The 248,406-nt window shown below is 38.1% G+C and overlaps 8 protein-coding genes and 2 long non-coding RNA genes across 16 annotated transcripts; 3 read left to right on the top strand and 7 right to left on the bottom strand.

The window, feature by feature from the left end:
* Positions 1-8,343: 8,343 nt before the first annotated feature.
* Positions 8,344-17,602, bottom strand: adss1 (adenylosuccinate synthase 1). Its single transcript, XM_060879046.1, has 13 exons — positions 17,328-17,602; positions 16,257-16,359; positions 14,682-14,744; positions 14,300-14,350; positions 13,838-13,904; positions 13,622-13,729; positions 13,452-13,533; positions 13,236-13,362; positions 12,998-13,152; positions 11,759-11,883; positions 11,540-11,637; positions 8,712-8,861; positions 8,344-8,605 (listed from the first exon to the last, which is right to left on the bottom strand). The coding sequence occupies exons 1-13, from the start codon at positions 17,511-17,513 to the stop codon at positions 8,553-8,555; spliced, it is 1,368 nt and encodes a 455-aa protein (XP_060735029.1). The 5' UTR covers positions 17,514-17,602; the 3' UTR covers positions 8,344-8,552.
* Positions 17,603-20,493: 2,891 nt separating this feature from the next.
* On the bottom strand, positions 20,494-55,927 carry inf2 (inverted formin 2). Of its 7 annotated transcripts, none has more exons than XR_009649134.1 (23): positions 55,738-55,921; positions 38,272-38,708; positions 36,859-36,974; positions 34,941-35,100; positions 32,977-33,010; positions 32,733-32,874; positions 32,248-32,380; positions 30,550-31,278; positions 30,128-30,270; positions 29,978-30,039; positions 29,802-29,904; positions 28,540-28,625; positions 28,135-28,235; positions 27,190-27,260; positions 26,885-26,992; positions 26,610-26,680; positions 26,343-26,463; positions 25,612-25,776; positions 25,336-25,438; positions 24,734-24,877; positions 22,887-23,678; positions 22,295-22,591; positions 20,494-21,816 (listed from the first exon to the last, which is right to left on the bottom strand). XR_009649134.1 is itself a non-coding variant. In XM_060880274.1 (23 exons), exons 2-22 carry the CDS (start codon positions 38,672-38,674, stop codon positions 22,536-22,538), a joined length of 3,843 nt encoding a protein of 1,280 aa, XP_060736257.1. In that variant the 5' UTR covers positions 38,675-38,708; positions 55,738-55,921; the 3' UTR covers positions 20,494-21,816; position 22,535. The 7 variants fall into 7 exon arrangements, 6 of the variants coding, with proteins under 6 accessions (XP_060736257.1, XP_060736259.1, XP_060736258.1 ...); XM_060880274.1 differs by having other exon boundaries at positions 22,535-22,591; XM_060880276.1 differs by having other exon boundaries at positions 22,295-22,360.
* Positions 55,928-62,627: 6,700 nt separating this feature from the next.
* Positions 62,628-111,039, top strand: dnajc17 (DnaJ (Hsp40) homolog, subfamily C, member 17). The gene is made up of 11 exons (XM_060880270.1): positions 62,628-62,792; positions 70,484-70,553; positions 77,250-77,308; positions 77,602-77,689; positions 77,807-77,889; positions 79,570-79,684; positions 80,161-80,210; positions 83,199-83,276; positions 84,896-84,976; positions 88,040-88,171; positions 110,792-111,039. The coding sequence occupies exons 1-11, from the start codon at positions 62,715-62,717 to the stop codon at positions 110,918-110,920; spliced, it is 963 nt and encodes a 320-aa protein (XP_060736253.1). The 5' UTR covers positions 62,628-62,714; the 3' UTR covers positions 110,921-111,039.
* LOC132852827 (cdc42 effector protein 2) lies at positions 92,973-98,311 on the bottom strand. The gene is made up of 2 exons (XM_060880272.1): positions 98,095-98,311; positions 92,973-96,297 (listed from the first exon to the last, which is right to left on the bottom strand). Exon 2 carries the CDS (start codon positions 96,217-96,219, stop codon positions 95,626-95,628), a length of 594 nt encoding a protein of 197 aa, XP_060736255.1. The 5' UTR covers positions 96,220-96,297; positions 98,095-98,311; the 3' UTR covers positions 92,973-95,625.
* Positions 111,040-119,061: 8,022 nt separating the features above from the next.
* On the bottom strand, positions 119,062-129,014 carry gchfr (GTP cyclohydrolase I feedback regulator). Its single transcript, XM_060880267.1, has 3 exons — positions 128,873-129,014; positions 126,655-126,749; positions 119,062-119,230 (listed from the first exon to the last, which is right to left on the bottom strand). Exons 1-3 carry the CDS (start codon positions 128,906-128,908, stop codon positions 119,074-119,076), a joined length of 288 nt encoding a protein of 95 aa, XP_060736250.1. The 5' UTR covers positions 128,909-129,014; the 3' UTR covers positions 119,062-119,073.
* A 15,832-nt stretch (positions 129,015-144,846) lies between these two features.
* On the top strand, positions 144,847-145,488 carry LOC132852821 (uncharacterized). Its single transcript, XR_009649132.1, has 4 exons — positions 144,847-144,974; positions 145,059-145,127; positions 145,207-145,282; positions 145,373-145,488. It is a non-coding gene; the product is annotated as an uncharacterized LOC132852821 (long non-coding RNA).
* A 6,661-nt stretch (positions 145,489-152,149) lies between these two features.
* On the bottom strand, positions 152,150-169,320 carry LOC132852822 (uncharacterized). Its single transcript, XR_009649133.1, has 4 exons — positions 169,275-169,320; positions 155,188-155,373; positions 153,197-153,341; positions 152,150-152,182 (listed from the first exon to the last, which is right to left on the bottom strand). It is a non-coding gene; the product is annotated as an uncharacterized LOC132852822 (long non-coding RNA).
* Positions 169,321-174,159: 4,839 nt separating this feature from the next.
* On the bottom strand, positions 174,160-177,112 carry LOC132852818 (cytochrome P450 1B1). The gene is made up of 2 exons (XM_060880265.1): positions 176,975-177,112; positions 174,160-176,853 (listed from the first exon to the last, which is right to left on the bottom strand). Exon 2 carries the CDS (start codon positions 176,839-176,841, stop codon positions 175,261-175,263), a length of 1,581 nt encoding a protein of 526 aa, XP_060736248.1. The 5' UTR covers positions 176,842-176,853; positions 176,975-177,112; the 3' UTR covers positions 174,160-175,260.
* Positions 177,113-205,174: 28,062 nt separating this feature from the next.
* On the top strand, positions 205,175-225,972 carry fsip1 (fibrous sheath interacting protein 1). The gene is made up of 11 exons (XM_060880258.1): positions 205,175-205,228; positions 205,611-205,789; positions 206,157-206,220; positions 207,514-207,668; positions 207,780-207,858; positions 210,548-210,643; positions 211,200-211,348; positions 212,396-212,503; positions 213,679-213,810; positions 223,541-223,666; positions 225,081-225,972. The coding sequence occupies exons 2-10, from the start codon at positions 205,622-205,624 to the stop codon at positions 223,625-223,627; spliced, it is 1,038 nt and encodes a 345-aa protein (XP_060736241.1). The 5' UTR covers positions 205,175-205,228; positions 205,611-205,621; the 3' UTR covers positions 223,628-223,666; positions 225,081-225,972.
* A 10,888-nt stretch (positions 225,973-236,860) lies between these two features.
* LOC132852810 (thrombospondin-1-like) lies at positions 236,861-245,900 on the bottom strand. Its single transcript, XM_060880257.1, has 23 exons — positions 245,751-245,900; positions 245,453-245,539; positions 244,779-245,338; positions 244,069-244,144; positions 243,869-243,961; positions 243,659-243,768; positions 243,270-243,395; positions 243,050-243,146; positions 242,762-242,935; positions 242,483-242,659; positions 242,150-242,323; positions 241,931-242,058; positions 241,689-241,841; positions 241,113-241,331; positions 240,925-241,032; positions 240,366-240,525; positions 240,169-240,287; positions 239,564-239,798; positions 239,241-239,468; positions 238,881-239,152; positions 238,685-238,782; positions 238,456-238,595; positions 236,861-238,302 (listed from the first exon to the last, which is right to left on the bottom strand). The coding sequence occupies exons 2-23, from the start codon at positions 245,514-245,516 to the stop codon at positions 238,271-238,273; spliced, it is 3,543 nt and encodes a 1,180-aa protein (XP_060736240.1). The 5' UTR covers positions 245,517-245,539; positions 245,751-245,900; the 3' UTR covers positions 236,861-238,270.
* Between the last annotated feature and the right edge of the window lie 2,506 nt (positions 245,901-248,406).

Here is a 248,406-nt window from a genome sequence, read left to right as displayed (position 1 = left end):
CCCTAAACTGTTACTAACTGTGGTGCGAATATGTTGCTTTAAGTTGATTTGCCGAAGCCTTCTCTGGCACCTTTGGTTGCAACAAGTCTCTGTAACGCTTTCACATATGTTTTGTAGTGCGTTCTCTCCTGCACCATATAATCTAAAGATAAAGCTCCATCCCTAATGGGCAATGAGTTAAAGTAGTGTATATATTTTGAAGACCTCAGAAACTGGTACATGTAGCATTTGAGCTGCTGGTCTAGAGAGAGATTTGTGGGGAATGAAGGTAGCGTTCCCTTAATGTGCCCCATTTATTCTCTCTTTGTTTCCCTAACATTTTCTTAAGCTCACTTCATTATTTATTTTACATAAGTGAGACTTTACTGGCTTACAGGTGAGGAATTATTTTCTGTTGCATCACAAAACTTTGGTTACTACTGTACGTATGCAGTGACTAAATGTGTTAAATTGTTCTCTTATGGGTGAATCTGGGACGGTTACAGAAATCATTTCCTATAACCAAGTGGAGACGTCAGTCATCATGGCACTTGATTCCTGAAGTCCTGAAGTGTTCTGAAGTGTGTATTGCAGATAGTTAATTTTGGACTTTTGTCTGTTTTCTTTAAAGTTTTATTTAACAGTAAACCTTTCAAAAGTTGTGGCTGTGGTCAGGTGAACACCTCCACCTGGGAGCAGGAGCACGTTCACTCTCCCCACAGTGACTCAGAGAGACATCAGGATTATGAGGTAATTCTATGTTTCAGACCTGATGTGTATCTACATATGCTGCTATTCCCCTTAATGAGAGGCTGTAAACAATTACTGTGTGAGATTTAATGGTTCATTACTAATTTGTCTAGCAGGAGAATGAGGAGAGCCTTAACCCAGAGGAGAGGGAGCTGCCCTTTATTAGGTACAATCCTCTGCATAGTTTAATGGTGTAACAGTGTAATGTATGTTTAATACCCTAAGCTTTTACACCTTTTTCAGACACAGGAGTGACTGATATTGGCCTGACTCTGTGTGCTCTGAAGTGTTTGCTATGAGTAAAACCTTTGTTGATTTTCTGTTATTGTACAAGTTAAATCCAGTCTACTTTAACATATATTGTGTGCATCTGGCAGCAGCTAACAGCTAACAGCTAAGCAGGTAACTTTAGCATGATGATAGACTGTTTCATTCTTGTGGAAAATATTTTCAGAAAAAAAAAACAGGCAATGTGGTAATGGAGACTCTTCTGTTTTATAACAATCATCGTCTGCTAAGAATTAAGGACATTCTTAATACAAATATTTAAAAAAAATGTACATGATGCCGATGGTTCTGGGAAATGCAGTAGATGGGACGTTGGCCCATATAGTAAATAAGTTATTTATCTTTAGTGGAGAACAGAGTGATACGATAGTAGGGTGGTAATTGGAGGTGATAAGTGACCGGATTAATCTTCCCTAGTAACTTGAAAGGTCTAACGAAACGAGGGTTTAGGTTTTTTGCATGGCAAGTTAAGGTTTTTAAGGATTTCCATTTAAGGATTTTTTAAGTGTTTTCCATGATGCAGGGTCATGAGGGGTGTGATGATCAAACTGTAATTGCGAATGAATTGCAAAAAAGTATGCGAAACCCAGGAACCTCTGCAATTCTTTAATATTTCTTGGTATAGGCAACTCCGTGACTGCACTCACTTTTTTGTGTCCATCTGCACCCCCTGATGGCTGATGATATACCACAGGAATGTGATCATGTCCTTTTGGAACTCATTTCTCAGCTTTAACCACCAGCTGGTTTAGCAAGAGTTGTTTGAGTACCTTATGGACAAGGCTGATATGGACCCTGTAAGTTACAGAGTAGATGAGTATGTCTGGAATACTGGCGGCGCATTGGTTGTATGGCATCACAAGGTATTCGTTATATCCACTATTGGTGTGTAAGGTGATTTTCATTCATCCCACTCCAGGATTCTGATGTGGTTGTAGACATGTCATAGGTTGGTAAAAAAAAAAACAGGCCTATCAGAGCTGTTCTAGAGCTGAAGCTAGAGCTGGCTAGGGGAGACTGATTTTGATAGCATTGAGTCCCCTGTAGCCAATGCATGGCCTTAACCTGCCATCCTATGTTTCAACTAAGAAAAAGCCAGCCACAGTGGGTGATGTGGAGGGAAAAATAAAGCCAGATGCGAGGGCTTCCTCAATGTATTCCTACATGGCTTGAGGTTTAGGGTCTGACAGTGGGTACACCCTACTCTGGGGTGGTGTTTTTGGGCATTAGCTCAATGGCGCAATCCCATGGTTGATGTTTCATGGCACGTTCCTTGATAAACACCACTTTTATGTCAATGTTTACATCACATGTTTTTGACACCTCAGTTATTAAATCTGAAAATGTTTAAAAGGGTGTGAATTAATATCTACTCACAACTGACAACATAGACAAGTATTGAAGATAAGTTAAACTACTGTACAAACAAGACAAAAAAGTTATAGTAGACAGTTTTAATTGTAAAGGGCCTATACATGAGGTTCAGCATTTACAGTGGAGGCAAAATTGACATTGTTTAACATTGAGATACTGTTCTGAAATTGGTTGGCATATCTCAATAAGGTGTATACTGAACATTCTTCATCTTAATTCATTTGACCTATGCACTATGAAATTGCCTTTTGAACCCTTTAGCCATGCCCATACATTTTGCTTCTTCTATAATGTGCAAACTAGCCCAAGGATTTTTGCTGACAGCTGATAGACCACATACCATTCATTCATTCATTCATTCATTCATCTTCTACCGCTTATCCGAACTACCTGGAGCGGGGAGCCTGTGCCTCTCAGGCATCATCGGGCATCAAGGCAGGATACACCCTGGATGGAGTGCCAACCCATTGCAGGGCACACACACACTCTCTCATTCACTCACGCAATCACACACTATGGACAATTTTCCAGACCCTGGAGGTGTGAGGCAAACGTGCTAACCACTAAGCCACCGTTCCCCCACCACATACCATATACCATATGAGTCCCTATTTAACTGTTAATCTAATTATCTTGAATTAGCCACACATGATATTGGAGACAGTATTTTAATAATCTTTAGTTTTGTAATCAATAAAATGAAATATGCCATACAGATGGTTGGTTGTAGAAGAATTTTCCTTTAAGTTTGGTTTCTGAAGCCTTCTCCAGCATCTTTGTCAGCAAGTTTCTGTGAAGCTCTCACGTATGCTCTGTAGCACGTCACCTCCTACAACATGTAATCAAATGTGCCATCCTTTATTTAGTAACTAATAACGTAGATGTATTGAAGCCCTCCGAATCTGATACATGTAGGTACAGGTCTAGAGAGAGATTGGTGGGGAATGAAGGTAGAAACCGAGGGCAATGTGCTGTCTTGTCATGTGAAACATGAGTAAACAGCGTAGCAGAGCAACATGTGGTGATGCAGTTAATTGTCACAACCTATGCTGCCTGCTCTAATTCACTCTCAGCCTGGAAGTAGAACGTTACAAGGCCTACAACACAGCACATGGTGCCTCTGTATGTGATCTACAGGGTATGCAAAGACAAGATGCAGTCTAATGGCATTGTCTGTCTCACTCAAGTTAGATTTGTCTTTTTTTAAATAAAGAACCATGCCTTTTAGAAGTGTGTGTAATGGCTATTTTGCTCTGTGGCCCTTTCTGATTTTAGTCCCATTCTCGTCCATAACTCTTTTAACGATCAAATGTCCTATTTTGTGGACAGGATCCATGGTCACGGCCTCCTCCTCCTCCTCCTCCTTCTCCTCTTTAGCAACATCTTCCCTTAGTGTTGTTACATCTGACATGTCATTGCATTTTGTTGCTTTGACATCAAATTGTTTACATGTTGTTGCAGCATCCTCAACTTCACAATTTGTTGCAGCCTCCTTCCCCTTCTGTTGCAGAATCTTCCCATTCTGTTGCCATTCGTCCTCAACTTCTTTCCATTTTGCTACAGCGTCTTCCTAACCTGTTGACCCATCTGCTTCTTCCCTTTCTGTTGTGTTTGTCCTGTTCACCACTGTTTATCTTTGTTAACCAGTTTTCAAAACAGTGATGGCAAAAAATAAATTAACATTTCCATCGTATTTATATTCTGCCAACCTATAGCAAGAAAGTAAAGTACACATAAACCATGTCATGCTCACTGCACAGCCTTATTTTATTAGCATAATCCAGCTAGTTAATATTTGGCACATATGTATTTATTGTGATTTTTATTCCTGAACTGACTAATCACAGAACCTGAAGAACTTGCCAGGAATTGGACCAGAATTGTAATAAATTCCCCCACACACCCACACCCACACACAGTGCCCCCACACAGTTCCCCCTGAGCTACAGCTTAATAATAACTATAATAACTGTAATAGTGGATGATCGTGATTTCCACCACTGATATTTAATTAAATTAAAATTAAATTTACCAAATCTCAGGAACATTGTGTGGAAAGATGCACACACTGGATGGGATGCTAGGCCTCATGCTCATGATTACCTCCCTGACCAGAGAAAGGTCAGAGAGAAAAGTTCGGCGCTGAGTTAAAGAGATTCTACAAATAGATTTGCCCAACCTCACTGAACTGAGGTGACTACTGGGAAGAAATTAGGGACCGATATCGCAAGAATCAAGTGCAACTGGCCTGAGTAAAATGTGTGTGCAGGGCACTCAAAACATGACAATGGAAGGAATGAATGCCCCTTGCAGTAATCTCAAAACTCAACTGTGAGAAGCACTGATGGCGAAAACGGACATAATTAAGAATTAGGAATTTGTATTGGGATAATTACAGATGTACTGTAGAAGAGTGTCTTTGTAGAATACATATAAGGCCAGGGAAGACACACCCATTCACTATGGAGAATTCATACCCACATGTGTCTCTATTAAAAGATGTAAAAGAGAAGTGAGAACACTTATGAGGGTGGACATTGAAATGTGTGAAAACTGGTGATTAGAAACCCTGTTCAGGTCCCACTGTGTTTTATAGTGAGAAAATAAAAGTATATTGTAATGTCTTTTTATACAGAACCTTTATACATAATTATGCAATCATCGACACACCCTTGAGTGCAATGGCTCATTGGAAGGGTCTACAGGTTCACAGTGCACTTAGTAGGACATCTGAAGCAGAAAAAGCCTTTTTAGGATTTGAAGCTAGCTTTACTATCCACACCCAGATTACATACTGTATACCAGGCCAAACAAATCATTCACACAGATACAGTATTGGATAAAAAAATGCCTATGAATTCAAAAGCCATAGCAGCAGCAGAAAAAGCAGCCAATGCTTCAGGTGAAAATATCCTATAGTTCCAGGTGCAGTACCATTTCTTCTCCTTTAACAGAAAACAGTACATAAACAGTCAGCAACCATGATGGTTAAGAGATAATGTCTTACTTGAAAATGCCAAACATCAAAAGGAATGCTGTACTGTACTAAACCTTGTACTAAACCTTGTGTAACAGTTGTAAATTAAATTTGTAGGTCCGATTTGCAGGGGACGCCATCACAGAATCCAGACCTTGAAATGTTTGTAGATGGATCAGCCTTCAGAAACCAGAAAACAGGCCGTAGCTACGTATAGATATGCAGTAGTCCCACAACATGACGTAGTGAAAGGTCAATCACTAGCAGGACACTTTGAAGGACGTACATTGAAGATCTTCAGGCACGTTGCACAGCAGAAGAAAGAGCAGCATGGAGAAAAGCAGGATGTGTGGTAAGAATTGGGGTTTGGTACAGCCCCAAAGACAAACCATGCTTGCCAAATAAATTGTTTTCTTAATATAATAAGTTGCCGATGAGTAAAACCCGGGGGGCACGGTGGCTTAGTGGTTAGCACGTTCGCCTCACACCTCCAGGGTTGGGGATTCGATTCCCGCCTCCACCTTGTGTGTGTGGAGTTTGCATGTTCTCCCCGTGCCTCGGGGGTTTCCTCCGAGTACTCCGGTTTCCTCCCCCGGTCCAAATACACGCATGGTAGGTTGATTGGCATCTCTGGAAAATTGTCCGTAGTGTGTGATTGAATGAGAGTGTGTGTGTGCCCTGCGATGGGTTGGCACTCCATCCAGGGTGTATCCTGCCTTGATGCCCGATGACGCCTGAGATCACAGGCTCCCCGTGACCCGAGGTAGTTCGGATAAGCGGTAGAAGATGAATGAATGAATGCGTAAAACCATGTGTAAAAAGTAGGGCTTTACACCAGTATCACAAGATATTGTTACACCAACGGCTTTCGAAGATTTTGTGAAAGATAGTGTGTTATTGTGCAAGCTTGTCCTCTATTCTTTCACCAATCCATAAGTAGATGAAGGAGCAGCTGCCCAAGGTGATATAAACAGATCTCAAGCTAGGCAATTGGGTGATGATGAAGGATTTCAGGAAGAAACACCTGGAAAGCCAGGCGAAGGCTGGGAAGGCTCCCGGTACTTCTGCCCATGCAGACCGCAGTGAAAGTTGCTGAGAGAAGGACGTGGATTAACGCTAGCCATTATAAGCCAGTCCCACAGTCTGGGGGGCCCAGAGTCTTAAGAGGAGCAAGAAAGGACTTCAAGGGCACGTCTAAAGTGTCGGAAGAAACCTCCTGCTAGAGCACAGCTTGTCAACGCTGAGAGAAGAAGCAGCTTCATTTGAACCCGTTCGAAGACACACACATTTGACACATTGCTTCCTGATAGAGTAACACGTATGTGCAAGTATAAAGTAAAATAAATCAAAGAGGTACTACATAGTATTACGTACTGACTTTAAAACCGAACAAACACAAGACAAGTTAGAAGCTTTGTTGGAATAAGGAACCTAGACTTGTAAAACTAGATGACACAGACAGTGACTGGACTTCTCCATTAGGAGATGTGTTCTCTGATTGGCCTATTCAGACTGACTTAGAACTAGACAGAGGTAAATACAGAGATTAGAGACCGCATGTGACTTGTAAAGAAGTCATAATCAGATTGCCTCTTTGCTTTTATTTGCATTTTATATGTTCAGGTCCTATATAACGATATCATTCACGAACAGATAATCGGCTGCCACCAACAGATCCTGCATGTTTCTTCGCGTGATTCTGATCCGCTTTGTGTAAGCATACCGGATGATGGCATTCATTATGCTTGGAGCCACGCCGGGGATGGTGTATGTATATGATCTGGTTTGGGCTGCTCCACCTTGAGAACAGAGCTCTACTCAAAAACCCTCCGATGTGGCTGAATTACAACAATTCTACAAAGATGAGTGGACCAAAATTCCTCCACAGCACTGCAACAGACTCATTGAAAGTTATTGCAAAAGCTTTATTGCAGTTCTTGCTGCTAAGGGTGGCCCAATCAGTTGTTAGGTTTAGGGGCAAACACTTTTTCAAACAGGGCCATGTAGGTTTGGATTTTGTTTTCTCTTGATAATAAAAAGCTTCATTTAACCGCATGTTGTGTTTACTTGTGTTATCTTTGACTAATATTTAAATTTGTTTGATGAAATAATAAAGTGTGACAAAAAAAATACAAAATCAGCTTTTTCACACCACTGTAGAACATATGTCTGGTTGCATTCCACCCTGTGTTTTTTGATTCATTTCTTTCTGTTATTTCTTTCCAAAGAAATTTCACTTGGGTTGCTGTTTTGGACCTGATGTTCAAACAGTCTTATGTTTGTCTAAGGTTTACTGCTACCATTAGGCCCAGTTGCAAAGGAGCATATGGAAGCTTGGAATACAGTAAAGGAACAGAATGTTCTGCGTTTTTATCTATTTCAGTAGCAGCTTGACTAATGTCATGTCTAAATTTATCCAATTTGAAAGAAAACTGTGAAACATTTATTTAAGAGACAGCAATATTAGAACGAGGAACAGAAACATATAATAAAAGAATGTTGTACTATTAATTAAGTTCTCCCAAGAAAACCATTTAATGCAACAGTTAATACATTTATTCCTGAGGTTGTTTATGGAGTGTCTACAAATTGCAAACTTATGCAAACTGAAAATTTATGCAAAACAGAGTATCTCAAAATTGCAAACTTATGCAAACTCCATAAAAGTTGTTTATGGAGTATCTGCAAATTGCAGATACTGTAATTTTTCTGAAAAACTCACACTGTAGGTAAAAAAAACTATTGTGTGCTGCCAGAACATTCTACATAACTTTGCAGATCATTCATGCTGTCCTTATATCTGTTACACTCTGACTCACACACACACACACACACACACACACACACACACACACACACACACACACACACACACACAAAGTCTTCTGTAAATGCCTTTCATCCAGGAAGAAACTGAACAATGAGACAGACATAACTGAACAAAAAGACAAAAAATAATGCCTGATTATAACCTGTTATTAAGAGACAGATAATGTTTATTAATTTATTAACAATTATTAACATTTATTAATTTTCAATGTCAGATGCAAAATCCAACTTGTATTGATACACAGCATTTGTGAATGCTAATCCATTTGCTGTGACGCTCATTTAATTGTCATGGATTTCCTGAGAGGATCGTGTGTTATTGAAGAACTCCATACGCCACTGGAGGACAGCCACTCTAGAACATCTGTATCATGCATTCTCTGGACTTGCCTACGCCAACCCACTTAACTGCAAAGATATGAAAACACCAGTTAAATCACCAAGGTGCTGAATTACCTTCAAAATATAACTTATTGCTTTGCATGTTTTATGCTAAGCCATGTGTTTGACTTACTAGGTACACCAATGTGATTCTCCACAAAGCGGATGTAGTTCTGGGCTTTGGGGGGCAGATCATTCCACTTCCTGGCTGTTGAAGTATCTGTCTTCCAGCCAGGCAAGGTCTCATACTCCACTTCAACCTTCTGGAGTACCTCCAAGTTAGCTACATGTCCGAAAAATAATAGAGTGAAAGAAATTCAGCAGACCAGCAATTTACATACAGTTACAAAGGATTCTAAATGAATATACTCATGACCAACCAGGAAAATAAAAACAACCAATCAGGTATAAAAACAACAAAAACAACAAAAAAACAACATTAATACACAGTGCCCTGGCTGAAGTCAATTATGTGTTTCAGAGTTGACAGCCTTTGGCTTGAAATCATTGTTTTTGGTCACTTTGACATCATTTGGCAGTGGCAGTGATATGTGAATAAGTGAATAAAAGAAAAGTGAAAATAAGTAATAAGAATAATCTTAAGCACATATGTCAAGTTAGCCTTTTTTTGTCCAAATTAAGTCTTAATAGAAAATATGCTTACTTTAAGTAAGTATAAGTAAGTATTTCCATATATGAGTATGTAAGTGTATATGCAACATACAGTTCAAATGGTATTTGGACCATTGTTTTAACTTTCTATTCCTCCTATTACTGCTCTAATTAGCCCTTATGTTAAATATGATCACTTTTGATGTGTAGCAGTCAAGACCTATACATTTTACAGCTTTATAACATTCAACATGTAATTTAAATGGCAGTTTTCACTTTACTCAGAATTCATCTACCAACGGGTCAAACAAGATACAACAATGAGATTGGATCCATTAGTCTGAGGCTATGAGAGCTCTTGGATGAATTCCCACTGTTGGCTGGGGAATGGAATAGGGATCTATCACTCATGTTGATTGCCCCAAATTGGTCAGACAAGTACAGGATTGCAGACCTAATTTGGTCACTGTACAATGTTCGGTATCTGCAATGTGCATTTACATTCCTACATATTCCTACATATGCTACTGATTAGCACTCTTAGTAAACACTATAAGCAAGAAGCAGCTGTCCTAATGGACTGTGTAGGTTATCGACTTTGGTACACTAGCAAAGGGAAGCCTACTTAGCTGCTTTGTAAGCAGACTTTACTAAGAAAACAACAAATTCTTAGGCCTGCCTTTGGGGTGTTTCTATTCAGGAATCTCTAGTGAGGTTGGGACACTGTGTCGAGTGCTGGTGTGCTCAAAGGGTCATGCCCAGGTCCTTGGTGGTCAGTCTACAGTATCAGTTTCAGAGTCTGTCTGAAAATAGAGGAGCTGGTAATAGTTATGGCCATAACCCCAGTGTGCAGCTTGAGTTTGTTATGTCACTAAACCACATGCAGGACATGGTTTTCATTAAAAATGTCAGTGTACATAGAGTGATTCATGTGTGCCAACAGGTTTTCCAGTTTCTGGTGCTGAAAAGAAAGAAGCATGCTAATAGTATGATGCTGTCACCACTGCACTTCATTCTTTCTTCCTTCAGCTGCTCCCTTTTCGGGGTTGTTACAGCGGATCACGTGGTCCACAAATTAGATTTGGCACAGGTTTTACACCGGATGCCCTTCCTGACACAATCCTACAGTTTTTATCAAGGATCAGGACAGGTACTGAGAGTTAACGCTTCAGTGGCTGGGTTTGTGCCCTGTCTAGGAATCGAACCAAGGCCACAGCAAGAGAGGGTGGGATCCTGCCACTGGACCATCTAGGGGCACAGACCACTGCACTTTATTGAGTGTTGTAATTGGTTGATGAGTGATGCCTGGTTTCCTCACTTGGCAGAAAGAGTTCAGTCTTGCTTCCATCAGACCATAAAGTCTTATTTCTCCTAGCCTACTGAGGAGTGGCTTTCTTCTGGCCTCCATACTATAAAGGCTTGATTGACAGAGTACACCAGAGGATACACATTGGCAGATTCCACATGTTCAAACAGGACATCTAGAGTGACCTTTATATTCTTGGTTATTGTCCTCACTTGAGCCCTTCTCCCCAGTTGGGCCAGGTAGGTAGCTCTAGGTATAGACTGGGATGAAATTCATCTATTTAAAAATGATGTAAGCCACTATGCTCTTTATAGTTATTGAAGCTATAGATTTTTGGTTCCCTTCCCCAGATCTGTCTATCCCCAGTCTTATCTTGTTTTTTGCTCGGAGGTGTTCTGTTAGCCATGGGGCTTTACATAGACAGATGTGTCTGTCGAAATTATCTACAATTCCAGATACCTACAATCTACACATACCAGTAAATTTAAAGTTCAACTTTAAGCGGCATTATTATAGACACCTGTTCATTTACTAAGTCAATCATGTTACAGCACAATGCATAAATTCATGCATATACTGTATATGCCAGAAGCTTCAATTAAAGTTCACATCCAATAACAGACACGATCTCTGTGACAATAACCATGACACGGTTAATTGTGCCATGGCTGGTTTGAGTACTTTAGAAACTGCTAACCCCTTGTGATTTTCACACCAACAGTGTCTAGGGTTTAAGCAGAATGGTGTCATCCTGTCATCAACATCCTGTGTATGGAGGCTATACAGGCTGTCCTCCATACTCTGGCCTTTTACTTTAAACTCTCTAATAAACAAGAAATTTCCACCTATAGTAAAAAAAAAAGTTGTATGTGAAAATCCAAGTATATAAGCAGTTTCTATAATACTCAAATCAACCCATCTGGTACCAACATCCAGGCCACAATTAAGCCTCCCAAACAAGTCAGAGAGATCACAATTTTTCCTTCATTCTGATGATGTGAACATTAACTGACAATAGTGATAGTGATTCTTTCAGATTTTACCTGGGAAATGGGGAATTCGTTTGCCATTGAGTTTGTAGGCGATACCCACTTTAATCTCATCAAGCACGTCAAGAATGTCCAATTTAGTCAAAGCAATTCTGCAGAAAAACACAAAAGCACAAAACTCCTCTTTGTTCACACAATATATTGCACAGTACTTTCATTTAAATATTGTTACATAACAAAAGTTTAATTTTTCAAATGTACTAAATAACTCACGCAGTGAAGCCGTTGATCATGTGAGCATATCTAAGGATAACTAGGTCCAGCCATCCACAGCGTCTCTTCCTGCCGGTCGTCACACCAACTTCATGACCTCGTGTCTGTAACAGCTCTCCTACAGCCTGAATAAAAAAACATTTAATAAAAACAATAACCTTTCAATTTATTTATTGTAAATTAGCACTCTTGTCAGTGATGATTACTGTATTATTTACTTTGAAAATGCCACATTAAATACCTGTGGTATTCATATCATGACTCCCTGTAATAATTCACACCTTTCTGCCCTTTCTGACTAGCATGGCGTGTTATGTGGCTGGAATTTGTCTACATGCATGAAATGGTTTTCTCACATTATTGACAGTTAAGCAACAAGTGGAGATGTTATGTAATTGTACTTGGACCTAAGCCCTGAAAAGTATGACCTAAGGCAGTGTTTATGTTTTGATTGTTTTTGAGTGAGCTTTCCCCCCCTTTGATAGCAATTATCTAATGTCAACCTAAAATAAAATAATTTAAAGGAATAACGTTTTACTTTATAGATTTTATTTATAGTAATCATCTGAATAACTCTCAGCAAGTAGACCACTGTCACATTCTGAAACTAAACTCCTGGCACAATTTCACAGCCTAAAGTTATCTCCTGAACATGTGATGGTTATTAGAGCACTGAAACAGCTGGTGCTGTTGGATAATCCTCTCATTCAATGATGAATGAAAGTCACAATATGTATAGAGGTTATAAGATTGCAGTATAGTACACACAAGGGTCTTAGGAAACAGTGTTTACCATTTGAGTCAATAAGGTGTGCATTACATAGACGTTATGTGTTACCACACATATGTGCTGATAGTCTTCTGCTGGCACTCACATATTCATGCAATAAAACAGCTGTGTTTTTTCAATCGTGTTCAGATGTGAAAAACCTCAGAGACATGATCATTTAAAAATAAAAGTACTGATTAAATTATTATGGCACTCTGTCAAATCACCATTAAATTTGTGACACATGTAAATGTATTAACCTAGACATTAACAATACAATTTTAAATAACAACTGGTGTACCCAAACTGTGCTTGAGAGCAAGTTTCTGTTTGTCTACACCACTTATATTTGACTGTCACATTAAATAATAAACGGATAAATAAACGGAAGCTAAAGTGTGGTCATTTTTAAGAATATTATTTAGACAGATTGTACCTAGTCTGTAAGTGATGCATACATGAGCCCTTACATTGAGTTGTTCTGTTGGGAAAGCCCCAATGCCCACTCTAGTGGTATAGGCTTTTGATACGCCATACACATCGCCAATATTTGCTGGAGGAATGCCAAGGCCGGTGCACACTCCCCCAACAGTGCAGTTGGATGACGTCACGAAAGGATAAGTTCCTAAGCAGAAGACAGACAGACCCTTTGAATGAGCTGTGTAAGTTACGCTGATGTACATGTAAAACTCTCTTGGATGTCAGTACCAAAATCGATGTCTAGCAGGGCAGCGTTTGCCCCCTCCACAAGAATTTTCTTCAGAGGTCCGTGAATAGCATCATACATAAAATACACTCCATCCCTCACCATGGGTCTTATTCTCTCTGCATAATCCTGCAAATGTTCATACTGAGGATTAGGTCACAAAACCATTGTGTCCATGTTCATATCACATAAATCTAGAGCTTTTTAATTTGATTTGCCTTTAGTATTTTTAGTTCACCCTCAACATCCACTTTAAGAGCTGGATACATGGACTGGTATTGCTGCACCAGGTTTTTGAACCTAAAAGGGAAAATGCAGAAGCTGTATAAGTTTAGATTCTAATCACAACCTTGTAAATTTTGGTTGGCATAAAAAGTTAGAACATTACTTAGTAGAAAACTCTTTAAAGTCTGCTAGCAGGTCACAGATGCGAAGTCCAGTTCGGGATGCCTTGCATGCGTACGTTGGTCCAATGCCTTTCTTGGTCGTTCCTATACTGTTATGAAAGATCAAACCGTAAAAATAAATGGATATGCTTCCTAAACCCAAGTCCTGTGTTATTCTAGATAGAGCCTAATTATTTCATGAAATCACCACATCTTACTTCTTGCCTTCCTGTGCTTGTCTTTGTACTTCTTGCATTCCATCCACAGCCTGGTGGAAATCAAAAACTAAGAGAGAAAAGAGTTCTGCATCAGCATCATTTTTGAAATCATGACACAGAGTATCATATGCACATTGTTTAATACAAACTTATTGACTTTTCTCATGCCTAGGAATTGTGTAACAAATATATTACAGGGTTGGCCACATTTTGTAAAATGTTAAGATTGCAAAATCCATGTAAAATTACGACATGAATGTGAACATAGTTATTACATGTAGCTAATCAGCTGACTACCTAGCAAAAGTGTGCAGATTTAGTTGTTGGTATAAATAAAACTCTATTAGAATTTTTTTTCTTTTTCCTTCAGAGGGTTGTTAACAGTAGTGAGAGAACATTGATTAAATAGTGTGTTAAAAACAAGTTAGGAACAAAGCCAACATACAAATACATGTATTATACCTATGTGAGCTCTGTCAGAGATGACGAGTCTCTTCTCCCATCCTTTCAAGCCTAGTCATGAAGATTAAAAAAAAAATCAATAAAATTCCTGGATGAAACTGACACAACAGTATAGCTGTTAATTGTTTAGATATTTACCAAATAAACAAAATTATAAAATTATGAAAAGTGAATCAAATTGGCATCATTTGGCTCTGCTGTCCTCCAGAACATACAGTAGTCAAGTCAAACACACCTGTTCCACAGACATCTCTCAAAACAGGACTGTGGTTAAATATCAGATGTTTGTGCTCTTTGTGCCTAAAACAACACATGTGTTGGACCCATTTGATTTTGGACAATTAATCACATTACAAAGTAAACTACTGCAGCTCTACTTTACCTTTCTTCTCATTTTTGTCAATCTCTTCAAAAAGCCCTGGAAGATGAATGACTACACCGTTACCTGTAAGTGGACAGAGGAACGAGTAAAGTTCAGAAGCAGAATGACTTTTGTAAGTCACTTCATATAGTTATTTTATCTATTATTTCTTTACATGCCCCTTGATCCCCAACAAAAACCTTCCTAGGTTAAAAAACATTCTTTACTGAGATTAGCAATAAACAAGAAACAATGGCTTCTTGATAAGATAAACAGGTACCGACCCTCAGTATCAACACACAAGGTATATATATACGTATATATATATATATATATATATATAATTGAGACAAAACTGCATTGTGTGTTTGCATTTTTGGAGTCAAAATATTAAATTTTTATTAAATATTAAATAAAATACTAGAAATAATAAGCTAGTAGAAAATCCATCTCTTCATTCATTTCTTCATGCTATGCATATCTTCATACAATTTAATAAATCACTGTAGAAATCTCAAATCTGAAAATAGTGCTTCCACTGTGCTTCTTCTTTTCCACAGTTTCAATCACATAGACTATTGCTATTTATCAAAGAAAATCACTGATATAGTGAAGTTTTCAGTTCCACATTTTCCATCATGGGAGAGTCTTAAGGACAGAGGACTTTCTGCTTTCTGGTTTCTCTGTAACATGTGTTTTCTTTTCCTTATTTATTTCAAGAGAGAAAAATGAGGCTGGTGAGTAAACAACTGTTTATAACATAAGTGGAACATTATAAATTATTAGTTAATGCATTAATTAGATATAAATTCATATATATTTTCATAAACCAACAACTTTCAAATTGTATACATTTTCAATTCAATATTTTACATACTGCCTGTTAATCACATGGCTTTAACAGTAACAGTGATGGTTTAGCATGACCATTTTGATTTAAACACTGAAATTTTACCCATCAAGCAACATTTGTGCTAAAACAAACGCTCAGTAAACACAGATTGAAGGTGCTAAACTATGTTAGAGAGCGGTGAATGCACACGACTAAGTACAGATTCATTTAAAACATAGTAACACTGTGGCTTTTCTAAAATGTAAAGAAATCTCAGTAAAAAATTTATTTGAAGTACATGTTTAAAATATTTAAGAAAAATATCACATATACATATTTAAAATATTTTTAGAAACAGAAACCCCCTGTAGTTATCTGTAGAGCTCTGATATTTCTAAACATGATGATCTGAAAACACTGATTTCTGATAACAGGAACTAACTTCTCTCACCGACATCCCATAACATTAAATGTATCTACAAATAAGTAAACGTATGGTGAGTCCTTCAGTTTAATTGTTGGAAAATTGAGTGGTATAAGATAAATAAATCATTTTGTGATGTGCTGCAAAAGCAAAACAATCCTCTTGAATCCTATGCTCAGTGCCAGGGGTAACACTACTCTCTGACATGGATTATTTTCTTATAACTGCACAGCCTGTTTTATCCCTTACTTAATAGTCAATGATCATAAACAACTTCTCCACACTAAGAATTATTATTAAACAGCTTGTGTTATGCCATGCATACAACTCAGCTACTCACCAATGAGTGATATACATTTGGTGTTGATGATACCACTAGGCAGGAGATGAAAGTCATACTCTGTCCCTTCGACCACTACTGTATGGCCTGCATTATTTCCTCCCTGCAAGATGACACAGACATAACTTTCATATCCGTATAACGTAAATGACCATTATACCTTGTGGATTTTGGTTGACTGGCTGCCCAAAAACACGATTTTTATTCTTGTTTTCATCTGAAACTTTTATGCTGACCCTTACTTGCCCTTTCGCAAACCTGAGACAGGTCAAATATGAAAAGATCGCCCCCCACAAACCAGAGCTTACAATACAGGGCCTATTTTTTGAACTGCTATGGCCAAGCGGCTCACTTCACGCTTCGAGCTAAGTCTGACTTGGCCTTCTCACATGTCAAAGCTAGCTTGCGAATGTAACCCAGCCTCACTTGTGAGAGGTTGCACCCAGGCCTGTGAGTGACATTTAGTGAGGTTATGGACATCACTGTTATAAAGTTCCAGACTGGAATCTCTGTTGAGCAAAAGGAGTTAGACTAGCTTTTCTCTTATTCTTTTTTATTTATTTATTTTTTTGAACGCATATGCAATGGCTGGGTACAGAAAGGGTTGACTAAAAAAATACCATGAAACTGTGTGAAGAAATACAAAGTATAATACATACAAGAAATCAGATACAGATACAGAGCTGTTTTTTTTTTTTTTATCCCTGAACTATTCACTAACAATTTAAAAGGTCATAAGGTCCATGTTGACATTGAATGATCATATATTTGTAGACATTATAATATACATTATCTAAGTTACTTGTTTTGAGTTACTGAAGTTTGGGGTTAAATCCATTCAATCCTAATAATAATCCACTCAAATAGGATCATAATAAATACATACAGAAGTGAAAGGTGTGTTATTATTGGAACCACTGATAATAACCACTGATTTAGCATCATGTAAGTCCTTTCCAATTATATTAACTTTGCAAATCTCCACAAAGCAGCTACTAATACATGTAATTTTCAGGGGTTTTAAAAAAAAAATAAAGTTACATACATATGCTAAAACAAGCACGAACTCACCTGACATCTGCAGACGATGTCAGCCTCTGTGGCCAACAAGTCCACCACTTTTCCTTTGCCTTCGTCTCCCCATTGCGCCCCGAGCACCACGGTCACTTTGTTGCCCGATTCTGCCCGCGGTCGTTTTGCCCCTCCGGAGGCGTTTATGGGGTTGTAGTGGTCGTTCCCTGAGCGGCTCGATGACATTCTTACTGGCCTGAACACCAACAACTGAGTCAGAGCAGAAGGCAAAGACTGAGCGCTCCGCTGAACGAAAAAGATTCACGCATGCGCAGTGACCCGCCGACCTGCCTGCTCTGTGAGACGAGTCAGCGCAAAAAAAGTACCAAGGTAGATTTGTCTGAAGCACCGAAACGGGCACAATTTACATCATTTAATTCTGATAAAGTATATCATTTTAAAAATGAAATAAAATCCTTATGAGTAGGCATGACTTAGATAATTAAGTTATGGGCACCAGGTAACAAAAGGCATGAGGTGAATTTCATGTTTTTCTCTGACTTAAATTGTAAAAATGCTTTTTGTTTGTTTTTTCGTTTTACCTCTGTATGGGTTCTTACGCCTATTTACTTATTAAAATGTGTCCACACTTAATTATCTATTTACCTTTCTTTACTAAATTGTGATTGGATATAATAATCCATCCCGATACCTTACTAAATTGTGACTGGATATAATAATCCATCCCGATACCTTACTAAATTGTGATTGGATATAATAATCCATCCCCATACCTTACTAAATTGTGACTGGATATAATAATCCATCCCCATACCTTACTAAATTGTGACTGGATATAATAATCCATCCCCATACCTTACTAAATTGTGATTGGATATAATAATCCATCCCCATACCTTACTAAATTGTGATTGGATATAATAATCCATCCCCATACCTATTATACCTAATAGTCTAACACTATTAAAATCTGGAAGGATCATGATGAACCATCATCTTCGAGGAAGAAATTTGGTCAGAAAAAAAATCTTGAATGTTCAATGACACTTAAAAGTTTTGTGTAATCAGATTCTAAAAAAACAACAGTGGAACTAACGGCAATATTTTCTAGTGAAAATAAGGGCATTTCTACATGCACAATGTAAAACTAGATTTGTAAATTTCGTTGTGACAAACTTTGATGGTGGCTTTGACAATGCAAGTATTTGCAAAGGCTGGTGATTTTTGGAGGCGTGTGGACATAAGGGTTAGTGTTACTTTTGGAGGCAAGTGGACAGAAAGCTAGGGTGCCAAAACATTTTGAGGTAAGTAGAGACGAGCATGTGACGTCATCAGAATACCGTGAGGAAGTTCCCCTCATTGTTCTGAGTGTTTTGATATGTCACATGTCAATGTTGTAAAAAGTTTTTTGATTTTGCATATTTTGGGGGCGGGGCTGCAGCACAACCGGAAGGCCAGTCGGTACACCAATTTAAAACTTTGTTCAGAGTATCACCCTAAAGGAGCTGGCCGAGTTTGGTGTAGATAGTTCGAAAGCTTGCAGAGTTATAAACCTCCAAAGTTTATAATGGGAGTTTACGGGAAAAAAGGCCACTTTGAGGCCCAGTACCGGAAGTACCGGTACTCGGATCGCTTAGAAAAGTAAGAGCAACAAACTTCAGACCAGGGTCTACAACATATCCGAATTTGGTGCACGTGGCTTGAAAGCCCTAGGAGGAGTTACTCTTGACAAAATTTTTGTCTAAGCTTAAATAGGAAAACAGAATGTTTACAAGGCCAACATAAATATACTACAATTTGCTAGGAAGCGTAAAGATTGGATGGAAAAATGACATGTGGTCTGATAAATCTAGATTTACAATGTCACAGAGAGATGGGCGAATCAGGGTAATGAAACAGGCCGATGAAGTGTTGCCCCATCATACTTAATGGCTACTGCCCAAGCCTATGGGGGCAGTGTTATTATCTGGGGTTGCTGGGGTCATCGGGTCTAGGTTCAGCAACATTATAAGCTCAAAAAATGAGGTCAGCTGAATATAGGAATATACTGAATGGCCAATGGCACAGGCAAATTCCAAGATGACAATGCCAGGATTCATCGGGCTCAAATTGTGAAAGAGTTGTTCAGGGAGAATGAGGCATCATTTTCAGACATTCATTGGCCACCAGACCTTAATCCCATTGAGAATCTCTGGGATGTGCTGAAGAAGACTTTATGTAGAGGTCAATCTCTTCCATCATCGATACCACCATGAAGATCTTGGTGAGAAATTCTGGATGGAAATTAATGTTGACATTGCATGAGCTTATTGAAACAATGCCACAGTGAAAGCATGTGATAATCAAAGCAAAAGGAGAACCAATGGAATATTAGTGTTTTGGCTATTCAGTGTATATGCTGTCAAATGAGCAGGAAATACTGCTTCACTTTTCCTACCAGGGTGGTCCTTCCTTTGTGTATTCCCCATTCAACCGTTTATTGCTGAATCTTTTATACTTATATTTATGTTGCATATCATATAATGATCATCAGTCATGTTTGGACTGATGATGGCAGCCACATCATTAATTCCCCTATGCTCGCTAGCATTGCAGACATTCCAAAGATGGATCATGATCCTGTAACAGGATCCGACACACTACAAATTAAAATATGTTTTTGTCACAGTATAGGGAACCCACTGGCAGTGCATAGCAATTCTAACACAAGGAATCTGAGTGGTGTTCTTTGTCAGAAAGAGGTAATGATCAAAGATCTGGAAGGCTAGGTATTGCAGGGTTACTGGGGACAAGTATCCCACTGTTATAAGATACATCAACTAGTTGGAGGCAAACCATAGTCCCCTCTGAAATCCTCAGACATCACAATTTTCTGGTTGTTTTCTTGCAATGGGCTAAGACACAGTTTGCTTGATTGCCTAATTGGATGTAATCTAAAGATTAGCTTGATTTCTGGGTCCTACAGAGTGTGTCTTCTTCTGATGGCCCATATTAGAACTGTAACAGGCCAGAAAGTCAGTGTTGGGTGTTACCATGCACCTTCCCCCGGCCCCAGGGGTGTAAGTGTGGCAATCATCTCTTAGCAAAATTCAATAGTCTTATGATTAATCTGATGAAACCTAATGCTCCATACTTATGTAATTGTGGTTCTGTAAAGCCTCTAAACAGGCATCTCAAACCTGAAAAAGTTCAGTAAGTTAAACGATTGTTGTACATCAGCTGTATTTATTGTGAATAATGCATCACACAAAATGTTCAGTGCATAAGCTCTTACGTCTCATCGATTATGAAGCCAACTATTATTAGTTACTTTATAATGAACACAAAGAACTGAAAACATAAATGATATCTTTATCAAAATGGCCATTATAAAAAATAGTTACATAAAGTTTGTTAATAAAAGGTATTTAGTGGAAGTACAGATATATTAAAGAAAATACATCATATTAATACAATGTCACATCTCAGAGAATAGTCAAAAAGCTGAACCAACATTTATTTTTTCATTGCGTGTTGAAGTATTGTTGGGATTTGACATGAGTTTATTAAAAGCACATTGATAAATGTTGATCCATTGTATTTTGGCATCAAGTAAAAAAAAACAAACAAAATCTTGAAATTGACCAACAGTGTGCAAGAACTTAATATTGTCTTATGCTGACTGTTAGTTGGTTAAATTAAGTGTCCATCCAGAACAGTTAATGTAAATTACACCAACCACAGTATACTCAACAAGCTGTATTTATTTCAATAACAACTTTGCAAGAGATAGATATCAACTAAATTATTTTTCTTAGGTCTTATCATACACTATCCTAAGTAGTCAGTCATAAATATAACATTTATATGATTACTAAGACAGCCAAATAAAATACGGGACCAGTTTTCCAGGCAGGTTTGCACATGATTAAGTGAGATTTAAAGCCAAGCTGCCAACCTTATTAACTCCAAAGAGCAATTCAAAATGATTAGTTTGTGCTCTAAGAGATGGTTATATTGCTATAACAAACCACATCATAGAATACTTTCTGTCCCCTTAAACAGATACTGTACATTCACTCAGAACTATATCTACATTAAAATATTACAGCACAATTTTGATTCAGATCTGGAACAATGGACCATCTTACACTATTACTGCTAAATACACATAATTCCAATATACAGAAATCATTTAGATTTTTTGTCCATTGCTCCCAGATATATTTATCTATATGTAAACAATCTGGCTTATCATAATATAGTGCACAAACTACAGAAATATTTGGCCACATTCAACTCTACAGAGCAAAAGTAAGCGGTTTCAAAAAGTAATATTTTTTATAATAATTTTTTTTTTCTTCTTTAAAATATCAGAACGGGGTCCGTCGGCACACACCAAAGTTTTGTGCTCTGTGTGATCAGCCCTTGGTTTCCCTGTGTTATGCGTGAAAGAGCTGTTAAAGGGAGCTTTAAAAGTTGATCTTGAATACACTTATACAATTAAGGCTTCATCTCTTCCCTCGTGGTTTCCCTTTCTTGGGTCTCCCTGGAATGGTAATAAAAGTAAAAGTAGAAAAATAAATAAACAAATGACCATCATTAGCACTACATTTAATTTCAATCCTCTAGGGATCGAATTGAGGGATAAAAGTCTTGTGATTCGTCTGCAATAAATCATGCAAAAGCAATTGTATCATTCAGGTAAAATGTATTAAACTCCTCACTGATTTAACCATTTTGGTTTTTTAGACACATACACTGTATATACAGAATTTGTTGTTTAAACTGTTATAATTAGTTGTAACTCAATTCTGAAATCATATTTAAATTTACCCATCACCTGGACAAGAGATTATTCCATAATGAGTTTTACAGAAAAAAAGCAATTAAAAAAGGATTTAGTTCTAGAAAGGTATAATCTGAAAAAGTATAATCAGAGTTTGCTAAAATGTTAGTGTAGTTATTTCTAATGATAAATGTAATGTTAGACTTGATTTGATTTAATAATGAAAATTGTGGAGTACTCAGAAATGTGTGCATTATCTCTTGCAGCTCCTTCAGATATCAGCAGGCAAAAAAGTCCAGAGAGGCTTTGAAAAGGTTAGAACAAGTTGATTACCCTTATTTCCACAGACACAAAAGGTTAATGAAGTAGGACAATTGTGTTAAAACGCACACGGACACACGGATTTTGTTATTGTAGACGGGGTTTTACGCTCCTCCCTTTAAGCCTTGTTAGTTAGGTATCCAGCGACGTGACCTACCTTACTGCAACACACAGGTCTTTTTATGCCTACTGTCTCCCTCGCTGTTACCCTCAGCTTCAAAGTGGCAAAGAGAGAGACACACTGAAGGACTGAATGACATTTATGTGTGTCCTTATAAACTTCTAGCTCACATCGAATCAGGACTAAATGGTTTAATTTCTTTAAAATTGAGTTTAATAAAATAGCAAACAAAAAACTAAAATTGATATTCGTTTCACCAATATGTAAGAAAAAATAAACAAAAAAAATTCTTTAGGTTTTGCACACAAAAATCCATATATTAACACCGATGTACTTTTAATCTCAGACAGCAGACTCACACACACGTAAACACAAATGTGCAGTTTACCTTCTTTATTACTTTTTTTACGTCCTCGAAGTAGTTTGTGTGATTTCGGCTGAGAGACGGGAGGATTAGAGGGGGCAGAGCCATCCACAGCATGCGCTCCGTCAGGCACATCAGGTTCACACGCTGTCTCTGTATTTCTGTTACTGTTTCCTGCGACAGAAGTCTCAGTGGTGCTGCTAGATTCTATTTGAGTTTTGCTTGAGTCTCTCTTCGCATTCTGTTCTTGGCTTTTAAGCACCAGGTCATCAGTGACCGTGCCATTTCCATTCACATTCGAGTCAGTATGAGCACCAGAGTTGACATTTGTCATGTTTTTTAATGTGGTCTCAATAGAAGATTGATGATCATTGACTTGGCTATTATTAGAGTTACAGTTACGTTGTGTGCCATCTTTTCCTGCAGATGGGTTCACAGTAGATGGAGGCACTATAGAGAATGGTGTGTCCACAGAAGTCTCAATGGAAGATTTTTTCTCAACAAGGATTTCAGTTGGAAGAGTTTGTGCTTCTTTGTGATCTTTTATGTAATCCTGAACTGGAGGAAGCTCTGCTGAAGGCTTCATTGGTGTAGCTGTATGGTTAGACAGGGTGTTTTCATCCGAGATGACTAGTTGGGTCTGTTGATGTTTGAGTGGAGCTTCTTTACCAGTTACTGTGGCTGCTGCATCTCCTCTGGGGCTGGTGGAGGAAGCGCTGACTGGTTCTTCGACGCTTGTCTCCTCTGAGTGAGGATGAGGGAGGTCCTGAGCTACACCTGATGTGGCTTCTCCTTCTGCACATTTGACACTTGGTGCTAAGGAATGAGATTAAGACAGAAATGAAGACATTTGATTAAAGAAGAAATAGCATGAGTGAAATTTCTAAATAATGCATATTTTGATCTGTAGTTTGTTTTTTAGTCCTTGATTCAATTTTTGGTCAAATGTGGTTAGCTTTTGCCCAGTGTAGAGCATTATTAATATCGTAGCACTGATATGCCAACCAGTATTTTTTAAAACGACTGTAATGGCATGCTGTCAATCAGCCCAACACTGTATTGGGGAATAACACACAGAAACACAGATATCAGATGGAAGCTTGAATGGAGTTAATACTAAGTACTAGATGGCCAAGCATAAAACATACCCCTTTCACACACACACACAGACCTCTTGCACTGCTGCATGTGAGTAATAGATTGTGGCCATTTTGTAAACAAGCAACCATCATTGAAATACAGACATGAATCCCTCAAGGCCTCAAATACAGACATGAATGTATTAATTGCAAATAAACGAACAAATAAACTGCTGTGCATGTGTTTAATATTTACCGTATTTAAATATAATGTGTAAATGATATAATTTGTATAAATTGTTTGTACAATGTAGACAGACATTACATTTCTTCATTCCAGCCTGATGTGGAGAACAGTTATCTAAAAATGACTAAAAAACAGACAAAACAATAGGAGACTGACAGCATGCCATTCATTCTCTCAAGAGATTACTGAATGATTAATATACTGTATGTGAGCACAGCTTTTAAATCTCGATGGAACACAACCAGCTGTATGTGCTGTAAGCCACCAAAGAAAAGCAGGGAGGTGAAGCAGCAGCCGCAGGCTAATTTGTTGGGCAGAAGGTTGCGAGTGACGCCGAATGTTAGTAGTGCATGACCAAGAGCCTGAATGTCTCTTCACTCTTTATCTCTTTTTGTCATGGAAAAAATAGAACACATTATATAGGCTGGCACAATCACTGGTATTCATCAGCAGTGATCATGATCTAGTGGAGATGAAAAGGGAGAGCGATTTCAGGCATTTGGACTGGAGCCGTTGCGGAGAGGTCCGAGTTGTCTTGTCCTTACCGGTGTCCCTATGCATTTCACTAGAGGGGGCACTTTCCGTTTCGCACCTTGGCCTGGTCTTTCTAAGCTGGAAACCTTTTCTGATGTCAGCCAGAAGGTTGTCAATGATGCAGCCATCCTCCTGAGGCACAGCACCTCTTCTAACTGCAAAAACACAACGCAAATATAGACTGAAGTCAGAAAGTCTAAAAGTCAGTAAGCACTGCTTTATTTATGACATTTTTGCAGAGCAAATAAAGTGAGTTTTATAATACCAAATTAAATGCAGGGTATATCCTAACCTACTTCTCACATACACATCATGATTTAATAGCTCAATGCCAGGTTGTGTGTACCAGCAACTGCAGGCACATGATGTAAAAACAATTGTAGTTGATTGAGATCTATTTTATAAGCTGTCAGTAATATAAGAATGGAAGTCATACACATGTATATACTGTACATACCCCCCTCCCCCACCCTCAACACACATGCGGGTGCCTTATAAAAGTTTCATATATTTCCATGAGCGTTCCTGTGCAGGACACTGAAAACCATATTATCCCAAGGTCAAAGAGAGGGAAAGCCCTGCCAGGCTTGAGACACGTTTAGCATGTACTTACTGATCTTGCCGTTCTCTCCTTTCTGTCGCTTGGACTCCTCCTCTGCCAGCTGCTTTTTCCTCTTCTCCGCTTTGGCAGCTTGCTCCTTGCGGATCTTGTTCTCCTAAAGCAGAAACAAACAGGACCAGCAGAAGGTCAGTAGGAGAGAAGAGAGCAGGCTATTTTCAGTCACAAGTGCAATAATCCCAAGATAGTAGCAACCAGGAAAGTTATACACTGCTTCACCCATAAAGCTTTTAATGATCTGATTAGCTACAAACAATTGAAAGAGATTACCTTTAATGCTTTGAGGAAAAGCCCTCGGAAGGTCTTGATGGTGCTAAAGAGTTCCTCTAGTGACAGCTGAGCAGCATCCTCACATAGGTACTGAGCCAGAGCTTCTTTGTTCTTCTCAATTTCAGCAAAACTATCCTCCAAATCGTTACATGAATGAAGGTTCTCCTACAGATGTGAGGCAAAAAAAAAACCAAGAAAAGCATTATGCTTGGTTGAAAGGACCATATGGAATTACAAGAAACATCACTAAGATTTATTTTGTAATTTATTCCTGAGTTGAGTTTTTAAGTTATATGTTTTCATTAACATATTTTAAACTTGACGTTTTCCTACATTGCCCACAATGTCATTCACTGTCACTCTACAAACAGTAATGCAATCATGCCTTAATCTCACAGATCTCTGGTAATGATTTTGCACAACTACAATGTACTATGTTTGCTAAATCACGTCTCTGTGATTTTTACACTGGAGTTCTCATGAATATGACAGTGAACCACCCCTTTTTGAACTACTGCTGTGTCAGTCAGCTCTGTGTTCAGATCTTCATTTGAGCAGGAAGGAATTAATGTTGGGTCTGTGGTGAACTCAGAAATTGCTCAGGGGCTCTTGGTTGCTTAAGTTGTAGTTTAATAACTTTACAAAACTACCACTTCACAGCACACAACCAATAACCATTGAAAAAATATCCCTTAGGTGTTACTGTGTCTAGTATACAATAATCCTCTCACCTTTATAATACTTAAAAATTGATCTTGTAGATCCTGAACTGATGAAGAGACTTTTTTCTCAGTGTCCCTTAAGCGCTTGGACAGCGCATTTGCCTCGGCTTGAATGCAATCTAGGTTTATTCTGGGACAGAAGCAGATCACAAACAGTATATTTTAACCAATAAGACTAAATCGATTTTGCATTTAATCATCTAGACCATATAATTACTCATGAGCTCAATGAGGAACATCCCACTGAAATAAATAGAAGTTTTGCAGTGTGTTCACCCTGCAGCTCTTTCACAGCTTTCAATGTCTTCAGGAAGGTTCAGAAGCTCAGGGTGGTTCAACTCTGCTTCCTGGAACAAAGAAAATTAGGTTTTCCCCCCTTTTCATTTCACCATATAAACAATTCTAAATTCCTAAATGGAATAACAAAAATTATTCTACGTAAAATCATTATCCCCAACTCAAGATAACAATCATTACAGCTACTTACATGAAAGTGCAATCTAATACTTGCAGTCAGTTCTTAACAGTCATGCTGTGTCATGTTAGAATACCTCGAGGATGTGGTGTAACAGAGTGATACGGCCCTTGTTGGCTTTGGTTTCTGTCAGCTTCAGCAATGAGCTAATCTTGAATCCTTCAGCATTTCCTGTATGACTTCCCTTCAAAAGTAATTATTGCAAACAGTTCTTTATACATCAAATTGTGATCCATATTTCCTTTGAAATTATTTTAAATGGATGTAATAATTCATGTGATTTTTTAACCCATTTAAAAATCTTTAAAAATTAGACAGAAATAGAACCAACACCCATAAAATCAAGTGCATGAAAATGCAGCTTTCATATAATGTGCTTACATAGTTGAGGAAGTTTCCAACTCGTAGGATTAACCTGCAGAAACTGGGCAGCAGTGTGCTCTGTCTGAGACCTACAGGGGGCGACATACACCAACAACAAACTGATCTAGGGCTATACTTGTACTAAAGTAATACTATACAGTACAGACGAGACTTTCTCTAAAATATTACAACATACAAATAACCACAAATTTGTGTATTTGTAGTGTCAACATTTATAGATGTGATTTTATCGGTACTGGTGTTTGCATAGGAACCACCCAGGCATGAGTAACAGTATACATCTAAGCTGTATGTTTATTAAAATGACTCAATCTGTCAAATAACTTAAGCATATGTCTTTCAAATTATAATACATCAGCGTTGATACTGTTATATCAATGTGATAATACTGTTCAAGTCAATATATTGATGTTAGGGAGTTTTTAAAAAAAAATGGCAAAGATATTACACAAACATTATCTTTAGATGTGTGACATGCCAGAAAACATGCTAAAAGTTTGGTAAGGCATGAACGTTAAATGTCACGAACGTTAAAAGTGTTTAGGAAACTGAACAAGCATGTGCATATGTCTATCTTTGCATCAACAGATACTGTTCAAAGTGATGACTTCATTTTGTGCATTAATCTATCAAGAACACACCTTCTATCGCAATGCGTTTTGTAAACATTTTCTTTGGCAAGTGAGACTAAGCTGAGCGCAACAGATAAATGATTACACTACACAACTCAGATCTATATAAATACAACAGAAAAAAAACTTTGAAAGCTGCTTGTAACATTTTTATAGAGAAGTTTCATGCTTAATACAAATTCTATGTTCATAATTATTCGCCTTTTAACTAGTCTGAAAAGTTTCTACTAAGTGAGTAAGGATGAGTCAGCTGAGGCTTGCTTCAGGACAGCCTTGGGTTGTAGCCCACGCAACAGCGCAGCTCACTCACTCTTACACGCCTCGTCCACCAGCTGTGCTTTGGGCTTCAGAATCTCTAGCACAGACGAAGTCTCCTCACACAACAACATGCAGTCAATCCTCAGTTGATAGCTAGAGACAGAGAGAGAGAGAGAGAGAGAGAGAGAGAGAGAGAGAGAGAGAGAGAGAGAGAGAGAGAGAGACACAGAGAGAGAGACAGACAGAGAGAGAGAGACAGACAGAGAGAGAGAGAGACAGAGAGAGAGAGAGAAAAAAACATGAAGAAGGGGGGATGCGTGGGCAGGAATAAAAATGGGGTGAATCTAAGGATGAACATAAATGGATTTTTTTTAAATCAATCAACTTAATTTCAGTACAATGAAGACTGGGTGAATTTAAAGCTTATTATTATGGTGCACAAGAAGGAAGCAGTTACCAGGGAACAGCGAGGAGTGAAAGGTAAAACTTGTCGACGTTGGCAAGCTTGTCTCGCTCTCCTTGAAAAGAGTTCAAGTTGTCGATCTACAAGAAGACAGACAAAAGAGGTCATAAACATCTTTTCTTGTCAGAGGTGTTCATATATTGCGTATGGGCAGGACTCTTGATAATCAGAATGAACTGCAGAGAAGGCGGAAAACTGGAAAACAGATTTTCTCTGCTAGGTCTTAAAGTACAAATTAGGAACATTTCCTATTCTCTTGCACAAGGTTTTAAATGAACTCATTATTTTTTGTTTGTTTAATGCTGCACCATCAATGACTATTTTCATGACAAGATCAACGGATGTAAAATGGAACAGTCTAAGTTCTTATCATATTACAGCAATAAATAAATAAATAAATAAATAAATAAATAAATAAAACAGAACTTAAGTTTTAAACACAGCAGCTACATAAAGCTCTTTCACTTTGGTACTCAATAAGAATTTAAGGATTTTTCCTGGTGAGACATTTTGGAAAGCACCTAAAGATGTATTTTCTGAGTAACAGCATTGATCAGGTCATGAAAACAGACATTGTACTGAATTTTAAATTAAAAGCATTGTCTATAATTGTTAAGAGCAGGACAATCCATTAGTTTATGTTTAACAGTTATTGTTTTAGAGTTTTTCAGCATGTAGTAGAATGTGGGCGTCTTAAGTGTTTTTAAATGTATGTGTTATTATTGGTTTGAGGTCTGATAGTGGGCAATCTGTACTTGTCAGCTTGAATGCTTCCTTTGCAGAAATGTCTGCTTGTTCATCACAAGAGTGTAAAACAAAGCAAGCCATCAAATAAGGATTTGCTCAAAACTAACAACCATGGTCTTAGGCCATAAAGAATGGAGTCCTGGCATATTCCACATGCAAATTCACAATGAGATGCACCAGGTTAATGTCAGCATTATCTAAATCATACAGCTGAATAATTTAAAAGGCTATCATTTCAGTGACAGGGCCTATGTTTCCCAGTTTGGAGGGAAGTGCTAATACACGTGTTCTTTAACAGACATTACTGCCATAATGCACCTCAACGTGCTTGGAGGAGAGTGCTGCCTGCCCCAGTTTGTTTCAGCTAATCATAAAGACTGACTGGTTAATCTGCCACTAATAGTCAAACAAATGCCACAGTTATGGTTTGAAACTCAATCTCCTGTTGGGTTAAACCTTAGAACACATAATTTATTTTTAGAAATTACATTCAGGGGTGAGTAACCAACCTCATGCTTCTCTGGAAGGAGCTTCAGTAGCTGTTTTAACACCTCAACGTCAAACTTGGAACGATCCCCTTTCTGAATCATGCCCACAAACTCCTCATTAGAGCTGTTCAAAAAGAAGAACAAACATGATGACCTGATGACTAATGAAGGAAGTATATCTACATTAGTCAGCTTACCATTTGAATTGTTTGAGAAAGATATTTAGATTCAAATTCTTCTTGGGATCAATAAAGGAAATCTACAAGACAGGAAATAATGAATTACGAGCTAGTTTGTTACAAACAATTGTAGCACGAATGTGTGATACAGATGTAAACATAAATCACTTCTTTGAGTTCTTTCTTGGCAGGAGCAGCTGGGCCCTTCTCTTTGGGCTCAGTCACTGGGAGACTGAAGAGTTGCTCAATGCTGGTGTAGTCTGGTTCCACAGCGGAACTGATTTGTTCTGAGGCCCATATATTGCAACCATCTACAGAAGACAGGAAACATTTGAAATATACCCTTTTTCCATTCTATTCGTGGAAAGACCATATGGGATAAAAAAAAACAAAAAAACAAAAACAATGGTGTGGTTCATTAACAAAAGGCAGTTCATTAACTACATTTTTGAGATAATGCTTGACTAATGAAGAATTGACAGTTGTTTAAGTTGGCACAGTTCTAACACATTTTTCACAAGAAGAAAATATATGAAATATCCAAGGGGCTACAAAATTGGAACCTCTCTAATCGAAAATGGCACACTGACCAGTGACCGCTCTGGAGTTTAGCTTCTGCCAGTTGAGCTTCTTCATCCTAAGCGTAGGATATGGACCAGTCTTCAATGGCATGCTGTAAGATCTTCCCAAAAACTGAACATTTTGGGCTACTATTATATCTCCCCCCATAGGAGGTGGGCAAGGAGGTACCATCCCTGGGAAGGGTGGAGGCGGTGGTGGCATTCCCATGCCAGGCAAAGGTGGAGGAGGAGGAGCACCCATGCCTGGTAAAGGTGGAGGAGGAGGTGGAGGAGCACCCATGCCTGGTAAAGGTGGAGGAGGAGGTGGAAAAGCACCCATGCCTGGTAAAGGTGGAGGAGGAGGTGGAGGAGCACCCATGCCTGGTAAAGGTGGAGGAGGAGGTGGAAGAGCACCAATGCCTGGTAAAGGTGGAGGAGGAACACCACCAAACCCTAGTATAGGTGGTGGTGGTGGTGGTGGAGGAATACCCACAAAGCTTGGTATAGATGATGGTGGAGGTGGGATTGAAGAAGGAGGAGCAGGCTGGGTGGTGCAGGGCTTCTCTTTGGAGCTGAGAGGCATTGCCTCGTTGGCCTTGGATATAATTTCTAAAGATTCTTTCACCCCATTAATCAGCTCGGTCTGAATTGCTTTCTCTGCTTTCTTAGTAGGTGGAGCATCTACATAATGAGAACCGGTGGATGAATCTTTGGAAACAGCAAGTCGCTGCATGATCGTCTCACAGGACTCCATTTGAGCTGCAATACAGAAATTGCACAATTTATTAAAATTAATAAAAAAGAATTATTAAAATAATATCGTCTTAGCTTAAAATAGTACTTTGTGCGCAACTCTAAACTAAAAGCCATTTATTTTTCACAAGAAGAAAATATATGAAATATCCAACATGAACCAAGCATTTAAAATGGTACTTGTCATGTCATATATACAGCATTATTGTTTACAGCTAAATTCAAACACATTTGGAAATGAAATTTCCAAACAGCAACTATACAGTATGTTAGTGGTGTTATGCCACTAATGCTATTAAAATGTACTGTTAATGTTTGTCTTGAACATGTAACTTCTTGCTTTTAATGGTAAATCAGATTAAGTCAGAATTGTAGCCTATTCAACTTCCTAGTAATAACTGTTAAATTCTAGGACGTTCAAAATGTGTCATTAGATACATGATTAAACAGGCCTCTTGATTGTTCAATTCAGGAAATTCCTATCCGATGTCTACTGTGTGCTGTTGTAAGAGGTGAGAAATCACAACATGAAAAAACATGTACTAAAACAGAGAAATTCATTGATCAGTTTCATTTTTTAATTCCTACAAGGACTTAGAAATTTAGATTTAAAGAGATTTACCCGGCCAGATAAAACTATTCTGAACACAAACCCCTAATAAAAGGAAAAGCAACTAATAGATTAACCTATTACTACTATCAACTTGTCAAATGAAATAGAGTAAAAACACTGTTAGATGATATGAGAAAGAAACCTAAATAGTCAAATACCCACAGGAACTCAAAAAAAATAACTATAATTTTAGTTGTGATTTCCACCACTGTAACTAAATGCAAGTAAGTCATAAACCCTCAAAGTTCCAGGACCCTACTTTGCAAATCATTACCATAAAGACTAAGAACTATCCAGACCTTCAAAAGACCTAGATGATTTTGAAAGCATGTTGGAGAGATTTGGACAGAGAGTTGACTCACAGTTCTGGGCCAGGAGGACAGCACGATTGGTTAGTGCCTCCAAGGCCTGCCAGATGTCTGCCCGCTCTGGTCCCAACACCAACAGAGTCTGGAGGATGGATAGCAGCTGAAGTGATGCAGGGGAGCTACTCACCTACAGGGACGAGAGTTTACAAGACCATTAGAATTCAAACACTATTACACATCATATTCATGCCCATGAATCATGGTTTGCAATTTTTAGCCAGAACTGGCACCATTTACTTGCTCTTTGGCATAAAATATCCTTTAATTTAGAATATGGTGTAGCAAATTTTAATGATAACAATAAACTTATGTAAACAGGGATTTAGATCATAAAGCATCATGTAAAGGCTAAAACTGAAGAGTTGCAATGTGCAGTGTACAGAGAAATATTGTCATTTATTATGTTTGTGGATAAACACACAAGTACATGAACACATTATATATGATTATCAGTTCCTAGGACATTTGGACAAACTCACTTTGTTAAATAGAGTGATGAAGACTTCCTGGTGATTGCTCATATCAATGCCTCCATAAAGCCTTAACAGTTCCTCATCATCTTCAGCCATGGCTTCCTCAAATGCCTCACACTGGATGATCAAGTCTTCATCCTCCTCCTCCCTAAGGGATGATGGGACATGCTTAGAGGAATCGTTTTGGACATGTTTAGAGGAAATCAATTAGGAGCTGCTATGGATGCGATAAATCGTTTATTAAACTCACCTCAGCTTCGGTAGGAGGTCAAGCAGCTGTAAACCTGGTCGATAAAGATAAAAAAGAACAACGCACTTTTCATAAGGCTTTCACGAATCTGCGATTTGAGAAACATTCCTGTATTTCAGTAAACTAAGCCCAAGACGCAAACAGCGTGTTTTTCCTTTAGACGGAATTCCGCACAGACATAAAGGTGAGCGCAATTAAGACGCGAGGTCTCATTAACCAATCGCCCGAACAAGGGCTACGTTCCAATCCGCATGCTACAGCACTAAGGGACGCCAATGTAGTGCGCTAACCACGTGTGTATTTCACTTGCTACGCAGTGTACTAGGGCAGTAGATTGAGTTTGGTTCCGATTTGCTTCGGTCGATTTTTCTTTAGATTTTCTGACTTTTTGAAGTACACAAACAGTTCAACTAAAATCTAATGGTGTGGCGTCCCAAAGCATTTTAAAAAGGCGTAAATAATACGTAATTATATATATATATATATATATATATATATATATATATATATATATATATATATATATATATATATTTTTTACTTTTATCAGGGTGGTGTTTTAAATATGCCTGGAGTCATATCATGAAAACAAACATGTTTTTAATTAAACATGGGATTAATAATTTTTTAAGAAAACTACTGGGTTTCTTTTTTGGCAAAAACCAAAACAAACAATGTGATCCAGCAACTAAATGCTAGTCATTTGTTATACATGTACATAGCTAGCATTCATACAACATTTCAAGCTGTAATATACTAAGCTTTGATGTTTTAGGTGGTACATCTGAGACTGCTTAGGGTCATTTATTACAACACGACCACATTAGATTGAGAAGAACCGTCCCTAGAACTGTCCCTCCACAATAAAACCAGTTATTACACTGAAGTCCAGGATTTTAATTGAGAAAATGGAGGAATGTTTCAGCTTCAATGTATACACTTAAGATGCACTCATTACGTTTAGATGCAATTACGTTACGTTACTCATTACGTTTAGATGGCTCAATCGGATTGAAAAGCCTTGGGCGTATACACCTCGATCCATCTGTATGAAATGGAACTTAGATTGAAAGGAGCAGTGTATATGTGAAATAATCTAGTACATAGGAAAAACTAGCCAACTTTTTTCAGTTTCAAAAATACCTTGACGTGCATGTGAACATACAATTAGTTTTGTTAATCTTTATTTAATCTGGTTTTTGCTTCAAACATATTTATACTCATTCTTCCTGTTCTACTGTGAGCCAGTTAGGATGATAAGGATCCCGTTTAGTTTTTAATCATACTGGTCATCCTCTTGTTCAGGTGGAATAGATAGGTGATGATTTTATGACTATTCGTAATAGTGTTATAGGCTGTACCTATCATTAATTGAATAACAGTATATAAAATTTTAACTTAGACAAAGATTCTCATATATAAAAACATAGAATCACAAAGGAGAGCCGGATCTTTATGCCAGATGCAACGCTCACATTTTTATCTAGGTTTGGGACTGCATCTGAGACTGCACTGGCTTGTGCAACACCCCAGTGGCTGCATTGGTTCCCTGCCCAGTAAATGAACTCAGATGACAGCAGTGAGTGGTTGCTTGATGCTTAAATGGGCATGCAATGGCTTGTGGGTAACTTGTATTGAAGAGAAAAGCCGGAGGTCAAACATGATACAGCAAGGGCATTTTATCTAAACACATGAGTTCATAGTAACTAGGTGATGACTAGATGAAGAACACATGGGTAGAGATTCACTGCATATATAACCTGCTGGTATAAATATACATAAGAGATGCAGTTTAAACAGATAAGTTAACATACTGAAATACTTTCACTATAAACTAGACTGGTTTCTAGTTGATGACAGCAGTTTTATTCTACATATATTATTTTTTGCCCTATCATCACTTTTCTCCTCAAGTTTTTCAGAAAAAAAGAAAGGAAAACACTGCTCTCATGTATACTGCATACCGATGAATTCTTTGCGCATCTTGTCCCTTTGGCGCAGATCTTCAATGCTGAAGATGAGCGCGTTGATGAAGCTCAGCAGAGTCACCATGTAGTGTACGTTATCTGTGTTCTGCAGTTCATTCATGATCACACTGAAGCGGTACTGCTGCATCTTTACAGCCTGCAAGACAAAAATAATGCTCACTATAACATCCAACACAACCAAAGCCTGCTTTCTTATGATAAAATTAAAAATATAATTTGGTATGATATTAAGAATGTGAGGGGCCACGGTGGCTTAGTGGTTAGCACGTTCGCCTCACACCTCCAGGGTTGGGGGTTCGATTCCCGCCTCCCCCTTGTGTGTGTGGAGTTTGCATGTTCTCCCCGTGCCTCGGGGGTTTCCTCCGGGTACTCCGGTTTCCTCCCCCGGTCCAAAGACATGCATGGTAGGTTGATTGGCATCTCTGGAAAATTGTCCGTAGTGTGTGATTGCGTGAGTGAATGAGAGAGTGTGTGTGCCCTGTGATGGGTTGGCACTCCGTCCAGGGTGTATCGTGCCTTGATGCCCGATGACGCCTGAGATAGGCACAGGCTCCCCGTGACCCGAGGTAGTTCGGATAAGCGGTAGAAGATGAATTAATGAATGAATTAAGGACGTGTAGTCAATGTAATAAGTTTACTTTCAGGGCACATTTAAATGTATTTATAATTCATATTTATGATACATTCATCACTACTTCCAGGATTTCATGATTTTGAAATGAATGCAATATCTAGCAAACTCAGTAATATTCCAAGGAGCTCGCATTCATCATCCATCAATCCATGTGTGAACTGTGTGAATGTGACCTTGTGTGAACTGGTGTCCTATAACCAGTGCATTGTGTGATGTTAGTATAGTCCATGGAAACAATACTGAAAAGAACATTTTGTGTTAAGTGAGGTATAGTTTGTAGGATTAAGATTTGGACATAGCAAAAGTCTAAGTGTGAAACTGCTCATTACTAAACAACATTCTGAGACAGGACGCCACTATGTACTTATGCCCAACTCTTCTAGACAAAAGGGTTCTTCATTGGTCCTTTGAATGCTGAATTGTTCTAGTATTGAACATTTTCTGAGAAACGTTAGAATCCAAAATCTTGGCAAATTTCCACCTAGGTCTCCACTATCATATGATAACTACCAAAAAGGGATGATGAAGGCTAACACTTGCTTCCTCCAAAGACACATGAAGGCAACAGCTGCATCTCTTTAATGTCCTGCTCATGCATTATCACAGGGCATAAGCAGCGCACAAAATAGACACTTGGAGGAAGGCACTATCCACTTAGCTGTGTACGTCAAACTTTTACAGGTTCTCAAGAATAGACAAATCCTTTATGCTATGTTCCCATAGATGGATGGATGCTATAGTAATAATGTTTAGCGGTGGGTGGCACAACTAGCATTCCAAATGAAAGCAAATAATTTTTTGGGAAGTAAAATAAAACATTCAGAAGTTGCTCCATATTTACATGAAGTTCAACTTTTGTCATGTTTCTGGATATGGTGGTTGTATGTGTGAAAGGTTCCAAGGTTCCATCCGTCTTCTACACCACTTATCCTACTGGGTCATGGAGAACCTGGAGTCTATCCCAGAAAACTCAGGCACAACAATGCATTGATTGAGAAATCACATGTCCTAGACAATTTACAGATGCCGGCATTCACTTAATTCATTCATGGGTGTAAAATATTCAAATAATACTGGTGTAACTAAGTTTGGAGAAGATGACTTCACATTCTCATCATTTCTTGAGGATTCTAATTCACATTTTTGATTTAGTTCCAAGTTTTATGTTTGGCTAAGGTGAATTTAAATGGAAATAAAAAATTAACTGATTGAAAAAGAAACTGATCATGTATTAATAATAAAACACTGATTGGCACTTGCCTTATAGTGGTCCAGAGAGTCCAGGGCCAATCTGTACCCTTCTGCAGCAAACATGCTGAGAGCAGCCAGTAGCTCAAACACCTGCTTCTTTACCATGATGTTAGATGTATCCAGAGCTGCGGGAGTCAATACACAAAAAATAAAAACACAAATTTTACACCAAACATTTGTATGTTCATATCACATTGCTCTTTTTGTCATCTTTTTTTGTGCTATGATTGACTTGTTGATCTATTAGGAAATCTAACCAATAACAAAAACATACCAGGAAACTAGATTGGTACACCAACTACTGCCAGAAGAATTGTTCGGGACGCAAAGAAAAAACACAAACAACTCTGAGAGAAATACAAGCTGCTCTGGAAAAAAAGTGGTGGTGTTGTTTCAAAGAGCACAATAAGGAGGTACTTGAACACAAATAACGTGGATGGTCGAGTTGCCAAGAGAAAGCTGTTACTGTGCCCACCTTCTGGTATGCCAGACAGCAACTAGACAAGCCTCACAGCTTCTGGAGCAGAGTCATTTGGAGTGATAAGACTAAAATTGAACTTTATATTCACAACCATAAACGCTGCGTTTGGAGAGGAGTTAACAAGGCCTATGGTGAAAAGTACGCAATCCCCACTGTAAAGCATGGTGGTGGATTGCTTATGTACTTGGGCTTTGTGAGCTCCAGTGGCACAGGGAAGTTAGTAAAAAATGATGGCAAGATGAATGCAGCATGTTATCAGAAAATACTGCCAGACAATTCGCATTCTACAGCACGAAAGCTGTGCATTGGACGATCTGAGATGTTCCAACATATCATTGATCCAAAGCACAAGGCAAGGTTGACACTCAAATGGCTATTCCAGAAAAAGGTGAAGGTTCTGGGGTGGCCATCACAGTCTCCTGTCCTCAATATCATTTAGCAACCTGAGAGAATTAAGGACCTCATGGACAATTAATACAAAAGACTGCATGTCATCTTTCATGCAAAAGGGGGCAATACACGATATTAAGAACTAAAGATGTGCAAACTTTTGTACAGGGATTATTTCCTTTTTTTATGTTTTGTTTGTTTCCTATGAAAAATAAAATAAATGTGTTTTGTCTTCTCACTCATGTTTTCTTGGTAAACATCTAGCAAATTCTCCCAAGTTATGCAAACTTTTGTGCAAAACTGTATCGCAGCTTTGGAGGTTGGGGTCAGACATAATACAGCACCCCTGGAGAAGAAAGAGGGTTAAGGGCTTTGCTCAAGGGCCCAATAGTGGCAGCTTGGCAGCACTGGGGCTTGAACACCAATCTTTCAAACAACAACCCATAGCTTTAACCACTTGGCTTTCCTGAAATTGATGACTCTACATAAATGGTGGCGCAGATCATGGCCATTTTCATCAAAATATATTAAAAATACTAAAAATGTTATACCTTGTGAGAGCTTACGCACATAACCCTCATTTTCCATGATGAAATGGATCCCTATGGATGAGTTCATTACAGCCTTGACACAGTTGACGCAGGTGAGCTGGAGCAGTGCGTCGGTTATGCGCGAGCAACCCCGACCTGAGAGACGATCCAGGGCCTCCAACAAGAGGTCGAGGCCTGACAATTCGAGAAACTGTACCATCCATGCCTGATCACTGCCCTCCAGTCGCTTTTTCAGGCCAGAGTAGTTGACCACGGTGGGTACCTGCAGCAGGCGGATGCACAGCTCAGGTTCAGCATTCTCTAGGTTGGCCTCCTGTGTGCTCGAGTCTGAGTCCTGAGATGAGCCCAGGTGACTTTTCACTACCGCCCATTTCTTCTGCACTCTGTCTGACTTCAGTGACATGATGAAGATGATTCAGATGATGAAGGAGGAAGATCTGTCAGAATAAAAACAAAAACATACAAATAGATCAGTTCAACATGCGGAGCTGACTAAAATGAGGCAAGTTGTAATTCTAATAGATAAGATATGCATCCATCCATCCATCCATCCATTCTCTACACTGCTTATCCTACTGGGTTATGGGTAGGGTTGGGAACCGAGAACCGGTTCTTATTCAGAACCGGTTCTGTTTTTTAACAGGAACCGGAACCGCGCGGAATTTTCAAGTTTCGGTTCCAAACGCGGTTCCGATGCGCTGACGGGCAAAGTGCTGGGAGCGGTCACTTTAAATAGCCATGTCTTACCTAATGTATATTCATTGTTTACACTGTTTACAGTCACGCAACCAAATTAACGCAGCTTACCACAGAAATCAGTCACTCGTACTGCTGTGCTGAGGTACGCTTTGTGTTAAACATGTCTAAAAAAAAGTCTAAAGTGTGGATTCATTTCCAAAGCTACAACAATGAAGCAAATCTACCCCATCTGAGAGGGTTTTCTCCACAGCTGGAGATACAATAAGCCAGGAAAGGTCTCGTCTTCTCCCAGAGAAAGCAGACATGTTAATGTTTCTTCTGAAAATTTGCTAACTGTTTTGCTAAGTTGTAATTCTGGATGTTAAATTTGATGTTGGATTTATTTAAATTTAAATTGATATGAATTGAAATGTTCTGTTTAAAATATTTAAAATATTTAAAGATTAATAAACACAAATGGAATTGTTTAAGTATTGTGCATTATTTTTCACATTTTTTTTATTATGGATTCGGAATCAGAACCGGGAATCGTAAGGCAGAACTGGAACCGGAATCGGAACCAGAAAATTTGTCATGCTTTAACATGCTCATTAGTTCCAGCGAAGAGAATTCCTAATGCTAATCCTGATGCACAAAGACAGATATTCTAGACCAGGGGTGTAATATCATATCCACCAGGGGCTTGTGTGGATACAGGTTTTCATTCCAATCAAGCAGGAGCTACACCCAATTCCAAAGGCTTAATCAGTTCATCTTGGCTTTCATTAGACTCAGATGTGGCTTCTGTTTGATTGGGATTAAAACCTGCACCCATGCTGACCCTTTCCGGATAAGACTGTAAATCCTTGTTCAAGACAATTGCTTTTCATCTTTTAGAGGAGGCCTACTGTACATATGGGTGTGATGGCAAGCGATCAATATAGTTTTGACTGTTTACACTAGTATGATTTTTAGTTGTGAAGGCAAAAAAAGGCAATGACATAGCTAGCTAATTATAGTTTTAAACGTTACATAACTGTCAAAGACGCGGGGGTAAAAACGGACCCAAACGCAGGACAGCTTAACAAAAACGGGGATTTAATAAATTAAAGAAACACGAAACAGGACACAGACATGACGACGACAGGAGACAAAAGGATTCCGCGCTGCACGAAGCAACGCGGCTCAATTAAATAATACAAATAATCATTATACACAAGGGACAGGTGTGCAGAGGCGGGGCAGAAAAGACAAGGGCGGGGCAGACACGTGAACATGAAACATAAACAAAAGGCACATGGCCAAAGTCCAGGCAGAGTCCTGACACATAACTATTGATTTGATACCTTTCAATGAAAACATTGGTCTTTATACAGTGCCTTGCAAAAGTATTCATACCCACTGAACTTTTTCATGTTTTGACACGTTACAACCACAAACAAAAATGTATTTTATTAGGATTTTATGTGATAGACCAACACAGGGATAAACTGCAAGCTAGACTTACAGTGCCTTGCAAAAGTATTCATACCCACTGAACCTTTCCACATTTTGACACGTTACAACCACAAACAAAAATGTATTTTATATACATTGTGTATATTATATACAGCATTAGTCCTGTGGAAGTAACTAATTATCCAAGTAAAGAATATCCCCTAGTGACAGAAGGGCTTTTTGCACTTGAAACAGTTAATCCTGGATCATTGTAAACTCTGGGTAAACAGAATCCTGGGTTATCTCATTTCACATTGCTCATACTTACGGGGTTAAAATTTAATCCTGGTTATTACTAATCTGATGTTTCACACATTGTTAATTGCATATCTCACGCTTTCATGTCAGTAAGAAAGAAATATGTCTTTAAATCCCTAGATACTACCCTCAGCATGTTTCCATGTGAGATATTATATAAAAGGTTTATTAAAGTGTTGATACTGGATGTGAGCAGATACAGCCTCTGTCCAAATGGATGCTACACCCCTGACTTGAGCATCTGACCTTCCATCCAGGGTGCATTCAGGATTGAAACAAGACTAAACTGTGGTGCAGTTGGAGGAAGTGACAGCTGTGCACATTTGCACAGTGACAGTGTGGCTTAGTAACACCGCCTGCAAATCTCTGCAGGGTGTACTGTCAGCTGCAGAAGACAAAAGGCTCAACCCACTTTTCAGTTAGCTGTTCAGAATGCTGGGAAAGATTCCATACTGTTGTTCCAGAACTAACGTGAATTGATTGAGATCTGTGAAAATGTCAATTCTAACATCTAACAATTCTAACAGATTATAACAGAGTCATGCTGATATTTTTATACTTATGCTCTGCTTCATTCCTATGATTTAGGGTTAAGTATAGTTTTGTTTAGTTACAGACATAACTTAACTGTGGTTTATCAGTTTCTCAAGTTCAATTTCTCTAACAACACCCAGGCCTGATTACTGCCACACCTGTTCACAATCAAGAAATCACTTAAATAAGGCTTGACTGGCAAAGTGAAGTAGACCAAAACATCCTCAAAAGCTACACATCTTGCTGAGATCCAAAGAAATTCAGGAACCCAAATAACGTGTCCACAAATGGTGAAAACATGGAACAGTGGTGAACCTTCCCAGGAGTGGCCGGATGACCAAAATTACCCCAAGAGCACAGCAACAACTCATGTCACAAAAGACCCGACAACAACATACAAAGAACTGCAGGCCTCACTTGCCTCAGTTAAGGTCAGTGTTCATGACGCCACCATAAGAAAGAGACTGGGCAAAAAGTTCCAAGACGAAAACCGCTGCTAAGCAAAAATAACATAAAGGCTCGTCTCAGTTTTACCAGAAAACATCTTGATGGTCCCCAAGACTTTTGGGAAAACACCTCCCAACTTTTTGGGAGGTGTTTGTACCCATTACATCTGGTGTAAAAGTAACACTGCATTTCAGAAAAAGAAAATCATGCCAACAGTAAAATATGGTGGTGGTAGTGTGTGAAGGTCTGGGGCTGTTTTGCTGCTTCAAGACCTGGAAGACTTGCTGTGATAAATGGAACAATGAATTCTGCTGTCTACCAAAACATCCTGAAGGACAATGTGCGGCCATCTGTTTGTGACCTCAAGCTGAAGCGAACTTAGGTTCTGCAGCATGACAATGATTCAAAACACACCAGCAAATCCACCACTGAATATCTGAAGAGAAGCAAAATGGAGACTTTAGATTGGCCTAGTCAAAGTCCTGGCCTGAATCCTACTGAGATGCTGTGGCATGACCTTTAAAAGGCGGTTCATGTTCAAAAACTCTCCAGTGTGGCTGAATTACAACAATTCTGCAAAGATGAGTGGACCAAAATTCCTCCACAGCGCTGTAACCGATTCATTGCAAGTTATCGCAAACACTTTATTGCAGTTCTTGCTACTAAGGCTGGTCCAACCAGTTATTAGGTTAAGGGGCAAACACTTTTTCACACAGGGCCATGTGGGTTTGGATTTTGTTTTCCCTCAATAATAAAAACCATCATTTAAAAACTGCATATTGTGTTTACTTGTTATCTTTGACTAATATTTAAATTTGTTTGATGATTTGAAATATTAAAGTGTGACAAACGTGCAAAAAAAATAAAAAAATCAGGAAGGGGCAAACACTTTTTCACACCACTGTATATGCATGCCCCCATAACTCCAGTTCAAACACCTAATATTTTGAGTACTTTCACCGATCTACAGATTTACCAGCATTAAAGCAGAACATTAAAAAAATTCAACAAAAACCCATCAGATTGGGTTCAAAGATCAAATAATCTCTCAGGAAATAATGAGACTTTTGGTCATTTCGGCTTAGGCAAAACTAAATGATTGTATGTACTGTATATAAGGAAATAAGTGTGAGATGGAATCATATGAAAATTACTGGCATGGAGAGATGGATGTGGCTGGATGGATGGATTGCATTACTCTGTTTACATATTCCAGTGATCTCTACCCTTATCATTCTGCCTAGCTTTCTCCATCAGCTAGATAAATATCTCCTCTACTTGTCACTACTTGATTTGTTCTGGGCATTCTGTACCTAGCTCTGATTTCGTTTGTAAAGTATAATGATCTTCTGGGAACTGTCATGGAAATGGAATGCCTGTGTCACGTCTAATCACTCACACCTTTTTTTTTATCACTTTATCCTGGTCAAGGTTGTGAAATGTTTTCCTGATTCCTTGAATAATCTTTTCTATGAAGAAAAGAACCATAATTGACTCGGTTTGTGGTTTGAATTTATTCTGAATATTTGTTAAAGCAGAAACAATTCATGATACTAAGCATGAAATAATAAACAGCAACTTCACTATGCTCTTACAGTAAATAAAAGGATGCCATTCGACCTCATTTGTATTGCTTGACTCTTGCAGCTCAGCAGGTGAGACTTCTGAAAGACAGTATTACAACATCAGTACTTCATTATACTTAATGAGTTGTTAGAGAAATCCAAATGAAGCATCTAAATGTTCCATATCCTGAAAAACTCCAAGTTAAAGAAAGTCAGGTGGTTAAGGCACTGGCTCTAACTGTATCTAATGTTATTATCCTGATATGGACATAAGGATCCCTTCCCTCTTATGTGGTTTGAACAAAGTACACAACTGGCCAATTTCAAATTTAACATAACCTGTTATGTTGGTTTTAACCATCTGAAAGTATGATGCCTTGATCTATAATTAGCCCTTTATAATGCTTTTAGTTCACATGATTGAAGTGTTTCTAGTTTGTAGCTTATGGTTGTTGCTGAGTGTAATGCAAGGGAACAGGTTTTGCTATAAAATGACAGCAACTTGATGTTGGCGGTAATGGAGATACGTGCAAACTCAAAAAATTACACTGGTCCCATATCTTGGCCTTGAGTTTCAGATAAACAATGTGTTTCTGTTAAGGGTTCCTACTCTCTGAAGGTTGGATGAAGAAGTTATCTAAGAGCCGCACATTAAAGCTGTTTGACCAATACAGCTTACTATTAGCAACACTATTGTTTTACTGTATGTTTAGACTGAATGTATCAGACTGAATCTTAGAGGGTAGGTCTATAAAATGCACTTAATAGAGAAAAGCATGTCCAAATATGTTTGGCATGAAAACCGCTGCTTCCTTTATAACCTGTTTCTCTAAAGGTGTTACTTTGAAGATATGCGTGCCTGTAAGCTATTACAATGTTATCACAACTAATACCACAACAAAAGCAAAATTACCAGTGTTAGTGTTATATTCTACTGGTTTGCTGAATAAAAACGAAATTACTAACCCTTTGCTTTTTATTATACATACAAACCCATAGTACAGCCCTGCTTTGTTTTTCTTCTTTCTTTTTTTACAACTTGATGTGACACACTGTGTTTGAGTGATAATTACAATGGTATGTGTATGCACATATGTACTTTCCATATTTTTGATATGATATATTATTACGTTATGCAATCAAAGCACAAAGACTTTTTCTTTTATTGGACAAATCCTTTTTAACTGTATATATCTTAACTGTACATGATCAGCTATAACATTAAAACCACCTATCTAATATTGTGTAGGTCCCCTGAGTTCTGATACCTTTCTATCATCGTTAGCATGAACTTTAACAGCTGTTTTTGCTACAGAAGCTCTTCTGTTGGATCGGACCAGACAGGCTAGCCTTCTAGAACCAAAAGTGGTTCTAGAACTAAAACCTTGACCCAGTCACTGGTCCGAGGTTTTTTTTTCTAGAAAGTGAAGGCTAGCCTGGGAGACTAGTAATTCTGCAGACATTGCTATTATTCATACATCCTTCATGTTAGCCATAGAAATACACTGCTAGCATGAAGGATAGTATTTCAAACAGAATATCAGTATCAAATCCTGTATCATAGCATTTGGTAGACTCCCTCATCCAGAGTGACTTTTGTTTTTTGTCTCAGTTATACACTTGAGCAACTGAGGGTTAAGGACCTTGGGGCAGCTTGGTGGACCTCATAGGTATATACAGTAGATGTCGCCTTGTTTACGGCAGTACATTGGAGCGAATGCGTCAACTGAGCCGCCATCTTGGTACAGGGGACCCCCTCCTCTTAATGCATTAGCGTCAATGTAGGCAAAGAAATAAAATCACCATAAATCGTCATGAATGCCATTTCTAGTTTTTTTTGGTCGTTCCAAAGGTCAGACATTTATTTATCATTAAGTCCAGAGCAATTTTAAGGTTTTGATATTAAGATAATCTACTTTTTCACAATATAATGCATAGTGCCAGTAGGTCTAAGTTTATTAGTTACATTCTTCCACTTGAGTAAACTTCAAATGAACAATCACTACTTACCTTATAGCCTACTGCATGTAACACTGCTACAATGGTGTGACTATACATGTTCATTTAAACATTTAAATTGTATTGGTTTATTAAATATGATACACAAAGCAATACCAAAAACACAAATATCAACGGTACCAAAAACACAAATATCATTTAAATACAATAAAAACAAAACAAATATAAACAGCAAGTCATATTATGAATTTTTTTAATTACCATAAGATAAAAAAATCCAAACCCTTTTCAGACATAATGTCATTAAATATGTCCTTAAGTGAAGTAATTGTATAAAAGAGCATTCTGCTTGTGTTGAGTCCAGGACAATCTAATAAAATATGTTTGACAGATAAGGGAATCTTACAAAACATACATAAAGTTGGGTCTTCACCTTTAAGCAAAAAAAAGCATGGGTCAATTTTTAATGTCCTGATTAAGCGCTTCGGAATCTACAAACATTGTCTGTTTTCCTAACTGTCAAAAACTAATGGGGAACTAGCATGGATTAGCTGCGGTCGTTAACCAAGGACTAAAACAAACCAACGGAACAAGAAATATAATTTCCTAACATTCAATATCATAAAACACATTCTCACTTGTGAAATGTAATCACTTGCTGTCTGGTTTTTAGATTTCTTTCGTTTGAACAACCAAATGCAGCACAGAAGTCCAAAAGTCGTCCATGTATTTGAGGTAAAGGAGCACCGTACAAAGATGGCGGCGGTTTTGATGCATTTTTAGGACCCCAAGGTGACATCTAGTGTATATATCTATGGGTGGACCTGAGATTTGAACTCTCAACCTCCCAATTGGTAGTTCAACACCTTAACCACTAGGCTACCACATTGCAAAAGAGTTTTTGCAAGATTTTTTTCTCTTAAGGGCTTAAGGAAATATCATGTGACCGAGCATCACCTCATGACTACAATTTTTTTCCTGTCCCAGCATTAACATTGTTTATGACTCATATGCAGTTGTTTATAAATTCTGAAACACACTGTCCTGCTAGGATTGGAAATGAGAATGAATGGAATTTGGTGCAAAACAGATATACAGTACATACTATTCATTGTACTGGCTGTGAGCAAACTAAGCATACAGTATTTTACCAAATGTGAAAATTGTTCCTGCTATTTTGGGAAAGATGTGGTCATGCAGGAAATTATAATCATAGTGTTGGAAACTCTGAGCTGTTATAGCACAGTTATCCACAGTGAAGCTAAATGCTACTTCAGCTAGATAATTGAGCTGACATAACAAATGCCTAGCAGTGGAAAGAGGGAAAGTTTCTTCTTGCTTCACTCAGTTTGTCCCTTTCTAGAGAAATGCATGATGTATTTGTTTCCTTGTCTGTCCCAAAATGTGCTTTTTTTTTAGTTATTTCTGCAAAGGCTGAGTAAATGAACTTTTTACATTTGCTCTAGTCCCACAGTGGATGCCTTCAAATATTTCATTTAATTGGCCCACATATCCAGAATAAGTTTAATACTGTTGAAGAACTTGAGTTGTTCAATGCCTCAACAAGAAGAACCTCCAAACTGAAGAGCACAAGAGGATCATCTTTTTACACCCGAGCAGTGATGGGGACTTTATTTCTGTTTTTTTATTAAGTCGCATAGATGCCCAGTGTTTATAGTTCATATCATTTCTAACATTTTTATATAGTCTATATATACATTAAATTTCTTGTATAATGTAGTTATGATGCACTTTGTTTAATTGCAACATTAATGCATCTATTCCTAGTTCAAATAAATGTAACCCTAATATGTAAATATACACTTTAGTATACATTAATTTATTAATTTCTGCTTTAATTTGGCCAGGATTATAGTAGATAATGCCAGAACCAGCTCAAATAGTACTGGATGTGAGGTAGTAATGCACTCTGAATACGCACACACACTCACACACACACACACACACACACACACGCACACACACACATTCAATTTATCATAGCTAATCCTCCTGGCATGTTTTTGGCAACATAAACATGAACATGACTAATGATCCTCTACACTGATGAGCATGAACATGAATAACAATCTTCTACAGATGATTGATCCAAACACTCCATTAAAAAAAAATTCAGCAAGAAAACATTAGCTAAAAGGGCATTGCATTTTGCCTTATAGGGTACTAAACCTTATAACAGTTCTTAGAAAGAAAAAATGGTTAAAAGTCTCTTAAGGAAGTATTAGATATTGACCACAAAGCATGTCATGTAAACAACAAAGCAGTAGTACACAATATACTAAACATGATGTAAACAAGTGTACAGTGTGCTCATACTACACATGTGATGCTGAGTAATGGGAACGTTAAAGGGAATTTTAAGCAGTGAGCACAAAGCCCAGCCTGCTATGGCAAATACAAGCAATAGTTTGCCACCAAGGGATTTATTCTGGACAATGAGGTACTTATGTCAGAATGAATGCCGGCTATGTATAAAATTAAATACAAACTCAACCCGGGTCACCATCACTTCTGTTTCCTCTTCAGTTTAATCCAACAATGAATAATACACCAAAGCTTTTACTGTAATTTTGTCATACATTCATTAAATAGATCTGGATTATTATGGGAAGATCCCAGGAACACTACGTTGGAATGACACTGATATACGCTTTAGATGGAATTTCAGTACATTGCAGGGCATCCATGCAATAGCCAGTGTAGCCAATCCAAAACAGACAGATCCAGACAGATCCAAGCTAAGGATAACAGTGGTATTTATCCTCTTGGAATTCGTCTAATGGAATTCCAGGTCTGTCAGAGGTGCCAATATGTAAACCTTTGCTAAACAGTATGCCAAACACTTAATAAAAAGGACAAGCTGAAGAAGTGAATTAGCATTTTCCTAAAGCCTAATAAAATAGCGGTTGACCAAGAAGCATGGAATGCATGCAACAGCACACAAACACGAAAAACAAGATTATTATTATTATTATTATTATTATTATTATTTATTTATTTATTTTTTCTTTAGTTAATCTTATGAAATGCAATTTAGAAAAAAAAATCACAGCCTGCCTTAAAACCTTTCTTAAATAAGCCTGTGTAAAAAGCATTTTTGTTCCCTTACAGAAAAATGGACGCTTGCCAGTTGGCACTTTTGTTCAGGCAGCTTCTCTGTTGCTGCCAGTAAGTGCTTGGTGATGCCCACACAAAGTGTTACTGCAGACTCTTTGTAGACAATACCTCTTTACAGTGAGAACCAGAGAACCAGCCATTCTACTCATGTGTTTGGTTTTTGGTTCTGGTTCTGAGGTTTGGGTGTTGTCTGCTAAAGCTTTATTCAGATACACAACAACAGCAAAAGCAAAGTCATGCAGTAAATCAAGTCTGGCATGTGTTTCCAATTGCTCCATATTAAAAAGGTATTAAGAATTGTGTTTTTAATACAAAGTTAATTATTAACTCAACAAAAAGAATTAGGCTTATTTTTTATCTGCAACTGAGACTGAAAAGCACACCACAGCAAGCATTTACATTCTTTTCAATCACTTATTTAAGCCTGTTTGTGAGATTAGCTATGACTAACTGGCTTTTAACAAGATAATTATTTGCATGAAATAAGAGAAAAGTTAAAATGTAATTGACACATATACAGTGCAATGATAAATACTAAAGGTATAAAGGGTGTACCTAAGGGACCCACCCTAGTGACACTGAGCGGTCCAGTTTACTTTTTATTCTCAAGGTGTGCTACTCGGTTACATAATGTATTACTTGCTCAAATGCATTCATTGTTACAGGATGTATGGACTTCCATGCAGTGCTTAGTGCTTCCTTTTTAAAGCTGAACAATGGTGAAAAAGGAAACACGTTACCATAACAACAAAGTTATGCTGTCTCTCCTTTTTGACCCCGTGTCTCATGTGATCCTGACATGTTCTTCCCCTGATATACAAACACTTGAAGTGGAAAATATGTCCTGAATGTTGATGCTAACACTGCAGCAGTGTGTAAGAGTGAATGCTCTCTTGGGTGTTAACCTACATTTGTCTGATCACATCTTTCTCGAGTCACGGTGTGTTTGTGACATTTTCTATAAACATTTCTGTCAATTTGGAAACGTTCCTGAGACTAAAGAAGCCAGACGTACTCGGATATTTAATATGCTAAGAATTCAATTCAATTCAATTTTATTTGCATTGTGCTTTTAACCATGAACATTGTCTCAAAGTGGCTTTTCAGCTATGCTAATTCCTCTCCACTGCTTCTCTCTTACTACCCATCCCGAGGCATCCAGAAATTGTACCAGTTCAGATTGTCATGAGTGTCATGAAGATTTTGGACCTTCACTGAGATGAGGCCAACCATGTGAGGATCCTGAGACATCTAGAGATTTACCAGCTCCACTTAGACTGTGCTTCTTGAAGTATTCTGACATACTAAGAGGAGATGCCAACTACATGTGGTCTTTGAGAATAACAACCTTCTCATCAATACTACATTTGCTGGACTGTATATTTATAATCACACCCTCCAGTGTCACCCATATGATGATGGGTTCCCCTTTGAGTCTGGTTCCTCTCAAGGTTTCTTCCTTTACCATCTAAGGGAGTTTTTCCTTGCCACAGTCACCTCAGTCACCTCAGCCTTGTTCATTAGGGATGAATAATAAATACAAACACATTTAAATATATCTCATATTAATCTTGAATTTTTGTATTATATTAATCTTTATATAAACTTTTGGTTTTATGTTTATGTTGTGGGGAAGTCGTGGCCTAATGGTTAGAGAGTCTGACTCCTAACCCTAAGGTTGTGGGTTTGAGTCTCTTGCCGGCCACGACTGAGGTGTCTTGAGCAAGGCACCCCCCACCCACCCCACCCACACTCTCATTCACTCACGCACTACGGACAATTTTTCAGAGATGCCAATCAACCTACCATGCATGTCTTTGGACCGGGGGAGGAAACCGGAGTACCCAGAGGAAACCCCCGAGGCACGGGGAGAACATGCAAACTCCACACACAAGGTGGAGGCGGGAATCGAACCCCCAACCCTGGAGGTGTGAGGCGAACGTGCTAACCACTAAGCCACCGTGCCCCCCCTAGTGCTATGCAAATAAATTTGAATTTAAATTTGAATACAATTAGAATTGTGTAACCAGGAGCTTCTGAGCAATATATACGTATATAAATATATAAGTAGGAGCATCAACGTGATTTCTGGATTCATTATAGATTTAATATAAATTATGTTAAACAGAAGTTTAAACATTTTGTAAAGGTTTAAGAAAAACCGTTCACTGTCACACAAAGTCAGTCAAGGACAGCCATTGTGTTGTATTGTTCTAGTCAGGAAGTCAATAGAAGATATGATAGTGCTTGGTGTAAACATTCCTAATTTTTTTTTTCAGACTCTGGCTGTGATATCGGATTAAAAGAACCATGGAAATTTGTCATCCTTCCTCTGTAAATGACTGTCTTGTCTTGATAGTACAATCTTAAAGAACAAACAAGAGCCATTTCTTGTTTAAAACCAAAAAGACAGAAAAGCATTTCAGATAAAGTAAATATACTGAATCGTACTGCCAGTACACAATACACATCGGTTTTACTGACTCCTCCTCTATTCCTACATGCATTTCTGTTCGTATTGACTTTTTCATGAGCCTACACACTCTATTTCATTTGTTGTACTCTTATTCTCTAAGACCAAAATGATACAGTGAAAACCTGTTTGCTTACTGCTTTACTTTTTAACAATGCACAAGCAAATTAACCTTTTTGCAGATTTGCAAGGTCCTTTAGTGCGACTCCCGCACCTAACATTCTCAGCTCACTGACGTTTATGCTACATTCACATATATACATATGATTCATCGCCACAAAGCGACCAAAGTTCATTCATTTTCAGTAAAAGCTGCTGACCTCCACAGAGACATGAACAACAGCAACGTTTGGTGACTAAATGTGGGTGTGTCCAGCTGTGTCAAAGCTGAGAAAAGTTGAACTGTATTCAAATATGGCGCAACTTGGTACAGCAACCACCAATGGAAGTGAATACAGTAGAGCACATGTAATCCATGAAAATGTGCATACGCTGCTTTTCCTTCATCTCATGTGATATGAATTTTATATAAAAAACACCAAATCTCCCTCCAGAATGTTTCATTTTTCTGGTAAAATAGATTTTGAACGCTGGTTGCACAGCGACTGGCAACTTGCGATAAAAACACTGTATGTGAAAGTAGCTAAATGCTTTAATATTTCTGTATAACTGTCTAAGGATATTTGTTCCATATTAGACTCTTCAGATATTTGTGATGTGGAATGCCATTTAAAACTCTTTTCTATTGTTTTCTTTTTTCACATTTACCTCACTACACCATTATATGAAGTGCTGCTGATGTATTATTTTGACAGTAATGTATTTTTCTAATGAATGCACCAGCAAAGTTAGTATTAATTCAGTCTGGTGACTCCTGCAGAATCTTCAGTCTACTCTCACACTTCTGCAAAGTGGAAAATAAATCCTTTGATTTATTTCCCAAACTCAAAAGTTTCCATAACCAGTTAGGAACGATCATTTATAGTACACATCTATGTACTCTCCCACGGTGGCAATACTGCTGATGACGATAACTTGTGCTATTTTTTCATCACTATTTTGAGTGGAGTTTTGATAATGGAAAGCAGCTTTCCAGTTGTGCATTTCAATTAAGGCCAAGAACCCTAACAAGAAATCCAGTAGTGACACTAGAGTTTATACTGAAATTATACAAGGAAGGAACCTTTAGAGGAACCAGACTCAAAAGGGGAACCCATTACAAGTTACTATTCTTTGACAGTTATATTCTGAGGATTAAATCAGTACAGAATGAACTGAAAGGAACATTGAAGTTTTTATGAATACAGCAAGTGAAGTTCGTGACTAAAGTCTTTGGGTGTATGGTGTTTTTTGTAAGTGGAATCTTTAGGATTTCAATGTAGGACCATCCAAAGAATGTTGATGGTATCTATGTAGGATCAGTGGTACCACCACTATGCCGGACTGCAAGAGACTGTAGGTGTTTGAATAAACATTTCATTCAATTATTAATTGAATTTGAAAAATAGAAATGCACCTATTTTGGTGGTGTCTTTGTTCAACAGTGAATTTTCTTGTCATGTTACATTCCATTTAAGACTTGTATTAAAGTAGACACTCAGAGCTGTGATAATTTGTAGTTTTTACCTACAAAGCAGATAACATGGTTAAAGCAGATAACATGGTCAAAACTACACATTTGCTTACATTTAGACAGGAACCTAGAAATAGTGCGGAATCATGAATATTACCGTATATATTTAGGATACTGCACGTTTGCTTTATGTCTTTTCAAATATTTCAAAATTTAAAAATAAATAAAGAAATAGATAGATAAACAAACAAACAAACAAACAAATAAATAAATAAACATTTTTAAATATTTCAAAATCTGTTTTTTCCAAGATTTTCATTGTGGTCTCTGACTTTTTTCCCCCACACTTCATTTTTTTGTTTCTGTATGAATAAGTGCATTATCCGGATATTGGAAGTGCAATTCTTTCCTTTGTGTTGTAGTTTTCAATGTAAATACACTACTCAATAATTATACTACACAATATCATAGAACAAAGTATACGTATGTGATTTGGGGCACACCTACAATCCTTTCTCACTGCAGATAATCACTGAACAGATAATAATGAATGTATTCCTTAATCATGCTGTCTTCTAGACCTGCTCTGACTACAGTCTGTAAACTTGTATTACTCTGAAAGAGTTGCTTATGACTGAATATATGTATGTAAATTAAGTCTGTAGACTCTTTTAGAATTATATGCTATTACATTTCACTCTACCAGTTATACGGTAATATTTTTCAGTTTGTAAGATAAGATTTTCACACTTCAGATTTTTTCCTGCTTTGTCCCCAAAAAAACGAATGTTCCTGTTTGAAATAATTGTGAATTGTGCTTCGAAGTGAGCTTCGATGACTTCCTAGCCTTCACTACATTTAGAAATAGCAATGTAACATTTGACTCCATTATATTTTTTTTGCGAGTTCTCTCATTTAGTCCTCCCAGTTCATATGGTCAAATTTCCTTATTTAAAAAAAATGAAAGGGATCCACCACTAGACACACTAATCCTTATTTCATATTTTTTTTGGATACATCTGATACTGTCCTTCAGAGAAGAACAGAGCTGAGCAAGTTTCTGTTATGTGAGTGATGTAATGACTGATACTGAATTCATACCAAAGTGCAAAATCTTGGTGTTGTCTACGTACACAAGTAAGCACAACAGAGATAGGATTGCACGAAATATCTAATCTGACTTAGATACTAATTTCAGAACACACTCTAATGCCTTTACTCAGTATCACTCCTTGAAGGCCACACATTATCAATAAATGTTTATACACATCATATAGTAAACAGGTTCATAGTGACCCTGATCCGAATTATTTGTGATTTCTTTAAATGTAAAATCTAGAGCAGGGGTCATTATTAGGGGCAATGTATTTGACTGGACCAAACTAAGCACATTAAAAAAGTCCTTAGCATAACTGATTACCATATGCATATGAAAAAGTTGGTACGGGTGAGCGACTTTACTTTTCTTTACTTTTCTTTTTATCATATTCTATGTTGTGGCTTAACCCCTCACAGTAACTGAGAACTTTATTAAGAACACTATACTAATACTTGGTAAGGATTCCCTTTGCTCTCAAAAACAGTCTCATTTCTTAATGCCATGGGTTCTACAAGATGTTGGACATATTCCTGGCCCCCCCATTGACATGATAGCATCATGCAATTCCAGCTAAACCAGTCTCAACCTTATGCTCTGACCTCACTCATTAACTAGGCGTTTCTGTATGCAAAACTGCTTCTCATTGGATGTTTTTTATTGCATAATTATGAATAAACGGAGACCGTTGTGAGTGAATAATACAGAGTTAAGCCGTGAACCGGTGAAGTAATCCTTAAATTGTGCTATTATTTAACACTTTAACTCGTGCTTAATACGTCTTTTACTCTCGCTGAAGGGAAGACAGTTGTACAAGCATCTCACACCATGTTATATTGTATATGGTTATGTTTGTGACAAATAAATTTTAAATTAAGAGTACAGGTGTTCCTAATAAAATGTAGCTCGCCGGTTCCTAACCCTAATCCTATAGTAATCCCTGTGCTTTATTTAAGTGATTTTCTTTTCTAACACACCACTTCAACAAAGGAAGATGATTATTTGAACCAGGAAAACACTAAAACATGCACTGCAGGGGGCAAGGACCAGTTTTGAGGAGTTGAGATTTAGCTGAAAGCAGCTCAGTGGACCAGAGGAGTGTTTTCACAGATTATCATAAATATTTAATTTTATTTACCGGCTATATGTGTTAAGAGACCCAATGATCACACAACTCATAATGTAAAGACAGTGATAGCTCAATGGCACTGACTACTGAATACAAAGATGCTGAAAAATTTCTTAACCTTCAACTGATCTTTAATGTCTGTTCGCTTCTGTAAGTTGAGGTTAAGGGTGCTTATGCTGTAAATATAAAAAAAATAGACAGAGATGTATATTTTTATTGTCCATGTGTCCAATTCATGTGTTCAGAGGAGTCCATGGCACTGGTCAAAAGTGGTAAGGGTGATACAGCACTATAAAGTATGTGAAATTGTCTTAATTCTATTACAATAATTCACTTTATAGAATTGAAGCTTCCCAAATTTTAGTTAAATACCCCTGACCTATTGTGTTACATCACTGGACAGTTTCCTAATGTAGGACTCAAGCAGCTGGAAAACAGCATGGAGGCAGTGCAGTGGTCACGTGACCTGCATGTGTGGAATGTATAGGCTACTGATCACTTCGAACTTGTACACAACGTGTCGCTCACAATCAGCAAGACACTACACTGCTAACGGATTACACAACAACACAAAGATTAGACAAGCTCTAGCCTACACGAATACAGATGTTGAGAAAGCCACAAAACACACGAAACCCGAGGAACAGTGTTTAAAAACACTGAGACGCTGAGAGAAACATACAGAGATACAGATGCTATAAATCTATTGTTTCTGTAAACAATATACTCATTTAGGTCAAAGCCATCGTGCTGTATATATATATATATATATATATATATATATATATATATATATATATATATATATATATATATATATATACTTTGCCTACTATAGTATTGCCTACTATTTCCAAATGACCAGCGCTATATCAGCTACAGAACAGTCTTATAATGGAGTAATAACGGTGAGCGAGAGCTCTGAAAATTTCATGGATTCAACTTGCTAAAGATGGCGAATATTAGGTTTGTTGATCTGCTCTTTTTCTAAACCATCTAACTTCGGAAAGCGAATTCGCCATGAATCGGTGTTTATTTCATTATGACAGCATGATATAAGGCGAGAACAGACAGAGAGACAGACAGCAGACAGACAGACAGACAGACAGACAGACTTACCTCTGTTTCTTTAAAGCGCTTCAGTAAATAGTTCCTATTTTCTCCTACATCCACATCACATCACAAGCAGGAGAGCTGCTCCGTATGATCTATTATCACTACTGCGATGGAGAGGAGATGTGAGCCCATGATTCATACTCTCTCTCTCTCTCTCTCTCTCTCTCTCTCTCTCTCACACACACACACACACACACACACACACACAGTTTTGGTTACTCCACCCTCACTGGAGTTGCCGGTTCATCAGGAGCCACGTCCCGACCACTGTTGTACTCTTTGTGTGTGTTTCGGTGTGTGTGTGTGTGTGTGTGTGTGTGTGTGTGCCTCTTGCTGACGACCATGCTGTATGTCCCTACAACGTTAGGAATTTTTGACTGATTTGACCTTGTGGAAACATTTATGATGATCTCAGTTTCAGATTTCTGCTTCAGGTTCTGTAACTGTTTGCCAGTGTTTTCCATAAATCACTGCACTTCATTCTCCATGGCATTAATCATTTGAGGCATAATTTACCTTCAAATATACATACTGTACATATATTAATATAACATTAAATATAACTTTCCATATTAATAATGTTACAATAAAATACCTTTATGATAGTTCCACTGAAAATGATGAAAATATCATGTTAATAATTGAGATAAATTAGATCCTTTTTGTGAGTGTGTGTACGTGTGTTTTCTTCAGTCATTAAAAATGAGCTTTCATGAGTTTTCCCCTCATCTTTTTTTTTCTTTCTTTTTTTTTTTTTTAATGAATTACACTGCTGAGTTTGAGAAATCTCATAAATAAGCAGATGTTTTCACAAATGTGGACAATACGTATATATGTAGATAAAAAAAACATGTTTTGGGTTTAACAGACTGTGTTGACTAAAGATCGAGAGAAGGTAGTGGAGGAGACACAAAAGTCCAAAATCTTTTATACAAAGATGATTTTTATCTGGTCACACCCGAGACAAAAATGTGCCTTAAGCCAACACATGGGCAGAGCAGAGGCTTTGGCAAAAGAGGTGCATGTTTTGAATAACATGCTGGCAAGAGGCATGAATGGTATTTGAGACGTCAGCACAAAAGTTCACTTGGCAAAGGCCACATTTTTTGAAGGGAATTCATGATTAAGCCTAAATAAATAATTATATTTAACGCTAATTCATTTAAAAGCCTTGCAAACAGTATATTTTTTTTTACCTTATAATTTTATATATTGTTAAATATTGGTTTAAGTACGATGTCACTTATGAGAATTTTTTTTTTTGACCAAGAATTTTACCAAGCAAAAATGTAGGCACGATAGATAGATATATAGCTGACGCAGTACACAGTGAAATGAAACATTTCTCCAGGACCATGGTGCTACAGAAAACGACATAAAGCTACATAAAATAAAACATAAAAAAACACAGAGCTAAGGACTTAAATCCTAGACACATACTGTAAAGTGCATCATGTGTAACCAAGTGCAACAGTGCGACACAAGCACAGTGCAAACAGACAATACAAAACACTACAAGTCAAAAGACACAAAGTAGTGACCAGTGTGCATATTGTATATTATAAAGTACAATGTACAACTAGAGCAGTTGTAAACATATGCAAACTTATGTAGTAGCAACAGTATTGTGGAAAACAGCATGGTGGTGTGACTGTGGTGGTCAGGTTTCCATAAACATTTGAAGGACATGAGCTTCCTTGAATGAGAAAAAAGTTACATATACAGTATATGAACTAGTATTGAGTAAATATTCAATACAATGCTATTATAAATTTACAAAGATATAAGAAGAGATTGAACAGCATGCAAAGTAAGTATTTTAATTACAGTATATGTGTTTACAGTGGATTCCTCCATCTATTTTCTGTAGGGCTACAGATCCTATCCTACACAGGGTCACAGGGAGACTCCTCACATTAATGAATGCGAATGAAATCTAAGGAGAGAGCTGTGGCTTGTGTTGATTATCTCTGCTGTTTATTGTAAGGCGGGGGACACCACTCACACACCCATTCACATATTTATGTAAATAAAGTAATATTTAAATATTCACATTCATATTTATCAGTGCTAATTAGCATGCAACACATGTCTTTGAACTGGGGAAGGAAACCAGAGTATCAAGAGGAAACCCCAAAACACCCTGAGAGCATGTACAGAAGAACATCAGAAGAATGCTGGTTTTTACCACACAGGCCACTTGTAAGCTTATTCAGCCTCTTGTCATTTCAACATCGGACTTCTGTAATTCTCTGCTGGCAGGTCTACACCACTGAACGCAATTCGACCTCTGCAAGCTGCCACTGTTGGGCCCTTAACACTCTCCGCTCCAACATTGCTGACCCTGTGTTCTGAAAGAAGAAAGAAGAATTTCACAGTGTAGTATCTAAAGTATATGTGGCAATAATAAAATGCTTCAAATGATCCAAAATGTAGTGACTGTAACCTGCCTAAACCTCCCATGTTGCTGTGTTTCCTCTATTGGTTTCAGGTAGCTGCAGATATCAGCATGGTGCAGACACTGGTGCAGACACTGCACCATGCTCCCTCAGATCTTCTAGCATGGCTCGTCTGGTCCCACCATCTCTCAGGGTTCAAGGCAAGGTAGGAAGATATACTGTACAAAGATAGGAAGGTAGACTCTTTTCTGTCCTGGCATGGACTTCATCTCGATGTTTTTAAAAACCTACCTCTTCCTGAATTACATATTCATTATATGTGTAAATATAATTATACAATAAATAAAAAAAAATAATAATAATAAAAATAATAAAATAGGCTAATAATAACAATGTTTAGCTCTGAAATTAAAGCTCTGTTATAAATTCTTTTGTACAGTCTTTTATCAAATTAAGATTATAAATGTGTATGCAGGAAGGCATGGAGCCAGAAACTTTGCCATTACTGGCACACAAAGGGTGTGAAAGTAATTAAAACTTAAGATTTTTCCCAGGGGTATCTGGATGCTGGGCATCATCATCAAACCTTTACTAAACATCAAATTGACACGATATAACATAACTACAAGTGCAACAAAAGACATAATTAAAAGTGCAGTACATACACAGTGCACACGTATTGGCCTCCCAAAATATTTCTGTGTTGTGTTATACAGGAGAATTGAATTAGATTGAATTTGGACTAGGGGGGCATGGTGGCTTAGTGGTTAGCACGTTCGCCTCACACCTCCAGGGTTGGGGGTTCGAGTCCCGCCTCCACCTTGTGTGTGTGGAGTTTGCATGTTCTCCCCGTGCCTTGGGGGTTTCCTCCGGGTACTCCGGTTTCCTCCCCCGGTCCAAAGACATGCATGGTAGGTTGATTGGCATCTCTGGAAAATTGTCCGTAGTGTGTGATTGCGTGAGTGAATGAGAGGGTGTGTGTGTGCCCTGTGATGGGTTGGCACTCCGTCCAGGGTGGATCCTGCCTTGATGCCCGATGACGCCTGCGATAGGCACAGGCTCCCCGTGACCCGAGGTAGTTCGGATAAGCGGTAGAAAATGAGTGAGTGAGTGAGTGAATTTGGACTATATATCATATGTTGTTTGCTTCTTTACCTAATCCCCTCTTGACCCATTATTGACAAATGGTGGCTGTAGTCATCTAGGCAAATTTGCAATTGTGCAATTTAATTTCCATTTGAAAAATAGAATGGCAGAAATAATAATGCTCACTTGGAGATTTAAGAGTTTTATCATCAAACCATTGTTACATTTTTTAAAGGTTTTACCTGGGCTTGTTCTGAGAGCTTTATAGTCTCTTGAAGATGCTCTTTCTTCAAACATATTCTATAACTATCTCTGGAGCATCCCAAGTGTCTTTATATTGAGATCATGTGACAGTTTAATTGTTCAAAGTTCAGTTCCCTTCACATAATAATGTGAATTTTGGTGACAGCTGATTGCATCAGAATGAGTTTCAAAAATCAGTGGATTTGAGAGTACTTCCTGGAGCAGTTTGAGTGGTCTGAGTGCACACAGGGAAGATCTGACAGAAGTGAGTTACAATAGTTCACAGGGTCCCAAGGCTACCTTGAAGTGAATCTAAAATGTTGAAAGCAGATTAAACATTGAAATGTGCAGGACAGGTATACACGAGGACAAGGACTGGGAATCTGTACAATGGACTGAACCTGATGATGTGAGTGAAGGAAAGAAAATTGCTTGAATCCCCTTAAAGCAGAACCGACATGACTGAGTCAGCTTACAACACAACGTGGCAGACAATAAGTTAGTTGATTAGAATATACAAGGTTATTTTTTATTTTTTTAATGTTCTCAACACAAATTCTTGTCAGAGCCTGACAAAATTTGCTGTTAATCAAGCCAGTTTTAGCAAATGGTGCCATCTGCTGGGCGCTTTCTGTAACCGCTTTTTTTTATTTTATTTGTATTTTTACTATACTGAAACAACTTTAACCAAACTGGGGACACTGGAACTTAATAATAATAATAATAATAATAATAATAATAATAATAATAATAATAATAATAATAATAATAATTATTATTATTATTTATTAATAATAATGTTATAAATTATCGTTATTCTTCTTCTTCTTCTTCTTCTTCTTCTTCTTCTTCTTCTTCTTATTATTATTATTATTATTATTATTATTATTATAAAAGTTGTAGTAGTAGTAGTAATATTCATCCATTATCAGCAGGGCACCATACACACATGTGACCTACAGATTTTACTGCAACAGCTAGCCTTTATTTGTCTGTACTAGTTTTTACTAGTCTAGTTTTTAAATTAGCACTTACTTATTTTTCATATATGTATATAGATGGAGAATTCACAGCACTTTTGTATCTATACTGATTATAAGGATTTCCCTGGAGTTACAAGTGAAAAATTGGAAGGGTTCTAGTACAGAGACGTTAGCATATTTAAAGGCTAAGAATAACAATGTTTATCTCTGAAATTAAAGCTCTGTTATAAATTCTTTTGTACAGTCTTTTTTATCCAATTTATCACTTGTGGCTCATGAACAAACTGTGGACCCTGGAGCTTGTTCATTCTACTACTACTACCACTAATAATAATAATAATAATAATAATAATAATAATAATAATAATACAGAATTCATAATTAACATGACACTATACACGCAATCACACACTCATTCACACCTAGGGACAATGTAGTCACCTGTATGCATGTTTTTGAGAGGTGAGTGTAAACATGAGACTCTGTGATAATATGTATATGTGATAATGTATTTTTTACTCATTGTGTATTATGAATCTTAAGCAAATTAAAGGAAAAACGTCACAGTAGAAATAGTAGTATACGCATGTGATGTTAAGTCATATACCACGTGAACACGTGACACACATGTACGTAGAATGCTGTACGAACAAACCCATAATCTATACACTAGATGTCGCATCGGGGTCCTAAAAATGCGTCAAAACCGCCGCCATCTTTGTACGGTGCTCCTTTAACTCAAATGCATGGACGATGCCGGACTTCTGTGCTGCATTTGGTTGTTCAAACGAAATAAATCTAAAAACCAGACAGCAAGTGATTACATTTCACAAGTGAGAATGTGTTTTATGATATTGAATGTTAGGAAATTATATTTCTTGTTCTGTTGGTTTGTTTTAGTCCTTGGTTAACGACCGCAGCTAATCCATGCTAGTTAACCATTAGTTTTTGACTGATAGTAAAACAGACAATGTTTGTAGACAAAATGTTTGTAGATTCCGAAGCTCTTAATAAGGACATTAAAAATTGACCCATGCTTTTTTGCTTAAAGGTGAAAACCCAACTTTATGTATGTTTTGTAAGATTCCCTTATCTGTCAAACATATTTTATTAGATTGTCCTGGACTCAACACAAGCAGAATGCTCTTTTATACAGTTACTTCACTTAAGGACATATTTAATGACAATTTGTCTGAAAAGGGTTTGGATTTTTTTTATCGTATGTTAATTAAAATAAAAAAATGTATAATATGACTTGCTGTTTATAGTTGTTTTGTTTTTATTGCATTTATATGATATTTGTGTTTTTGTAATTGAATTTTGCCATGAAAATAGCTTTTGATTGCTGACATGGTATTAAATAAAATAATCTGAATCTGAATCTGTTTGTAGATTCCCAAGTGATAAACAGAGACGAGTTGCAGTTGCAGAACTAAACACTTTTTTTTTTTAAATGGTTAATTCAGCTGACAGTCCTGGAAAGATGTCACCAGTTAGGTTGGCAGTTCAGCCTCAAAGTCAAACTTTGTGGGTTTTTTTTTTTGGTTTATGTTCCTTTAGTACATACTTATTTAATGTGGCAAAAGTATTGCGGGAAAAGAATAAATAAAAGATTGAACAGTCTTTGGCACCTCAACTATCTAACTTTCACATTATGTTCCTCTCAAATTTGTGATTTGCTTCCACCTGCAAATTGCTTTGTGTATCATATTTAATAAACCAATACAATTTAAATGTTTAAATGAACATGTATAGTCACACCATTGTAGCAGTGTTACATGCAGTAGGCTATAAGGTAAGTAGTGATACTTCAAATGAACAATCACTATTGTTCATTTGATCATTTGTTCACAACACTATTATATTGTGAAAAAGTAGATTATCTTAATATCAAAACCTTAAAATGTCTCTGGACTTAATGATTAATACATATCTGACCTTTGGAACGACCAAAAAAAAACTAGAAATCACATTCATGACGATTTATGGTGATTATATTTCTTTGCCTACATTGACGCTAATGCATTAAGAGGAGGGGGTCCCCCGTACCAAGATGGCGGCTCAGTTGACGCATTCGCTCCAATGTACTGCCCTAAACAAGGCGACATCTAGTGTATATATCTATGAAACAAATCTCTCAACGGGTAAAAGGACTTTTATTTTACATGCTCGTAATCCGGAAGCGTTTATACTGTGCTACGTTTTCAAAATAGCTTATAATAGCGATTAGTTTTAATTGCTATTTATTTAACAAAAAACAACAAAAAAAATGGCTTCTACAAAAGAATTATTACAGATGGACCTGTACGGTTTACTCGGAGTTGAAGGAACAGCGACAGAGAAAGAGGTGCAGTAAAAAAGTCCCACATGATTATTAAGACTCGCGGTAGTGAGTTGAGCTAGCAGTGTCCTGACCGGCTGGTGTTTGTGATGGAACTGATGTGTGCAATAAAATGACTGAAACACCGTTACAGTGAATTAATAAATCAACATTAAAGACCAAACATCGTGTTAGTTGGCTGTTGTTAGCTTTCTACTCTTACAGTCTGTCAGTGGTCTTGAGTCATGTGGCTGACAGGTTTCTCTGTCATACCATCCTTTATTTACATTAACATTACAAATATTAAATATCATTTAAATCGACCAGGAAGCAAGGCTGTTCATATTTTTTTATTTTATTTATTTTTTTTTAAAAAAATTGTGAATATTTATTACCTTTATACAATATATCATCTGTAGCCAATTACATCCCACTCTCAAAAATAAATAAATAAATAAATAAATAAATAAATAAATAAAATAAAAGGCAGCAAACTGCACATGTCCTTGATCTATGTACTTATAACTATGTACAGAAGATGTACATTTATAGTTATCATCAAAAGCACCTTTAGCATATTTCTTTCAACTTGTCTACCTTTACAAATAAGTTAAGGTTTTGTTTATTGAATCTTCAGAACCGCTGAGATCCCTGTACACATATCTACTAGCTTTAAAATGAAAGGTATATAATATTATATTATAATATTATGTGCATGTGATGCTATGAAGTGTAATGCTTATTATTTTTGTAGTACCTCGTCAAAAACAAACGGCTGAAGACCAACTGAGAACCTGCACAATTAATACAAATAGAAAAAAAAAAAATAAATTTTTTTTATATATATATATATATATATATATATATACTAAACATATAATAAAATACTGTAAAGAAATGTAATGTGTTTGAACCTGTGAATAATTTTATTAACATTCATTTTATATAATTAGTTTTTTATTATTTATATTTAAATCCCACACAGGCTAACATTTATTTATTTATTAGTTAAAACACCTTTTAAAAAAAAAAACCTTCGGTATCAATAAGAAACACCTGTCAGTCACTTGTTCCAATATTTGTGATCACTTGAAAAATGGACGGGTTTAAACTTAAAATTTATGGGTTTAAATGTAACGTCCGCAGGCCTGAAGAAGACCCAGCAGGGTCAAAATGTTGCCTTTTATTAAATATGGGAGTTATAAACAGTGTTGCGGACATTACATTTTTTTCTGATGTGCACACAATTACTTGTTTAACACATTTTTTAAACTAAAGGTGCCATGTTCTTTAGGCAGACTGGCTGTTTTTTGTTAGGGCTGAGAGATTAAAAACCTTTTTACATTTCACACCATTACAGGTGTGAAAGTATATTAAAAACTTTATTGTGTTCAAAAGTGACAACTGACAGATTTTCCCATATGTCAAGAATAACAGCCATGTTACTACAACGAAAAGGTTTTCAGCTCTTATTCTGTAATTCCTTCTTCCTGCTGGTTTATTTCCTGTCTTTAGCGCCTACACACAGGTTGCAGGTAGATCCTTGCATGTCTCAGGTTATTAGTTTATAGGAAGATGACATGCTTACTAACAAAGAAGATGAAGTGCCTGTATGGCTGTGTTACCTGTGTGTAAGCTTTAAATTTAACTTAAGGCCTTGATAAAATCACGTTTGTAAATTAGGGATGTACCATTTACACTTTTGGCTTTTTCAAGGACGGATGTGGTCCTGAGATCTAACTAACTAAAGCATCAGTGGTGGGATAGAGTTTGGCTAAAATACAGATCAGTGTTTGTTTAATGCTACGTCCACAGATGGCACCCTTGTACTAGTATAACTCCGACCAAATCCACAGTTGCAGTGCTTGCGTGCCTGGCTCGTGATGAGAATGATGCAAAGCAGGGGCTCTAAAACACTTTTCTGGCTGCAGTAAACCCTTTCAATGACCTTTTAAGCCAAGTAGCACTGGAAATATATCTGACTCTCTAAAAAGAGCATTCACTTTTTGAAGATCACATCATCATATAGAAAAGATAGATTATTTAATAATAGATAAAGAACACAGTGAAATTCTTTTCTTCACATATCCCAGCCTTGGAAGTTGGGGAGCAGTGAGGGTTAAGGGTGTTGCTCAACTGTACAACAGCGGCAGCTTGACAATGATGGGATTGAACCCCGATCCGCCAATCAACAACCCAGAGCCTTAACCACTTGAGTCAAATGCGTATATCTTATTTTATATATTTCTATGCTGAAGCATTTAAATGTGTCATGTATTGGGTTTAGTAGTCTGTGCTTGATCTCCATTTTACTTTGTCGTAGGATGATTAAGTTCAACCCTCTGCAGCGGACTCTTCTGATGCTCGGAAATTCTTTCTTAATTACTTGTTATATGCATTTATATAGTTATAAAGTTCCAGTTTTTCAGATACTACAAAGTCCTCTACAAAATCCCTATGTATCTACAGTAGAGAAAACACTGGTTTAAAGAATCCAATGTCCTTATAACTTGTGCAATATCTTCATATACACCAATCAGCCATAACATTAAAACCACTGACAGGTGAAGTGAATAACATGGATTTGCTCGTTATAGTGGCACCTGTCATGTGGTGGGATAGATTAGGAGTCCATGAGTCAATCAGAGTAGTCATGATGACACTTGAACCATGAGGCAGTGGAAGAAGGTGGCTTGGTCCTATGAATCACGTTTTCTTTTACACAATGTGACCAGCCAGATGTTTGTGCATGTGAAATCACCAGAATGCTCTACATTATTACTTTCAGATGATGCTTTATGTACCATGCTGTTGTAGACAAACTACATCTCTTTATGCCACACTGAAAATCTTGTTCAGGAATGGTTTAAGGAACATTGGCTGAAAGATTTGGCCTCCAGATTTCCCCGATCTTAGTTTGATAACGGATGCGTGGGATGTTCTGGACAAACAAGTCTGATCCATGGAGACCCCACATTGCAACTTATAGGACTTAAAGGATCTGTTGCTAATACCTTGGTGCTGGACACAACACACCCTCAGAGGGTTCATGGAGTCCAGACCTTGACGGATCAGAGCTTTTTTGTGGCATATTGGGGGACCTACACAATATTAGGCAGTTGGATTTAATGTTATGGCTGAAAGGTGAAGCTCAATATTGTAAAGATATAGAATGTACTTTCAGAACACTGACTCTGTTTGTTATGAAATGGTCTGTACAATGGAAAGGAGATTGCTAATCATGTGGCAGCAGCACAATGCATAAAACCGTGCAGGTCAAGAGCTTCAGGTAAAGGGAAGAGAGTTCAGATTGTTTCGAGCTGCCAGGAAGGATACAGTAACACGTACAATGTCTTTACATCTGTGGGGAGCAGAATAGTTTCTCACCATGCACAAAACCTCCAACCTTTCAGGTGGATGAGCTAAAACAGCAGAAGATGACCTCGAGTTCCCTATAACACGAATCTGAGTCTATCATGAACACAAACTCACCCAAACTGGACAGACAGACCATGCATTTTTTTCTAGTTTGTTGTGATGCTTTTCTGCTCACCACAGATGTAAACAGAGATATTTGAGATACTATAGATTTCCTGTTAGCTCAGAACAGTCTGGTCTTTCTCCTCTGATCTCGCTCATCATCAAGGTGTTTCAGTCTGCCCACCCTCGAAACACAGGATACTTCTTTCTGTTTTCTGTAAATTCACCATTCTATATAAACTCCAGAGACTGTTATGTGTAGAAAATCCAAGAATATCAGCAGTTTCTGACATACTCAAGCCAGCCCATCTGGTATCTACAACCATTCTGATGTTTGATGTGAACAATAACTGTATCTGCATATTAGACATTGTGCTGATGCCAAATGTCAAATCAAATCAAATTTTATTTGTCACATACACATACATACAGGGTACGACATGCAGTGAAATGCTTTATGCAACTGTCCAGTATATAAGCATTAAAAGTATAAAAAAAAAAGCATACAATAAAATAATACTAGAGTAATAAAAAAGTATAAACTATAATATAATAATAATAACTTTTATTTTCTATAGCGCCTTTAAAAGAACGTCTCCAAGCGCTTTACAAAAGCAAAATAAAAGCAACAAAATTACACACATAGTATAAAGATTAAAATTGAAGCAACAAAAATAGACAATAAAATAAGCACTATGTAAAATTACAATTAGTCAAATTAAAAGCTACCCTAAAAAAATAAGTTTTAAGCAGAGATTTAAAAGTGCCAAGAGATTTTGCTTGCCTTATCTCAGTTGGTAATGAATTCCACAGTTTTGGAGCTAGTGAAGAGATGGCCCTACTGTATCTCCCATCGATTTTAAACGAGTTAACGGAACAGTTAAAAGACCAGTTTCAGAAGAACGAAGATCGCGAGATGGAATATAAGGAATTAAAAGATCAGCCAAATATTGAGGGGCTAACCCGTGTAAGGACTTGTAGGTAAGCATCAGAATCTTAAAATCAACCCTAAACCTAACGGGGAGCCAGTGCAAAGACTCCAAAACGGGAGTAATGTGATCTTTTAACTTTGTTCTAGTAAGTATCCTCGCCGCCGAATTTTGCACTACCTGTAATTTGTTTAAGGTAGCTTTAGACACCCCGGCCAACAAGGCATTGCAGTAATCGATACGGAAAAAAAACAAAAGTGTTGATCAGCAACAGAAAATGACAGAATTGGACGCAATCTAAACTATATAAGAAAACTTTATAAAAATATGAAAATATAAATGGAGGGATAATGTATATACATATGCAGAAATATACATATGTACAAGAGTATTTGGCAAACAAGTCAGTGTGAATTAGATGTTCTGTATGACTAATGTATGACAACATGTACAGTATATTGCAACCAGCACTTTTCAGAGCTGTGCTGTTCTTAAAGATTCATCAAAACCATTTGACTAATATGAATCAAGACCGGGGGGCACGGTGGCTTAGTGGTTAGCATGTTCGCCTCATACCTCCAGGGTCGGTGTTCGATTCCCGCCTCCACCTTGTGTGTGTGGAGTTTGCATGTTCTCCCCGTGCCTCGGGGGTTTCCTCCGGGTACTCCGGTTTCCTCCCCCGGTCCAAAGACATGCATGGTAGGTTGATTGGAATCTCTGGAAAATCGTCCCTAGTGTGTGATTGCGTGAGTGAATGAGTGTGTGTGTGTGTGTGTGGCCTGTGATGGGTTGGCACTCCGTCCAGGGTGGATCCTGCCTTGATGCCCGATGACGCCTGAGATAGGCACAGGCTCCCCGTGACCCGAGGTAGTTCGGATAAGAGGTAGAAGATGAATGAATGAATGAATCAAGACCAGTACAATGGTATAAGTGCTCTTAGCCTGTATTGCACTGTTTTTTCATATTCAGTATGGACCAGTACCTTTTATGGTTATTTCAAAATACTATTACGATATATTTTTATTTCAATAGTGACGAGGAATATGGTGCAAGATGACCGTGCCTCTCGGCTGACATTATTAGAGATCATCCACTGGCAATGTAAGCTTGTTCATCAGTACAAGAGCTAACCTGGTCTCTTATGCTGAAGTAACCAACTTCCAAATTCCTTTCTACTGTATAACTACATGAAGAATCAGTGCATATGGTCCAAGTTGAAACAAACTCGAATACATTTACGGTTATTCCATCTTCTTTTCATTCGAGCAGCATGTCAATCCTTTAAAGCGCTCAGAAGCAGACAGAAAATAAAATTAGCCCTCCTGTGTTACAGGTTTTAATTTGCACCCAGGGTAAACCTATCAGCTGCACTCTTTTTGAACCCTATCTAAAAAGCGAGAGAACACAAACTCAGATATGGATCATACCTCACGGGAAAAGCTGTATTTTCCCGCGGCTAATTTTTTCCCCCCAGGGTGGTGGATTAGAGGCACGGTGAAGATTGTAAGCATAAAATGTTCGTTTAGATAATGATGTTTAGTTTTGGAAAGCCAACCAACTGAACCATGAGTTGTTGGATTATTAGGATAAAGACACATGTAGGCATGTTGTTGCCAGATTTGCTGGGTGGTGGTCTTAGCTCTCCAACATGGTTTTTTTCCTTACAGAAAGTTGCACTGCTACAAATAATAAAAAAAAGGACAATCATGTATATGATGTACAGTAATAAGCACGCATGTTCACTTTTGAACAATATCTGTTTTTAGATTAGAATGATGGTCACAGAGATGTTCACACGTCCTGTCAGTGGATGAAAATTTGTTCAATAGGATACTAACTGAGGGCAAATCCGATATGTGCATCTCTATTATCGTAATGTTTTTTTTTTTAACACAATTCTCTTTTTCAAAACTCTTCATATAGCTGTGCCAAAGCTCCATTTGTCTCAATCTAAACAAGAGAAAATGTTTCTTTCTTTTTTGTTTTGTGGTTAGATTTGATTGTTTCGTCTTAGTATAATCTTGTCGCGTTTTTGTTTGATTTGTAGAGCTGTGCATCATTTGTCCATCGTGCTTAATTGAAGAACCTATCTGAACGTTAGTGTTTCTCTGAAACCCACTTTCCTTTACTGATTTTGTTCTTTTTAGTTAACTTTGCCCTCTTGTTTTTAGCAGTTAAATCGGTTTAATCAAAAGCATATCGTCATCATTAACATTAATGTCACAAACAATTGGATAATATGTGCAGTGTAAATGGTTTAAAACTATTGGAGGTTTGAGTCGCTGTTTTGCGTGTGCATTTGTGTGTGTGTCTGTGCATATGTATATGTGCATGTGTATGCGTGTGTGTGTGTGTGCATATGTATATGTGCATGTGTATGCATTTGTGAGAGTGCGTGTGTGTGTGTGTGTGTGTGTGTGTGTGTGCTTATGTATGTGTGCATGTGTAGGCATGTATGTGTGTGTGTGTGCTTATGTACAGTATGTGTGCTTATGTGTATGTGTGGATTATATCACAGAAGTAAACTATAGAAATATGAATTTTAGCCTTGTGGGGACATTTGGCTGGTGTCCATGAAGAAAAAAATAATGTTTATTTGAAAATCTGCAGCTTTTATTCAAAAAGCTTTCCTTTGGGTTACTGGAGTTAAGCTTAAGGTAGAATATGATGTAGATAAAATAACGTCAATTAGCTGCATTAATAATTACAACAATGCAAGATTTTCCCAAGTGCAGTAGGACCAACATGCGTGTGTGAGTTTAATAATGTGTTTTTTTTGGTCAAACCCCCTTTATTTTGCATCCTTTTATGTTAAATATGAAGTGTATAAAAACACTCTGTAGTAACATTCAGTTGGCTCATGCTACTCTAAACTTTTGGTGAACCGTTATTACCACCTTTTTTTTTTTTAATTTCCAGAATATTTCATATTGTGTTTTCTTGGGACTGTCACCCCTTTCCGTGATTCCTCCCCCTTATACGTTTTAGTTCTGCACTGTTCTTTGCCAGTAACGGCATGAATAACAATAGAGTCTGAAATTTTATCATGAACTTGTTTGCCAAGAAGCATACAGTGGCTTGGACAGATCTCAAGAAAAGCAGTCTCTTAGTTTTCTGAAACCTAGTAAGACATGAACATACTATTCAGATTCAGAGGATGTGGAGTGAAAGTTGGGTTTCTTGCAGGAGAATAATTGGTGGTGTTATGTCTGAATCACGAATACTACAGTGTACTTTGCTAACCGCAGCGGTGGCCTGCAAAATGATTTTTTTAAATTGAATTATCTTTTTTTTTTTTTTTTAATTTAGATCAAGAAAGCATACAGACAGAAAGCTTTATCCTGCCATCCAGACAAGAACCCAGATAATCCCAAGGCTGGTGAGTTGGTTTCACATTTATACATATGTTCAGTGGCTATTTTAATAGGAACAGCTAGACACCTGCTTATTCATCCAATTATTCATCAGTTCCCAGTACATCATGTGGTAGTAGTGCAGTGCAAAAAAAAAAAAAAATCATGCAGCTACAATCCAAGAGCTTCACATCAACCTTCAGAGCTCGCACTTTAAGGGTTAATGTGTTTGCTCTCTGGCCCAACAGTGGCTGTCTGGTTCTCTTGGGATCAGAACCACTACATAGTTTATGTACATTTTAAACACAAATGCCTTTGTAGCAGGAAGTTTAGATTTAACAGGAAGTTTATGTTTCTGTCGTATTGTACTGTTTATAGGAACATTCAGCCGTATCATTTTAGCGATGTGCTTTTCTTGCCGGTAACAGCATGACTAGGAAGGACTTAAAATCTTAGCATGATCTTATTTCCCATGATGGAGTGTCATGTTCATGGGAGAAAAGGTTTGGATACATTCTACAGACACATGGCAGCAGGAGCTAGACACAATATAGCTTGTTCCGAGTTCAGTTCTCAGTTTGAAGAGCTTGTGTTTTTGCCTTAAATGGACTGAAATCTTGGATAAAAAAAATCTGGTCTATTATAAGCCTTCACTTTGTCTCAATATTGAGATATTTGAGGCTATATCGTGTAGAGATTACGTTTGTGACGATCATATTAGAGATGTGCTAACATCTGTATGTTATTAATGTAAACGTCTACATAAATTAATTAATTAATAAACGTCTCCGACACAGTGAAGAAATGTCATAGCGCCAAAATTATCTCATTTCTGCCACTATGGCATTTCTGTGCTGTGTCGGAGATGTTACCTCTAATATGATTGGTTATAAAAATAAGCCCTACACGATCTAATCTGTAGCATCTTATTAATTCACTATCGTTATTAAATATTTTATACAATACATGACTTCTCCCTCTTCACCTCTCAGACATTTTCTCCTCTGCTAAAGAAACTCTAAAGCCTCTTAAAAGTCTTTCTCACTACTTCTAAGACTTTTTGACCTTAAGAGCTCTTTTCGGGGTTAAGATGCTTTATGAATAAATTTTGTCTTTATTAGGATTTTCTTTTTAATTTTCGGAGGAAATGCCCACATTTCATTACGTTTCTTAGAATTTTTGGAATTAGGACCAACTCTTTGCACTAAGAATTTTCATGAATACGGGCCCTGAAATTTTTGCTCTAAAATCAACTGTTATTTTTAGCTGTACCTTAATCTCAGTACCTTGAATAAAGCCCCTATTTCTGGCTGAGGAAAAGCAGCTCTAAAGCATGAGGCTGCAATCACCATGATGTACTTTTGGTGATGAGCTTTTTTCTCCCTGGACATGTGAAGAATAGCAATAGTAGAGATTGTCACATGCAAAGGGTAATCAGTACTTGTCAGATTTTCCTCCAGCTCCATTAATGTTGCTGTAGGTCTTTCAGCAGCCTCGTAAAATCTTTACATCACAAAAAACCTGTCATCTGTAGGCCTTTACATCTGTTGTAAATAGATTATTAGATTACACTAAACAAAATATTGTAATATAATAAGATTATTAATCCAATTTCTATTTTTTTTAAATAAAATATAAGCAGCAAAATAATTTGCCAATAAAAAAAGTCTAATTCAAGCCTGAAATGAGTATGAAAAATGGCTAGAAAAACTTGGTGAAATAAAAGTTATTTTGTTTTATTGTACTCCTTGTAATAAGAATTACTAGCTAAATATTTCTATAGTCTAGGAGTTTCCACTAGATGTCTATAGGTCACTGAGAGCAGAAATATACACTCTTTAAATGTGAAGACAAAGTGAGAAATGGAAAGTAAGGATTTGTCTGTGACCATCTTTAATTGTTCTGATGCTGCTCCTTGTACTGATTGTTTACTGTGTTATGAACACAATCACTACTGGATTTGTATATATTGGTGGGATGATAACCTGATAAATGGAGGAATAATGAAGAGTTGATATTAGCTGATACATCTGGTAAACAGACTGTGTGGAGCTGTGATTCTGAAAGAAGCTGAGTAAACAGTCCATTGGGGCTTTGGATTGTTGAAGCTCTAGGTTACTGATCACGGGGTCACAGGGTTCAAGCCCCAGCCCCCCCACCACCAAGCTGCCACTGTTGACCCTGCACTCTGACCCCAACTTCCTAACAATCTGATGTGTGATAAGAAAATAATTTCACTGTACTGTAATTCTGTGCTTCTTCTTTTACATTTGTTAATTTGGGAAATGCTTTAATCTAAAGGTGACCTGAACCGAGTAACGCCGACAGCTTGGCAGTACCGGTATTCAAACTCTTAACTACTAGACTACAAGCTAGAAAACGGTTAAGCAACCCAAAATGCGAATCTATGTTTAATCACTTACAACAGAGGACGTGTGGCACTTCCTTGAGTCCTTGAGTTTTCTGCCTTTTGCTATTCTAAAGCACATGGAGCCATTCCATCATGTTTAGTTTAAGTTAATCCTGTCTTTAACCCAGGCATCATACTCACAAAGGCCGGTGGCTAATGTGGTTAGTGGTTCAGACAAATCCAGGCAGTTTCTCTTATATTCCTGAACCACGGGTCTCTAGAGACAGTCCCGAGAACAAAACTCAACAGGCCTGGAATTGTAATTCAGTGTTCGAAAACGTGAATCTGCACCTTGGACAAGGAAGCTGTGCGGCATGGTTTCGATTGAGGCTCGTGCGGTCTCTGGACGCCTCGGCTGAATCCTGATTATGTCAGCAAACGAGGGGGTAATGGGGGTTCAGAGCCCAAAGAGTTGGGGCTGGCTTTCCCAGAAACGAAAACCGAGAAGGCTGCAGAAAATGCGGCCTCAGATGCATTTCATTTACGCTCTCACACAACAAGAGGAAGCCATGAAAGGGGCAGAAAAAGGGGAGAGAGGCAAGGTTCTCTTCTGGATACTCCATGAACTGACTCAAAATTCACCTATGCAATATGACACGGATGGTTGAGAGTAATATTTATGAAATGATTAACATTTTTTTTTTTTTAGATTATATTGTACTATTCTAATAGAATCCTTCCAGTCTCTTGGGTGTAGCTTGAAGACCATGTTGGTGTGAAATATAGCACCTCACACATTGTGTGGCACAATTTGTCAACTGCATTTTACTCAACCATTAATGGGGGAAAAATCAACACAGGACCAATGATGCTGCTGAGGGTGATGGATTATTCATAACACAATATTGACACTGACATTTTAGTGGAGTGGGTAACTCATCTAAGCGTAGTCTCTAACTATGTACTCATAATGTAGGTGTGTGGTAAAGTTAGGTTGATGCTAGAAGGTCTGGACTACGTAGCAGCTTTTATTGGCCAAGAACCGTCCAACAGGGTGTCCGGCTGACATCTAAATAAACCAATCACAGTTTGTTTTGCTCAGCATTATGTTTAGGGCATGACATTGTAAAGTCCCAACAGACCAGTGTGCAACTTAATTTTTGTGCAAATTAATGAGTCTGTACCACAAACTTCATACAGTTTGTAAAATACAGCATTTAGCTGATCCTCATATGCTCTCATTGATCTCAAATGTAAATATTTCCTTCTTCTCAAAGCACTTCATGGTAATGGGTGTGAGTGCTACTGGGCGGTAGTCATTCAGGCACATCGGGTTGGAGTGATTTTAAGACGTTTAACCTCACATTTCAATGCTTTATGTGTACATTGTGAAATGATGTGGTGTAACAGCTAGATGCTTAGTAACAGATCATAAATCAAACTGCTGTGTGTTGAATAAACAGTAGTCACACCATAGTGTCAAACGGTGACGGAAATACTGTCAATTGGAGTGTCAATTGTTTTTTTTTTTGTTTTTACAGTGATGCTCAGAAAAGTATCTCCAGGATTCTTTATGTGGCAAAATATTTTGTCACTAATATAAAAGCACCTGATAAGCTCCTGATGATTTACAGTGGTGTTACTCTGTATTCATCCAATCGTGGTTGTTGACGGCACAATTATGTAAATAAAAATGTTTAGAATGTAAAATGTTGGATTATGAATAGCCAGGATTATCCGTGTCGGTCCTTTGCTAGTCCCTTTGTATTCATTCCTACTTACAGACCAGTACACACACTGAACTGGGGGGCTCGGTGGCTTAGTGGTTAGCACGTTCACCTCACACCTCCAGGGTCGGGGGTTAAATTCCCGCCTCCGCCTTGTGTGTGTGGAGTTTGCATGTTCTCCCCGTGCCTCGGGGGTTTCCTCCAGGTACTCCGGTTTCCTCCCCCGGTCCAAAGACATGCATGGTAGGTTGATTGGCATCTCTGGAAAATTGTCCGTAGTGTGTGATTGCGTCAGCGAATGAGAGTGTGTGTGTGCCCTGTGTGTGGATCCATCCCTCCATCCATCCCTCCATCCATCCATCCGTCCTCCCATGCATCCATTCATTCATCCATCAATTTTCTGTACTGCTTATACTTCAGAAGGTCCTCAGCTGAGAGTCTTGAGGTTATCCCAATGGACTCTGGAAACACAGATCCCAACCCCAAACATACATGCACACGCGCACATAATTTAGAGATACCAGTTATGTCTTTAGACTGGTGGAGGAAACTGGAGTGTGCAGATGAAACCTTGATGCACTTGGAGAGCATCTTGCAAACTCCCCAAACAGAGCGGAGACAGGAATCGAATCTGAGGTGAAGCACTGTGCCACCATACCCTGTCTATCTTCAGATTTACTTACACATTTCTTTATAAGGAAACACTATATGTTAATTAGTCCTTAGTTCTCTCCTGTCTCTTTTTTTTTCATTTCACCAAATACTACATCAGCAATATATGGTCAAAATGACAATAAAAAGCTTCTTGACTTGATTTAAAGAGCAGTAAACAGTAATAAACTTAATAAAGTCAACATTAGTAGACTCAGGTGTAATTTGTGCAGTTGTGTAAGGAAATTAGTTTTACTGAACAGCTTGAAAAATCTGCTTCAGTTCTTCTGGATCTTCAGGGATCTCAACGTGTGTTTTTTTTTTCCCTTTCTTTTTTCTTGAGTGGTCTGTTATGTAATATATTGTTTTCTTAACTGACATAAAACATTTTTTTTTCCAGTAACCTTTCATTTTTGTTTGAAAAGTCATAGTTGGAACCCTAAAATGTTTTTGTACTGACTGAGGAATGCAGTAATAAAATAAACATCTATCAAACATCTATTTAACAAATTCTGTACTAAAAAAAAAATTGGGGCCCTGAGTTGTTTTCACAGTACAGTATATTTATCTAAAAACATGCAGATATGTGAATTTAGCTGTTTTTCATCAACGTTAATCGGCCGTGGTCTTAAATATGATCATTTAATATGATGGTGATTTACTATCCAAATATTAACTTTGCTATAATTCTAGGACAGTGTAGTCTAATGATAGTAAAAAACATGCATTCATTATTAGTCAGAAACGTATATTTATGTCCTATAACTGCACTGCCTCAGCAATGTTCATGTTTTTTGTGTTCACAAACTGATTAAAAAAGCAAGAGTAATAATCACCAGCCGGGGAACTCTGAGATATTTCATCTCTCATTTTATTAGCATTATTATGATTATTGGTTATGCTGCATGATGAGCGGTCATACGACATGATGAGAAAGGTGAAGCCTAACAAGTGAATGTTCTCAACATTTTAATGAAATCTTGCGAATCTGCTAGATGTTTCTAAAGGTCATTGACCAGCTAATATTTTGGAAAATGACTGATTCTAGCTGTTATAACGTCAGCGAACGGATTTACAGACGTTCTCTAACGACGATGGATGAAAAGCGTTATGAAGCGTCTGGTGCATGGCGCAACAATCCTAATCCGAGTTTAAACAAAGGAGAGGTTTCAGGATAAATAACAAGATGCAGCTCGGTCATGAGCTCATTCAGGAAGTTCACAAAATAACCTGCTCAGTAGTAGTAAAATTTTCTTTTGCCACAATTCAGTTGAAGGTAATTCTTAATTTCTCCATAACAATAGATAGATGTTTATGATTGGGGGATTTAATGATGTGCGTGCTCCATCACTTATTAGTGAGAAACAGAAAGGCACTCATGCCAGAAGAGAGTCATTAAAGTTCTGAAGGAGTGTAGGGTCTGCAATGGAGGAAGGGGGGTTTGGGGGAGGTTTGTGTGGAACCCCTTTCTTGTCAGCTCCTCCACAGGGCTTAATAAGAGCTGCGGCAGGGGGCCTCCAGGTTTACGTGAGAAAAACGGCAGGCCATCATTAGAGGAAACGGCTTTCGTGAGACTGAGCGCTCTCTTTTAATGCTGCAAATGTGGGATAACACGAGCCACTCGCAAATTGCCAACCCGATCATTATAATTATTTAAGATCCCTCATTTAGCTGTGAACATGCACGTGTGAACCGTGGTCCAGTTACCATTCTCACCACACAGAATGTTTCCATTTATGTCTCCTTTTTCCTTTTTTTCAGCATTCTCTCTCTCTCTCTCTCTCTCTCTCTCTCTCTCCCTTGTTTTTATTATTTATTTATTTTTTGCTTTCCACCAGGGTAACCGTCAGTCAAACATATGTTTTGAATGGTGATTTCATGGTTTTGTCTTTCGTGCGAAGAAGACACACAGGCACAACTGTCCTTAAACTTAACCGTAAACTAAGCCTGGGTTTAATTGTACTTGATTGTTCATTGTTGTCTGTCGTACACAGCTGAGCTCTTCCACCAGCTCTCCCAGGCCCTCGAGGTGCTGACTGATGCAGCGGCACGGGTAAGAAAATTGTCTAAACAACATGAAATGAACTACTGCGCATCCAGCACTCACACTAACACTTACACAAGGCAGCATTATATACCTTGTGCTGATAGGGACTGTAGCGTTACTAGTCATGAGGTTACCTTTTCGAAGTGGATCTTATACCAGTAATTGAAAACAGTTCTGTTATGAGTGAGTTCTGCTTCAAAAGGCATTAAAATTACCTGAAAATCAAACCAAGAGTTTTCTGCTTTTATTTTTTTAACACAAATTTGTTGTCGTTTGTGCCATGAATGTATTCTGTCCAGGCGGCCTATGACAAGATCCGTGCTGCAAAGAAGCAAGCCGAGGAGAGAAACAACAGACTAGATGACAAGAGGAAAAAGATCAAATTAGGTGACGCATCTTTGTCTCTTCTGCAGGGACAAACATCTCAGCCTTCTTCACCTTCAGCCTAAATCAATCTGATTATCTGCTAAATTAAATTTTTTCGTATGTTTGTTTCGTCTGCAGACTTAGAGGCTCGTGAACGACAAGCGGAGGCAGAAGTGCAGAAAACAGAGGAATTCAAAAACACCCGAACATTAGAGGAAGAAGTAAGAACTGAGTTTTTGGAGAAAAAAAAACGAAGGTCTAAAATATCGGAGATTCACACACACACACACACACACACACACACACACACACACACACACACACACACACACACACACACACACACACACACACACACACACACACACACACAGTTCAAACCTGCATACTTCTGAGCTCATCTGTTCATTTTTTGGTATCATAATATGCTTTTCTGATTTATCATGAATTATCATGATATATTTGTATAAAATACTTTTTCTTTCTTCTTCCTTTTTTTTATTGGTAGCGTGTGTGAGTCACATAACTGTCAACAGAAGAGTAATCTTGTTTCCATTTTTTAGATACAACAGACAGACAATGACAAAAACAACAACAACAACAACAACAAAAATCTCCCACCCTGAATCCTGGCCCACTTAAATTGAACGTAATCAACAAAACAACCTACAACAAAACCAACTAGTCCGACAGAACCTTAAGGCTTGTAAATTCGGAAAGACGAGGGTTGCCTGTTATGAAAAAACCTGCCAGTGTTCCCTCTAATTGTATATTTAAAGAAATGGTTTTTAACCATTTTGAATCTTTACACTTGTAAAATCTGCTACAGTTCTACAGCACTTCCCCTCCTTAAATAATCATAACTATATAGATATAATAAATCTATAATGCTTATATTATGATAAAAGTGCCATCAATAACATTGTTTTAGAAATAGATTTACCGGATTACATATACAACTTATACGTCACGACACATGACGTGTTTTACGCAAGAATTATGTCGCGCTTTGATATGACGGCATCTCCATCACATAAATGTATCGGCTTAATTGACGAATCAACTAGAACTCCTGCCAAATTGCCTACATAGTAGTGTCATTGTTCAAGTAACGAATGAATTCTTTCTTTCATTAGCTCTGATACTGTTTAAAATCATTAGAATGGAATGAGACTAATGCCTCCTGTTTTTCCTAATAACAAAGCTGCTTTCAAGCAAATGGAGTAAGTCACTGCTGCAGATCAGTGTAGCTAATTCCCATTAAAATGTCCCTGCATCTACTAAACAAAAGAAATCAGTTACCGGGTTTCTTTCTCTACTCATCTTAATACTCAATTCAGTCTCCGTGTGTCAGCTTGATCCTTTAATTTTCTTTCTCACTTCAACTTCACCCAACGGCTGAACGAAAACCATTGCTTCCGCATGGTATCAGCTGTTCACTTACTAATCGTTTAAGAACACTAACTGTGGTTAAACTGCAGAATAATTTGCCTTATACTCATAAAGGGGAATAATGAATGAAATTTTTCACATGCCTGCGGAGTGAAATTTTTCGATCCGTTCTCCCTGGCTGGAGCATGGTTTGAATTTAGATATGTGGAAGCCTAATTTGTTGACAGACAGTAGGTGGCGGTGTTCCGTATTAAGAGACTTGGTTTAGGGTTACTGCAGTTCATATGGTTTCACATAGTACATAGTGCACTGCGGTTTTGGTCAGGTTTGAAGAAATTCCTATAGCACTGAGTGTGCGTTGATGTGTTATGTAAGCATGATTTGTGTGCTGGTGCATGCTAACATGGCATATGTCTGCAGTAAACTATGTCTGTTGACTGGATTCTGTCTTGTGTGTGTGTGTGTGTGTGTGTGTGTGTGTGTGTGTGTGTGTGTGTGTGCATGTGCAGATTGCCCGCTTGAGAGAAGAGGGCTCCAGACAGCTGCAAGAAGAGCAGAGACTGATTCAAGAGCAGATCCAGAAAGAGAGGGAGTGGAGGCTCAATGCTCACTCCACACATGCAGGTACTTACGTGCTATTATTACTTGGAGCTTATACAATATTCAACTCACATGCAAAACATTTTGTTCACATGCTATCGATAAACCAAACCAATTTACCATTTTGTAAAAATTGCATATAACTGCGTTATTACGTTGTTGTTTTTTTTTTTTTTTATCATCTCGATACAAAGCCTATGATACAAATGTTGCACCATAAAAAGTGTTATCTGATTAATAAAATCATTCAACTATGCCACTAAGGGTTTTGAAAGTAACCCTGAGCAGGATGACAGAATTAAAGGCTTAAAAGCAAACGTTAGATGAAGCGAGAGATGAAGTATGTGTGCGTATGTGTGCACTCACACTTCCATGAACCACACTTTTTGTTCGTAACATAAATGATCATTTGTCGGTGATAATAATTGTTCTTGATCAGCGACACTGGATGTTTTCACTGTCTCTCTCCAACCCCACTTCCATTTTTTTTCTCTCGACAGATTTTTCACCAGTGCAGCAAGACAACAGAAAGGTCACCCCTAAATTAAAGGTGCTTTTTCCACTGTTTATGTATTTGATCTGCAAATGAACATTCTTTACTTAAAGGTAATAACAGATTTCAAGCATGCGAGAGCCAGGAAAAGTGCTCTTGTGTCTATGTCTATGCACATGTTACATAGGATGAATCCTGGTGCGGTGGATGGCGTTAAACAGGTCCTGCAAAAAACAAACAAACAAAAAAAAAAAACAAATAAGGCAAGAACATTTCAAACAGTTCATATGAAACCAAACTTTCTTAAACAGGCTGTATATGACCCTGTAACCCTTTTCTATTTTCCCCAAATTCCCTTCAAATGAAGCTTTACTCTGCATCCAACACTCCTGGCAGATCCTAGGAAGAATTATATCTACGTGAAAATAAGCTCTATTCTGTTGCCTTTGGAAAGGCTTCTGCTTGTCTTATTAGTGGACACAGTTCAGTGTTAGCTAATGGATTGGTGTTATTAATCACATCAGTACACTTCTTACTGCTCCCAACTCTAATGAATTAAGTAAGTGATATGTACAGTATATGCGCCAGAGGTAAATAATGGGTCAAACGCTATTGAATTACATTTCTTTTGCACTAAATATACTTTTCAGATCTATTTAACACTCTGAGACTCTCTGTCTGAGAAAGAAAAGCTTTACCTTTTATGGCCATTGAGTTATTACTTTATGATTCTTTTTGTAAGAGTTGTTTTCCTTTAAGGAGTCACTCAAGTTATTTCACAGTACATCACCGCTGCTTAAAGTTTATTTAAACAAAATGCCTAGAATGTCAACACTTACTGTGGATATGAAAAAAAGTCTACACACCCCTGTTAAAGTTGCCTAGAGAATTTTCATCTTGGTTTCATCTACATGCTAAAGCCGTGGTACTCAGAGGTATACAAAAGAATTTCCAAAACATTACTAAGTACAATGGAAGACCGAGAAGGCCATCATCACCACATGGAGAAAATGAGGCATTATAGTCACAGGGGATGTGGTAGCCTAGTGGTTAAGGTGTTTGACTACCAATCGGAAGCCATTTGTCACCATTGGGCCCCTGAGGAAGGCTCTTAACCCTCAATTGCTCAGCTGTATGAAATGTAAGTCGCTCTGGATAAGGGCGTCTGCCAAGTGCTGTAAATAAACTGAAATGAAATGAAATGAAATAGAACAGGACGTCCCTCTGAATGAAATGAAAGGACAAAAAAGAAACCTTTTCGGAGAGGTTACACCAACATTAAAAAAGCTGCAGGAATATCTGGCAAGTGGTGGTTACTTCCTGCGTGTGAGATCCTTCACTTCCATTACTTCCTGCATGTGTGAAGCATTCTTCACATAGGTTAGGATGTGTAAGCGGAGCCCTTTCTCACATATAAAATACATTCAAGCCCACCTAAATGCTCCTAAACCATGTTGCAAAATGGATGGATGAAGCCAAAGCTTAATTCTAGAAGATTCGTTTTTGTGTGAGATCAAGACAATTTATCTTCCAAAGAACAAAATATACGTGAGGAAGCATGGTGGTCATGTTATGGAGCTGCTTCTCTTCAGCTGAGACTGGAGCTCTAGTCATGATGGCGAAATACTGGATAGCTAGACAGCTGAATATGAAGAAATAAATTCACCTTCCAGCATGACAAGGACCTAAAGCACCAATCCAAGTTAATAAAGGCATAATTTTGTCCAAAATTGCCCAGTCAGAGTGAAATGACTTGAAGAGGGGTGTTCACATGAGATCCCATTACAATTTATACGTAGATGTGGACTATTTTGTAAAATGAAATAAGATTTCCAAATAAACAGGTGCTATATGTCTAAGTCTAAGACTCCTGACTCAGAATCAAAAGGATGTGAGTGCTGTATTACCTTTATTTTTTTTTTTGTAATCTTTACAAAAATCATACCAAGATTTTACATATTCTTTGTTACTTACGTATACCTACAGTATGTAGACTTTTTCTATTTACAGTATATGGATACAGTTTATGAATCCTTATGTGTCTTCCTCGGTTTGCATGGGACCTTCACCGGTTTGAGGCTTTTTCTGGTGTGTTGCAGGCAATTCTGTTGAAAACCATCATTCACCACAGCTTAGAAAAATGAGCTTAAAAAACCCAGAGCCCGACCATCTCGCGTGAGGTAGTGTTATTTTTCGTGTAAGGGCGTTTGCTTTTGTTCTGGAAAGGAAAAAAAAATATTGCTCTTATTTGTAGCTATATGGTTGGGTTGTCTGAAATGTACCGAAGAAGTTGCCAGAGATTCCCAGCATGTGACTATGAAAAATGCTTGGAGTGTTCAACCTGGAAAATGTCCTCCTTTCAAAATTGGAGCATCATTTAAAGTCTGTTGCCTATTTCTTTTTTCTTGAATAGGAATAGTTTATAAAGAAAAGAGAAGAACACTCATAACCACATAACCGAGTGATTCCCAGACTCAGTTTCTTGATGAATGAAATGGAAGCAGTTACAAATGCTCCAATGTTTCATGAGGAGAAATGACAGCATGGAAGCTCTGTGCTGCAAGTGTATCCATATAAACAGTAGGGCACATGTCAAGCTATCTCTAATGGCTGATTAAGTAGAAGCACGAAAACTCTGAGCTGGAAGTTAATGTTAGCATGTAAAACAGAGTCACCACAAGCACTCTGAAATGACCCGTTCACATTCATATACTCCACCGCAGTTACTAGCATGACACTCTATAAAGGATTTCTCCAGCTGCTATCCACACTTCCTTTTTAAAAAAATTCTCACTGGCACCACTAACATCTGTAAATGAGTCTGGTGACTGTTAGCGCATCATTAAAATATCTAGCGGTTAGCAGGTGAGTCACTGCTGTGCATACCCCAGGCTCCCATGTTAGTTTAATCAATCCCTTCCTTTCTCTTCATTATAAAATGAGAGATACAGTTTATTGTAAATTCTAGGGCCTGTTGAGCTTCAGGTCTAATTAAAAAGTCTGATTTCTGCTTCTTGACCTTCTCTCTCTCTCTGTCTTTTTCAGCTGAAGTGGAAGTGTAAAAAAGATGACGACACCAATGGAGGATATTCTCAAGAAGTTCTTCAAGGCCTCCTGCAGAAGGTGACAAACTGATTTGTCTCTAAATCCGACACATTTGCGTAAGAAAAGAACATTATCGATTTATCTCTATACAATTCCCCTTTCTATGCAGTTTGGTTGGATTGCCGCAGCATATTTTAACAAGTGTGAGAAAGCCTTCTCACACACGAACAAGCTGTTTATCTTCCTAATGAGCGAGGTCTGGTGTCCAGCGCCCCAGGTTTTCAGGCCTGCATGACATCAACTGTTTAAATACTTTTACTTCTCCCTCTTATGCAAGTGCCATTAAATTTTTTGTAGCAGCGAAAAGTGCCGAGGGCACTGCGAGTGCCCTCTTAAAGAGCTGCACGCCACTCTCACTTAGCCGTCCTTGCTGGTATGTTTAGTGCTGTCATGGGAGTTTCTGGGAAATGTGCTCTTCTCATGCAACACAGCAGCATGTGTACCACCCTGGTGAAGCACGAAACTGACTTGGAGACCTTCTGGCAGAGATGCTGGTTTGTTAGCATTCCGGATCATGCTGATTACTTCACGTTAATTTAAACCCCCTCAATTCTCCCCAAAATTATCCTCTTATTTCAATGGAGCAACATCTGAAAAATTCAGCAAGATTCCAGATTACAGATGATTACTTTTCTTTTATATCTTTGATAGAAGTCACAATCCAAGGCTGTCCTGAAGGATTGTTAGAACTCGGGAAGCAAAAGGAATTAAGTAATGAGTTTTGATAGGATGGCAGCCAGGTATTCCTGGCAAATAGTTGATGGACTCTAGTCTTTATTTGGCAAGGGTCTATGTATGTTTTGGAACTGGACATTATAGCTACAATCAAACTAGAACCCCCAGAAAGAAAGAAAAAAAAAAAACTCTGGAAAAGTTACATATATGAAAGATGAATCCTTTGGGAGTCATCTCCTTTGTCACTGTTGGCAAGGTTCTGGTCCTTAGTGTCCAATTGCGTTCCTGACTTCCCCTTTCCCAGCGAATGAACATCGATTCCCAGCAGGCTTACATTCTCAGAAACCATTCCTCCTTACTCAACAAAATGTCTCTGGTAATAACTCAATAAGCTCTTGTCCATGACAGGTGACCTGTTGATGAAGCACTGTTTGAGTGCTTGTTCTTTCCTTCAGCTACGATTAGTGGAGCCTCCTTAATGACTTTAAGTGAACATGGACTTCAGACAAAGCTAATATTCCATCCAAACCCATTTTGTACTCCTTTCTGAAGGTCAGAGGTTATTAAGGGGAACCAAGCCAAACCTCCCATTACTCCCCAGTGTAAATCTTACTGGCAGGCCTCGGGAGCTGAGCCATGTTCATTTCAGCCCCCGCATCCAACACAACGCAGAACCATTAGCAGAAAGCCAAATGGTTCCATAAGTGGTAAAGATAACTCAACTCATTCTCAGAAGATGGACCGTTACCATTTTACAATTTTCTCATGGACAGAACACGAATAGGTTGTGCTATCGCAATGGTATACAGTTAAAATATGTAAGCTCTGATATGGATCGTTTTTTTTTTTTTTTTTTTTTTTACTGTTAGCCTTAAACCAACCTACCCCTTAGAACCTTTAACAATTTACAGCTACCTTGATTGATGTGAAGTTGATATCTTGATTTCTTTGTCTCTCCGCAGTATGGTGACATATTAAACACTGTAATATCCGGCAAGAAGAAAGGCAGCGCTGTGATAGAGTTTGCCACTGTAAGAGCAGCGGTGAGTACTTTCAGACTGACTCGTAATTCCAGAAATATTCTGGATCGGCAATTCTGGGTTATCTTGTTTCACCATTTCCACTGCTTATACTTTACCAGGGGTTAACTTTAATCTTGGATATTCACCATCTGGCATTTCACACTGTACATTCCTAAACCCTTGCTTAACCTTATTATTTACGTACTAGGCACCGTCAAGGGGGGCACGGTGGCTTAGTGGTTAGCACGTTCGCCTCACACCTCCAGGGTTGGGGGTTCGATTCCCCCTCCACCTTGTGTGTGTGGAGTTTGCATGTTCTCCCCGTGCCTCGGGGGTTTCCTCCGGGTACTCCGGTTTCCTCCCCCGGTCCAAAGACATGCATGGTAGGTTGATTGGCATCTCTGGAAAATTGTCCGTAGTTTGTGATTGCGTGAGTGAATGAGAGTGTGTGTGCCCTGCGATGGGTTGGCACTCCGTCCAGGGCGTATCCTGCCTTGATGCCCGATGACGCCTGAGATAGGCACAGGCTCCTCGTGACCCGTGGTAGTTCCGTTGTAACCGTGTAACCGTGGCGGGATAAATACAGCACTTGATTGTCTTGCACTTCAGTGAGGGAAGTAAAGCACAGATTTGGTGTCCTGCATACGATCAGGTTTCATTAAAAGCAAAAAAGAAAAATTTTGCCCTTTTAAACTTGTGTAGTTGACCAGGCCTTCACTGGCATCCAATATTTGCTAATTTTTCAGTTTCTTGAATTTCCCTCTCACTAGGGCACTCACTTTCAGTGTTGTACCATCTGGCACTACCGCGTCATTTTTGTTAAGTGTTGCTACTTTGTGTTTGCCACTTTACATACGATATGAGGCACACACGTACTGTTCAATTCCTCGTTGGGTGTCCGTTGCTAAGAATCAAGCCGTAACTTTCTAACACCACAACGTTTTATGATGTACACATTTGACACTGCAATGCAAGGTTAAGGCCAGAAAAGTGGTGATAATCCTCATGTAAAGTAAGGTTTCATAATCCCGGGTAAAATGCGGTTAAAGAACTCTTCTAAATTACAAGAACCAATATAACCTGGGGTTAAGTGCAGTGTAAAAAGCCCTCATGTGTACATATTAATTGTAAATTGGCTAAATAGCAAAAAAAAAAACAAAAAAAAAAAACTGTACATTACATACTTAGTCTTAGAAAACTGAAATCTTTTTATACATGTTCCAGTGCGAGTTACATCACTGCGCCTTGCAAAGTAAATTGTTGCTTAACAGCAAAGCTTTGTTAGAGAGATTTATTGTTAGCTACCCACTTATATCATCATTAATATTAATTGCGTAATCCCAGGGTTTATTTGGAACCTCTACCAAAGGCTCTTACGCACATTTGTGTGCCTGAAGGTGACATTTATGCCTTTATAGATTTATAGTTTGTGTGTATAGATTGTGTGTGTGTGAGATTCTGTAAAGGAGCAGTCTAACATGTTTAATGGAGTCCAGAGTTGTACTTATTGTCAGAATCTGTCTGGCTGCATGCTGGCTCTTGGACTGTTGTGGGCTCTGCCTGCTTGTGTGGTTGCTTCCCCAGAGATCATGGCAGCCATGCTTCAAGAACAGACTCTTTGTGTGTGGTGTTTAATGGTCCCAGGGCAGACTGGAGGCCTTGGGCTAATTCAAGTTCAACACAGACACACACGCACTATGTAAAATGCACATAGAGTTGAAATTACTGTGCAGTGACTTTCACAGTGATAACAATACAGACTGAATTAGGTTTTTCCTTTAGCTTATACTAACTTTGACTGTAATTTTATTCTATGTTTTTTTTTAATGTATATTTTAAGATTTAAAAGGAAGACTCTACCTTTCAGTACACTAAATATGATCCTTAGAATATATTTTGGAATATTTCTCAGTGATTTTGGGCACTTTAGGACACATACAATGACATATGATAGTATAAGTACAATTGTCTCCTTCTGAGATCACAAACCCCACAAACAGACATCATGAAAAATTTTGTTGTTGGCAGTGACGCAAGATGGCAGCTTTGTACGGCAAGCCTTGAGGTACTTCTGGCATAACGAAACACAAAACAGACTCTGTGTTCACATCGCACAAAACAAAAGGACCAGAAAATGACCCGTACTCAGGCAACCTCGAGAAGTAGCCTCAGTACGGTTCGTGTGTGGGTCCTTTTGGGTGGGTGAAGCTGGATTAAAAGATAACATGCATCAATCAATTATCAATGAACAAAAAAGGTAGATTAATAACTCAACTCAACACACCTGAGATCACGGAAAAATGAAAGAAGGATAATAATCGTATCTTATTATATAAAGATACAAATTCGAATAATACAGATAGCATGAAGTTAAGTCAAAGATTTTACCTTGTTCACAGTGGTTCCATCCTTAAACTTAAACTTAAACTCTTATCTGGTTGCGTGAGTGATTATGATGTCAAAATAAAAGCCTTCAGTTATCACATACTCAAAATGAACACAAATGGAAAGAAATGAAAGTAAAATAATAAAGTAAACAACATAATAAAAATAGTATAGCTGAATCAACACAGGGGGTCTGAAATCATTTAGTGTTCACATCTACACGCTATATCCACAAAGAGTACAGATGAGGAGATGAGAGAGCTGGACGTACTAAAGGAGTGAAGAGTATTGTGAGTAATATAGAAAACTGTTAGCCACGTTGAAAAGAGACCAACGTGTCAATAAAAAAACAAAATAAAGAACAAGCAATTTAACTTAAAATTCAATACTGGAGACCACATTAATTACAAAAATATGCAAGACATTTTTCGTTTAACTTCTCGGAGATTACTGGATTTGGTGCTAAGAAGGAGGTAGAGGATTTTGTTCAATATATGCACATTTCATAGAGTTTTAAATATGTACTTGTGTTTGTCATAAAATGTTAGGGTACTCGTGTCCAGATCTGGAAACTTTGTGTCATACAGAGATATTATTTTATTCCTCTTCCAACTCCATCTGAACATTTAAATCTCATTAAAAAAAAACTAAGCTGTTAAGGAGACTAACATTTTGTATTCATTTTCTACTCCTATACAGGAACTGGCATGTAAAAATGAGGGTGGTTTGAAAGGAAACCCTTTAAAAATCACATGGCTGGAGGGACAACCTGAGAGCGCTGCTCCAACGGCGGCCGATAACTCTAGAGCTGGAGTGTTTACTTCATCACAGGTATAGTGACTAACACAGTTCTTGTATGTTTCTGTTCTTTTTTCTCCTGAAATATTCCCCCTGCTTCCATATGCTCCATAGACGCTTACCATTATAAAAAAAAATAAAAAAAAAACAGCAGGTTTGACCTCCAATCCAAATAACATGTTCCCACTTTTTGAAGAGAAATATGTAAACGTTTGACATTCTATATTCGCATCAGTGGGTAAATATGTTTGCCACACTCGCGTGCTCGTTGTGGGGCTTCCAGACAATGTGTTTAGAGAAATGGGGTTTGGGTTTGTTTCCTTTGGAAGGCACTCTCTGTGCACGTCTAGCAGTTTTGGCGGCCCCCTGGGCTGTCCCTCATTAAGGCCTGACCCAGCAGGCGGAACGTGAGAAGCACAGGACCAGCTAGCTGTATATGTAATGGACGACTGGCACGAGAGGCTGCTTTACTCTGACCCCCCTCAAGGGAAGAGTTAACCCTAAACATTCCTCTTTGCTCCCTGCTCATAAAGTACCTCTATCCATCATTTACATTTTTTCGCTATTCATTCCTCTTGACTTATCTCTGAGTATTGCTAAAGCAGTGATGAAACGACTTCCTGTTCCCGAAACACATTTTGGAATGTGTCACAGCGTCTGATTAAAAATGTCATTTAGTTCTGGATTTTCTCATCATTTGATTTTCTGGAAGAATATTCACTATTGTTGTTATGATAACAATATCGAAAGCCTATTACCTCATCATTGCTGTTCCCAGGCGCTACTAAAGAAAAACATTGTTATAATGTAGAAATTTTCATGCTAGTCTGCAGTTGTGGAGGTGAACATTACTAATGCTGTCAAGCATCTGGGTCAAGGTTACTCTTGACAGTCTTGGAGGATTGCCGGCGCTGCTGCGTATCCCGCAATGCCTGTGTTCCCTCGCCTCCTCACGCCAGCTGTAATTGTAGAGGTTTTGAGATGTATTTTTTTTTTAAAACCCTCATGAATTTCCCATTAGTGCACAGAGACCTTGGCATATTTTTTTAGCCCTTTTGCTGCTATTTTCTGGATTTGGTAACAAAGTTTGTAATTATTTCTGGAAGGTAAGAAGCTATTTATTCATTTTTATTATTAAAATGAAATATGACTGATGTAGGCAGAACTAAACTTTAATATGGATATGTGTATTCTGTTATTTCTATTCTGTACACTTAATACTGATTTGCAAATGTTGACGATATCAACATTCGTTTTCACAGCCGGTTACGTACTGCTTTATAAAATATGCCACGTCTACTTCGTTAGATGCCGATGTGTTGCTATTAGACATGACACATGTACCTAATAAATTTTTATGAGTGGTTTTCCTACACTACAGCAACTCGCAACAACAAAGCAGCAGGAGATCATTAATTTTCAGTGACTTAAACTGACATGAGCCACAACGATTGTTGGTAACCACGTGTGTGTGTGTCCAGTGACGTGAGCGAGTTGAGGAAAGTTTAACTTTATGTAAATATAGAGCGATTTGGTGCATCGACTACCAATAGGAGTAGAGATAGTAGAGCACACTTGATCTGTGGCAAAGAGCACACGCTGCTTCTCCTTCATCTCGTATCTCCCTCCAGAAGGTTTTATTCTAGCATAGGAAAACTGCCAAGTGGGATGCTAGTTGTGCCATCCAATGATAAATGGTATTACTATGTAAACCAGTAGTAGCGAATCCTGACTGGAGATCTGCCGCGATAAAATCACTGTCACTGTCAGAATTTGTCTAGCATTAATGAAGGGTTATTTTTATTCTTGCTCTTGATGTATTGTTTTGCTCTTTTCAACAGAGAGCCTTTAATCTTTAGTAGCATGCTAGTGTCAATACTTTTGGAATGAGTATTCACAGTGTGATATGATTAATAGTGTATGTAGAAACGAAAGTTTTATTTTTGAATCTTTACTACGTTGTGAGGAAAAAATCCCACTGAAAGAATTCATTCATTGATAAATCATCTCACTATGTCTCTCACTGCTATAAGTTTTAACTTGGAACATTTTGGATCTTTTTTTCTTTTCTGTCAGACGTATTATAGTTCCCACCAGACACAACATTAAACAGATGTGCCTACTACGCTCACTTTTCCTTTTTTCCAGCTGTATCTATAAGCCATGACTGAAAGAAGTACATTATTCTGCTGATATATTTGTCCAGTTTGGGACTTGTTTTGGAAGCACTAGTTACTGTAGGCCCACGTCATCTAATAGGAATCGGGTTTCTGAGAAACGTCTTGTGTAGTAGCTCAGACGTTGATTTTAGCACAAGTTAAAGACACAATCTATCGCTGGGATTTGTTCCTCTGACGTAGCGATCCTTGTGGTCGTAATGTTAAAATTTGCACAAACTTTGTTATCAGAATCAAGGTAGTTAGTACATCAGATTCATACTTTTGTCACAGCTAACCTCATCCTAAATGGTCTCAGGTTCCGAAGAGATTATTTACTCAGAGAAAAAAAACAAAACAAAACAGTGAAATGATGTTGCATGCTTGCGGGAGCATTGTTGCAGGCAACCGCAGTTACAACAAGGAAAGGAATGTCTCAGTTATCAAAACAACATTTTAGGCAAGGTTTTGTGTAGATTCAAAGAAAGAAGTGTATATTTTCATTGAGATGGCAGGTTTCTGGTATTAGGGTGATAGCAGACTGGAATTTGGGAAAGAAAATGGTACCAGATGTTGTCTGGGTATTGGGCAGACGTCTGGCTTGTTCTGCAGCCCCAAGGTAATTTGTCTTCTAATTGTTGTCCCTTTTTTCTTACATCAGCCATGTAAGAGTTGACTGCTTGGGCAAGTTCACAATCAGTTTTTTTATTTTTTATTAATTAATTTTGTTCCTTGAACTTCTATTACATTTTATTGGCGTAATTTCACTGCTATATCTGATTTTTCTGTAGCCAATTCCCATATTATGGTTCTAAGCTTTCATAATATTCAGTACTACTCTATAAATGCCTTTAAGCCAAGACATCATTCTAAGCATAGCATAGGAAGAACACTTCCTCCTCTATGTAGTGCTTTTTTCTTTAGTCCGTGGTCGTAGCAATGAATTACAGTAACACTTCAGGTTGTTAGCCTATCTGCATGATTAATCTAGACAGTTTGATCTCAGTTGCATATTAGTTCTGATGAAATAGAAAACCAATCACTGCTGATAATAGATAAAATCTCTACTTTCATGTGTGATACAAACGGGGTACATTTTTATTGATTTTTAGTAAATACGTGTCAGATGTTACGTCACAGTGTTTGATCGATTCGTATGAATGTTTGCAGCGCAAATATTGAAAATCAGTTCACAACCAACGTTCATATCCTACTCGTGCTCCTGACTGTGTGCACATTTACACAAAAGAAGACTAACTAATCTAAACATCGAATTGAGAGACGTCAAATTAAAAAATGAGCATGGCTTTACTGCACTTTAATACATGAAGTATACCGTTCCGTTTAAATTGTTTATTTTTATTACAGCATTTATCAGACAGCCTTGTTCCAAACGACTTCCTCGTCACATCTTCATGTTAGTTCACCAGAACAGGGACAAAGAATCAAGAACATTTTTTGAAAACCAGTCATTTTCTATTATTCGCACTCATTTTGAACCTGAAACATGCAGGCGATCATTTAACGAGCCAAACACAAACCCATTATTTAAGTTTCATCATAATCATTCAGCTATAACAAAAGAAACAGCACTGGCTAAGCTGAAGACGGGCCGGTCTGCCTGCACGTAGCCATACACCCTAAACAAATGCCTCAGCTGAAAATGTAGCACATACTCATTATTATTATTATTATTAGATTATTAAATAGGTTTATTGGCATAGTAGTGAGTCAGAATAGTTTCCACTTCTGTTTTTCAGGCTTCACTCTAATTGATTGTTTCGTGCTCAAAGCTGTTTTGTGCACTTAAGTCTTATGGACTTTTTAAAGAGTCACTAGGCAGAAATGAGCTGTGCCGTGCACTTTCTCTGTAATTTGCTGGTGGCTTTATGATCATCATGCCCCAAAATGTCTGTAAATCTGGTAGAAGCTTGAAGTTTGGGTTAGTTCATGCAAATGCTTTACTAAAAGATAATACTGAGGTTTAGTGAAAGAGAATTTATAGAAACGTCATTATACTTAACTCACATAAATAACAACTGTACTGCCCTTACTAACTACTAACCTCAGGTTCATCACATGGCATCGTGCACACCCACGTTTGCACGCTCATTTTCACCTAGGTTGGTCAAGCCACCTTATACACAATCTACAATAATGAGACTAAAGTGCAGTCTGTGCTATTGTCTTTGGTAGGATTACTGGGACTACTTCTCAAAAACACTGAAACACATTAAAACCTGCTGTTATTGTTTCATAACACACAAACAACATTTGTCAAAGATAGCCTTTTACCTTAGATCATCAAATCAGAATATCAATGTAAACTTGAAAATATGTCTAAAACGTATTGTGGAAATAGAAGAGGAGAAGTTTTTTATGTCATGTATGAGAGGAAACACAGGAAGGAAAGGTTAAAACTCCACACAGATTTAGGGAACTAGACCTGAGGGGGCAGTGTTACCTGTCCATCATCATGCTGCCCAGTGCTCATCTAGTAAAGGACAATAATGTACAATACTGTCTTAGGTTCCATATAAAAATAAAGGCAGTGGTGGCACAAGCCGCTGAACAAGTCCCTTAACTCTCTGCTGTATCATGGCTGACCCTGCACTCTGACCCCATCATCTAAAAGTTGGGATATGCAAAAGATGAATTTCACTGTGTTGTAATGTAGATGCAATAAAATAGAGCCTTTTATTTAAATAATAATAATAACAATTGGCAAATTATGTATATTTGAGTTACAGGTTTTTGCTTTAGTGTGTCACTAAGTGAAAGAACATTTTTTTCTGAACAGAAAAGAAATGAATGAAATGACATTACATTGCACCACACAAAACTGATGCAGATTTAAATATAACCGCCTACTTCGTGTTTAAATCTGTCTACAGATGCATATATTTGAAACACTAAACAAATACAGATAGTGAGGTGGCATAACACCCCTACTATTTCCTTCTTTACTACACTGTAAGGAGCTTCAGTACTAGTTTTTCCCCTCACCACAAATTCCCTCATTCAAATGGTGAAATCCTCCGTCCTTGACACTAATGCTAGTAATAGACTCCACAACAGTTCTGCACACTTCTTTTGAGCGAATGGAGGTAAATTGCTATGCTTCTAAAAGTTTTGTCTAATACATTGTACGTAACTGCGGTTTGTCAGCTATTGTAAGTAAGTAAGCTGAGCTCTTGATTGGGGAAGTTGGAAAAACATTGTAGGAATTCATTTTGTGAACCAATAGACATTGCCGTATTTGCTGTAAGGTTTTATTACTCTTTAAGAAAATGCAGATTATCACAGTCCGATGGCACTTGTTGTATATTTATTAATTTAAAATTGTTTATTAATAAATGTCTCAGTTACTCCTATTTATTTGTAGCCTGCCTATAAATGTACTGCCGTTTTACACATTTTGTGTTGAAATTTAGCGGCTAATTATAGACCAAAGAGTCCCAGAGACACAACTTAATAAATATAAAACTTCAGTGAGTGGTATCAGGGTTGTAAAGATCAGTGTGTTCTTAAAAAAAAAAGTGGTTTATCTCAATTCGCCGTGCAGATGAAGAGATCCTCCGACAATAAGCACTAAGTCTAGGATTATGGTTGAGAGTCTAAAATATTTCATGGATTTGACGGAACAATCGGACCTACCGTTTTTTTTTTGCACTGTTGCCCCCCAGGATTTGTCAGACTAAAACAATGAAGAATGTAAGGAAGTAGGTTGTGCTTCACCGTACTTTAGCTACTTGTTAAATTTGTTAGCTACAAAAAGAGCAAACTGCATTAAAATAAATAACAACACTTAAGATGTCTGCTCTGATGCACGGGTCTCCAACTTTTTCTCCACTGAGAGCTACTTTGACAAAGTTTAAATTGGCAAAGAGTTACTCATGCTATGTTATTAGTAACATTTGTCGCCATCGTATTGCCATAACCCAAGACTAGACTTATCAGTTATTATCGTCAACTCATTCATTCGCATGAATTCTGTTATTTATTGGCAAATTAGTTACAAGTCTCATGGCACATACCTTAATGGCCTTAGCCAGACTGAAATAGACTCTTTTTGTAAAAATGGGAATACCTTTGATACTGAAGGTAATATGAATTTTTTGAGACCTGAAATTGTATTGGACTTTATGTGATTTAAATAGAATTAGCTGTTATATTTATGGCATATTCATAATATTCATAACTACGAAACACCACCTGCACTAAGACATGGCTACAGCACACTTCATACAGCAGGATATATTCATTCAAAGGTTTTACTTTGGCAGATTAAAAGCTTTATTCATAACTCTGTTGAATCCCCGGCAGCTTCCAAGTTGAATGGATCTGCCATGTTTTCTTTTTCCTTTATCGAAACTACTTCAATTTGTGCTTAAATATTTATGTTTATCTGACACTTCCATGTACAGTCGTGGTGTTAGCTGTGTGTAAAATCAGTAGATGAACAGCTGAATTAAACTGTGTGATGCATCTGTGAATTTGATTGGGATAAATTTTAACAGGTTTATTGAGTTCATTTGATTTCATTAATTTTGTACTTGAAGCTACACAGAAGTGCACCGTGTCTAAGACTCCTTGTTTAAGGTGTCACATGGATGCCATTTCCCATTGATGGGAGATTATAATGCAGTCTGTGCTATTGTTTTTGGTGGGATTACTGGGGCTACTTCTCTAAAACATCGAAACACATAAAACTGCATAATTTTGTTATCGTTTCATAAACAACATTTGCTAAAGATCTTTTTCAAGTCTTTTAATTTGGATAGTCAAATCAAGATATGGTGGAAAATATAAAAATAACCCTAAAACTGTTTCAGTCTTCTTGTGGAAATACAGGACGAGAATGTCTTGTGCTTTACATCTTATATAATTGTAATACATTATTTATGTATGATAAATAAGTGTATGTTAAGAAGCTTCATGTATAACATTGTCCTAGAGCAATTATATTATAATATTAAATATCCTGAAATCACTTTTAAAAAACTATTAACTATCCTTGTACAGTATTGTTACAAGTCTGATTCATAACAGTGCCAAAAGGACAGAAATATTAGCTAGTATAAAATTATATAAAATATATATCACTTTAGCGGCCCCGTATTTAATATTTCTAACATGCAATTGTTAATCTTGATTGTCCTGACTGTAGTCAAATTCTGAACTGCAATGTGAATAACAAGCTTTGTTTATTATTGTCCATATTAGGGATGTCCTCACCACTCGGTATCTGGTATTCTTCCAGTAAGGTCAGGATGTCTACACACCGGTTTTCCATTAATACATAACTCATCACATGGCACAGTTTTTCCTTTACTGGTGGAGTTTATCCATAACCTGCAGTACATCATCCAATATAGAGGGCCCCAGGTCTAGATTAAAAGTGAAAGTTGTGTCAAATTCATCTGCCTGGAATTCCTCAGGAGCAGACTGTGTTGAATCTTTACCTGAGCTGAGGCTCCTCCAGGCAGGGCTTTTACTGATACAAGGCTCTTCTTGATTCAGTTCGTAAGCTTCTTCCTCCGCATCCTCAGTATCCAGAAGTGGGAGAGAGTTACATTTTACACGTGTTTCAGTCAAAGGCTGGTATCGGAACTCCCAGTCATCACTTTCCTGCCCCGGCTCTGTTTCGTTTGTGTTGAGGCGAGGAGGCTTTGGAGGAGGCATACAGGCCTGGAGAAGGTTCTGCTCACTCTGAGAGCTTTGCAGCAGCAACCTGCGGCCCTGCTTCAGGAAAGAGAGGTCTCCAAAGCTGTCCCTGTTTGCATCCGAGTCAACGTGGGTGAGGTGTCGGAAATCTGCCAGTGGAAGACTGATCATGTTCACGGACAGAGCTTTCCTCTTTGACGATCTCCTTGGCCATCTTCCTGAAGGAGGCTTACCTTGTAATGTTGTCCTTAGGGGCATCCTGCTGAATTTGGTCGAACGCTATAAACACTCGATGTAAGGGATCTTTATGGATAGCACATCAAGGAAAACTTTATTCTAAAAAAAGACAAAATGAGTGAGGCAAAGAAAAGAATTTAGAATGATCATGTCAGTCAACTTAGGCACATTTACCAAATGATGGCAGAATCAGAAACAGAATCAGAATCAGTTTTATTAGACAAGTGTGTTGACACACACAAGGAATTTGGTTCCAGCTGTTTGTGACTCTCAAAAGTACAGACATAAATAACACTATACTATACAAGACAAGATAATACGGACTATACAAGACAATGCAGATGTGATACAATATAAACAGTATGAGTATTACATATGAATACAGAATATATGACTGATCAGTTATGTACATAAAGTGTGAGAAATGCATTGTAGTGCAAATAACAATATCGTGCAATATTATGCTTTTGTGCAATATGCAGCAGCAGTAGTGTGCGTAACATATACGGATGAGTTGTGATAATGTGGTACTCATAGATATGAAGCAGGGAATATAATTATAATGAGTTGTTAATCAGGGCGATTGCCTGGTGAAAGAAACTGTTCCTGTGTCTGGGAGTTTTGGTAAGCAAAGTTCTGTAGCGCCTGAGAGAAGGGAGGAGGTTGTGTCCAGGGTGTGAAGGGTCAGCAGTGAATTTTCCTGCCCGGTTTCTGGTTCTTGTATCGTACAAGTCCTGGGGAGTGGGCAGGGGGGGCACCAATAATTTTCTTCTGCTGTTTTTACTGTGCGTTGAAGTCTATTCCTGTTCTTTATCCTTATAAAGTTAGATGTGCTGTTCTTAAAAATTGGGCATAGATAGATAGCACTTTGCCTTAAACATGGTCTTAAGATTTGATAGGACTGTAGTCATTGTTCTAAAATAACTTCTAGAATACTTTGCACTGGCTGGCCAGTCACCCTTGAGGGACCTGGGATTTTATGCACTAAAGACCTCCTGTAGATTCACACACTTCAGATCCGTTCTCGTGACTTAAAACACTCACTGCATAAATGTGTATAGTACTAGAAAAAAAATGTTTGCTTGGCCCATAAAGGTTTTATCGTCACTTTAGTAGCAGCGGGAGATGAGGGAACGTGGACATAACAGCATTCTTTTTCAACCATGTAAGAATGAGGGAGGGAGAGGAGTGGCCCATTTTAAGGAAGCTCTAGTGAGTTCATCTGCCAAGACAAAATTAACATGGGCCTGAACCAACAAACCTTTGCCAAGACACCCCACAACCCCTATGAAAATACACCTCCTGTTCCCGCTCATCCACTTCATTCCTGTAGCCTCTCATTATTCAGTTTTGAGAAATACTGGTTTATATCATGCACGTTCAGTGCTGCAGGGTTTACAGTCACTGTTTACAGCAGATAACTCATGCTGACCATCATTTTGAGAGGGTTTCATGAGCTGGATCCTTTCCCCAACACCTACTCACACGTGATCTTCAGTTTACTGGGATGAGGCACATACTTGAGGCATTTTGGATTAAATGATTGCTTCTTCACCTCTGAAGTACAGAAAATCTGAGAATCCTGTTGTTATTATGGCTAGCCTATGTCAGTCATTTCTGTATTTTGAAAAGAAATATGAATTCTGTGTTATTGTAAATATAGTCTATTGTTTATGAAGTCACTTGGACGTATGCCTGTTCTACCCACTGTATCCACGTCGAGAGTTATTATTATTTTATTTTTTTTAGTGTTATACATATTACCCCATCAAAAAAAACAAAAAAAAAAACATTTATAAAACTCTGTTTTTTATGTAAACCACTTAGTTCAAGCTCAACAGTTTAAGAAAAATATTAGCCCCTAGATCTATTAAGAGTATAAACACATTTCTTTACCTTGCTTAGATTCTTCTACATCTTCTAGATCTTCTAGAATCTTTATCTTTGTCTAGAAATTTAACCTTGATAGAGACTCTCCCCAGTTCATAGTCCTTTCTAGCTTGCAAGTGCTAAGGTCCAACGTCAGGTATGACGGCTGATAGTATTGTGTTACAATTATGCAGGTGAGGTCTGAATAGAAGGCGTGTCTGTCAGGACAGGTGGAGTTATGTTTTTAGACACACCGTGTCAGATTCTTTATAATCCTACAAATTATACCCTTCTCATTCCCTTCCCTTTTTGCTACACTTAAAACTCCCTCGTTGCATTTGGCTGAGCTGAGTTAAGAAGACACAGAGTTACTGTAAATGATGATTAATGTCTGTGTCATTGTTCATCTTTGTTGTTTTTCTTCTTTTTTGTGTCTACTTTACTAAAGCTGTCTTTATCCCAAGTATCGGTAGTTCAAGGATGATTGAATAGGTATCTACACAAGTTTGGAGGAAAGGCTTTCATAATCTTGGACATGTATAGGCTGGCTGCAGTTGCGCAAGCGACTTTTCCAAACACAAACCTGTTTCAGCTCCCACGCCTACGTACTGTTTATTCACATCACTGTGTCTTCTGTTTGTACTTTACTTTGCAGTTGATAAATGGCTGCAAGAGTAGTATGAAAGCTTTGATCCTCGCTTTTATCATGATGTTTTCGGAATGTACGTTTTTCTAGGACATTGTCTGTCTGTCCAGTTAGAATATGCACCAATCAGCCAGAATATTAAAACCACTTACGGGTGAAGTGAGTAACACTGATTGTCTCATTACAATAGCACCTGTCATGGTGGCCTGGTCTGATGAATCATGCTATATTTTACATCATGCTGAATGTCTGCGTGCATGAGTGTGTGTGCTGTTATCCTGGGAAGGAGATGACACCAGGAGTCAGAGCCTAGACACAGTTTTTTCTATTTTTTGGTTTAAGCTGGATGCCTTTCCCAGCAAATCAGAGAATAACTAATGATAATAATAAATAAATGAATACATTATTGGCCTTTATGGGCCTACAAACATACTAATGTGGCAAATTAGTACACTGTAGATATATAGAAAGACAGACAGACACTTGAGGTCACAAACAGTGTCAGTTAAAAAAAAATACAAGAACAAACCAACATTTCTGCCAGAACAGCTTAGTGTGTCTTGGACCAGTTTCTTGCAATGCGTTGTGATGAACAGCATTTTATTTCACATGTATATTTCTGTCTAACTTTTCATTCGATATCCCATGAAGAACAGTTGCTTCTGTATTTCCTTATACATCACATTAAAACACAAGCATCACTGCTGGCTGAACAAAATTTGATTGAAGTTTCTGCCATATGTACTCCAATGATGAACCTGCTGTCACATAGATCTCTCCTCAGCATTTGCATTCATTACTCACTCACTCTCACTCATTTTCTACCACTTATCCGAACTACCTCGGGTCACGGGGAGCCTATCTCAGGCGTCATCGTGCATCAAGGCAGGATACACCCTGGACGGAGTGCCAACCCATCGTAGGGCACACACACACTCTCATTCACTCACGCAATCACACACTACGGACAATTTTCCAGAGATGCCAATCAACTTATCCATGCATGTCTTTGGACCGGGGGCACGGGGAGAACATGCAAACTCCACACACACAAGGTGGAGGCGGGAATCAAACCCCCAACCCTGGAGGTGTGAGGCGAACGTGCTAACCACTAAGCCACCGTGCCCCCTGCATTCATTACATTCATAGGTAATGTACTTTACTCCAGCTGTAGGGGTTTTCCTTTAGCCTTCTCTACACAATTCATTCAGACACCAAATATAAGGTCAAATCTAATTCTATTTACCAAAACCTTTGCACTGGAGCACCAGCCTTGGAAAACTACCATACTTGATTATCTGTAAATGTTAGTTGATTTTATTTAGTATAATTAAGAAAATGGTCACAGACATTTTAATCTAATTCTTTAAAGGACTTTCTGATTATGAAATTTGAAATGCCTGTAATGTTTCAATAAAGCCCAGTGAAAATAAGCAATGGTTCTTATTATTTGGAGAGCATGTTCCATCGTCAGTATCGAGCCAGACATATCAGCTCCTCCAGTCAAACACTGCTTATGCTTCCGCTCAGTTTAATGACTCTGGGATGACCTGTGCCTGGAACAAGTACTGCATTGTTGAAAAGAGCAAAATGGTTCATATCAAGACATGAACTTGACAGGAAGTAGTCCTTCTGTTGGACACATGCTGTTCCAGGACATGCTCCAAGTTTTCTTGACCGGTGCCTTCTGGAGTGTGAAAGCTGAGATGTCTCAGTGATCATCTCTCTTTCTACAAGTTCTTTCATACTTGTGCAATAAATATTTATTCTTCTGTTGTCATTATCAAGAGAATCGAGTCTTTCTCCACAGCTTCACTCATACAATCCAAGCAACATTCACCTGAACATTTTAACAGCTTTCATTCCACTTCCTGCACCTGTCTACACCGTCCCTTTGGGTTTTCACGCAAAAGGCTAACCAAGACATTGATGAATCTTTGTGATATCTGAAGTCTCTGTAACACAACAAGCTTGGTGTTTCATGAGAAGTAACGTTAGAACTGCTTTCATGTTCTGCTTGGTATGTCTCTTGGCATCAGACTTGAATTTTTCTGGCCTTTACTTATAAGGCGGATGGATTGTTGAGTGCGATTTAGCCAAGTTCAGGCCATCGCTGGTTTCTCTAGTACTTGGTACAGCTTTTCCTCAAACCCTGAGATGTGTAATCCTAGTTGCTTGGGAAAAGTATTTCCAGATCTAACTTTGGGCAGGCTTTGTGTATTAAACTGGTTTATTTTGTGTGTGTATATACATTTGTGTGCTTCTTGTGGATTTGGTTCTAATGGTTTAGTCCGTAAACACAAGATTATCAACAATTACTGCTTTGTCTACTTACTTATCTGTCTTTTCTGCAGATTTGTTCATTATATTGCTTGAAGAGCCGTCTTGGATTTCTTTTGCCATCTCTAATATCATGAATTGTATAGTCTAATGGCATATTTGTTCAGTTGAATGTCAAATATATGAGTCTTTGCACAGTCTATAATTGGGAAGTAAAACTGAGAAATAACACCTGGCCCTTCAAAGCCTGAAGTGTGCCATATTTAACACAGTTCCTATATACATATCATTGCCAGGCTTGTCAGTGTGAAATAAAGCAGAATTTATAGCCTTTATAAACTTCCATATAGTCCTGAGAGTAGACAGCTGAAACTGGATTTTTTGTTTTTTACTTGACAGTGTGAATGCTTATAACTCTTGAGTGCAAGTTCATGCTACAAAATCTGTGAAACAATTTTCATGCTTGTGGCTCTTGACGTTTTTTTTTTTTGCTCATTATTAGGTGACAATTCTTAATCTTGAGATTCTGGAGACAGAAGTAAACATGGCTTGGAAATGTTCATTCCAAGCAGGATTTGTTAATCACATTTATAAAGGATTGTTGGCACGTTTTTGGACATTTCTCTTTATGCCAGCTAAAGTGCTGAACAGTAAATGCCTCCTAACTTGATGGCAAACACCACCTTCATTGTTTGACTAGAAATCGAGATTTTCATAAACATATTTTTTTGTATTGTTCACTGCTTACCCTTAATGTCCCCATGACTGAGGTTTGGTCTGGGATTGCCTCACCATACAATGCTGGAAATAGATCACTTTTTCATTCTTCTATTCAAGAGCAGTCTCCTGAGTATTACAAAAATGCATAGACCTTAGTTATGTAGTACTATGTGAAAGATTTGGGTCTGTTTTAGAGTAGTAACTCACCAGCCGACAGTGTAGGTATCCATACCTGATAACTCTGGTACCTGCAGCATGTTGTAAAGGAGGAGAAAGAATAAATTTACAATAATTATAATTTATATACATGGTGAGCTAGTTGGTTTGTATTAGGTAAAGCACAAATCAGAGGATTAAAAACACGTGAAAATGGATATATCAAATATGCACAATGCTGTAGAAGTCCTAAGAGGCCATGTATTGTTTCCTGTTATCTCAACATGACATAAAAGTTGTTTTGTCGTAATATTGACTTAATTTTCTTGTGATCTCTGCATAGGAACATGTTCTAGAGGCAGCAAAAGCACAGGAAATAAACATAATGGATGATTGCATTCGCTTTTACTTTGAACATCGACTCATGTGATTGACAACGTATATTGTAGGGGTGCAGCTTTTATATGTAGCAGTGATACGTAGCAGAAATACCATTTAATAATGAGAAAATGAAGTTATTCTTATTATAATTGAGGATGTACTGATTTATTACTGAGCCTCTGCATGAAAACTGATATTGAAAAGTTTAAAAAGTCAGACTGGATTTTATTTATTATTATTATTTTTAAATCCGATCTTTTGTATTTTTTGAGAGACATGACACGTATCTAAAACACGACCCATTTTCTAAACTCTGTTGCATCACAGCCAACAATTCTCTCAGGCACAGATCATTGTTTTTAGACAGTTTATGAAAATATGTTTTTTTCACATAAAAAATAATGAAATGTTGGGTCATCGAAAAGGAAAGCTTTAAAAAGAAATGTTTTTTTTTTTAAAACTCTCCAATTTTTAAAACCATTGTGCTCATTATGAATGTGCTTGGACTTTGTTTATCATGTCTGATGAGTAGCTTGTTACTGTAATTACTCTATATACGTTCTTAATTGAATTTTTTATTATAGTTCTTGGAATTTAGTTCTTATTGCGCTGTTTTTGTCCTTTAGCTGCTCCCTGTTTTGTGGGGTCACCACAGCGTATCATCCGAGCTGCACATTTTGATTTGGCACAGGTTTTACGCCAGACGCCCTTCCTAACCCAACCCTCACATTTTATCTGGCCATGAGACCGGCACTGAGAGTTAACCTTTCAGTGACTGGGTTGTGGCAGAGAGAGAGCGCATGATCCTGATGCTGGACCACCAGGGACATGTTAGTTCTTCGTATAGTTTTATTCATCACTCCAGCAGTACAAACTACGCAGCAAATTTTGCAAAGATTTTGGATATGACCCAAGCAAACTCTTTGGATTCAAGTATGCACAAACCTCAAGCTATTGTTTTATTTCACACATAGTTGGGCCTTAGTCCAAAAGAGACCCAAAGAGAACTTTGACACTGTTGATCTTTTTGATACTTTTGAATAAATCTTCCCTGCTGATTCAGTAATAATGCTTAATCTGTTAAAGTCTTGTGTCTCTCAAATGGAGTATGAGTAATTAATAAATAATGAATAAAATGAACATGATGGATGGTAATATTATAATAACATACAAATAATAATATATTTAAATATTTAAGAAATATGATTATTGCTGAAGATGATGAGGGGTATTGGTTATGTTATCCATAGGAAAATATTGTTTAAATAGGAACAAATTAAGGAACAAAATATACACACTATATTTAGATGAATGAGGGTCTCTGCAGGAGGTGTCCAGTCAGTAAAAAGCTGAAGAGGCTTATGTTTTTTTTTTTTTATTCTAACCAAGCAGGAAACTAACAGCCAGGCCTCACTGATAAGTTGGTTCATGCCTGCTCTACTATTACACATTAGCTTCATGTATGACCTGACCATACTGTATACTGTAGACTTATAGCAATAGATATTGTTTCCAGCCTGGGTTTTTATTTGATGGTTCATATGTTTTAGGTTAATCCCTACCTCTCTGTTCTGACTTTGTACTCCAACAAAGTGGAGGAAGTCGTCCTTCTGCAAACACACAGAAAACAAATAATATTAGGAAGTTCCATTTTACACCAATGTTAGGCGCCACTATCCAGTGCATATCTAAGCTGTTATACTCCCACTCTATACTAAGAGAAGCTTGTTCTCTTTGTATAAAGTATTCGTTTCTGCCGAGAACGTCCTGTTCACAGGCGTGCGGCAGCTTGGATCTGGAGTTTGTTTGACTTATTGAAGAGGCTCAGGCACACATTTCTTGTATACATATCAATCTCCCTTAATGATCAAGTTCTCTGGCTGTCATTAATCAAGTCAGACACGTCCCACTGACGCGAAAGTATGAGAAGAAAAAAAAAAACAGACCGTACTGACTGTTTGTACTACTGTGTTTGATAAAATTGATTCCTTACCCAACACAATCTTTTCATAAACCTCTGGCAAGATTCTAAACTAAATAAAATCATTTCCATGTTGTTTTAGTAAAATATATTTATATTTTCCTAAAGCAGCACTGTCAGAGAATGTTATGCAGAATAAATCTATTGTATAATATAACAATAATAATAAGATAATTTATGTAATACATTTTTTGCCTGAACACAGACAGAGACAATCACACGATGTGAACCTTTTCTATGATTGTTTTTTTTTTTTATCAGTAGATTAAAAAAGGAGAAAAAAAAAAGTAGTCTATTTGTATAGGAGATTGTAGATAAGAAAAGTTACATCATTCTAAATTGTAATTCATTTCTCATGCTCTGGGCACTTGCTTTCAATCTACACAGGGAGCAAAGCCTTCACACAAATTATAGCTGCACAACAAAGCAACCATTCATTGGATGTCATTTTGGGTCGTGTCTGGATGCTGTACTCGGAGATGCAGCAGTGTAACCTAATCTCTAACAGGTTTATATAACTAATATTGAAAAATGTTATTTTTTGTCATTTGTCAATAAATTGTAATTGTGTTTGTTTGATTGTGTTTATTTTAGAAACACATTGTTCGGCTAGCTAGTTTCTGTAACTCATCATTTGAACCATACAGTATATACCGCAGTAAACAGTGAAATGAAGCATTGTTTTTCCAGGACCATGGTGCTACAAAAAATGACATAAAACTACATAAAACAAAACACAAAACAACACAGAGCTAAGGACTTATGTCCTAGCCACATAAAGTGCAACATGTGCAGCCTAGTTCAACACTGTGAGACAAGGAAAGTCCAAGCAGACAATACAAAACACTACATGACAAAATACACAAAGAAAGTTCACAAAAATAGTGCTGACCAGTGTGCATAGAGTATTATAAAGTACATTGTGCAACAATTGTAAACACATACAAACTTATGTAGTAGCAGCAGTTAAATGAGGTGCTGAAATGTAGTGTGTAAAACAGCAATTGAGTGATTTGGTTTGTACAGTCCAGTGTAGTTCACACAGTTGTGTGTGTGTGTGTTTGGTATAGTTCAGTTCTGTTTGTTGAGAAGCTTGATGGCTTGAGGGAAGAAACTGTTACACAGTCTGGTTGTGAGGGCCCGAATGCTAACATTTTTCCAGATGTACTGTAGGGAGAGTAATGAGTGCGTGATGGGTGTGTGGGATCATCTACAATGCTGTTGGCTTTGCTTATGCAAAGCAATTTGTTATGAATTTCCATGATGGAGAGAAGAGAGATTCCAATGATCTTCTCAGTTGTCCTCACTATCTGCTCCAGGGTCTTGCGATCCGAGATGGTGCAGTTCCCAAACCAGACAGTGATGCAGCTGCTCAGGATGTCCGCAATGATCCGTCTATAGAACATGGTCAGGATCGGGGGGAGAGAGATGGGATTTCCTCAGCCATCGTAGGAAGTAGAGGCGCTGCTGGGCTTTCCTACTGATGGAACTGGTTTTGAGTGACCAGGTGAGGTTCTTCGCCAGATGAGCTAGTTTGTCACTTTGTGGTGCTACATTTTTGAGGCAACTGGTGCTCTTACCTATGAGGAAAGACAGAGTACTAAAGCAGGATTGATTTCATTCAGACGTCAGGGAGATGAAATACTTCCTGTCAGTTATCTTGGTACACAGGCTGGCTGGCAGTACTGTGATCAAATGCAAGGCATGTTCTGTGCTGCGCTTCTCCTACTGTAAAACCTGGAAGCACTTTATATCAAATATCAAAAGGATTTGGTTATAAAAGATATTTTTTGAGCTGTGTTCATATATAGTATATCTCTATAACTTCACCTTTCAAAAGAGCTAGGGTGTTAAGTGATATTATATCAAGAGCATGATATCTGGGAAAATATGTAGTTACTTCTCTGTGGAGCTTTTAGTCTTTTTTCAAAGGTCGATTCAAAAATTCTACATCTTAACATTGTTTATTTTGAATAACTGTTTTTTTTTACATTATGTTTCTTTAATTAAAAAAGCTTCGAGTTTTATCTAAAACAAAACAGACAAATGCCCCCAGACAGTCAAAACCGTCAGATATTCCCAACCTTCTTGGGTCATTTTGTCTCCATCAAGAAATAAAAACGTTTGCACTATAAATAAATGTAATTTAAGGTAGGAGAGCGCTGGACTGATGGGTTCCAGCCCTTTCTTTAATAGAGGGCAACACCTAATCCAAGTATGACTCTTGTGTGGTGCTGTTGTGTGGAAATACAAATCACAGATAATAGCGCGTGCTTGCATGTGTTTTTGTGTGAGAAGGCGTCATGCACTGGTTTATCATTAATCTAAACAACCTGTGACTCAGAAAAAGACAGGAGTCTAAATGAAGAGTGTTTTTACCCTTAGTGGGTGTTTGCTCTGACGTAAAACCCATGAAGCAGCCGTCTCCATATGCAGAAACTCAGGCTTGCTCAGTTTATGCACACATTGTACTGTTAGGACGTATACACATACATAGACACCCTAGAGCCAAAAACACTCCTCACACCTGTGACAGTGCTCACGCTCATATTATGAGTAAGAGCAGTCTCCCAGCTCATCCTGTATTCAGCCAGCCATCTGGTGTATCACAGGCCAAAGCCCTGGGGGTTTTTCCTGACATCACCGCTGTTCAACTCCCATGATCATGATCACATGAACGGATGAGGTCAGCCATGCCATTCACAAGTGTTAACTCACTTTTGTTCTCACAGCTCCTCGATATACACTTTATAAGGAGATGATTCATGCCAATCAGCCTATCATGTGGCAGCAGGACGGTGCATAAAAATCATGAAGATACAGATCAAGAGCCTCCAGTACTTTCCATGACAATCATCCAAATATGAGAAATAATGTTATCACGGTGACCGAGGCATGGTTGTCGATGCAAGAAGGCTGGGTTGAGTATTTCAGGAACAATCTAGAACAGTCTAGAATATAAACTGGGCAAAAAAAACAAACATCCAGACACTAGAGACACTGATTTGTTGATGAGATAGTTCAGAGAAGATTGGCCAGACTGGATCAAGGATACAGGAACTCAAGTGGACATACTATAGTGAGGAGAAAAGCATCTTAGAACACACAGTAAGTCAAACCTTGAGACAGCAGAAGAACACATCAGGATTGACTGTCAACCAACAACTGGAATCTGGGTCTAAAAGGACACAGGCTGACCAAAACTGGACAGTTGATGACTGGAAAAATGTCACCTGTTCTTATTTATTTATTTATTTATTTATTTATTTTTAACACCAGTTTTCTGCTGTCTAGTTACAGTGAGCTCATGCCAGAGTCCAGCATCTATGTGATTTTCTGCATTTCGCTGCCACATTTTTGGCTGAATGTACAGGTGTTCCTTATAAAATGGACTGTGAGTATGTGAATGCATCATGTTTCACTTATTGGGCCCTCGTTTTTGAGTCACTGGGCTTTAACCGTTGTTAGTGTTTGTGATCTTGTGTTCTACATCTTGGTCAGAAAGATTTCTCAGAAGCTTTAAGTATAACCACACACACACACACACATACACACACCTGCGTAACTTAGTTTAGCTGTGTCTCTGTCCATAAGAGGGTGCAGTGGAGCTTGGGTTTAAGGAGCTAAAGATGAGAAATCTAGTCTGGCAGGGTTGTTTTTGTTTGATATAATTGAAGATGCAGCATTTGTTTATGTGCTTAATTGAGCTTGCGTGATGTTTGGTGGTTAGGAGGTGGACATGAGGCTTGAGCTCACGTAACAGGAATGCTAATGGTATGTTCTGTCCTGCCTGCACTCACAGCATTATTTCTCCCCATCTCTTTATTTTCTCCCTCCGTATGCACATCACTTGGGTAAATACTGGTGACCACAACCACGTCTTACAGATGGTTTACCTTACAACACATATCACTTACTGTCATGCTTCTTTCCCCTTTTCCAAACACACACACACACACACACACACACACACACATACCAATAGACTATACCCTCACAGTATTTTACCTTGACACAATCTTTAGATTTTCTCATTAATCATTTTAAAACACATTTTGAAAATCTTTTTTTCTTTGTCTGTGTAGTGCCCATCTGAATTACTAATACAGATACACAAAGATACACAACAGATCTGAAACAATATATAATAAAAATGTAAATTATGAATAGCTCAGGGGGGCACGGTGGCTTAGTGGTTAGCACATTCGCCTCACACCTCCAGGGTTGGGGGTTCGATTCCCGCCTCCACCTTGTGTGTGTGGAGTTTGCATGTTCTCCCTGTGCCTCGGGGGTTTCCTCCGGGTACTCCGGTTTCCTCCCCCGGTCCAAAGACATGCATGGTAGGTTGATTGGCATCTCTGGAAAATTGTCCATAGTGTGTGATTGCGTGAGTGAATGAGTGTGTGTGTGTGTGTGTGCGCCCTGCGATGGGTTGGCACTCCGTCCTGGGTGTATCCTGCCTTGATGCCCAATGACGCCTGAGATAGGCACAGGCTCCCCGTGACCCGAGGTAGTTAGGATAAGCGGTAGAAGATGAATGAATGAATAGCTCAAAAAGATGGATGATGATTTTTAACAGTGAATGGATTCAAAATAATACAAAAGAATTTTATCATTCGTCATTTCGATTGTTATTAAGTCAAATGACACAGAAAATAGACCTTTTCACATATTTATCTTATCATTTGTTTTTTTTACCCAATATTTCTAAGCTTTCTTTGATGTTGCTCATCTTACTTGCGCTTCTGTTGTCAATTTGGGGTTCCCTGAAAGGGGATTAATAAAGGTACATCTCTCTTATCTTACATCACTAGTGCATTCAAAAGATGTATGTTATTACAGCACTGTAAAATATAGTAGCAGAACACTGATGCTTTGAGTTTTGTAGCTGGTGATCCAGGGGCTTTTGTGAAGACTGATGGCACAATAAATTTGGCTAAGCACTATAATATTTCTCCTTGAATCCTGGTTCAGTCTGTCAGGAGGTGGAGACTGGGCCATAGATGATAAAGATGACTACCCCTAACATAAATATTTAAGATTTAAACATTAATAATGGCCTGAATTGAAAAAGGTGACCCACATGTTCTTATCTAAACGTTAAGGAACTTGAAATGTTCAGCATTGAGGCCAAGATCTGTTTAAAGCAAAATACAGGAGGCTCGGTACCGTTCTTTTTTGTAACCATATATTACGTGTAAGGGTGCCAATAATTTTGGAAAGAACATTGCTGAAAAAGCATAAACACAAATTATTACTGGTGTTTATTACCTATTATTGTTATCGTGAAGGGTGCCAATAATCCCAGAGGGTATTGGAGACATTTTGGAGATTTAATAAGTTTCAATTAAAAGTAGAGACATGAGATGTTGGAGTTCATGGAGAGCCTCTGACTGAGAATAATATCTGAATGATGGTAAAGTGGGGAGGCACAGTGGCTTAGTGGTTAGCACGTTCGCCTCACACCTCCAGGGTTGGGGGTTCGATTCCCACCTCCGCCTCGTGTGTGTGGAGTTTGCATGTTCTCCCCGTGCCTCGGGGGTTTCCTCCGGGTACTCCGGTTTCCTCCTCCAAAGACATGCATGGTAGGTTGATTGGCATCTCTGGAAAATTGTCCATAGTGTGTGATTGTGTGAGTGAATGAGAGAGTGTGTGTGTGTGCCCTGCGATGGGTTGGCACTCCATCCAGGGTGTATCCTGCCTTGATGCCCGATGACGCCTGAGATAGGCACAGGCTCCCCGTGACCCGAGGTAGTTCGGATAAGCGGTAGAAAATGAGTGAGAGTGATAGTAAAGTGACTTGGTTAAAGCAGTAAACCTATTGACTGGCATCCATGACAGTGGTGGCATACTCTTTTTCCAGTCAATCAATCAAAAGTGACACTAGCCAATCACATGCATCTTTGAGCTCTCGTATGTGAAAGACGGTCGATTTCCTCCGACAGAATTACTGCTGTAGTGCAACATGTGGAGCAATTTGGAAAGATGAGTTTGGCTGGTTTAATGTCTCAGAGGAAACATGTTAGTTTTCACACTCACTGGTTAGTAACAGGATAGGCAAGAGTTGGCTTTCATTCATTCATTCATTCATTCATTTTCTACCGCTTATCCGAACTACCTCGGGTCACGGGGAGCCTGTGCCTATCTCAGGCGTCATTGGGCATCAAGGCAGGATACACCCTGGACGGAGTGCCAACCCATCGCAGGGCAAAGAGTTGGCTTGTGAATGGGAATTAGCAGGCAAATCATTTGGGAGAAAAATGCAAGAGGTGAAAAAGCCAGCCTTTATATGAAAATCGAAGTTCACATCACTTCAGATAAGTGTGATTATCTGCTTGTGTTAACTGTTCTGCTAAATGCCAGAATTCTATCAGCAGTTGCTTCTAAATTCTAATAGAAATAAAGCATTTTGAATATTTAATGGTTTAAATATGTGGCCACTTCCAGAAAGCCTTAGATATCACTTCCCCTATATTACAAGGTTTTCCTAATCATTATAGGTACGTTATGTATTATAACATTATGTATTTGTGTTTTTTTTTTTTGCTGTTTTTTTACAGACTCCTTTGAGCAACGAAAGGGATTACGAGAGCCTCGTTTTAATGCGTATGAGACAGGCGGCAGAAAGACAGAAACTCATCGAGGAAATGCAGCGAGAAGATGAAGAGGAAGAAGCAGCAATGACCTGAGGACACTCACTCAACAGCTCTACTTAAACATATAATAACCCTTCATTACCATTTTGTGCTTGTTTTTACCCTCGCAGCTTGAATCCTCACAAATCAATAAAGTATTTTCTTTTGGTAAATGCTGACAATCAGGTTTGTGTAACTCAATGTGTTCCTCGGCTTTCGGCCGAGGGCGTGCCTTAGCAGGAAAAGATTTTCTCTAAGGAAGCACGCAGTCCACGAATGGCTTCAATCAGTCGGCGCACAGCCTGAAACTGCGGACCGTGTCTCTCAGGGTGAATTGCTGAATTCAGAGCTTGCTCTTGTCCAGTGCTGAACACAACAGAATTATGGAAGGAGGTAAACAGAATCCTGCTGGAGTTAATGAAAGGTGACCGGAGTTTCTGGCCTCTCTGAATTAACTGTGCTGGTTACAATGATTAGAATTCAGATTGTGTGTATTGGAGAGTGTGGCCCAAATCAACAATGGCACTCATGGAGTCTCTCAAGGCCAAAGTCTGTGATGAAAGGCTGCTTTTTTTGGAAGCTGGCCTTGTTTTTGTTTTTTTTTACACCTCCCATTAGGAAAGATTTCTTGCTGCATTGTTGAAATCTGCTAAATATATTTTAAACCACATTAATCATGTCTGTTATACGCTTCTGTGTTCAATCATATTGCCTTTTAACATGTTCGCTTTAAAAAAACAAAAAAACAGAGATTCTCAGTCCGGTCAGTCTGAGCGGTTGTTGTTTTTGCTCTGCTCCAGCTCCTATCATACCTGAGGCAGGTAATCAACAGTTGATTATCCATTTCATGTATATTAGGAACTGGAATGAAGAGAAAATTTTAATCGACTGCTGGCCTGCTGAACTGGATGGAGAATCTCTGGTGTCCATTAAAGGCTTAAAGACATCTCCATTTGTTTAAATAGATACAGTTCTACCAAATTGAACGTTTTGCCATCTGTAGACCTTCTACTTTCTTCTCCTGGGAACCACAAGCGTCTATTACTACTTCCTTGATTAAGTGCTGTTGAACATGCTCTCCAAGATACTCTTAAAATTTGATTCAGTATTGGAGGACAGGGTCCACTTGCTGAGGCTGAATTCCTCTCAAAAGTGTCTTCTTCTTCCTTCCATCTCTGTCTTAGAGTTTTTTTTACTTTCTTTTGTTGCCTTAGAGTGCTTCAAGATTTGCGTTATTAAAATACTACAAAATATGCAATTTAAAAGTATCAACAGAGGATAGAATTTGCACCGGTATACATGAGGGTAAGTCTTGTCAAATTGTACAGAATATCCTGGTGTTTTTACTTCTTTTTTTTTTTTTGTTTTGTTAAATCCTGCATTGATCCTTGACAATGTGGCTGGATTATGCAGATTTTACTGAAGATTATAAGTATAATGAAATGGCTATATGAGTAGGTGGTCATAAGGGATTCGTATATGAGTGCAGGAAATTAATGGTGTCATTTCGATGACAAAAAAAATAAATAAATCTGATTTAGGTCAGAAGTGGAAAATACTTCCATATTGTTCTTTGTTGTTGTGCTCATACAGCACATTATAGTATACTTTGTTTGAGTAGTACTGAAATGGAATGACTTATTACTTAAATACTTAAATCCTATATAATATATAAATAATACTTATTCTTTCTTCTCTTATTATATTCATCCAATCACTATACACAGTACAATCAATCAAATGGACTCAGTTTAGCATCTATTCAGGATCATTGTAGGTAAAGCTATCAGTAATCTTGCCTGTTCATCATCCTTGTTTAAGTAAGAAATAAGTAGCATAAGACTCCTATAAATCAGGCCCATCACCTTTGCCTCCATAGAAATCTTAAATCATCTCCATCTAATTTGAAAAAGCATGTTGAGCTTTGTTTTGTTAGTTTGCCAACAATAGCAGTCTATATTTAACTAAATTCTACTGTACGCTTTGCTAATGCCAGGCCAGATTAGATGCTAGCAAGGATTCCATTAGCTAACAAAATATAGCTAGGCAGCCAAGCCAAATTCTAGCTAATGTTAAATTTTTTTTAATAGGGTATTTTACTTCTGCATAATTCATAAGAAAAACATGTAGTGTTATTCATGTATATGAAAAGCAAACCTACAAAGATTGATTACTTCTGAATAAAAATCTTCTAAATGTTTTTCGGTAAATAATAAATCTTCTCATGAAAACATAACATTTAAGTACATTTAAAAGTACATTTCTATACAAATAAATTGAACTTGAATTAGAATTTCTGGTTGTATCTTCACACATTTTCTATACATTCACTTAAGAACATTTATTTTTTTTTCTACCCTTAACTTAGGCTTAACATATTGTTATATAAGTAGCTAGATGGACTAAGTGGTTCCAGTATATTTCTTTAAAACGCAAAGACAGCAGAATTACATTCAGTTTGAGTGCAGATGTATTTAGTGGATCCTGCTATGGAGGTTCTGCAAACTTTTCTCATATTCAACAATAATGCACAAAAAGGCCACCTGAGTAAGAGCTCTCTCTTGTGGAGAACCTTCTGCCTGCTGAAAGTGAATGAGTTACAAGCCGTATAAATGTTTTGTATTTACATGTAAATCTTAGACACAAGGCAATAATCAGTGAATTACATTGAAACAATAAAACACCCACAACCGCTCCTCATGCACTAGTCACACAAAGCCCGATGTGGCATTAATAAGCACACATGTTTGCAACACTAGAGAATTGGGTATAAAGTGGGCAACAATAGCAGTTAAAAGTTTCTAAAAGAGCCCAAAGTAAGAGCGATGACAGACAGCAAGCATACAGTATGATGTATGTAAGCCAGGATGACTGAAAATAAGACACCCTGCAGTAAAAACAAGTCATATTTTGATTCGGTTGAACTTTTTCTTTCTAGACGTCTCCTTAGAGACATTATGTCTCTGGATGTTAAAAGTGCACAGGCTACAGGAAGTTCAAGAAGATTTCCAGGTAAATCCTGTAGTGTAAGGTTGTTTTCCAGGGATGGAAAATGCTTGAGAAACATATTTACTTTTCCCTGTTGAATATATTAGTAGATATAAGTAGATACTTGCTTCCATATTTCTACTTTAAATTGGTTAAGACCTTAACCATTACATACTCAGTACTCATCTATACAGGGATAGATGTTAGAGATAAATAGTAATTTAATTTCAAACCTTCCCATTTTTATTCTCTTTCTATACTTCTGTAAAGCTGCTTTGAAACAAAGTCAATTGTTAAAATAACTTGCATTGAAATTGAATTGAATTGAATTGAATACCTTTCCATAATCAACAGTTCTTTAGTTTTTTCCACCCCTGTTGATCTAACTGTCATCTAACTATCCGGCTGTCACCAGGCCTGTATTCCCATTAGAGGGCATGTCCCTGAAAGACTACTGCTAGACCACTTGTGCACTACTTAGCTTGACTGCATACGTATATAACACTTTCACTAACTTGAAAAGAGCTACAAGTAAAATTCCTACTTACTAAAACCACGAGATTTTTATTAAATGGGTAGTGGTCATGGACACGGGTCACCATGTTTGTGCAGCAGGTGCATCTGATTTTTTATTTTATCTTCCTATTTCCTCCAGACAGTTGCCTGTTTCCTCCCACCTCTGAAAAACATATATCTATCATACATATTTGTGTGCATGGTGCCCTGTGCACACATAGTGGGGATGTTTTAGCCTAGTGGTTAAGGGGTTGGACTACCAATCGGAATTTTGAATCCCAGGTCCAACAAGCTACAACTGCTGGCCCCCTCAGCAAGGCCCTTAACTCTCAGTTGCTCAGTTGTATAAAATGAGATAAAAATGTAAGTCGCTCCAGAGAAGGGCGTCTGCAAAGTGCTGGAAATGCTCTGTGATGGACTGGTGTTCTATGCAGAGCGTGTCCCTGCCTCGTGCATGCTGTTTCTGGATAGGCTTCTGATCCACTGCAAATCTAACCAGGATAAAGCCTTTAAAAAAGATAAATGAATCTATGACATTATGCTGTGTTCCAACCCTTGCTTTTTTTTTTTTTTTTTTACAAGCAACACAACAAAACTAACCAGTATTATTAGACCTTTATCCAAGATTCCATGGCCTGTTTACCACTGTCATTCATCTTTGAGTCACACCTTTTCCAAAATCCTTCTCCCTGTTATGTAATACCCATCTCAGAGCCATACCACTTTCCCTCTATATTTGTCGTTCGATGCAACATTTCAGTCACATGGTTCTGTTTACTTGCTTGGCTCAATCACATCCCTGGAAAGTAGCTTTCAAATTACAACACAGGAAACCCAATTACACTCAGCCCATCCACACACACGCACACACTCGTCCTGCTGGAGCGATGAGCCAGAAGAGCTTGTGTTGCTCGTGCTGCTTTTTAGACTCTTGAGACTGCTGCTACTATCTCCACATGTCCATCTCCACAGAAATCACCTCAATTCTGCTTCCGGCATTCTCCCGTCTCACATTTTATCACCTCCAAGATCTGTCTGCCAAACCATCAGTTCCTTAGAAGGAAAGAAGCCTGGAAGTCTAAGGAAACCTTCCAAGCACGTTCCTTAGGGAAAAATTACCAACCGTTTTGATGTTAGAGGAACAAATTGCAGGCCAAGTCACGGTGGAGGTGCTTATTTAGAGCCAAGTGAAGAGAGCTCTGGATAAATATTTGGCAAAGTGATAACTAAGAATGAGTTCCTAATTAAACCACACACTGTGCTCCAGGATGTAGTACGCACCAAAAGAAGCACAACACATTTTTCTTTACAAGACTGAGCTAATGAAGGGCAGGGTGGTTAGCTGATGTTTAGTAGAGTGTAACTTGCTAATGAGTTTTAGCTATCCAGGTCTGGAAATAAGGAAATCCCAATATAAATCAAGTCAAGTGCAGACAAATACTCACATTAGTTTACTCTTGGCATGTGGTGTGAAAATACTTTAAGTTGATTGTTTCTACTTAGGCAATTAGCTGTAGGTTTCTTTCCACTTAGGAGGCCATTTCAGTACAAATTTTAAACGTAATTTTAATACGCAATTTAAAAATTTAAATGTACCTCTAAATTATCTTTAAAAAAAAACAGGAGGCCAAAAATGAATCCTGACAAGACAATAATGCAAAACACAAGGCACATACTACAGAAAAATATTTTGAAAATAAGGCAGTGTATGACATCTTGCAGAGCTATAACACATACGTCAGTAATAATAAGCAATCACTGGCCAAGCAATATCTTAGCATCCATTATTTGAAGCTATAACAAATAAGATTGAATCGAATTTAATTGAATCCGTTATTTGATCAATTTTCTTGTGAAATAACAAGAAACATCTGTAAATCATTTATCATAATACCAAAAAAAAAAAAGGCACCTGGCTCTTAAAATATAATCTTCATCCAAATCATGATACTAAATAAACACACACATCTTTATACACTTTATATTTTTTATATTTTTATACATCTTTATACAATAACTTTATACACTGTACTTTATACAGTGGACAATTAACTGGTTTAATAATGACAAGGTATTCATTCATTCATTCATCTTCTACCGCTTATCCGAACTACCTCGGGTCACGGGGAGCCTGTGCCTATCTCAGGCGTCATCGGGCATCAAGGCAGGATACACCCTGGACGGAGTGCCAACCCATCACAGGGCACACACACACACACACACTCTCATTCACTCATGCACTCACACACTACGGACAATTTTCCAGAGATGCCAATCAACCTACCATGCATGTCTTTGGATCGGGGGAGGAAACCGGAGTACCCGGAGGAAACCCCCAAGGCACGGGGAGAACATGCAAACTCCACACACACAAGGCGGAGGCGGGAATTGAACCCCAACCCTGGAGGTGTGAGGCGAACGTGCTAACCACAAAGCCACTGTGCCCCCCCTAATGACAAGGTAATTAAAGGCAAAAGTATACAAACCCTTACAAACATGCTCTCAAGATCAAATCAAGACTTAACCATGAAAGATGCTATACTGTACAAATACAGCTGACTGGAGTTATTTAAAAAAAATCTCGGTTGAAATCACCTTTCAGTAAGACTGAGGTCAAAAATCTGTATTGACAATTCTAATGTTCAAAATGTTTTTTTAGCAAACCTGTAGATTTACTTCTTTGGACATGTCTGTGGAAATTCTTTATCCAACATAATCCTGACATGAGTTTTGTAAGTATAATCGATAAGGGACATTTGCTGCTAGTAAAAAAAATCAACAACATTGCACGTATCATACACAATATCACAACACATTAATGAAAGCATTCACATTTATGGCATTTGGCACTAGGTTACAGACTGAGAATAGCATGAAGAAGAGAAAGCCTTTATTTTGTGACATATGCATTATAGCACAGTGAAATTCTTTCTTCACATATCCCAAATTTGGATGTTAGGGTCAGAGTGTAGGGTCAGCCATGATACAGCTCCACTGGAGCAGAAAGGGTCAAGGGCCATGCTCAAGGGCCCAACAGTGGGAGCTTAGCAGTGCTGGGGCTTGAACCCTGATCCTACAATCAACCCAGAGCCACCACTGCTCCAAAGCCCTCCTGAGACTCTGCTGGGTTGCAAATTTACATGCAAGTGTTAAAGAAAATGCTTTTGAAGGCCTCTGATGATCTTACTATCTTAGCTATTTATTAGCTTTTTTGAGGTTGGAAAGTTTTTGAAAATCCACACTCTGCCAACCAAAGTCAACAAAATCATTAATTATGTCCTGACAAACTGACAAAGAGACAGTTGCAGGTTAACCAAAAGGTTTATTAAAACAAAGGTAGGCAGTTTAAAACAGTATGTACAAAGTAATAAAAAACAACAGAGCAGAATTTTAGCTAGTTTACGTTCCGACTTATTTTTAGAAGGTGGAAATAAGCACATGAAGAACATTCATACAAACTGTGAGGCAGCAGTGTTACCTTCTACATCACCATGCTGCCCCAGGTAACATGTAAAGTTATGAGTCATTATGAATCAATGTCATAAGTCATTTGGGCATCTTCTATCAGCCCTAAGGCCATATACATCTGAACGAAATGATGTGTCTTGACGTGGGGTGTCTCTCTCTCTCCGTCTCTCTCTCTCTCACACACACACACACACAAAATTATTCAGATTATTCTCACTGTCCCAGATGGATGGCAAGAAAACTATTCATCAATCTCAAAAACATAACTCCATCATTCTTGTACCACAACCTGATGCTCCAGGCAAACTATTTTTAACCTTTTATTTTTATTTAGATCTCTTTGTGGTAAAACAAACATGTATCATAATACACTTACATCACTGTTGTCAAGAATAAAGATATTAGAAATCAATTTATTATTTATTTCTTATCTTCAAACAAACCAAATTCAGCCCAGAAAGCCTTGATGATATTCTGATGAGTTAAATCAGGTGTTAAATGAGGTGGAATAGTGAAGTCTGTGCAGTGAATGTGGCGATTTACACAATCAGGCAAAATACGTAAACAACTCTGCATAGCACGAAGCTGAATAAAGCAATAAACTCAATAGTGACATGATGTTTGGATGAGAAATTAGGTTGACCTATGTGTAGAATTATATTTAATGAAGCATCCAAAATTAATGACAGAAACATAAATATGTATTGTAATTACTGGCCTTTCATATGGTTTATTTGAAGTACATACATTTAAACATGTCTAAACAGGAATAAACAGCAGTCACTATTGAACAGTCGTGCCTTGTACTGTTTCTGTTTTGATTATATAATGTCAGGTCGGATTGGCTTGGCTTTTCAAACGAAAAGGAAATTCTCCATTTGGAGTTTTAATTAGATATTTTTCAGAATGAAAAATAATGAATCTGTGAGAGACAAGAAAGAATTGTGTCCCAAGAATTCTCCTTTAATACATTAATACACTACATTGATAATTAAAAAATTACAAGTCCCCCAAATGACACTGGAATTAGGGCAGGACAAAACGATTTGATTGCCTTAGCTTTACAGAGAAATTCTCCATTTGCAGTATTAATTCCAAAACATTTACACAATAAAAAGCCATTGTACTTTCAACACTAGACTCCAGCCAACACTGCTCAAATCAGTTTATGACAGATAACCTTGTTTCGTGTGTAATCTTTTTTTTTTTTTAAAAAAAAAAACACATACTTTATATCATGACACTGTAGGTTGTTGAGCAAGCTCGTTAGACTCTTTGTGAAGGCACCACACCAGAGTCTGTCCGACTCCAGTCATGGTCACCACTCTGTAGCCGAGCTTCTCGAGCTTATCCAAGACTAATCGTGGTGGTTCTTCCACATAGTATTCCGAACTGCAAGACACAAACATATTCATATTTATTCTATTGAGCTTCTCTAGCAGTCGTGAAATTTAATGCCACATGCTCTGACTCTGACAGAACAACCAGTTGTAAAATTAGCTGCTGTAGTTCATTTTGAATGCTATGCAAATTATTGGCAAAACAAATTCACAAATAAAGCTTAGCTTAGTTACCTTTTAACTAAGAATTCTAATATTGTTATCTACCTAAAATCAAGATTTTCACTCAAAATCACCCTTTGTACATTTTCTGAATAAAAAAAAAATCACACAATATTCAATATTCAGTTTAACCTTTAGAACATTTGCATTAGCACAACTTTATTCTCTCTCTCCACTGTATTGCTTTTCAGTGCAGCTCCTGACCAGGAATATATGATACGTGGTAGAGACACAGCTGTCTGGATCTTATTATTAACTCAGTCCTCTTTGGAAATAATGAACCTGTGATTGACAAGACAGAGTACCAAGATGATTACTTTAATATTTCCTGCTAGGGCTATAAACCTCTTCAAAATACAAATAGCCAACTTAACTATTTGATTTTTGAAGGATTTTATTTTAAATAATAGGAAAAGAAACTTGTGGATTTGAATCCTTCTCTCTAGTCGGTCGTTTTACTGTAGCATTCGGTCTGACGGCTCCATATCAGCGTCATCGGTAGAAACATTAAAAACTAAAAGAAAGTAGATAATTTTTTAAAATTTAATTTATTAAATGACTTGATATCTGACATGATCAACGATTCAGATTAATCCTTGCAGCTCTAACTGATATGCTGTAGTCCGCAGATCTAATTTAACTTTAATCTCATGCTAATTCTGTTTTGGCTAGCCTATCACAATCAGAATATGCTTTCTTTATTTGCCAAGTATGCTCACATATACAAGGAATTTCTTTTTGTGCTGGAGGTAGACACAGAACATTAACATTAAATATAAACAGGATAAAGCAAATAAAAATAGAAAACAGGTGGAACTCAGGAGTCCTATGTTGAGATAAAATATGCACACGTGCATGAGATATTACAGTTAAATTTTACAGTAAATTTTATTGTTAATTACAAAAGTAAGTCACTATATGCATATTACTGTACTTACTATGAGCACGTTCATGCCGGCACAAAAGGTGAACAAACAATGATAGATTTAAATAAATAAATAGACAGACAGACATACAGGTACTTTACTGATCCTGGAGGAAATTGAAAATTACACAATCCAAACACTCGGGCTATATCTGGGTGGTTCACATGATCTAGTATTCTATACACCAGTTAGCATTTCGCTCAGATAGTACTTACTATTACTACTAATTTATTTACATTTATTTTTAACGAGACACTGATTTATTTCTTATTACAGACGTTCCACAGAGATGTGGAAATGTACTGCTGTTGTCTGTGTTCCCTTCAAACCATAACTTACAGTATTTTCCCCTGTTACTCACCTTTACCCCTAGATACCTGAAGGAGTGTCAACAAATATATTACAGTTAGATTAGGACCCAAACCTCGCCCCCACCTAGGCTACTCAGACCACATCTCTGTTATGCTAATTCCAGCATACAGACCACTCGTCAGACTCTAAACCGGTTCTGAAGCAGGTGAAAACCTGGCTAGCAGGAGCCACCTCTGCTCTTCAGGACTGCTTTGAGTGCACTGACTGGAACATCTTCAGGGAGGCTGAAACCAATGGTGACTCCGTCAACTTGGAGGAATACATGGCCTCAGTGATCAGCTACATTGGCAAGTGCATTGATGATGTGACCGTCTCCAAGACCTTCACCACACTCTCCAACCTGAAGCCATGGATGACTGCTAAAGTGAATGCGCTGCTGAAAACTAGAGACCTAGCCTTCAGAACAGGGGACAGGAAGGTCCTAAGAACAGCAAGGGCCAAACTGTCCCGAGCCATCAGAGAAGAAAGTGCGCACATGCCCAGACAATCCACAGCCACTTCCAGGACAGTGGAGACACCCGGCGCATGTGGCAGAGCATACAGGCGATCACGAACTACAAGACAGCTTCACCTGCATGCAATAGTGATGAATTCCTCCTAGATGCGCTGAATGACTTGTACGCTCGATTTGTGGTGCAGAATAATGTAGCGGCAAGGAAGACCATCTGTCCCCCCAACGATCAGGTACTCTGCTTATCCATGGCTGATGTGAGGAGAACTCTATGCAGAGTTAACCCACGGATGTCTGCTGGACAAGACAACAATCGCAGGGTGCTCAGGGAATGCATAGAACAGCTAGCGGATGTCTTCACTGACATCTTCAACATTTCCCTGAGCAGCACTGTTGCTCCTACTGGACCCCCTACAGTTTGCCTATCGTCCAAACTGCTACAAGGACGATGCCATTGTGGCCCTTCATTTAGCTCTCACCCACCTGGATAATAAAGACACGTACATACAAATGCTGTTCATAGACGTCAGTTAAGCATTCAATACAATCATCCCTCAGCACCTGATTGGGAAGCTGAGCCCGCTGGGACTGAACACCTCCCTCTGCAACTGGATCCTGTACTTCCAGACTGGGAGAGATCAGTCAGTCCAGATCGGGAACATCATATCCAGCACCACCACACTGAGCACTGGAGCCCCTGAGGGCTGCGTGCTCAGCCCACTGCTATTCACTTTGCTGACTCACGATTGTGCAGCAATGCACAGATCAAACCATATTATCAAGTTCATCGATGACACGACCGTGGTGGGTCTCATCAGCAAGAACGACAAGTCAGCATTCAGAGAGGAGGTGCAACAGCTAACTGCCTGGTGTAGAGCCAACAACCTTTCTCTGAATGTTGATAAAACTAAAGAGATGGTTGTTGACTTCAGGAGAGCACAGAGCTACCACTCTCTGCTGAACATCGACAGATGTAGAGATCGTCAAGAGAACTTCACCCGGTCACTCAACACCAGCTCCATCACCAAGAAAGCCCAGCAGCGTCTCTACTTCTTACAAAGAAAGGCACATCTTCCTCCCCCCATCCTGACTACTTTTTACAGAGGGACCATTGAGAGCATTCTGAGCAGCTGCATCACTGTCTGGTTTGGGGACTGTACCATCTCGGATCGCAAAACCCTGCAGCGGATAGTGAGGACAGCTGAGAAGATCACTGGAGTCTCTCTTCCCTCAATCATGAACACTTACACCACACGCTGCATCCGCAAAGCCAACAGCATTGTGGATGACACCACACACCCCTCACACACACTCTTCACCCTCCTGCCTTCTGGAAAAAAGTACCGAAGCATTCGGTCCCTCGTGACCAGACTGTGTAACAGTTTCTTTCCACAAGCCATCAGTCTCCTTAATAACTGAACTGTACTGAGCACAACACACACACGCGCATCAACTGTATGGACTGCACAGACCTACACAAAATACACACACTTCCAATATATATTCATCAAACTGCTTACATGCTGTTTTGCACACTGTTTTTTGCTCTTTGCACATTCTGCCTCACATTACAGTTAATTGCTGTTTTGCACAATACTTTACAATATCTCATGTAACTGTTGCTATAATACTGCGTTCATTTCAGTATTTCTGCACATGCAAAATTGTTTGAACATACAGTATTTACACTGGTCGGTGCTGTTTTTGTTTTTATTGTCTTTTGTGTATTGTCTTGTATTTTTTGTTTGCACTGTCTTTGTCCTGCACTGCCTTTTATGTCTTTTGTCCTGCACTGTTTGCACCAGGTTGCACAGATGCACTTTATGTAGCTAGAACTATTTAGTAAGTCCTTAGCTCTGTCTTTGTTTTATGTGGCACCATGGTCCTGGGGAAACGTGGTCTCATTTCACTGTGTACTGCAACAGCTATATATGGTTGAAATGACAATAAAAGCTTCTTGACTTGACAAACTATAGGTTATTGTAGACAACTCACTGCCTTTCTCAAAAACAGCCTTGCATTGACTATGACAGTGGCACAGACTTCCTCCGGCGTCATCATCTCTCATACGATAAGCACAAATGGATAGAACAGAACAAACCTTTGTGAATGAAACTCCAAGTGCCTGCTGTGCCTCTGTGTGCTTCCACCGGATCGATGGACAAGATTTTACATGCAAAATTCTGTGAAATTAATCTAGAATTCATTATACACCAGCGCGCAACAGAAACCGGTGGCTACCCTTAGCCGACCATAGCGGAGTCACACGTGGCTGAATAATTTTCAAGTCTAGACAAGAAGATTTTATTGTCATTTCGACCATATGTAGTTGACACAGTACGTAGAATGAAATGAAACAACATTTCTCCAGGACCTTGATTCTACATAAAACAACACAGAACTAAGGACTTAAAATAAGTTGTCCTAGCCACATAAAGTGCATTGTATGCAACCTAGAGTAAATAGTGCAAGACAAATGACAGTGCAAACAGAAAATACAAAACTCAGGACAAATACACAATAAAGCGTCGACCAGTGTGCATACGGTATTTTGAAGCATTGTATCAGAATGTCCTAGTTTTCATACAGTGTGTTAACAGCACAGCTGCAAAAATTCCATCAGGTTTTGGATGAGCATTGTGGGCATATCTCTTCCAGTCATCTTTTCCTGCACAGCTGTTCTCTTCGGAGATCTACAGAAAAATGCAATCTAAATAAAAGAAAATGCATCTCGAGACAGCCTGTACAGATTTAGTTGATGCATCCTGCAATGTAAGAAATGTACATGTCCTGAACTTTCCTTCACATGACAGCTGTTGCTGCTCATGTGACACTAGGCGATTCTCGTTACTGATGAATCAGAAAGATTTCTGTATAAACATTTAGGTTTAGGTCTTTTTCTATTACAGATATCCATCTCAAACCTGTTCATTAGTTTGCCAGATGATTTTAATTAAAGGGAAACCTACTTAAAGAGGTTGTTCCACATTATTAAGCAAGTCCAGTTCTCATGCAATTCTGGCAAAAGTAATAATTATTTCACAAAAAAAACAGAGATCATTGAATTGTAAAATGATTTTGGGTTTTTTGCTTTTCACGTACATTACAAAAGAAAGATTTTGAGTTTATATTTTCAGAATAGAAACATAAACATAGAAACACCATAAATGATTTACTGTATAAAGGATTTTAAACTGTGGATTATTTGTAAACTGAGGTAGTCTTAAGAAATGGCTGCATAAAATCAATTCATTGTTTATTTTCTTTTAATGGCACGGGGCACAGTGGCTTAGTGGTTAGCATGTTCGCCTCACACCTCCAGGGTTGGGGGTTCGATTCCCGCCTCCGCCTTGTGTGTGTGGAGTTTGCATGTTCTCCCCGTACCTCGGGGGTTTCCTCCGGGTACTCCGGTTTCCTCCCCCGGTCCAAAGACATGCATGGTAGGTTGATTGGCATCTCTGGAAAATTGTCCGTAGTGTGTGACTGCGTGAGTGAATGAGAGTGTGTGTGTGTGTGTGTGCCCTGCGATGGGTTGGCACTCCGTCCAGGGTGTATCCTGCCTTGATGCCCAATGACGCCTGAGATAGGCACAGGCTCCCCGTGACCCGAGGTAGTTCAGATAAGCGGTAGAAGATGAATGAGTGAGTGAATAAATTATAGTATGGAACTATATTTCAGAGATTATGAATATTTTTGGTTTCCATATGAAACAGCTGTTCCTAGTGTTAGTGATAATTATTATAAATTATTTTGTTTTTCCAAACTCTGCTTTTCTTTTATGTTGCTTGCAACTGAAAGGCACAATATTATTTCATAACTCTTACATCAACTTTATTCTTTTTATTTACATAGACCTACATCCCACTGGTAAAATTAAATACGGATAATTCGTTTGTTTCTCTGTCTGTGGGCTACTGTGGTGCAACAGCCCAAACCAGTAATGCTGGGAAAGACACTGTATTATTCCTCTCACCATATGAAGATTATATGCTTTTGACCAACATAGTTTGTCTACATGTCGACACCATGTTTACTTCATATTTCAAAATTTGGCAGAAATAATGTCAAGCTTTAGCCAGTTTGCTGCATTACAATTTTTGCACAGTTCATGCGGGTTTATTATCTAGGCAAGACAAAAAAGCAAGTTAAGCATCTGTATGTTTTTCTCAATGTACAACTTAGCAATGTGCTTAGCTAATTTTTGGCTAGTAAGAAGGTTGTATATAAGCCTAATAATCAGTTTGCCTATCGGAGCAATAAGAGCACAGAAGATGTGGTTTCCTCAGCGCTGCACTCTGTGTTCATTCACCTGGACAATAACAACAAATATGCACAGCATGTCATACCGTCATCCTTTCCAGGTTAATCACCAAACTTGAGGATCTAGGCATCAACACCTCCCTCTGTCATTGAATTATTGACATTCTGATCAATAGACCCCAGAATGTCAGGTCAGTCCACATCCATTCTGCCACCATCACCCGTAAAACACAGGTGTACCACAGGGCAGTATGCTGAACCTATTCCTCTATTCCCTCTTCACACATGACTCCAGGCCTGTGCATGGATCTAATCCCATAATCAAATTTGCTGACAACACCACAGTGATTGCCCTCATCATAAACAATGATGAGACAGCCTACAGGGAAGAGGTACAGCATCTGGCTACGCGGTGTGCCGACAACAACTTGCTCCTTAACACCTGCAAAACAAAGGAGCTCGCCCACATTCACGTCAATGATCTTGTTGAATGTGTCTCCAGCTTCAAGTTCCTGGGAATCCACATATCAGAGGACCTGTCCAGCAACACCTCCAGCCTGGTCAAGAAAGCTCACCAGCACCTGTTCTTGTGAGGACACTGAAGAAACATTATCTGTCTTCAGCCATCCTAGTGAACTTTTATCGCTGTGTGATTGAGAGCATCCTACAGAATGGGCATGGTATGCGAACTGCACAGCCGCAGACTGCAAGGCACTGCAACAGCTGGTGAAAACCGCCCAGCGCATCACAGGAACTCTACTTCAAGCTATTGAGGACGTCCAAAGGAAATGATGCTGTCTGTATCGAGCTCGCAGCATTCTTGAAGTTTCCTCTCACCCTGATTGTTTGTTCCCCTTCCCTCCGGAAGGCACTTCAGGAGCCTCCAGACAAAAGCGAGTCGAGTGAGGAACAGCTTAGCTGTCACCTTACTGATCTCTGCCTCCCAGTGACCACCCACCCCTGTATATTATGTCAATAGCACCTGTATATTTGTCTATATAATAAATAAAACTGTGTATTTTTTATGTCTATAGCACCCAACCTGTATATCTTGTATATCCATACCTATATATCCATATCCAAACTGCATTTCATTGCCTTGTACTTGTACATGTGTAATGACAATAAAGTTGATTCTAATCTAATCTAAAATTTAACACATTAAACTCATTAAATAATTACACAGGACCTTCATGATCTGTGTATGGCACTCCTGTGCTAGGTATAGTACTGCTGAACACTTACAAGTTGTTGCCCAGCATGGTAGTTCTCCTTGCTCCCAAATAGATCATGAGGGCAGGATCTGAATACTCATCACCAACCCTGGTGGGCCCGGACTCCTGGAAGCACACACAGTTTATCTACGGTCACTATTTCAACTGCAGTTTGGTGGGAAGTACATTAACATCAACAACACAATCAAAATGAAACTGACTAAATTAGATGAGTTTATTCTTCTTATCTTTAGTAACCACTTTATCATGGTCACAGCTGCAGTAGACCATAAGCTTATCCTGGGAAGAATGTGCTTTTTACCTCTGACAGAATTTGGCTAAGGTTGTAAATAAGGAATAAGGCTGATGATGAGTAACTGAGCAGGTAGGCAACGCTGCATTTTGGTACAGTAGGTAGTGTTGTTGCATCTTTGTCATCCCCACATCACAAAACATGCCCCAATGTGCAAGTGTATTGTGTCTTGCAATGACCCTGACCAGAATAGTTTGCTCTTAGAAATGAAGGTAACTAACTGTACCGTTACTTTTATTTTGGGTACATTTTACATTCTATAGGTACAAAGCTTTAAAAAAATAAATTAAGAATTTAAGGACCGTTAAATAGGACCATTGATCTTCTCAAAGTAAAACGTAGAGAGTAAAAGGTACAAAAACAGAGAAAAATTAGACAAATATAAACATGAGATCAGAATTTCAGCTTTCATTTACTGATTTATACATCTAGCTGTGTTAAGCAACTAAGATGGCACATTTTGTTTGAACCCCCACCATTATTCAGGTGATCAATAAATTGACAGTTAATTCATGTTTTCCAATTATGCTTTGGTAGGTTGAAAATCTAAGTAGTTAGTAGCTCTGAATGTCTAATCTTTTCCTCTTGGGTTTTACCTGTGAAGTCTACATTTGTTGTTAAAAAGGATGAACCAAAATTAAGGGATGAACCAAGAGAGCAAGCCATTTTGAAGCTGGAAAAAGAGGGAAAAATCAATCAGGGATATTGCATAAGCACTGGGCAGAGCCAGGAGAACCATTTGGAAGAACTGATAAAGAAAGAAGCCGCTGGTGTACTAACATCCAGACAGGTGAGACAGGTGAGCCAGGAAAAACAGCATTCACCAACAAGCTACACAGAGCAGAGTGAAGGCATCAGGATCCACCATTCAAAGAAGACTTTAAAAGCAGGAATATAAAAGGCATACCACATCAAAAAGAAATACAGAGATGAGCCACACGCATTCAGAATCCTTGATGAAGCTCTAGCAAAATGATGGAAAGTCCAAAAAAATTGCCCATGATCCAAAACATACAAGCTTGTCGATCAAGAACAGTGGATATGTCATGGCTTGCATGGCTGCCTCTGGAACATGAAACTTCCCTCTAACAGGAAATTAAAGCTAAAAAGCTGTTCTGCCATCACATATTCATGTTCTAATCTCAAACCTAAATGTTTTCAGTGTATAGAAAAAACAAAAAACAAATAGCCTTTGTCGTTCTAATACTTCCAGAGGGGACTGTATGTGTAGAATTATTTTTTATCTGGTTGTTTCATGATGTTTTACACACACACACACACACACACACACACACACACACACACACACACACACACGTTTCAGAAACTCACACTTAGATATTACTGATGTATTATCATATGCCTTGTTTCTACACTTTGTTGACATTTCCTCATAACAGTGAGAAAGAACATAGTAGGCAACAAATAATAATAATAATAATAATAATAATAATACATAATCTGTAATCTGCTTCATGGAGCAAAGTCTATTCGTCCTCTAAAAGGGGAAACCAGAGGTTTTGTCTGCCAAAAGGTGTCAGATTATAACAGTGAATAGTCCAGTTTATTAACTAGCCAGAAGTGAGCTGCATACTGTTTACATTTTCTACAACAAAACAAGAATAGAAGGTTTCATAAACAAAATGCTCTCATATACTCAAAATGCTCTGAATACATAAGCTACTTGTGAACGCATAAAAAGTAAAGTTTGTCTATTGTAGGATTTGTTTTTTAACCAAAACAGGGTGATGCACAACGACACGAATGTTCAAGCCTAATGTTATAATAAAGCCTAATGCTATAATAAAGCTTAAGGCCATAATAAAGCTTAATGCCATAATAAAGCTTAATGCTGTAACCTGCGTGCAAACGGAAACCTGTCCAACAGTCACATGTTATAAAGCTTATCAGTTTATCCCATATAATATATACACACCATCCGGATCTGTGTGCTGACCAGAATGTACGGCATATTCGGTTTATCGACGTAGAGTTTGGGACGAGTTTAACCCAGAAGATTTCTGTCCCTTGTGCACTTCACTGCAGAATTATTGGCACTCGGTTTACAAACACAGCGGAATGCGGAAAGGACACCCACCGAAACTGACCAATCAAAGAGCTAGGCTCAATCCGGAGAGGTTTCCTATTGGACATGAAGTGCGCCGCGTGCAGTGTACAATCCAATATGACATCCATGTGACAAGTAGTGAATTAATGTAGGGAGAAAGAAGCAATTTGGGACAAAGCCAGCAAAAATCTTTCTGTTAGGAATTTATGTCGGCGTTTTGAAAATAACAGGAATACAAAAAAAAACACCAGGCTGGTCATGCTGAGAAAACGCAATTTCACAAACACTTATGTTATTAAAAAAACAAAACAAAATAAATGAAATAAATAAAATAAAATAATTACAACTTCAATAAATAGGCTACAGTTAGTCCAAAATGCAGCTGCCACAGTTCTTACCAGGACAAGAAAATATGATCATATAACCCCAATTTTATCATCTCTACACTGGCTACTTGTTTAGTTTAGAATTAATTACAAACTGCTGCTACCCTGTACTTATGTACAATTCTCTAAATGGTTTAGCTCCCATGTACCTAACTAGTCTTTTAACATGTTACAATCCTTCACGGTCTCTGAGATCACAAAACTACTACAACAATAGTTCAACAGGTAGTTCCCAGAATATGAAAGTCTAGTAAAGGTTGTAGGGTGTTTTCATATTTAGCTCCCAAACTTTGAAATAGTCTTCCTGACAGACTTTGGTGCTCAGACACACTTTCCCAGTTTCTATGTAGATTTAATACGTATCTCTTTATCCAGTCATACACATAATACATCCCATAATCATGTGCTCCTGTAGTTCTGATCAATTTCACATTATCATCTAGTGCTGGTTAATATTATGAACAGCAGGCATTCAGAGATTGGGTGAGCTTAGTTTGTGTTCCGCTTCATGAAGATTTCAGACCTTTAGTGAGAAGAGGTCAACCTCGTGAGGATCCTGAAGCAGGGCTCTCAAGTGTCACGCATTGAGTCACTCATTTGGGTCTTTTCTCACACTCTCCCGCCACACATTGTATTTCTCACGCAGAAAAACTTTTTGACTATTTATCATATATTTAATAAGCTGCAGCGCCCAAAATGTATCTGTCCGCACCGCTGTCTCTATGGAACCGGGCAGGAATCAAGCGCGTCTCCCCTGGAGCTCTTAGTCGAGCCTGACACTTATCAGCCAATCAAAAAAAAGAGGCTGCACAATAGCCAATCAGAAAATATAGATGTCACTCTTGCCTGTCTTCAAAACCTGAGAGCCCTGCTAAAGGATCTAGAGATGTACCAGCTCCAGTTGTATTCTAACATGTAACTACATGTAGTCTTTGAAGACAGCAACTTCCTACAACTTTATATGACATGTAGAAAGGACATTCTTCACAATAACATTCTCTGGTGTTTATAAGAATTTCTAAATCACACCCTCCAGTGTCACCCAAATGAGGATGGGTTCTCTTTTAGTCTGATTCCATTCAAGATTCCTTTCTCTTCCAACTAATGGAGTATTTCCTTGCCACAGTTGCAGTCTAATATTAATCTTGAACTTTTGTATAATATTAAACTTTGTATAATGTAAACTTTTTGTATGTATTTCTTATGTTTTATAACGCTGCTTTGAGACAATGTCCATTGCTAAAATCACAGTACAAAAAAATGCAAATTAAATTAAATTGAATTGAATCATGCTGGGGGGGCACGGTGGCTTAGTGGTTAGCACGTTCGCCTCACACCTCCAGGGTCGGGGTTCGATTCCCGCCTCCACCTTGTGTGTGTGGAGTTTGCATGTTCTCCCCGTGCCTCGGGGGTTTCCTCCGGGTACTCCGGTTTCCTCCCCCGGTCCAAAGACATGCATGGTACCTTGATTGGCATCTCTGGAAAACAGTCCGTAGTGTGTGATTGTGAGAGTGAATGAGAGTGTGTGTGTGTGTGCCCTGCGATGGGTTGGCACTCCGTCCAGGGTGTATCCTGCCTTGATGCCCGATGACGCCTGAGATAGGCACAGGCTCCCCGTGACCCGAGGTAGTTCGGATAAGCGGTAGAAAATGAATGAATGAATGAATGAATGAATCATGCTGTAATTTACAGGTATAGTATAAAAACGTTGGACTGAAATGACCAGTTAATGTGCTGAATCTTTATTTATATCCAGCTTGGGCCAGCCAAATATCTGAATTAAACAACTTTTTTGTATAAAAAAGGTCTTATAAGGCATTATAATAACAAGAAAAATTTGTTATATACAGATGAATGGTGTGATAAGAACTACTTTTGTTTTGGTGTGAAAAGTAGCATTGGGCTTTGATTCCTTAAGGACTCAATCCTCAGTCCTGGTGGCTGGTCTTTTAATTTCCTCTTGGGAAAATGGCTAATTTCCTCCTTGGAGCTGATCTAATCAGTTTAAAATGAGCTTAAGGCTTCTGGGTAAGTAAAAAAGACCCCAACTGAACAACAGAAGTAGGCTTGATAAAATCAGCAATATGGCTGCGGTGCCAGCAGGAGAAATAAGTCATCTGTTGGCTGTTTCATACACTAATGAGAAAAGGCTTACTTTTTCAGTCAGGTCTGATTACCTGTGTTTTAGTATTTCATTCTTCATACTAACTATAAAATCAAATTAAACAATCAACCAACCAGTAAATCCATTTACATTAATATGCAACCAAATATTTTGTATATTTTTAGACTTTTGTGCCTGAGTTTTGTCTGAATACTTGCTCAGTCTCATGAAAAGACAATCATGTTGGCTGCTGAGTTCTAAACTGTGGCACATTCTCATTCACAGTTTAGATTTTAATTTAAAACAACATAAAGACAAAGAGCAAAACCACATGGTGCATCACATAAACCGCCATTAAACTACAGCACCTGACAGCTTTGACTCAGTTTCCAACCATGCAGAAAAGCCAAAAGTCATGAGCAGAGAGAACCGCCTTACTCACAACAACAACAGCAAAACACACAGAACTTATAATCTGAAACAAAATGTAGAACAAACACATAGAGAAGTGTTTAGGGGCTGTGTTCCACTTACTAAATGTATCCTTAAGATCAAGGCTATCTAAACCAGAAACAGAAACTTTGCAAGATGTGAGCACTTTTTTCACTTTGTGAATTTATACATATTCCTGGGCCTCTCTATTGTAAAATAATTCAAATTGTATAAGTGACTCTTTGATAATACTATTTAACAAAGTTTTTGCCCATAATTGCTTATAGCATATACTGCATCATATCAATTAAAATTACCATGCAGTGATACTAGTTATAGTATACTACAAAAGATTTATTGAAGTGAGGTTTATTTTATTATTAGTTTTTTCCATGTTCTAATTATATTGTCCTTGGTAGCAGTGTTCAATGTCCAGTATATCCTAGGTAAAGCACTTGGCTTGTTTCTATTAATATGCTTCCATATTCTACTTGAATTAACAAATATAAGCATCAAGGATATGGACTTGATTCAGCACCACATAGTTTTCATCATTGTGAATTCACAGGAAGTCCTAAATTACTGCAACAAAGCAAATTTGATTTCTCCTTCATAGTGAGCTTTTGTGTTCTGTTTCCTCAGATAACTTAGGAAAGTAGTCTTGAAGGTACTGGAAAGCTGCAGTCTCTTTATGTAAATCTGTGACAAATTGTTCCTTAAAGATCAATGTGATGTGCAGTGGTGGCATCATTACCTTCCAGGGTGCACCGCTTGACAATGTTCCTTCCCACACTATACTCAGTATGATGTAGCCATTCCATCACTTGGTGGTATGACTTGTTCTCTCTGAAAAGACAAAGACAAAGATAGCAGGGAAACTTGGTAAAACCATCTGGGAGAACCAGCACAAATGCCTCCATACATCATGCACAGTTCATCATACTTCAAGGCATCCAGCAATGTGTTGACGCTGTTATAATCCTCATGAAAACAGAAACTTATTTTGAAATGAGTGAAAACAGACAGTGCCCTGGGCACAAACGCAAAGTAATCTATAGTAAAACTAAAATAAAAATAATAGTCATTTTCTATTTTTTTGTGGTATATACAATTACATAATAATACTTAATGCCTAGGATCAACAATAACATTGTTACATAGAGTATTTGCTAGAGCAAGCAGCCCAAAACTACTATTCAAAATTCAGTTATCTGTGTATAATTAGATATCTAACAACAACTTTATACAGGACTTCATTGAAAAACCAGTCTCTGACAAACCAGTTGGATTCTTAGTAACATATTTACCACGTGTTTTTAAGTGAAACTTGAACACTGTAAAAATCTGACAAAATGACGATGAATAATTTACAACAATGTTCTGAGGGTGTCAAGGTGGCACAGTGGGTAGTATCAGGTATCTCGGTTGGACCTCAGCTCAGATTGCTTAAATTTCCATGCATGTTCTCAATGAGTCTTTGTAAGTTTTTTCAAAAACCATAACATTTTTCTGCTCCAGAGTGCAACAGTAAGGCATTGAATGACGAGAATGCCACAGCCATCCATGTCTGAGAGTCCATAAGAGAAATACTGGCCATACTCTCTGGGTGGAATGAATATCATACTCCCTTTCCTCCTGTAAATCAAAGTGACACTTAGCCAGTTGCTGGCATCCATCATGAAAGTGGAACATTATTACTGGAATACCATATCATTATGTTAAGTTGCACCTAGGTATCAGTCTGTGCATGGTGCTCTGCAAAACACTAGTGACACATCCAGGTTATATTGTGCCACATCCACAGTAATAAAATAATTACTGATGATGGATGCATTATAGATAAACAGTGTTCTAATTGTGTAATCAGTATTTGTAGAGCAGCATCTGTATAATGACACTAATTACATTAACATGGACAGCCAGAATACAAAAAAAAATGCAACTGCAATTACTGCTGATCCAACATTGACACCAACCTCATAGTCTATTAACACCAAGACATTAGTTTGTTTCAGTAAAATGAAACAAGCCTTTGTGAAAATAATGCTGGAAAGCAAACAGTGTAGATCAGATAGGTCACTTATGCAGCGCAGACGTGCTGGAAGGCATGCAGTTTTGAGGGTGAATTCTAGGTTAGATGCCAGCTTATCAGTGTTTACATAACAAAGTGCAGACTTGCTGTTTCAAGCCAAGTGCAAGAACATCCCCAAACAATGAAAAATGTTAATCTTGCTCAATGGAAAGGAGGTGCAGCAGAAGTGAAAAGCCCACAGTACATCAGTAGAGTGTATTGTAAAGTGTCAAGTTTGATAAACAAAGTCCTGATAAATGTATATCTTACATCATGTGCATGCAGCTGGTTGTAGTTTTGGCCGAATATCAACGACTCAGGAAATTTACTAAAAAGATTTTTTCCTCTATTGTGATTTTGATTTATTTAACCTCATGTCCGATCGGCAAACCAGCAAATACGTATTGCGATGTGAAACTTTTAATCATATTATTCGCAGCATTTGATTGAGGATGTTGGAGAGATAAAAGCTGACATCCACTCTGACCTCAAAGTGTGAGCAAAATGTCAGACGGTGTTTAAAAGATAGATGGGAAGTCAGGAAAAGAAACAGATGCTACTGGAACCCTGCCATCTTAGCACAAACTGGGGCAAAAACACAGAGCATCTTGCACACTGGTTAAGGTGCAGCATTTCTTTTTGACTCCCTTTTAATAGAATGGAATATAGTATGAGATGCAGAGCTCACAGAATTGCTTTTTGGGCATGTTTGACCTAAGAAGGATTTACATGAAGAACCTACAAGCCAATTTCGATATAAAACAACACGTCTGAGACTACCGATGTACAGTTTGATGTAAAAAAAAAAAGGATTATCACATAAACTATTGGTTTTGTTTAGTTTAGTACTGTTATGCTTTTTATCAAAGTTTTATTTTATGTAGAAACTGTTAAATCCATTATTTTTAAAGGCATCTTTACCACATTTCCTAACACATGCCTAAGATTTTTGGACAGTCCTGTACGTGTGTAATTGTGGACTTAATGTGTTAAACTAAAAACTGTTGTATTAATGGTTGTTATGATAGCGTTGTTATTAGAGCATCAGAGTAGGCTCTATACAGAGTTGTGTCGTGTTTGTATAATGAGGGGTTAATCATTAATAAGTGTTAATAGATAGCTTCATGGGGGCACGGTGGCTTAGAGGTTAGCATGTTTGCCTCACACCTCCAGGGTTGGGGGTTCGATTCCCGCCTCCGCCTTGTGCGTGTAGAGTTTGCATGTTCTCCCCGTGCCTCGGGGGTTTCCTCCGGGTACTCCGGTTTCCTCCCCCAGTCCAAAGACATGCATGGTAGGTTGATTGCCATCTCTGGAAAATTGTCCGTAGTGTGTGATTGCGTGAGTGAATGAGAGTGTGTGTGTGCCCTGCGATGGGTTGGCACTCCGTTCAGGGTGTATCCTGCCTTGATGCCCGATGACGCCTGGGATAGGCACAGGCTCCCCGTCAGATTCCCCGCCTGGTCAGATTACCCTGCAAACAGAGAACATGATTTATTTATAGGCGAGCACAAGTAATACATCAATACATTATCATTATTATAATAACAACTCAAAAGAGTAAATTAATTGTTACAAAAAAAAAGCATACATCCCATGCATACAATATGATTTCATGACCGCAGTTTAGTATCATGCAGCTACATTAAACAATGCGCACAATTGCTGCAAAACAACTTGATATATATAGCAAATGATATATAAAACATAAAAGATAAATAATGTGTTGATAAAAAAGATGAAGATCTGCTACTATTTTATGAGCTATTATTATTATTATTATTATTATTATTATTATTAATAATGATAATGTATGTATTTATTCATTTATTTATTATTGTTATTATTATTACTATTATTAATTTTCTAAATTATAAATATTATGTTGCATTATATTACATTTGATAACACAAAGAAAAAATATATCTGCTCTGATTTTTTTTTTTTTTTTTTTGGTCTTAAAGAAATGTGGTTCTAATGGTCCATCTTCTTACAAAAAAACCCACCACAAACACTTGCAACCACATGCATAATACTTTGAATACATATAACATCCCCAGTTGAATTATTGACATAACTTTTGGACTTAAGTGCCCAAATTTGTATATGGCCCAATGTTTGCAAACAGACTAGTGATAAAGTTCCTACAATTAAAAATGTTGAAGCACTGTTTAAGGAGCATTTATAAATGATAGAGTGGTCAAGTATTTATAAGTATAACTTATACACATTTTCTAGTGTTATAACCTGGAAAAAAATTAACATTTTAAGAAATATATGCCATAGATCCTATACAAAGTAACCTATAATACTGTACTTGGCAGTGGGGGTAAGGGAAATGCGAATGTATTTATCAAAATTGTAACATTTCTCTCTCCCTATCTCTCTCTCTCTCTCTGTCTGTCTGTCTCTCTCTCTCTCTCTCTCTCTCTCTCTCTCTCTCTCTCTCTCTCGCTCTCTCTGACTCTCTCTCTTTCTCTGTCTGTCACTTCATCAAACCAGACATTCTACCCCTGGTTGGAGTCATCTCACCCGGTGTGCACTCTGCCGGGGATTCATCTGCATGGTCAGCCAGTGACTCATGGGATTGTTGTAGCTGGAGCCGCCCGGAGACTGTCATGCCTTCTTTGAACCAATGTTGTGTCAGTTAGCTGTATGGTCTGGTCTTTATCAACAATCATTTGAAGACTTTGACAGGAAGAAATTAGTGTTAGGTCTGAGTGGAAAACACGCTGGATCTTGATTAAACAAACATTTCAGGCGCGTATCTTGCGGAACCCCGCCCCCACCTAGGCTACTCAGACCACATCTCTGTTATGCTAATTCCAGCATACAGACCACTCGTCAGACTCTAAACCGGTTCTGAGGCAGGTGAAAACCTGGCAAGCAGGAGCCACATATGCTCTTTAGGACTGCTTTGAGTGCACTGACTGGAGCATCTTCAGGGAGGCTGAAACCAACGGCAACTCCGTCACCTCAAAGGAGTACAAGGCATAAGTTACCAGCTACATTGGCAAGTGCATTGATGATGTGACCATCTCCAAGACCATCACCACACGCTCCAACCAGAAGCCGTAGATGACTGCTAAAGTGCATGTGCTGCTGAAGACTAGAGACCTAGGGCCAAACTGTCCCAAGCCTTCAGCGAGGCAAAGAGTGCACATGCCCAGTTAATCCACAGCCACTTCCAGGACAGCGGAGACATCCAGCGCATGTGGTAGGCCATACAGGCGATCACAAACTACAAGACAGCTTCACCTGCCTGTGATAGTGATGCCTCCTGAATGGCTGAATGACTTCTATGCTTGGTTTGAGGTGCACAACAATGTAGCGGCAAGGAAGACTATGACTCCCCCCAACGATCAGGTACTCTGTCCATCCACGGCTGACATGAGGAGAACTCAATGCAGAGTTAACCCACGGAAGTCTGCTGGACCAGACAACATTCCTGGCAGGGTGCTCAGGGAATGCGCAGAACAGCTAGTGGATGTCTTCACTGGCTTCTTCAACATTTCACTGAGTTGTTGTTAGTACATTCCTCACAACAACCACCATCGTCCCCGTCCCAAAGTCTATAGTGTCCTGCCTCAATGACTATCATCCGTTGCACTCATACCCATTGTAATGAAATGCTTCGTGAAGCTCATTACCACCCTCGATCAAAACCCACTTACCAAGCTCACTGGACCATCTACAGTTTGCCAATTGTCCATACCGCTCCACGGACGATGCCATTGTCATGGCCCTTCATTTAGCCCTCACCCACATGGACACTTACGTACAAATGCTGTTCATAGACTTTAGTTTTCAACACAATCATCCCTCAGCACCTGATTGAGAAACTGAGCCTGCTGGGACTGAACACCTCCATCTGCAACTGGATCCTGGACTTCCTGACTGGGAGACCCCCCACTGTCTTTTCTCTTGCACTGTTTGTACCAGGTTGCACTTTATGTGGCTAGGACTACTTACTTAAGTCCTTAGCTCTTTGTTTTATGTAGCACCATGGTCCTGGAGAAACATTGTCTCACTTCCATGTGTGTACTGCAAAGACTATTTACAGTTGAAATGACAATAAAATCTTCTTGACTCTTGACTTGGTGAACTCAGAGTTTGAGCTGACCCATTAGTTCCACAAGAGCTCTCGGTTGCACTATTATAAAATGTTGTAGAAAGTACATCATTTACATTTACATTATTCTGTTGAGGATGAGGATGGCATGGTTGAAACATGGTTTTGATAGCATCATATTGAGAGTATGTAAAAACATTTTCAGAGCACCCAGAAACTTGAAAAATTGAACAGTCTAGAAATGAAAAGTTCCTATAATATTTAGGAGATATTCTCCTAACCGCTAGGAGATATTCATTTAATATTCACAACATTCAGAAAGCCTTCTGCTAACCTAAAATTGCTAAAAATGCCTAGCAATGTAACTGTGCAAATAATATTAATAGATTTCACAAAGAACCATGCATTTTTTTTATATTGTACCGTATATATTTCAGTTGTTACCTGTTGCTGTTTTGCAAACTACTATGCAATACAGCACACTTGCACAGCATGCAATTTGCTAATGCAGCAGCAGCAGGTTATTTCAGTTTAAAAGGCCTGACTTGCATTTCCGTTCCTGGCGCACTGACTTGGCGGCAGAGAGCCAAGGGAAGTGGAGGACTCTATCTGTATTCACTTTGATTAATTATCAACAGTCTGCTGGCTGCAGGCTCTTCTGGAGGCTTGTGCAAGATCAGAACACACTAGCTCATATCCTGTGCCTGCAAAGTTTTCCCAACTGCAGCATGGAGATGGCAAACTCATTACCTTTTATGTCTGCCTGAGAGAATAGTGAAGAAGCATTGCAAATGGCGAATGTCATGTAAGAAATTACATGTTATAAAACAAAGCAGACTTTTTGTGCATGCCAGTTTTGTACAAAGAAAGAAAACCCTGAACAAAAGAAGCTCATATAATGACTGTAAAGTAAACACTTCCTTTTCTGTTGTGGCCTGAACGACATTGGGAAAATTGGGTTATGCACTTGCTATTTGATTAGCATGTGGGTTCCAGTTTAAATCACAAATTTTTATAGAGGAGAGAAAGGTCTTTAGGTCATATGCCAAAACATATTAATAACAGATTAATAAACAAAATAATTTGATATAGTGGTTGTTTTGGGGAAGTAAAAAGGATGGAAGAGAGAACTTCCATCCTTTACTTCCCTAAAACAACTGCAGCTATTATAGGCCATTAATTCATTTTGGATAATACTATAATAGGTATAATATAAAATAATAGGTATACTATAAAAGGTAATAATTGCTACCAAAAATGTCACCTAAAACAAATGCAGAGGTATCACAGTGCACGGTGGCTTAGTGGTTAGCACGTTTAATAATAATAGTAGTTATTATTATTATAACCTCCAGGGTTAGGGGTTCCATTCCCACCTCTGCCTTGTGTGTGTGGAGTTTGCATGTTCTCCCCGTGGCTCGGGGGTTTACTCCAGGTACTCCGGTTTCCTCCCCCGGTCCAAAGACATGCATGGTAGGTTGATTGGCATCTCTGAAAAATTGTCCGTCGTGTGTGACTGCGCGAATGAATGAGAGAGTGTGTGTGTGCCCTGCGATGGGTTGGTACTCCGTCCAGGGTGTATCCTGCTTTAATGCCCGTGACCCTGAGAATAGTTTGGATAAGCGGTAGAAAATGAGTGAGTGCGTGAGTTCTAGTTTTTAATCATACATCTGCCCAGAATGACCCATATCCATGATATACATTGTAATTTTGAGTCATTAAGATACCTACCGCAAATTATAAAATTTTTTTAGGATTCCTGTAAAGGCATTATAAGGCAGCACTTCTTACTTCAAAAAACAGAAATACTTCAAAAAACTAACTAACTATTTTTTATTTGGTGCAATTATTGATGATGAAAGGAACCTTAAATTGAACCTAAGAAAGAAAATTGAAAGAGATTAATTTAAAGAGAAACGGACAAAACAAAAATGTTTCTTTTTTTTTAGGATACACCAGAAACATTTTACTGTTTATACTTTGCTTCCTGATATGTGACCTGAAGGATCAACAAGCTGAACGACTCCTGTTTTGAGCCATGAGAAACGATACAAGAGTAAGTTACATCACTGTTAAATACCACTTATCTTGTGTACTGCAAACACATGAAGTGGAAAAGATAGACAATATGAAGTCAATTAAATGACAGTGATGTAACTGGCTTACTAATTTTTTATCATAACCATATGTCTTGGATCTCAGAGGACTAGTGATTATGGATCTTTCTCCTTCTCTTCTCTGTCTTTCATTTGTTTTCTCCTAAAACAAAATGTCGCTGTCGCTGTCGCTGTGCTAGTTATAGGACTGTGTCTTACGGTGGAGATTACACAGATGTAATCTTTCTTAACTTATAATTGAACGTTTTAATTTAAAAGCATTTTTTTTTTCATTTTTTAATAAAAGCATTTTCTAAAAGCCATTAATATACATCAGCTAATCTCATATATACAGTATGATGATATATGTTCATCAGAAGGATAGCTTTTTGTAGAGGTCCTGGAACTACAGGCCTGACAATAATAAGAGCAATAATGACATTTTCAATATTGAGGTCAAAACAAAACAATTGAAAGGTGTTGAAACAAGATCATTGCTTTCTAATAATACAGTAAGTGGGGATAACTGGCATAACATCCTTTAGAGAAGCAATCAGCTTCTCTAAAGAATCTATCTATGACTTCTCAGGTACTAGCTTCCCTACTAGATGTCATAGATTGAGCATACACAAACCTTTGGAAATATGAATGAAGACTGGCCCACTAACAGTAATCTGTAGAAACTGAGTAATTCTGATTAACCATGGACAAGCCATGGCTATAATCGTGTGTACTCAGTTGATGAGTTTACCCCTTGGCCACTGGCATGTACACATTTCTCAAGTGGTTTGTTACACTGCTTAGTGTCATATGCAGCTGCTTTAGAGATTTCCTTGTCAATCTCAAAGCTGATCAGAGCAACCACACATGTGGGCTCAATAAAGCTGGTGGTCATATGTTTACATGTACTGGTTCATGAAGTATGCATTACTATCCTTGGTTATGGTGTGTAGAAGATAAGTAAATTAGAAGCTTGTGATAGGCCAAAGTTATTTGGTGTACAGCTGTGTACATCCTATGATGTGTTGCATAAAGTGTTACCTTTCATGCTACTTGGAAAGATCATTGTTTTCCCTTCACATTCCAATGGAGTTCCCCTCCTAACCAATGACACTACTCCATGGGAGACAAGTTAAGAGCAGGGAACTATAATTTCCACACTTTTCATGAGAACACGCTCTATAACTTTCGTTCCAGTCTCTCTATTAGTGTAGCTGTGCTTTTTTGTATGATATCACAAAACCCCCTGGTGACACAAGCACCTGGACCTCCTAGCACAGTCCAAATCACTGAAGGCCAAAACAATGTGGCCATAACAGGCTTTCACTCTGCAGATGTACTGCAAGGTAGAGTGACAGTCTGGAGACAAAGTTCTCTTTACAAAACTACAAATCACACATGACTGTAACAGACAGACCATGAGCAGTATGAGTGGCATGTCTTCCCCTCATACTGCTCTTGGTCTGTCTGTCAGGAGGTAGGAGATCCAATGACACAGGGATGGGCTCAGTGTCGGGTCCTGCTGCTCCAGTCATTACACAAAGTATGACCATCAAGGTGATACATACCTACAAATACTGCATGTGGTTGTTCAGTTGAGCGAGAGGTTAGGAGGGGGTGTAATTTGGACAGCTTGTACAAGAAGGGACAAAGCAAACTTTATTTCCTGTGGAAGACAGGAAGTATTTGGGAACCAGCAGCAGCACGTATTCTGTGAATCTGTTGTGTCAAGTATTATCTTTTACACTGCTGTTTCCTGGGGCTACAAAGGACATCGACAGAACATTAGAACATCTCTCTTAGTTCTTTGACACTACTCTAAATGTACCTATATCATTTTAGTTCTTAATATTATAAAATAATCATATATCTATTAATCCGCTGATCAGATTACTTCCAAATCCCAATTAGTCACAGCCATTTCATTCCAAAATATTGTGCAACAGTTTTAGTTTTAGTAAAGTATATGATTCTGCTAATTAATATGAAATTTCAGAGCTCCCTGGTGATGTCCTTCTTTCCTCATACTGCTAGATAGATCTAACCACATAACCCAAAAGGACATCTAAGTTCTAGTTTCATAGGCAATGAACAATGTCTCTAACTTATTTTTGTATGTTTAGGTAATACATCTAATTGTCACAACCAGACGGACCCGTACACAGGATAGCTTCAAAGGAATAGGGTTTAATAAATGATAAAGACAAAGACAGTAAGGGGAGGCACACGGCGAAGGCAGATGGGGGGAGCAAGGACCACGGCGAAGGCAGGTGAGAGGAGCAAGGACCACGGCGAGGTAGGCGAGGGGAGCCAAGGCACACGGCGAGGCAGGTGGGGGGATCCAAGGCACACGGCGGTGCAGCCAGAGAGGGCCGAGCAACGTCCAGAGCCGAGCTTAAGGGCAGAGCGATGTCCTTTGCCGAACTGAAGGGCCGAGCGATGTCCATTACCGAGCTGTAGGGCCGAGCGACGTCCATCGCCAAGCTGAAGGGCCGAGCGACGTCCACAGCGATGCACCGCGGCCAAACCCTTGCCTCAACGAACTGAGGAAGAGGGAGGGAGGGCAGGAAAGACCTTCCACCACGGGCCTACAACACCCCCCGTGGATGAAGTGAGGCGACGTCCTCCTCGGCGGAACCAGAAATGGAGCAGGGTCCCTCACCGGAGCAAAGTGCGGGGCGATGCCGCAGGGCACCGGAAAAAAAAAAGGTCCAAGAAGACTGACGGAACAGTCCGGGGGAGACGACGATTAAAAACAGATCCATGAAGACTGACGGAACAGTCGAGGGAGAGACGACAATTGAAAATAGATACAGGAAGACTGACAGAACAGTCCAGGGAAAGGCGATGATTAAAATGGATCTAGGAAGACTGACGGAACAGTCAGGAGGAAGACGACGATTAGAATAGGGGGAATAACGACGAAAAAAAAGCCGGTCCGAGCTGGAAGCTATCCTGCTGGGTCCGTATTTGGGCGGATTCATTCTGTCACAACCAGGGAAGGAAGGAGACGGACCCGTACACAGGATAGCTTCAAAGGAATGGGGTTTAATAAATGATAAAGACAAAGACAGTAAATGACAAGGACTAAGACAATACAAATGACGAAACCTAACCTTGACTAGACGTAACCAATGAAACCCACATTTATACAAAAAGACAATGAGACACAATTAAGAACAGGTGTGGAGACATGTATATTATTTTTTAACAAATATCCATTTTGGTAAAATATACCAGGTGGCATTAACAAAAACCTTATTATTACTCTCACTCACTCATTTTCTACCGCTTATCTGAACTACCTCAGGTCACGGGGAGCCTGTGCCTTTCCCATATGTGGTGCCAGCCGGTACCTGTAACAGTTTATTGGGGGCTCGTCCGGGATCACTCCCACCTTGTGGCCGGAAGCTGATCCAGTGATGCTGCAACCTTGGACCAAAAGTGACCTGATGCAACCAGCGAGCTGCAGCCAGTGAAAAAGATCTCCAGATACTATCGATGCTGTCTACGGATGAAGAGGTTACATGTAATGAATAAAGACTAATGACGGTGCTGTGCTGAAATCACCACTCATCAAGAACAGAGCGTGAATTGTGATCCTAGACTCTTGTGACCAAGTGCGAGGAATTGGGAATGAACTGTTCCAGATTGTCAAGTCAGTGGGTCCAGTGCCAGGAATGGACGAGTTTCGCGTCAAGTTGACAGATGAGGAGGGTTGTTTTGAGTACATTTGTGGTTTCATGTCCAGTGAGTCTTTATTGGAGTTAGAGGATTCTGGGATGGCACATTTATTAAACGTAAGGGATTTAATTGACATAGTCATTCAGGGTCATACTTCACAAGTTGCTGTAGCAGTTGATGTATCGGGCAGTGGGGATGTATGTTATGCTAATGTGGCGGGAGCGGAGTGGGTGCGTTAGAGGGGACACGTGAGAGCCGTACAACTAAGCACACAAACCCAAGTTTATCTAATTGTAACCAATTCGACTACGCCACCCGGGAGGGTCAGTTGGTATATCTCCATGATTATAGCGTGAGAGGTCGACATAAAATCCATGACCTGTGGAGCTCAGTAGTGTATTGGGTTGTGAAGGCACCTAAGGAAGGAGGTGTGGTGTATACTGTACAATTGCTCCCACCACAGATCTAAGTAAGTTAAAGCATGTGCACCGATCTTTGTTGAAACCTCAGATTGGTAGGAACTCCTCTCCCACATTGCAGGACACTCCAGTAGTGGAACCGGTGCGGCCTCGGGAAGAGGAGTTGGATGAGGGAGATTTGTTTGTCCTGGTACCTGAAACACCACAGGTTAGTAGTAGGCAAGCACCTCGAGGTATGGTTCAGTCGGAACCTCAAGGTCCCGGGGAAAACCAGGAATCCGAAGAAATCCCTGAGGCAGGAGTGAATGTGCAGCCAGCAGTGAACCTTCCTTTACCCTCTGCTTTTGTGGGTGAGAGTGTGGTGAGAAGGACTGGAAGGAGTACTGCTGGGCAGCACCCTAATGTACATCACCTCCCGCAATCACTGGGGCCGGGTACGGTGTCTCGTATAGTGGGTAGTACAACTGTGGCTTTGTTCCGTCCTTGGGACTGAAGGTTAAGAGGGTGGGCTTTTGGGTTAGTTCACCGTCGGGGCGACGATGCAGAAGCTGGGGGTGGATTGTGACTGTACGAATGAGATACGAGTGGTGATTGACGCTCCTGACCACCAATCAGTATCGAGCAGGCACTATTTAGAGCGGTTTGGTTTTGACCCTGCTATGTGTCACGTCCATATCCTCCCCTTTTTCTGTTATTATAGCGGTTTCAGGTATGTGCTGTTAGCATGTAGAGTTGGCTAATTCGTTTTTCATCTTTACTCATTGCGCTAATGTCTCGTTTATTGCACCCTTAGCCTGTCTTTTCCTCATTGTGTGTGTCCCTGTCGGATGCTGTTCGGATCTGTTTACTGCCCTCCTTTCAGGTTTGAGGAAGTTGTATTATAATGTCTAGCTTCAATGCGGGTCGGGTGGCATGAGTAATGTGCAGTCCTTGTACTTCAGTTTAACAGCGGGTTATGTGAGGGCTGCGTATCCTGAGCGGTGAATTGATCCTCGTGAACTCATCTATCCGCATTTGGTAAGTTTGTTCGGTTTTGCTAAGGGGAATTTCGGCATGTATTTGTGCAATTACTAGTAATTCTGTTTTTGTACTATATGTTTGTTATAGGATTCTCCCTCTTGTTCGTCCTGTGCGATTATCACTGCAGTTTGGGTTTTCCCTCCACTGCGCGCCGAGCGAATAATATCAGCTTACACTATTTAAAGGGACTTCTGCTGCTGCCGTCTGGTTTCTGTGCTAGTTTTAACTGACCTGTTCTGGTCTGCTCTGGGGTGGAAGATCGCGCATTTCTTGGGGCTGGCCTGAGAACGACGTGGTCGCTCCCTTGAGTCCTGTTTCCCTCAAACTTTTTACAAAGTCTTCTATTGTGTTGAATCATGACTTCCATTTGTTTCTCATTTTATTTCTGTGTAGGAGATGTATTTATTTTGTTTTTGATTTCTTTCAGGAGCTGGGGTCCCACGGGTGAAAGATCTTTTTTGGTGGTGGTGCTACTTCAACGTGTGCCGTGCGACATTCTTGAAGTGTACGAGTGTGTGATCTGAGTTCACGGTGAGGTGTGTGTGTGTAAGTGTGCGTTTGAATAATTAGCGCTGGTGATCGCCTCGGTGGGTAACCCCAGCCCTGTACTTAATTATGATAGTTTGTTTTGTTTGTCTGGAAGTTGTGTAAATTGGTTGTTTAATTTTTCCTTTTGTCTGATTGTTTATTTGTGTAATTGTCTGTCACTGGGCTTTTTTCCCAGTGAGGACGGTTTTCTCCTTTTTTTAGTTTGCCTTTGTAATATTTGTGGGAGCTGCTAGTAATGGCTCTTCAGTGTTGAGCATATTTTAAGTGAGTTTTCCTCTTAAATTGCCAGTTTTCAATAAACGTTGTACTTTTATATGATGCCCATGTTTCTTGCCTACACTTATTGTTAAGAGAATCGAACTTGTGTGATCTGATAACAAACACTGGGGTTTACTCCTATTTCCTGGGTTAGACCCTCCCGGGCTAGCTATGAGGAGCTGAGTAAGAAAATTATGCAATGCAAACACACATGCGACACCATTAACACAAGAGAAGTTGCTCTCCTTAAGAGAGTTGTCTTACCTTCATCGCAGGGAACTGAAGATACAGGGGGGTCAGATTGGGGACCAGGGGTCAGATCTCAGCTATAACAGTGTCTGTCGGCAGATGGAAGACGGTTTAAAGGAGCAGTTCAGTGGTGCAGAGGTTGTAAGAGCCGTCCTCAAAGTCACCAAGCCATTAACTTTTAAAGACATGTTGATGAATAAGGATGATCTGACTGTAGAAGAGCTAAAAGCCTTCCTCCACTCCCACCTGGGTGAGCAAAGTAACAACAAGCTGTTCCAGGAACTCATGTGCACCAAACAAAAAGACAATGAGACACCTCAACAGTTCCTATACAGAGTCATAGGACTTAAACAGAAGATCATGCTGGCCTCCAAACATGCTGACACAGAGGTCAAGTACAGTGCAAGCACAGTGCAGGATGTGTTTCTCCACACCGTGTATCAGGGCCTAGGTCATAAACATGACCGATGATGTCCGCAGAGAGTTGAAGCCATTGCTTGTGGACCCCAGAGTATCGGATGAGGCAATCTTAAAACAGATGAAAAGTGATGTGTGATGAAAGTGAAAGGCAACGAAGGCTAGGTCCCGCCACCCGCCAAAGACTAACAAATGTGCACAGTGCTCAGTCTGAAGTTAATGCTGCACAGTGTCCTAGTGTAAAGGAGAAGGCACCAAAAACAGATGTGATCCAGTTAACAGAAAAACTTGAACAGCTTACAAGTACAGTTGAGCTCATGAGACAGTCAATGCAGACACAGGTGGCAGGACAGTGGGATGGGAAATGTAGAGGAGATCGCCGGAGAGAGAAACCATATGGCTGTGTCAAGTGTGTGGAGCAAAATCGTTCCGACTGCCCTCACTGTTTCCACTTTGGTGAAGAAGGCCACCGGGCAGTGGGCTGTCTAAAGAGACCAACACGTCAGGGAAACTGGAACCGGTCCCTGCCGAGGGACAAACAGTGACCGGGTCTCAGCGATCGTCCCAACCTGACACTTGTCACACTGATCAAAAAGGACAAAATAATGGAAAAGAGATGGAAACAACCTCCCACTGACCTCAGTCACCTTGATGATAAACAAAGGGAAAAAGGTCAACAAAATGCTGTGTGAAGAAGCCGGAGCTTTCGCACGTGACAGCGATGATATTGGGTGCATACCAAGCTTACAAATGTCAATTACCCTCACAGATGAAATTCCTGTACAGAGAGCATACTCAGCTGTCCCAAAGCCACTGTTTAAAGAGGTAAAGGAGTATGTGCAGGAGCTGCTGATGAAAGGCTGGATTGTTAAATCCAAGTCCCCATATGCTGCCCCAGTTGTATGTGTTAGGAAGAAGGATGGCAACCTACGTCTTTGTATTGATTATCGCCTCCTGAACAAAAAGACTGTGCCTGATCGACACCCACTACCCAGAATACAAGACCTGACAGACACACTGGGGGGCTACACCTGGTTTAGCATCCTAGACTAGGGAAAAGCTTACCATCAGGGTTACATCGCCGAGGGTTCATGTCACCTGACTGCCTTCGTCACCCCCTGGGGCCTCTATGAATGGGTTCGTATCCCGTTCGGACTCTCAAATGCCCCAGCAGCGTTTCAGAGGAGCATGGAGGGATGAATGCTGTATCCCTTATCTGGATGACGTGCTTTGTTATGTGAGAACATTCGATGAACATGTGGAGGTCCTCCTCAAAGTGCTCCAGGCTCTTCAACAGCACGGTGTAAAACTGAGACCTGTGAAGTGTGAGCTCTTCAGACAAGAAGTCAGGTACATGGGGCGCCTTGTGTCAGCTGATGGTGTCAAGATAGACCCACAGGACCTTGAAGCAGTCAAAACCTTGACAAGCAAGACACCACAGACAGTTGGTGAAGTAAGGAAACTGACCGGCTTCTTGGGATATTATCGCTCCTATATCCAGGATTTTTCCAGGATCGCAAAGCCAATCTATGAGCTTCTCCAAACTAAGTCAGGGAAAGCCCAGATTCCAACACATGGGAAAACCACCAAACGCCCACAGCTGGCTTCCCGAACGCCTGTTGATTGGACCACTCAACATCAGGAAGCTTTAGAGCAACTGGTCACCCTCCTTATAACCCCAACTGTCTTAGCATATCCTGATTTCAACCTACCTTTTACGCTGCATACAGACGCCTCAGACCAGGGCCTAGGGGCTGTCCTCTATCAGCGCCAGAATGGAAAGCTGAGAGTCATTGGCTATAGCTCGAGGACTTTGACACCTGCTGAACGTAACTATCACATACACAGTAGAAAACTGGAGTTCCTTGCATTGAAATGGGCTGTGTGTGTAATCTTCCGGGACTACCTGTACTACGCCCCCCCATTTCACTGTGTACACGGACAACAACCCCCTGACCTATATCATGAGTACAGAAAAACTCAACGCTGTTGGTCATCGGTGGATGGGAGAACTCTCAGATTTCCACTTCGCTTGTACAGAGGAGTTCTCGAACGAGGCAGTGCGTGCTACATGGGATGGGAGTCAGGCAGCAGAACGGAAGGATGTTGCCTGGGTTGCAGCGCTTAACATGTGTTGCCCATATCCTCCACCACAACCTCAACCACCTGCCAACTATCAGCCATGATGATCTTGTTAAGACTCAAAGAGAGGATCAAGCAATAGGCAAGATTATTGAGTTAAAAGAGTCAAACACAAAACTGACAGATGACATACGCCAAACTGTAAGTGGAGCCACCCGAAAGCTGCTGCATGAGTGGAGTAAGTTGCAACTTGAAGACGGCCTCCTTTACCGAAGGACGAACCAGCAAAAGCAGTTAGTTCTCCCTCTGAAACACAGGTCGATTGCTCTGAAGTACCTACACAATGATATGTAGGCACGGAAAGAGTTCTTCATCTTGCTCGGGAAAGGTTTTACTGGCCCTTCATGGCTAAAGAAATTGAAGACTATGTCACCCGAAAATGTCCCTGTATCAGGTCTAAGAAACCCACGACACAGACGAGAGCTCCTATGGGCCGCATCACATCTAACTTCCCTCTAGAGCTTGTGTGTATTGACTATTTGCATCTGGAAACCAGTTGTGGAGGATATGAATATATTCTAGTAGTGCTTGATCATTTCACAAGATTTGCCCAGGCATATCCTATGAGAACAAGAGCGTATCTTCAATGATTTCATACCCCGGTTCAGATATCCATCCAAACTGCATCATGACCAGGGTCGTGAATTTGAGAACAAACTGTTCCAATCATTACAGCGGTTGTCAGGAGTTGGCCACTTGCGGATGTCGCCCTATCACCCACAAGGCAACCCAGCTGAGCGGCTGAACTGCACCATCCTCCAGATGTTAAGAACATTGACTGATAGTGAGAAACTACGGTGGAAGGATCACCTCCCGCATGTCATACACGCATACAATTGCACCAGGCATGAGTCAACCGGCTACTCACCATTTTTTCTCCTCTATGGCCGTCACCCACATCTCCCAGTCGACTTGCTGTTTGGATTGGTTGGAGAAAGGGAACCGTACTCACCTGGAGGATTTGCAGAGAAATGGGCTAAAAAGATGTCAGAAGCCTACCGCATTGCTGGTGAGAATAGCAAAAAGTCCAGTGCAAGAGGAAAAGTGACGTATGACAAGAGAGCAAGAGGGGCTGTACTACAACCAGGGGACAGAGTTCTGGTCCGGAACCTCAGTGAACATGGAGGGCCTGGAAAATTAAGGGCATACTGGGAGAAGACTATATACATAGGTGAACGTCAACTTGCTGAGAACCCAGTGTACATTGTCTGCCCTGAAACCGGAGATCTCCTATTGCTGGTGAACGACTTACATGTCGATGTCACTCCACCTGACACCAGATCTATTCCTGAAAAGAAAACACATAACAGACAAAACCAAGAGAGAATGAGAGACACTCAAAGACAAGCAGACACGAGTGAGGACAGTGAAAATGATTCGGATGATGATTCTGGATTGGGATACTGGTTAAAGAGACAGACCAAAAGGATGGAGGAAAGACCTGTTACCTACCAGGGGCAACTCACCAGGTATCCAGAGATTCGGGGGTCAGAACCAGCACCTGTAAGCAGAGAAAGTCATACTGTGCCTGTATACGTACCAAATCCTACTGAGAAGAGATGCCACGCTGATGAGAACCTACCTTTGGCCATGCCGTTTCCTCACATATACGTTTCCTCACATATGGGTCATTAGGTGAGCCATCAGTCCAGACACACGCCGCAGTTAACTCAGTGACCGGATACACAGCACCCTACATACCTGTCATAGAAGCGTCTCATCACACTACACCTGCACACTCACTCTTTCCATACATCCCACCTTTTTGCATGCAATATAATAGAGATTTGAATATGAATAGAGATTTGAGAATTATGGTTAAGAATTGAAAAAAAATGTTGAACGGTTTTGAGATAAAAGTTTTTGGAAATGTCGGGAGCCATTCTTCTCTGTCAGGGAGCGTGTGATGCCCACTAAAGTGTTATCACATTTGTGGTAGTTTCTATAATTTTATAATTAATGTCTTTGAATATTTGTTCATTGGAATTAATGTTTGTGAATATTTGTTCAGGGGTAATGAACCTGGTCTGATCATCCTTGCATTAAAACATTTTATATAAATGTCAGGAGTAATTATGGAGGTCGCCAGCGGGGGGGTAATATGGCGCTTATTGTGCTCCAGGGTGCTTTGCGTCAGTTCGGTCCGCTTTGCGGTTTTCTTCTTTCTGCTGAGCGAGATGAGAAACGGATGCATTGTTTGCCCTGTCTTATTTATTTCTCCTGTTTCTAGAGCGAGCATATATGCTGTTTATGTGGTGCCAGCCGATAGATGTAAATGTGTGTGTGTGTGTGTGTGTGTGTGTGTGTGTGTGTGTTTGTGTGTGAAAGAGAGAGACAGAGCATCACAGAATGTCCAAATACTTCATGAAGCACAGTCCAACTGGAGCTGGTACATCTCTAGATGCCTCAGGATCCTCATAGTTTGTGCTCATCGGGTACAATCTCTGGGTGTGTGGTTAATGGCCAGGGATAGAAACTATAAAAATAGTTGAGCTGTGAGGCCAGAAAGTTTCAAATCAAAGTAACTAATGCAAAAATATGGCTGAAGAGAGAGAGAGAGAGAGAGAGAGAGAGAGAGAACTCTGTGCACTCTGAATGAAAGAATGATGCTGTTTTGTTCACACACAGTTTGCAGATAACATTGTCATGACTGTTTGCAGTCACCATGAGATGTAACTTTTAAGATGAACCTAAGGTATGTATCAGGTTGCATCCTTTGATTAGTGTAAGAATCTAATGAAGGGATGCTCACTGTCTGTAATTCGTGGTACTTACACAGAACAACAGCCAAGAGGGACTTTTAAGTTTGTCATCCTTTACTTCCTTCAAACAACAACTGTAGCTCTTATAGGTCATTATTTAATATTGAATAGTACTTGGGTGGGGGGCCTGGTGGCTTAGTGGTTAGCACGTTCGCCTCACACCTCCAGGGTTGGGGGTTCGATTCCCGCCTCCACCTTGTGTGTGTGGAGTTTGCATGTTCTCCCCGTGCCTCGGGGGTTTCCTCCGGGTACCCCGGTTTCCTCCCCCGGTCCAGACATGCATGGTAGGTTGATTGGCATCTCTGGAAAATTGTCCGTAGTGTGAGTGCGTGAGTGAATGAGAGTGTGTGTGCCCTGCGATGGGTTGGCACTCCGTCCAGGGTGGATCCTGCCTTGATGCCCGATGACGCCTGAGATAGGCACAGGCTCCCCGTGACCCGAGGTAGTTCGGATAAGCAGTGGAAAATGAGTGAGAGTGAGAGTAGTACTTGGGTTATGAAATTGCTATCCAAAGTTCAACCTAAAAAAAAATACAGAAGCATCATAATGAGGTTCCCCTAACTCTGTTCTGATCTTGCCATGAATAAAATCAAGAGAATCCTCACTGCCATTTTTAAAATATCTTTCAGAAGAAACAATATTTTCATGTTTGATCATTTTCAGAGATATCGAAGAAACTTACAGTGAAGCAAATAAGTATTGATACACTGCCGATTTTTCAAGTTTTCACACTTAAAAAGAATGGAGAGATCTGTAATTTTCATTGTAGGTACACCTTAACTGTGAGAGACAGAATCTAAAAAAAAAATCCAGAAAATCACATTGTATGATTTCGCTGGGCAACACGGAGTTGCAGCCCCAAAACCTGAAAGATCTAGAGAAGGCCTGTATGGAGGAGTGGGTCAAAATCCCTGCGTCAGTGTGCGCAAACCTGGTCAAACCTGGAAATATCTGACCTCTGTAATTGTAAACAAAGGTTTCTGTACGAAATATTAAGTTCTATTTTTCTTTTGTATCAAATACTTATTTCATAAAATTGAAATTTGTATATTGAATAAAATTGAATGTGATTTTCTGGATTTTTGTTAGCTTGTCTCTCACAGTTAAGTTACACAGTTCACATACAATGAAAATTACAGATCTCTTTATTCTTTGTAAGTGGGAAAACTTAAAAAATCGGCAGTGTATTTAGAACTTATTTGACCAACGTATAATGGGCAAAAGTTAGTTTAGTAATTAGTTTACATGGGCATTACCAACAAAGGTACCTCTAAAGGCAAATAGCTACAATGATCTGAGCTGAGGCCAATTAACATTGTCTGAGAATTTGTAAGAAAACTGCATAATAGCTTGATTAATGTAATCAAGAGAGATTCATTACCTCAAAACCAAATCATTAATGCACAAGGACATTTCAATGGGAATGACACCTTCCATAAAGTTGTGCACTGTCAAGTGGAAAACCACCAACTGTGTGAAAATGTTCCAACCTTTCATTTAAAACACAGCCACCTTTCACATAATAATGCATTACCAACATCATCATGTAACACTTCAGGCACTTGCTTGTCATGCTCCTGCTTGGTTCTCAGTAGAAACGCTCCTAACTGCATGTTCTCCTGGATTTCACTCCTCTTGGTAAAGTAGAACAGACAAGGGTGCTCAACAGTGAAACTCTCCTGTAAACCAGCCAGAGAATAAGCACCTAGGTTATCAGATGACGTAATAACTACAATTACTTTCTTGAAGGAGTGCTGCTGTTGTACTGTACAAGCTTTGCATAAATTTCCTAGTTGAGTTGACTGACCTGATGAATGACATTTTGAAAGAAGATTGGCTAGAAGATTGGCACTGTTTAAGAAGTGGAAGCGCAACTAGGCATGTTGATGACCTACTTATAAACCCCATTTTCACTGTAAAGTATATGCTGTTGTCAATATATGGTGTATAAAAACTTAAAGTGAAATAATTTATTTTGTTTATTGCATACAAAGAGGAAAAGGCATATTTGTTAGTTTACTGAAGAGTTTACAGAGGAATATTACTGTGTAACCATCTAATTTGGAAAATCTTATTTGTTGTTCAATTATTTTTCAGCATGAAGGTAACCCTCATATGTAAAAATATCTAGAATTAAGCTATTAACAACCGTTTCTAACTGTATTCACAATTAAACTGAATTGGTTGTTTTTTTGTTTGTGCCCAAAAAATTCTTTGCACTAGATATTTGCAACAGTATGCACTTTTAGTTAGGCTTTTGGTCCAATAAACTAGATGACTTAAGTACTGTTGAACATTTTTACACCTACTGCACCCACCTTAAAGTTCACAATCAAGCAAATCCAACAAATTTGCATTTATTAGTCAAATTTATAAGCTTTTATTAAGTAGATTCAGTGATTTATTTTTACAGTGTATAATGCAAATATTTTGCTAGTACATCATAACGGTTCATCAAGATCCAAAACAATTAGCAACCTTTAACAGTTGCTCATACCTACAGTATATAAATTTGTTACTATCAGTCACTGATAAGACAGACACTTTTGTCAAGGAAGTAAAAGTGTTACAAGATTTCCACTCTCATGGTTCTGGTGCCCTATGAATGTGGTGCCACTTTGAGAAGGTGCCAATTGAGAAGCTACTGGAACTCAAGAATTCTCCCTCAAATAAAAAAATCACTGTTAATATCTATCTGTGGTTAACTACATTTGGTGTCAAACCTCATCACAGCACCCTTTCCTTAATTATTTCCTATAACACGAAGCCTTGTAGTGCTTTATTCCTTAAGCAAGACTTACACCGTAAGGGGTAAAGGGAAAATCACAAATGTGCTGGTGATGAAAATGCCACTATGACCATCCAAACCTCAATGCCATTGATGCAGTCTGAATTCTGAGAAGAAAAAGGCAACTGGAAACAATTGCTACATAGATGTTGCTGACATTTCCTGGATGTTTTTTGTGATATTTCTTTATATCATAATGGCAGAAAAAATTATGAATAATAATAGAATGCCAGGTTCTTACTCCAACACAAAATTTTAATGCAACTTGTGTTGTTTTTGTTGTGCTGTTGTTCATTAGATTAGTCTTCAGCAGCGGTATCAAACAAAGGTATAGCTCTTTTTTTATTATCAGTGTAATGATATTTGCCTCCCATTTGTGCCTCACATCAGTACTAATATTCTATTTCCTTCACTCTCAAAGCTGCAACCTGCAGTCAGTCACGTATTCCTCTCTCCCTTAGGGGAATTGTGGACATGCATTTTGCTCAAGCTGTATGATTTGGCAGCACACTTAAACCACACAGCACTGTTGTAGTGTGTGTATGTAAATATGTAGGACACACACTCACAAAGACACACATACATACACAAATATACATGTACAATATGCATTAGTATAGTATAAGCATGTAACTAGAGTCGAACAACAGATCTCAGGGGTGGAATACACTTCACTGCTACATTCCCTCTTTTTGTCCTCAGACCCTCATTACACTCCAGTAAAAGCTCTTTCTTACCTCCCTGTGTGTAAAGGGATCAATATGTCCAAAGCAAGGGAGCCCCAGTGGCTGAAACCGAGACCTCTAAATCACAGCTCTGTTTGGTTTGGGAGCTTTCCCTGCATTGAAAAGAGAATGTTCTCTCTCCATATCTGTGCTGAACTCTCACGATCTCTGCTTTCTGTTCCCTCAGTACTAGCTCTGCTGGAAGAAGGAAAAGAAAGAGCCTTTATTTTGGTCACATGTACTGTACGTTACAGCACAGTGAAATTCTTTCATCACATAACCCAGCTGTTGAAGTTTGGGTCAGTCCACAGTGTTATGATGCAGCACTCCTGGAGCATAGATGGTTAAGGGCCTTGCTCTCTGGCCCAACAGTGGAGGCTTGGAAGTGGTAAGGCTTATACCTTGACCTTCCAATCAACAACCCAGAGCCTTAACCCCTTGAGTTGACCCACCCCCCCAAAGAAGAAGAAGAAAAAGAAGGTGGTGTTAAGGGAATATTAGGTCATTTTAATCAGTTCACCTACAGCAGTATGTACTATACAGTCTGTTTAACTGTAATAATAACAATAACAATGTATTTGAAACAACACATGCAATAACAGAAATTTTGAAAAACATGCAATATTACCTGTGTGAAATGTCTGTTAGCGTAACTATTTACTCGTGGTCTCTTTTTTCTTCTCTGTATTTATACATTGTGTTGTGTATATACTGTATATTATATTATGTCTCTACTCTTTTTAAATATTTGCATTTCTTTCTCTTTGCTGCTGTAACAGAGACATTTCCCCATTGGGTGATGAATAAAGGTATATCTTATATTATGAATGAATGAATGAATAAATGAATTCAATTTAATTTTCAATTCAATTTATTTGTATAGCACTTTTAACAATTCACTTTGTCTCAAAGAAACTTTTCAGAAGTTTCGAAACAAAAAAATGAATACATTTAAAGTTTTTAAAGTTACTAAATATCTCTAACATCTATCCCTGTCCTTAACGGGCAAGCTGAAGGTGACAGTGGCCAGGAAAAACTTCCTGAGATGATATGAGGAAGAAACCTTGAAAGGAACCAGACTCAGAAGGGAACCCATAATCATTTGGGTGACATTGGACAGTAAATAATGTAAATGTAAATATTGTCATTACGACAGCAGTTTGTAGTTGTGCAACCGAGAGCTCCTGAGGAACTAAAGAGTCAGCTCAAAATCTGAGTTCACCATAGACCCTACACTAAACTTGATGCCAAAGTCTTCAAATTATTGCTAATAAAGACTAGACCAAACAGCTGACTGAAGCAACAATGGTTCAAAGAAGGCATGACAGTCTCCGGGCAGCCCGCAGCAATCCCATGAGTTTGACCAAGCAGATCAATCCCAGAGCAGGGTGAGATGAAAAAAAGGCTACCCTTGTGATATTATTTATGTGAGCTTCAAATAAGAGATCAATGTCTATAATCACATCAAGGTTTTTTTTTTCAAACTGCTGCACATGATAAAATAGAAAGACCATCCAGAGTTACTCTGTAATCAGAAAGCTTACTTCTGGCTGCCAGTGGCCCTAATAAAAGCAGTTGTCATGTCAGAGTTCAGCAGAAGGATGTTAGTAAGCATCCACTTTCTAATGTCCAAACAATTTTCAATCTTATTAAGCTGGTGACTCACATCTGACTTAGCTGAAACATATATCTGCATGTCATCAACATAACAGTGGATGCTAATACCATGTTTATGTATAATTGCACCAAGGGGTAACATATATAGAGAGAAAAGCATTGGGCCTAAAACAGAACCTTGAGGAACACTGAACATTACCTTGGGCTACAATCCCATGGATCTAAAATTTCTGAATAATATGTGCAACTGTAGTCACAGGAACATCTAGCTGCTTGGAGATGGTCTTATAGCCTTTACCTTTATCATGCTTGTCTATAAATTTCTTTCTAATCTCCTGACACAACTCTTTCCTTCGCTTCCTCTGGTCCATGTTGAGTGTGGTACACACCATGTCACCAGACAACACAGTGACTACCTAGAGCCCTATATGTAGGCCCACTGACTGATTACAAGATTGTAGACACCTGAGATGCTAATTAGTGGACACACCTTGAATTAACATGTCCCTTTGGTCACATTATTTTCAGTCTTTTCTAGTGGTACCATCATTTTTGTCTAGGCCTGTTTCCATGAGTTTATTTTTTTTAATAATTCCGTTGAAGCATGGTTGAAAAGCAACGTTGACTTTCATTGGTTAACATTCATAGAATTTTTATTTGTTATAACTTTTGTCAAATTAAAGTTTTTACTGTGACCATTGTGAGTTTTTCTTTCATTGACCCGAAGGGTACCAACAATTTTGTCCACGTGTGTATGTTTAGAGTAGTCATGATTTAGATCTATGTACTGATAGCAATCAGTCAAATAAGACCTGAGCCAGGAGAGGGCTGTCCTTTTAACACCAACATGCTCTAACCTATCAAGTAAAATACTGTAGCATGGTCAATGGTATCAAAAGCTGCACTAAGATCAAGCAACACCAGCAAAGACACATAACCCTGATCAGAGGCCAGTAACAGGTCATTTACAACTGTAACCAGTGCTTTTTCTGTGCTATGGTGAAGCCTAAATCCTGACTGTTACATTTCATGAACATTATTCCTATGTAGCTATGAGAATAACTGCTGTCCTACAAACTTTTCTAGGATCTTGGAAATCAATGGGAGGTTTGATATTGGCCTATTAATGAATGAGCTTACTCAAAGGAAATCTGTTTCCTGGATCCTGTGTTAGGAAATATTACACATATAATCTGGCTTTCCAGGCCATATTTCATATATTTCCTATAATGCTATCCAGTTAATTTAGCTGTTTATACCCAAAACTGATTTTTACATAAACTGCAATAAATTAACATTACTTCTCATATAAGTATGTGCTTTTTTTGTATTGGACTAAGATATTGGCTCGAGCAGTAGGACTGGCAAAGAATTTTAATTACAGGAGGTTTTGAGAGTTGAAGCTGATCTTCCATATAAACCGATTTATTCATAAACTGAATTTTCTGGAAACAGATGTTGATGATAAATCTGATTTTTGAATGAAATATATCCTATCCCTATGAATCCTGCTCTAGATTTTTCCTGCATCCAGCTTGTAGTTGCTATGCATCAACTGTGCTAATAAAATTGCTAAGTTAGAATTAGCTCCCCTCAGATATTGTTGCGAAAACCAGGAATGTTTTTAAACCACTACTAAAAACTTATGTTGCATATTGACATCAGGCGTATCAAAAGCGTTTAATGTGCTGGGTTTGATACAGTAGCTTAAAATGAAGCCCTGCATTATTTTCCTTCAGGGTTTTAAATTGATAATTAGTATGTGATGATTGTGTTCACTATATTATGATCTTAGCCGATGGGTACCAATCTCCTCTAACTCTTGTGCCTTGTGTTAGAATACTTCTTTCAAGAACATTTTCTCATCATCATCCATTTAATCAGCTTCCCTGTTTTAATACTAATAGCTAATAAATTCTAATAGCTAGTAAATAACTAATAAATTCTTTCAAAATATGGATTTTAGCCTTTTTGACTTGTGATCCAGTGATTTGTGTCTGCCATTATATTTTTTTTCATTATAATAATTATTATTTGAGTATTTTCACATGCAGATTGCTGAATGGTACAATTACATTTTCTGGTGCTTCTGGATATAATTTCCTTTTCCACATTCTGAGTGTCTTCAGGAAATTAAGAGACTAGATTCTTAAGCTATAAGCAGCCACATTTTAAAAGTTTCACTGAATTTGGTGTCATCAAACAAAAAATAGCAGCCAGATGAATCCATCCATGTCTAATATTATGTATTAATAACACTGCATATTTTAGTTCATATTAAGCTGCTGGTTTGATCTGAGCAAGGTTATTCTGTTGCTGTGATTCTTGTTAAAAAAATTTAATACCATTTTAGTGCAGTAAACGTCAATTTTCTTATAGAGGGGAAAGCTCACATGCACATTCTGCTATTCTGGTACGTCTCCTTTGAAGAACAGACCTTCCTCAGTTGGAAGACATAATACTATGGATCATAAAAAGTAGCTGATATATCTTTTTTTGGTGTTGATGTTAGGTCAGTCTCATGAGAAGGAGTAACATGAGAATGTGCAAAATATGAGTCAGAGTTTGTCAGCTTAAGTGTTTTCACAGCTGCTTTCTGAGAAACAGATCCGGACAATTCCACAAGATTGCATGAACTTTGCTGAGTGATTCTTGCTCAAAACTAATGTTAAATAAAACAAAATTAAATAAAAAATTTTCACACATTTTTATTACCTTATCTGTATTAGTTAGCTACTATAGCTATGAAAGTGGAAAAATCAACAAAATTGAATGGCCTGATTTAAATATGTGTTTTCTAATAATTTCATTCATTCAGGAATATCAATTTCAGTATTTTATAATGCCAGGTTTAAATCATGTAATAATTTTCCACCCTTAATGTGAGATATATACATGTAAATATACAAATTGTATTATTGTACATATAAAGTGAAAAACAATAAGAAACATTTTACAACATTCTTTTATAATTGTGGATAATTGTGGATTTGGCTGTGTGCAGAATGAATGTTCAAATGTATTTATTACACAGCTGTTATCTGAAACTATTTCATTCAATTTAACACCAAATAAAGTCAACTTTAATATGAATAACTATACACCAGCTCATTTGTGCAGCTATCTAATTAGCTAATCATGTGACAGAACAATGAAAAACACTGTAGAAATAGGTCAAGAGCATCTGTTTATGCTCACATTGAACATCAGAATGAATAAAAAAGTGAATAGAATAAAATTTAATAGAAAAAAAAGGTCTGAAAGAGGTGATGCCAACCTGGTCTTCCAGTGTTGTAGCCCATCCACCTCAATGTTTGTTGTGTTGTCTTTTCTGAGATACTTTCCAGCTCATCAAGGTTGTAAAGAGTGAATAGAGCAAATTTGTTATATAGATAGTATATTATATTTAGGCTTATAGACTTCCTGTCAGCGCAAATCAATCTAGTCATTTACTTCTCATCCTCTCTCATCACCAAGGTGTTTCAGCATTCAGAACCTTCTCTCATAGGATGTTTCTCAAAAATATTCTATGTAAACTCATACTCCAACAAAACTCCAAAAAGTGTCTCAATAATATTCAGATCCTTATACAGAGCAGGCTATCGGAGATGGTCAACTTTACCATAATGTGCATAAGACCACTCTGTCACCAGTCTTGCTGTCTGTATTGGTGCATTATCCTCCTGGAATATACCACCTTCAGGGTACAATGTTTGAACAATTAAGTGCACAAGGTCCTCTAGAATGGTTTGGTAGTCCTTTGGCGGTGATATACCCAACTAACATACTGTAAGTTAGGGGCCTAGGAAATGCCATAATATTGCAGACCAAACCTGATTCACCCCCGTGATTCACTATTCACAGATAATAGTACAGGTGGTAAGCGTCTTTGTGGCTTCTCCACAGCTTAACTCTCCCTGATATAAGAAACACAAAACTTTATTAAAAGCAAAGAGCAGTGCACCAAAGACTGATGGCCCGGCACGAGACAGCTACAAGTTCTAATATTCTCAGCTAACAATCAAAAATACTACATGTATTGACCTGTATTGCTCTCTGTTTTACTACACATAAATCCCCCTGTTAATTTGGCATGCTACATAATACTTTCTGAAGTAGGCATTCACTTCAAGGAAATATAAAAAAGGTTTAACAAAACTGAAGGTTGTTTTTGGCAACCTACAGATCCTCTGTGATGCAGAGCAGCAGTGGTGTGGTACAGGACACTAAGGCTATTTATTTTTACTGGCAATGTGGCTTAAAGCTACATTGGAGGTGGCGTGCTGTTCAGGACTATATATCTTACCCCCTAGCAGCCTGGAATTGAGGAGAAGAAGGAGTTAGCAGGAGCAGATAGAAGAAGAGAGGGGAACTGAGAAGGGAAAAGGGAAACTCACTACTCGGGAGTCAGCCAAAGTGCAAGGCTGCTTTAATGGCCTCCCATTAAAATGGTGCATTTAAAAAAAAATGCTGCATTTTGTAGCTTAGAGAGTTGCACTAGACACCATTTCTCCTGTCCTTGCAATGCTAAATTTATGTGACGGTGTGAAACATGGAAGGCAAACATGCATGCTTAGTGACTCTAATTGCCCTAGTGACTCACTGTGACTGGTGGTATCATTAGCCAGACTGGGCCACCAGAAGTTCCTCGCCCCAACCGTTGCTGCAAGACAGCTATGACTCTATTATACTAATACCAAGATAGAAGGACAGTACAGTGGTGCAGCGGGAAGCAGTGCCACCTCACACATCCCTGGTTTGAGCACCAGCTTGGGATAATGTTTATGCTACAAGCGGTGCATGTTCTCCACAAAAGCATGTATGTTTCTCTCTTACTGTAGTTGTTGGGTTTCCACCAACTGTCCAAAAACATGGAGAAAGTCAGATTGGCTACTCCAGTGTTTCTCAATCTGGGGTCAACAGACCACTTGTAGTCCACAGCAGAATTAAGGGACTATTGGAATTGTATCCAAAAATACTTGAAGTATGTATGGTATTTGTGTTAAATATTTCAATGGATTTGAATTTCAATGAATATTTCACTTTGAATGAAAAAATTGACAGTTACGTTAAAAAAAAATTTATTAGTCTTGGAATCTAGCCACAGAGGTTGCAAGCCAGTGATTTCTGTGTCTGTCCCAAGCCCGGATAAATAGAGAGGGTTGCGTCAGGAAGGGCATCTGGCATAAAACGTGCCAAATTTATACATGCGATTAGTCAGTGTGAACATCAAGGATCAGCTTTGAGTCCCTTCTTGTTTGCTATGGTGATGGACAGGTTGACAGATGAAGTCAGACAGGAATCTCCGTGGACAATGATATTTGCGGATGACATTGTGATCTGTAGTGCAAGTAGAGAGCAGGTGGTGGAAAACCTGGAAAGGTGGGCATCTGCTTTATGAACGAAAAGGATAGTTAGGTGGAAACAGAATATTTGCTGTGGTGACCCCTAACAGAGAAATCTGAAAGTAAAAGAAGAATAATGTACATAGTCATGGGAATTTTAGCATTCATTCTATAGTGCCCTCGATCTATGTAAAATGTGTTTTTCATTAGAGCAAGGTTTGCAAATGTTGTCTCACTTTGATGCAGTAAATAATAGTATAAAAGATGTTACTGTTAACGTTTAAGCCATATAAGTAGCCAGCAGTATGTAAAATCTAATGTTGTACTCCTTTTTTGGTTATGTTGATGGTCCTCAATAATCAGTCAGAATATGCTAGAGGCTCCATGGCTGAAAAAAGGGAATCACTGGGCTACACTTAATTCCCTATAGGTGTGAATGTGTATATGCATGATGCCCTGAGATGGACTTGCATGGAAGGGCTAAAAAGAAACGCTTCATCAGATCAACCATATACAGCACTTGAAGACCAAAATATAATATTTGAACATGTACATTGGTATATTTAGTGAAGAAAACCCAAATCATGCTTACTGTAACATATTGTGGTGGATCAATGATGGTCACTGTGGCTATTTTGCAGCTGTTCCAATATCTTGTGAACGTTTATGGCATCAGGGATTTGATTAAATATAAGGGAATTTTAGCACAACAAGGTTGCCTCAGAATGAAAATATCAAAGGGCCATTAAAATGCAATGACTGAACCATTATATCAAAAATGTTGGTCTGCAATAAACACCAGTTTTTATTTTAGTTTTCTGTTGAGACTAAATGTGCAGGAAATTCACATGATCAACATTGCAACACTGACAGTCAACATTCTGGAGCTCTCCCAAGTGCATGAGTACTACCTAAAGCTTGCAGCATCCGCTGAGTGACCTCATGTATTAACATGCTGAAACTGCTACCAGATGCTACTGAGTGGAGAGCTGACTTGTCCAAAAAAGACTCATGAAATTGAATGTGAGGCTGGAGCATCAATATATGCCTTCTTTTGTTTTAAATAAGGAATACGTACATTTAAAAGTACAGTATAAAGGTGGGCACTTTTGGATCCACAATAAAAATTGTGTGAGAGAGAAACATAGTGAGGACAAGGCTCCAGAGATAAGTACAAGAGGCAAAGGTGGCAAGGAAAAACTCCCTGAGACCATATTAGAGACAAACCTTCAATGGTGGAGACCCAAATGCGAAAATAACTTTGGCAAGAGCAGTTAAAAGCCACCTCTCTGGTTTCCAAGTGGTACTCTCCACAAAAGTGGGAGATTTTGGACTAATTTTGGAGTGACGGCATATTATAGTGTAGCACTCATCATCATCATCATCATCATCATCATCACCATCATCATTATCACCATCATCATCATCATCATCATCATCATCAAAACACCAAGTTAGGAAATAATCTTTTCCCAAATAAATTTTGTAATACTTGTATTGTGGTATAGTTGCACAGACCTGGAGACTTTATGCCAAAAAGTGCACTGAACCTGTTCTGGTGGCTCATAGTGCCAACACACTTTAGAAATTTACTTTATTTGGATTTTTCCTTTAATGAGCCACTAAAGAAACTCAGGTTTCTGCCTGTTACCAGATACTTTTTTCAGTAAATCTAAAATATATTTTCTTTTGGAAAATTTGAAACATCTGTGTCAAGGTCCACATTCATTAGAGTAATGAAAGAAACCTCATTAATTCCACATCACATTCCATAATTGTAGTGGGGTAATTTGTCTTATTTTCCTATTTATAGACTGACAATGAAAATGCTGCTTGTGGCACTGAAATAGCTGGCAAGACCTTAGTTACCTTTGCTGCTTTTGTTACTGGTTAAAACACCATGTCTCTCCAAAAGACACTGTCTCAAAATGATTAAGATATTTGACATTACATATCTGTACCTGTAGCACTGAGCCTTAAAATGAATCTCAAACACTCACAAACACCAGAACGCGTAGTACCAATGAGGTCTTTCTACAAACAGCGTTCACATCAGTAACTAGATCCAGGTCAATTCCCATTTCCCAATCCTAACTTTTTTTCAGTGACAGAGACAGAAGGGAGTCTAGGTGAATGTGGAGGCTACTGCAGCATTTTCCAGGAAGGCTGTACAGCTTCTATCAGAGCATTTGCTTTCTCTAAGTTCTAAAAGGTTAGCATGAATGTTGAATTCATCTCCAAACACATTGCTAGTTAGTCCTAAGGTGTAAAGATAGCATATATATGTAGATGTAGTCCTAATGACATGGTAACATGTATAATTCAGGTGATTGTCACCACCCAAGGATAGGGGAACTGTAAAATAAAGTTAGTATCATTTAACTATGGTTCTATAAACCCTGTTCAACAGGGTTCTTTGTCATTCAATGACAGCACTGATAAAAACGTGACGAGGTGTCAATAAAGATGACTGTTGATGTAGATAGAGATTATCTACTTTGTTGTACTTCATTTATACATCATGACTTCATTGTTGTTGTCAAATTTATTTATATAGCACTTTTAACAATGGACATTATGTTTACAGAACAAAAGACTGTATTTTATTTTATATTATACAAAGATTAATATAATACAAAAATTCAAGATTAATTTTAGACTTATATTTAAATGTGTTTGTATTTATCCCCAACGAGCAAGCCTGAGGCGACTGAGGCGTATATGGCAAGGAAAAACTCCCTTGGATGGAAGAGGAAGAAATCTTGAGAGGAACTGACTCAAAAAGGAACCCATCCTCATTTGGGTGACACTGGAGGGTGTAATTATAAATATACAGTCCAGCAATTGTGTATTGATTAGGAGGTTGTCTTCAAAGACCACATGTACAGTATGTGGCATCTCCTCTTAGAATGTCTGAATACTTCATGAAGTGTAATCCACAGGACAAAATATAGTATTTGGCAGCATGTGTTTTGTGGCTGTAAAACATAAACTGCTGCTATTGTACATAACATGTGGAAGCATTTGGTCCACTACATAAGATAATAGTGCAAAAATATCTTTAGCAAAAGTACCCACTGTGTCACCATGACCCTTGTTACTGCAACATTTAAGCTGTTTAGTTAACTAGTAGTTAAGATGTTGATCAAAGGTTGTGAGTTTGAATCCCAAGTCCACCAAGCTACCCCAGGTCCCTGAGCAAAGCCCATAACCCTCAATTATTCAGTTTATATATATATATATATATATATATATATATATATAACATATATATATATATATATATATATATATATATATATATATATATATATATATATATATATATATATATATATATATACATATATATATATATATATATATATACATATATATGTATATATATATATATATATATATATATATATATATATATATATATATATATATATATATATATATATATATATATATATATATATATTTGTTTCAAGTGAGATCTTCTGTGATGTGCACAGCAATAAAATTGAGCTCCTGACTGCTTCTATAGTAATGCTGTTGATGTGCAGTGAGGACTGCAAGTGAGTACTGCAAGTCTTTCTGAGCTAAACATCATCTTCATAAAGTAACAGATGCTGCTTCTGCACCAATACATAATTTGCTCCACCTTCTATTTGTATTGAGTCATTGTTGATGCTAATTAAGACCAAACCTGTAACGTCATCAGCGAACTTTATCTGTTTTGAGCTGTTTAGAGCTAATCATGCACAGTGATGGTGGCCTGTGGGCAATAATTCTGATAAACGTATTTGGAACAAAATTGTTTATTATCAACTGTTTACAAAATGTATTTTATCATTTGTTTTTGAATTTTGGAAGAAATCACAAATATGTAATTTGTATTACATGTTTTGTTTAGTTGTCAGGAGGAATAGAGGAGGTAGCAAATGTATGTACTCTTACATTTTGTGTCACACTGTTGGTTTCTAATGTAATCAGTCTCTAAAAATCTCTATACATACATGAAATTAAAATTTTTCATGCTTTACATGGCTGGATCACAGTAAAGAAAGATGACTTCATGCGTGTTAACAAAGAAATGGCAATCATGTACATGATGTTCTGTAAATAAAATACGTACATAAAATATACATTTTGGTATAAAGTTAATTTCCTCTACGTACGGAGATTTTGGGACTTTCGACGCTGTCTTAAAAACATTTTGCGTGGTATTAGTAATATTAAGCTATATATATAAATAAGATCTATTTTTATTAACAGTGCCTCTTATTCTGTTTACTGTCCAAGAATTTCTTTGTCTTTACAAAAGATTTAATGACAAATATAATCAAAATAATGATCAAAATAAATGTAGTCAAGCATAGTAACATAGTTACAAAAAATTTACTTTAAAATCTAAAGTTGCTTATTAAAACATATGTTGTATAGTTTTTAGGTTGAAGTTTTTATAAAACATATCAATTTGTTTTATTAAGTTTTTAAGTATGAAGTATCTTAAGTTTTTGCAGATGATCCAAGTCATTATTAACAGTTGTCGCATCAGTCATTATTAACAGGTGCTCTGTTAGGAAAACTGAGGAAATAATAATATAACACCTCTTCTGACTCTCCTGAATCTTTCCCACTCTTGTCTCTGTAAGGAAAAGTCTCAGTGAGACAAAGAGAATACGCACAGCCAGTTTAGTCAGCCTTCAGGTCTGTACACTTTGTTTTCCTTTGACCTCTCAATCAAGCCACAATGTAGGAGATCCTTCATTATGTAATTGTGAATTTAAATGCGGTAAGCTACAGTAAACTCAATAGATGTCAGTAGATTTCCTGATATATACAAGTGAATTTTGGTGTGAATTACCCTGGTTTATAATGGAGTATTCAAGGTTTTTCATTCTTGTCTTCAGTAATTTTCTACTTAAAACAAAAGATAACACAGTAACTGAAGAAATATAATGAAAATATAATGATATATAATGAGATATATATCTATGAAATAAAAACATTTTAAGCACAAAAACAAAGAAGATTTCTATAAATACAATTATAGTTATGCAATGTAAACACAGAGCCCTGATTTTTTATTTTGAAAAAAAAAAAAAAAGCATTATAAAGCATTAAACTGGTCCCAGATCTTACCCTAGGGACAAGAGAGAATTCTTCTCAAATGGGACACCAGTCCATATCAGGGCATAATAGGCAGGCTCACACACACACAAACACACACACACACACACACACACACACACACACACAAACTCATACACTAATTCATTCATTAACTATTCACTAATTCATCCTGGGGGGGCACGGTGGCATAGTGGTTAGCACGTTCGCCGCACACTTCCAGGGTTCGATTCCTGCCTCCGCCTTGTGTGTGTGGAGTTTGCATGTTCTCCCCGTGCCTCGGGGGTTTCCTCCGGGTACTCCGGTTTCCTCCCCCGGTCCAAAGACATGCATGGTAGGTTGATTGGCATCTCTGGAAAAATTTTCCCTAGTGTGTGATTGCGTGAGTGAATGAGAGTGTGTGTGTGTGCCCTGTGATGGGTTGGCACTCCATCCAGGGTGTATCCTGCCTTGATGCCCGATGATGCCTGAGATAGGCACAGGCTCCCCGTGACCCGAGGTAGTTCGGATAAGCGGTAGAAGATGAGTGAGTGAGAGAGTGAGTAATACAACCTGGAGAGGAACCCCACACAAACCCAGGGAAAACAAGCAAAAGTCCACATAAACAAACAATAACCTGAGAATGGGTTCAAACCAGGGACCTAAATTTGGACCTTAAAAAAGTTTTCATTTTCATGTGCTAGAGTTTTTGATAATCCAACAGGCAACAGAGATTAAACAAGTAGAGGGTCTAATCACAGAAAATCCATAATACATTGAAGGGCTTCAGAAACTCCAAAGAGTATCATGGCAAAAAACATGACTAAAACATACAGAGATCAGTCAGAAACTACTAAAAACTTTCAAGTGTAAGATCTCTAACTTGCCATGTAGGTGTCATGACATGAGCTGATGTTAAATTATAGTTATGGTAATGTAGACAAAAATAAAAACTGCTACAATAATATCATTCAGGATCCTTCACAAAATAAATAGTAAAAAACTGCAGTTGGTTAATTACCAGTGACTGGGGCAGATTGTGTATTCACTATCAATGAAGCTAAAAGTGAATGATGCAGCCACACAGTATACATACTTCTACTATTCTACAAAGTTCACTGATAAATATTTGCTCTATGTTTTAAGTGCATAATGCCACCTAGTGTGTAGCTATCCCAACATTGTGATCTAAACTGAATTGAATTGGTGTCTTGTACTGTAGGTGGTAATAAACATGGCCACCCCACACTCTGTCAAAGCACAATAAGCTTATACTTTATACTTTAAGTTAAAGCTACTTTAACTGTACTTTTACAGTTACATGCCTGAGATTGTTATTGGCACTGTTCATCTATAGTAAACTTTCAACATTTTGAACTGAATTGCTGTACAACAGCCTTTATTATCACCACACATACATTACAACACAGTGAAATTCTTTACTTCACATGTCCCAGCTTTGGAGTTTGGGGTCAAAACTCAGATTAATTGCCTCTGGAGGTACAGTAAGGGCCTTGCACAAGGGCCAGTCAGTTGTAGTTTTTGCAGTACTGGGGCTTGAACTTTGACCTTCCAATGAACACCCCAGTTCCTTAACCACTTGAGCCAATAGCGAGGAGTGTTTCAAGAAGCCAACCTGCTAACATTATTAATAACTCGTATGTTGATGATTAACTTCTCAAAAGTGATTAGTATTGTCAAAGTTATATACAGTATTTAACCAAGTACTTTGTCTGTATATGAGCCAATTTAAAGCCAATACTGCTGTAAACTAAAATTAAAGTAGAAAAGGGAACTTTACACTGTGCCACAATTTTTACACTGTTTACATAGGTGAAGGAGATAGTTGTTGAGAAGACTACCCTGAGTTGAAAATTTGAAGCTCCAGGAGGGTTTTTACTGGTATTAGGTAAAGAAATACAACTTTGCCTCCATGACAGTATAATAACATGAAATAGTCAGTTGATCAGTAAGTGAAATGCCTCTTCAGGCTGTTTGGTGGTCAAGCAAAAGAAAAGCAAAAAATTAGGTACCAACCTTTTAACCCCTCGGACTGCAGCAGAAACTGCTTGCTTAAGGTCTATAAAATCAGCAGGCTGAATAAACCATCAAGCCAACCATCTGCAACCTTTCATTATCTCATCTATTATTTGACCTTCATCCTTGCTCTGCTATTATATTTAATCTGTAAAGACTTAACTGTCTTCCTTCACTTTTCTAGAGCTTTCTAGAGGACTGTAGGTTTCTTGTCATTTTCCATGCCTACAATTTAGTGTGAATAAACTGGACAGTCTGCTCTATTTTAACAAGTTCTGCAACTGTCAAATCCAATATTTATTTTTACTATTTCCAAAAAACACTGACCAGGACTGTCCAGTCCTGCTGGATTCTGTTAGTGTACTGAGCTCGCATGTTTTTCCAGCCCTTCAAGAATGCTTCCAGTTTTGAAAAAGTGTAGTGGGGCAGGTTGGATCTGATGAGGCTCAGCTTGCTCAAAATTTTCTCAAATTAAAGCAGAAAGCAGCATTGGCAATCACTGAATATTCCAATTTATTCTTCCTTTAAATGAGTGGCACAAAATGTCTGAATACTTTTCCAGAATTACTTGACTGGATTTTTCCAAATCCAAGGTCACCTAGGGCTCCTAGTTATTTCGCATGGATGCTATTGTTAACATGAATGTTAGCTTTCTAGCTGGTGTGGGTTTACTGATTGCTGTCGCACAGCCTTATGTATTAAACTGACTCACTTTCATAAGCTATAAAATTGGCATGTCTCAGAAGAGCACAGATGTTTCTTCCCAAATTAGTGACCAGTTTGTTCCTTAAACTTCTAAAATTCTACTGTCCATAAGTCAGCACCCATTAAGAGTACTCTTACATTTAACAATGCACTTTATGTTCATAGTTAAGTGTAACATGCCGGCCATGTTTTTTCCGTTCCAGTGCAGATTACATTTGTCTTTAATTTATTTATGGCCTTTTTGAAAAATGTCACAGCATTGTTCTCTGCACAGTGTACAGAACATTTAAACATAACCAATCATAATGAGAAAATTTCTGTAGGATGTGGTGACACTGAAATTGTAATGATTATTGGAAGAATATGGCTAGCCTTCTGCACTGTTTGTAGTTATGACACAATTCCTTTAGGGATTTCCGAGAAAGAGAAAAAGATTAATGCGGTTAGATGAGGAATCCTCATGAAATCATTTTGAGACTAAATATATTTAAATTAGGATTCAAGAAAGTTGCATGTTCATACTGGACTGTACACAGTCCAATTACTCTGACAGTTACTATTTTAAACTAGATGAAATAGTCCTGATTAAAAGTTTTTTTTTTATTTATGTTAAATCAACTTGATGCTTTTTACTGATTTTTATGGATACGGTCCTAGACATTGCATATCAAACACCAGTATTAAAGTCAGTCCAATATTTCATCATGCACATTGTACTGTTTGTTTCTTTAGCAATGAATTTACTCATATTTTACTGTATAATGTACATCTGCTCATAATATTACCATATCAACAACAACTTATCAAAGCATTTTAGACACATTTGTTTGTGTTTACTGGAGTATGTTTACCTTACGCTTTATTTATCCCTCTCTTTGCCAAGAAGACTTCAATGTTCTTGAAACTTGCCATGGCTTGTAAACAGAAACCCCTTTGTGCACCATTGGCAAGCCCCTTGTTCCTAATAGCTGCCATTGTGACCTTCAAATTAGAGTTGTAAACAACAGATTCTTGTTAGGTTAATAACTTTCTAAATGTAAAGTAAAATGAGGTGTGTGATTAGTAATAGGTTAATTTAGAGATTAATTTGTATGCCCACCCATGGCTACAGTCCAGAGCAGATGCTTGAAGGAAATGTTTAGAAGCACAGTGACCAGCTCCATCCATATTTTGGGTTTCAGGACAGAAGCCTGTATTCAATTGATTTTTGCCATTTGGTTTCAGTTGTCTTTTGGTCAAGACCAAATATACAACTCTATTAGTTTGCTTTTGTTTATTCACAGCTTGGAGATGGTTTTGGAGATGGTTTTCTGTTCTTTTCCCTTCTTTCTTTCTTTCTTTCTTTCTTTCTTTCTTTCTTTCTTTCTTTCTTTCTTTCTTTCTTTCTTTCTTTCTTTCCTTTTCTTTTGTATTTTTACAGTGAACATTAGAGGATAAATGTGATGGGTACAGGATTTTGGTAACGTTGCTGAAAGCATATCCAGGCTGAAGAAGCCAGGTGCAGACACTAGGAGTTACATTAGTGGTTTGCGTGTAAGGAATGGGACAGGGGGAAGGAGGAGATCCTTCTCTGTGGATGGTGAGTGTCAGAGATAAATGGTTTTGAGGGTGAGAGATCTATAGCCTAATTTTAGATACACTCAATTTTTGTTTTTGCGTAACATATTGTATGATATCTCTTGTGGTTTTCTTACTACATGTAGCAGCTGGGGAAAATACATTTTAATTTAAAAAATAAGCATTGGGGGAACCTGTACATTTTTGGTCAGTGAAAATTGAGTTGGTCTGGGGCCTAGGTAGAAGGGGCATTTGCAAGAAAGTCCATCTTTTAAATAAAGGCCTGTATATGAACTTTGCAGATGGGGAAGGCACTTAGGAAGTGACTTTCAGTATGAACTGTATCATAACCCCCTTAGAGCTCTGTACTGTCCAGTAAGGAAGAAGGAGTGAGGGAATAACAACATGTTGTCTGTTCTGAATTAGCTGGTGTGAAAACAAGCCTCTCTTTTTAGAGTCTCCCTTCTGTATGGAAGCTCTGTGTGTGTGTGCGTGTGTGTATTTGTGTGTGTGCATGTGTGTGTGTGTTTAGAGAGATGGCTGGAAATATAAAGAAACATATTTTGGATTTATGATCATATTAACACATTCTTATTTTGACAGTTTGTTTATTCTGCTTGAATAAACTGTAAGGGGTTTAGAGAAAATACCAGTTGAGTGGAAAAGGATGTATAATAGTAAGTATTAATATTAAAATAGTGCAATACGTTTTGGTGTTTGCAAATAAGTAAAGCTGAGGTAAAGATTTTTAGTACATAGAGACTAAAGGCATTCAAACTTTATAAAACTTTATATAATTATTACTATTATTTTCGGCCATCTACTTTATTTCTAAACGAGGTCACCATTTGTTTTTCGTTATATTTAGACATTTTTGTTCGTTGCTTCTAACAAAAATGACTCTAATCAATTGTTTGAAAATGACCTCTTATGTGAACAAAGTAGACACACAAATTAACCTGAAAAAAGAAATATATTTTAACATGAAATGCATAAAGTTAAGAAAAACTGAGATTGAATATGTGTACCCTAGGTTCATGTAAAATTTTTGGTCTCACATGAGTGTACTGTATTTAGCCATTCTAATATCTTTGGTATAATAATGGGTCATTTAAATACAAATGGTTTAGGGCTGATTTTTATCCAGAAGACTAGAAAAATTAAGAACTCATTGTCCTGCACACTCTGTTTTCAAATAAGGACTGGCATGGCACATTGACAAACATATGTTATCAGTATGCTCTGAAACGTGTTTTGCAAGGCTGGATATATAGCCGAAAGTGTAAATTTTGGTGTAGAGTAGTAAGGATTGAGAAGCCTGAATGATTCTCAGGCAAGCCCAATTTCCTTCTCTGCACATTATGTCACAATACATTATAATCTTTATATCATATGTTTATCTGTGCTGCCTTGATGCCCGATGACGCCTGAGATAGGCACAGGCTCCCCGTGACCCGAGGTAGTTCGGATAAGCGGTAGAAAATGAGTGAGAGAGAGAGAGTTTATCTGTGCTCTGCCACTGTATCTTTCACAGAGTTAAAGTCTTTATCCTGGTCTTTGAAGCTTTGAACAATCAGCATTTTCAGTAGTGGTCAGGAAACCTACCGTAAATTTGAAAGCTAGGACTGCTCTCAACAGAGAGTGCAAATTATCTTAGTAGTAGCAACTGTTGCATCATGTACGAGACTGAATTATTGCTCTTCTGAGTTCATTCTTAAAAATGAATCATTTAGTTTCACAATCTCTGTCACAATGTGGCTCAATAAGAAAAAATACATTTCCTAGTTTGTCTGTTGGACTGAGCTATCTTTCTTGTTATTTTTTTGTTAAATTACATACTATTTCCTCCAGAGACTGCGTAAAAAAACAGGCGTTTGGGTCCAGTGGCCAAGTGAAGACCCTGACAGCCGCTTCTTTAAGTGAGGGAACGGATCTATAGGCAGGGATCTATGTAGAAAAAGATCATGTCCACTCTATTTCTTTATAATTCTTCATTTTAAACCAAATTCTCTCTCTGACAATGCTATGGATGGTTTTAGGTAGGACCCTGTAATCAAAATTTCAGGGATGAAATCATATCATATATCATATATCGTATCATATATTTGATCATTTATATTTTTGTATCAATTCATCAGGTTAGAAAAGAATGTGTGTCTTTCAGCCAAAAAAACAAAACAAAACTGTACTCTTCTTTATTGTGAATATTCATATTCATATATGTATACAGTGTTATTCATTGATGATTCAGTCAGTCATTTTCAGTAGTAGCTTTAACCTGGTCATGGTTGCAGAGGATCTGGAGTGTGTCCACTGTATAACAGTCACTACAGTATAAGCAGTAATACTTATATACAGTATAATGTCTAATTTATCTGAGAAGACATTCCATATACTGTGTAATGATTTAAATGTTTTTGTTGTTTTAATGCATTGAATGATCTATAACTGAGATTTGGTATAAGTGATTGCTTTATTATAAACAATATGCAATAGCAGTATAAATACAAACAATATACAGTGAATCTGTAGCTCAAGTAACCTTGTAATGAGTGCAGCATTATAAAAGATATCTAGGGATACAGTATGAATTTAACCCAAAAAAGAAAAATATTGTTTCACATTGTTTTATATTGTTCCTTTTATTTCATTCACATTACAATTAGCTTATTTTCAATTAGTATAAAGAAAGTGGAACAACAATGCATCATTTATATGGCTGGTTGCTTGGACATTCAAAATAGTTTATTTCCTTGAATTCAAAACAGCTGAATGATTTTCTCAATACATGCAATTCATAATTAATGGCATTGCTTGCAACAGCACTTTAAAAACATTTTACATCATGAGTAATTTCCTGGAAACCAGTGCGAGTTGGTTGTAATGACAGGTGAACCATAAAAACAGGATTTAGAGGTAAAAGAGTAAGTAAATCCACTTGGCCAAGATCTATTGTGGACACTTTCCATGAGAGCTACAAAAAATATATGTATTCAGTTTAATGTATCCTTTTGACGCAAATCTCACTTACTGCATGGTAATTAATAGATTATGTTTATTACTTTCTAAATATGTACACATTGTCAAGCTAGTTATTCTTTTATTCTGGATACAGTAGATGACCTTACACTTAAGGTAGATAATTATTATTTAAAATACCTGAAATACATCAGTTATAATTACTCATAATCCTCATTTTATACAAGTCTTTATACAGATCTGATTAAATCATACACATATACAGCATTTTCTTCAAATCATAGAAACCAAAAGAGGAACCTCAACCTATCAAGGCAGTTTTCTGCAAGTCAACAATTCTTAAGTACATATTTTGATGGTGATAATGTGATATGATGTTGACAATAACGCACTGCTTGCTGAAAGATTTTTTTTAATATAGCTTATATTTTTTCGACACAGTTTGATGAATACACAATATGAAATGTTATACAAAATGTTAACCATGTAATCATGAAGAGATGAAGACTGCCATAGTTCCTTTTTACTACCAGATTATATGATGAACTTTTTTCCATTAATAAAAGATACACCTTGCCAAAAAAAAAAGAGTGAATAGTTTTTAAATATTAAATATACAGAATTAAACAGAATTTAGTGCTTCTTTAATAATACCCACTGTTAAATGTAATATATTTGAAAATATTTGAAAATGTCTTTGCTTGCTTTGAGTCATAAAATCCAGGTGGACAATTCATTCTTTAAATTATGCCGGCGACACCAAGCCAAGGAGTTTCCCTCTTAGTTTGGCTGTGACTGTAAATTTGACAGGCTTCAGTACTAACCCATATGAGCAGTCCATAGTGAGAGTCTCAGAAGGGTTACTCTTGAATGTGCACTGATGAAGCAGAATGGCTAAGAACAAGAAGATCTCTGTCTTGGCAATCTGGTCACCAATACACCTCCTCTTACCTGTGGAGAAGATCATTACACTGTTGGTCAGGTCCTTGTTTAGCGCTCCATTTTCATCCAGGAACCTTGAAGGGTTGAAGATGTGTGGGTCCTGCCACTTCTGTGGGTCATGGTTCACAGACCACTGGTTGATAAATACCACAGTATCTTTGGGGATGTGGAAGCCATCAATAGTGACGTCTGTGGTGGTGGAGTGGGGGATGGTGACAGGCACAAAGCTTGTGTAGCGCATGGTCTCATAAATGAAAGCATCCAGGTAGACCAGGTTGATCTTGTCCTCCATTGAGGGCAGTCTATCACGACCAACAACTTTATCAATCTGCTCCTGGAGCTTGGTCTGCATGGCTGGATACTTCAATAAGAGCAGCAGCATCCACTGCATGACTGTAGATACAGTGTCCTGCCCTGCCCCAATGAGATCTGTCACCGTTCCCTCCACAAATTCTTTAGATAACATGTTATTTTTTCCATGTTCAATAACACTAATGATTGCATCACTCATATCTCGTGTTACATCTGGGTCATATGTGTCTCTGTGCTGAACAACTTTGTCCTTCACATAAGCAAAGAACTCATGATTGATAGTCTTGAAATTTTGGTAAACTGTTCGCACCGGGTTCGGGAAAGACTGAAGCCAAGGCATGACATCTACTAGGCTCCCAGCACCCACTGTCTCTCCAAACTTATCTACCCGGCCCAGAAGTGCCCTGAACTCTGGGTCATCATGCCCATAACGTTTTCCAAAGCAGAGAGCACAAATGACGTTAGCAGCGGCGACTGTAAATTCATGTGCCGGATTGAAATAACATCTATCTGCACTCAGCCTGAGAAAGTTCTGAACCATGTCCATGGCCTCTGCCACAATATGCTGTTCAAAGGCCTTCTTGGTCTGGCTGTTAGAAGATGAGAATGCCCTTAAAGTAGACTGAGCTACTCTCCTGTGTGCCTTCCATTGTTCGCTGTAATTGCTGAACGTCATGCTTTTCCCACCTGATATCATTCGAAAGGAGATGAAGTTTGGTCTTCCTGCAAACTCTTTGCTATGTTGTATCAGAGCTTGTCGTATAGCTGTGTATCCATTCAGCACCACTATGTCATTGCAGCCCAATCGGATCTGGTAGACATTTCCATACTTCTTTGCAAGCCTGGAGAAAGTAATGTGAGGCATTTGGCCTAGTTGCATGGCATTGCCCACTAGTGGCCATGCAAAGGGCCCTGGCAGCCTTTTCTTGAGAGCAAGATTGCGGATCCATAGACAGGTCTCAAGGCAGCAGAGAAAAATGAAGGAAATGATGAGAGCTGGTTGGACTTGTCCACTCCATTCCTTTATAATGCTGCTTCCTTTCATGCCATACTCACTCTCTGATAATGCCATCTCTTGATTCTGCTGTAGAATTACAATTTTAATTTTGGAGAACCAAAAATCTAAGTTATGCTTCAAAACATGATTCCTCAGCAGGCTGTTTAGGAAAGCAATAATTCAAATAAAAGTAAAAAAAAAAACTCACAATGGATGATATCTTTCTCCTTTTTCCTTTTCTCAGTGATTAAAAAAAACAATTAAACTTTGTAAGTTTTATCTTGGGTATATTCAGATATCTTAAATATTGAAGATACTATAAAGAATATATGGTTTTCTGACTCTAGTCACTGAATGTTGGTCTAGTGGAGCTGGAACACCAGCGTGTGTTTTATATATGCTTCAAGCACAGGGGCCGGACTCGGTGTGGTTCTGTTCACTCCTCCCATACAGTACGTTTGGAGAGCTGCTTGTGTTACCTTTACGCACAAGTAACTCGCAGCACAAGAAAAGAGGAGGCGATGCCGAAGAGTTAAGTCTTGGTTCACGTGAATCCCGTAGGAATATTTATAAATGCAAATTTTCATGCCTGTGTCCGTATGGATACTTTTAGATATTTTGCGCAAAAAGCAGAGTGGAACTGCTGGAAGTTCTCCGTACGAAATGCGCACACGGTTTGTTTCAGTCCTTTGAATTGTTCATGATATAGACGCATAGATATATAATAAAGATTTCATCGTATATAATAAATTTTCTATACTATGGTTTCATTTTCAGAATTATGCCTGTAAGAAATGTTTACAAATTTAATTCAAGCCTAAAACGCGTTCCTCATACTGATATGCATTAAGGGTGTTTTGTTTAAAATGAACAACATAACCGAAAACCGTCTAAATGTTTGCGTAAAAATAATTGTGACAATATCCTATGCGTGTGTTTTTCTGCGTGTGCTTTATGAACCTATTCCAGTGCTTTGGCAAATCCCCCAACCCCTCACCCCCACCCCCACCTAACGTGATCATCCGCAATGTCCTGTGCAAATAAAAGTTAGAGATGGGTGCGCATTTGTAATAAACCAACAAAAAGTGTTTCATTTCAACACTTGTAATAATTTGAGCATTTTAATACTGGAATTCATAAAAAAATACATTTTCAGGAAGTGTGAGAAATCATCCACTGATAATTATTCATCTGTTTTAATCACTTTTCTGTATGCATTGCATATTAATACACCTATCGAGTCCAATCAGTATCTAAGGTTATAGTTTGTATATACTCTTCATATATGTTGGTCAATGCCCTGTATAAATAAAAAAAGTCCTCTGTTTCAAAGAATATCTAACCACAACAGATAACGTAAGCTGATGCCATTTTTTAACTGTTATAACATTGTTTTACAGTGTATTAACTTATTGATGCAGCATATAAAGTAAATACTCTACATTCTTTCATAGCTTCTGGTTTATTAACATATATATATATATATATATATATATATATATATATATATATATATATATATATATATATATATATATATATATATATATAGTATAGTATATATAGAATGTAGAGCATATGTAGAATATATATATATATATATATATATATATATATATATATATATATATATATATATATATATATATATATATATATATACATATATATTTACTGCTTGCACACCACTGTAGATTTAAGATTTTTGCCCTATGACATAATTCATGAGATTATACATTAAAATTATACAGCATGGAATTTTTTTCCCAAGCAAATCACAGCCCTAATGGTTTGATTAACCCAACTGACAACTCAGATCCGAAGGTGAAACATTTCTTGCCTCATAGCCAGACATGAAATTAGTGTTTCTTGTACCTCAGCAGCTGTGAAGTTTATTTTTGTAGGGAGTTAATGGCTGTAATTGTGGACACTAAAACATTAACAGAGTGAGCCAATGAGTTTAGAGGAACTGAGCCATCTAGTAATCTTAACAATCACTCACTCCCTTTTACCAATGTGTGTGAGTGAGTGAGCGAGAGAGTGGTCTGATTAAGAAAGCTATGACAATCAGAGTATCAAATCATTCATAATGTCCATACACCATGCAGAAACAGCATGCTTCAGTTTAATAAAATCTGTATCTCATGGTTGTCACATCACCAGAAGGAAGTCAAGCTCAAAAAGCCAATTTTAGTGATGTTACTTACAGTAGTTACTTAGTAGTTAGTTGTGATGTGGGGACTCAATGAATCAGATGGAGCACAGCCCCCAGATGTAGAATCAGATCTGTGGAATGGAGACTGAGTCCACACATTTGTCATGTTCCCCAAACCATTCTTGAGCAATTTTTGCAGTGTGGCAGCAAGCATTATCCTGCTGGAAGAGGCCACTGCCATTAGGCAATGCTGTTACCATGAATAGGTGCATTTGTTCTAAAACAGTGTTAAAGTAGGTGGTATATGTCAAAGTAAGATACATATGAATGCCGTGACCCAAAGTTTCTGAGCAGAATACTGTCCAAAGCATCACACTTGTTCCTCTACTTGTCTTCTTCCCACAGTGCATTCTAGTGCCGGCTCTTTCCCAGGTAAGCAACGTACTGTACATGCACCCAGTCATCATGTAAACAAAATGTAATTCATCAGACCAGGCTCACATGAAGCTCACATGCCCATTATTAGATACAGTCAGTACTTCAAAAATAAAAGTCAGTAAATCAAAAATAGTATAAAGCTTGGATAATATTTTATGAGAATGAGCTCCTCTCTAGCTGCCATACCCCATAGCCCAATCATGTTAAACATATGAGAGACTGTTTTCACATTCAGAGGGCAATAATTACTTGTCAGATTTTCCTGCAGCTCCTATAATGTTGCCATAGGTCTTTTGGCTGCCACCCTGGTAAGTTGCCTTGTCCTTTTATAATTTCTGGAGGGTTGTCCTGTTCTTGGTGATGTCACTGTGATGCTCCATGCTCTGTTGTTTTATGGTACAACTAACGTTTTAGAAGTTCTTTTAGTCCTTTCTCCTGATTGATACCTTTCAACAAGTGAGATATCATGCATGCTTTATAAGCTTTTTGTGGACCATGGCTTCAGTAGTTGACAATAAAACCAAGAAAATGTGAAGAAAATCCTTTGGAACCAGCTGATTATTTGAGATTAGTCAGATAAAAAAAATCTCATTGATGACAGCTTTATGATAATTACATTTAACATTAGATTGAAGGTGATTGGTTAATTCTGAACACAGCCATATCCCCAATTATCTATCTATCTATCTATCTATCTATCTATCTATCTATCTATCTATCTATCTATCTATCTATCTATCTATCTATCTATCTATCTATCTATCTATCTACAAAAGATAAACAGATGTTGCTTCACACAGTGTTTCCTACTGGCAGAGGTCCCTTTATTTTCTGGGGAATCCTCCAATGTAGCATAACACTCTTCTGCCCCATTCCCACTCAGTGCACACATGGCCTCTCATGTTGCCATTGAGACTAATGAGAGCCAGACGTCCCGTGCGTGAATGTGTGCATATGCATGCATATGTCTGCCATGTGGTTGCCATGTTTGCCTGTGATTATCCCCTGTAGCCTGGCTGTGAACACCGGGTTCTAACCCCAGGCTGACTCTCCTGAGGTAGCGGGAAGGGGAGCTAAAACCTTGATGTGTTCAGACAGGTCGCATGGTGGACACAGCCGGTCCAGTTCTGGAGCTGATTATGGTTTACTAGTCTCATTTCCACTTCCCAGTGAGCTACTGTCAAAAAGGCTGTTTCAATCTTTAATTTCAATCTTCATGTGGTGAAGATAGTTATCCTAGATGCGAATATTAGTGATGCTAAATTTGTATTCCACTTGATACCACAAACGCCGTCATCCAGGTTCATAATCTCTGTCTTTCTTAAAAAATACATAAGCGATGATGAGTTTTAAATACAAATGCTAATTAAGCCCACACATTATGAGATACATTTCTGATCGTGAATTAAGCATATCAATATACTTTAATTTACAGCTAGTAAATAATCTTAATTAATTACTAGTTGGCTCTCACCACAGGTGCCAAGGTGCCCCTTTTATGTATTCTGATATGGTATGTTGGTTAATCTATTCAGGTGATAACTATATAAGAATAAATAAATCTAAGGAAATTGAGACCAGTGTAAAGCAAGAACTTTTCGCTTTTTGTAAAGCAAGAATATTTTTACGCAAGAAAAACTTCTGACCTTACAGCTCCAGGGGTCTGAGACAGTGCTGCAAAGATTTTCGCACTACTGACCATATGTATGCAGGACCCCTAGTGGTAGAAATATATGCAGTCATGTATTCATATCACAGACATTGCTTTTACACATACTACAGGTGAAAAGACAACAACAATAATGGATTTTTACATCACAGGTGGTTATTACACACAGATTTTTTCCATATTCCTAGCTTGACTCGTGATGTTACCGTGAGCAGGTCAGAGTATGTAATGGGAGAGCATATATTAGTCAGAATGATAGAAAATGGAAAGGTAAAAAAAAAAATTATAATAAAAAGTGGAAAACAAACAGTTCTGTGTTACAGAGTAGTAACAACGGATAGTAGATATCATGGGTGGTTTAAACAAAAAAAAACTTGAGATAAAACGATGATGACGGGTTGGAGGGAGGTTTGTTTTTTTGCATAAGCCATTCTCAGTAAAAGAATATCTGAATCATTGGTCATTCATCTGATAGAAGTAGTCCCAAAAGTTCATTAAGTGAAGTATTTAAATTTAATAACTATATTCAGTTTTATTTATATAGTGCTTTGAACAATGTACATTGTTCCAAAACAGCTTTAAAGAAAGAAATAAATTATGAAGGAAAACCACCCGGCTGATTCTAAATAATTATATATAATCCCATTCTATAACTGTGGACAAAAGGTGCATTTCATAACCATGAAATTAATTCTATTATTAACCTGAAATCTATTTAGGTACTATAACTGCTGAAGACTTGAGTACAAAACCTGTTTGATTGCAAAAGATTGATTTCTAAGTGGTACTATCTACTTAATCCCACGTATCTCTAGGCTCTCTTTACTGAACTGCTTTAGATTTCCTTAGAAATTGAGCTGCTATGGGCTACATTGCCTAAATTGGGTCTCTACTTTGTATTTTCTTTTCTGTAAGAAGAAATTAAGATTCAACTGGATATTATAATGCAGCTACAGTTTTCTATAAATAAATCCTTAATACAGTAATGTTATCATATCACTGAGATCCAGTATGGGAATTTTGTGTATGGGAAACTGTGGCTTCACTCTCTGTCCATGAAATTTGCATGTTCTTGCCCATGTTTGCAGGGATGTGGTTACTGTAGATGTTACTGAAGATCAAATAATAAATTTACATCTATCAGTGCTGGAGATTCTCAAAGCCTTGAGTGACACCTCTAACTTTCACCATGTGGTTTAGTAAGTAGTGCTCGGTCGCACAGCCCTTTTTTCTTTAAGCAGCTTTTATTGTGTAGGATGTGCAGGATCATTGGCAGATGGTTATTAAAGTACAGCCTCTTGTTTAGAGGTGTTGCACTTTCACCTAGTGTGAAAATGACAGTCATACTGATGTGCAAAATGCAGATAGTTTATGGACCGTGACCCCAAACTGCTTATTATCATACTTAATAATATATCATTATATCATGGATTTTCTTACTATTTAGGCATACTAGTTAGTATGCGAACGTGCTAACCACGAAGCCACCGTGCCCCCCCCAGTATGCATTATGTGCTTTGGAAAACAAACACTTCTTTCTACAATTCTTTGTATGTGGTACTTTATTCTTTCTGTACGGCATTCTGTGTGTCAGCTGAGATTGATCTGTATGGTGGAGAGAAGTGCAATGGTTAAAAAATGTAGCTCTGAACTGCATTTTTCTGGAGGGCAATTCCAAATTTTTTGGAGACTGCATGATGTGTGTCCTGACATTTGACTTTTCACATTTCATAGACTAAATGATCACTTAGTCATGTTTCAAATCCAACCACAGTGCTAAAGATAAATATAGTTCTTTTATATATGTTCTTTTCTTATTCTACCAATGTATTGTAGCATGCTGAAAATCATTGTGTTAAAACCATTGTGTTTTTTTTAATTATAGAAATATTTATACTCTCAATTTGAATATTCTCAAATTCTCTATTAGCCTATTTTCCCTGCATCCATAACATTTCATTGAGGAATGACACAGTGCAGAAGCATCATGCATCAGTATCTATACAAGCTCTACTGTTGCTGCTGAGAGCTGTTCTCGCGTGCAGGGATAAGTTTGCGTGCCATGGAGGCCTATAGCGTGTGCAGCTCCCGGTCACTGGGCTCCAAACTCCCTGGGGAGCTGGGGGAGGAGATTCTGCCAAGAGATTAAAATGGGATGGAGAGAAAAGGAGGCGGGGGGGCAAACACTACTCAGAGAAATGGCTTCCAGATGACCCTGATTTCAGTTAGTCTAACTCATCATAGAAGCTGCCCAGGACCAATCAGACTATATGGGACCTAATTAAATATCCAAAATTGAGTATGACACAAAATAGAAAGCTATCTAAATATTCTTCATGGACTTATGCAGACTCTTGTATTATTGCACTCTTTGTTATAAATTTTTAGCAGTTTTTTTTTTTAGGTTAATATTTTGGGGTAAACCCTGTGATGCTATAGCCATCCAAGAGAGCAAAAAAAAAAAATGGCCATGCTCTCTGGATGAAAGGGATGGCATGTTCTCTCTTTCCTTTCATTTACAGTAACACTGGTTGTCTGTGAGCTCAAGCATGTGTGTGTTACGCCACCCCATGATGCAGCACGAGCAGCCATTTGAAATACTGTAAGGCTGCTTTAATTGTCTAGGAGAAAGCTATATATATAAGGGGAGCTGTAACTGGTGGGTAGAATTATTATATAACTTTGAAATAAAGGTGAACATAGTATTTCCAAAGTCCATTATTTGAGTTACTGTCAGTGGGCCACCATGGCTGAGGAGAGTGATGTGTCTTGCACGCAACTAAAGACAAAGGTTAGATTTATACATTTTGAACTACAGATCTCTGAGCTGAGGTTTCTATTATGTGTCATATGTGCAAGTAATGAAAATGTAGAAAATGAGTTTACAGGTACTGATGCAGTTAGATCCAGCACAGTTCATCACAGTTTCAAAGTCCCCAGTTTAGCCCTGAGTGCAGGTTAATGTCCATGTGTGTTTTCCATGTTCTCTATAATGTCAACATTGTTATCTCTGGGTTCTGAAGTTTCCTCACTTCATGCTAATATTTGGACTAGCTAGTGTGAATTAGTGATTTAGTAATAGTCTAAAACCCTTAATACCCACAAAAAGGTCATGTCTTATCACAAAATTCATGGACAGACTACATGCAAGTGTGTAAGTGCAGAGTGTTTTCCAAAACAAATGCCCGCTTGTTTGGGCACCATAGAGGTCATTTGTAAAAAGAATTGTGGTGGTTTGTATTATAAAGCCTGATTTGTGAGTCATGCTATCACATTAACAATTCTTTTGTACATTGTCATACTAGAAAATCTGCTGGCCCAGATCAGACTAGATTATTGGATATTTTAATAGGTTCATCTGTTGCTATATTGTCCTGACTCCATACTGTATATGGAACCTTGTGTGTGCATGGGGAGGGATTTTCATATGGATAATAAATTAGCTTTACTACTTGACTCCTTTTTTCCTACCCGAACATGACCATAGAAATGAGAAAAATATCAGCACCTAATTATATTGAAGTACACACTAGAATAGTTTGTTTGTGTTTTGTTTGTGCTGTCAAACTGAACCATTTGTGCTAATTTTTAAGTCGTTAACAGTGTAGTCATTAACTTTGTAAAGACTAGCGTAGTGCTGAGTAACACCACAGGTTATTGAATATAGGAAAACCCTTTTAGTAGAAAAAAATGGCACAGACAACAGGAATGAACAGAAGTGTTCTGTTTGTTTTCTCATTATATAGGAGCTCTTTTAGTTATTTATCATTTGATACCTGGTGTATTTATTATGCACTTAATTCAAAGGCTGTGAAAACAATAGAATTAAATTTCAAATCCATTTCAAGGCCACATGAGAATATATATATATACACATCTGTATAGTATATTGCAAAGAGAGGAGGTATTCTTTCTTTATAGTATGGGCTATATCTGGTCTCTGGTCTTATTGAAGGGTGTAAATGAGAAACCCAGGTTAAATTAAACCCCTGATTTCTTAATTATTTTTCTCTAATCACACTGATATTTCAGTTTGTGTCATGAATCCCCATGTTTCCACTTTGAAAGAACGGAATTCCATTTACTATTTCAGTACACGATTAGTGGAAATGATATTTAGTACATTCATTCATTCATTCATTCATTCATTCATTCATTCATTTTCTACCGCTTATCCGAACTACCTCGGGTCACGGGGAGCCTGTGCCTATCTCAGGCATCACTGGGCATCAAGGCAGGATACACCCTAGACGGAGTGCCAACCCATCACAGGGCACACACACACTCACGCAATCACACACTGGGGCAATTTTTCCAGAGATGCCAATCAACCTACCATGCATGTCTTTGGACCGGGGGAGGAAACCGGAGTACCCGGAGGAAACCCCCGAGGCACAGGGAGAACATGCAAACTCCACACACACAAGGTGGAGGCGGGAATCGAACCCCGACCCTGGAGGTGTGAGGCGAACGTGCTAACCACTAAGCCACCGTGCCCCCCAACATTTAGTACATGATTTGTTCTAAAAACAGATGATAGAAATTACTTTAATTTATTGAAATTGCTGGCCAACATATTGATGCACATTTAAGTGGAGTGTCAAATGTGGGTGTTCTTTGCTGAAGTCATGGAACTAACAATTTCTGCACACTTAGTGGTACACCACAGGCGTCTTTACATAAGAGTAACATAATTATCACAGTCAAAGATTTGGTATGCATTCTGGATAAATGCTCTTCTAGTGTTGTGAGGCTGTGCAACATCGTCAAATAATCAGAAGAGGACCCCGGAACTGTTCCCACTCACTCTAAACATTAATCATCTTCAACTGTCCACACACCCCATGCCAACAAAACATGTGTTTCTTGTACAGTATGCCAATATTCTTCATGGTCTGCTAACTCTGTTCTACATATGTTGGATGTATCACGTAATATTTACTGCAGCTTCTTTGCAGATTGTACTGTGGTAAATCTGCAAGGGGCTGTATGCAAAAAAAGAAATTTAGGCCAAAATGGCTCGTAATTGACAGATTTAGTAGTAACTCTTAATTCTTCTAGAAGAACAGAAAATATTAAGTTTTTTCAGTCTACGGGTAATTGACAAAGGCTTTTAGAGCTAAAGGTATGCCCTAAATCTACAAAAAAGTGGTCTAAACAAAACTAGAACTTTCCTAAACTTTCCTTTGCTAGACTAATTGAACACTGCAGTCAAGTTAATATGTTTGATGTACAATAATTAATGACAAAATACTTCAAAGAGATATCAGTTTTTGTGTAAGATATACAATAATTAAATAATTAATAAACTAACGTAGTAAAGCTTACAGTACCCAACTTTACTGTAGTATGATACAAGAATATTGCACTGATATATTGAAGTGGAATAGAAATGGACGTAAATTGTCATGAAACTGTATATATAGAAAAATCAGTTACAAATAAAAACTGAAAATGTTTGTATATGATTGCATATATATCCTGCCTGTTACTGCAAAACCTGGTTGTGTCTGGTTATGGTTATTAAATGAAACGTTTCACAGCAACTGGACAATAGCATGCACTGGCATGGCTGCATTATCTCCAAGAGCAAATAGATTAACAAGCTGCAGTGCCAATACCTTTGGGTATTTTGGGTTTGGCCACAGCAAGGCATTCACAGCATTACACTGTGTGCTGAACAATAATGAATGCAGTACACAGACTATTTATATTTTCATTGGATATAAAAGAAAACAAGATTAGCTTATGTGATTCCTGTGGCACAATGTCAACCAGCTCCTAGTGCTCAGACAATATTGCCATGTACATGTTTATTATATCACAATGATCCATTCATCTGGCCTGACCTAAGGTGGAATCATGGTCTGGTCTGAACAAAGGCTGCTTGGCCAAAATGGGTCTGTTTTTATAGTCTGTCCGATGTGCTGCAGTGTCATCTACAGCAGTGGCAGAAAAGTATAATAGTATGATAATATGATAGTATGCCAGAAGTGGGATATAAATATGGATAAAAAAGGACAGGGATAAGAAAAACGCCTGTAGAGTAAACATACTATAGGGTATTTACAGCCAAAATCAGACATCTTAGTTTATAACATATTGTGGTTATATCAAGCTATGAGGCAGTGGGTTGAGAAGTGCCAGATTTTGAGAATGGTCTGAATGGTCAGAAAAGGGCTTAAGTCTGTATCTATGTCTGAGGTCTGAATTACCATGTTTGTAATTTTGGTATTAAAGCCTTTGTTGTGTATATTTCTTTTGATATGTATTCCATAAGTCTCATTTTAATTTTACTCTATTTTCAAGTTGTACACTAAATGAATCGTGCACAATAAATCCATCTTTACACTTCTACAGCCTATTGTGAGGAGTTATTAAACTGCCAATCTTAACAAGTGGATGTCTGAGTGAGTAATCGTGAGTAATGATGGTCAGATAATCATATATTCACTAAGTTATCCAGTGATCCATTAAATAGAACATATGATTAGCTGCTATTAAGCCAAGAAACTTCTCTAAAAGTAGATTAAATCTACATGAAAGCAGATTTTGGTTGTACTTTAGTTCTTTCCAAGTGATTAAACTACTATTTAATAGGCTTATTAGGAGAATAAAAGGAGCAAGCAAATCATTGTAAGATTGAGTAGAATTATCTGGCTATCACTTAAATTGTAATAGTATTGGGATTTGTTTGAGAAAAAAAAAAACAGCTTGGACTCCTGCGTGAGAAGGCTGAAGCCAGTTGGGGCAGCTGATGTGTTTGCGTGACTGAGTCCCTCCCTTCTGTCACCTCCTGGTCTCCTCCTGCTGAGCTCCCCTCTGACCCCTTACATGCCCCTGTTAAGCAGCATGCTGCTGGTTTATTTGTTTTGGCTTATGGCCCATGTGTGGGCTGCATTGAACAAAGTGGTAACTTAGGGCAGAAGGCAAGGAAATAGCTAGGTAAGAAGTGAAATAGAAGCTGGAGGGAGACACGGTAGTTCAGCACTGTGAATATCCCCTTCCCCCACATTCTGCTAATGTGCACATGTGAGGGTGGGTATAGGTACATTTCTCTGTGACTTAAATAATGGGAAGCAGGAGATATAGAAACATTTTGAATAATTCTAAGGTGACAGAAATGTTGGAACATTTTCCCAGAAACATTACCAGAAGCATCACCTTTCCATGGGTGGAATTGCTGCTATGTGCATAACAGCGTTATGAGTGTGACAATCATGCATTATCCAAAAGACTGTCCAGAAACCTCTAAAGTTTGTTGTTATTCAAAACCAGCAAGAACTCACTGAGAAAGTTCCAGGGAAAGATGGCTGCAACACCATGTCATATGGTCATCATTGCTTTAGAAGGTTTTGGGATAGATGGGCAAATGAAATACAAGCTATCCAATTGATTGTTATGAGAATAAAACTCGTCATGATAGCTGGCTACTTAATTCTGGTTGAAAGGGGAAATGCTTCATTGTAATCTGACAAAACAGAGCTCCACAAAGGACTACGTGGTGGACATGGTAGCTTTCAATGAAACTATTCATATTACTGAGGCCATTTATAGCAATTATTTTTCTGTGTTTTCACAGGTTTCCTCTGGGTTTTCTGGCTACCCCTCACCTAGTTACTTTAATTTGTCTCTCAGTGTGAATGATTCTACATAAATGTGTGCGTATGTGTATGTGGTGCCATGTGAAGGACTGGCATCTTGTCCAGGGTGGATTTATTTTTTATTTTAGTTCTGAGATCAATCTCAGAAGTATTATTGATAATATGTTAGTGTAATGTATTCACACAAATGATATCTATGTGTAGAACATTTATGGATGTGATCTGACCAAATGTATCTCTTGAAAGATTTGACTTGTCCTTCTGGCAATGAGTGGCCAGGCTTTAGTTTCACATATTGTTGTCCTGTATTTTTCATCCAAAATTGTTTCAAGAATTTGTCAAGAATGAATAAAAAAGAAATGAAAATATTATGGCAACCAATGTATCTGTAATTTGTAAATATGGGGTATAATGACAAATGGCAATAATCATTCAAGCAAATAGAATTACTACAATCAGGGAATTTATTAAATACAAATTTATTAAATGGCTTTAAATAATGTACATGCTGATGTCAGTTGACAACAAGAAAAGTGCTACCTGTGTGTTTGTGCAATATACTTTGATCAGACTTTGTGTCCTTGTTTATCTATTATCATTGCTCTTAGCCCCTTTTTTATACTAGGATGTCTGGTCATTTGAGAATGAGTTACCCTATTCAGTTGTAATTTGGCATTCTGCATATGTTCTGAATCTGAAACTAGGAGCAATGGATGCACAAATAAACACACTTAGTACACACTTGCTTAGTACACACTTCTGACTAACACTCTAATATCTTAAATGAGGCATCCATTCTGATTTAAATGATGTTTCTTTACCCTGTGCCTCAATATCTGGCTTTGTTTAAAAATATACTCGACAGCAATTATGTCAGTGAAGGCAGCATTAGCAGTTTTTAGACCAAGCTGAAGATCTCAATATCATTGTACTCAGAAATAACTAACAATAAAGCTTAAATTAATTAATTAATTCATTCATTCATTCATTTTCTACCGCTTATCCGAACTATTCTCGGGTCACCGGGAGCCTGTGCCTATCTCAGGCATCATTGGGCATCAAGGCAAAGGTTAAATTCATTCATTCATTCATTTTCTACCGCTTATCTGAACTACCTCGGGTCACGGGGAGCCTGTGCCTATCTCAAGCGTCATTGGGCATCATGGCAAAGCTTAAATTAATTATCAAAATTAATTGTCATACAACTGTCATCAAAAAGCTTACACAGCATGGTATTGGGTCTTAGGGTTGCAAAATATTGATCAATATTTTTCCAAAATATTAAAAAATACCAAGGAACACTATCAAGGCCAAGTGGAAACTATCCTATCCAAGAAGATCCAGAGTCTATCGCAGGGCACAACCACACACACACACACACACACACACACACACACACACACACACACAAAGAGATGGCAATCAGCCTTCAGATCATGTCTTTGGATTGGAGGAGGAAACAGGGAGAGCAAGCAAACTTCACACACACAGCAGAGGCAGGAATTGCACCCCCAAACCTAGAGGTGTGAGGCAATGTGCTAACCACCAAGCCACTATGCCTCCCAAGGTAGTGCTTATGAGGCAAAATTATAAAGGATATGTTTGTTGAAAAAATACTTTGTGTACTTTGGGTTTTTATTACTCGGAGTATACAATACCCACTGTGAAGCATGATGGTGGCATCTATGGGCAGCAGAAAAACTGTTGAGTTAAGGAAAGTAATAAGCATCCGTTGTCTAAATTAATTTATATTTTCCTCAATATTTTGAAGGTAGTGTGTTTTATTGCTGAAACATACTCTTGCCATCAGCAATACAGTGGATGCTAATATAATATTTACAAATATTTTAACCCAGAGGTACCACATAAGGAAAAAAGGCCTAAAACAGAACCTTGCAGAATACCAAATTTTAACGTATTTATCATTACAGAGAAGTTGCCATTGAAACCTATAAAGTGATAATGTTCATTCAAATAAACACTTGGTTAACTCCAACACCATTTTCTAGTCTATGAAAACAGTATGATCAATGATGTCAAAAGCTGAACTACAGTTAAGCAACACAACCAAGAAGACCCTGATCAGAGGCTAGTAAGTAGGTAATTTACCACTTTAACCAGTGCTGTCTCTGTGGTATGATTAGGCTTAAAACCTGACTGATTCATTTCATGAATGTTATTCCTATTTAGGACTGAGCATAAACACTGTACTACAACCTTAACTAGGATCTTGGAGATAAAAGAGAGATTTGATATAGCTAACAACAGCTAACAATATTCAATGTTCTGGTGTGGCCCAGTCAGAGCCCATCTCTAAATCCTGCTGTGGGCTGTGAGACAAATATTGAGACAAATATCTCCTCACATTTTTAAATATCAGGAGTATTTCTGCAAGCAAAAATAGCATACAAAATTAAGATATGCTAACCTTAAAGACTTGAAAAGACCAAGTGCTTTAACAAAGTATACAGTAACTTAAGGGGTGTGCACACTTAACCTAAGGTCAGGTTATTAGGCACCAAAAGTTCATAGACACCTTACTATTATTCAGGCTTTTCTAGCAAACCTATATAACCATCGGTTAAAAAAAGTTGTCAAAAGATTCTGGAATATTCCAAATGGTTTGCCTGCAAAGGACCACGAGTGTGAAGTTGCCAGAGAGAAATGAGTCAGTATCTCAACAACACTGAAACAAAACTGGCTAGGCATCTTTGGTACTACACTCTGAGCCTGTGGAGCAGATTTACATTTACATTTACATTTACATTGGGTTAAATGCAGAGAACGAATTCTGAGTATGGGTCACCATACTTAGCCGTATGTCACGTCACTTTCAGTTTTCACTTTCACTTTACAGCATTTGGCAGACGCCCTTATCCAGAGCGACGTACATAAGTGCTTAAATCTCTAACATTGAATACATTAATGCTGGATCACTAAGTTACATACTTAAGATATCATGAGTTTAAAACATTTGTTCAAAGTTACAATGAAAACGTGTCAAAGGTTGTGTGCGTGTGTGTTTTTTTGTTTTTTTGTTTTTTTTTTAAATACAAAAGATAAGGAAAGAAGTGCTAGTTGAAGTGTTTCCTGAATAAGTAGGTCTTCAACCGCCGCTTGAAAATAGCCAGTGACTCAGCTGTCCGGACCTCTAGGGGAAGTTCATTCCACCACCTTGGTGCCAGAACAGAGAAGAGTCTTGTAGTATACTTGCCTCTTACCCTGAGAGATGGTGGAACCAGTCGAGTAGTGCTGGTAGATCGGAGGGTGCGGGGTGCAGTGCGAGGAGTGATGAGGGCTTTGAGGTAAGAGGGAGCTGGTCCGTGTTTGGCTTTGTAGGCCAGCATCAGTGTTTTGAATCTGATGCGTGCAGCTACCGGAAGCCAGTGGAGGGATCGCAGCAGCGGGGTGGTATGCGAGAACTTTGGCAGGTTGAAAACAAGCCGGGCAGCTGCATTTTGGATCATTTGCAGAGGACGGATTGCGTTCATAGGTAGTCCTGCCAGCAGTGCGTTGCAGTAATCCAGTCTAGAAATGACAAGTGACTGAACAAGTACATGAGAAGCCTGGACAGAAATGGCCGAATCCTTCTAATGCTGTAGAGAAGAAACCGACATGAGCGAGTCACATTAGCAACATGAGAGGAAAAGGACAGTTGATTGCCCATGGTTACCCCAAGGTTGCGAGCTGTGGCTGAAGGGGAGATCAGATCGTTGTGCAAGGATATAGCAAGATTTCTGACTACCTTCTCATCAACAGTTACAATAATATGCTAACTGGTTTTATTGCTAGTCCTCCTCCACATTTTTTGCAATCAAACTAGATTTGAATCACATCACATTGACACCTGTCTAAACATAGTAAAGTTTCAACAAACACCACGACAGGCCACAGCAGTAGTAGCAGCTGCAGGGAAAATGCAGTTTGCTGTTGATGTAAAAAAGAAAAAAAAACTAATGTACCAAAATACATACGCAGTTAAAAGGACCATTATGCACAGTCAGGGTGATAAATGCTTTAAAAGTCTAGAATAGCTTAAAATTTGAAAACGTTTCAGGTGTCTTCTAAAGCCCTGATCTTGTGGAACTGATGTCTTTTTCTAGGTCTAAGGGTGATTAGGGTGCTTTCAGAGGACGTCCTGTCTGAGTGATAGATCAGTTCCACCCAAGCATGTTCTGCAAAGCCACTCTGCCAGGTAGGACAGATGTTGCCCTTGTTGTCTGTAGTCCAGAGGGGTTCTAATGTTTTAAGCTGGCTGCCTACCACATCCAGGGGGAGAGTAGATTCATCCCCCTGATCTATGTAATAGAGCAGCAAGAAGAAATACATGGAAGCTGGATGAGATACAATAATTAAGTTGTAACTGTAACCAAATGATGTGACTTTACAAGGGTCAATAATCATTGGACTTCGCTTTTTCAATGCAACCCTGGTTTCTTTTTCATCATCAAAAGCAATTTTTTTATCATAGTTCAATTTAATTCAATTTTATTTGTATGGCGATTTTAACAATAGACATTAGGACATTAGGCAAGTATTAGGCATGATTGTGATCAATACATTGTGTGTAAAGTGCAAGCAGGGATTACCAACATAACATAAGGAAGATCCAGAAGGTGACACTAACATGAGAGCATCCTGGAACATAAAATGTGCAGCCACTCCCCCATCAAAAGTTGGAGTGCTGGACAATGATGATGATCAGCTTGTAGTTTCTAATGCTGTGTGCACTATGCAATATCAAAATATCAGTAGCTGGTACTTTTGTTGGCTTTCCTAACCAAGGAGAAAGGCAGTGGGATATATTTGAATGGCATAATAACTTTGGAAGCATTATTGTTTCAGTAAGCGTAAGTGCTGGGTATGTAGGTGAACTGTAAGTGGAAAGGATTTAAGCAACGAGGGCCTCTGGTGGTATGGCAGGGAAATTTTATAAAAGCATGTACAGTAGATACATGTCGAGTTGCTGTAATGTGATCCTGGCAGCTTGGACTAATCTGGCCATTTCCCTTTATCCTCTCTTATTAATAAGGCACTTTCATCCAAAGAACTTTTGCTTTCTCACTATTTTTTGTTTTCTCACCATTCTGTGTAAAATCAAGAGTGTTCGGTGTGAAAATCGTAGGAGATCATCAGTATCTTAAAGACTGAAACCAGCCCCTCTGGCAGCAAAAATCATAACACATTTAAAATCACAAAGATATCACTTCCTCATTCTGATGTTTGATGTGAACATTAAGTTAGGCTCTTAACCCATATCTGCATGATTTTATGCATTGCACTGCTGCTTCTTATTTAGTTGACTAAATAACTGCATAAATGAGCAGGTGTAAGGATCCACTTGGAGTCGTTGGAGTCGTATAAGTATGTTAACTTTATTTAAAGTTCCATTGTAGGTAAAAGTTACAATACTCCCTCTCAGATTTGTTAGGCTTCGATTCGGGGTTCGATTCCCGCCTCCGCCTTGTGTGTGTGGAGTTTGCATGTTCTCCCCGTGCCTCGGGGGTTTCCTCCGGGTACTCCGGTTTCCTCCCCTGGTCCAAAGACATGCATGGTAGGTTGATTGGCATCTCTGGAAAATTGTCCGTAGTGTGTGAGTGCATGAGTGAATGAGAGTGTGTGTGTGCCCTGCGATGGGTTGGCACTCCGTCCAGGGTGTATCCTGCCTTGATGCCCGATGACGCCTGAGATGACGACGGCTCCCTGTGACCCGAGGTAGTTCGGATAAGCGGTAGAAAATGAATGAATGAATGAATCAACAATATTCTAGCCAATGACTTACCTGTAGATTTTTCTTTCAACAAGATAATGAAGCCAAACATTATAAATCATTGTTATGTGCTTCTGAACTAAATCTATTTTCCTCCTTCATAGTAATTATTAATGATATTATTCTTATAAGTCTGTAATTAACTGGGATTCCAATCTACCGCCTTGCATATTGTGCCAATATAATTTTCCTGGAAGGTGCTCTAGATTCACTATGATCATGATAATATTGTTACTGAAAATGAATTGGTGTCAATTAGTATTGCTGTTGTGTGAAAAATATATAACATGTTGACTGCTTTTGACTAGTGTCAATAACAACAAGTTTACTCATGGGTTTAGTTTCATGCCTTATTGTTACATTAGAATGTCTTTGCATGCTGCAGCATCAGTTTTCCTTTCAATGGAACTAAGAGGCCTTGCCCAAAACTGATCCATAAACCCCCATATTCAAAAAGCCCTTAACAATATGTTTTTTTTAAGGCTGGTATAAAGAAACTCAAGTGGCCTGCACAGAACCCTGACCTCAACCACACAGACCTCCTTTTGGGCAATATAGAACACCAACTTTGTGCCTTTTTGTCTGATATTAGAGCCCATCCTCTTGTGCTTTTGTGATAGAATAGGCCAAGGACAACCAAGGTGGAGGAGCAGCTACCCCCAAAGCAGCCTGACGTGAGAAGAGTTGAAGGGATACATATGGAATAGTGTTATACTTAACCTTTGAACATTTTTACAGGTTGTTCACACTTGAACCCACGTGCAAATCACTTGCACAGAACTCCGACTCCACGACTCCACGACTCCACTTGTGATGACATTGTCGATAAATAAATGCAAAAGCTAGATAAATCACCTTCCAGCAAATTTTCTAGTGTTTCTCAGCTTCTAGGTCTAATCTCTACATTCTGCATTTTATTAGCTCTCCATCAACCGTCAGCCCACAGAACAGCCACTTTTACTTAAGTTTTGACTTTTTGCCCCATAACACCTTTTTTTCTTTCTCCTGAATTTCCTGTTCGGGCTCATGATGGAGAAAGTAGTGCATATTAGCGTGTGTGTGTGTGAAAGGGAGGGGTGTGGAGTAGAAGTGTAAATTTAAATTAAGTGTTCTGCTGTCTATGGTTCTTAGCTGTAAGCTTATGAATAGTAGGGAAAAAAAAAATAATTCCACCCTCTGTATGCACACATGCGAACACACACGCACGTGCTCACACACACACTCACACTTCCCCAGAACTCCCCCAAAACCTTCAGTCACGCAAAGACTGCCCTGTCTGTAGACCTCAGCTGGCTGTTTTATTGCAAACGGCAGGAATACCATATGCTACAAAGGGTCCAAGATCTACATCAATTTCACAAGAATAGTTACAAGAGGAATAAATCTCTTAAGACATTAGAGAAGGGAGCAGTGGCTTAGGGATGTAAAATCTGGAAAACATAAAACCCAGTCTGCCTTGTCCTTCCTTAAATGACCATAATTCTGGTATTGTTGGAAAAGAAATAAAATCATTCATGAGAAATTTTGTGTCCTATGATTTGATTCACACAGACATACTGCATATCAAATAATATCCTATTACTGTACTCCCTTTTTAGTTCAAACAAGCACTTGTTTGGTAGTTTTTATGTTAAAGATGTTATTATTATTATTTTTTTTATTATTATTATTATTGTTGAGTATAATAGAACATGTGTATAATATAATCCACCCAATATTGATCTGTTGCATGATATAGGATGCAACATCCTGTGTATTTTACCTGATGTGTTTGCACTCTTGTACAGTATGTAGTCCTGTGTGTTCTACTACTGTATTGTGTGTCACAATGTTCCTGAGCAAATGACATTTAATTCCCGAAACCCACTTCAACATTCAAGTATCAAAGCGTTTACTGTCATATACCCAGTGAGGAAAGCAGGTTTCCCTAAGCAATGAAAGTCTTACTTTGCCGTCCACAACGAATGCCAGTACTGTACATACATACACAAACTGTACACTATATAATGCAATATAATATTTGCAAGTGAGTGCAAATATACTATAACAATGGCAGGAATAACCCAGGTATTTAAAGCAGCAATAACATTAATAGATCTGCAAAATTGAGATGGAGTGCAAATATTAATATAATATATTCACTTGACTTGAAAACTCGAAACAAAATGTCAAAATGTCTGTTTCATCTTTGCTCCAGACCACCAATGTTCTTTGAACAGTAAACAAATGAACAAACAAAAGACAGACAGACAGACAGAAAGACAGACAGACAGAAAAACAAACATAAAAAGCTCCCACCCTATGCTGAGTCCCATACACTGCTGTATTTTATAATACATTTTATAGTACATTTCATCATTATACATTGTATGTATTAAAAACAGTTAACACATCATAGTGTTTTATTGCCATAATTAAACAGAATCTACAATACTAAGCTATTTACTGACACTACTCTAGGATTAGTTCAGCTAGAAAATCTTTGTTTGTTGTTTGTTTATTTAATTCAATTCATTTGTATAGCGCTTTTAACAATTGACGTTGTCTCAAAAAAGCTTTACAGAAGCATAGAAAGAGAATAATTGTAATGTTTAAAATTAAGTTACTATTTATCTCTAACATCTATCCATAATGAGCAAGCCTGAGGTGACGGTGGCATGGAAAAACTCCCTGAGATGATACGAGGAAGAAACTTTGAGAGGAACCAGACTCATCCTCATTTTGGTGATACTGGACAGTAAATAATGTAAACATAAATAATGTCTTTTCTACAACAGTATATAATCAAGTGGAACTGTGCAACCAAAAGCATCCTAGGAACTAAAAGTAAGCATAATTTCTAAGTTCATTAAATTCAAATTCAATTTATTTGTATAGCGCTTTTAACAATTCACATTGTCTCAAAGCAGGTTTACAGAAGTATAGAAACAGAAAAGAAAAAAGAAATTAATATATATATAATAAGAAGATGAATAAAAAATAAGAATAAAAATAAATTAATTAATTCATAGAATTCATAGAACATAGAAATGAATTTAAAAAATGTAAAAAATACTATATATCTATCCCTAATGAGCAAGCTGGAGGGAGGAAAAACTCCCTGAGATGAAAGATCATTAAAGACTTAAGACTAATTTCTAAATTAGTCTAAAAGACTAAAAAAACATATTGTTAAGGGCTTTTTGAATATGGGGGTTTATGGATCAGTTTTGGGCAAGGCCTCTTAGTTCCATTGAAAGGAAAACTGATGCTGCAGCATGCAAAGACATTCTAATGTAACAATAATTCATGAAACTAAACCCATGAGTAAACTTGTTGTTATTGACACTAGTCAAAAGCAGTCAACATGTTATATATTTTTCACACAAAAGCAATACTAATTGACACCAATTCATTTTCAGTAACAATATTATCATGATCATAGTGAATCTAGAGCACCTTCCAGGAAAATAATATTGGCACAATATGCAAGGTGGTAGATTGGAATCCCAGTTAATTACAGACTTATAAGAATAATATCATTAATAATTACTATGAAGGAGGAAAATAGATTTAGTTCAGAAGCACATAACAGTGATTTATAATGTTTGGCTTCATTATCTTGTTGAAAGAAAAATCTACAGGCAAGTCAACCTCCTGTACCCCCGAGGCAAGCCGGTTATTGGCTAGAATATTGTTGATCTTGGTGTTATTCATGATGCTATTACTTTGTAAAATTTAGGCTCATAACTTGATTCCCTTACATATACATTTGCTTTTAAGCCTAATTATTCATTTTGATTATGATGTGATTGTGACAGGGGCGTGGGAAAAGGTTTCAGGTTGGGGGTGCTGAGTTTTTTTCTGTCACCACTTTTGAATAAGAAACAATATCAAGGCTATAAAACTTGTCAAAACTCCACGAATCACAAAAGTATCAGTGAGAAGTTGAGAACACTCGTTTAAACAGTGCATACACTTGAACTTGACTGCACATCACTTTTTTAACTTTAATGGTACTGCTTTTAATCGTAATGCAAATACCGGTCATCGGGACATAAGCTGTCATGTACAATAAAAGAGCCTGCGCAGGGACAGGAAGTATAATTTAACACAAAAAGCTGCCTTGAACAGGGGTGGACTTGCGCTCAGGACGAATTGTTTCTACGCACACACTAAACAGCGCAAAGCCGCGAACTCGTTGTGAATATTTTAAAGGCGTAACAGCTGATGAAAAAGCAGAGACAATTGTAGACGAAAATGAAGAGAGATTTTATCTTAGTTTTTATTTTATACAAAACATTTTCGTCTCGTCTTTTTTCGTCAACAATAATGCATGTTAATTTAGTCTTAGTCAGCGTTTTTGGACAGTGGTGCAGTCTTGTCATCGTCTCGTCTTAGTCATGAAAAAAAGGTTGTTGACGAACATACAGTATTTCGTCCCGTCTTGTCTGACGAAATTAACACTATTGCACTCTACACACATGCACATTGTTGAACTTAGATTGAAAGTGCAAAGTGTGGGAAAATATATGCATAAGGATGGAAGTGCATTCTGAAAGATCCTGGGGATGAACCTGGGGATGAACCTGGGGATGAACCTGGGGATGAACCTGGGGATGAACCTGGGGATGAACCTGGGGATGAACCTGGGGATGAACCTGGGGATGAAAATTTCAAAACCTTAGTGCATTAAAACATGTCTGTCAGGGCTTTGGCACAACAAATAGCCCAGTATTTGTGGACCTAAGAGTACGAGTAGTGTAGAGCTGTAGGAGCTCATGTAGAGGGCCATAAGAAGGGCCATGTAGTGCTTAGTAAGTGAGAGGTCAAAGATCATTATTTAATTATTTGTGAAATGGGTAGCCAGTGTAACAGCTGACATATGGGTGCATATATGGCATATACTGTATATATACCGCATTATCAGAACTGTCAGTCATGACATCATCCGTACAGTATATGTTACACACACTACTGCTGCTGCATATTGCACAAAAGCATAATATTGCACGATATTGTTATTTGCACTACCATGCACTTCTCACACTTTATGTACATAACTGATCAGTCATATATTCTGTATTCAAATGTAATACTCATACTGTTTATATTGTATCACATCTCCATTGTCTTGTATAATCTGTATTATCTTGTCTTGTATAGTATAGTGTTATTTATGTCTGTACTTTTGAGAGTCACAAACAGCTGGAACCAAATACCTTGTGTGTGTGTGTCAACACACTTGGCCAATAAACCTAATAAATTCTGATCCTGATAAAAAGACATTTACTGATCATGTTTCATTTCAATTCATTTTTTCTTCAATGAAAAAATCATGTAATTCTTTAAACAATGTACACAGAATAATGTCAGAATAAAAATTACAAAGTTTTAAATTGAGTTTTAAATATCTCTAATGAGCAAGACGGAGTCAGTTGTGGGAAGGAAGAGATGATACAATATGAGGAAGAAACCTTGAGAGGAACCAGACTAAAAAGGGAGCTCATCCTCACCTGGGTGACACCAGGGTGTTGTTCTATAACTGTATACAGACAAGTGGAATTGTGTAACCTAGAGCTAAATTGATCATAAATTCCTTCATACCGAAGCCATTGAATGTTCAATGATGAAGACCCGAGTGTTGCAAAAGCAATTCAAAGTCACCTCCATAGTCTCCAAACACTACTATCCAAAGCAGTCTTTGTCCAAATCTTATTTTATATGTTTTTATAAGACTGATTTGATATCAGAACTCTCTAGCTCTCTTTTCATTCTGCAACATAACATACTGTATATAAGGTATGAATCCTTCACTACTCACAGCATAAAACTGTATTTAGTCACAGGAAGTTCAAGACTGAAGTCAAAAACCACAGCATGTTAGTCATAACCAAAGCAGTGCCAAAGATTCTTCCTAAATTATTACCCCAGTTCTGAATAAGTCTTTACTGTATTTGGCTACAGAAGACATATTTTTTCCAACTGCAGAAAAATCTTTCATAACCTGACCAGAACAAAAGCATAAATCATTGATTTCAGTGTTACAGGTTATAGATTCTTATTTATTTGTATGTATTTAATTTCCATATCAAGATTTTTAAACACACACAATCAAAGTCACTAAGATCACATTTTTCCTCATTCTGATTTTTAATATTCTGATGAAGTTCTTGACACAAATCTAAATCATTCTGTGTGTCACAACTGCCACATAATAGCTTTATTGAATATCCAGGTTTACAAGTGTTTCTAATAAAGTAGAGACTAAGTTCAATTTTTAAATTGTCTATACATAACAGAAAATGCAGCCAAATATTTCATATTTGTGTACTAGTAATATACAAGAACCAATCCTGAGTTCTAGCCTACATATATGCACTTGCACTTTATGTGGCTAGGACTAACTTACTAAGTCCTTAGCTCTGTCTTTGTTTTATGTAGCACCATGATCCTGGAGAAACTTTGCCTCATTTCACTGTGTACTGCAACAGCTATATATGGTTGAAATGACAATAAAAGCTTCTTGACTTGATATAAGAATGATGGTAAAATGATGTGATGAAATTTGCCCCAGGCATCTCAACACCATAGGTAACGATGATATCATCTTTTAAAAGCTTGTTAACACAGGCAGGCCTGTGGGAAATTATTTGTGGACACGCAAGCACTATAGCCTGTGTGTGTGTGTGTGTGTGTGTGTGTGTGTGTGTGTGTGTGTGTGTTCAGAAGTGCATATCTTGCATAAGTGTCATGTTTGAAGAAATTACAATAAACTATCTCACTGCAGGTTTAAACCACACAATGTGTAAACAACAATGCATTACTCATTCAACATCACTGAGATGAAGGAAGCTTGTTTGTCATTATGAATCACTGTGGTTGAATCACAAGTGAGACAAATGACTCTGATCAAAGTAATGAATGCTTAGCAGACATTACACAAAAGTCACTGATACGGATTTTGTACTGTGATTTTGTTATAATACTCAGGGAGTATAGGCACTTTTCTTGATCAGTCAAGTTTATCAACTAAAAACTCCACACTGCCCTCTTGTGGTGACTTTAAACTTGAAACTTTTACTGCGTTATATTATATAGAGAGCTTCGTTACACAGCAATGTATTAATGAATATAATGAATGAATAAATTCACGCATTCAGCGTGAGACTCACGCAATTGACCCAAATCTCACGCTCTCACGCCACACCACCATATTCTCACGCAGACTCGTGCAGCAGTGAGGTGCTGTGAAAAAGAAATCGCGCCGGATGATCTCCCAAAGCAATGCGCAGAGAGACCAGACAGACAGTGGAGTGAGTTTTTTGTGACAATTGTGAGGGAAATACACAATTTATTCAACAACCAAACAAGTAAGGACCTGATGGTCCAGTGGTCTAGGTGCTGGGTTCCTAATCAGATGGTTGGGGTTCAAGCCCACAAGCTGCTGAGACATCTAGGCCCTCAACCCTCTCTGCTCCAGGGGCGCTGTATCATAACTGCCCCTGCACTCTGACCCCAACCTCCTCAGTTGAGGTATGCGAAGAAAAGAATTCCACTGTGCTGTAATGTATATGTGGCGATAATAAAGGCTTCTATGCCTTGTTCTCTATATATCTATCTATATTATTCCCATAAACTGTGTAGTCAGCCGTTCTCCCTCCCATCTGCACCGTGTGAATTGTGAACGCAGGCAGGTCAGTGAGTTACAGGGCGCTCCGTGTCTCCGTCCAGTTTGGGCTAGTAACTAATAGGCCTATGCTGTTATATAGTTTATATAGAATTAAGTTAGCATAGTAGGGGGCACGGTGGCTTAGTGGTTAGCACGTTCGCCTCACACCTCCAGGGTTGGGGTTCGATTCCCGCCTCCGCCTTGTGTGTGTGGAGTTTGCATGTTCTCCCCGTGCCTCAGGGGTTTCCTCTGGGTACTCCGGTTTCCTCCACCGGTCCAAAGACATGCATGGTAGGTTGATTGGCATCTCTGGAAAAATTGTCCCTAGTGTGTGATTGCGTGAGTGAATGAGTGTGTGTGTGCCCTGCGATGGGTTGGCACTCCGTCCAGGGTGTATCCTGCCTTGATGCCCGATGACGCCTGAGATAGGCACAGGCTCCCCGTGACCCGAGGTAGTTCGGATAAGCGGTAGAAGATGAATGAATGAAGTTAGCATAGTTGTTTGTTTTGCAGCACTTAGCAGTTATTTTACATAACTTTATCATAAAAAAACAGTACAAAAGCATTTCCAGATGACAAATATCTGGACATGCCTAGTAGTTAATGTTAATTATGGTTTTCTAAGAACAGAATGTCAAGTCAACGACATCCCATATTAAAATGATTTTATTTATATCAATCACAACTCATCAGTCATGTCCAAATCCAAATATTTGACTGTTTGTGGTGTCAGTATGGATAAATTAGAATTTTCTGTTATAGGATGTCATCTAAAGTGTCAGGGACAGGCAAGAAAAGAACACTTGTATCAATGTGGGCAGTTTATCAGCCCTCCAAGAAGTCCTGTGACCCTGAGAAGCAGCAGGAAAAGACACTATTTCTATTTCTGTAAAATGTTTGTGAAAATTAAATGTAATGTAAATCTCCCAAGAAATTCTGTACAGATACCAAATACTTTGACAATCACTCACTCACTCTCACTCATCTTCTACCGCTTATCCGAACTACCTCGGGTCACGGGGAGCCTGTGCCTATCTCAGGCGTCATCGGGCATCAAGGCAGGATACACCCTGGACGGAGTGCCAACCCAGGGCACACACACACACTCTCATTCACTCACGCAATCACACACTACGGACAATTTTCCAGAGATGCCAATCAACCTACCATGCATGTCTTTGGACCGGGGGAGGAAACCGGAGTACCCGGAGGAAACCCCCGAGGCACGGGGAGAACATGCAAACTCCACACACACACAAGGTGGAGGCGGGAATCGAACCCCCAACCCTGGAGGTGTGAGGAGAACGTGCTAACCACTAAGCCACCGTGTCCCCCCCTTTGACAATCAATATATACTTAATACACTTCTGCTAATGCAAGGATTTTGTGTTTGTATTTTTTCCACACCAAGCCACGCCCCACCATAAGCCCCTCCCCCACAATCAAAGCCCCGCCCCCAGGAAATCTCACTCTAAGGCTTACGTCAAGGCTGCCAACTTTTGAGTTCAGCTTAGAGTCTAATCTACTCAAAAGTTGGCAGCCCTGACGTAAGACAAAGCGTCCTATATAGAGTGAAGGTGGTGTGTGGGCGAATACAGGTGAATACAATCAATAGTCTACTGAACGCGTCTTCCTTTGACGGCCATGTTTGTAACCCGAGGTGTGTTCTGGGAGTTGTAGTTTAACTCGTGCGTTGCCATAAAAAAGTGTAATTATTTATTCTATTCATGAAAATATACACAAATAATTCACTGGATACGTTTGATCTATTTATTTATTTATTTGTTTATTTATTTATTTGTTTGTTTATTTTACGGCACGGTGGCTTAGTGGTTAGCACGTTCGCCCCACACCTCGGGGTTCGATTCCCGCCTCCACCTTGTGTGTGTGGAGTTTGCATGTTCTCCCCGTGCCTCGGGGGTTTCCTCCGGGTACTCCGGTTTCCTCCCCCGGTCCAAAGACATGCATGGTAGGTTGATTGGCATCTCTGGAAAATTGTCCGTAGTGTGTGATTGCGTGAGTGAATGAGAGTGTGTTTGTGCCCTGTGATGGGTTGGCACTCCGTCCAGGGTGTATCCTGCCTTGATGCCTGATGACGCCTGAGATAGGCACAGGCTCCCCGTGACCCGAGGTAGTTCGGATAAGCGGTAGAAGATGAATGAATGAATGAAAGTATATGCTCAAACACAATAAATCTCACATATTCGTGGTAAAGATCCGTTTCACGGTCATAAAACTGCGAGTTCCCCCCGTACACACAAAACACCTCCCTCTATCCCAGGTGCACTTTTATTCATTAAAAGAGATTGCCCCCTACTGGTTTAACATGGTATGTTCAGCTAAGGATATTACAGAATCTGAACTGCCCATCACAATTATATACATATATATATATATATATATATATATATATATATATATATATATATATATATATATATATATATATATATATAATTGTGATGCGCAGTTCAGATTCTGTAATATCCTTAGGTGCAGAGATATGTATATACAGACATAGACACATGGAGATAAATTAACATGAACCTTTATTTATGTATAGCGAGCGGAACACCTACTTATCCACTCTTGCTCGGCGACAACATACTGAACTCGGAACACCACTCCCTACTGGACAACCTTGTCTATAGCACCCATTTACTACAGATTCAGAATTAGAATAAGAGTTTTCTAGAAGAGGTTTATTGCCTACAGGGTCGTCTACATACATGTACAGGAATTTGTCTTGGTGGGTTGGTGCCATAGATATCTACATCTTTGGGTTGGTGCATAGTGCTAATAGAGAAAGTGGACAGGATTAAAGTGTGAAAGTGAGTAAAGCCTGTGTTTAAGACATAAGAGAACCTGAAGATAAGAATTTCAGTTGTTAAACAAAGCTTTCTGAACAGTGTTACTATTATTTGGACAGCTTTTTTTTTGTCATAAATGAAGAGTTGTTTCGTCCCTGATTAGACTTGTCATGTTTCCTAGAATTCTCTGTTAACCAATCATGCATAATGTACATTAATGGTTGCCAGGCTAGTTTAAGTAGCGTTTCATTTCAATGGTACTATAAGATACTATAAGAGGGATTCTCAAAAACTGGCAACCTCGTGGTTGCCCTTGGATAACATGCAACAAAGCGTAAACAAGGGACGTGCTGTGAGGACATTGAGTAAGACTCTTTGGGATTATTCTATTAATTTATAGCATAAGGCTGTTTTGAAAGACAATATCTTATCAAATGATGCTAATGACTGATGATAACAAAGTATTTTTTGCTTTATATTTATTGAAATATATATATTTAAATGGTCCTTTAGAATTCTTTTCTCTGGACACTGAGTATTATATTGGGTACCTAAAAGTACCTAACATTATAAAACAGTCCCATAACTGTCCAGATAAACTGTCCTGAAGTATTTTGGATCATGGATTAGACTAACTGTAACTGTGAGAACTGAGTAGTCTAATGTTATAATCATCAGGTAATATTTTATAGCAAATATGATACATATTTGTAGATGTGTGTAGATGTGCTGATCATTTTTATTTAGGAAGAGAATAGATGGATATTACAAAGGGAAACCTGGATGAGATATCTCGTCCAGCTTCCAGCGAGTTCTCTCGGCCTGGGAGTCGAGTGTCCAGTGTGGTTCTCTCAGAGGGGGTGAGAATGATTCAGGACAGGACTGGGGTTCTTGAGGTTCTCAGCTCTGAGCTCACTGAAACTCAGGTGATATATGTTTCCTTCTGAAAGCAGTATTTAAAATTATTGCTATAGTTGGAGACAGTGGTCTGACTATATCTTGGGGTTAGGCCTAGTAAAATAAGTACTAATGACACAATAGTGTCTAAGAATATTACCAGTGCCAGTGGTGAATACTATTTACATATATTATATAGTATAGTAGTATGTAGTTTTAGATGTAGTCCAGAATAATTATTCTTCCCAATGACATGACGGCATTTAAAATTTCAATTTCCTAATGTGAGTTTCACTTTCCTCCATTTTTTTGATACCTTTCTTCTGTCTCATTATTGTCACAATTATTCAATTATCTAATCTTAATAAGCTGTTGGTGATCCTTTCTTTATATCAGGTTCGTCAGAACATAGAGGAAAATAACTTGGACTGCCCATCAGAAAAACTGGTCTCTGACCAAGGTAGGTAAACACCGAGATGCAATATTTATTTACAGTGTAGTTATAGACACTAGAACTTACAGCAGTAACAATTAGGCATCATAGAGATTCGGTGATTTTCCTCCTTTTGAAATCAGAATCTTTTTATTGTTTATTGATATCGACATGGGGGGCACGGTGGCTTAGTGGTTAGCACGTTCGCCTCACACCTCCAGGGTTGGGGTTCGATTCCCGCCTCCACCTTGTGTGTGTGGAGTTTGCATGTTCTCCCCGTGCCTCGGGGGTTTCCTCCGGGTACTCCGGTTTCCTCCCCCGGTCCAAAGACATGCATGGTAGGTTGACTGGCATCTCTGGAAAATTGTCCCTAGTGTGTGATTGCGTGAGTGAATAAGAGTGTGTGTGCCCTGCGATGGGTTGGCACTCCGTCCAGGGTGTATCCTGCCTTGATGCCCAATGACGCCTGAGATAGGCACAGGCTCCCCGTGACCCGAGGTAGTTCGTATAAGCGGTAGAAGATGAATGAATGAATGAATGATATCGACATATCCTTCAAATTTACTAAAAGGTCTGTGATGAGTAACCGTCTTCTGAAATGTCTTTTACAAGATTAGTGAATACATACACCATCACATTGGCGAATGAAGGTCAGTTCATGACAATAATGAAGACAACAGTAGAAAGTTATAAAAGAAACAGAGCTCATTACTGTGTTTGTAAGAGTTTATTAATGTGCATGAAAACACTAAAAAAATTTTTATTTGACCTGGAAACCACAAATTCAGGGATGTTTTAGCTCTAATGTTTCAGCTGCAGTGGATATTGCTTTTAATTCTCCAGCTGTACATAAGATATGCAGGGTGAGTGTATGACCAAGGCTTGTGTTGATAGCATCTATATCCACACATAAACATAAGTGTCAAGTATAAACCAAACACCACTGCTTACTGATGGGCCATATCACAGTACGCTGGCAGGATTTGGATTTGTCAACCAATGTAAGTTCACATTTTCCCCAGTTACTGTGATATTTATTCACTTGGTTTCAGTACATTGCACATACATAATTGACATATGACCAAATGTTCATATGTTATTCTAGTCCTACATTATGAAGCTGGAATGCAAAATGTAGGGTGTTCAAGGCTTGGACTGGCAGACAATTCCTAATACCCATTTGGATATTTGGATATTGTCCAAAAAGTTTGGGAACTCCTGTCTTACAGACATGGTTTTCTCCCACACTGGTTTTTAATAGAACTAGAAAACCAACAATTGCTTTCTATCTGTCGTTCTGCCTGATTTTATGCTTTACAGATGTATCTGAGAAGGAGAATAAACATCTTGAGTTGCAAGAAGCAATCATGGAAATGGAACGTCTGGACAGAATACTGGCTTCCGTGACCTTAGAAGAAGAAGCTGTCAGAAAGGAAGGCAGAGAGCTCCATCGGAGACTTTGGAAGAATATAAAGGTAAGATTGAATGCAGATGCACACGTGTAGAAATGTGTTTTGTATATCTTCCTCACACATGCAACATAACCTCACACGTGTGCTTACCTATTCCTGTGTATATACATCCAGGATCACAATCACGAAAGTTGTTCAGTGTGCAGTGATGCAGAAAATACCAGTTTGTTCGAAACACTTACCTACAACACATGTAAGTCTTGCAAGAGTCACAAGAGCACTCTACAAAACATATTAGACACTTTAGAAACTAATTTATAAATTACACAGTTTTAAATGAATTTCCATGGATAATCAGTAGGATTTGTGGAGAGTTTGTCTATACTAAAAGTATACTAAAATGTACTAAAAGCCATAATTTTAACAGCTGTCAAATCAAAAGTTTACCTATGTAACTGTGGTTTGACTCTATTTGGAGGATGTAATGCTGGTACCATGAGTTCAATGGCAAAGCCCTCTCTTTGTGACCAGGACCTTGTCTTGGTTAGCCTATAAAAAGTAATCATCACATTTGTCCCCTGGCGTTTCTTGTCACCCTGAGAGATCATTGTCACCCTGGTCTGTTACACAAATAATTTTCATTCTACTTCTTTACACTTCCAAAGTGATTTCCTTTGGAACTAGTTGAGACAGCATATTTTGTTATTTTGCATACATACATTGTTATTCTAGTGTATAATATGTCTAGATCATCCCCAGCAATAATTGACAGCATGCAATATTGAGGATGCAAATTGCTCACAACTTCAATGTTGTTCTCTGTTGAGGATAAGCATCACGCAGTTCAGACATTCAGTCAGTAAAATCTAGTAAAATAGATTTAATCTGTGAGCTCCATGAACTTGCTTTGCAAGCATACAACCAAGAGACATGTTGTATATTGCATGTCAACCAGGAGGTTGCTGTAGTTTTTAAATTTATTGGAAGAACATGTCTCTCACTGTATTCAAATAAGCTTGTGAAGTGATTACTTTACCCAGTGGATTAACCTGACATAAGACAGCCAGGGCCATTGATCAAGTGAAAGTGAAAGTGACGTGACATACGGCTAAGTATGGTGACCTATATTCAGAATTTGTTCTCTGTGTTTAACCCATCCAAAGTGCACACATATAGCAGTGAACACACACACACCATGAACACACACACTGTGAACACACCCCCGGAGCAGTGGGCAGCTGTTTTATGCTGTGGGGGAATAGTTGGGGGGGTTCGGTGCCTTCAAGGGCACCTCAGTCGTGGCCGGCCCGAGACTTGAACGAACAACCTTAGGGTTAGGAGTCAGACTCTCTAACCATTAGGCCACAACTTCCCCCTTCAATCAATCAATTAATCAACCAACCAACCAACCAACCAGCCAACATATAATTGGCATGAACGTTAGCTACCATTTAATACATTTTTGCATTCAGTAACAAACTGTGAACGTCTCACCAGTGCACAGATTACAGTAAGATGACATGAACACTTTTATAGTAGACTCAAAATGTGTATAGCAAAAACTCTATATCATTTACTGTGTTTTATTTCATTTTTTATAGCTTACTGAGTGAAACCATCTTCCATCACAAAATCTCAAAGAGTACATGAGAAATATGAATCTTTAAGTTCTGTGGTTTGAAATCATTTATGTTTGCTCACAACTCACATAAGATATGGTATGCATAGCATTTGACATAACAGTTGTAACAGTCCCCCCTGTTATGTGAAATATTTAAAACTCATTTATGCAAGAATAATGTAAGACCAAGGGCACCTAAAGGTAATAGTTCAAGTGTTTAGTTCATGTTTCAGGGCAGATGGAGTTGATAATGTAGTGCCTCCTGGACATGTGTCTGGGTCTTGAGCTAGGGACACCTGCCTTCTTGATTGTTTTAGTCCCAAGGATAATTATTATAATGACCCAGTCTTATTCAGCTTGCCTGAAGCACATTTCTTGTTGCATACTCCATCAAGATTTAGAACCAGAAGCAGCTACTGACTAATATGTATTATGCTAGAATAGAAGAGAGTCTTTATTTGTCACATATACATTACAGCACAGTGAAATTTTCTCTTTCCTCTCGTATCCCAACTTTGGATGTGGGGTGCAGCGCACAGGGTCAGCCATGATACAACACCCCTGGATAAGCGAGGTTTAAGGGCCTTTCTCAAGGACCCAACAGTGGCAGTTTGGTCCCAGTCCTCTGATCAGAAACCCAGAGCCTTAACTGCATGAGTCACCACTGTCCAGCAACAACTCTATGCTGTGCATTTCATCACACTCTTGCATTATTGTTAACAGCACTTGCACTTGATCACCAAGACAAAAGCTATTTTAGGTCACTGTCATGAGGTTTTCCAATGGAATTCTTGGTTGGTTCCCACTCACCAGTCATACAACAGCTAAGGCTAGAGAAAATCACTTCCCTCTCCTGAGCCAGCATCAAAGCCATGCTGCATTAAAGGACATCATAATCAACACTCAGTAGCAAACACTTTTTGCTGGAGCTCACAGATGCCCATGATTGGCTGGTGTCACATTGATCGACATGGGAGAGTGTTTGACACCCCCTAGAGAGCATACCCAAATTTGGACTCTCTCTTTGCCACTGGGATTCAAACTCATGATTTCTGGACAATAGGGTGCAAGCTTTTCTGTTGCACCACTAAGGGGCAGTCACGAGGTGATGGCTTTAAAACTGGTACTCCACAAGGAAACAGTCTCATAGTTCTAAAGTAAATCACTCTAGCAGTCTGGTGTATAGGGAAACAAAACCATAATTTCATAATCATGTAAAAATTTTCCTCAGTTTAGTCATTTTTTTTTTTTTAAAAAATGAAGTAAATGAATTTATACATTTATATGAGAATAACAACTGTGAAACAAATGAATTTGATAGCTAAGGACCAGAGTGAAGAGATGGACTATGAACCTGTGTTTGGAACCCAAGTCCCAGATCAAGGGACTGACCTAATCTGCAGACCTGAAAATACAGGCAAGAAATATTTGATCTCTCCATCTTAATGATCACTTAAACAAAGTTACTCTGCTGATTACATTCACTTGTCATAAGTTTTGCTGATCTAGAGGTACAGTTGTATTTGCTCATTTGTTGCACTAGAGGGACTCATGACATTAAAATTCTCACGTGTAAACTTTGTAAACTGTGCTACTTTCATAGGTTTATTATTTTAATGTATTCTACAGCTAAAGTCAACATGTAAAGAGATCAAATAATCCCTTTATGAATTTAAAGGGATGTCACAAGTACAAAAATATATTAAAATATATGTCATGTTTTGTTTAACTCATGGCATGGTGCTAAACATAATAGCAATAATGTTCATCATCGTATGCATCACAATTGCTCAGAAAGAGATTAGTTTAGCATACAGACATTTTTATAACTAGATATTTTTAAAATTGCAAGCCATTGTTTGTTGTGTTTTAACTTTCAGTCAGTTTAATATTAGCAAACATTGAGTAATACTTTAAAATGATCAAGATTGACTTCATTTAAAACTGTTTTATGGGCTATGCATGATTACTAGTTTCTGGGTCAGAGGTCAGAGTACATGGCAAGTCTTCAAACTCTGTTGAAGTGGGTGCTGAAATAAAAGAAGTCATCTCGACAGAAAGCAGGCAGCGTGTGACAGACAAGAACAAGAACGGACAAGATTTCATCAAGAAAAACATTGAGGTATGTCATTTATTCAGGAACAAAATGTATGACTGTGTATGACAAGAGATTCATAACTAGCAATCTATGAAAAGCACGAAACCGTTTGTTTCATTTGTATAAAACATCATGGTAGTAATAGCCTTTCACCGACCGTAGCAATTTAATTAACAAACATTTGACAAATCAAATATACCCAGTTTATCACAATATACTGTATTTGTGAATTAAGAGAGAACTGCTTCACATGCTTGGGGATGATTCTGATGTCAGTGTGCACTTGTGTAGATGCAGTGAAGAGCTGAAAACATGACAGCGAAGCAAAAACTTGCTTGAGATTTACTAACACTGATTACTTTAAGCAATCTTGACATTGTTTTAGTAGAATTGAGCCAAAGGTTCATGTTGAAAACATATTGTAAGTATTATTCCACATGGGCCATTTTTGACCTGGACAGGACGTAATCAGCCTTTATGGTGAATTTCTATTCCGAAGATCGCGCCAGACCATAATTATCAAAAGTATGAGATTGGAGTACTGGTTAAAATTCTGAGTCACATGTTAAATGTTTTGGAGTATAATTATGCCACTTGCGTTTGTCTCACCATGGGCTCTAAGCTTTTTCTCAGCATGTCTTCTAGATTTTTCCATTCTGAAGGTGATGTGTATGTTTTGATGAAGCTAGTCAGTAGTGCAGGAAGCTCGGTGACATTAACAGAGGAAGAACAAAAGCGGTTAGATGAACTCCTCATGTACATAGATATAGAAGGGGCTTATGATGATCCAACTGCCAAATCAGAGGTATTCACATGAACACACACACACACACACACACATTTTTCCCTTCTGAAGGCGATGTGTATGTTCTGATGCAGCTAGGCAGTAGTGCAGGAAGCTTGGTGACATTAACAAAGGAAGAGCAAAAACGATTAGGTGAACTCCTCAAGGACATAGATCATTTTGTTCCAACTGCCAAACCAGGGGTACACACACACACACACACACACACTCACACACACACACACAGATTTTTCCATTCTGAAGGTGATGCGTGTGTTTTGATGCAGCTAAGCAGTAGTGCAGGAAGCTCGGTGACATTAACAGAGGAAGAGCAAAAACGATTAGATGAACTACTCAAGGACATAGATCATTTTGATCCAACTGCCAAACCAGAGGTACACACACACACACATACACACACACACTAGGCAGGGATATTTTATTCAGTCTGTTTCAGGCAAGACATCATTTGGGTGGTGAACATCAGTTATATTATCTAATGATATATATCTAGATGCTCTTACATATTTTGCACTATTCACATAGGGCTAAGCTGCACTTTTTCACAGTTTCCTTTTCATACTGCATATTCCGTCATTCCTCATGAGGATATGGCAGCTGCAATTATGGTGTGCTTTTCCTTTTTATAATGGGTTCATCAACCAATTTATGCATGGCAACCAAACAGAAGAGAGCAGATGCTCAGAGGCATTCTAAAGGTTCGGACTGAAAGACTTCCTGTTATTGTGGGAACTTGCTGTTGTGCAAAGTGTCGACACATTTTATATCTCTTGGCTCATCCAAGTGATGGGACACATGAGTGACCAGACGTAGAAAAGCTTTGGCAGGTTCTGATATGACATCATGATCAAATGCAGATGCCTTCTCTTCTTTTATTCTACGTTTATGATCTTGTTTCTGCAGAATGGGTTCCCTGAATTGTTAAAATGCAACTTGCAGTCTGGACTCTTTTCACATTGCTAATGAGCATAAAAAAAAAAAAATCATCTCCCACTAACTAATAATTGGGAGAAAAATCCTCAGCTGAGTGAACTGCTCAGGGCTGACAATACTGTTTCAAGGGTTCAGTAAGACACTCTAGGGATCAACTGTTCAGAGCAGTGTTTAACTTAAAGACAGCCAGCATAACTTGTATTAAACTGGACTAATGGTTTCTGATTTATTTTCATAATAAAAATGTTGCCTGCTGCATCGAAACTCTCTGAAACGTCCTTAAAAAGCCACATACTGTAGCACACATCCAGTTTCTAAGGTTATAAAACATAGATTCTCAACCTCATGAATTAGTATATTTCATTTTTTAGTTCTCAGATGATAATAAGCAGATTATAGGTTTTAGATATGTCACATATATGGTAGTACGACTAGTACGAATCTAACGATAAACCAAGATCTAGGGCTAAACCTACACTGTCTGCTTAAATGTTTGTTGTAACATTGACAACCTTTAAACCAAAAACTCTTGTTTAATACAGTATATAACACATTTTCTGACTTGCTGTTCTGAATATAAGCAGATATTTCTCTGTGTGCTGTGTCCACAACACAGGAGCAGGGTTATAGACCCCAAGCAGCTGAACTTGAGCAACTCCTTCGCATTGATGCCAAACTGCAGCTTTTTCTAAGTGTTGAGGAATTTATGTGTGTGCGAAGCCCCTATGGATACCCCAGCCTTTCTCAGGTTTGTGCTATGTTCCTAAATACACTTACTGTATCTACAGCTTTTAGGATTTATTCAAGAATGTGTTTTCAGATGCTCCTCTAACTACATTATTGTTAGATGTTCACTACTTAATCTATTTAGATTTAAGATTAATAAAATAAAATTATTTTAAAATATCTAATATACTATATTTTCCCTTTAACCATCATTACCCATATTAATAGTTATAGAAATAGACATGTAATCCCTATAACTACTAACTACTAATAAATGAATCTCAGAAAGATCCCCACATCTGTTCGCCACATAAAACGTCCAATGTGGCGAATGGATGTACACAAAAAGAACAATTCTCTTCTGAATTTCCATCCTTCACTTTTTCCATCCAATATACTGTATGTTGCATTTTCATTTTTACATCATGGTTAAAAATATACATACAATACTTCTGAGTGCATCATTTTTTCTGTGCTTTCCTTTACTTGCTCTTACATAATTCTGTGTGCATTAATACTGTAAAAATCTGTCCTTTTTAAAATGTGCTATAATCCTGTAATCCATACAATTAAAAAAAAAATGGAATCCTTTAGTAGTGAACACATCCCATCTAATACCTTTCAGGCAATGAAGTGTACCATTAATTAAAAAAAAAAAAAAAAATCTCTTTTCTCATAAGGGCATTTGGATTCAGTCAAAAGATTCATCTGGGATGATCAAATCCAGATTTAAAATGGAGGGACTTACATAACATTGCTATAACCTGGGAGTTACATAACAGTGGCTTAATAGTCACAAAGGCATTCTGACTTTCTTTGGTCTACACAGAATGTTTGGAAAGCAGTTAGTCTTCAGAGGAGACACTCGATGAGTGTTATTTCTGCAAAGAAGATATAAAGTAAATATAATAATATTTTTGCTGTCATAAAAGCTATTTCATAAGCACATATGGTTTTTTAAAGGGAAAGTGGTTGGCAACTCATACAGAGTTCATCAAAGTTGTGCTATGTAGCTAGTTAACCTTCTAACCAGATCAACATCCAATGACGTACCTTAAAATCTACAGGACATTAACACAACCCAACACAACATACCTTAAAATCTACAGGACATTAACACAACCCAATAACATAACACTTAATTAACTAAAACATACAACATTAGTTGGCTGTACATTTGTATATATGTATATACACACATACATTAGTAGTTTTGCAATCGCTCAGACAGAACATTCACAAGTATTGTTTAAAATACAGCGTGACATTTAAGGGCTTTAACTTTTACAGTAACTTTATACTTAGAAGTGGTTTACAAGGGTGGTGTCCTCCCAAACTGATGGAGTTTTCTCATGGACTTTCCTATAGCCCAGTAGTAAATATGACAAACTATGACAGTGACGATTACCTCACTTGGCTAGCCTGTAAAAAATATCATGCCCCTCCTTGTTCCCATTCTTGTCTTGTTGAGGAACAAAAAAAAAATGGAGATTCAAGAAATGTAGAAAGCACTCAGAATTAGAATTAAAGATTGCATGAAATTGTTATGGAAATCTCTGCATTGTCAGTGAGGGTGCACTGGCTTTACTTTAAATGACACTAAGTGTAATACTGAGCTATATATTTTTGTATATTCTTGCTGTAACTGCAGCATAACGTCAAACTTGAAACTGGAAGTGCATCTTCACAGTGCACGAAGAAGGTCTGCAGCCTGATTAGAAACTTTTCTTTAGGCTATAGTGTGGAGTAAAGTTGTCAACTGATGTGACTACAGGGCCTGCTAGAAAAAGAAAGGCAAGCTCCTTTGTGGTGTCATCAGAGAAAAACTGCAGTTGACAGAGGTTATTTTGCCCAGCCCCATTGAGAGGAGAAAATAAGTGCCCTTAGGGGTACTGGCAGTGGCCATGAGCCTAATGCAAGATCTTATAGCAGCAATGCAATAGTACTGCTTCACATGTGGAGACCCTGATGTATTTTTTTTGGCTGAATCTCATTCACTGGGCACAAAAATCTTACGTGGGAGCCATAGCACCAAAGCAGGGGAAATTAGTACAAAATTGATGTAATACAAGGTAAGCTACTGCCAGAATCTACACCATTCAGCAAGACAATTTAAAGCTCTAAATACCTCTGTGGTGCAGGTCCTCAGATGCCAGCTGGTAAAAGCTAGTTCCGCTTCATTGCCAGAATTACCAGACCTTTCTTAACGTGAAGTTCAGCTACAAGTGCCTCAAGCCATGCTCAGTAACTCCAAGAGCTGCTGCCCATTAGACTTTCCTGACAGACGCCGAGGGGCAGATCTCATGCGTTCTTTTGTAATAAGCATGCCTATAGGAATTTACAGAGAGATAACAACTCCAGCCATGCAAGTTACTGGAGACCATCAATATTAGTACCCATCATACCCAAAAGGGTCTAACATTTTTTGTATGCATATAAGGCTCAGCCTTTTTCGTATGCATAAATCCTAGTATCCCAGTATTATAATTTTTTTTCTTTAGTCTGAAATGTAGTCAGTTATGTAATATGTAGCTTTCTTTGCCGACATACAAACATGACATACAAGCTTAATTTTTTTTGTTTGTAAATCAATTTTTTTGTATTGGCTCAATAATGCATTTGTAATCAATAAACATCAGTAACAAAAGCACAAATGTAATGAGAAGTTAACATAACATAAAGATAATGACACAAAGCTAATATAAAGTTGTCACTAGCTTTGAAAGGTTCACTCTGATTATATTCACATGCTGTTTATATACACATTTTCACTATATGGCCAAAAGTACTGAAACTAAAGGGCCCGATCCTGTCTTATCATGGCGGTGTAACTTTGTACAAATCAAGGTCCATAAAGGCACAGTTTGCCAAGGTTACTGTAGAAGAAAAGTGGCACAAGTTCTGACCTTGTGACCACTAAAAATCTTTGGGATGATTAATAACACTGACTGTTCCCCAGACCTTAACATTTGACTTCAGTGCCTGACAGTACCGATGCTCTCATGTCTGAATGAGAACAAATTCCCACAGCCAAACTCCAAAATCTATTGGAAAGCTTTCCTCAAAATGTATTTGGAATGGGCATATTTGGATGTGATGGTCAGGTGTCCAAATACTAGAAGAAGGAAGAGACCGGAGGCTATTAATGATGGTATTCTGTAATGGATCATGTACATGTATACAAGAACATATTGAAATGCCACCCGTTATTATTGCTCACCTTGGGCCTTAACCTGCTAAGACTAAAAATTATTTAGGAAAGTAAAAATGTACTCCTAAATTTCATCCTGTACTAATCATAGTTTACAATATGTTGATTGAAATAAGACTTTTTATTAAAACCGAATACTTAGAGTAATAGATTTTTTGCCACAAGGCAGTTAGGGTAGCTGAAATATTACTTTTAGACAAGGGCTTTCACAAATGTAGCCTCTCCATAGACGATTAAAACCATTTGGGTAACCTAGTGAACCCATGCTGTCTCTCTCACTGGCCAGAAGTACATTTCTGAGCTGTTCCATCATTGCACTTTACTTCCAGCAAATCTGACAGAATTGCTATTGGAAAGGATAGTTAGATTTGTTTTTGACCTTTCAGAAATGGAAACATTTAAAAAGCTTGCTAACTAACGTCTTCTCAGGTTTTCTGTCAGATTTTTACCCTACCATATGTTGTCAGTCAGACGTGTGAGACTGAAGCCATGTTTCCATTCTCTTGTAAAGGAACACAGCTAGAGTTTCGTAGGCCTAGGACAAAAGAGTGTGTCTGGGCTTGAAGTCAATTTTCCAAAGTAGTCATTCAGTTAAAAAGGAAACTTGAAATGCAGTTAGCACATTCTGAAAAGAGAAATCCAATAAAACTACTTTTGCACAATATATATTTTTGTTTGAATGATTATCCTTTGTGTATCCTTTGTTTATCTTGTTGAATTTCGAGAGAGACAACATGTGTTGAGAGCATTACCTTATACAGTATGTCTGCAGAATATGATATAAAATCAACATCAGGTCTTCAAATTAATTTAAAGTATAATCATACAAAATCTTACATTTACTTTTACATTTATGGAAGTGGATGATTGTGGTTCCTGCAACTTTTGCCAAAGCACCAAGAAACCTATGCATACCATGGAGTTCTGTTACTGCTGTTGTAGCATTTTGGTTCAGCCATAGCATGCCAAGGACAATGACTCAGAAAACACTCTTCTGACCATCAGCATATGGTCACCACATGGGTAAAGTCTTACAGATTGACTTGTTTTGGTTGTGAAAAGAACTGGCTTATCTCTTTTTTTCATTGTGAAAAGCTGTGTGACAGTTCCGTGCCAACCAGTAACAGCATGCCTTGTGTTTTGCATTAATAGCAACAAGCACCATTACCACCAGAACAACAACAACAATAACAACTATTTCCCCACATTTCATTTCTATCAGCAAATGTCTTCATTGGTATTGGTATAATGTCTGCCCAAATAAATCAAGGCAGAGGTCCTAGTGGACCATAATGAGATACAACAAGGATTCCAATCTTAAATGTTCTTAAGGTAGAATATTCTAAGATAAATACATGCATGTTCTGAAATGGTTAATAATTACATGAGATGTTCTTTCAAGTATAATGTATATCTCCCAGAGCCTATATTTCTGGTTCTAAAGTACACATAAGTTTTTTTTTTTTCTTCAAATCTTTCAATTTAGTTACAGTTGAGAAAATGTTTGTATTGTGCAAAACAGATTCTAATTTCATTTGGGAAACCAGGTTAAAACCCAAGAGAACATACGGGATGCAATACTCTGAACAGAGAGTAAGTCGAGATCAGAATTGAACTGGGACCCTGGAGCTGTGCGTGATCGATGCTATCTTCTGCATCCCCATGCGTAACTAGTCAACTATATTTTAATTAAATAACTATGTTTGCTTAATATAGTTAGGCAATTATAGTTAGCAAGCCTAATTAGTTTTCAATTGCGGGTTAATGAGAATACTGAAAGGTTCAAGAAATGTAGAAGTATAAATTTTGTTATCCCTATCACGTCATCTTTCTTCTTTCATAAAACATTATAAATCGTATACTGAATTTTGCTTAGGCAGTAAGTTGTTGAAACATAGGCCATAAATCTTACATTTATTTTTGGATAGAAGAATGTGCAGTTGAATGGGTTTATTTGTGCTTTTGTGCTTTTCCATGGGCTTCATGTATTTATTTATTATTTTTTTAAAATCCCTCAGGTTTTGGTCAGTTAAAAACATATGTTTATCCAGACTATCAGTGCTCTCCAAAAACAGTTATAATATCCAAGCTGATATTCTAATACTCTAGAAATGTTGAACTATCACAGTGCCATCTGTGTATGAGATCTGTGAAGGAAAAGCACATCAGAGCACAGGGTCAGGGTCACAGTGGGTCTAAACTACTGGGTGTAATTTGAGAATACACTTTGTATGGACATCGGTACCTCACATGGCACCATGCACACACACACATAATCACACACTCATTTGCACTGATGGGCAATCAAGAGTTGCTAATGCACCTAGAAGATTTTTTAAATATACAGTATAAGTTCGTATAAAGTATAAATCGATATAAAATGAAAGAATCTTTGTTCTCATTCGCTCCATGTAGAAATTGTTGTAGTCTACAATTGACAGTTCATACCTCAAGTTTTTTTCAAGGCTGCAGCTCTTTAGTGTTTCTCGTTTTTGAAGTTAGTGTTGGATTTTTGCATAGCATGTCAACGCTCTGTCTTTGTCACTGGTAGCTATACAAAGGTATAGTGTGTTCTGTGCACTGGACCCTACAGCTTGAATATAGCCAGTGGAAGGGATTGTGTGGAGGAGCTTTGGCTGAGATCCTCCTTCCACGTGGCAGTAAGTGAAAGCCCAGAAGTGGAGGGGCAGACTTTGTGACTCACGCTGCCTCTGTTTTTGTTAGAGCTGTGCCAAACTTCCAGGGCTCAGGTTACATAGTCTGATTGTGGGGGCACACAGCACAGCAATACAAAAGCTCCAATGCTACTCTGTATTTCTGTGCCATAAAGTTCAATGATGTACCAATGGAAATGTTTCAGGTTAGCTCTGCAATAACAGTTTTTCCACATTTTTTTTCACTGAAGTAAATGATGAGGATTTATTTAGGATTTTACCTCTATAGACATCACAAGTATCCCTAGGATACATGGAGAGCTTGCTAATGGTTAAGTTAAAACATCAGCAAGCTCCCAATGTATTTTAAATCTATGTACATAGCATTTGATATCCTAATATCTTAATTGCTATTGCTTATTATCTAGACATTTGCTAGAACATTACTTTCAAAATGCTAACACTTCTTTGGAAAAAACTTTTTTTCACATTTTGTTTTCACTAAGAAATATAATTCCATAAAGGCTTTTTTAAATATTTATTTTCATTTTTTTTCAATGTAAAATGTACAACTGAAACGTATGTATTAACAACATATAGCTATATAATATGAAATTTGTACAAATATATGGCATAATATCAAAAGTACTATGTCATGCTTTAATAAATAACTGTGCTGCCGTTGATTTATTTTATTTATAATATATACCAAAATGCCTTGTCGTCTTTTAGACCTTACATGGCTGGGATGGATAAATGTTTGTTTATTTATTTATTTATTTATTTATTTATTTATTTATTTATTTATTTATTTATTTTCTTTTACTGTACATGTAGTAGACTGAATCTGTTTGCTTTGGTATTGCTAACATTAGAGTCTTGGATCATGACACTTGATGTAACACATAGCAGCTGAGACCCAGCTTGAAAGAGATGTTAACAACATGTTATCTCTTTCACACATGATGCACTATCAAACAGACACTGTCTAGAATCCACACTGTGTTGCACTGAGGAAAAGCAACAGGAAGTTACTTTGAAGTGCTCTTATTTGAATCCATCTGTCTGTTACAGTGCATGTGTGAGTAGTAAAACTAAGTAAAACACTGCGGTTATATGGTTGATTGCAGTATATTATACAGCACATTTTGGAATCTGGGACCTGCATTTGGGTCATGGAGAATTTCAAATCTAAATCTGACATTTCTTTAACCTTGTCAATGCTCTCAGCCAAACTGAAATACAAATGAGACAGAATACAACATAAACCTAGGAGTTCAGCAGTTATGGCTTGATCACTGTTCCAAAATTTGCTCTCTGCTGGTCCTAAGATTTAAGCCCACAACCTTCTGAACACTAATCCTGTGTTCTGCCTGGTGTTAACATGTGACATTTGATATATGCATTTTCTAAATCTTAACGATAAAAAGATGGTTATCAGTGTCTTCCTAATAAACACATAACCGGAGCACAAAGGGTGGCGCTTGACACATTTCACTCGGACCTTTTCAGTGAAATGCAGCTGTAACAACATCAGCCTCATCTAGTATTTCTTGTTATAATATTACAAATACAAATAGAAGATTATTAAACCTATTGCTAGACATATTTTCCTAATTCCAGGCTCCAAACAATGTTAATCTCTTAGGTTTCTGAAATTTATGCCCAAAAAAAATAACTAAATTATTTGCCAATAGAGCTAGATTATTTCAAGCTTAAAATTAGTAGAAATAGCTAAAAATTAGTTCTTGGATTTGGGTTATTTTAATAGCAACGGAATTAAAATTAATAGTCAATTTTGACCAGACAATTGTACGTGCTATAATATATTATATATATATATATATATTATATAATTGTATATAATTATATAAATATAATTTTTGCACTGAATATAGAGGAAAAAATGTCAATTCAGAAGGATTATAAAATGCTAAACCACTGCTGCATGAAACAATTTATTGAGAATTAGAATGAGTTTTGTACGTTCAGCTAAATGTAAATTTACTTATTTTCAATTCAGTACTGTAAATGCAGCCTTGATGTCATATGGCCTCTGTGTGTGCATGGGAAAATCTTAAAGAGTATATAATCAGAAGTATATACTGCACTTTACAGTGCCTCTGTGTAGGATCCCTGTAAATTTTAGGTTAGGGTTTAAATTTAGACACTCAAGCCTTGCTTTATGAGACAATGAAATGCCACAAGGCCTCTTTAAATGTGGGTGTTGGATAAGAAGCACTACATTACAGCAAGCTAAATAAACAGACTGATTTCATTGTATACTTATTCATTTTGGATATATTCTTTTTTCTTTTTAAATCAGCACTTCTAATTAAGCGAAAGAGAGCAGCCTGCACAAACGATTTTTAAATAATCATAATTGTTTGTTTTTGTTTTAGTTGATCTTAAATTAGGAAATGTGTTGGAATGATGTTCAGTGCCCTTTGTGAATATTGCTATACATTGAAAATGTTTGGGTTTGAGATCAAAAGATGACTATTAGACAATAGATTCAGAATTTCACCTTTAATTTTTCTGGAATTAACATCTAAACAACTTGGACCACAATTTTTATGTGTGCTAAAATATTGGAAACAATAATCTTAAAGTAAATTTAAATAAATAATACCTTATTCAATATTTGTTTGCATACCATATGCTTGCGATAAAGTTAGTAGCCCATTTACTTCAGCAAAGTGATACAGTGAATTCTTTTGTGATGCTGTTCCAGGGATGTACTGCAGAAATGCATTAGGTTTAGGTTTAGTGATTGACTTTGACCAGTCAAAAACCTTCCATTTATTTTCCCTGATGAAGCCCTTTATTGTGTTGGCAGATGTATTTTTCATTAAATTGGATTAAATTCAATTCAGTTCAATTTATTCAATTTGTATAGTGTTTTTAACAATGGACATTGTCCCAAAGCAGCTTTACAGAACATAAGAAACATAATCCAAAAGTTTAATATTATACAAAGGTTAATATAAAACAAAAAGTCAAGATTAGTATTAGACTTATATTTAAATGTGATTGTTTTTTTATCCCCATTGAGCAAGCCATCATGAGACTGTGCTCAACATATATTAGTGAGACTGTTCCAGAATAAGTAGTGCAAGCCCAAGCCATAACACTACCTCATTCAGAGCTATTAATTGTTTAATACAGGCACACTCACACAGCACACATGTGTAACAAGAAACATTCGCCAGTCACATGTTCCAGCAAACGAAACAATAAGAACCATTCTCTGAGTTGGTGAAGAAATAAAAATTCTTCAAGAAATATCATCTCATATACATCATTTAATACCAAATGTCTTTAGCGCACAGCATAATCAAAAGAATTGACCTTGCCACTCCAATTCATAGTTGGACACATCGTACAATACATATACAAATATACTGTATCTGTGTTAATTTGTACACAATCTAAATTTACATTATATTTATGCATTTTTAAACAAAGTGACAGAAAAAAAAACCTGACCAGTTAAGGGTAAAGTCACTTGATTCTCTTGTCAGACATTTGGTTTGAACTTAAACTCTTACATTTACTAAAACAGAACCTTAACTGCTGTGTTACTGCTGCACATACTGAACATTTGATACCAGATCTATGTCTGATACCATGTGAACCAAAGCGGGGAAGGTCTTTTGATTATGACGTTTGTATGATTGTAGAAATCACTTTGGAAAATTCCTGCTGTGAATATGCTATGTTTGGATTCTGTGGTAATATGAATTCTTACATTTTTGAATATTGTGAAATCCATTACAGACTGACAGTTAAGCAATTTCTAATATTTTTTTAACAAACATTTAGATAGAAGATAATATAAACTGTCCGTGAGTGTTAACAAAGGATTTTTGTCTGCCGAATATCAGGTCGAAAATGCTGGAGAACTTGGCGAAGGGGTCCTTCGGGATATGAAAGAGTCGAAAGAGCAGGAGGAGTGTCTGTGTGAAATCTAACAGCAGCTGGAGCTCCTCACAAAAAGACAACACCCAGATGTGAGTTCAAAGAGGCTATGCTTCAATCAAACTAGGGGAAACACACACACTGAGTCACAACAGACACTTGCATTGTAAACATGTCATGAATCTAATCCTGAAGGTATCTCACTGAGTGTATGACAAAATGCACATATAGCTGCTTTTTTAACCATGTACCATGTCATCATACACTTATCTTTAGTTTATGGGTCAGTATGGTCTAGACATGTTTTACCACTAAGTGGAAATGTTGAGAAGGTGGGAAGGTCCTAATTAACACCAGATCCTATACGTACTTCTATGAGTAATGCATTTTAACTTTCCAAATCAAAATATACATACATAGTTTGCATATTGTAAGGAGGCATTATCAAAAATACCTAACCTAAATATAGCTGTTGAAGGTTTTTTTTTTTGTATGTCATTGTGGTTAACCTCCACAGATTGGTCTTCATATTTCTTAGAAGCATTTTTTTAAAGTAAATTCCCCGTTTATTTGTTACAGAAACTCAATTTTTCTTCTTTAAATTATTAGATTGTTCTGGTTTGTGCCTTAATTTTTGACGTTTGGGACTCAAATTCTGTAGTAAGTATCAATGATTTTGGATTTTTACAACTAGGAAAATATCACATATCCTATAAATGTACACGGTTAATGTGAGTGACATGGCATAGTTATACAGCTTGTATATTGCTACATTAGCAGAATATGAACTTTAATCAGCATGGGACTGTTCTTGTTTAGGGATTTAATTGCCTTTAAAACTTAATATGACAACTTATTGGCAATAAAAAAAACAATAATAATAATAATAAAACATTTTATGAAGATGTTTTAAAAAAAACAAAAAAAAAAACAAAAAAACAAAGTCGAATAAGAGAAGAACATGATACTCAAAAGCATGGCTTAACTTTATGGGATTACAGCTGCTCCAAAACCGGCCTCTCTTAAGAGCTGCTCCCAAAAGGCTTCTGTTTGCTGCCTGGTTACACAGGAGTCGGCCAAGCCTGGCAACGTATAGCACATCACACAATTTGATGTATGCTTCTGCTGTAGTAGCGAAAGTAAAAAATGTTACCCAGACCTTGGGCAGTGTAAGGATTTTCCATTTCTGGTCAAAACAGATGTGTTGTGTTTTGGATCTGTGAAGCAACTTTCTTTTTCATTTGTTTTTTTTTTGTTGTCTGTTTAATGATAGAGTAACAATAAAAGTGAAAGCAAAAGCTAGAAAGGTTATTTTCTAGGAAGGAAGCAGAAAATTGCAGCCATAATATGTAAACCTATTGCAGGGACCCTAGCAGTCAGTTCCAGGAATGAGGACAGTGTCCCAATGACCCTGTACTGTAACTGTCAGACAAAACTTCAGTAACTAATCAGGACTTAAAGCCTTCCTTAAATATGATGTTTTTTCTTCTTCACAATCATTGACAGATGCAGAAGATTTTGACTGGTGTCGAAAAGGCAAGGCTATCTTCAATCGACGGATGAAGACATATTTCTTCGTGAAATTCTTGTTTGTTGTATGTGTGTATTTAAAAAAAATCTAATAGAATAAATGAATAAAAAAATTATAGTGTTATTTAGGCTCATGGTATATTAAGTCTGTAACCTAGTGAACCAGAGTTAATGTATTCAGTGATTGAGATTTAAAAGCACTTTTGTACGTCGCTCTGGATAAGGGCGTCTTCCAAATGCTGTAAATGTAAATGCACAGAGCTACTATATATGATGCGACCGTAGAAAATGAGCAATAATGCCTGATTATGTGCTAATGCTATAGACCTACACACCCTATGCTTATTTTCATCTTTGGGTTAGAACACGCTGTCATGTGTGTTTAGTTTTAAACAATGTAGTATTTGGATTTGTTTTTAAATCCTCAGTAAATGTCAGGACATTTTTGCATAGTAGTGTATAAAAACTTGCAACATACCTAATAGAAAAACATAAATAATAAATAATAAATAAATATTTATTAAAATAATCACTGGAAAATCATTTGACCAGTTACTACCTGCCAAAATTCATGCTTCACAGGTTAAACGAATAGATTATTTTTGTCTTTCAACCGTCCACTTCTCAGAAGTTTATAAAATGCCCAAACCAGCCCATCTAGCACCAACAACAATGTCACGATCATAGAGTCATAGAGATTACACTTTATATTATAAAAATATATAAATATTTTAATATTTAATATTAACCAAAGCTCTTGAACTGGATCTGCATCATATTTTATTTCTTTTTCTTCTGAAAAATGATTGCCTGAATAGATAACTGCATGAATGAGCAGGTATTTCCAATAAAGTGGACAGTGAGTGAATTACCAATGAAATTTTGGCATGTTTCTGACCACAGTCTGGGGTTTCATGTTTTCTAAGTACATCTAGAGCCCTCTTAATCCAGTTGTTATAGAAACAAATAAAATTGTGCTGGAATTTGGTTTATATATACAGTAGCCAAGCTTTGAGATGCTCTTAAATTATATACATGACGTCCTGATATTTTCATTCATGTGAAGATGGCAAGCCTTCTCTTCCATCACTACATAAATTAAGCTAATTGTTTAAGCACTTAACATGCTGACAGGATTTGCACTTTTATCTATTGTGGTTGAGTGCAGCAGTTTATTCTAAGGTCAAACTTGAGAAAACAGCTGTTAAAATGGTCTCTAATCATATTTTAGTTTTACAGGCTGGACAGCAATACTTAATGCTGTCAATATTTTTTGTGTATACATTATGAAATATGGCAGATTTATGTGATTTTATTAGGTTTGTATAGTCACAGTATGGTCTGTTCACTTAGCCTGAAATAATCTGGGTTTATAGGCACCAAACCCAACCATACTAATTCTGTTAGCAATGTTAACTGTGTTATGCAGTTAAAGCTAAACCACTATAGCACAGCCTAGGTTTATCCTATAATCCTATAATTCACACACAGGGAGTCAAAAGCCTTGTCTATTCCAACTGGTGATATACTCAGATTTAAACCTGTTTTTAATCATTACTGGACTAGATCTCGGAACCTACTGCTTTAACCTTTACACTATTAACAGTGTAAGTGAAATTACCTGTCTTCAGATTTAAGATTTTTTTTAAACATGTACGGTTTTATGTAACACATTTTACGTTCCAGGCAATATGTGTTGCATTTCTGACAATATATAACACATGATGAGTACCGAGGAAATGACTGAGCTATGAGAAGAAGTTGTTGGGAGGAGAAAAGTTTTAGAAGGTTATTAAAACACTGGCAAAGCTTAGAGCATTCCGAGGAGCACTGTGAAATCCATTATGACAAAGCAAAAAAAAATATCAAACAAATGAGACATTACCAAGTCTGTCTGCTCAGGCAAGAAGGGTAGTTGTCAGAGAAATGCCTAAGAGACCAGGTATGGCAATGAAGGGGTTACAGAGCTCACTGGCTGAAATGGGAGAACCTCTGCAGACCTTAACAACAGCATTCGCTCTTCACAGATCCAGACCCATCTAAGAAGGGCCAGAAGGAAGCCAGTTCTGAGAAAGACCATATTAGAAAATCTGAGATTTCTTGGAAAAAGATTTTTATGGTCTGGCGAGAGTAAATTTGAAACATTTGGTATAAAATCAAAACAAAGTATGTTGCAAAAAACAGCAGGTAACATCCTGGTAAGATCATTCCTGTGATTAAGCACATTAATGGAAAAATTTTTGTTACTATTGCTACTTTCTCTCTTATTGCTGCTTAAGCTACTGAATGTTTATGTTTTAGAAATCTTGCTAGATTCAGGTACTGGGATCCTGTTGGATGAAGAAAACTAAAATAAAAGAGAGGTAAATATAAATGTAATCTTTAAACATTGTTATCCAGAGCAGCTTATAGAGGTTTTTTGGAGTCTTTATCAAAGGCACATCCTCATGCTAGTTCTGTAGGTCATTGATTTATTTGCATTAAATTATGAAGATGAAAAATAAAACAAAACCAAATCCAGAAATTAGAACAAAATAAGTTACATTTAATTATGATATCACAAAATGCCACTGTATAAACAGAAGATAGCCATAAGCTGTAAACAAATCCATAAAGTGACAGAGCCCTTAGTACTTACAATATTTATGAAAACAAGGAGGATTACACAGTGTGATTTTTTAGCACAGAGAGGAACCTGGCTTATTAATTGATTCTGTTTGTCAGATCACCTTTTTTAAATACTCTACGAAAGAAACTTAAAACATTTAATAATAGCAGTTTCCTTGTGTAGGGGGCATGGTGGTTTAGTGGTTAGCACGTTCGCCTCACACCTCCAGGGTTGGGGTTCGATTCCCGCATCCGCCTTGTGTGTGTGGAGTTTGCATGTTCTCCCCGTGCCTCGGGGGTTTCCTCCGGGTACTCCGGAGTAGGTTGATTGGCATCTCTAGAAAATTGTCCGTAGTGTGTGATTGCATGAGTGAATGAGAGTGTGTGTGGTCTGCGATGGGTTGGCACTCCGTCCAGGGTGTATCCTGCCTTGATGCCCGATGACGCCTGAGATAGGCACAGGCTCCCCGTGACCTGAGGTAGTTCGGATAAGCAGTAGAAAATGAGTGAGTTGAGAGAGTTTCCTTGTGTGACATGCTTTGTGTTAACTATGTCCTGTATAGAGGTCCTTTTATGTTCTTTTTTCAGGTCAAAGCCAATTTTCTATTTTCATTTCACCTCACCTGATTCACACATAGGTCACTACATCATGTAAATCTGGTTTTACTTAACCAAAACATTCACATATAAATGTACTCAAATGAGGCCTACTGTGCATGTTAGAATAGCTGGTACATCCCAGTTTCTGAGAGATTACAGTAGTGTACCCAGTGAACTGTTCTCATATTTCTGGAATGTAATTCTTGAAGATAACTCTTGTTGTGATCTGTGCTGCAGACATTTATATAGATAATCCACTTCACACCATCTGTTTCATGGTATTTTAATAAACAATATTATTTTTTAATTGATAATACACTTTGCACCATCTGTTTCATGGTATTTTAATAATCAATATTATTTTTATCAATTTGTGTTTGGGTTTTATCAATTTTCTCTTGAGTTTAAGATTCACTTGCATGCAGAAAAATAGAGTGGGTATGTGCTTTATTACACTGCCAAATGCTTGCCAATTAAAAATAAAGTAGCAGTTAAGTAAAATTTGTATCCTGGTCAGGAACATCAAATTGGAGCTGGCTGGAAATTGTAAATTCAGGTGGGAATGTTTTCAAAGAATGTCCTCATGATCTCCTAGTTCCCATCTCTATACCCAAGTAACATTATTATTTTAAAGGGCATTAAGTGTTCTAGATCTTTCAGAAAGCATGGGATGAACTGGTTGTCCGTGCCTGCTACCTCCAAGAATCTCAACTGCTCGCATTGCCTCCTTTACTTGGCACTGTCCATATTCTGTCTGATGCCACATGCTTCAAGGATTTTCTGCACCTGTGGCATAGGATATGCATGCAGGTTTGATCTTTCCCCAGCAGCGTCTTGATGTGCTTTATATAAATAACCCTTTGTATTGGATATGTGATGAACCAGTGAACAAATCCTGAGTTTGCTGTTTTTTTCAAGGAGTTTTTAAGGGTGGTCTGTCTTAGTTTGTACTCCTAGTTCCATGTGAGAAAGAGATTTGCATTTTTCAGTGAATATCATAGGGTCTTTTCTTCACCAATACCACATTGGTCTCAAAGGCAAGCTGCTCAGGTTGTTTAAGATGCAGTTTGTTTGTTTGTCTAATTTACAAATCTCTTTTGGAACACTCACAATGCAGCAAAGGCCTTCTTGCAGATTGTATTTCAGGCTATTAAGACTTTCATCTAGCTTTTTCTGCCTGGTTGGGTTGTTTGTAGTCATTGGGTGGATGGTGGTGGAGATACTGGAAGATCACTTTTATCCCTTTTTTTAATGCAGTGCAGAACATTCATCACATGCAATGAATAGAAACACAGTAACTGAGATAGTGAGTGAAGGATACTGTAACATCTTATCATTACAACTAGCAGTATAACAACATAATTGAACAAACTGAACATTCCATTATTGTCAGTACCTATATGTCAGGTGATACTTGTATGTGTACAGTATGTGGTCGGTGCATAAAGACATTCCTTAATAATCTATGATTATGGTAGGATACTGAACAATATATGAGGACAATTTAATCCAGAGGACAGAGTAGGTTTATGCTCCATGGACAAGTTGTGTAAATAAGCTGTTATATAATCTCAACCTGGTCTGGATATTATGCTGTCTTCTGCCAAATGGCAGGAGAACAAAGAGTTTATGGGTGGGGTAGGAGGTGTACTGCTGGCTTTATTGGGGCAGCAAATAGATGTCCTGAATTGGAAGCAGACAGACAGACCTGTGTGTTGTTTTCTGCTTTAATATCCACTGCAGATCTAAAATACCAAATTTAAATACAGCAAGAAAAAGTTATAAAAAAGTGAGACTGTCCTGTGCCTTCTAAATTATACAGTACATATACTGTATGAAATAGTCTGCATGTACAGTGAGGGGGATTTTTGTTGTTCTTATTTGCTTTAATTACTTTGCATATATCCACTACATAAAAATTTGTGTTCAAAAGAATACATATGAAAAGGATATGTTTATAACATTTTTATTTATATATTCATATTTCAGTTCACTTTGCAGCATTATAGTTTAAATTCAGTTCGTTCACCTGGGCAAATCCTGTTCAATTCCCCAAGATAATAATGTTTCCACTGATGGATTCATAATTTCAATATCCCTTACACATTTTCCAGGGAATTCAAGTCAAGAGCTTGTCTAGGCCATGCAAATGCTAATTACATTGATTGGACATGATTTGGAAAGGCCACTTGAGGTCACTATGGAACTGCCTTCATAGCTCATTGACAGGATTGTTGCAGGGCTCGGATATGGGAAAGTCTACAGTACAATAACATTTTGCTGCACTTAAAAAGAGCACAGTGGCCTCTATAATTCTAACATGGAAGGTGTTTGGCACAACCAGGACTCTTCCAAGAGCTCGTTGGCTGGCCAAACTGAGCAATCAGAGAGAAGGACCTAAGTAAGAGAGGTGACCAAGAACTCTGAGTTGAAAAAAACACTTGAAGGACATGTGAATAACAAGATTCTGTTGTCTGATGAAACCAAGATGTTTGGCCTTGGTTTTGTAGGAAACCAGGCACTGCTCAGTACCTGCCCAATATCATCCCTTACAGTTAAGCATGGTGGTGGCAGCATCGTCATGTTGTTGGAGTGTTTTTGAGCAGCAGGAACTGGTAGACTGGTCAGGATTGAGGAAATGAAGCAAATACAGAGATATTCTCAATAAAAGAATATACTGTTTCACAATGCTCAGGATCTCAGACTGGCTAAGAAGGTTCACCTTCCAACATGACAAAGACCCTAAGAACACAGACAAGAAAACACAGGATTGGCTTAGGGACAACTGTGTGAATGTCCTAGAGTGTTCCAGCCAAAGCACTGACTTGAATCCTATTGGAGGGTAGCAGAATATCCGCCAATCTGGGTACGCAAAGCATCATACCTTGTTGCATCATACCCAAAAAGACTCAAGGCTATAATTGGTGCCAAAGGTGCATTAAATAAGTATTGATAAAGCGTCTGTATATTTATGTACCTATGCTACTTCATTATTTTCTTTTTAATAAATTCACAGAGATTTCTCAAACTTTGTCATTATAGGGTACTAGACGGATGGTAGATTAATAAGAAAAAAAAGAATTTGAACGATTATAGTATCAGGCTGCAACATTACAAATGGAGGGCATCTGAATACTTTCTGAATACACTGTATAAAGTACATATTTTTATTGAGAAAGGTGTGGATTATAGAACACTAGGCAGCAACATTATTCACTCCTAAGTACTGCCACATTCCCCTCTCACTCAGAATTGCTATCAAACATGCAAGTGGTGAGCTCATTGAAGTGCCAGCATTCTGTTTCATAACAATTTACCACAAGTAAAAGGTAAACTTTGATGCAGGGCACAGCAGATGGCCTTAATTAATACCTCAGATAAAAGCTCATGCTTTCTGCACAGTAATCAAGACATAATTGTCTTGTGTGCGGATTTCATCCAGAATATGGTTAAGTGTTTGCTCTGTGTAAATGCACAAAACGTGATTTTGAGAATAAAGTTGATGTACATGTAAATGTTCTCACAATAAGCATAGATTTTCTTATATCTAGCTTTAATATGGAGTCATTAGTGTTTATTGAAAGCAGTGTAGACACTCAGGCCGCTGACTAACACAGAATTCAGCCACCATCTGTCATAACCCACTGTGTGTGTATGTGTGTATGTGTGTGTGTATGTGTGTAAGCACTTGCTTGCTTTTGCTTTTGCACTTGACAATAAACAAACCTAGGTTTCAGATCAATTTAGACAACTCAAACCTATTTTTATTATTTTGACACATATTATTTGTCCATCTAAAGTCTTAGAAACTCTTTAAATATTTAAATTCATAGTGTCTGTAATTATATAATCATACCATTACGGTAGGTACAGTACTCGGTTTACTTTGTAACTACACCTAACATCCAAATTAAATTAGACCATCTTTCAACTAATACAAAACTATGAAAATCTAATCATAAATTTAATAGGCTTAGTGGTTAGCACGTTCGCCTCACACCTCCAGGGTCGGGGTTCGATTCCCGCCTCCGCCTTGTGCGTGTGGAGTTTGCATGTTCTCCTCATGCCTCCGGGGTTTCTTCCGGGTACTCCGGTTTCCTCCCCCGGTCCAAAGACATGCATGGTAGGTTGATTGGCATCTCTGGAAAATTGTCCCTAGTGTGTGATTGTGTGAGTGAATGACAGTGTGTGTGTGCCCTGCGATGGGTTGGCACTCCGTCCAGGGTGTATCCTGCCTTGATGCCCAATGACGCCTGAGATAGGCACAGGCTCCCCGTGACCCGAGGTAGTTCGGATAAGCGGTAGAAAATGAATGAATGAATGAATATTGTATTATTATGCAAGCACTGGTAAAATTCCTGATGAGTAGCATCATGGGGCTAGAAATGTTTCTAGAAAGTCTATATCAACTATGGTTGTAATCGTTTAACAAAATTGACTTTTTGTAAAGAGAAAGCCTACTTTTTCCAGACCTACTGATTCTACTGTTAAATCTTACTGTGCGGCCCAGCATTATGCCTGGAGTAGAGGGCACCCACAGCAAGCAAGAATCAAACTTTTTGTTTTAAGCTGTGATCTAGAGACTTCACACTAGTGGTTAGTATTTAACATGCCTATACAATTCGTGTATGGCTTACAGAGAGCCCAAGAGTTTCTGCAACTGTTTTAAGTTTCAGCGTGTTCAAACACATAAATCCCTGATCCAAAGGCATGTTTTCCCCAGGCCAACACAAAATTCCAGCACGAGAAAGTCAATGTCAATTCCTGACCACTGACCTACTTAACATTTTTCATAGGACTTTTTATTGGGTTTTTATTATAGTGCATTCTATCAATTAGGGTCAATTATTCTTATTTTCCAGTGGTTGGGAATTATTTTTGTGTCAAGGTAAAAAAAATCTTTCCTGAGATCTTCTGTTATAGTGGCTTCTTTTAGTATGGAAAGACTACCATTTGGAGTTACATGTCTATTAAACAAAAGTTCCTATAATACAAGCCTTACAAGCCAAGAGAAGGTTGCATTAAAGTCTAAAAACATACATCAAGATTGTGGAGCCTTTCTTGACAGTTTAGAGAAGAAAAGATGAATAAAAATGTAATGAGGAATAACCAGAGTAGGAACAACTGTAATTGTGATTATTACACTTAAATTACTATTGTCATTACCACCTTAGGTAGAATCAGCATGTAATGTGATATGATACATGGCAGAAAAGTCAAAAATTGGACATTTGGTAGATGCTCTGTGGGCTCAGATGAGACCGTCCACCAGCAGGAAAAGAAGAGCTGCCCTGCATCGTTGTGTATGTGTGACTCTAATGGTTCAAGGTTAAGGTTAAGGTCAATAGGTTTATTTGCCATTTGTGCATGGACAGACAGTACAGGTGCATAGGAATTTTGGGCAAAGTCAGCAATAAGAAAAACAAGAGATAAGAGGACTAAATAAATAAATAATAAATAATATAAAGAAAGCTGTAAGGCTATACACATGATAAACACTTTACCATACAAGTACAATAAAAGTCACACTATAAAATAAATAAAATGCAATAAAATACAATAAGATGTAAACTATGCATACTTTATTCATATAGAATATTCCCATTTTTATTGCAGGGTTTCCTCAAATGGAAGTACTTTGAGAAAAAATAAGCTAAGGTAAAGAGTCTGTATATGACAGATAAACAGAAATAACAGAGAGAAGCTGTTATAAAAACATGCTTTGTGTGTGATAATCCTGTCTGGAGTTAAGCTGGGTGGTGTGTGTCCCTGAGGATGTTCTGTTTTTTTTTCCTTCAGCATTGTATATAAAGAGTGTCCTTGGATGGGAGATCAGATCCAATGATCCTCTCTGGTGAATCAATGACTTTTTGGAGAGACTCCCTATCTGCCTGGATGGTGTTCCAAAGCCAGACAATGATGCCATTTGTGAGCATGCTCTCTATAAGTCCTCTGTAGGGCTGGGTTAGAGGGTGATACCTTAGTCCGGCTTTCTTTAACAACCTGACAAAGGCTCTGCTCTGCCTTTTTCACTGTAGCAACGGTGTTTTTGGCCAAGCTCATGTTTGCTGTCACATAAAGGCCCAGAAACTTCTGACAGCCCTTTCCACCTCAATCCCCTTAATGACAAGAGTCTTGGGGAGGACCTCCTCCTGAAGTGCATGATTAATTTCTTAGTCTTGTATATGTTGAGGGGGCACGGTGGCTTAGTGGTTAGCACGTTCGCCTCACAGCTACAGGGTTGGGGGTTCGATTCCCACCTCCGCCTTGTGTGTGTGGAGTTTGCATGTTCTCCCCGTGCCTCGGGGGTTTCCTCCGGGTACTCCGGTTTCCTCTGTCTCCCAGTCAGGAAGTCCAGGGTCCAGTTGCAGAGGGAGGTGTTCAGTCACAGCAGGCTCAGCTTCTCAATCAGGTGCTAAGGGATGATTGTGTTGAGTGCTGAACAGCATTTGCACGTAAGTGACTTTATTGTCCAGATGGGTGAGGGCTAAATGAAGGGACGTGGAAATGGCATCTTTTGTGGAGCATTTTTATGATGCACAAACTGCAGGGGGTCCATAGAAGGTGGTAACTGGGTCTTGATGTGCCTCATGACAAGCCTCTCAAAGCACTTCATTACAATGGGTGTGAGTGTGTTGGGATCATAGTCATTGAGGCAGGAAACTGTAGACGTCTTTGGCACGGGGACGATGCTGGTTGTCTTGAGGCACGTAGGAGCAACAAGTGCTGCTCAGGGAAATGTTGAAGATGTCAGTTGAAGATGAAGACATCTGCTAGCTGTTCTGCACATTCCCTGAGCACACTGTCAGGAATGTTGTCTGGTCCAGCAGCCTTTCGTGGGCTTATCTCTTCGTGGGCTTTTCCTCACCTTGGCCATGGATAGACAGAGTAACCAGGGAAACAAACAAACAATCAAACAAACAAACATGCGGGAGTGGGTGGGACCTTTGGTGTGGTGTTTAATTTAATAAACTATTAAATTATATATATATATATATATATATATATATATATATATATATATATATATATATATATATATGTATATATATAATACACTAATTCACAATGATCAAATAATATTAATGGAGTTGTCAGAAGTTAAAGGTCTGAAGGTTTTTTCACTCTTACACTTTAGACAGTACTTTAGATACCAGCTATGTTTGTGCACAAGAAAAATTTATATTTCTCTCATTTTTCATGTTTATACCTGCAGAGTTTGGCTGATGGAATGTGAGATGGCCTGGAGCAGAAGTTCTGATTCAGTTACATAAGGTTTCTCAGACCCCGAACCTTATTGTACTATAGAAATAATGTCTCTGCTGGCCAGCATACCAAGAGCTGAGAACTTAGCAACAAGATGCACAAATGAAGCTGCAATCCTAATAAAAAATGAGAAAGAAGGTAGTATCAGTGTGGTAAATAGTAGCAATAAAATTTAGAGGCTATAGGACCCAGAGGAGGTTTTTTTATAGTATAGCAATGTTGTTGTAATGAGTTGGTTGTAATATTTTCTAAGTTATGTGAAATATTAAAATATTGTAAAGACCAAGGCAGCAAAGAATCTAAGTATTAATTTTTAAGTTCTCAATTGAAATATGACAAAAAAAAGTAATTTATTACAACTTTAATTATATGAAGAATAATACTAAGAATAAGTAATTATAAGAATTATAACTAAGAATTATAAGAATAATAAATTAGCGCTTAACTTCAAGCGCTAATTTATTTTCAACAGTCTAGTGGTGGATGTGTATTGAAGGTGTGTTCACTGACCGGAAAGATGTTCAGCATTTTATTTTAAACATGCCGTTAATGCTAACCATTTTCTATTACATTAAAATTATGGTCAGTCCCAAATGTTTTAAAATTATTTTGTAATCTTATGTTAAAATTATGTACTAAGTCCATTTATTCCATTTTATAATCTTATGTTGAGAGCGTTGGTTAATTTATATAATAAATAATTTTCTATAATTGCATGGCTATGGGATAGTATCAATATGCATTGGCAGCATGGCAACTTACAGGTATATATTAATTTGGTCATTATGGTTGGTAACATTTTAGTGATGGCTTTATTTTAACTTGGAACACCTGTGATTTTCATTCATGCAATTATCCAAGCAGCTATGCATGTGGAAGTAACACAATGCGTAAAACCATGCATGAGCTAAGAGCTTAGTGTCAAGAGTGTTAGTGCTAGATGGGCTGCTTTGAATGTTTCACTGACTGCTGATGTCCTTAAATTTTCACAGACAATGAGTACACAGAAGCCCTGTGGCAGAAACACTTTTGGAGGACAGACGTCAGATGAGAGCGACCAGACGTTCATCTAGTTTAAGGAGCTTTGGGAATGTTTGATGGGAATGGAGAGTAGCTGATAAAATCTCAATAATCACAAAGTCACTGTATTTGGTTATGGTTTTAGATCACTGAAGAGAAAAATACACTAAAAATAGTAAACCTTTTTCATAGCTGATAGTTTGAGACTTTTTGGTTGTTAGATTGGATAATTTAATATAGAGCTCAAAAAGTCAAGACAACGGTTTAATCTTTAACGGTTTATTGTTCGTTTGTTCTTTTAAACATAACAGACAAGTAAAAACAGCATTTCTGGAGAAATTTTAAATATAAAAATATAAGGCAACCCTCATAGTACAAGGCAATCCTCAATGGAGGGGGGGAGGGGAGGGGGGCAAACAACAACAGCAACAACAACAATAAAAAGAACAAATAAGACAATAAACACATCCTCACCTCACTGTGCAAACTGTTTATACATACAGAACACTTCCAAAAACATCACACTTCCTGATAAATTATTTAAATAGCACATATCTTACAAACATGAAACTGCATCTTCAAATACATCGAACATCAATAATAATTTATTATTTAAAAATGCATCAATTATTCATTTAAAAAAAAAAAAAAAAAAAAAAAAAAAAAATTTATGCCCTGTAGGAGTATTTTATTTGGCAAAAAATATTTTGTATTATATACATTTTGAAAACATATGATTGTATTACATTTGCTAACTAAATAAAAAATGTAACTGATTTATATTCTAGTATGAGGTATTATTTGTATATTGTCTTTCCTTGCTGTTTAGAATGCAGAGCATAGTACAAGCATGGCTAAAAACTACAAAATGGTTTGGATTTTGGATAAAAATTATTATTATTTATTGTATAATAAAAGAGTTTCTACAAAGATCCAGTTTGTTTTTAATGTTTTATCACACACGCGCGCACGCACGCACACAGGCACGTGCACGTACCAAGCACATGCACGTGCACCCAAGCACACACACGCGCACACACACACACACGCACATGCAAGGGTTGTCAATAATATAAATTAGTAAATTGTGACAGCTGGAATGTCTATCTGCTTGTTACATAGTAACAGACAATAATACATTTCCTATGTAGATATGGTCTAAATATTGCTGTAAATAACTTTGTGGTACATACTGTTTTGTTCTGATATATTGATGAAGGTCCCTTAAACCCTGAGCACATCAGAATGTATTTAATGCCTCTAGAAAAGGGCAAGTGGCTTTTCAGTTAGCACACAAACATCAAGTGGGATCTTTCTGACAAATATTCATATAAAAACACTCATTTGCTTGAAGTAACAGACATATTTCTGTGTACTGGAAGGACACAGAACACAGATTTTACTTCATATTATGAGAGGTTTCTTTCTCTCAGGATCATAGTCCACAGCAGATCTGTACATTTAAATTAACTCTTCTTTTTATAGTCCTCATCAACAGGAGACCAGATTAAAAATGTCTAAAAAAGGGTTTTCGTCTCCCTGTTCCATGCAGAGATGATGATTTACCTGCTTTTCGGCAGGTACATGATTGTCATCCAGCTGGTGTTCATTCAAAGGTCACATTTCCTTTTCCTTTTTTGTCTTGGTTGACAAAAAAAAGTAAAGAGACAGTCTTAAAAATTCGTCCTGTTCCTTTCAGAATCCTCTGAAACAAAAAGAAAAGGCAAAGCAAAAATTAGTACAATAATATTCCAAGTGCTTGCGTCTGAAATATATTTATATCTATTGTACACTTATATACAGTAAATTAAATACTTATATTTCAATGTCATTTCTATGAATAAATAATGCAAATTACCTCGACATTCATATTTAAGGTCTGAAAAGTAAACCATCTCCTGAGAGAAGACAAAAAGACCAAGTCTTCCACCAGCATATGTCTTGTCATATATATTTCCAGAATCTGCCATGACTTTCTTGCCTTCATACATGATGACTCTGGACAAAACAGGAAGATGACCTGGTGTAAGCCATAGGTTTTCTGTTTCTGTTATAAAAGAACTTTTTTTTTTTAGATGTATACTAACCTGATAAGTCCAATAGTGGGTCTATGGATCAGTTGCCATCTGTAGGCAGTGAAATCTTTCCAGCCAATTTTCTTGGGGTCATGCCACAAAGTACGCACCTGAAATTTAAGATAGGACACAAGGTCACAATGTGCATCAAAAGATCTGACCCAGCATATTTAAATGACAATATTTTTCAAGGACAAATGCTATTCACCTGTCCGGTTGTGTCTCCCGTATGCCATAAAGCATTCCTAAGGTGTTCTCCTGGACCAGTGGTGGAATTGACCACTTTGATGGACAGTCCAGAGTAGCCCTGAGCTTTTGTGGGTGTGTGAGACCAGTAGGTCTGTGTGATCTGTTTCCACATCACTACATAGAAGCGAGAGCTGGACTGATAGCCAAACACAAATCCAGCATAATCATCATCTCGGTCAGTATTGATGAAGAATGTTCCACTAAAATCCACTGCATTAAATTCGTCATATCCTGAGAGGAAACAGAAGACAATGATGATGGTTAAATGATGCTCTTAAGGTTTTTTTTCGTTCTATTCCAGTGAATTGCAGGCACTTACCAACAGCAATGCCAGGGTCGCAATTGACTGTCTGAAGAAGCTCTTTACCCTGATGGCGGACCACCCAGTTAGGATCAATTTGTGAAGTTCCTGTAGGGTCTAGAGGAACCATCTGAAACCTACGGAAATCTGTTTCACTGATGGCAAAGTTCTCTGGACAAACATCCACAATATCAGGAACATTATCTTGGTCAAAGTCATCCTTGCAAACATCACCACGTCCATCACCTAGAAGAAATGTAATGTTTAGGTCAAACTGAGAAAGTAAAAAAAAAATAAAAAATCATGTCATAAATTTCTGATGCTATCAGAATTGGGATTACCATCAGAATCTAACTGATCTGGATTAGGAGCCAGTCTACAGTTGTCTTTTTCATCAGGCACACCATCGTTGTCATCATCATGGTCGCATGCATCACCCTTTCCATCTTTGTCATGATCAGCCTGGTTGGCATTGGGGATGTATGGGCAGTTGTCTAGATTATTCTGGTGACCATCGTCATCAATGTCCTGATTGCTGTCGCATTTGTCACCCACATTATCTGAATCAGAGTCAATCTGTAGGAGGAAAATAATGAATGAAGCTCTTGTGCAGACCATCATTGTGAATGACTGCTAATTAGTTTTGTAATGCATCAATAATTCCGTGGTTATTTTCATGAAATGTCATTCTCTGTCTTCACTCCTACATGGATAGAGGTGCATTCATGGCTCATGATATAATACCACAAAAATGTTTCTGTTTAACTTCTATTCTGGATGATATCATTGTTCAGTTACTTCTACTCAGAAATACTCCAATATTTTATATTTATTATTAGTTAATATTATATAAATCAATTAATATATAAATTTTATACATTGCACTGCATTCCAAGTTGTAAAAAATTTCATTGGAAGAGCATGTCAGGAATAATGAGTGATTTACCTGATCAGGGTTGTGCTGCAATGGACAGTTGTCACAGTGGTCTCCAACCCCATCATGGTCAGTGTCTCTCTGGTCAACATTGTACACGTATGGGCAGTTGTCGTTTTCATTCAGAATACCTGAGCAATGGATCATTTGATTAGCAAGGGTATATTTGGACTGTTCCCTGATATGTATTTGCTAAGCTTGACTCTTACCATCACCATCAATATCAATTGCACAAGCATCGCCTTCTCCATTTTTGTCTGTGTCAATCTGGTCTGGATTGCTGTTATATGGGCAGTTATCACAGCGATCACCGACTTCATCTTGGTCTTGATCAGCTTGCCTTGGGTTGAAGACAAATGGGCAGTTGTCCTATTGGAACGAAAACATGTTTAATACTGAAACATTCTGTGTGTGAAAGCAAGACAATGAAATTTAAAATAAAGAAGCATTTTCCCCATCAACATGAACACTACAATAATGCCTAGAGTTGTATACCACAGACTACAGGATTTAAACTCCATCTGTGCTGGTATTTAAGATTTGGCTCTGGAAAATGTGAAATGTGCTATTTATTTGTTCAGTTCATTTTCCCCCTAAATAGAACTTTAAATCATACACATAAAACCAAAACAGTTTTAGAGCACTGACATTATGCCTATTATTGTTATTGTTGGTAGACTAGTTCATGCCTCCACTCTTCTTTAATTCCTGCTGTACTTTGTATAAACAAGCATTGCATGGGAGTGGAAAAAGTCTTCTTCAACTTACCCTATCATCAGGGATCCCATCATTGTCATCATCATAATCACAAGCATCTCCCATTCCATCTTTGTCATAGTCCTCTTGCCCAGAGTTGGGTAGGTCAGGGCAGTTGTCCTAAAAGATTGGGTTTGGATTAAGGGGTTGCCACCTCAAGGCGATACGGTTTCTAAGCATACAATCAAAAAGACAGTTACCTTCTTGCAGTGGTAGGTGGCATTTTCAACACAGTGGAGATCAGTGTTAGGCCAGCCATCCAGGTCAGGGTCCTCTCCACATATATAACCATTACCAGCGTAGCCTGGCTTGCATTCGCAGCGAAACATGATGTCAGAGAAAACGCCCAAATAAATACAATTGGCCCTTTTGTTACAGTTATGGCTGCCGTCCTCACATGGGTTCCTGGGTGCACAGACCTAGAGGAGAGATGATATGACTGAGCCTTATTTTCTACACATAAATGAACAGGATGAGAGCAGCATTTTTTCTTGCTCTAATTCAGTTACCAAACTAAGTATTTAGTTTGTATCAAATATAAAAAAAAAGTGTCATGTGTTGAAAATAGTCGATTATTATTAGATTTATTATTTCATAAATGTTAAATGATTATTAAAAGGATATTATTAGGTTCAAATCATGCCAAGAAATTGCAAATCACAGTCACCCTACATCCTAATAACAAGATTGTTTTAAATGTAATCAGACAAGCCCCAGGAATCTGTGTGCTGGCGTCTCTACTGTAAAGAGGGGGACTTCGTTACAAACTCTCTCACCTGTTTATTGGCCATTGCTTGCTCACTGCCTCTGCCAAAAGGCTGATTTCCAGAGTAGCGAGGAGGACATTGTAGGCAGTTATAGCCTGGATTTGTGTTCTCACAACGATGGACTCCATTGAGCGTGAAGCAAGCGTCAGGAACCATTTTGCACTGAGGACACAAAGCTTACACTTAGCAATTCATGGTATTATCATTTGTGACCAGATATATGTATTGTATTTTCTTCACAATGTTCGTACCTCATCAATGTCTTGACAATCAATTCCATCTCCAGTATAGCCAACTGGACACTCCCCACACTTCCAGGAGCCATCAGGAAAGCTGGTGCACTTAGCACCAGCAAAGCAAGGGTTGGAAAGGCAGCCATCTATAGAAAAAAAGAGAATCATTTAAGGTTTGCTAGACAATTTTGGGAATAGAAGAAGAATAAACTACGAAAAGTAATTGTAATGCTCTACCAATGGGACAGTCTTGAGAGCTGCATATACGGGTGCCTTTGGGATCGCCGATGCACTCTTTTCCACCATATTTGGGCACAGGATTGTTACAGAGCCGATGCCTGCTTTGCAGTCCACCACCACAAGTGACGGAGCAAGAATCCCATAGTGACCATGGCCCCCAACCTCCATTGACTAAGGCACAGATAGAAAAAGAGATTGGGTTTTCAGTAATAAATTATGTGTGTTAAGTTACATTTTGTTAAATACTTTGTCATTTATTGATTTTACTAAATAGAATTCCTTACAGTTCCTTTACACTACATACAGTATAAAGGTATGAAAGTTTCTCACTTGGACAAGGGGACATCTTGCATGGTTCTGTCTGCCTGCCTTCTCCTTGACAGTCTTCACCTCCCATTTGTGGTGTGGGTGAGTTACAGAGGCGGATGCGAGTAATGACACCTATGCCACAGGTCACTGAACATGAAGACCAGGGAGACCAGTGGCTCCAGCCTCCATCTTGCTTGACTGCAATACAAAAATTTTAACCTTAGACTTTGCTTTTTAAACAATCAAATTGGCATCTTGTATATAGAAAATTTTCACGTTTCCGTATGTATTATGACTCACAGCGTTTGTCACATTCTTGCAAGTAGCAGTCTCTTGTCTGCACTGAGGTGCCTTCACAGTTGCTGTTGATGCGATCACATGAGCGCCCCCGTTGCTGGATGCCACGGCCACAGGTAACTGAGCAGTAGGTCCACTCGGACCAGGGAGACCAGCCATCATCAGCATCATCATTCACTAAAGATGAAGAGTGTTGGTGAATAATAATACTATGTTTATTATTTACAATTATAACAATTATAGATATATTATGGAACAATGTATTGGCAACATTAAAAATGCTTAACTTACAGGTTCCACAACGTGGGCAGCATTCACCGTCAGGAACAGTGGCATTGGCACAAGGCATAAGAGGGCAGGAGATTTCCCGGCAAATAGTGGCAGAGTTCTGCACACATGATAAGATCTGTTAGGTCTATAATCGCTTAAGTATTGTACTGCTTGTATTTCTCAGTGTTGTGATTTATTAGCAAATCAAGTGAAACATATTTGATTGTCTAAGCTATATTACCTGGCAGGTGCAGTGGGTGCAGCTGTCCACCGTCCACTCGTCCTTGTCTTTGTAGACAATGCCATTATGCAGGCACACTCCGCTGTATTTCTTCATTTGGCTCTTTATCAGAGCATTTTCTGAAGTCTGGAAATGCACAAAGTAAACATGATGTTTCAACACAGCTACTGCATTGAGGACAATGCCTGCCTTTTGCAGCAAAAACATATGACACGAAAGAACAGCAGAAAGAATAATGAGAGATTGTTGTCATTTGGATGATGCCAAGGTATGGCACAGAGAAGGATGTAATTATGGTACAAGTAGCCAGGCATTTGAAAAGAGAGGTGGAGAGAGTCTGACAGTAAAGGAGAAAACACAAGCTGAGAACAGCTGTTTCTAATACTGACCACTTGGTGGAGCTGATTTGACAGTTGCTTAACAACCACACCAAGTCCCTTGAGCTCTTTAAACATGCTGGCCAAGTCATCACAAGAGAAGCCACAGATGTCCTGGAGATCTGAAACACAGGGACAAATAGGAAAAAGGTTTCTTCTGAAACTCTACAATCCAGCAAAGAATGCAGAGTATGAAGAATGAAAGAATGTGAAAAAGCCTACCTTTGGTCTTGTGTCCAGTATAATCTGTGCGTATTGCTGGACTGGAGCCATTCACTGGGTTGTCAAGGGTCACAACGTCTATGATGAATTGGGCTGTCCAGAGAACAAACACTGATGTTGGCACTGCTTATTCTAGCTTTGACCAAACATGATTCATTTCAGAACTATGTGGGGTTTTCATGATTAGAGTAATTACTTACAGCTCTCACATCCCATGTTACGGAGGATTGTCTCCAAAGTGGTTCTAAATACAAAGCGTGCGTTCTGGAGCACTCCCTGTAGAGAAAATTTGAAAATGGTCAACTGGAGAAAATAAAGTGTAGGTTCCAGTAGGTGAAGCTATTTTCACATTACTTGCAGTAATTTAATAGTACTGTCAGTACGGGAGCTTTTAAACCAGTGTTTTGAGTCAGCCTGGATAGCAGGGCCCTCCAGGTAGTCCACATTTTTACTTTCTCCCAGCTCCTTAACATACCCAAAACAAGCAGAGCTGGGAAAAAAGTGAACAATCAGGAGGCCCCACAAATCTTGACAGGGATACTATTAAATTAATTAAATTACTTAAAAAACTATTATAGATTTAATGTTTATGTACTCAAGTTCATATAAAAGAACCAGATGTGTGGGTGCACAGTACTATATTTAATCAACAAAGGATATGATGACAATACTCCACACAAGGTGGTTGTATATCTTTGTTGGACAACAATTTATCTGGCTTTATACATGATGCATATATGCCTGTAGATGACTGCAAACATATTTCACTGGGCAGAGTGTGAAAATGCCAGTTTGAACAGAAATAAAAATTCCCTCCTTGAGGAAAATAAATATTCTAACCTTCCCAAGCATTGCTAGGTACTTTATTAGTAGAAAACACTTCTGGAATATAAGCTTCAGAAGCACTTACCATAAATCTGCTTTTCACTGCTCCTTTTCCAATCCTAAGAACAGAGACATCAGCGACATCCTGTGTCAGAATCTGGTGAATAGGCACATCTAGTTCACTTGTGTTTATCTCTTCACAACCAATATAGAGCTGTGCACGGTCCTCTTGCACAAACAGGGTGATGTTCTCCCAGCTGCCGCTGGCCAGTCGTGCGTCGTCAATTGAGATCTCATGGTGCCCGCTTGCTGTGGCATAAATCAGATCTAACGTGTTGGCATTCCCATTTGAGACAAGCTCAAAAACGGAACCAGAGCCATCACTCCTCTCTACAGAAAACAGGCTGCCCCTGGTCTTCTTGGCTTGCTTGAGGTTAGCCACGAACAGGAAGCCTTTTTCCTCCTGGATGGAGTAAATGAGATCCCTGAAGGAGCGCTCAGGGATGGCAGGGATCAGGTTGGGGTTGAGGATTTTGTAAGCAGGGCTGTAAGGGTCAGGTCCTTTCACTAGGCTCACTCCATTGTGTTTTTTATTGACTTTTACGAGCTCAAATAAGTCATACACGCTGTTGTCTTCTCGGCTCTCTGTAAAGTTAAAAGTGCAAACAGAAACACAGCTTTTATTGAGTGATCTTTGCTGGTGAGACACGTGGACAACTCCGTTACATGATGAACTTTATTTATGTTGATGTTTCTCACCTGCTATTCCGCTGCCTCGTGCACTCCACAGCATCAGCAGCAAACACAACGCGGTCAACATCATGGTCAGGTCTCAACACAGATGCTCTGAGAACAAACAATATTTTTTTTATAGATTTACTATTTAATTTTATTAAAAAAACAAAAAACAAAAAAAAAAAAACACTATTTTTTACATTTCAGTATATGACTGGAACTGAAAAGAAAAATAAACTGCATTGATCAAGTGCTATTTCTTTCTTTCTTTATTTATTTATTTTCTAGTCATATATATTCTAGATTTTCCTTAATAACTCACCTGAAGATATCCTTAAACGACGTGTAAATCCTTTTGCTTCGAAATCCGTAAGCTTAATTTATTTAAATAGAAAGTATTTCATGAAAACTTTATCCAGTAGATTCGATAGACTATTCATTCATACTGTCGTTTCTTTAAGAAGCTCACGTCTAAGCCTTTACTACAGAATTCAGTACAGAGCAAAGACTATTTAACCAATTTCTAAACATTCCTAAAATGCCGTCTCGGCCAATCAGAAGGTGCTAGAGGGAAAAGGGGCGGGGTTGTAGCTTACGTCACTATGTGGTAATAGCCGAGGAAAATATGCAGTCGGCCGCACTTTCCATCAGCGGATAAATATTTTAAAGACGCGTTCACGCCAACCCGAAGTTTCCTGTGAAACTATTCAAAAGAATCAAATGTCACTATCAGTTTTATGGTTGTCCCGAACTCTAATGCCTGTGCTTAACTTTCTAAACTATTTAGAAACCGTGTATTTAATGTCTTTGTATGTAAAGTTTTTAAATACCACGTTAAAAGAGTGTATATAATATTATTTACAACATTTTTAAGCTAATTCAAACTCAATTATATTCAAACGGTTTCAAAAATTTAGGGAATGCATCATATGTCCACTAGAGAGTACATTGGGCTTCATCAGCTATAAGTCCATTCATACATGCACACACGCGTGTGTGTGTGTGTGTGTGTGTGTGTGTGTGTGTGTGTGTGGTGTGTGTGTGTAAATATGGTGCGCACACACACACACACACACACACACACATTACATGTATTACATGTATGTAAATATGTACACATACATATGTGTAAATATGGTGTACACACACACACACATATATATATGTATGTGTGTATACACCATATTTCCACTACATTGCACAGCTTCACCTACTGTAACCTACACTTTATTTTCTCCAGTACATTGGGCTTCATCTATAAGTCCATATATACAAATGTATGATATTTTGAGTAGAGAATTTACAAATTCACTTCTACTACTGACGGAAAACTAGAAATTCTAAAACTAGAATTTAAATCATATTCAATTGGACACGAGCATCATTGTTATATACAATCCCCTGCAAAAGTATTGGAATATTAAGTATAATACTTTTGAATTAGCTCTAAGTTGATAACATTTGGGTTTGAGATGTATAAACATGAGTATTAGATGACATACTTTCATCTTTTCTGATATTTTCTGATATTTTCTGATATTTTTCATCTAGATATGTTAAAAAACTTAGAATATGGTACATTTTCTTAAACCTACATATTTTTCAAGTAATCAGAAATATTAGAACATGTGACTGCCAGGTGTTTTCTTGTTTCTTGAGAGCTGTCTCTGGGAGAAAAGCAAGCCATTCTATCACAGCCACTGTACAAGCACCGGTAATATCCAATTAAACAAACTGTTATACCCTGGAAAAAGAAATGAGCCACTGGTGTAATAACAACCAGACTTGCTTTGACATGTATCCAAAGTTTGAAGATTACTTATAGAGGCCACATACCAAAAGATGCAAATCAGTTCATAACAATAAGAATCAGAACTCTAATTTGGAATTTAAAGCCAAAAAGTATTGAAAAATTAAGGATTTTCTCATAACTCAAAACAAACAAGCTCATTGATCAAGCACAGTGGAGGTAGTGTCATGACTTGGGCTTGAATGGCTGCTTCTGGAACAGGATTACTAATCTTTGTTTGATGATGTAACCCATGATGCTAGCAACACAAAGAATTTAGACAGATACAGAAACAATCTGTTTGTAAATTTACAGAGAACAGAACTGAGAATAACATCATACAGCAAGTCAGTGAAACAAAACACAACAAAGGACTTCAATTGAACCTTCTAAAAAAACTGGAAGGTTTTCCACTGGCCAAGTCATTCACCAGACCCTCACGCATTCATTCATTCATTCATTCATTCATCTTCTACCGCTTATCCGAACTACCTCGGGTCACGGGGAGCCTGTGCCTAAGGCGTCATCGGGCATCAAGGCAGGATACACCCTGGACGGAGTGCCAACCCATCGCAGGGCACACACACACTCTCATTCACTCACACAATCACACACTACGGACAATTTTCCAGAGATGCCAATCAACCTACCATGCATGTCTTTGGACCGGGGGAGGAAACTGGAGTACCCGGAGGAAACCCCCGAGGCACGGGGAGAACATGCAAACTCCACACACACAAGGCGGAGGCAGGAATCGAACCCCCAACCCTGGAGGTGTGAGGCGAACGTGCTAACCACTAAGCCACCGTGCCCCCCACCCTCACGCAACTTAGTAGAATTTTTATCTTATTTACATTTACATTTACAGCATTTGGCAGATGCCCTTATCCAGAGCGATGTACAGAAGTGCTTAAATCTCTATCATTGGATACATTAATGCTGGTTCACAAGGTTACATACTTAAGATACCATGAGTTTAAAAATATTGTTCAAAGTTACAATGAAAAAGTTTCAAAGTTTTTTTCTCGTTTTTTTTAATGCAAAAAATAGGGAAAGAAGTGCTAGTTGAAGTGTTTCCTGAATAAATAGGTCTTCAATTTGTCAGGACTCAGCCCGAACCTTTGGCCATGTGCATTTTTTTACGTTCCTTTTCACGTGTCTGCCCCGCCTTCGTCTGCTCCTCCCTGTC

Source organism: Tachysurus vachellii, chromosome 10, assembly GCF_030014155.1.
Source record: "Tachysurus vachellii isolate PV-2020 chromosome 10, HZAU_Pvac_v1, whole genome shotgun sequence".
Lineage (NCBI taxonomy): Eukaryota > Metazoa > Chordata > Actinopteri > Siluriformes > Bagridae > Tachysurus > Tachysurus vachellii.
Note: the sequence above shows the minus strand (reverse complement) of the source record. Positions and strands in the feature narration are given on the sequence as shown.

Bases quoted from the DNA above. Each gene is read 5' to 3' on its own strand.
- dnajc17 (XM_060880270.1), top strand. From the start codon at position 62,715: ATGGCTTCTACAAAAGAATTATTACAGATGGACCTGTACGGTTTACTC. The intron at 77,309-77,601 runs GTAAGAAAATTG...TATTCTGTCCAG, and splicing joins TGACTGATGCAGCGGCACGG to GCGGCCTATGACAAGATCCG. The intron at 88,172-110,791 runs GTATAGTGACTA...GTTTTTTTACAG, and splicing joins GAGTGTTTACTTCATCACAG to ACTCCTTTGAGCAACGAAAG.
- adss1 (XM_060879046.1), bottom strand. From the start codon at position 17,513: ATGTCATCGAGCCGCTCAGGGAACGACCACTACAACCCCATAAACGCC. The intron at 13,905-14,299 runs GTATAATACATG...TTTCTCTCTTAG, and splicing joins CTCTGACAGAGCTCACATAG to TTTTTGATTTCCACCAGGCT. The intron at 8,862-11,539 runs GTAAAATCTGAA...TCGGACATGTAG, and splicing joins ACGAATTCCCCATTTCCCAG to CTAACTTGGAGGTACTCCAG.
- gchfr (XM_060880267.1), bottom strand. From the start codon at position 128,908: ATGCCGTACATTCTGGTCAGCACACAGATCCGGATG. The intron at 126,750-128,872 runs GTGTGTATATAT...GTGTGCTTCCAG, and splicing joins TCAGCACACAGATCCGGATG to GAGTCCGGGCCCACCAGGGT. The intron at 119,231-126,654 runs GTAAGTGTTCAG...TGTGTCTTGCAG, and splicing joins ACCATGCTGGGCAACAACTT to TTCGGAATACTATGTGGAAG.
- inf2 (XM_060880274.1), bottom strand. From the start codon at position 38,674: ATGTCACTGAAGTCAGACAGAGTGCAGAAGAAATGGGCGGTAGTGAAA. The intron at 26,993-27,189 runs GTAAGCACATTA...TTACTTTTGAAG, and splicing joins TTGGAAACTTCCTCAACTAT to GGAAGTCATACAGGAAATGC. The intron at 25,777-26,342 runs GTGAGAGGATTA...TCACATCTGTAG, and splicing joins AATTTTTAAGTATTATAAAG to GAGAACCTTCATTCATGTAA.
- LOC132852818 (XM_060880265.1), bottom strand. From the start codon at position 176,841: ATGGCATTATCAGAGAGTGAGTATGGCATGAAAGGAAGCAGCATTATA.
- fsip1 (XM_060880258.1), top strand. From the start codon at position 205,622: ATGGATATTACAAAGGGAAACCTGGATGAGATATCTCGTCCAGCTTCC. The intron at 205,790-206,156 runs GTGATATATGTT...TCTTTATATCAG, and splicing joins CTGAGCTCACTGAAACTCAG to GTTCGTCAGAACATAGAGGA. The intron at 207,859-210,547 runs GTAAGTCTTGCA...TGAATTTGATAG, and splicing joins AACACTTACCTACAACACAT to CTAAGGACCAGAGTGAAGAG.
- LOC132852827 (XM_060880272.1), bottom strand. From the start codon at position 96,219: ATGCCCCTAAGGACAACATTACAAGGTAAGCCTCCTTCAGGAAGATGG.
- LOC132852810 (XM_060880257.1), bottom strand. From the start codon at position 245,516: ATGATGTTGACCGCGTTGTGTTTGCTGCTGATGCTGTGGAGTGCACGA. The intron at 243,147-243,269 runs GTAATATAGCTT...TCATGTGTGCAG, and splicing joins GCACCCACTGCACCTGCCAG to AACTCTGCCACTATTTGCCG. The intron at 239,153-239,240 runs GTAAGTGCCTGC...GTTTCCTCTCAG, and splicing joins CGACCCTGGCATTGCTGTTG to GATATGACGAATTTAATGCA.